General features: G+C 37.8%; 10 protein-coding genes and 1 long non-coding RNA gene across 19 annotated transcripts in view; 7 read left to right on the top strand and 4 right to left on the bottom strand.

Moving 5' to 3' along the window:
- Positions 1–1,909: 1,909 nt before the first annotated feature.
- Positions 1,910–115,411, top strand: LOC139151268 (polycystin-1-like). 3 transcript variants are annotated; one of them, XM_070723935.1, is made up of 36 exons: positions 1,910–2,407; positions 28,850–29,255; positions 53,433–53,504; positions 56,246–56,317; positions 61,658–61,729; positions 63,543–63,614; positions 64,233–64,304; positions 65,317–65,388; positions 65,822–66,015; positions 67,423–68,073; positions 68,773–69,042; positions 69,680–74,763; positions 76,608–76,766; positions 79,484–80,136; positions 80,821–81,112; positions 81,639–82,600; positions 83,338–83,590; positions 84,604–84,799; positions 85,448–86,073; positions 96,166–96,300; positions 99,002–99,181; positions 99,800–99,822; positions 100,203–100,334; positions 100,961–101,161; positions 101,621–101,787; positions 102,541–102,785; positions 103,503–103,858; positions 104,202–104,347; positions 104,823–104,982; positions 105,378–105,503; positions 106,168–106,259; positions 106,761–106,843; positions 107,317–107,604; positions 108,410–108,544; positions 109,055–109,369; positions 109,883–115,411. In XM_070723935.1, exons 2-36 carry the CDS (start codon positions 28,990–28,992, stop codon positions 110,405–110,407), a joined length of 13,347 nt encoding a protein of 4,448 aa, XP_070580036.1. In that variant the 5' UTR covers positions 1,910–2,407; positions 28,850–28,989; the 3' UTR covers positions 110,408–115,411. The 3 variants fall into 3 exon arrangements, with proteins under 3 accessions (XP_070580036.1, XP_070580037.1, XP_070580035.1); XM_070723936.1 differs by lacking the exon at positions 1,910–2,407 and adding an exon at positions 28,538–28,619 and having other exon boundaries at positions 65,822–65,988; XM_070723934.1 differs by lacking the exon at positions 1,910–2,407 and adding an exon at positions 28,538–28,619.
- Positions 88,837–91,255, top strand: LOC139151265 (uncharacterized). The gene is made up of 2 exons (XR_011556377.1): positions 88,837–89,000; positions 91,153–91,255. It is a non-coding gene; the product is annotated as an uncharacterized lncRNA (long non-coding RNA).
- Positions 115,412–117,531: 2,120 nt separating the features above from the next.
- Positions 117,532–122,010, bottom strand: LOC139151267 (NADH dehydrogenase [ubiquinone] 1 alpha subcomplex subunit 6-like). Its single transcript, XM_070723933.1, has 3 exons — positions 121,830–122,010; positions 119,148–119,263; positions 117,532–117,992 (listed from the first exon to the last, which is right to left on the bottom strand). Exons 1-3 carry the CDS (start codon positions 121,978–121,980, stop codon positions 117,867–117,869), a joined length of 393 nt encoding a protein of 130 aa, XP_070580034.1. The 5' UTR covers positions 121,981–122,010; the 3' UTR covers positions 117,532–117,866.
- Positions 122,011–122,396: 386 nt separating this feature from the next.
- LOC139151266 (ribosomal L1 domain-containing protein 1-like) lies at positions 122,397–133,890 on the top strand. The gene is made up of 7 exons (XM_070723932.1): positions 122,397–122,553; positions 123,729–123,871; positions 124,458–124,596; positions 125,457–125,605; positions 125,834–125,935; positions 132,368–132,555; positions 133,016–133,890. Exons 1-7 carry the CDS (start codon positions 122,491–122,493, stop codon positions 133,294–133,296), a joined length of 1,065 nt encoding a protein of 354 aa, XP_070580033.1. The 5' UTR covers positions 122,397–122,490; the 3' UTR covers positions 133,297–133,890.
- Positions 133,891–139,667: 5,777 nt separating this feature from the next.
- Positions 139,668–146,734, bottom strand: LOC139151264 (ankyrin repeat domain-containing protein 40-like). 2 transcript variants are annotated; one of them, XM_070723930.1, is made up of 5 exons: positions 146,527–146,734; positions 144,901–145,049; positions 143,533–143,715; positions 142,136–142,387; positions 139,668–141,792 (listed from the first exon to the last, which is right to left on the bottom strand). In XM_070723930.1, exons 1-5 carry the CDS (start codon positions 146,631–146,633, stop codon positions 141,746–141,748), a joined length of 738 nt encoding a protein of 245 aa, XP_070580031.1. In that variant the 5' UTR covers positions 146,634–146,734; the 3' UTR covers positions 139,668–141,745. The 2 variants fall into 2 exon arrangements, with proteins under 2 accessions (XP_070580031.1, XP_070580030.1); XM_070723929.1 differs by having other exon boundaries at positions 139,669–142,387; positions 146,527–146,733.
- Positions 146,735–146,758: 24 nt separating this feature from the next.
- LOC139151263 (luc7-like protein 3) lies at positions 146,759–159,611 on the top strand. 5 transcript variants are annotated; one of them, XR_011556376.1, is made up of 10 exons: positions 146,759–147,177; positions 149,566–149,632; positions 150,727–150,766; positions 151,183–151,504; positions 151,981–152,142; positions 152,506–152,810; positions 153,578–153,750; positions 154,156–154,277; positions 155,513–156,217; positions 159,067–159,611. XR_011556376.1 is itself a non-coding variant. In XM_070723927.1 (9 exons), the coding sequence occupies exons 1-8, from the start codon at positions 146,998–147,000 to the stop codon at positions 154,260–154,262; spliced, it is 1,356 nt and encodes a 451-aa protein (XP_070580028.1). In that variant the 5' UTR covers positions 146,989–146,997; the 3' UTR covers positions 154,263–154,277; positions 155,516–159,611. The 5 variants fall into 5 exon arrangements, 3 of the variants coding, with proteins under 3 accessions (XP_070580028.1, XP_070580029.1, XP_070580027.1); XR_011556375.1 differs by having other exon boundaries at positions 146,982–147,177; positions 155,516–156,217; XM_070723927.1 differs by having other exon boundaries at positions 146,989–147,177; positions 155,516–159,611.
- An 8,202-nt stretch (positions 159,612–167,813) lies between these two features.
- Positions 167,814–194,145, bottom strand: LOC139151262 (WD repeat domain phosphoinositide-interacting protein 2-like). Of its 2 annotated transcripts, none has more exons than XM_070723924.1 (10): positions 193,928–194,145; positions 193,711–193,796; positions 189,636–189,802; positions 176,860–177,147; positions 175,989–176,059; positions 175,299–175,406; positions 170,083–170,247; positions 169,642–169,749; positions 169,024–169,160; positions 167,814–168,374 (listed from the first exon to the last, which is right to left on the bottom strand). In XM_070723924.1, exons 1-10 carry the CDS (start codon positions 193,996–193,998, stop codon positions 168,229–168,231), a joined length of 1,347 nt encoding a protein of 448 aa, XP_070580025.1. In that variant the 5' UTR covers positions 193,999–194,145; the 3' UTR covers positions 167,814–168,228. The 2 variants fall into 2 exon arrangements, with proteins under 2 accessions (XP_070580025.1, XP_070580026.1); XM_070723925.1 differs by having other exon boundaries at positions 189,636–189,796; positions 193,928–194,134.
- Positions 194,146–196,949: 2,804 nt separating this feature from the next.
- Positions 196,950–210,301, top strand: LOC139151259 (transcription factor E4F1-like). Its single transcript, XM_070723922.1, has 12 exons — positions 196,950–197,121; positions 197,705–198,415; positions 199,329–199,400; positions 199,656–199,855; positions 200,459–200,579; positions 201,371–201,577; positions 202,093–202,565; positions 203,550–203,724; positions 204,209–204,426; positions 205,124–205,322; positions 206,270–206,773; positions 207,203–210,301. Exons 1-12 carry the CDS (start codon positions 196,965–196,967, stop codon positions 207,394–207,396), a joined length of 3,231 nt encoding a protein of 1,076 aa, XP_070580023.1. The 5' UTR covers positions 196,950–196,964; the 3' UTR covers positions 207,397–210,301.
- Positions 210,302–218,390: 8,089 nt separating this feature from the next.
- Positions 218,391–222,928, top strand: LOC139151258 (uncharacterized). The gene is made up of 3 exons (XM_070723921.1): positions 218,391–219,106; positions 220,509–220,611; positions 222,217–222,928. The coding sequence occupies exons 1-3, from the start codon at positions 218,774–218,776 to the stop codon at positions 222,438–222,440; spliced, it is 660 nt and encodes a 219-aa protein (XP_070580022.1). The 5' UTR covers positions 218,391–218,773; the 3' UTR covers positions 222,441–222,928.
- Positions 222,929–226,243: 3,315 nt separating this feature from the next.
- Positions 226,244–233,613, bottom strand: LOC139151249 (gastrula zinc finger protein XlCGF57.1-like). The gene is made up of 2 exons (XM_070723903.1): positions 233,462–233,613; positions 226,244–232,037 (listed from the first exon to the last, which is right to left on the bottom strand). Exon 2 carries the CDS (start codon positions 231,871–231,873, stop codon positions 230,422–230,424), a length of 1,452 nt encoding a protein of 483 aa, XP_070580004.1. The 5' UTR covers positions 231,874–232,037; positions 233,462–233,613; the 3' UTR covers positions 226,244–230,421.
- A 61-nt stretch (positions 233,614–233,674) lies between these two features.
- The window catches only part of LOC139151256 (serine hydroxymethyltransferase, cytosolic-like), a 15,903-nt gene continuing 5,784 nt past the window's right edge, over positions 233,675–243,793 (top strand). The window contains exons 1-3 of the mRNA XM_070723918.1: positions 233,675–233,842; positions 239,781–240,025; positions 241,645–242,003. Of these exons, the coding sequence (XP_070580019.1) occupies positions 239,781–240,025; positions 241,645–242,003 (604 nt within the window). The 5' untranslated portion in view covers positions 233,675–233,842. The remainder of the gene's footprint in view (positions 233,843–239,780; positions 240,026–241,644; positions 242,004–243,793) is intronic.

The following is a 243,793-nucleotide window of genomic DNA, read 5'->3' as shown; positions in this document are numbered from 1 at the left end:
CGGATCACCTCTGGACACGGCTTTTGAGAGTTTCTCCCCTCTCTTCTTTCTACCTTGCTGGTGCGTTCGTTGTTGACTTTTTTCAAAATTAATCCGGTGATAATCTGGTGACAGGGTCCACAGATTAGTAATTTACCCTTGAATGCTTTAGCGTATTTAATCGCATCAGATAGTAGGCGCAACACCACAGTTGCGAGTGGAGTGATACGTACCGGCCGCCGCGTACTATGCATAGAATAATTGCTACAAAACATGTAATAAATCCGATTATGCATTTATAAATAGCACTGGCAATATTGGAAGCCAGAAGTAATAGCTTACAGCTAATCGAGTCTGGTCCAATCTCTCATTACATTGCATTATATAATACGAGGGCTTATATGAGACAGTAACTGGTAAAGATACAGCATGTTAATACAGAAAATTAATAGACAGATATCTACGTGATATTGTACATATTCAAAAGATGCTCTGTTAGGGAATGTGTAAATGCATTTCTTGAAGTATTTGCTTTTACATTACGTGGTAAATTATTCCAGAGTTTGGCGCCTGCGTACGAAATTGCAAACTGACCAGTTCTCATACGCATTTTTGGCAGATACAAATTTGAACCTTGTTTGAAACGTGTTTCGTGACAATGATCTACATTTTTAAAGAAGTCACTCAAGCTTTGCGGCAAATTATGATGATGTAAATCTGACATGAACTTTCCTAAAAGTAACGAGTGAAGTTTATATATATCTAAAAAACCTAATTTATTAACATGACAAACAATATGTTAATCATGTACCTGCATTAAGGCAATGTCGTATCGACTTCAAAGAATTAAAACAATCCCAGAATCGCCTTTATTCCCTAGAACATTTTTGTGACTGCTCTCTATCTATTAGCTTCAATCTATAACTTTATACGTCCAATACAAGGGTTCAATCAGGGTGAACACTTTTGAAAATCAATAACACCCCCTCCTCTGCGCTGTGTGAAAAAAATAACTTCACTTTGCAGTTTTCAACGTTCAGAAAAATTGCTGGATTTCACCCGCCAATCAACTGCGGCTGCGATTGCATTCTCTCGAAAACTTGCATATCAAACCGGCCACTGGCATGGCACTGAATAGCTTTAAAAGTCGCAGTCGTCGCTAGAGGGCGCATGTTTGTGATCAGAACCGGCTTCTAAAATTCTGCCGCATGTTGTTCCGTAGTTCTTGAGCGGAATAACATTTCATTTATATCTAAGGCCTAATTTATGTTGAACTATAACTATATGCCTTGCAGACACAGAGTATTCTGCACATTGCGCAATTTTATTGAGCGAAAATGAATGTCAGTCCAACTATCAGTATTAGTATTTGTCAACAACATCAGCCAACACATTACATGTCAGGCTGTTCATTAAAGCTGAAAAATACATTAGGCCTACTGAATGATTTCTTGAAGTCGAACACTACGTATTTGTGGATGATTTGGGTGTTGGACTAGAAACTGTACTATAAAGGCAGAACAGACCAACTGGAAAATACACTAAATGTTGCAGGCAATGAAGCTGTCGAATCTATAAATTACTTTTAATTTTTATATTGGCCCGCTGACATCATTCACGGTTCAAAGTGACATCCGCTAGGAGAGGGATCAAAGGCGACGAAAAATCAGTCGTCACGCACGCCTGACACATGAACTACCCTGTGTTTTACAAAAGCGCTTTGGGTTCATTGATGGTGTCTCCTTAGACTTGTCTCATGAGTCGTGGTTGAAGGACTTTGCTTAAAGTCTGTTTTCATCGCTCTCTGATGAGCTTCTGACGCAGACTTTAAATCTTTTACCGGAGTTCGATGACCAATGCATTGTCAAAATAGTCAATTGTGGAAAATCGTGACACTAGCAAAATAAAGAGACAGAAAGTTTTTGTTGTTGACTTTCTTGTTGTCAATGATATCAGCTCAGGGCAGTTTAAGGTAGCAAAAGTCCCCTGTTGTTTGCCATTGTCGATACGTATGGATTCTGATTTCGAAAACTGTCACGCGGTTTGATTGCAGATATTGTACATTGAGCCGTCGTCATTCAGAAAGTGCCAAGCGGAATCCTGATTAATGGCACATTGATGGTGGTGGTGTTCGGTTGCCATTCGCAGAAACAATCCAACAAGGTCGGCAGAAATGCGAATTGTCCCGGCGTTAGGGAATCTCACGCCGCAGTTACAGCACACAATTCACCCGCGATATTTGACTGTAAATCTTGTCAGAGTCTGCGGACAAACTCTCACTACTGCTTAACTTTGATCGTCTGGCTACCTCGCTGTTGGAATTGTGCCAAGCTAGCTAGACACCCGCTGTGCCCAGACAAGGGGCGACTTCAGCATATCACACGTTGAAGCCGTTGGAATATACAACGGGTGATCTGCAATCCAACAGGTAGGCACTCTGTATACCAGTTGTGTTTTTTGTGTCTCATGACAATTGTTGCTTTTTGCCTTCATAATCAAGCATTTCATATTTCAATTATAAATCATTGATTTATTCGGAGTGTCATAACGATGTAATGTGGGAATTTAACATCAAGGGTGTGAAATACCGGTGGCCAGCTAAACAGACGAAAAGTTTTACGCAAAGTACACCTTGACCCGAGAACTACTCAACTGTGAATTGCGCAGCTGACTTTCTTTGCTTCGGATATCTGATTACCTAAGGTTTGAGTTGAACAAAAAGGACGCAAGGTATTCCCGTGCCGCTCAACGATTCAAAAACAGAGCGTGAAAACAGCAACACCCTCATTGCTTTTATTTTGTAGCAGAGAATATATATCGCTTGCTTATTGCAGCACATACTGTAAAGGTGCCAACTACAAGACAAGACTTGTGAGAATTGACGTGACTGTAAGATTTCGGAAAAGGTATAAATTTATTATCAATTTGATGGTGTCATCGCCAAGTCGAACTTTTTTATCATCCTGCAATATCGTTGAATAATTACGGTGAAAGCGTGAAAGCTCGGAGAGATCTCAGTCGTGGGGGTAGCCTCAAAGAAATATTTTTATTTTGTCAATACATATTGCAATAATCTGCTGTCGTTTCCTTTTATGTACCATAGCGATATACTTTCACTGAAAGTTGCTAACGAAACATATCAGTCGCGTGAGAGAGACAGAGAGAGACAGAGAGAGAGGGGGGAGGGGGAGGGAGGGAGAGAGAGGGTTGTTAAACCCTCAATTAAACTATATACTACATGAATTCGTACTTGAAAAGTCTGCCTCGCGAATTTCCTACAAAACATGTACCTATACCGTATGGAAATGAGCCAAATAACGCAACCATATTTCGAAATTCGATGACAAATATCGAGGGACTTCGAACCAGAACATAGCACACGCCCTTTTGAATCATCAAACGGGTGGCAAGAAATTTGATCAAAAGATGGTAGATGATTTGCTTCTTTAGATACTTCGGGCTAGTTGATAAAAAGGGCGATTTCACTGAATCTGCGCGTCGAAATAGATAGATGGGGGAAGTGTGGCTGAACTGAAAGGGATCAACCCAACAGTGAACAACGAGCTGTGGCGGAGTGCACCCCCGGGGATGGGTTATTTTAGTTTCAAAATTCTACAATTCTTTGCTGGGCTTCAGCTTGTACAAGTCTTGCTCGTTTTGAAGCATGTGAAGGAAATTTATGTTTACGAAAAAAAGAACATTTCCTCATGGGATTAACATCGTCAGTGCCGCAACTGGTGCATTTTAGGTAAGTTCCTCCTTGTAATTGAAATGAATACGTGGTGATCCTAGATTTTTTCCATACGTATGGAAAAGAACAGTCGGCTTCCTTGCAAAAAAGTATTAGAGTAAATTTAAACTTTGATTGATACAGTTTTGTTGGGGACCACTTGGCTTGTAAGTTCTTACAAGAAGTAAGTGTACTGACCAAAACCGATGTAATCACATCTGTCTCCCTACTGTAGCAACAATCGAGGGTTGTTGTCAAGCTAATGTCCCGGTCAAACAATACGTGTGTTACGTTCTTGAAAAAGGCTTTTTATTTTTTCACGCGTATCCCCACGCAGAAACTATGAGTAATGAGGGCGTGCCTTTGTTTTGGTGCTTTGTCACCCACATGTCATCAGTAGAGAGTAAGTAAGTGAGAACGTAAGTAAGTAGTAAATAAGTAAAGTAAGTGGGAGAGTTGGTGAGTAAGTATATGTATATATGATATATGTGAGTGAATCAAGTTTAAAAGTATTAAGTTATAAAAAAACAAACAATTGAATACATACGAGGATATATAAATAAAGAATTGATCATCTGAGAAGTGACAACATTGAGAACTGTGGATGCCCAGTTGGATGCCCAGTTGACAAGTTTCCTCCGACATTTTCGCTTCTTTGATGACGTAACTCGGGTGTTATGCCAATGAAAAATAGAGTAGTATCTGAGATAAGCATATACACAAAGAATGCACAATCTGCAAGAGGGCGCTTGTCAAGAGCAGCAATCAAAGGTAGCCCCTTTGCAGCGTATGGTTTGAATTTAATCGATTATGGACCGAGATTGTTCCTATAACGAATGCTATGACGCAGAAATATACTACTAAAACCAGAAGATCCCATTTTATATAATAATTTGCTTGACTTGCAGAAACATAGGTCTAGATCTATAATAGATTGTCTTGAAAGTGTACGCGGTGTGAAAACTTATGAATACAAGAAATAATTCGATCTGTGAAGAAGGGCATCTCCTTGGCCCAACTTCATTTGATTAAGAACTTGGCTGTTACTTAGGCTGAACTTGTAAATTGTACTTCAACAATTCTAGCAATTAAGATCAATAGCGCAGTGACCATCTCGTGTCCCTGCATCATGTAATATCATGTAATATCTGACACACACACAAACACATATGTATGTGTGTATATATATATATATATATATATATATATATATATATATATATATATATATATATATATATATATATATATACATGTGAGATATATCATTATATCATTTAGTGAATTTAAACGGTTTAACTACTTTTGACTATATATATATATATATATATATATATATATATATATATATATATATATATATATTTATATGAGACATAGCATAAATCGCATTTGCGATGTTTTTAAGGTAATGCGAAACAGAAACTACACAGAAACTTGCAACTTTTGTTCAAACATTCCTGACGGGCTCTCTGAACCATTATCTTTAAATAATTAAGAATAAAATAAGGGCTCATCATGCAAAGATTGGGTTAAAGAAACAAATTTCCCAACAATTTACCGTTCTTGGAAATCGCAAGTGGCTGCGATTTTCATGAAAACCTTCATTCCATGACCTCGTTTTCAAAATGATTTCATGCCAAATTAGCAGACCAGTGATAAACAGACAAACGTTCAAAGTTTGGCGTCTAGAAAACTATCCCTGAAATGAAGTACATGTTACCCTTACGCATTTTCCAATAACCACATTCATATACCCACCAGTTTTGAATGATTCCCATATAGCAGCGAGCGCGAGCTCACCCAGGGGTCAAAAAACGAAAGTCGATCCATGATGCAGTGGCGACTCCGACAGTAATATAGCCTAATTTACATGATTTCTTGCTTTCAGTTAGCTTATAAATCCACATTTATCGTCTTTCCCTAAATAACATGAACCACCTGCCGTGCAAACAAAACGTGCCTAGAATGTAGTGAACATCTGACTTCAAGTTCTACTATCACAGTCGTCTCCACAAAACTTGCTTCGTCAGTCTGATTTAAACTCCTTAACTACAAAAATTTGTAGTCTGATTTAAACTCCTTAACTACCAAAATTTGCAGCATAATCCCTCATTTTTAATATTGATCCGAAGATCGTTGTAAGTTTCTTGAGTTTCCTCTAGGGGTGTTGAGAGTTTCTGGAGTTTTCCTCTAGCGACCTATAAGCAAACGTTTGAACTTCTATATTCGATGCGCGATGGCCAAACTCCCCATTCTGAGGCAAAATACATGCATATGGAATGTTACAGATATTCAGAATCTCAAAATATTTACGATTTCTTTCCTGGTCTACGGCTTGTGTGGGCTCAAGTAATGAAACTTTTTAAAAATTTTCACTGCCTTATTATTAACTTTAATTTCCCTAACAGTATAACACAGGGGTGCCGGCGATTTTGAATTTCACGAGTCGGTAATCTAAATGTTAGGTAATTTGTCTCCCTAGTGCCAAAATTTACACGGTGCTCCTGATTTTCATTTTTGATTTTGAAGGGGGATAGTTGAAAGTTTCTTGGAGAAAAGTTTTAGCGTAAGTATAAGTCTTTTAGTTTCGAGGCGCGTGGTATACCTTAATAGCTATCGACTGCAGTTTGCATCGTACATTCCAAACCCTGTTTGAAATAATATCATGTAGCTCAAAAATATTCATAGAAAATTGAGTCTATTAATAGTTCTTGATCGACGTCGCAAATCACTGTCACCTAAGTAAACTTTTAAAAAAACGAGAGAAATGACAGCGGTCAGTACCGCATTGCGGCTCCGTCACTACGACGCTTATATCAGTGGGAAAATGTTACAGTCTTTTCACGAAACACAGCATGATGTATTGGTGCCGGGGTCTTACTGAGTCCACAGTTTAGGAATTTTGTCAAGAAATAAGAAAGTCACTCAAACTGACCAGAATAAAAAACGCTTGACACTTAGATATGACTGCAGAATTCTTTTTAATCAGATGTTATCGACATATAACAACGACCATTACTTTTTTGCGTGACACTACATAAAAAGGGTAGTTCAGTTTGTGTCTGTTTCCAAGAAAAATACAATTTGGGTCTGACGAATACCGTTGACATTTACTCTGTTGACTCTGTTAGGGAGCAAGGGCAGAAGGAATTAAAATGAAAACCAATTAAATCAGCATACCATTACTTTATAAACTGTATAAATCGCCTGTACTTACATTTTTATGACTTCTACCATGGGTTGTCGACATATATGAAGAACCGCGTTTGCATGCAAAATCTGGTACTTCTAGTTGGTGATATTTACCATAGGGTGTGAAGACACATGGGACCGTCATGGAATATACATACGACTTGCGAGCAGTATATATACAAAATACATATAGGATACATATATATATATATATATATATATATATATATATATATATATAATATATATATATATATATATAAACATACTGTACATTCAATATTTTTGTGTTACGAGGTAAGAATGCACTGGACGATGCGATCACAGATTACTTTCTAATGATGAAAATATAAACAATCATATGAGCCGAAAAAGCCGGCCTGCATTATGCGGAACAAAATGACGCTAAAGTGCGGTGAAATGTTGAATCCGACGTTAATATCATCTTTTATTGGACTTTGACGCAGGCAAAAATTACATGAAAATTTGGATTTGCTCATTGATTGCCTATGTTTTAATTTCTTTCTTCGAGACCCGTCGTTTAAATTTGCTTGTAAGATATGAGTACTGCCGTTCGTAGGTTGTACGTATGTACAATCCATTTAAAGGGCCTGTAGTTGTAACTTTGGATGATTTCCCCCTTTTTTTGGTTTGTGTGTCAAGCGCAAATTCTTGTTCTAGTCCCCGAAGCATGTTGAAACATTTATACTATAGCTTGTCAACGCATATATAAGTCATGTGAAATACGCTGTTATTGTTTACATTTGAATTCTAGTCCGCACTCATCAACAAGACTGAGTTGACATGCTAAATAACGGGTATCGCAACATGGTTTAGGGAGTAGAACAAGAAACTGTGCAGTTGACATTAAAACAAAAATAGTGACAAAATTGTTAATAGTCACTGCCTCTGGCCCTCGGAAGACGAACATATACCCTCACAAAGGTGCAAAAAATTAACCAAAAGGTGATCAAGAATCTCATTATTTTTAAGTATAAAAAGACTTGTGTGACAGAAAGGTGCTCCATTTGCATGGCTGAACATTTTTGACGAATTTACCAGATATATGGTGATTTGGACAAAATGAAGAATAACCATTTGAGGCATAAATTCTGGTAACTTACCAGAAAAGTACCAGTTTCCCCTATATACATGGGTTTAGACCTGAAAGGGATAACAAGCGTTTAAGGTTACAATCGTCTCGAAATTGTTTGCTTTCCTTGATGGAACTTTCAGCCATATTCAAGTTCACATCAGAGGGTTATCCCGCAAAGTGTTGGTATCAGGGCAAAGTCTAAATGACAACCATTCGCCGTCTTATCTCTATGGGGGAAATATTAAAAGACAAGTGAATACTTCATTTGCTCCACGGATTTCAGAATGAATCTACACAAAACAGCTGATCGGCGAAGTATTTAAAAAATTTGAGAGTCACAAAAACTGTCCCCGCGGCGTATTCTCCGTTCAAGTGGCAACCAGAAAGGGGTTTGGTTTCGGAAAACAATATATTCAATATCGTCAATGAGCTGTGAATTAATGATTACGGAAATTTGTCTTGAAGAGTACTTCAGTCTTCAGTTAAACTGCCCCAAGTTTCATAGGGACGTGGGAAATGACCAACCTAGATAGGTGACTTGTGTACGTCTGTCCTGTCGCTCATTTGTTTTAAAAAATCCGCGCGCAGGTGGTTGGGGCGCTATTCAAGTTCACGCGTTATCTTTGTTTTCCGGAACTTTTTTTGGCGCCATCACTGCGATGTTGTGGCGGGAAAGAATTCCGCATACCAGTTATTTTTAATTAAAAGGTACACCAAAAGAGATTTAAAACTGTCGGATCATGCCATTACACGACCTTTAGCACTGCATGGCAATCAATTTCTACAAATCATCGCAATTTACAATGGAGTCAGCAATTGACGATAATTTATTCCTCCCGGTATATCAGCCGGCATCTCGGCTTCCACAGAAACTCGGCGCTCTTCAATCTTGTCTGAAAACCGGGAGTGGTTACAAAATGGAGTACTTAAAATTTTTTCTCAATCTGATGGTTCGCTGTTTAAAGTACGGGGCCGCATTGTTCTTCGATTGCTCTCCGTAGAATTTAGAGATTTTCAATGGGGCGGTGGAATGACAAATAGCGAATGAAAAATGTGCTTTATCTTTGCAAGGCTTCGCGTGAAAGGGGCGTACCTATCGGCATAGTATGGCGTGTGAAAAAATTCAACCTAGCCCTTAATCGGTATATATTTTTTCCCGTAAACAGGAAAACTAATAAAATGGCTGTGCGGATATTATCGACTCATATATAGTAATAGCACACAAAACACTCTTTACCTCCATCGCCATGGCGGTAAATAATTGCTGTAACGACATTATAGCGACATTGCATAGCAGATATTTGGTAGTGGGATTTGCTATGGCGTCCAGGTGTGACGTCACCCTGAACTTTCCTTTTGTGGTCGATTGTTTACTCTCTGGCAATGTGAACAGTTAGGTATTCGAAAGACACGCAATGGTGGCGTCTAGTACCTAAGTGGGGCGATTTTTAGGTCTAGTCATTTTGAGTGGATTTACCCGGGACGAGTTTTGTTAGAAGCCTGGAATTCTTGTCCCATCGACGTAAGCTGAGAGAGGGAACAAAACATCCTCATCCTCAAATCCTCGCTTTTTGTGAGGAGGGAGTTGAAACAAAATAGAGGCAATTTTCAGTTAAGCTATGTTAACTGATATTGCCATTTCGAACGAGGTTATCCCAAATTGCCCCCTTGTCGAACCACAATTTCCGTTGCCAACGGTGACAGCACTGATGTATGACAAAACGAAGTTTTTGCCATGTTTCGTTGAACAAGTAGTCTGATCAAGGGACGATCACCTTCGAAGGAGGGCCTTGTAGAGATGTGCGTGGTTGCCTCGTAACAACATGCATCACCATAGATCATGTAGATAGGAATGTGTTGCAAGCCATGTGGCATATCAGTTACGTGGAGAGAGAGAGAGAGAGAGAGAGAGAGAGAGAGAGAGAGAGAGAGAGAGAGAGAGTCCGATGGAATCAACGCTTTGATGAATTTGACAACAGTCCTGCAATCCATTCTTTTATAATGATTAGAAAGGGATTCAATAAGACACAAAAATGACTTCATGCTTGATGCTCCTTCCGTCGGAATTTGTGTTCTTCACTCATTGGCCCTGTGGGCTGTCGAGAAATAGAGACTCATACTCCATCAATGTTTTTGACACACCTTTCCACAGGGATCACCCTTAGGCTGCGTTCGCAAATTATGGTGGGGTGCTGGAGGAATCGCGACTGATAGATTTTTTAGACCTCCTTCCTCAATACCCTCAAAAAATTTAACCCCCCCTCTATATGATCAAAACTTTTCAAGTCCCCCCCCCCAAACTATCATATAGCCGCATATTTATTAGGGATGTACGCTCAAAAAAAAATAAAATTCTATTGCGCATGCTCTGCTCGCAGATGTCCGACACTACCTTTTTTGACGCACACATAAATATTCTATAGTGGTTATAGAAATGTTGTCAGCAGTTTGTAGAGCCGTATTCCTAAGACAAATTTTTAAATTGATTCATTTTTATATGTATTAGTGTTTCTTTCATATTAATCAGTCTTAGCCGGCTTGAGTTTATTTAAATCTTGCAGGGTCAATGGAACCCGCTGAACAGCACCCAAAATGACGATCATGAGAGAGTATGCAAATTGTAAATTCCTGTGTGCGGCCTAGATGCCACTTGTTAAACTTTTAAAAAATAACAATTCTTGGAAGTTTAAATATTCCATCAAATAAAACTTTCAATCTCTGAAATTTTCGGTGTAATAATGGCAAATTTGGTGAAAAATAAAAAAATTAATTTATTCACATTTTTTTCTCCAATTAGAATCTTCACTGTTCAAAGTTTTACTTTTTTATCGTACAATGAGAATGTGAACATTTCATTCATGCATGAACTTGAAATGGATAGTTTTATTTATTGATTGTAAGTGATTTTCGTGAAAAAAAAAAACATTGACTTTTCATTGGACGTTTGTAGAAAATCAATCATGGTGACCCAATCTTGTTTTGTTAATATTTGATTATTCTAATATATTAGAATTAAAAAATCCCTCATGCAAAAGCATAAAAATAGCTACAATTTTTTTTATAATACACCCTTAAGCAAACAATATTACAGGCATAAAAATGTGAAACTTTTCAGTATGTTTGCTTTTTGTATTAACTCTAATCTCTCGTTTTACATCTTATCATGTTGAAATATTCAGTATTCAGCCTATCAACACAATCTACATATGTGTTATGTACACTTACATTGCTGTCAGTTTCATTTCATATACCCCCCACATCGAAATGTCAATATACCATAAGACTGCTGGGTTAATACTCAGGCTGTGTGAATAAGTTTAACGCATTTCTACGTGATTTTAAAAAATGAACTACGAAAAACTGATGTTGATGCACAATACAATGTTGAAAAAAGCCAAAGTTTAACATACCTACAGTACCGATCATTCACATCTTGGTTGCACTCTTTGGACAATGTATTGATTGTAAAATGACAAATACAGGTAGACATATAGGAATAGAAGTAAACTGTACCATTTCATTCAAGGAGATGCACTTTTTTGTTTACAGTAGTCAATACTAAATTGTTAAAAGTGAAACACCTATTGTCCCTTTTGGCCATTGTAAACTGTCAAGTCTTCCGGTCTTCCTTGTGTTGCTCTCCAGCCTGATCAGATGCCGCCAACTGGTAAATTTCGTCAATTTTTACAAAATTATCACAAAACATATTTCAGAAGCTGATGTTATTATGATGATTTTATTATATTTTTGACCTTGACCTTTAAAGTATTGGAGGGGAAAGTAGAGCTGTTCATTACTCTTCCCCCACTGGCATATGCCGAAAATATGCCCTCCCACTGAATTATGATGTCCACTGCCCTCCAGTATCTATGGTCTGCCTACTTTCCACAGCAGTACAAGTCCCCACAGCCCTCTCCCCTCTCCCCTCTCCCCTCCACTGGAAGTTTCCCATTGCCCACTTGATGTACATATTCTCACATGTTCATTTCATTTTGCAACTATTTATCAGTCACCCAGGGTATGTTCGTTCGTTACATGCATGATGAACTGTACAGACTGCAGAGACTGTTATAATTATCATTTCAACCTTTGGATATTGCTCCCTTCTAAAGTTAGTCGCATGATCTTCCCTGAACTTCTATCAACCACGACATGCCCCCCTCCCCTACCTGTTTTCCGGTTCCAACCGCCAGAAATTTTCTTCCCGCCATTGTACATAGAGACCTTTTCTCCCCGCTCGCTGATTAGTTTATAAATTTGCCCGCCCGCTGAAAAACTGCGCGGCAGGAACACCTTTTTGCACGAGCAGCTTCGTCAACTTTGCGGCACCTGCCCGATCATTGCAATGTTTATCAACTACATCAGAGTCAGAGCCGTCTGTCACAGTTTATTTATTTATTTATTATTTATTTATTTAATCAAATTAAATAATAAACAGTGACAGTGACTCCTGCCAGTTTGCAGTTGCAGGGCAGTAGCTGTATTAACTTTGATAATTTTGACAATATTTTTATTCAATTTATACAACTGCGTTCTTGTCCTTCTCTCTACAGCATGTTGAACTGTCCAGTATTCAGCTTGCCAACATGGTATGTGTATGGGTTCTATTAATGTGTATCGTTGACAAATTACTTTCAGCCTGGACTCTATTATTCATTTATCACCAATAGTGTGTACGTATACAGGCTTTGTTGACAAACTGAATACTGTGTGTTTCAGCATGCTGTAGGGAGACAGCAAGAAACTGCTTTTGATACATTGTATAAAAATGTCGAAAAAATTATTAACAGTTGCCGCCTCTGCCACGTTAAGAGGCCTCTTTTGTTGTTTTTTTAATGGCATTCATACATTTTCATATTTTTCAAAGTAAAAGTCATGAAATGCGATAAAATGATTCTTGTTCGATTATTACGAACATTAGCACCATTGGATGGCAAAAAAATGTTATTCATTTTTCATTGAATTACCTACCAAACTATGGTATCTGAAAGTGTTAAAACTAATAGGGAACCAAACTATTTTCAGCCCCCTCCCCTTATACGCATAGCATACCTTTCAAGTCCTCAGTCTACCGCCCCAAGAATTTTCACCCCCATGATGTCCTCCATGGCCCCCACCAGTGTTTGTGAACGCAGCCTTGTATTCAGCAGTGACTGCTTGACACCCTCTTCTTCGTAGGAAAGGACTGTATAGTGACTCTGCCTAGTACGTAGGATAGTCTTCTTATCCTTTCTTTGAAGTAGCGTATTTTCCCTATCTTCATGGGGACGGGAGGGAGACTTTTTAATTATCCACCTGATTTAGACCCCTTTGTGCTCAAAAGAGAGGTCGGCATACTTTGCTTGCAACTTTTAAATCTTTACTTTTAAATGGTGTCCGGTATGTGAGAGAAAATTAGAGTGTTTCCAACATAAAAGCCGCGATCTAAAACAGCGGGATTCACAGGAAGGCGAAAAAAGAGTGAAAATGCAAAAGAAATAAAACTTGCAAAGAAAATCTAACTCGTGTACAAATGGTAAACAACTTTAAGAATCTAGTTGTTGGGACTTCGTTTCCGTTCTTTGCGTTTTGGAGGGTCTATATATAGTGAGTTACAGCATTGCGTCACATTTCATCCTCTCCTCGTCCGATAGATGAAAATTACCAGGGTTGTGGACACGAGCATTCATTCACCCCTTGTCTCTATTGTTTTCAAAATCCAGAATTTTGCCTTCCAGTTTAAGGATGAGAAGTGATTTGTGTTATATCCCAGATTGTTTTGATTGCCTCACTTTAACCTATCTCCCTGGTAATATATTCAGTCACGTCAACAACTTAGGCCACGGTCTCTCCGTAAACTGTGCGAAGCCCGGGTGCGAAGGCCTATATTACAGGGAGGGCAGATAAATATTTTGCTCGCGAACGAGGTCGCACCTGAATGAACCACTTGACCATTTAATAGATATCAATGATTGATACAATGGAGGTCGTATTAAATTGATTTATGAGTTCAGTCGTCAAATTCTGCTCAGTTTAGGCACTCACCACCGTACCATTGCACTAAATACGGGGACATTGCGACTTATATCTCACTACATTACATTTGGTATCGTGACGAAGGTTTTATATACCAAACAATGACAACTGAACCACCCGTGCAACAAAACGTGCGATGGCTATACCAACGTATTCCAAGAATAAGTCAACCATTTGTAAACCTTTTAATCTTATCGATATTAAAAACGCACCGCAGTCACCAATACGGGTATTCTGCAACCACCTGTTATGGAGGTAAGGTCATTTCGGTCATATTTTCAGGCCGTGAAATACTTTCCTCAAAGTGGGCGCGTTGTCGCAGTAACTCGGGCAGAGGGTCAAGCGACGTTTTGTTTTTCTCGTTCACTGGTGCCAGTGACCGTGACTTGTAGAAAGCACGTAACGCAATTGCCATCCACAGAACCGAAGCAAAGTCAACAGCACAACGTCGGGAGGCTTCGGCCGTCATCCTCGCACTTCCTTCATTTTCTCTGAAATGGCCGGCCTGGCTTGGTCGAGTCTCTGATGCCGTCGACCTGTATGTCAAGGTGATATCATAAAAATATCAAAAAGGTATAGCGTGGACGATAGTCTGCACGCAGAGGATCGGAAGAATGTGACAGGGGACCATCAAAAATTCGGTGATGATCGTTGGCGGCAATAATGGTTGATGTTTAACGTGCGATGTTTTAACTTTAAGTGGATCACACATCTACTTAACCGATTTCGCAGGCTGAATTCTCAATCGACTGTTCTCCTACACAGAACATTTCAAAACTTGCATGAAGGTGTGACATTTTTTTTTTCGCCTTTTTCGTTTTGAGAGATTTTACAAAAACTTTCAGCTTTTAAAAATCCTAAGTCGGTTGTAACTGTTGTCGGTAACTCATAATACGCAATCACCCGGTGTCTCAACGATTTTGTCGAAAATCATATAACATATGCTGAATTAAATAACCACACCGAGTTCAACATCATGGGCAAAAGGAAATAAATTAAATTTGGCGATATTTGTTTCTTATTTGATTAAAATCGCACCGTTATATTGCGATAGGTTGCTGATAAAAAGTGTTTTGATTATCGCGGTAAAACCACAACGCGATTACAAATTTGTTATTAAAACAGAACGAACTTACCAGTAAAATTAAAATTACATCTGAAAGAAAGAGTTATTTATCGGGATATATATGTTAAGACTCAGAACATCCTCAATATACAATTGATGCCTAGAGATAACATGGACTGCAATATTTTTTGACAGACCACTGACGAAGTAATACATCCACGTATTTGTTCATGAGTATTTTTTCATGTTTGATAGACCTCCGAATCAGGCAACTCGTCACATCAGTTTTTTGTGTTAGTTTTTTGTCTGTTTTGTGTGTGTTTTTCATAAAGGTAGGTCTAATGTAATGAAATAGACACACCTTGCAGGGGAAGCTAATCAGATAAAAGATCAACACTTAATCTAATGCAAATTAAACTCCAAAAAAAGTTGTTTGACCCCTTCACGATGAAGGCTGAAGGTCATAGTGACGACTGTGGGAGTAGCTCAGGTCTACTTTTAGATTTTTAGATGCAGTGAATCACAGTGTGTGCACTCGATTCTCCACAAAAGACAGCCTTGACAAAGCACTTCGGAATCACAAGGGGTAATTCCTTTGACTGGTAGCACTGAAAAGCAGGTCACTGGAGCGACCATTTTGCTTTTGACTTGTAAAGTTTGTCAAACAACACGCGAACTTCAAGAAGTGTCTCAAACCAAAAGCCAAGCCCCGTATTATTTTCCAGTCTTTTTTCTTCTCTCCCTCACAGTGTCTTATAAGCATCCGCATGCGCTCCAAATTGCGCGGTACCTTAATGCCGTTTTAATTCAGTATTTTCATTAAAACAGTCACCGTACTAATCCCTCGAAAGCTTAAAAAGATTTTAGGCCACTGCTGGCGCCGTGTGGACGTAGCGAAAATGCCAGCCTTTTATGAAGAACAGGACGTCATACCCTGTACGTATACTGCAGTCTTCTGGTTTTATAGGGCAATTTCACCACAAAAGTTAATGTATGGGCATCTATAGTTTTTAAAGATCTGATGATGTTCATTATAGTTGGTAATACTTTAAGTGAGGGGGATGCCAGTAACTTTATGTGCTATTGTTGCTAAAGAAAGGTGATCATTCTCCGAGTTCGATATAGTCAAGTCATATTTCATGATACAGTCAGTACTTTGATGGGACTTCCTTTAGTATCGGTCCAATTAAACGGCACCTAATAGACCCGTGCGACCAAGCGTGAAAGGGCCGGCGTTTTTCTGACAAAACTTTCACACACATAAATGCGCGTGTGTGCCAGATAGATTGTCTTGTTTATTACAAAGCGGGCAGAGAACATTTCATTAACTTCCCATTCATGAAGTACTGCGAATGTAAGTCCATCCCTTTAATCATTGTATTACAAAGCCTCTTTCGATTTAGCTTCACTGATGCAGCAAATGTTCTCAAAAACTGACAGGAAGGATGCGAGTTCATATCGGTCCAAGTCCATTAAAAACGCCGTACAGCACTTACGCCGGTCGAATGTTCCGTAGAAAATTCAGGAGGGTAGGTTTCAAATGATACGCATTTAATTTTTACATTTGCTTGTCCAGTCTCAGTATAACCCGGTTTGTCTTGAGCGTCAGTTGCGTGCCGTCAAACTGCTTTGAGTGCTGTAATTTTTCCCGCCAAAACTTCAGTACAACATTTTTATAAATTTGTCTGTAATTTTTCATAATTTTGGACCAAGAGAATAGTACATTTCGTTGGCTACAGTTTTTTATAATAGTTTTGTGGTAAAACTCTGAAAAAACTGACTTGGCAATGGGTATATATTATAAAGGCGACAAGTGACTTGGCGCTGAAAGGGTTAAATGGCGTCTGGACAGGACAAAAATCAACAGCTGCTGGTCATTCACCGGCAACTATAGCGACAAATTGTCTGTTGAACCAGAAACGCTGTAACGTTGCGAAGGCGTGTAAACAGTCATACGATAAAGTTTTACATGATAAATTCGATCTAAAAACAAGCCCGCAGAAAGGCTCACATTAAAATACTTAAAATCACATAACCGATCAGATAACTTTTACGGACCGCTTTTCGATGTTTAAAGAACGTCCCATTGCTTTGTTTTCTATTAGCCCTGATGAGAATACTAGCAACTTTACTGTCATCAAGAATAAATATAGTCCTCCCCGAGACGTAAACAAAAGAGTTGGTTGTGGAAACTGGTATCTAAATAAACACCACGGTTAGATTCATTCATCTGATGTTTGGCGGTTATCCATACGACAAATATAGATATTTTTTGACAACATGTTGGCACCTTTGCCTGGATTATGGAAATAAAAATCTGACAAAGTGCTAATCCCTGCGCAATTTCAAAAACGGAATACGCAGTTTTAATTTCTTTGGTCTAGCCAACGAATGGCTATCGTAATACTTAAAGTTCAAGGGAAATTTAGTCAAACATGACTTTCAAATTCAACACAATCGACGTAAAAATATTGTCGGGTCATTATGATGTTTCCTATGTGTGACTAAATTTACAATCCTCTTTCTCACTTATTGTGAAACAAAGCCTGCAAAATAACCATTTCATGACTGGCAGTCATATATCCGTCGTTGGCCTCGACAAATTTGCGTTAAATTAGGATTTCTGTCCAAGAGCCATTGTAGATTTTTGCACATTTAATGGCGTTTTACTTAGACAATTATGCATTTTATTGTTTAATTGTGTTCGATGGCAAAAGTGCCTGAAAACACCGCCGTAGGAGGTCATTGAAGTCGGCATGATCCGCGCATGCTCGAGGAGTCCACCAAGTTAAAAACACTCATTCCGAAAATAAATATGAAAACAATGCATTCATGGACATTTGTTATTTAGTTGGTGAGCGTCAGGATAAGGGCCGTGAACCCGCAAAAGACAGTCATATGGTATGTTTGACATCTTCCCCACCGAGGTGCATCTCTTCATCATCGGGTGTCTGTCTCTTCATCTTTGGGTGTTCATCTCTGCACCCACTGGGTATACATCGCTACACCACCAGGATTTGTCTCTTCATCATCGGGATCTAAACTCCTCACCATCATGTGTGGATCTCTCCTGTACCCTGCGCATGGTTTTTGTCACTTCACCATCGAAGTGTCTCTCTCCGCCGGCGGATGTGTGTTTCTTAGTATCCATGCGAAGGTTCGCCGGACGAATAAAACCGTTATCTCCATGTCATATATAATTTTCATGATATATTGGAGAGAGCAGTGCTTCCTGTGAAGGAGAAAACGGTCAACCAGTGCAAAGGTCAAGACATCTTAAATCCATCATACTTGGACATTCGTTTTGCTAACCCAGGCCCCAGGCAACAATACCCATCTCAGTGTGTTATTCAAGAGGCACGTGTGACTCAGAGAGGCTTTTGTTACTGGACTCCATGCACAACAAGTTTGACGTCGGACAAGGACCTATTGGGCAGATGTTCACCCAGTGAGGTCGAAGCCCTTGAAAAGTCTTGTCAAGGTCATATAAATATCGTTGTAGCCCTCGCCATTGAAATCCCGACGTGGTCAAGTTTACTCATTGTGTGTTTAGTACCTGATTATGATCGTTTCTTTTGTAGCTCAATGAAACAAAACGAGCATTTAGGAGCGTTGATGTCAAATGTTTTGATTCACTACGTAAAGTGTGCCCAAACCTTTATCATGTTTGTGGTTTTAGCCGTAGGAGTGGAACAAACATTAGTTATGTAGCGTGATGTAACGGCATCCTTGTGTCTTCCGTACAGTTTCATCGATTATGGGACAATTCTTTTATTTAATCTAAATCTCTCTACGTTGAGTTAATCATGCCGTGAAGATAGCTGAATAAGCTTGCAATATAACAACCTCTTTCCATCGGCCACATTTCGGTTGACAATACAACACCAAATCAAGTCTTGCGTCACATCAGAATGGCTGGACGCGTTTGATATTACTTTCAAATTGATTTTTTATTCACAACCCCTGTTTTTCAACATCCTGTCCAATTGACTCGTTACCAGACATTGCAATACACTACATATCTGCCATGTGCTGGGCAAGAATCTCCACCGTGGGAGTTGTACCAGTTGTACCAGTTATATTTATCATGATTCATCTGGTGACGAAAGGCTCTCAGACTGTGTTAAGGCAGTACACGCCTCAAAATTTGAAGACTTAAACTTTTATTCAAACTTTTCCTTTCGAAATCGAGAATAAAAATCAAGGGTTAACATGCAAAATTTTGTGTACGAAGGAAACAAAACGCCCCATATCTACCGAAACCTGGAATTCAAAATGGCCACCATCGCTGAGTTACATGTAACTCTATTAAATTTTCGATTTCACAAGAGTAAGCCGGTGAAAATTTTAGTCACTCCATCACATGAGCTTCAAAATGAGTCCCTACAAGCGGTAGACCAAAAAATTACTGTAAAATTTTTAGAGTCCGAATGTCTGTCCTCGCGACGCAGTATACCATTTATCTAGCTTGGCAGAGCCATGATGTAAAATGGTAATTCTATACAAACGGGAATAGTGTCCTACCCAACTCTGGCTACAAATAAAAACAAACTGCGTCATCGCACCGCCGAATAGATGATCCTTTAATGAAACAACCGGTTTAAAATCTACATTCGAGATTTTCATGAACAATTCTCGACTCTTAAATCACGTTTTGTGTAGCATTTAAAAGAATCATTTAACTTGCTATAAACACAGACTATATCTCCTTTCCCCTCCGTTATTTATCACAGTCGGTCTCGAAATAGCCTTAACACGTATCTAAAATACACATCGTTTGGAGTCCAATGAAAGTGGCATTTTGAAGCCGATAGCTTTATCCTACGAATGACCAATGACCTAAGAAAATCAAGATTTAAAAAACACGAAAGCGTGTATACTATAAACCAGAATGTACCCGGGTATGTTCATTGAACTTTTCTGAAAAGAAAGCCTAGAATATTTATGTAACTGACAAGTTGTTCTTGCATGAAACGTTTGACGACGAACCATGAATCGGTCGATTACTGTTTTTCTCAAAAGATGTAATTAAAGATATTCTTTATCGGTGGTAAACGATGCCAAATAAATCTCGAATAAAACAGGACAGTGTTTTATGAGTGTCCAAGAGCTAACGCAATAAACGTTGCTATTTTGACGAAGAAACTTTACAGAGGTTTCTAAACAAGAGATCCAGCGTTGCTCCATTTTTGTGTTTGAACACTTGCACCGTTCTCTATCCCTTGACAACAACCTTCCGATTAAGGTAGAACGCGCCTCGGGGACAGACATTCGGGCTCCCAAACTTTTACAATTATTTTCTGATCTACCACTTATGGGTTCGTTTTAAAGCTCTTGCTAAAAGAACACTTTCCACCGTCTTAGTTTTTCGAAAATCGAAAATTCTATTATTTCCCCCATAGAGTTAACCATAACACAGGGATGACCGCCATTTTGAATTTCAAATATCGGGAAATCTTAGGTAGTTTGTCTCTTTAGTACCAAATTTTTCACGGTGACCCCTGACTTTTATTCTTGCTTTGGTAGGAGAATGTTTGAAAGATTCTTTGAGGAAAGTTTGAGTAAAAGTTTAAGTCTTTCATTTTCGAGGCGCATACTACCTTAACGTTCTCTACCATTTCACAAATGAAACGGTGAAACCTGCGTGCAAGTAAAGGACTTTTTATGCGGAGTCTTTTAATGGCCACAACGAATTTTTTGAAAAGGAATCAACGGCTGATTCTGTTTTGCACTGTCAGTTTTATTATAATCCTTACTTCTTTGTAAATTTACTAAACAACGAGTTACAGCATGCTGATGACGATAAAATGACAATGAAAATGTTAGCTGCTCGAGGGGAGGTCTATGTGAGGTGTAAATCCTGCCTTGGGGAGGATCTTTACTGCACGATATGACCAATATTTCCGGGCCTGTGTGCCATCCGGATGACAAATCCCAGTTTGTAGTCGAAGATTTGTTTTGAGATACATATTTTAAGGCAGAATTCGCCTAGAGCATAGAAATTCGGAATCTCAAACTAATACAAAAAATTTTAGCCTACCATTTGTGGGGGCTCATTATGATACTCATGGAGTAAATACAGCAGTCATAGGCTTATTTTTTGAAAAAAAAAATCGAAATTTAATTTGTTAATATAGAGTTAACTCAGGGATGGCGGCCATTTTGAAATTTAATTGTCAGTTATAAAAATTGGGTAATTTGTTTGTCTCTAGTACCAAATTTGTACGGTAACCCCTTATTTTTATTTTGAATTGTTGAAGTTTCACGGAAAGTTTGAGCGAAAGTTTAATCTTTTAGTTTCGAGGCGCCCACTGCAACACTCGATGATGCCACAGTTCGGGGGTTTCAATGAATCTACCACACAAACGGTGTCGCACTGAACATACAGCGCAACTCGTTTCGAAGTCCCATACAAGTATCTTACTGTAAAGTTTAGTGACTTGGTTTTTACACCCAAACTTGCTACGTGTAGCGGACCACGTGCGATGTCTTGGCACTGGGACCAGTTGCACTCCATTTGTCAACCCCCTATCGGACTGTCTGTACTTTGAAGTCTTTTAGCGTGACCCCCACTGTTCACCACGCCACAAAGAACATCTCACTTTTGACAGAAATTACCCTCTAATTGGTGAATATAATTGAAATATGTGCCATCGCCTGCCTGCGGTAAACCTACTTTTCTCTGCTAGGATTGTAGATGGCAGTGGGAATGTGCCTGCCGGTAAATATCTTTGTGAGACTTTTCAAAACAAGACTTTGTTCCTATGGAAACGTTGTTTTGCTCTTTTGGCGGCCAGAACATATCTGTAAGTACGCCCTGGTACATTTGTTAGGCTGCGTACACAAATATTTTGACCGACGGGGTGGGAGACTCTTAGGAAAGCCCTAATTTTCGGATACCTTTGAAACTTCAAAAAAATTCAAGTACTATAATATATTTTAAAGTTCTTTGAAGTCTCCCTGCGAAGCAGGCGAATAAGTCTATCTGTGCACGTACAATGTACTACAGTTACTCAAATCTGCCCCATAAACGTGTCGAAGACATTCGTATGTGTCATCATGTTTTGAGGACACATTGTTTCAAAACAATAATGGATGTTTACCGAATAAGAGGAGATAAATTACATTTTTCTCTGAATCAGAAGCACACTCTGTATCAGAGAAATGCTACTGCTAATCCGTAAAATCCTAAACTCATTTCTTCTCGGTGCAAGTCACTTCACACTATTCGATTTCGCTTTGCGAGTAGATATTCCAGGACATGCAGTATAGGGGCCTTAAGAAAATAATGTTATTGAAACACGCGTGTAATTACAAATGTTGTTTGAGTAAATAGTATGCCACCATATTTTGCTTCGTTTCGAGATATCGCTCCAATATCGACAGATGAACTCAATGGCAACGCTATGTGGTTTAGGTGTGCCCAGCTCAGTTCCGTCGGCATTCACGCTTTGTATACACCTCCATCACCATCTTGAACGTTCTTGACGCATAGAAAGACCCTAGTTTCAACTTCACAGGGTACAGTTGAAATCACTCTGTGAAAAAAACCCAAACGTGTGTGAGTTTATAGATAGTGTACCACATTGAAGATACCGTATTTCATACTCATTTAGCAGTTCATTAACTAAAGTGCCATTGAAACCAAGTATAGATCACCGAAGGTAGTATTCCCTTAACAATGTGTAGTCAGTCATTTTTGATGTTTTAATCAGGGGTTTTTTACATACATGTACAATGTTTTCAATTGGTCTTACTCGTAACTACTTCATTACCTGAAACTTTTAACATATTTCCCAATATTTATATTTCAGTATGATATCTATGCAGTCTCCTGTTTTATTCTGAATATCACATCTAAATTTCACGTGTTAAACTTGCCAACACATCTCATACGTTAGTTATGTCCAATGTTGTTGAACACTGTATTTTAGTCCGAACTAGAATTCAATTATAAACAATAATAATACATCCTCGTTATTCACAATGCGTTGCGCTGAAAGGGTTACATTTCAACGTAATTTAGGAAGCAGAACACAATTCCAAATGATGGTGTCACAAAACAACAAACAGTTGGTTTCAGAATGGCCACAATGGCGTTTTCATGAGAGATAGCTTAGTTGGGTTTTTTTTTTAAATAAAACGATGGTTACTCTGATCATTCATCCAACTAAAGTCTGATTAACTATCATGATTTAGGTCTATCATACACAGCTAGCACTGTCTGGGCCTATATATCATTTGAATGTACCCGAAAGCATCTCCGAAAGTTTTCATCATCCATTAATTTTCTCGAGAGGTGTTTGTAATAAAAGCCCTGGCGCCATCCCTACAAAGTCGAAAGTGCAAAGTGCACAAAGTTTGAACTAATAGTATATTTTATTTGCAAATAACGAGACAGTTATGTTAATCATTGGACGCTGTGGAGTATCATATATGGCGGCCTTAACGGAGAAGGGGATCCGTTTATGATAATGCTCTCGGACATTGTGAAGTTGCGGTAGATATACTGAGGCCTAGGACTTTGAAAACAAAAATCAATGGAAACAAAAATTATAAAATCATTGTACAATTGCACGGTAAAGATTAAAGGGTCGTTTATCCCTGTCTGATTGCGTTAAGAAGTTCAGTTTGGTGCCCGAGGTCGGTATGAATACACTATCCTTTCCCTCTGGGACATCGGTCTTTTTTACGATACGACGGTTTTCTCTCTAGTGATCATAATATGCTTTGTGAAACGCCTTTGCTCTTTTCTTCTTTGCTTTGAATGTTTATGCTTGTAACTTTATGCATTAAGGTCACCCTTGTACCATGTCATTTCGGTTGCGCTTGCTTGTATAGCCTACTATCTCCCAGGGTTTGCTCCTTGAACTTTTGTTGCCTACCTGCCTACCCATCTATCTATCTATCTATCTATCTATCTATCTATCTATCTATCTATCTATCTATCTATCTATCTATCTATCTATCTATCTATCTATCTATCTATCTATCTATCTATCTGTCTGTCTATCTATCTATCTATCTATCTATCTATCTATCTATCTATCTATCTATCTATCTATCTATCTATCTATCTATCTATCTATCTATCTATCTATCTATCTATCTATCTATGCACTATCAATCAATCAATCAAAGTTTGACGTGACAGTCAATATAAATATATATGTGTGTGCATATGTGTATTTGTGTCTCTCTACCATTTATGTATATTTATGCATATATGTGTATTTATGTATATGTGTAACACGGCCTTAGGGAACTACAAGCATCTAATCTTAGCATGCTATCCAAAGCACAGGCTGAGTGGGCGTAAATAATCTTAGAAATATAATTATCATGAAATATGAATATCATTAATACAATATTTTTGTTTATATACTTTAATAGTTTTGGGATTTCATCTAGGCTGAGCTCCCTTTTGGCTCTCCAATACGAGGAAATTGACTTCAACGGGTACGGATGGTACTTGAAAAACCCATCTTAGGGGCTTCCATTAGATAGTACAAGTGTATAAAAAGGGCATCCCATACAATATTGGACTCCCCGAAGAGTACTATGACGAGCCGTTTAAAAATACCTCGCAAGTGTACTCCGTTCCAGCAGAGGTTTCGAGACCAAACTCAGCTGCAGCTGGCTGTGTCTCAAATTTGAATGGCACCGCCTTCTCGACCGAGCACGGAACGCAATTCTGACAACAGAGAGCATCATTATTTCCGAAACACGTTTGGCATCAGCCGTTTTCCATCCTTGGTGGCCCGCTTTCGAGACGAATAGGACACTTTAAAAGGAGGCCAAGGGCACGAAACATTCAACAAACATGGACAAACATCGCGCAAATCAAATCTCGGGAGGTTTTGTTTGCGCCAGATTACACCGCTGTTTAAGCGCCAAATTGACGTCAAACGCTTGGAACTCAGTGATACAGCGTGGCCCTAACGTCAAAACATGCACGATATACGAGACATACACATACCGTATGGGACGTTGGTTGTATGTTGTTCACCACGTACACCATCATTTTAAGTACAAGCAACATCAGCATTGATCAGTTCTCGGATTGAAAGTTTATTTTCCATTGGCTTTATGCGTGTGTGTTGAGATGAATTTATACACCTTTGATATGTATATATGAGTAAAAAATCCATTACTTTCACACACAGTTGTCAGAAATGTCAGTTTGTGATTGGAAGTACAATGAGAGTTTACCTCCTTTTTCTCCGGTTTTCATTATTTTGAAGTTGCAACTTGTACGTTGTTCCAATTCAGCCATCAAAAGTAACATTTAGTATATTGGCATTATACAGAAACAGTCATAGGCTGTATCGACAAGTTTAACACTAAAGCGCGACTTTGAGAGTAGAACAAGAAACTATACATGCTGTATCCTACATGCAGAACTAAAGTACTAGAATTAATAGAATATAACAAAATACAAAATACAAATAAGAAAAGTATAGGTTATGTGATATATATATATATATATATATATATATATATATATATATATATATATATATATATATATATATGTGTGTACAAATATACTGGTATCGTCGTTGGAAAGTGGAGTTATTGATGCTAAAAGCAGAGCGTTATAAATAATAACACAAATTACTTTAAGTACAAAATAATTGTATCTGTTAGAATATCCCTAATTAAATCTGTAATTATGTCACAGATATAATTGCTTTGTAATTGAAGTAATCTGTGTTATGCACACACACATGTATGTATATATATATATATATATATATATATATATATATATATATATATATATATATATGTATATATATATATATATATATATATATATATATATATAAATTACAGAAACGGCTCCTCCTTGTTCATGTTCCTTCTGTCTTGTGGCAGTCCGAGTACTTTGTGTCACTGTGTATCTTATCATATAAAAACATCAGCCATACATCAACTTACACACTGTAGTCAACCCATGGGGGAGTTGAACCTAAAGTGACGTTCTCATCTACACGACATGTTAAAAAAGACACGGTTATCTTGAGAAAACTTACCCTTTCCTGAAGCAAATGCTGTTTGTTTGGTCGGATTCCAAGATCCCAAATTCCAAGAGCTTCCATTGACTTAAGATTGTGAGTGATAAAAAATTAATTTAGGAGGCTAACTTGAAAGGCTTGCTTTTGCTCTCATGTTAAAACAAACAACTAATCGTGTAATTTTTCCCAAATATTAATTTTCCTGAATTATGGTATTTAAATTAACACCAGTAACCAATACTTGTAACACTTGAAGGAAGTCTTGGACTCTCAAAAGGCGCCGTTTAGGTCGTCTGGAATGCATTACATTGGCATATGCCTGTGTGCAGAAGAAATACATAAAGGGTAAACATGACAATACTATTAAGTGAAGATGTATGAATAATCATCTTCATAATTGAATGTTGATTTATTTGATCACCGAAAATCTTTTTGCTCAAAATTAGTATTGAGTTCAAAGGGGAATGTAATGCAGAGATATTGTGTATATGCGCAATACTTTTACACATATATTATATGTGTTTGCGTTAAACTTTCAGGGAGTTACTATAGATATACATGGTTTATCATCTTAGATGATTACCTGAGCAGGATTTTGCGGATGAAAAGTTGGAAATGCGAGGACACTTCCTAACTGGGCAGTACCAGTATCATATGATGGGATAACAATTGTGACTCTTGAACATAGCATACAAGCATGGTTTATGATTGGGTTTACCGTTGATAAACACACTTTCACACGCGTAAAGTAGTTTGCGCCAAAATGGTGACAGCGACATCTCCAACAGGGTCCCAGGTCGAAAACACCTGCTCGCGCATGTAGAACTGATACTCACAAAATAAACAAAAACATAAACATAACGTTACTTTCTCTGGTTATCCCGTTGATGTGGTCGGAGAGAGGTTACTCGTTAAGTGTAGTCACGGTTATTTCAGTGCAATAGGTCGTCTCTTGTGGATCAATTAAAGTGACAAAGTCTGTCTCTTTGACCTTTTTGTGATAGATTATTGAAATATTTCAGAAGGTCACTCGGTGTACAAAATGACGACGCTACATAAGTGCAAAAGTGTAAAAATCACCCCTTTGCTGAATTCATCTAACAGATGATTTCGTTTGTTACCTCTAGACAAAATGGATTTTCCCCGGATGATTCCGCTGTGCTTTCCCGTTTCAAATAAACACTGTCACAATGATATACGGAAAAGGTGCAACCTTGTTATATGAAAGGCTCCGCCAATTACTATAAGACTTCATTCGCAAGCACCGAACTTCATGTTACAATGTATGTTCAAGCCATGCATGGTAACAGTTGTGCATGGAACTTGATTTTTTAGTACAGACCGTAAAATGCTTCACTGAATGTTTAATCTCGTCTGGCTGCAAGCAGATTGAGGTTGTGCACAGTTGACCAGTATTTCAGCATGATTCAAGAAGTTAAACATCACAAACTACTTTTCATATCAATTTCCATATGCAAAATGCAATTTTCCATATGCAATTTCAATTGCACTGTAATGCACTTGGAAATAAATTACTATTATCAAACAAAATTCATGTAAAAGCTCAAAAAAGAGCGACTTTGTCCCTTGAAAAAGGAAGAAATTACACTTGTTGCCTATGTAATTTTATTTCGTTGTGTTTCGGTATTGCTACGTATATCTGTCGTAATAACGACGAACCCTCTGAGAAAATTGACCATCTAATCAGATATTTCAAGTTTTTGCGTAATTGGTAGAGTTACAGAGAGTTACTTTTAACATTTCTGGGATAAACGTACCGGAGAAACTTATTTGTTTCCATTTATCTAAAACAAAGGAATAGTAAAGAAATGAGTCAGCTTATGTGTATTTAACGAGTCTTCTTGGCGGCATGGCCATATCCTTTTGAGCAAAATCACTCGGTATTTTTGAACTGCTATCTGATGATCTTCGACCTACGATAATCGAGATCTGGGAGATCTCTGGTGAGATTGTTGCGTTGGTCCAGGCTTTTCGTAAATACCGCTGCCGAGTTTGCCTCTTACCCTCTTGAATTTTCAGTGGGCGGACATTTTTGGGCATTTTAGTGTCACCTCCCGCAGTATACAGGAGTTCTTCGTAGCCCAAGCCGAGCGCCTATTAGGGTCTTATTTGACACAACGCCACAGCGGCGCGTGTCTCCCAGCAAGCAGATCAATAGGAGTTTCAGCGTCTCCCTTGGTCATATGCCTTCCCGAACAATGCACCCACGAAGTGATTTAATTTTAACGGACAAGAATCTACCTAACGTCGGTAAATGTGATCGCGAATTGCACAAAAATCCCCCCGCGCATATCACGTAGTTACATGTTGACGCCCTGTCATTCGCGTTGCTAGGATAGTTATGCGATAAAGCGTTGATATGGACGTATTGCCAAGCTGAAGCACACAGATAAACGTCGGTCACGTGATCTGTTCTCCCATTAGAGCAGAGCACACGACTGTGTACATGAAACAGCGAGCGGGTACCATGTCGAAGTCTAGTTCTTTGCGCATCAGGTATGGGTTTCACCGCGAGTTTTTGGGATGTGTATCAGTGAGAGATTAACAGTCAAGTTCAGGACCCAAATTAGCCATTTTGAGAGACAGCGGGGTAATTTTACCGCCGCGTATCGTGTTCCTCAATGACTGTGTGTGTAGGTTCTAATAGCTCGATCGAAATGAATGTTCTATGTAATTTTCAGTGGTTTCCTTACTGACCCGACAACATTTCTGTTTCTACGTTCCAGTTCTAGTCATGGATGTGCTCAACGACAAGCCAAAAGAAACGGGAAACGGTATTAGATAGGCCATCGAATGGTGTCACGGGTAAAACCGACAGGCCTTCGAACGGCACTAAAGAGGAATCGCAAACACTGCACGGCGAAGAATGTACCCCAATGTCTGGGAACACTGCAAATATGGCGCCCAAAAGTACAGTGTGTTTAAATGGTGTGTTATGCTATTACTGGCAGTACTGGCTGGATTTGCCAAATCACAGGACTGTGTGCCCTGTCCACAAGACTGCCAGTGTAGTTCACAGTCGGCATCAGGCAGTAGTTCAGCCCCAGTATCATGTGTCGTCGACTGCCAACAACTATCTTTGAGTAGCCTCCCTCCGATAAATGCATCGCTAGGAACCAGCGTCGTACACCTGTAAGTACCCTAACGCATTCACATCCACGGTCATACTGTATAGCGTCAAACAGTCCCTTTATATTGTGTTCCACCCCATAGCTGAGATATAGCGATCGACTACAAAGAATAGAACAATATTTTAGAATGAGAGGTATGTAAATACAAGTCTCCCATCCAGGCAAACTTCGCAGGACACCGTTGAATGTTCACTCAGAGAGTGTGTACGATGGCCTCAGACAATCCACGTTTGCCTTTTCAGTTCCAAGACGTACCACATCCACTACAATATTGGGTGGCATTACTACAATTTTTCAGTGCAGGTCGTAAAACATAACCCTTCAGTACATGTCCAAGAACAACGGCAGCTGGACACAAAGGGATAGAAAACAATAGACTCGTAATTTGATTGTTTATATATAAGACAGTGTACACTGTAGGGCATCTAGGGTCATGCATTCATAACTTTTGGAGAGCTGGTGTGATTCCTTCTATGGACGTTATGTCCATGTTCATTCTGATAAGCAGCACCAAAGACAACAACAAGAGAGCAAAACAAAAGTACCTATGTTCATGTGTGTACCACACTAACTGGGACAGCTCCAGTGTGTTAAATTGAGTAGAGAGAAAAGCCAATCACTAGAATTCTAAATCTATTAAATTTGATTCACGCCAGGCAACATATTGAACAGTAACTAGGTAAGGGTGTATGGTTTGTGTACAGTTCAATAAGGTTTTTCAAGTAGAAATTTGCCCAACTTGTCAAAAATATATGAGTAGTTCTTATTGGATTTTAAAAAAGCCTGTAAAACGAGTAAAACAAAAACGATATTGATGAATATTGTCATCAGTGAAAATATCACAGACTATTGAAGATGACCTTTCTGTGTGCATAGCTGTGAACGTGAAACAATTTACTTAATAAGGTAAATGTTTTGTGCTGAAACGTGAAGTATTAACTTTTACAAATTAGTTTCAAAAGGAACACGTTAACAAGAACACCAAACCGTAAAGTGAGGATTGCCCGGAGGCATGTAGTCATGAGGACCTCGCCCAAGAAGCCAAATTTAGAAAATGAACACCATTGAGAGCAAGATTTCTAAAGGAGGAAGGAATGTGATAGTTCATAATCATATCTGCAAGAAAGTAGAAACTCGGTGGATAGATAAATAAATAAATAAATAGACAAATTAATGAAAATATAAATACATATAATATTTTATTTATATTTATATATAATGTACATACAAAAAATACATATATACATACACACACACACACACACACACACATATAAATATATATATATATATATATATATGTGTGTGTGTGTGTGTGTGTGTGTGTGTGTGTGTATACAAAAACAAAAATAACATATGCATATATAAACACTTTAATGAGAATAGTAAAATTTTTAGTTATATTTAATGTAATGCAACTTGCATTTTGATGGCAACAATTCTAATGAAATTAATTGATGATTTTAGCAGACAATAGTAAATTAAATATATGTTTTTTTATTATATCCAGCAATTTCTGCAACAGGAGAATGAAGTTCAGATATTTCTAATATTCTGTTGTCAACTGCTGTATGTCACGTCAACTCATTAACATTTTCAAAAGGAAACAACTTATGTCAAAAGAGAATTTCAGCATAAATAGAGCATAAAGACGAAGAACCACAGACACCAGCGGCATTTTGCCCTCTGCACAGACAAAGTTCAACCTCATTATTATGTTTCTAGAAAAGTTAGAATAATTTTAGGATCTTAGGAAGAAGTTTTAAATGGAAAGAGAAAAGAAGCTCAGCGAAATTCCTAAATCAATAAGTTTGTGTGTAGAGTTAGTCAAAAAGTTTCCTTTTATCGGCTAAATGTGACTTTTAGCAGCAAAGTATGTGAACATTCATTTCAAAATGAGAATACCTGTTTAATAGTAGGTTTATCCACTCTCTCAGAGTTCCAAAATACTGGCCGTTTTGTATAAAAGAACAGGTAACTTTGGCTATCTGTCAGGTATTTTACCTAGATTCTCAGTGTACACGCGTTTCAATAGCAAGAAAGGCAAATGGGCTTTTGTTCAATTGAATTCAATGGAAGTTGGTGTGCATTGAAAGCTCTCAGGTATATGGATCTGCACCATTATGTTTCTCATGGCCACAGAAAAGGGACGGAATTTTCTAGTTCACACTTATTGCAGGTAAAGCAAAATACTTAAATGTCAAACAGTTGCTTAGGGTGTCTCATGGTGGAATTGGAAGTGGATTCTTTTTTGAGGGGAAGCTGAAACTTTGAAGTTACCTCTCCACTGATTGATTTTTGTGTTTTTCTTAAGTGTTAGAGGTAGTCATTCATACCCTTTGTCAGTCAGTCCTTTGTCTGTTGATTTGTTTGTTCGCCGACAGAAAAATAAATAGGAAAAAGCTGAGAGCGTTTTTGATAAATGGCCGGTTGCTTGCCACTCGGAGAAAAAAAGGAAAGGCCGCCATTGCATTGCGCAAGATTTAAGGTTGTGAATTTTGTGGAGCGGGCGTGCTAAAAAGGTTAGGTGTACTGAGAGAGAGAAACAACCGCATGATTGAACGGTGTGTGCCTGTACGCTGGTGTTGCTGGCTATTGATATGCAAATGATGTGACAGGTAATAAAATTGAGGTGAAATGGGGTCACTCTGCTTTGGTTTGCCTTTCTTTGTCAAACAAGCAAGATTGTTCCTGTCGTATTTGTTATTCATGCGCCAAATCTAAAAGACTATCAGCCTTTGTGTATTGCCCGAGAAAACCATTGTAATCGGGAAATATAATAATAGATAAAATAAATGAAGAAATACATTGAAAATCAGAGGTCTTCACCTTCTCGGTATATTTTAAAGTATGTAGAAATAAAAAGTGTAAATAAATACAGTTGAAATAAAAGGAAAATAGAATTTCTGTTGTTCATCAGCAATGAATGGATACAGGGCATTGAAGGGAGCATCGGGGAAAACGAAAAAGTACAAGGGCGTAGTGCAGTCTTGTTGTACTCTGTGACAATCTTGGTTATTGTTTGTGTATACGGCGATTGAGAATAAACCACTGATTCATGCGTGATGTCGTCATGAATGTCAACTCACTCTGCCTCACCCTTTTCATTAAGGTAATATGTGCTTGAAACTGGAACTTTTAGACTTTTTCTGGAACTCTCCTTGAGGTCACTTTTAAACCATTCTCTTTCAAAATTAAGGACAAAAATCAGGGGTTAGCAAGCAACTTTGGGTACTAGAGAAACTCAACATCTAAAATTTACCGATATTTGAAATTCAAAATGGCTGCGGCCTCTTTGTTAAGTTCATGAAGGAAAAATTAACTATTTTATTTTCACATAAACAAGAAGATGAAATTCACGCAATAGGCTGTAAAATAAGTTCCCACAAGCAGCATACGAACAAAGAAATGTGAAATTTGAGAGTCTAGATGCCTGTCCAAAAAATGCATTCTGTCTTGTAAAGTTAAACGATTTATTCAGAAAAGGATTAAATTTTGCCAGTTTTAAAAAGTAAATATTTGTCTAAAATTGTTTACATGAAATTGAATTTCAGAAAATATGCGTATGGGACAGGTGACATCAGTAGTTTGCCTTCTCCGCTGTTGTAATTGAAACTCAAAAATTCAAATATCGTGACATCTGTCCAAAAGCTGGAATAACTCAAACATTGCAATCAGAAAAATGCTGTTTGGATTTCTGTCGGAAGTTTGAGTCACTTTTTTGCTGCAATATTTAGTAACAAACCTACGTAATTATCTTGCTTCCAAGTAATAAAAAAACGGCAGAAATAAGTCCAAAAGACCTTGACATTGTTTCTATAAAATGGAAGATGTTTGTCAAAATTAAGGGTAAAACTGATTTGGTTGTCAACACACAACTGTTCTCATGGAAGGGTTTTGGCTGTACTTTGATCACAAGAATGAGTTCATGTTTTCGTAAAATGTATCAATTTATTAACCACACTTGAACTAGTTTTAACTGTTTACACAGTATCAAGGCTCTAACAACCTAGTCAACTTTGGCATTCAATGAAAACGACCCTTGAAAAACCCTCATTGCTGATGTTTATTTTCTTTCTTTTAAATTTCACCTTGCAAAATATTGAATTTGATGTCTGACTGTTCATTGGCATTGAAGACATTTTCATATCTTGGAGAGAACCCAACATTCCCTTGTTGAGTGTATTTGCCTAAAAAAGTATGAGTCACAGTTGGTCAACAAAAACATTTAATGATGCATATATGTTTGAAAATTTTATTCAAAAACTGAAGGATAAATTTTTTATGAGAATGCTGGTTGTAATTTGTAAAATCTTTGTCGTCTGTTTTCAGTGTATTTAAATTTCGTCATGGTGTTCCATGTACAAGTTTGCACTTGCCTTTGTCATCAATGGCTTTGATTTACTGCTGTGGTAATCTGCCACTTGTTTGATTGCCATTGGTATTCTATTGATAGAAAAAAGTTCACACCAGTTAAAAAAGTACATGCTGACGTTGCCCGGAGAAGCAGGACTGTGTAATTTGTGGGTGGCGTTAGCGCAAGACAAAATATAAAACATTGTGGAATAAAGGGACTAATCCACGCATAGAAGAAACTCATTTATTTTGGTGATTTTGTTTATTTGAACATTGGGTTGAGTAGTTATTTACGTTAGGATTTTTGAAAACATGCCCAGTAGTTTCATTTACTGGTGGGTTATAGTTAAGTCGCCATACTTTGGTTGGAATTTTTGGAATCTGTGAGTTCAATGACGTAATCTCTAGTGGTTTAGTTGCTGTTTACCTGTTGAATAGTCAGTTGAAAAACAAAAATGGATGGTTTTCAGGGATGGCTGATGCGAATGATGAATGGGAATTTTTCATGTGGAACCAGGAGTTTGCAGTCTTGCTCGGCGACTGTGCTTGATTGTGTTGGCATGTGTGACTTCATGGATGTCCCCAGCTCCTGTACTGAATGATTTAACTTTCTGAGATTTCTTTAAATGAAAAATGATAAAAATATAAATATGAAACATAAGTAGGACACTTTCTAGAATGATCTATTGAAACCAATCTTCCCTTGATGTGGATGTTGGGGAAAGATTTGCTACTGATTACAAATGGCAATTGTAAATGAGATGTAAATGAGATGTAAATGAGATGTAAATGAGATGTAAATGAGATGTGGGACTGCAGATATGCATAGTTTTGTTCATCTTCAACTCAATTAGGCCTTTTTATGTGTGAAAAATTATGTGTTTTAGGCCAAATTTGGCTGTTTTTTTGAATTCATGCTACTCCAATATTAAAATCCGTATGATATCAAAAATGTGGGCTTCAGTGCCGTGTTAAGTACACTGTGGCATTAAGCTTCGTAGAATTGTATTAACTACAGGTGTCATGCTATATGTGAAGCAGAGAGAGAGAGAGAGAGAGAGAGAGAGAGAGAGAGAGAGAGAGAGAGAGAGAGAGAGCAAAGCTTGAGTTGCATCATTGTCATACATAGCAGCAATCAGTGAAGTGCTCAGTACTTAGCTCAAATATTCAATTTGAAGCCTTTTATTCATGTTTCACCCCTTGTCAACTCTGATCAAGTGACTAGTCTAGAATTGTGAATTTGATTGATTAAGACTATGTGTCTGTGTTCCTGATTGGTTGGTTTTATGGGCCTTGGCTACATTCCAAATTTGAAAAAATCCTAAATGAATGCTGAAATGCTGGTAGACATGAAAAGTTGGGGAGCATTTATTAATAATACTTTTATTGCCTGGTTCAAATACATTTGAATGCCCTACAAACTGTCATCGATTTTTGGAGAATACGTGAGATGTGAAAGATGTTCCCAGAAACTGCAAACTCAAACAAAGTGAGGCCAAAAACAATATTTATAAGAAATAAAGGCATCACATTTTCAGTGTTTTTCACACTATAAATAGTATTTTGTTCCTCATTTAGTTGCTGGGCCATAATTTGGAAAAGTATTTCTACCTGAGAAATTGAAATGGAACTGGTCCAAAGACAGTTATTTGAAAGAGAATAGCCTATCAAATGCACAGAGTTGTTTTGAACCTGTTCACCACAATGGTTTGACCCAAACCCATCGTCATCAATGGTAAATGTGGAGCTGTTTACAGGGAATGGGGTGAACTAGTTCAACATGAAGAAATTAGAATGTTTTGCAGACTGTAGAAATCATGTTCAATGGTTTAATCCGTTCACAGCCCTGTTTTGGTACAACTCTGTCACTTTCTATGGAAATGGTGGACCATTGCATAATGAAAGAGGGGAGTCTTGGTTGAGAGGGACCAAACCTCCGGGCACTAATTAACCAATAAGAAATAACATTGTCATTGTCCTTGCCATAAACTGATGGGACAGGTCCAAGGAGATCATATGATATGATCATATCCATATGATATGTCTATATGCTAAGTTGATCAGAAGGAAATACACATCTCAACCAATGAAACTTTACCCTTTGACTTAAACGATGGCAAAATGAAATGTTATGCAGACTTCCATACAACCCACACAGATGGAATTAAAATACCACTTTCTAATGAGTCGCCTATCAGTTGCTATGGACGCAAATGACAAAACTAAGTGTCATGCAAATATTGGAACAGAGTCCTCATAAATTTGTCTAGCTCCTAATTAAGAGAAGCCAACAGTTCTCGGTTGACAGAGGATGAAAATGAATGAATCTTTATTTCAAACCGAAAAAAAAAGCTGAATTTTGTGTCTGTATTTTTGAAGTCGTCTCAAGTAGCCTTTTTAGAGTGTGGTCTGAGATGAAAGGACTTTCAGTTGAAGTAGGATGACAAAGGCAAACATGAGTTCTTCTGTTCCAAAGGAGGCTTAAGTGTATGTAACCAGAATTAAGAATGTCGGACGTTACATTCGGAATATGTGAATGTCTGTATTACAGTTTGTGGCCATGTTCCCATGACGGGAAATCAGAGGGTAAACGGCTAGTGAGCTGTACAATTTCAGATTCAGCTACTGAGCTCAAATATCTTATACATCACCTTTTTTCACAGCTGAAGCAGTTGGCAATTTTATGAAACTCATTGCTAAAGAAAAATGAAAAAAAAAAAAAAAAAAAAAAAAAAAAAAAAAAAAAATACAGCAACATATTACACATACAGACTGTAAATGTTGTATGCGTTATTACAGGTCATCAACCATACCATGTAAAAGTCGGCCATTTTGAAGCTTGAGTGGATGGTTGCTATAGTGATAGTCAATAAAATCTCCACCAGCCCTGAGAGTACGCTATTTGTCACCATTCAACTCATTGATTAGTCAAATAGTACAATGGATGTATGATGATTCATTTTCTAAATTTCTTCGAATTCGTTTCTCCAATATTTTTGGGCTTATGAAACATTATCGTCATTTCAAGTCTTGTCCAAAATACATCTCTATTACATTGTTAATGCTGCAGAAGGTATGTCAGTCTTTTGCTCTAAATCCTGACAAGAGAATGATTACAATTAAAAGGTTAATAAGTTCAAACTACATGTAGTTTATGATATCAGTATGTTATCAAATAACATGGACTAATGGGTGCCCTCCCCTTCTCACTCGTCATAAAATGAGACAAATTAGGCAGACTGTAACTGTCGAATAATGTCTATCTGTATTTTGATCAGGTCAGATGTACTTTATATGCCATTAAAGTCATCGATCTACTTTTTTAATGAGATTCTTAATGAGATTCAATTAATGTTTAATGAGATTCATAATAAAAGCACGTTTCTCTCGACAGGCCTCTCTTGGGAAAATCTTACTATAAACGACATGAGGTGTGTTTGACAGTGGAATTCGTGACCGCTGACAATATATTCTATAATATTACATAGCTTAGTATGATTATTGTCATGATTATACATGTATGTACCGTGTTTATCCATGTAAGGTCCTGAGAAAGGAGTCTTTTTTGAAAATTAGGGCGGGCATTTACCAGGACCAGTAGATGTTATGATGACCCTGTCACATCTGTCCCCAGCCTGTTTTCCATACATAGTCCTACCACATTGCTCAAGGCAAGGAAGGTGGTTCTGGTATCTGATAATAAGTTTATGCTTACACAAGTATCAATTTACGTGAGAGTCATTCATCAATAAAAGCGGTTCAAAATTTTTTTTTAGTCATTTTACATCCATTATTTCAAATAGTTTTAGAAAGCTCTGTGTTTTGCTGTGATACTCAAGTTCTTGAACTCTTGCCATGTGACATTCAGCTTGTTCAGAAAATGCTCAACAACAACCAAAGTTAAATTTGGCCAACACGATATAATTTATAGATCAATAGTTTTTCATGTGAAATCAGTTGCACTGTATATTTGTCAGCATGCAATATACATTTACCGATGAGGTTCTGTAGGTATATTATGGGATTCTCAATCGAGTATTGATATCTTGTGTCATATGTATGATTAGCTTTTTGTTTCTATTTTAGTGGAGAATGACACATATTTTTCATTGTCAACAGTATGCAAATTATATATTGTTTATGCAAATCAGTAATGTTATTATGAATGTTTGAAATCATGTAAGTATTATGCATTTGTTGATGCAATGTCTTGATGACAAACATTTCCTTGATATGACTATTAATGAAGCCATGAACTGCAGTGCTATTGCAAGTAACGGTCTTGTTATGACTGAGGTATCTGATGAAATGAATATTTCTCTTCTTTTATATTGTGGTAGCAATGGTCACTGTGTGCTGATGATTCATAAGGCACTCTTTTGCACTTTGTGAAATATGTAAGATTTCTCTCTTCAGCAACAATTTTGAACCATCAGCGTTTTCTGACCAGACTACAAGCAAACATGGAGTTGAAACTTTTTCTTTATTTGGGCAAAAGCCTTGAAAAAATTTTGAAGGTGACTTGTAACTGGTTAAGCCAATAATCATGTCGTGACTAATGCTCATGTTTTACCCAGTCGGCTTTCCGCCAGTAGACAGAGAAAGATCAGCTTCAGAGGTTGACTTGTGAACAGAATCAAACTCCTCAGCATACCAAAGTTGACAAATAGTCACAATCAGGCCCTCTTAACTTAGTGATTTGTTGATACACTTATCGGCCGGCAGGACTGGTTGGAATGCAGCGTGCGTGAAATTCAGACTTATCTCCGAATAAGCTGTGGCTAACATGCAGGTTCTATGGAGATCTCAGACTTTATCCTACTGTGAAAGGAAAGTAGAGGGTATATGGGTGTGAATAACACAAGCCCCGGCAACAAGCAATCATGTTGATGTGACCTTTGAACTTAAGGCATCACCAGTAGCGCACAACATTTGCAATAAACTGTGAAGTTTTGTTACAAAGTATCATTCTTTTGTAAATCTATATGCGTTTTGAAACGGCACACTGGATTAAGTGAGCTCAAATTATGTTCTAAAGCAGATACTTCTTGTCAGCGGGGAAAAAGTATCAACTTTGACGTCATAGTGTGGTCAAAACCCGATGATACCGTTTGAAATACTATAGCATACAAGATGTACAGTTAACTGCTTTGAGTTAATACTCTTGGCTTTTTTATGTCGCTCAAGTTGTGTAAAAACAAGTGCAATTGTTTCAGAGTCACTGACTTAACTGGTAATTGGCAACTTTATAGTACCTGATGTTTTGGGGAAAATTATGGATGTGATCACCATAACTTTGACATGACAGTTCCAATGTTGGTTAACAGTTTAGTTCACTGTGGAGTCATGATTTTTTTGTGGTCAATTTTCAGCCCATGATACACGAAACATCTGCAAACTGTCAAAGTTTTGCTTGTTCTGCTACATCCAAATAAATTTACAATTATCACAATAATCTTGTAGAGAGAAATCATCACTCAGAAACTTAAAATCATACTTCCACTTTGAGAAAAACAATTTAACGATGTACCATAGGTAGTAATTTCAACATTTTAGTTTGCTCCCGTGAGTACAGAATGAAATCATGTAGCTACCAATCAAAACCATGACACTGAAAAACAGTTTTGATGAAAGGGCCTGTTAAAGCTGTCGTGGTTTTTGAAATAGAGTTGTCATGTTATAAAGTTTACACAAGGGTCTGAATTCCAGAGCCAAGATTCTGAGAACAGTAGATTTGAAACAGGAGATCTTGGAAAATTTGTACAGGATACTGTTTGTACTTGTGTCTGGAGATACATGTATGTTCATTATGGTCAGCAGGCAACTTACAGAGTGTCTTAGGTTTTGGACATGTCAGAAAATATGATGGAAAATTATTTTGAAATTGCAGCTTTCATCACTCGCATTACACTCAACTTTGAAACATCTTTCTGGTGCGGTTTATCCCAAGAATGAACACATTATTTGAGGAGACTGAAAAAACTCACCAGTAGAAAGTTCCTCTCTTGACCTAAAAAAATTTATGTAAGTTAATGGATAGATGTCAAATTTGAATAACTTGCATGTCAAAAAGCTGCTGGCTGTCTGCTATTTTGTCTGACATCCAGACATACTTCATATTTGCAAAACACATTGATAAATGGCAAGTCAGCTCAGAGACCCAATAACATGACATAGTTTCTAAGACAGCAGATCCATACCTAAAAATATTGTGGCCTGTCAAAATTGTTGCTCATAAATTTCTCCGTTCAGTAGCTACTTGAATTGTTCTATACCCAATATTCATGTATGTCATGATAGTGGAAAAGAACAAAATGTGAACAGGTATTTATTACCTTGTCATGTAACAATGTAGTGTCAGCAGGCATTTTTTGCCCTGCCATGTGACAATTATTTTGTTTGTGGTCATGGGTCAGAGATCCTGTACATCTGCAGCATATTATCCTAGCATGTAACAATATTTTGCTGTGAATAATTGATATGGAAAACTATCAGGCATGAAGGAGGTATGTTTTGTCGCAGAATACGGTATTGCTGAGTTGCGAAACAAACAAAATAGGGAGCATGAAAGAACTAAACCGAATTTGTTGGTAGAAGGAAGCAAGAGCATACAGTTAAAAAAAAAAAAAAAAAAAAAAATTTGCAAACTAGAATTTAGAAACATGATAAATTGTGTTAAACAATATGTTTTGGTAGAGTAATTGTGACAAAACTGAACAATAAGACTTATAAAAACCAAACCCAAATTAAAAAGAAACATTGCCATAAATGCATAATTTTCTAATTTCATTGCTATATGTATCAGTATTCAGCACAGGGTGTACCCGATGTCAGTGTTCCTGTATGAAACAATGTATTTACAGGTTCCTATTCTCGAAAAATATTTATTCTTCTTCTGAATTTCAAATGAACTCGTTCAACAATGACACACATAGGCACAGACTTAATCCTGTATTCTGGAAGGACTCCCGAAGGAGACTCTTCTGTCAAATACCGTGGTAGGAAGTTGAAGTGTTCGTTCTGTGCTATCTGTGAAAACAAGATATCTATGTAGTGTGTGTCTTTCCCAGGGTTGAGATTTCATGTCCCTGGGCAGTCTGATTTGCAATCTACTGAACAAAGGATTCCTATTTTTCCTAAATATCTGATGCTGCATAATTTGAAAATTATATTTTGTAGGTGTTGTTTGCCAATTTTGTATAAACTTATGAAAATCGGAAAGAAGCTGCTAACGGGAATGAATTCTGCATCTTTGTACAGTGGTAATTTAACTGACTGAGTCATCTCACTAATTTCTGTGTTTAATAGCAAACATAACTGATATTTATTAGCTGATAATATCACCGTGTTTGAACATCACTGAGTAATGGACTTTGTCATCGAGAATTATTTTTGCATCTACAAGCAATCAAACCCGGAAAAATTGCTATGTTGCTGGATTGGCTATTAAAAAAGGGTAGAAAACACGACAAGCTTCCCGTCATGTGCAGGCTGTGGAGGTTAGGAGTACAGGGAACATCTTAATAGAGTATGATGGAAGTCGTGAATCAGACCCATGGTACGGTATTCGGCTTCTACATAGCAAAGGTGGGGTTCTTTTACTCAAAAGACTGTGAAGTATGCATAGGACTGATACAGAGATAAAATCCCAAGATATTATTCGTGGATGGGGGAAAAGTCAGTGATAGTTCATTGCCAATCACATCATAACACACCATTGATGTACAGTAAATTGATATACAGTAAATACATCTGCAAATCTGTTGAAATTGGTGGAGAACTAAAGCTTCTAATAAACATCAAGTTCAAGAGATAGATTAGGCAAGTCCATGCAGTCATGTATCGGAGTAACTTTTTCACCCATGGATATTTATTGAACTTTTTTTACCTAGGTTCAAATGATTCTGAGGTAATGTTTGATGGAAATTTATCGATTACGTTTTTGTGAAGGTCTGGATTAGATCCTGAGATTTCTTGATAGCTGTCACTTGTAAAGCCATTGTATTTGGAGTACATTTGTATAGATTTTGGACCTTGCCCTGTCATTTCTTGTGCTGCTTCAGACAGTGCTGCTATTGTTCTGACGTGACAGTGTTTTTTTGGCCTATTCTGCTGGCTGTCTTTCTTTTGAAAATGTGATGAGTGTCTACTGGTGTTTTTTGCCTGGCAGACACATTGTGAGAAAAACAAGGGTATCTTAACACTGTCAAGCAAACACTCAGCAGTTTGGCATGTAATGTAGTGCTTGAATTTTGTAGCCTTTGCCAAGGCAGCCAACATAAGCACCTGTTGCATCCAAAAAGTCTTAGGGTGACTTGAGAAAATTGCAAAATATATACTTGCAATTTTGCATGACCAGCCCCCTTGCAAACATACCAGACCATCCCTTACATTGGTAAAAACCATATAGTTCCCTGGTAAGTAACAGACCTTCCTGGGAAGAAATAGTGGCCAGCTGTTTTAATACTAATGTTGGCCTGGCCATTTATCTGTCAAAAATGTGAAAACTGATGTTATTCATAGATGGAATAGACTCCCGTTAACTTCCATCTCAACCCTTGTTTTTTGTCAATCATCATTAGCTGGCTATTTGTAAAACTTTTAAACACTCCGATGTTAAGGTAATTTTGGTTCAACCTGAAGCAGAACGTTAGCATTGCCACATGTACAGTGATAATTAGCTATGTCTCAGAGAAATGTTACAATTCACATATCATGGGAAAAGAACAAGTCAGCAAAATAATTCCAAAGGGTGAACTACAGTAGGAAGTGCTACTGGTTTGATTATCTTCACTGAGTTCACAGAGAGAGATGATGTACCACTTAAGTTAATAAAACAGGTGATATATTATCAGTGCAGTGAACTGCAACGAAGTGTATGTTTCATCTTTGACAAGATCAGAAATTTCAGTGGGCACAATACCTAGCAACCTGACATCATAAAAACCCTCTCTTTGACAATGATGAAAAAAATCAGCGGTTGGCTAACATGTGACTGGCCATTGTCATTCATCATCGGCAAGTTGTAGAATGTCATCAGTCGGTATTGTGTCTCTTAAAGGGCCATTAGCTTTGACTTCTGATGATTTTTTTTCACTATTTGTATTTTGTGCGTAAATTGCAAGTTCTTGTTCTACTCACCAAAGCATTTTAAACGTCTGCCATTTGGGCTTGTCATCTCAGCATCTCTACATGTAAAACGCACTGTTGTGGTTGACACTTGAATTCTAGTCCGGACCAGAATTCACGAGTCAACAATAACAGTGCAGTTTACACATGTATACAGGCTGAGTTGACAAGCTGAATACTACGTAACTCAACATGCGTTTGGGGAGTAGAACAAGAAACTTTGGGAGACATTTAAAAAAAAAATGGTTAAAAAAAATATCACTCAAAGATGGCTACTAGCCCCTCTTAAAATGTACATGTAGATATTCACACACTGTTGTACTATCAGTGACGACTGTTTGCACTGGGCAAGCATCTGGAGGAACTAATTCTCAGCTGAAATATTACCGGATTTATAACCTGATTAAAGTGGCTGTGTGGTCTAATCCTTGCGCGGAGCCCTTTTAAAGCAGTCATCGTGTACATGAATGCCAGTGTTAGCCTCGGAACAATAGGCTCAGTTCTGCATGTTGAGTGTAGTATTTTTCTTTTTGCACTACCATGACAACCTGGCAAAATAACGATCAGACATAGCTGAAGTAAATGGTTCCTAAGCAGAGCGATTTTTGTGCAGATTTAATCTCGGCTTTACTGTAAGCACGAACAACAGAAAACCGCTGAAAACTTGGTTGGTTAGACTCGGCGCCTGACTGTGTTTCCAACATAGAATGGTCAGGTACTCCTGTAATGATGGTATTTCAGATATCCCATCAGTGTTAGAGGCTTGAATAACGTTGACGGAACCCAAAATATTTGACAGATTAGCACATCAACTGTCCAGCATTTGTATCCAGTGTTCCTTTTCAGTACACAGCCCTCACTCGGTAAAACATGCCTGTCCACTGATCATCCTTTCCAACTCTATATATTCCAAAAAGTTGTAACTTTCCCCACAACTTCATGTGCTATACCATGCATTAATCTTGGCCTTTTGGTTACATGTATGCCCATCAGAAAGTGTGTAAAATGTATTTGGCTGCGTATATATACTGGTATACATGTCAAAAATGTTTAAGCACTTAGTCTGCGAACTACACCCAGAAAAAATTTCTTCCAAGCGCATCAATGCCTATCTATTCCTTTGCAAAGTACAAAGCGTGTCTTTATTTTGCTGTCAGCCCTCCAGACCATGTTGTTATACCAGGCAAAAATAGTACCTTGTGACTCTTCACTAACCACAATCCACATCAGCTGTCTTTGAGAAAAGTGTACCCCACCCTCTTGACTAACAACATTTGACACGCATCAGTGAGATTTAGTTTGCTCAGTTATATATATCTACCGGTATTCTATCTCTTGAATCCCCTAAAGCTTGTTTCTTTTGTCACAAGTTATACCGTTAACACAAAAAAAAGATACCATGAAAAGTGGCCAGTTGTCAACTTCAGTCTAGCTTTCAGTCTGCCCTGTCCTCAGTAACATAGACAGCAAATCAGAGATGTTGTAGCCAATCGAAAAAAAAAACACAAACTGTTTACTTTTCCTTTGTGGAGGTAAATTTATTTTGTCAGACTGGAACTGCTGTTTTAACACCAGTGAATGTTTTTTCTGTAATGAGAACCTGTGATTTATAGGAGAAAGACCTTAAAAAACAAACAAACTGAAAGTGTTTAGTGAGTACAAGCCTGGTTCTTTCACCTATATGCTAGAAACAGTCAAATAGTCGTATTTTCTGATGTGAGAAGAATGTATGCATGTTCAGTCAGTCTGACAATGAATATTTACAAGAAAAGGGAAAAAATTTCCAAGCCGAGAAGGACGGAAAATTTCCAAAATGTGATTTGGAAAGATTTTGAGGTCATTGGAGCCTCATCAAATTCTCATCAATTGTTTAAAACCCATGTAAGTATCCCCCATTGGTTATTTATGTAACATGGATGTTTGGCTCCTATGGTTGTACATCAAAGCAACCAGAGAAAGGGGTTCTCGTAAAGGTTACTTCAGTGTCTGTGGACTTTTCCAAACCTGCAGCATTCATAAGTTCAGGGAGGACATTTGTGATGCTTTGAAGTTGGTGAAAATACTGCACTAGTTTGTCCTCTGCCAGTTATCCTTTTACAAATTCCTGGCTGAAAGCATTCTGTCACACAATATCTGTATTGAGTGGAATGGCAGTCGTAAGTTTGTTACTGTACAGCGCACAACAGATAGTCAGAATATGCCCAGAGTATTTATTGTGTCAGGTAGCAGTAGGATCTTAATTAAATTAGAATTACTTTCATATCATTATTTTTATCACAACATCAGCAGTGGCAGAAGACCCTTATCATTATTGCATATCAAATCTCTGAGGTGTCAAAATTACGAATGAATATTTATTTTTGCACGTTAACAATAGAACTTAAGAATCAATCCTATAGAGCTTGATAAAAGGCACAAACCCAGAGTTCTTGCCAAGGTCTAAGAGTGTCCTTGAACCTAGCCTTCATTTACAAAACTCTCCCATGCCCAAAATCATGGTCTTCAGTGAACTTGTGATAAACGAACATGGTAAGTTTTGTAATAACACCGAAAAGAACATATCTTAGGTTTTCTCAGAATTTGCAAATGGAAGGTTTGGATCTAGGTTATTGGGTTAGGGGATGTGCTAGGTACAAAATCAGTGATCCATGTTAACATTAGTAATGTGATTCCACATGCTTCATAGTATCTGAGGGATTCAGGTGAAAAGTATTTGAACTAGAATATACCATACCAGTGTTGCATCATTCAGACAAAAATGTAGAACACCCGTCTCATGAAAGTAGGAGATTTTCATCTTGTGTTTCTGCTATCAAGACAATTCATGTTTTTTTATTGTTTGCTTCAGATTTGACACAACAAAATTCTTACCGTCAGCAAGTGCATATTGGTGTTTTTATAGATTTCTGGGGAGGTACATCGTTGTGTAGTTTGGAAATTTCCTATTTGCCAAAGTGGTGGTGGGTGTGTCTAAAAAACATTGACTTATGGATGAAAACAGTTTCAAGATATTAACACCACAACCTCAAAAGCAAATGAGTAACCCAGATAGCTGTGTTTGACTTTGAAGATTGTGCTATCTTTAGGGAGGATTGTTGCATAAGTTGATTACGTTTTCTTTATCCTTTTTGCCAGAAAATCCTTGACACCGCAAGAAACGGGGACAGATTACTGCATGCGATGTTGTATGTCCAAATATGATCAAGTCATGTTCTTTTCGCAGTGATTAACTTTGCCCAATAAATAGAATATAACAGAGGTAAAAATGAAATATTCTGCAGTGTAATAGCTTTTTTTCATCTTTACATCAAGAAAAATAAAACACCTTCATAGAATCGTCCATGAATATACAAGTAATATACGGTATGATGAATGAATGCCAAAGAGAAAATGTTTGCTTGTAGTTTAAGGTTTCATTGTTAGAGTAGATGTCAGTTATTGTCAGTTTTTTCGCTGGAAGTTGAAATTTTTTTAACCTTTTCTCTGTCTGTTTTTTTCTGTCATTCAAACTGACACTATGTTTTATTGACCTTTACTCACATTATCAATTGAGAGACATGTTGTTGATTGTTGTGTTTGATGGCCAGATTCCATGATGTTGATTTTTATACTTTCCATTGTAAGATTGGTATTAACAATGTAACATTTTTGGCATTTTTCCACGTGTTATCTTTGCAAGTCTTGTTAGATATGACAAATATTTATTTTTACATGTGAATAGTAAACCACTGATGTAATTTGAAATTTGCGAAGTTGAAATGAGGTCGTAAGGATGAAAGGCGTGAATTTAATCCTGAAGGGTCTGTCAACCATCTTTCACGCTCTTAGTCTCTAACTGTTATTCAGTGTACAGTTATGGTGATTACAGGAATGTTAAGGTGTGAGGAGTGGGGTCAAAGGTCGACCCGACCATAATTTAAAATTGGACAATTGTGTTGCTTGTCTGAGAGACACAATAGACAAACTGCTGTGTAGGTGAGAGAGAGAAAAAAAACAGATGAGAAATCAAAGGATCCAAATATTTGCCTTGTCACTTTTTCCTGACACAAGCACGTTAGTCAGGGAGAGAAAAAGCAGGGGGGATCATTGTTAAATGCCTGGAACAAAGGGGTCAAAGGTCAGATGGCTCAGTCAATCAGCCCTGAATAAAAACTGATGTTTGGGAAAAGAAAAATTGGTGGGATGAAGAAGTCTTTCCGATGCTTTGAATATTTTACCAGTGGCTCCATTCAAATCCCATCAAACAAAGTCAGAGAAAGAACTATGATTAAAATCAGGACTTTTGATTGCTGGGATGACGTCAATGTACTATATTGTGAATCGTGTACTTTAAGGTGAACCACCACTACAAACTTTTATATGTAGATTTTTTTACTGAGAATGCTTTGACAGACAACCAAAATCTATTCAAGGTTTTTTTTTTTCACGTTTATGGCCCCATGGTTCATTCTGCCGGCGTTTGATGGAAGGCCTATTTTGACTAGCAACGCAGGCCTGAACAAACACTTTTTGTTTGATACAACTTCAAGAGTTAAATCTAGTGTGTGTAAGCTGTGCTGAGTGAGGCTTTGTCAAGCTGTGTATTATATTATTCAGAAGGCCGGGGTTTTTTATGTACCTTGAGTAAGAGAGGCGCCGACACCAGACTTTTATTACCCCTTTCCCCCAAAACTTTCAGAAATTGAAGCTACTTTTTGGTGTACTTGAGTCGACACTGATGGAAGGGCTTTCAACATTTGTCAACAAACTTGTTCACTTTACAGTGTTCGAATCACGTAAGGATAGAAATGTCTACTGTTTGGGGGGATTGTTGTTTTTGAGGGCGATTGTTGTTTTTAGGGGGCATTGTTGTTAGGTGGAAGCAAGTAGACTAATGGAATCGCATGTTTTATGTGATTCTTGATGTGAGCATTCACGAACTGTGTATGTGACTTTGTGTGATAACTCGAAGGATGAGAAAGTTGTGCCTTTCAGACACAGAGTACAGGCTGCTTATGCCGGTAGGAATGCTTAGGACTTTATCCTTTTTGTTGCCAAATATCGGAATAAAGCTGTTGTTTTCTGTGTCCCTGTTGAACCTTGTAGAACTGGAAATGTACAGAGGTTGTGAGAGAGCTTGTTTTTCCTCCCTGATATTACTTATGTTAGTCCAACAACAGTGTGTGTAGAGACTCTGGTCCGACTGTGATAAATCAACAATTGTGTTCAATGAAAAATGGAGGTTTTGGGAAAGATGCTTTGATTTAAAAATTGTCATCAATAAACATGTCACCAGAAAGTAGAATAACAGGTGAAGTAGCAATATAATTCATGCTGTGAAGCTGCCTGTATGCAAAGTGTTTCAGCAACGATAATGTACTTACTGAATGAGTAATTTTCATCAATGAGCCATTTTGAACCACATATGCCCTTTACGATGGAAAAAAAAATCAGCTAAAATAGCAATGGATGAGGTGTGATGTGTTTTGTTTCACATTTAACGCTACGTTGGTTGTCATGGTGTTCGGTAGGCATCATCTCCAGTCGCCATGGCAACATTGGTTGGCATCGATCACGGGGAAAAAATGACAAAAGAAGAAAAGAAAGTGCAGCTGTCCAATCTAATTGTGCATTAAATAGCCGTGTTTGTCTTTCTTGTGCTTCCACCGAGCAAAAAAGGCGACCTACATTTTTTCAGGCAGAGGTGACAATGAGTATGGTTATGTGTGAGTAATGGTTACCAAGCTGTTTTATGGAATAACACTTGAGGTGGGTTTAGCAACTTCACCGCAGCAAAGCAAAGTGGTGTGGGTGCCGCGTCAAATTAATGTTGTGTTTTGCCCACTGTGGATTATCACTATTATTTCCACGATTCTTGCTGTATTGTTGCTATTTTGAGGGACACTAATGTCTAGTTCAATCTCCAGTGGCTGATTATAATAGACTTTGAAAATATAGCTGTGGAACAAAATACAGTACACAATAGCGTAATTCAAACAGCAGACTGCATGTAATAGCGCAAAGAAATTCTCCCAAAGTCTTCATATCTTTCTGAACCCTTTCACCTCCATTTCCTTTTCAAGAGGTCCAACTTTACCATAGAAAACAATGGGATTGGTTGAAACCATTGTGGTGAAAGGGTTAAGATTTTCAGACTGTAGCCATACCTGTTACCAGTGTCAGAAGTACAGCAGAATTACCAGTAATACCATAGAAACTTCATTTCAGAATAGATTTTGTACAGTCTTTTGTCTCACCAATTAGAAACAGTTATCACATAAGGAGCTTGTTGGCAGTCTTCATTATCGGTCATTAGAAAAGAATTAATTTCCAAAACAGATTTGTGAATGTCTATAAGTTTGTGCATCTGTTGGCTCTACTGTTCAGGCGATTTGCAGCAAAGTCACTGAAAGGTGTACAACTTTCAAGTTTACACCAAGGTTTTTCCATTTGTTCATTGCACTGATTGTATTCTCTTACATTCTAAGATCTCAATCAGAGGCTGATCGGTATTGATGACAAAATGTAGTTATGTCAGGATAGATGTTTCAATCAGCCATAGATAGATCTACACATTCTACCTAAACAGGAGATTTATTTATGTAGGTGAAAGTGTTCAAATTCTGTCAGTTTCAAGATGACACTTGGTGTGTATATCTCATGTTATATACAACTGTTGAACACTTTGTAACCCTGCTATCAAAAATATAACAGATATTGGTTAGTTTTAGACTTGTTCTAGACTCACATTATACCCTCAGTGGAAGTGTATTATTAGTCCGAAGTATGTCTAAATGTTTTCGGTGTAAATGTGAGCATTTTCTACTCCTTTATACGAGTTGTTTCTGCAGAACAAATCCCTGTTGTATTCTATCCAAACTACAAGCAGTTGTAAACCGTACGCCTTGATTGATTGGCCAACGTTGACCTGCGACCCTTAGTGGAGCCAAGTGCAAGTCAAATGCCTGTAAATTAACTCCTCATGTAATTCAGACTACAGGGTTATGTTTTAAGAGAAGGCAATAATCTCTGTTCTCATGAGACCATGAGAAAGACAATGTGATAGGCGAAGCAAATCCACAACTGGAAATTAATGGTTCTTGTAGAAGATTAATTCGTCACTGCCCAGGTGTTGCCTGTCTTACTTTATACAGATGTGTTGTGTCAGCATTGCGAATGAATGTGTGTTGTGTATCAGGATAACGATATTGTGAAACGCAAAGACATTGAAACAACAAAAGTCTTCTGTGTCTTTCCGTGCATTAAGCTAGGTAGCCCTACACTAGGTATAATAGCTAACTTTAATGTCCACTACCTGTGATTTATTATGTTTTTGAAAAGTTCCTTCTGTGTCGATGAAGCATTGCACATTACTGATTCTGTGACTTTCCACGGTTACCCCCATGTTATGTTCCACCGCTGAGAGTCAGTAGATGTTTTGACCTACGGTAGTGATCCTGGTTTCTGAAACAACAGCGCTTCAAGATTGAGAAATATCTTTTATTGATAAAGTGTGAAACCACACCCATGAAGTTTGATCATTTCTAAGGCTTGAAGACGGTAGTTTACCACGGCTCAAGATTATTTTCCACCCTAGACAGATGTGACAGGCAAATAGAAAAATCTTGTAGAAACAAATTAAAGGCAAAACACCTTGTTCTACTGTAACTTCCATTTTACAAACACTTTTTCACTTTCAATATTTCTAACTTACATTTTGTAATTTTTGTATAACAAATATCCATATCCATTCTTGTGTTTTTCGCTGACAAGAAAAAGAAGTTACTAATTGTCAAAGTTAAAGGAAGTCTGTTTTTTTTAACAAGAATTTATCGATTGCAAATAAAACAAAAAAGAGAACAAAACAAAAAAGAAGGGGAGACAACTGACAACAAGGGAAAAAAGAGAGGGACAAAGAAGATGAAAGCTGCACATCATTTTGTAAGAGGCTAAGATGGGTCCATTTCCTTTTGAAGGATACTGAAACATTTTTTTTGCCTGAGTGTTCAGTTTTTTGATTGAATAGAATGTCTGACAGTATTGAGAAAAAGATTCATTGTGGGTTTTACATTGGAATAATGTATTGCATATATGTGGTATTTTGCAAGTGCGATTAAGTGATTTAGGAAGTCTGCCAATTTTTGTTGTTTTGAATAAAAGAAGCACCTTCAAAAATTTGTTTTTAAAATGAGAACAAAAATTGATGGAGGTTGTAATGATAGATTGTCATTTATACAAATATATTTTTGTGTATCTCTTGATGAAAAGGAGAAAGAAGGGTGACTTTTTCAGGGCTTTGTTCCTGTTTGATGATAATTGTAGACAATTGTAAAAGTTGTCAGGAAAGCACAGATTGTCTCAAACTAACTTTTATTGCAAGAGTAGAGATGGTACGAAAAATAAAACCTTTATGATGTAAATCCCTTGAATTTACATGAATGGTTCTAAACCTGTTATTTTCTGCATTTGACCACACCATATGACAATTGACACAAATCCAAAACATGTAAAATTTTATGGAACTCAAATTTTCTGTCGGTGGCAAGCAACACAGTTTGAACAGATGCCAATGATATTCCTTTACATGTATCACAACAGGTAGCTGGTTTTCCTGGAGTCATATTTGACACTTTAATCTAGGCCAGTGGGTGAAATGTTGCAGCCGAGCATCAGACTACAAGCTTAGCCTCTGTGTAAGGTTGTGCTGCACTCTTCCGCGACGTGAAAAATGCGGTACAATCTGGTCGAGATTTTTAATTGTCGCGGCGATGGGGTAGGCTGGTGGCACCCTGTCTTTTTGCTCATCTGTTCTTTGTGGTGTAATGATGATATCATTCAATTAGATTTCAGCGTTCCAACGTTCATTGAACTGAGTAAAATTAGCCTTTGTACTTTAAGGGTGTTGAGCTCAGTGGGTGGGGAGGGGGGTTTCTATAGGATATTGTGGTTATGTCATTCACGCGTCAGACAGAATTTTCTTGATAGATGAAATTAAAATTTTGAAGAGCTTGCAACATTCAGCATTGAATAAAACTACCTGCTCTGCCAAGTTTATTATAGCTTTCGATGTTTGCATTTTTTTTTAGACCATTTGTTAATATTTATTTTGCAGCAACCTTTATCGAGTGAATGACATTTACCAGATGTCAGTGACATTTAAAAAGCTGCAAAGCAGCAAAAGGTTTTCAAAGAAAAAAACATGTCTCAATTCAATTAATTAGTTTTAATCAAATAATTGATGTAAAGATGATGAATGAGATATATAGGGTGAGAGTGCTCTGATATTTACCATGCGTTGGCAAACAGGTAGTGTTCCTTTAACCGTGAACATAAATAAGAGTATGAAAAACTAAAACAAAAATGAATGGTTCGGTCTGTGCCAAAGTTCTGAACACTCCCCCATGTATCATATTTAAAACATTATAATAAATAAATAAATAAACAAATAAATAAATAAATAAATAAGTAAATGAAAAATAAATAAATTTCTGGACACTCTTTCGCATCTCATTAAAAACAATAATAAATAAATAATAAATAAATAAATAAATTTCGGAACACTCTTTCACATTTTATATTACAAATAAATAAATAAATAGCAAATAAATAAATAAATAATAATAAACAATAAATAAATAAATAAATAAGTAAATGAAAAATAAATAAATTTCTGGACACTTTCGCATCTCATTAAAAACAATAATAAATAAATAATAAATAAATAAATAAATTTCGGAACACTCTTTCACATCTTATATTACAAATAAAATAAATAAATAAGCAAATAAATAAATAAATAAATAAATAAATAAATAATTTATTTATTAATAAAAAAATGTGGTTGGTATGAATGAAATCCCACTGCAGTAAAGTGAGATTGAAATAACTTTTACCGAAACTGTTTTTGTTTCTCTTGGATGTAACTCTGGATTCCCTTAAGGAAATTTGCATCCTGACCACAGCTCCTTTACCAGGGAGCACTTTGTCCCTCATCAGTTCCTCAAAACACATTATTCTATTACCGTGGTAACTAATAGAATCCTGCTAGAAGCAGTGCCAACAGGTGGATGTTACCAGTTGATCACTCTGTGAACCAACGAACAAGGGTCACCAGTGCCTGATGCATCGTTAGATAATTTAGAAGATAAAAGATTTGGGGGGGAAAAATAATCGGAATGTCGAAAAATAAGTACGTTTATTGATAGTTCGATGCTATGATGTCCAGGGAACTAGGGTGTCAACAGATTTGGAACAGAGATGGCATAAGTTTGATAAAGGGCAAGGACAGAATAATTTTCTTGGTTGAAATTCAGAATAGCTAAAATTTACACGTGGCTCATTCCATTGCAAAGACATTAAAGAGATGAGCTCAATAGCGTCGATTAGAAAGCTTTTTCAATATAAAATAATGATCTCTTTTATTGCCGCATGCATTCTGTCATTTATTCATTTTGTCATTCCTATTGAATTGCTTTATGCAATATCACCTTTTTAAACGTTCAATGGCTTGACTGGCTACTTTGAATATGCAAATACAGAAAGTATCCAATGATACCGTAGTATCTTAAACCACCCTTCAATCAAATTTTCTGTTACTGTTAGGTCAAAGGTCATGATTCTTTCGGCCATTACAGCACACAATACTTTTATTTTCATTGACTGCTGTGATTGTGTATTAATTATTTTGTGGTATCTTTCTCTGTTTCTCTTTCAGAATTTTTAGTTCAAATAATATTTCAAGTTTCTCAGCTGATTACTTTCAAGCTTTTTCCAATCTGGAATACCTGTAAGTATAGATGGATATTTTACAATATTTTAACCTTATACATGAGTTAAAATTATCATAGAGAAAGTATTAGTCATGCCAGCCATAATCTGTTGTTCATTTCATTTCCTGTATGCAAATGCTAAATACACTGAACTCAGACGGAATTTTACAAGCTTTCCAAAAATGTTGAAAAATGCTCACATTTGAATGTCGTGTTTTTGTGTGAAAATTCGTGATGGTATATCTGTGGAGCATTTACAACTAGTCAATCAGCGAGGAAAGTAGAATTTGATGACTTTTTATCTAATGAGTAAAATAAAGTCAAATGAAAACTCTGAAAGAAAGAGGACAGTTAGTAGTTTTTGAACAAAAATTTTGATCAAAAAATTTTATAATATTTTCAAGGCCATATGGTTGAATTGTTTATCCTTTCATGAGGGAAAATTAACTTTTAGAGAAATAAAAATCGTTATATAGTATGACAGCAAAATTTTATCCCATGTGGTTGTAAAGTGGTTCTGAGATAGAAAGCCATTTCTTGAAGAACTGTGAACCGTACATTCATTGGCACTGAATAGATCCATCAACTATCAAACTGAATAATAGAAGTAATAAATGACTGATGTTGTTTGTAAAGTGAGAATTTTATAAAATTTGTTATTGAAAGTTTCCATTTGCTGATGCCACGCATGAAAGTGTGAGAAGATTTTCTGATTGAAAACCAGGAAAGAAAATTTGTAATGTAGGACGTTTGATGTGGGATACTGCAATTTTCATCTTTTTTTTAGTCCCCGCGGACGAAGTCCGGCGGGGACTTATAGATTGGGTCCCGTCTGTGCGTCCGTCCGTGCGTCCGTCCGTGCGTCCGTCCGTCCGTCCGTCCGTCCGTCATCAACAGTTTCTCAGACACTACTGAACCAATTTTGTTCAAACTTGGCACAAAGGCATAGCACTATGACCTACAGATGCACGTCGATTTATTTTGTGATACGATCCAATATGGGCGCGAGGCGGCCATTTTGTTGCGATTTTTCATGTCTTCGGACCATAACTCAGACATCCTTGAGCAGATTCTGTTCAAACTTGGCACAAAGGCATAACACTATGGCTTTCATATCCATGTCAAATTATTTTGCGATACAATCCAATATGGGCGCGAGGCGGCCATTTTGTTGCGATTTTTCATGTCTTTGGACCATAACTCAGACATCCTTGAACAGATTCTGTTCAAACTTGGCACAAAGGCATAACACTATGGCCTACATATGCATGTTGAATTATATTGCGATACGATCCAATATGGCCGCGAGGCGGCCATTTTGTTTGCGATTTTTCGTGTCTTTGAACCATAACTCAAACATCCTTGAACCGATTCTGTTCAAACTTGGCACAAAGGCATAACACTATGGCCTACATATGCATGTCGAATTATATTGCGATATGATCCAATATGGGCGGCCATTTTGTTGCGATTTTTCATGTCTTTGGACCATAACTCAGACATCCTTTAACCGATTCTGTTCAAATTTGGCACAAAAGCAAAACATTATGCCCTTCATATGAACACCAATTTATTTCTTGATATGATCCAATATGGCCGACAGGTGGTCATTTTTTTGCGATTTTTTCATGTCTTTGAACTATAACTCAAACATCCTTGAACCGATTTTGTTCAAACTTGGCACAAAGGCAAAGCACTATGGCATACATATGCATGTATCAATTAACCTTGCGATAGGATCCAATATGGCTGCAGAACTGCCATTTTGTTGGAATTTTGCATGTCTTTGAAGCGTAATTCAAAGGTCATTACACCCATTTTGTCCAAACTTGGCACAAAGATCAAGCACTATGGCATACATATACATGCCAATTTACTTGTGACATGTTCCAATATGTCTGCCAGATTGTCATTTTTTTCCAATATCGCTGCCAGATGGTCATTTTTGGATTTTTTCATGTCTTTGAGGTTTAATCATATGCAAATATTCCTTAACCAATGTTGTTGAGACTTGGTACAAAGATAAAGTACTGTGGCATACATATGCATGTCTACTAATTTTGTGCTATGATCCATATGGTCAATAGACAGCCATTTGATTTCAATTTTGGTGTGATTTTTTTATGTCTTTGAAACATAAACATAGGTCACTGTCCCTCGATGGACTGATTTTGTTCAAACGTGATACGAAGATAAAATACTATGGCTGCATTCTTGTGCACATTAATTTGTTTCATTATATGATCCGAAATGGCTGATTACAACAACATACCCGATCCCATACCATTTCGAAAATTCCACCAAACCATGTGTATAGTATGTGCCGTCATGACACTAGAGGCAGTGAGGGCATCGTTATGTGTGATGTAATCAAAAGTTCCTTCAGTGGTCATTACTGGCAGAGATGAGTAATTTATTGAACGTTCCTCTGATTACTTATTATGCAAGTCACAGGCCTGATGCACCCGTTGCATCAATGTCATTCCACAGCTGCCTAGACCACAGCTACCTGACACCAAAGATTATAACAAATTGACAAGCGGGACTGTGTCATCAACGATGACTTTTCTTCTTTTGTTTTGGTGAAAATTTATCCCATAATGTGCAGATTTGAGTTACAAATGTAGTAAAATCATTATTTGTGAAGAATTGGTCTTTCTTGTTTCCATTTAAAGTGATTTACTGAAATCATCGTATAAAAACTCTTTTTCTGGTTTTTTTAACTCTTTCCTTTCTCTGAATTTTTCCTTTCCCACAGAACGCTTGAAAGCAATGAGCTACCTAGCCTACCAGCGGGATGTTTAGATTCACTGACGAAACTCCAGATTCTGTAAGTAAATAGCCGGCCGTCCATAAATGACAAAACATTTATAGGAATAATAATGAATCATAAGTCTTCACTCGGGCCTCATGAATTCTGCCCGTTTCTCTCCCTCTTGCAGTATCGAGGTCAGTGCTCTCAAAACTTGGAGATCACTTTCTCAAAGCACTTAAATCAAAACAGGGATGTTTTTAGTGACTACTTTGAAAACTGACATCTGGATAGCACATCAGACTTTTTCAACAACAAGACAGGCAAAGTACATGTAGGTGTCACATGAGACGGATACTCCTGGTTTCCCATCGTCCTGCCCTTGACTTTAAATTATCATGGTTTAACCTTTTCAGCAACAAATTTTGGTAGGATGCTATTGATTTCTATGGCAGAGTTGGACAAATTATTGACAAACAGGGGTGGCAAAGTTGGACCACATTATTGACAAACAGGGGTGGCAGACTTAAAATGACATGATTTGGAAGCTACACAGTGTTGACCATTGCCGGTATGGTCTTCTCCATCAAAACCGAATTCTCAGATAAAACATTTGATTTGAAACTGATTTGGAGACGTTGAGAAAAGTCCACTTTCACTTCCTTTTGACAAGAGTATCAAAGTTTGTTTTTGCAAAAGCATTTGCTTTGCTTGCGTTCAGTTGTGTTGTTGATATTGAAGCTTTTGTGAGAATTTGTCGGGGGCAATTAAATCAGGCTTTGGGTATTCTGATGTGGTTTGGTAGTAAATTTGTTTTTTTTTGGGGGGGGAGGAAGGAACAAACTACAAAAGTCAAGTGTGAATTTTAAACTTCACTTAGACTTTAGAATGACCTCAAGTGATCAAGGTCACCACACAATGTCACATCGTGCTGTTTATTGGCTTTTCAGTGCATCCATGTTCAAAGCATAATATTGCAGGTAAACTTCATCATGGCGGCTAAAAGAGAATGAATAATAAAGTGTTTCAAATAACGACTGTCACGCAGATTATAGCAGACTTGCTTTGTCACAAACACCTCAATGGGTACAAAGTTGGCTGATACGCCGCAATGAAAACACACACTCTCTTTATCAGATACTGTCTCGAAATTTCAGTGCAGCAAGTGGTTGCTTGGCTGCAAAACAAGGTCGACAGGTATGAATACGCAGGCTGTATGAAATTTATGCTCTGTATAATCGCAGTCGTGGATTATACTGACCTCGTGTCCATAGACACACTAATCAATACTTCAAAGAGGTCAGATTACAATGTGTCAATGACATATTTTATGAGTCTTTGAACCGCTTAAAATATTGTGGAAGCAGTACTGTGAGATGTGAAAATTGAAATAGACTTTGGAATGTGCAGTTGTATAAATACGGTCTGTAGCCTTTGTCGTAACCTCCACTTTAAAGGATTAAGAACAACAACCCCGGCAAATGAAAACAATCGTAATTTTTCAATCCCATAAAATTCAAATACCCGGGTTACCTTACAGACAGACTTTTGCGATTATTTTCTTTGATCAAATACCCCAGCAACCAGGTGCCTGCAATTCTAGGCAGAAATGACTCTCTTAAAATGGCAATACTGAAGAAATCCAAAACAGATGTCATTTCAGTTTGCTACATCCACAAGATTATTCACCAGCCTCAAGTATGCACGTAAAAAGGACAATAGCCATAACTTAAGATTATAGGTTTGATATTTTTTCAATAAAACAAGTTGGCAATTCTCATCTTTCTACCGGAATTTTGTTGAAATGCAAAGTGTCGGCCTTTCCAACAATGGATTGTTATATGCAATTTTACTGTTGATAAATGATTTCTAATTAGGACTGAAATTCAGTCGTCAATAACAAACAACATCAATAACACACTCTCCTGTACTTGGCATTTTAGCATGATATGGGGAGTGGAACAAGAAACTATATTTTACAGGCAGAACAAAAATAACAGAAAGTGCATGTCAAAAGGTTCATCTAATGGAGTTTGGAAGTCGTCAGGTACTCAATCATCCCACCCACAAGCCATCAAAATGTCTAATTTAGGAGATATTATAAGTTTCATGTCGTGAGATATTCAATTAAAAACTAACCAGCCATCCAAATACATGTATTTGATTAAACTGGATACATGCTTTCTAACACCCCAGTCATCAGATATCTGATTCATCTGCACGTTTCTTACCTATTTTCTCATTCTTTTTCTTAGCTAGCCATATATCTAAGTCTACAGATCTTGTTTATATTAAAATCGAAGTCATCCAATATCCCAGCATTATCAGCCAACATTGTCTGAAAATTTTGCTTCCTGCTTTTGTGCGCTCGCAGTTAAAAAGAAAAATGGTCAAAAGAAGAAAAATAGGAAGGCTAAATTTCAGAATCGCCACCGATATACATCACTGCCTCAAGTGCCTGTATGATATTTGTACAGTTATGTGTACTGGTTTGATTGATAGTGACAAATCTCCAATGGCAGACAGGTCACTAATTATGTCAGCCTTAAAACTTGACCAGCGGCTTGTGTTACAAGAATTTCAAACGACTGTAACAACATTGAGGAATGGTGTTGCTAAACAGCACATTCATGTAGCATTCACAGAGGTCTTTCTTGCTGCCAATAGATATTGTTTTCAGCGTTTACCCAATGTGTTTCAAAATTTGTTTGCCAACTGCACAATGGGTGGAAAAATGCACAAATTTTCCGTATATTATTTACGATAATAACGATTTTGATATGGCAAAAACTCGGGGAGATCATGTGACAGTTTTTTGTTTACACATAGTGACATATTCAATGTTCTCCCAAAACTTGATATTCAGGAGGGTAGAACGTCATGTTGAGCCAGCAGTCAGTATCTCTGCAGGCACGTAGGGTGACTTGTGTTGATAAACTGGTGTCTTCAATTTGCCCATAAGTGCCCGTTTATCGTCACAAGGAGAAAGAAATTCTTTGACTTTGCATGCATGGCTAGTCAGCTGTAATAGATTTCTGTTATTTAACTTTAACTATCTCCTTTGGTCAGGGTGACAATAAGAACCGCATTTTTTCTGGGTGGCATACGGCCTACCCTAAATATGGAAATATGTCCTGTCCCAAATACAGGGTACATTTAGACCAAATGAAAAAAAAAAAAAAACAGAAAAAAAATGCTTGAAAGCATGGGAATAGCAGTTCTGAAAAAAATGACGTCTGTATTTTCCTGTTGAAAGAAGTGTCCCCTTTAAATTATCTGTGGCAAGGCTGTGCAGAAGAGTGATGAGCTTGTTTACCAGTTGTGTGGCTTCTGATTTCGTAGGGTTCACTGTCTGAAAGAGGAGATTATTTTGGGTCACTTCAAGCTGCCATGAGGGGCTCGTCTGCGCCCAAAAACATTCGGCCGTCAATAGTCGAGTGCCATTGTGGCCCGCACTGGAACAGACAACAGAAATCTGTAAAAGTCATTTCACTTTCTTGAGAGAAGTCAGTGTCTTGAGATTTTGACTACACATACTGAATGCGAAGAGCTAGAGAAAGTAAACACCCCTGGGTTTCTTTACAGACAACTCTTGGTGTCTGACTCTGTTTTATTGTACTGGTTGTTAATTTTTGGTTAGGCGTCTCTTCATACGTAACTCTATTTCAACAGCCTTGCATATATACTGAAACCAATTGCCCTCAGCAGCGTTTATCAAGTACTTGTCTCGTAGAAATTGTTTTGTCCCATTTGATACTCATCAAGATTTGCATTTCAAATCCAAGATTTGCATATTCAATGATGTAATTTAAATATTGCATGAAGGCCTCATCTTCCACCTGTTTGACTGTTATAAGATGTCTTGTCACAGAAAGTTATTCATGTGACCAATCACAGATGAGATGCTGAAATTCTTGAGGAAAGGAATGCGAAACAAGATTTCTTGATAAAATGAAAATTATTCCAATTTGGCTTAAAGATTTCAGCCCTATTAGTGCTGATGCCTCTCAATCTAATTGCATATAACTTTGAAATTTTACGGTTTGATATGTATTATTAAATCAAGATACGTGGCTTTCACCATAATGATTGATAGGCGGTGATAGTTAAAGTTTCACATCTACCGTTCTGTAATTGATGTTTATGATAAACGTATACACATTTACCATTCTATAATTGGTAATGTGATTTGTTCTATAACATACCGGTGTTAACAAACGCCATGAACCAGAGAGCTGATGAGATCTTTTTACGCGCTACTGCCAGCTGAAAGTCTATAAATGTGTATAGCTGCAAGCAACGCACCGTTTCATAAATACCAAAGCTGGATAGACACTTGGGTGTGGAAACAAATTCACAGCCATTAAACTTCTGATGTGCAAATCGGTAACCTAGTTATGCTGAGGCAAATTTGCGTAAATCATTTGAGTCTGGGCAGGGGACCTCTGCAAGATTTATTTCAGTCAACATTTTGGTTAGACATAAGTCAGCCATCAAAGGGAGCCGCCATTTTGTTTCATAGTAACATGTAAGAGTCACTGGCATTAGTCAAGTGGTTCTGAACGCACCACTATTTCAATTGTCATATTTTGTTTGAAAATTTCATGCCTTAATCATTGTAATATATAAACTTTGAAATTAAACTATTGGCTGTGTTTCTCTGACAGTTTTGACTTTTTTGTTTTTGCTGACATTTTTGGCAATTATTTGGCATTTTTGGCTGTAGTCATATTATCATGTTCAATATCATGAAGGCAGTTTGGAATATCATCAGAGGTGTCCTATCAGTTCACAACCTATATCATTGAGATGAAAGTCTGTGACTGATTCTCTCTGTCAAATTTACTCCTTAGAATCTTAATGTCAGATTAAAAAAACTCTTATTTCATGTATCAAGCTGTTTGCTAAACCCGATCACCCCCATGTCCACGTACAAATGAAGTCCAATATTTGTTCTCTGTGGTAGTGATTTTCAAACTTTTTAAAATTTATTGACACAAACCAATGGCTTTAGAACCACTTTAAAATATAAAGCTTAAAATCTGAGGCACAAAGAACATATCGCCTGATATTGTCAGATGATGACTATCGGGAGATGACCTTAATAGATTGCGGTTATCAGACTTCGATAAAATGTATTGTATATCAATATTATAATCCCCTGATCAATTTTCAAGTACCTTTTGCCCATCATATACATATTAAAATTTTTTTTTTCAACTGAGCATTCTGTGTTATATACTGTTTATTGTAGCTTTTGCTTGAAAGAATGTTTGTACCAGGTTGTTGAAGAATTGTTTTGCTTGCTTTTGCATGTTTATAGAAAAAATTTTTGTCAAATGTATTGCTTATCTACATATACCGTGTCATGATATGTAGGGACATAAATCAAGTTTGCCTTTCTTTTTTTCCTTCTAGGGATTTGAGCAACAATTTAATAACTACTCTAGATGTAAATATTTTTCAAGATTTGACGTCCTTGGAGGAACTGTAAGTATGAAATACGACCTTCAAAAAAAAAAAACTGTTGATCCAAGGTCATCTAGTCTGGCTCCAACCACTTCTTGATTCTTGTACCAAGGGCAAGGATGTTCTCTTTGTTATGAGGACAAGTTGTCATATCAACCGGAGCATGAAAAATTCAAGTTGTGGCCACCGGATAGGGTGCAGTAGCTGCTATAGTTAGCCCTTTCCACCCTAATGGACCCGTCAACAGGATCAACAAATGCGAATTTGAATGCGAATTTTGACAGATGAAACTGCATGTGACTCTTAAAAATTGTCCAAAAAAATCTGTTTAAATCTGAATAGAATTACAGTGTAGATGATAGCAATTTCAGAACAGATGCCGATTTCGACAGCCATCCAAATAAACTGAACATGGAGGGATATCTTTTGTACCAAATACTACGTGTACAGTATCAGGTGTTTGACGAAATGTAGAGTCACTGTGACATTTTTAAATAAAACTTACTGAACTAATTTGCATTTCTGTGATGTCACACTCTTTACATCAACATGTAATCACTTACAAATGGTATCTTTAAAATCCTTATTTGGATGGATATAATACACTTTTCCCTAGCATCTGTTGCCAGGCAACCTGATTCCTTTGGGACCACCTTAATGTGTGGTCTTAACCGATATTGACTACAGAGCAGACGTCTTATATAGGTTGGCTGGGATAGCAGTCAAGAAGTGACTCTACAAAGCATGAACGTTAATGTTTGCCACCCTCTGATACAGCTTTGATAGGTAGTTGTTGTAAATATGTACCAGCAAGCAGGTCACTGCCTCCTTCCTGTTTGATCTATCGGCCACATGAGAATGAAAGAAGATATGTAACTGTAGAACAAACGAGGATGAAATGAGCCAGTGATAGGAAGCTATACATCTCTGATGTGAACGAGTTATTGCTGTCATCAAAATAACATTCACTCTTTGTTTTCTTCAGTCTAAGTGTGGAGTCAAGGGATACAAACCATGAGAGATGGTCTGCGTCATCCAACTGTTTAAGGGACAGGCCAAAATGTCAAGGGGGGGCAGCCCTCTCTCCCTCTTAGCCTTCCAGGTCTAAACTTCTGGGCAATCCTACTATCAATAATTAGGTTGCTGTTATATTGGAAGGGGTGAAAGGGTTCAAGTGCCCCTCATTTATCACTCTAAAATTTTTGATTGATATATTTTTCATCATTTTCAGTTCTTTGATACTGTTCTCTGATTTCTGCCTGATTCTATTGATGGCAGTCCCCCGCCATGCCAATTGGTCTGTCCCTTGAAGCAATATCCTCACATGACCTGCTTTAATTGTTCATCTGTCATCACTTGATACTTTGAAAACAAAAGTATCATTACCAAACACTGATTGAGATGGCTTTCTGGTTTGTTCAGTGAGTCAGTAGGGTTCATTGTGTCTTTGACCGCAAATTAGGCCTCGTGAAGAAATAGTAGAAGAATCACATGCATATGTAGGAATAGTGGAACAAAGGTGGTCCCATCAAAATATTATGGAAAATACCTTAAATATACAATAAATTCAGTTACAAATTTGTCGAGGTTAACTACAGTGTAGCATTCTTACCAGACTTAGAGAAACATGGAACAGGCAAGATCCTGCAAAGAAGCATTAAACATTTTACTTTTTCAACAGACTGTACAATAAACACCCGTTTACGTATTTATTCATGGATTAGAAATAAACTTTAAATCTTTGCTGAGAGAAGAAAAGATGTAAATGTCTGTTGCTATCCAATATTTGTTTATTTATTTGCTAATGAATATACGTTTGTTTATGTTTGTACAGATACCTCCAGGGTAATTTACTTAGTCACTTGGCAGATGGTTTATTCGCTGGTCCGACTTCCATCAATAAACTGTAAGTGATTTCGGTTTATGCTGTGACCTCTGACCCTTGATGTGACCTCTGACCCTTGTTAACAAGAAGTTCATGACATGGTTGTATCTGTCATATGTCTTCATTCTCTGCTTATTCTCACAGTCTCTTTTCAATGTTCAATGTTGCTGTTTACAAAAAAAATAAATGTTTGCGAGAGAGTTGATTGTTAGTCTATAAGAAAATATAACAATTGATTGTTAATCTGTACAAACATATCTGTTTCCGTGGAGCTGTACACACATCTTGATTTGGCATTGAAGTTCCTAGTGAAAAATTGTTTGAAATCTGAACAAAAGTGTGTGCTTTTAAGTTTAATCGAAATCTCCATATTGTTTCATTGAACTCTAAAGACAGTTATCTGCCCTTTCTTTACAAAAAGTGCTGTTAAGTCATTTGTTGACTAAATAATGATGCATTCCGGAGTGTTTGTCTGACAAATCATGTGAGACAAGATAATATTTCGATACCTTGAAAACATATTTGTCTGTGGCAGCAGTTTGTTTGTAACAATATTGTAACAGAATATGTAATCTAAAAACAGAAAAATCATCTCATTTATGATTAGCGAGTTTAGAGATTGTTCATTTTCTTTTTCAGAAATTTGAATGGCAATCAGATTTCATTTCTTGAGGATGATATATTTACAGGCCTGGATGATTTAGAATCATTGTGAGTAATCCTCTAATAAGATTTAGTGACATTAAGGGAGAATGCGCCTCGGGGACAGATATTTGGACACTCAAATTTTTTTCAATTCCTTTCTGAAGCCCATTGGGTAAGAAAAACTTTCATCGCTTTAGTTTTTTCAAAATCGAAAATTTTATTTTTGTCCATAGAGTTTACACAGTGATGGCGGCCATCTTGAATTGCAAATATCGGTAAAGCTTGGGTAATTTATTTCTGTAGTACCAAAATTTGCACGGTGACCCCAGGTTTTTATTCTTAATTTTGAACGTGAACGGTTGAAAGATTCTTTTAGGAAAATTTTAGCAAAAGTTTAAGTCTTTTACTTTCGAGGCGCATACTACTTTAAGTTGAAATTACATAGAGGTTCAAGAAGAGGTTACTGTTGAATTTTTTTTCACTATTTTTATTTTTAATATCAACTACAGTTTCTTGCCCTACCCCCAAAGTATATTGAGATACACAGTATTCAACTTGTCAACACAGCCTGTACATGTGCAAACTGCGTTACTTTTGTTGACAGTTGAACTGAAATGACTAGAATTCAACTGTGAAACAATAAAAGTACATCCTACACACATAGACAACATGTTGACATTAGCAAAATAGCAGGTGTTTCAATATGCTTTTAGGGGTAAGAACAAGAAACTGTTGTCAACAGTGAAAAACAATATTAAAAAATCATAAAAAGTTGCAGCTTCTGTCTCTTTAGTTTATCATTAATGAAAGTGTAAATGATTTGATGTGGTTGGATTTCTCAAAGAATCATGTCTTTGATAACTTATTGATAAATAATCGGTAAAATTTTCTTTGTTTGATTTATCAGATCTTGTCAAATGAAGTATGATAGCCTGTGGTTTTGTCACATCTACAAAAGATTTAATAGTTGACCCTGTTGCCTACTTGCTTGCTGCTGTTCAACTGTTCTATTACAGCTGCTGTCTTGGCAGGTTGTGACAAAACATTCACACTGTTTTGGTTCATGTTTACCTTTCAGAGACCTTAGTGGCAATCAATTCACCAGTCTTTCTGAAAATGTCTTTACCAGTCTGCTGCAACTCAGTACTATGTAAGTACTTCAAACCGATTCAAAATTGTTTGAGAGTTTGAAAGAGGTGACCACTTCCTAAAGGGTCCTACATAGACATAAGTGACTTTTTTGTTGTATCATAATGATCAATTCCAGCTGTGCATATCAGCCCTGTCAGTTCAAACAATTGCTGATCATGTCAAGCAATAAGTTGTGTTGTATACATTCCAAAATCTTTTTGAGAAAACAGAGGATCTTATCGCCCCAAACTGAGATTTTGTGAAAGAATGTAGACTGTGAATATGTAACATGATCAAGTCCTGCTGTGATGCAGAGAGGATAGAGACACATGTTGAGAGTTCATAATTTTTACCAAGTTCCATTCATCAAATTTACTTCGCAAACATACTTGTGACTTATAGAAAATTATACCACAAATAAATGAAACTTCCATGTGAAATTGTTCCCACAGAGCTTTAGGGAATAATCCGTATCTCTGTGACTGTAATTTGCGTGGCCTCAAACGCTGGATCAACGGCTTTTCCGGAACAGTAGATTCGGCAGATATCACCTGTAATGAGCCGTATTACTACAGCGGACAGCCAGTCACACAGATGCCCGATGAAGATCTCGGCTGCAGTAAGTTTCAGCTCTCTGTCCGAAGTGGTGGGTGGTCATGTATAGATTCTGTACTGTAGATTTAGAATTTTTTTTATTCCCCTACATTTTCACTATCATGAAAGATTTCATTGAATTGCCGACTCATTTTGCCTCGCAATGTTTCATGATTACCGCTGATTTCACTTACATCAAAAGAACCAACATGTATTCATGTATTTTGACACATTTCCTGGAATTCATTTACCTCATTATGTTTGTTGCTTACACAGAGTTTGTGCCATCATTTGAAATATGCTATCTCACATTATAAAACGTTTGAGATTCATTAAAGGGACAATAGCTGTAATATATGGTGATATTTTTTGGTATTTTTGTTCCAGAAAACAAGCAATTTTTCTGATTTTTCACGCAAAAGTGTGTTGAAATTCAAAGTATTAGTTTGGAAACATGTCGCATTGTGTAGAATATACAATGTTAAATGTCGACAAATATATTCTTGTCTGGACCAAAAATTCAGTTGTCAACAATAATTAGACATAGTCACATACATGCAGGGTGTGTTGAAAGTTTGACACCAGAGCTTTTGACATGAAGTTTTTTCAAACAGAACAAAAACACTTGAAAATACACTAGAAATTTCAGCTAATGGAGCTTTAACACTTGCTATTGAGTTGCATGTCATTAAGAGTACATATAGCATGTGGAAACGAGGTGTAATGATGCATCTACTTATTCGACAACCATGACACAATGCCAGTGTGAAGAAACTACATTGAGAGAAAAATAATATTAACGCTCACAGTCATTACTGCATGATTTTACGTGTGTTGGAAATGGGCATAAGGAGCTGCCATTTTGTATCTGCATTGCATGCTGGGAGCTTGGATAACTACATATTTGTTTAAATAATCATATCAAATTTGTCAATGATAATGATCTTTAGAGCTTTCTCAAGAGTCTGAACAAGAAACATTAAGTCTGGTGGCTCATGGATAAGGAATACATATTAAAGTTAACTGAATTTTGTGTATACCATTCCAGCAAAAAAATTACAACATAAAGCCGGCTTCATACTGCCCTATATTGAAATGTTTTAAAATAATTTAAGGCAATATGTGCCTCAATGGTGAAAGTTTGAAACTTTTGCTTGAATTTTCATCCAAGGATATTTAAAAGTAATCTGTTTCATATGAGGAAATTTGAATTTTTAACTTTCATAAAAATCAGGCGGTAAAAAATTTCAATAACTCAAGAGGCTTCAAAATGAATCTGCAAAGGAACAGGAGCCAAGAAAAGTTGTGAAAAATTTGAGTAGTGCGAAAAACTGTCCTTGAGGCGCATACTACCGTAATATTACATATTTACTAATGAAAAATCTTACTTTCAGAAGGCAATATTGTGAACACATTTGTCATATTAGTCCTTCGTATTCTGTTTATTTTTATTCTACAGTTTCTGGTCATGTTTCCTGTGAGAAGAGTGGAAATAGCAGCGTCATTGTGTTTTATGATTACAAAAATGAGTCTGTTAACTTTACACAAAATTTGTGCAATGAAAACTGCTTTTACCTGGGCTATCCATATGCGGCAGTGACAGAGAAGTTACAGTGTTTGTGCGGTCACATACAAGTGAACCATTCCTCCCCTACCTGTGGAAGCTCATGCTCTGATCCATCCCTAACCGTGGATTGTCAGCGATATGTACTGCGAGACACTTTCGCTTCAAACGCTGGTATCACCTTCACCAACATCCGAACCTCGTACAATTACGTTGACGATGTTTCATTGTCAGTGAACACTGCAGCGCCCGTCGACAAGTACGTATGGGACTTTGGCGATGAGACACCGCTACTCACTACGTTGATAAATTTGACGGAACACAAATACATACTACCTGGCGTTTATACAGTACTAGTGACAGTGTACCTGCATGACATTAGTGATAGCCTGAACCAGGAAATTTCAGTGGACAGCACTATAATTATAAGTACCACAGGAGGTGGGCTGATATGTCCGCAGGTTGCCGACACAAGATCAAAAGTTGATGTTGTTGTGCGTTTGTACCAGGGAACCAACGTCTTCATGAACTGGTTTTACCCAAGCCGTAGGTTGCATTTTTTTGTATTTTATCGGCCAAAAAAGATTAAGATAGTATTTGGCTCCCATATACCATATGAACACATGTCAATACTGTATATGGTAGATGCCTGTTGTGTAGTTTGGCGCCTGCATCAATTTACAAATGTGTTTGTCTTTTAGCTGTCTGTCTTTTGTTCCACTGAGCTGTCTTTTTTTTGCATGTGCTGCCCTCTATGTGTAATCTACTGCAATGTTCTCCTTCTCTGATGAGACGTAAAAAGTGTTAGGAAATTTCATTTACTTTTATATTTTTGCAATTTTTAAGCCACTTCAGCGCAGACTTTTATTATATATTGTATGTACCTGCTGTTTGTTATCCTAGTTTCAGCAGTTTTGGTTTAATCTGCACAAAAACACTTTTTTTTCTGCATAAAAAAAAACTGAGGCAAAGTTTAAAAGATCTGTAGGAAAGTGCTATCTGGATGTGTTGCACTAAGAGGAAATGTTGAAGGAACAGCAGTTATAATGGAAAATGCATCAAAGCTAATGGAGCTTAAGGGATATCAGTTTTTTGATGCACAACTTTATCAAAGGTGATGACCTGACAAAAGAAAGATCAAAATCACATGAATCTGCAGTGTAAAATCTAGCGACAAAATCTAGCGACAGAAATTCATCTTGGATGCCGATCCTGTATTAACACTTCTTTACCCTCATTTATCAGCATTTCCAGAAGATGTTGGTGATGTGGAGATGTTGAAGACGGGAGTTTGTCCCTTTGATCACCATCCGTATGAAAAGTTGCATGAGTCTGCCGGTGTTCCGACGACGCCAAACCAGACCGTAGTCGCCATCTCTCCTGGAATGTTCTTTGAATGTGCTGGCTCACTTGTTGGCTGGGATTTCATAAGCACAGACAATTCGAACAGCGAGGAATTGCGTCTGCAGGTGTACACCCCTGTTTGCCCAACGGGGCAGATTCTTATCTCACCAGGTAATCTTAGAATTTTACTGTCTGTGTGTGTTTTTGGTCTGCTGTAGGATGTATCTCATAGTTTGCACTGATTTAAAAGTTCATCTGGAGCTCAACAGAAACTAAGTCCCAATCCCAGCCATAGACATGGAATTGTAAATCATCAGATGAGAAGGTACTAAATGATACAATGTTTGGTTTCGTGCAACATATTACAAGGATATCCTGTTCCATGCAGTAAATTAGATTTATAAATCATTATTCATCATATATGCTTCATCACAAGTTCCAATGTATGACACTGAGGGCGTCCTAAAGTTATCTAACCAGCTGTGTCAGAATTCTCATTTCTAACACTGAGGGCGCTCTTTGAAGATATGATACGGTGTGAGCTACCTATGCTGGCAGTCTTATTTTGAGTATTTCTCAGCTGTGAAGACTGATAAGATTGAATGGTGAAGTTGGAAGTCTAGCCTGTTTGAATTCGTCGTTGTTGTGAAAGGTTAAATATTGTGGCTATGGAACAAGTAAATTAATTCTTAATATGAATGCGATAAAGGACTTGTATTTTGAAAAGAATTGTAAAACTTACTAAAGATTTTGTTGAACTTGTCGTAACATAACACCTGATTTCTTTGTATTTGTTTGTCTTTTGCAGGTTGTCTTGAGTTGTGTTCTCCTTTTGCTGTGTGTGTGGATCTTGAAAACAACCCCAATTGCTCAGCGTATGATGTTGAACTGTGCCAGACAGAAACATCTGGGTTTCAATATGGGGATCAGCCATCGTATGAGCTGAAAAGCCAAGTGGTGACACAAGTGAATGCAACTAAAAGGATGCATTTTCACATTTCTCTGAGTGTTCCAGTAGAAGTCAAGGAGAATGACGTGATCGGAATGCAGTATGTGAACAAGCCAGTGTATTGCCCTGACAAACCGCCGGACGAGGAGAACCGATATGGTATCTTGACCGGCACTGCTACGACCTGGCTGTCTGTTGGAGATGTTGCAACCAACTTGAACAATGGGGTTGACCACAGTGAGTGCTTCCTTCAGGCTATCTATTCAACGCCTTTGGAATACCATTCTGACTACGATGAGTTCAAGCCTTCCAGTCTATCTCCTGGTACAAAAATGTATGTAGCGCAGATTGGCAATGGACTCTTTTCCACAGACGTGTATTGCGAGATCGTATTCCAGGACAGGATCAAGGGTGTTTCCATCATTCATCCACCTTACCACCCGGAGGGACTGTCTCCCAACTCTGTGGGCACCCACTACATCACAGCCGACACGTCCGTTCTGCTTGTGCTGGCCATCACGGCCGGCACTGACGCCACGTCAGAGTGGACTTTCCATGGACCATCATCATCCGAGACAGTGTCTCCACTGGACTTGGCGGGTTCTTGTCCCGCACCTGTAAATAGCACTGTGCCAGAGTGCGATTCAGATAATATGCCGTCCACTACGTCCTATGCATATTACAATAAAACTTACAACGAAACCGGTGATTACGTTGTTCAGGTTCTTGTACATAATCGTGTGAATTCAAGGACGATATACCTGGACGTTGCGGTGCAGGATTACATAGAGGGCTTGACAGTCACCCATTTCTCGTCTCTCGCCTTAGTTGGGTACGAGCAAGTTTTCACAGCAAACACAACTAAAGGGACGTCGATTACATACAGCTGGAGTGCAGATACTTGGCTGACTGTGATAACCATGGACCAAAACCCAGAACTTCGTCACACTTTTTCGACACCGGGGGACTACACTTTGCTGGTAAATGCTTCTAATGGTTTGAACACTGAGGTGGCGTCGTTGGACGTCTCTATCCAGGGCATGGCACCGTTAGCGAACCTCACGTTTATATCAGCGGCTACTCTGGTAAGTAGCAGGACTGAAGTTCTATTTCAAATTCAGTTTCAAGGAGATCAGTACTACAATGTTACCGTCAGCTGGAATTTTGACGATGAGGCGTCAGTTTTCGAGGAAACAGTAACTCCGTCCATTGATCCGACCGTCGCCGCTGCACCTCATACGTTCAACTCCGCTGGCAATTTCACGGTCAATGTCACCGTCTACAATGTGTATGACAGTATATCCTCGCATGTCACTGTGGAAGTTTTCGATGCAATAACCGGGGTCGACATCAACGCTTCTGATGTGGTCGCTACGAATCAAGAGGTCAGCTTTGTTGGAGTCATATCGGGGGGGAACTCCTCAGTCCTTTACAATTGGACTGTTGCTGAGGCTGGTACTTCTACTTCGCACGTCATCGAACAAACCCAGCCAGCATTGCTGTACACATTTACACAGACAGGCACGTACCAAGTAACTCTTGAGGTCACAACTCCTGTCAGTAGTATGCAGGCGTCCAAGACAGTTAGAGCTGAGGAGATTATTACAGGTCTGAGTGTGACTTTCAGCCCTGGTCCCTACCAAGCAGGAGCTGTAGTCACAGTAACAGCGGCTGTTGAGACAGGTTCAGACATTGATTACTCTTTCTACACAGGAACAGGCGATATGTTCATGATGCCTCATAGAGAATTTTTCTATGTGTATGACCAGCTGGGCAATTTTACATTTCTTGTTCGAGCCGATAACACAATCAGCCATGCAGAACTGGAATTCGAAGTGTCCGTCATCGAGACGTTTTCACTGAATGGAATCGCTGTCCCAGAATGCAGTGCAACAGGTGTAGCAGTGAACATGTCAGCCATTGTCAGCAGCAAGAACTTCAGCATGCTCACGTACACCTGGGACTTTGGGGATAACATGACCTTGAACGGAGCCTATCAGGATGTATCCCATGTGTACACATCTGATGGGCCTTATAAAGTCACTGTTGCAGTCCAGGATGGTGAATCCCATACCCAGCGACTCTCTACTGATGTCTGTGTTGAAGGCATCCTGACTGAAGTTGATGTGTCGTTGCTCCATGATAGTGTGGTGGCCACGATACGCCCCACAAAACTCGCCATCGAAGTGAATAACAGAATCATACATGAGGTGATGTGGATTATAAATGATGAAATCCTGGGATTGCCCTCGTCCAGTGACCTCGTCCATTCCTTCGATGAAGTTGGACAGCACACAGTCACTGCGCACGTGTTCAACAAGGTCAGCAGTGTGAATGTCACTTCAGTGATCATCACCCAGCAAATTGTTGACGGGCTTGCACTGAGAGTGCAAGGGCTTGATCCAGTCAGCTTTGATGATAGCATAGATGAACTCTACGTCCTGTCTGGCAGAGAGTACACCTTCAATGCCAGTGTGCTGACAGGAACCAGCGTCACATACAACTGGAGCTTCGGTATCTCCAACGCCACCGGAGAGTCGGTGCTGTATACCTACCCTGCCATTGGAAAGTATGAGATCCAGCTGGTAGCTAGCAACCAGGTCAGCTCACAAACCAGAAGGTTTTCTGTCCTCGTGCTGGAGCCTGTCTCAGGTCTCAGCATCAGCAAGGAAGGGCAGGACGTGGCCGTGGCAGGCAGCCTGGTGACTTTCACTGCTACAGTCATGCAAGGGAACAGTGTAACATATGCCTGGCAAATCTGTCCTGCATGCGGCAGCGTCATCACCACAGGTGCCCTGGATGAATTTACACACAACTTCACTGAATCTGGTCTCTACACAGTGCACGTGACGGCAAGCAATCAGTTAAGCCACGACACAGATTCAATGAACTTGACTGTCCTGGGCGAAATCGTTGGTCTGACAATCTACAGCGATCTGAAGGAGGGTGTCTATGCGGTCAAAGGCAGCAGCTTCCCGTACAATTTCACCGCAAATGTCACCAGCGGTGTCGTCAGCAACAATACCTGGTCAGTGGAGAAACATGGTCAGCAGTTGTACAGTACAAATGACAGGGGTCTCTCCTACGTCTTTGATGAGATCGGCCCCCACAAAGTGGAAGTGACTGTGGCAAACGTCATCAGTGAAGAGACAGAATGGATTGTGGCAGAGGCCATCGAAGAAATCTCCGGACATTCAATGAGCAGTAATAAGACTGGCATTATCGCTGTGGGTGAACCAGTTCTGTTCATGGTCACTTATGATTATGGTTCAAATGTGACTTTCCACTGGATTGTGGAGTATGGTCAGGAAGTGATCACGGAAGAACCCTACCTTGTTTACGCTTTCCAGACCCCAGGAAATCATTTCTTTCAGGTCAGTTTGGTCAATCCTGTATCGGCGGAAAATGTGTATACGCTGGCTGAGGTTATGGAGAGAGTAACTGGTGCTGCGATAGTGCTGAGCACAGATACTGGTTATTATGTGCCTGTAGATGTTGATGTCAATTATACCGCTGTCATCGCTACTGGATCTGATGAAAGCTATTTGTGGACCTTTCCCAGTACTACTTACAACACTCAGCGCGTCAGGCACCGCTTTAGTTCCCTTGGAGTCAAAGAAGTATCCGTCGTAGTTTCCAACAGCCTAGGTGATGATGAAGCAGTCGTTAATATCACTGTCCAGCAGCCTATAGTTGGCCTGACTCTTGAAACCACAGAAGACATCATTGCAACTGAAACCGAGGTGGTGTTTGTGGCCAAATACACGGAAGGCTCCGACATCACATTCATTTGGAGTGTCTCTGGGGACCCAGCTTTCCCAATAACCACCACAAACGACACACTAACATACACTTTTGCATCGGTCGGGTTCTACACGGTGAATGTTACGGCGGAGAACGGGCTTGGGAGCGAAATGGACTCGTTGGGCGTGACTGTACAGGAACAAATATCTGGACTGTACATTGAGGACTGCTGTGATATGGCATATGCAGTGCGGGAAGAAATAACATTCACTGCTGGTGTTGCCACAGGCACCAATGTGCAATACAGATGGGTCATCGACGGTGACAAAATTGCGGGTCAACAGGTTCACTACCAGTTCAGCACCATCGGGTCATACACTATTTCACTCTTGGCATCCAACCAGTTTAGTTTTGACAACATCACAGAAGTTGTGACAGTTCAAGAACGGATTGAAAATTTGCAAATTGAGACAAGCAGCGTTGAAACGATGTACACAGACCATAACGTGACATTCACACTGCTTATTGATAGCGGCAGTGACGTTCTGTACACTATTGACTATGACGATAAGAATTCGGAACCAGAACAGAGCACGCATAATGTCTTTACTCATGCATACCGACTGCCAAGAGATTACCACGTCAAAGCATATGCAAACAACAGCTTAGGGATGACAGCTGCCTCAACAAACATCACCATTAAACTGCTGCTCTGTCAGGCACCTACGCTTACTCTGATTGGCTCATACACTCGTCAAACGCAGCGGTCAGATGACATCTACGTCGAATACGATATCAACCTGTACAGATGTGTCAAGTACAACACTGTGTACCTGTGGAAAGTCTTCAAGACCGCAGACTGTAACGAACGGCATAAGCTGACTCCGATCGATCTTCCACGGAGCGTGAACACCGCCGTGCCGCTGCTGCATCTACGAGGACACACTCTGGAGTATGGCGAGTACTGCCTGGAGTTCAGCGCCCAGTTTGAGGAAACGCCTCTGATCAGCGTGGACAGCCTACGTCTCACAGTCCTGGCCAGTCCATTGGTGGCTGTCATCTCTGGCGGCAGGATCCGTACCACTTCCGTCCAGGACACGCTCGTTCTTGACGCTAGTGAGTCGTATGATCCCGATCTGCCAAATGATGAACAGACAACATTGGAAGTTGAGTGGACCTGCACAAAGAGTATAGACCAGGTAGGTTATCAGACGATAATCAATCTTTCTCTCAACTGTAAGTTTCCGCAAGTCATTTGCATATGCAATTTATGAACCCCTAAAAGAAATGCACTTTCTTTTTTGTAAAGAAACATAAATGTAATGTAAAATGTGAAAGTCAGAGCTTATCAATGGGTGATAAATGATAGCGTGCAATTTGGTGTTTATGTTGAATGTAATGGTAATGAGGAATGTGGAATGGCAGTAGATTAAGTTTTAAAACATTAGTCAGTGAGGCAAAATTTTGTAGCAAGTGATGAAAGCAAACAGAGTGATAGGACAGGGATATGCAGAAAGGGCAGGGAAATAATACAATTCTTACGGCGCAAGCAGTCGCTTTAAAATGCAAAATTTCATTTATGAAGGCAGAATATTAAAATGAGTGATGTGATAAAATGTGAAATGAAAAAAAAAATATTGATAAAATTGATGAAACAATGAAAAGTGCTGACTGTACAGTGAATGCCAAATTTGCTATCATGTACAGTGAAACATCACCTGCAATTTGTAGAAAGTCTTTGAATTCAACTGTTAAGGTGGCTGGTCATACAAAATTATTTCAGCTCCCATGATTTCACTCATTATTCTATTCATACCCAAATCATCTTGTCATGATGGTGTGACTGTAAAACTATCATTGTGTACACTTTTATTGTGTGACCTGCCTGTGATTTGCCATGATGTATCAAAATACGCCGTGGTTCTTTTCCACGTGGTGTATTCATATTTTAAGATTTCATCGCAGGTCATAGAGCTGGTTACATTTGGTAATGTCATTTCACTGGTGTCATTTCCATGTCAGTTTTGTGAATTTTTCATCACATATGTCTGCATTGAAAGCAGGTGACGTTAGTGGGTAGTGCTAGGCAGTATACTCACTTGGAAAATATAATCAAAGACAGCAAAGTGTTTGTTGTTTCAACTTTAACATACACCCATGAAGATGTAAAATAAGTGTAAATTTTGAAAAATGTGCAAATTTTCATTTTATTGCCAACTACTTGGCACATTTTCATAAAATTTTTGAAATTATGAAGAAATTTTACAGTTGACTGGTCTATCCTGCACCTTCTGTCAAAAGATAATGCAAAGATAGGCTGTATGTTGAGATAGGCCGTGTTCTTCTTTTGTGTGTGAACATCATTTCAAGTGTTTCCCAAGTTCATGAGGTACATTGGACGTGTATGCACATTAACCATCTTTGCTGCTTTAAGGTTAACCTCTACTAACACTTTCATCAATAACAGCGTGTTGCCTAGTATCACATGCACATAATGGAACGGTAGCTTGCACTAAGGTGAGGTTCTTTTCACAGCCAGGGATCATGGGAACAGGGAATGGTCAGGTAATCAGGTTGAATGATGACGCAGTTGGACAGTAATCTTTCGATGGGCCATGATTAATAGAGATAATCTTCTGTGCAGTTTTAATCATGTATTACACACATGACAACTATTACATGTGATAAACCAAAAATAACACTTTTATGGCGTTCAAACAAAGCAGTGTGAGAGACATAAGTCAACTTGGGCTGAAAAAGGTGTCAGCTAAGATATCCTTGAACAATTATAGCAACAGAATAGTAAAAAAATTAAACTGAATAAAGGAGCAATAAGATGCACTTAAGTTGCTGCAAATTTTGAAAAAATGTTTAAAAATTGATCTCTCAATCTACATAATGCTTCTGAATATGTTGAACTTGCTGAAAAGCAAACTTTTCATATCTCAGAAAATATTATTTTCAAAGAGAAAATATTCTCATGTATGCTTTCATATCAAAAAAGCAGTACTATAACATGCAGTTCTTTTACAAATCCTTCCAGATCAGCACCACCTCAGGTAATGCAGACGGCTGTTTTCCTGACGTACGGACAGAGGTAATCTTACAGATAGAAGCTGATACCCTGGTGCCAGGATACGAATATGTCTTTGAGTTGGTGGTGAGCAAGCAGAACCGGATGTCTGGAACCAGCAAACAAAGGGTGAGTGGAGATTCCTCTTTTCTTGTGGAAACCTGTCATCCTTAGGATTGAACTTCTGAAGCATATTGTTCAAAAAAGTGCTGAAGAGTACTTCCGTAGGACATGCTGCGTTATGAGTTTGGTTATTCATCATCAGTTGGTCACAGGTGGTTTATTAGTCCAGTAAATTAAGATTGCTGTTCATTTATAAGTAAATGTTACGATTAATTTTGTTAATTATAAGCATTCCCTGAGCGTTATTTGTAAGAAAGTGGAAAACAAATGTCACAGATTACTTTAATGTAAATGAGACACAGAAATTACTTTCATTTTTGCTAATTTGCATATAAGCTTGTAAAAATACGGGTTTTATTTTTTCACTTGCAAGATGGAAGATGGCAAAAACATGTAATAAAAGTGGAGTTAATTGACTGACAGATTATTTTTTCCTTCCTATATTTGAAAGTTGACCCTGTGCAGGTCAAGTTCTTCAAAATCTGCACAAACCATGGTGCCCAAACAGTCACCGTGACACATAAAGCTGGAGCACAAAGTATCAATCTTGTTTCATTTCATAACCAGATATGAACTGTAAATGCTCACGTGTTTCATTATATATTGAAGTTGTGTGAAATTTGAACCTTTGCCACATGTTTGCAACTTCATTGAAAGTATTATGATCAACATAATGAACAATATTCACCACAGATTAACTTTATATAAGTCATTAAGTATTCAAATATGCAATTAGCTGAAATAGAAATAGTTAATTTCTTTGACTGCTATCATTGTATCACCACTTTATATAGCAAGTGTAATTGCCTTTAGTCAAGTCCTTCAACTATATACTAAACTATATATTCCAAACTTTGAAAGCTCATTAGATATGCAAACTATAAATTAGCTGACACGAAAACTTAAGTGCGAAATGACTTTCAATATTGGTGTAACCTGGTATAATTATCAATGTGCATAGCATGTTATGCCAACTTTGATCAAATAAATCCAAGTATATATCCCTAATTAGGAAAGTTCATTAAATACACAAATTAGGAGTTGACTGAAATGTTCTCATTAAATATGCAAATTATGAATAGGCTGAAGTAAAAATGTTAAATGACTTTCAATAATGTCATATCATAGTATCTTTAGTGTACAAAGTAGTTCATCAACTTTGGTCGAGTCAAAACAGATAAATATCCTTAATTAGGAAAAATCATTAAATTTGCAAATACGGAATCGGCTAAAGTGCTGTATCATAGTATCTTTAATGTACATAGCAAGTTTTGTCAAATTTGGTCTGGTCAATACAGATAAATATCCCTAATTAGGAAAGTTCATTATATATGCAAATTAGGAATTGGCTGAAGTAAAAAAGTTTCATGACTTTTAATAATGTTGTTTTATAGTATCTTCAATATATGTTGCAAGATTCATCAACTTCGGTCGAATCAATTCAGATATATATCCCTAATTAGTGAAGTTCATTAAATATGGAAATAAGGAATTGGCTGAAGTAAAACTGCTTAATGACTTTCAACAATGTTATATCACAGTATCTTCAATGTACATCGCAAGTTTCATCAATTTTGGTAAAGTCCATTCAGATTTATATATCTAATTAGGAAAGTTTATTAAATATGCAAATAAGTATTTGGCTGAAGTAAAACTGCTTAATGACTTTCAACAATGTTATATCATAGTATCTTCAATGTACATAGCAAGTTTCATCAATTTTGGTAAGGTCCATTCAGATTTATATACCTAATTAGGAAAGTTCATTAAATATGCAAATAAGTATTTGGCTGAAGTAAAACTGCTTAATGACTTTCAAAAATGTTATATCATAGTATCTTCAATGTACATAGCAAGTTTCATCAATTTTGGTCAAGTCAATTCAAATAAATATCCCTAATTTCAAAAGTTCATTAAATATGCAAATTAAGAGTTTGATGAAGTAAAATGCTTAATGACTTTCAATAATGTTAAATCATAGTATCTTCAATATACATACCAAGTTTTGTCAATTTTGATCAAGTCAAATCAGATATATATCCCTAATTAGGAAAGTTCATTAAATATGCAAATTATCCATTATCTTTTATGTCACCCCTTAATATCTTTCACAGCTGATATATCTTGGTATGATCAACATTTGTAGCAAATCTCATCAAATTGTGTGCAGTTGTTGTCAATATATCCGTTTTTTTTTCTAAATCATTATTTATGCAAATGAGCTAAAAGTAATCAAGCCACACCTACCAAAAACTAATCAGTTCTTGCCATTTGCAAACTGAATCTATGTACCAGATTTGATTCTGATCTGATGAGCCGTTTTTGAGATATTGAGCACACAGACAGACAGACACACAGACAGACAGACAGACGGACAGACAGACAGACGGACAGACACACAGACAGACAGACATCGCTGCGACATATGCTCACGCGTGTCAACACTTGAGCAAAAACCACCATATTTATGTATGTTTTAACCAGTCAAGTATATGAAAATCATGTTTACATTCAAGGTCTTCAAGTGTTCAAGTCTCTTAAAATACATGTAAATAGAACATATGTAGTCAATTTGACCCGACAGGGATGGATGTACATGAAAAGAAAAGACTTAACATTTTATATAATCTGACTGGACATGCTATCAAGATTTGAAAGAGCTCATAACTGTGTGAAATTCGTGTAGTTCTATATTTTAAAGCATTATATTTATTAAATTTCAGGTTATTGTGAAGGAATACAGTCAGCCATCGGTGACGATCAGCTGCCGCACTTGTCGATTCCAACCAACGGTGCGTATCAGCCCAAGTGAGCGCATCTCCATGCGAGGGCGCTGTGGAAATTGCTTTCGGACCCAAGTTAGCTACATCTGGAATGTCACTCGCGATGATGGAGAGATACTTCCTTTGAATATGGTCACAACCACTACCGGAGGGAACTCGCCAAACTTGGTAATTAGGAAGGGAGCGGTCGCAAGCGGACACGGCTACACATTTCTGTTGACTGTGCAAGATATTTCTGGAACAAAATTTTCACAGCCAGGCTATGCGGAAATGCAGTTACCTTATAACAACCCACCCACTGGTGGCGCCTGCTCGATTGAACCAAAAAATCTTATAGCGTTGGAAGATATGCTTTCCTTCAACTGCAAAAACTGGACGGATGATGACAACGTTGATGAACCGCTGCGGTATTCAGTGCTTCTGCACCGTGCTGTCCAGAGCAATGCTGAATCAGAAGCCTACATGCTGTACTGGGGCACGCAGAATGAGTACAGCGTTCTCACACCGGTGGGGCTGGAGATATACGAATATGAAATATCTGTGATGGTGCTGGTTGAGGATAAATACGGCACAAAGACTGTTGGTTTTGAAGGGTAGGTATCTACTGACAGTTTCAGCGATATCGTAGTAGACTTAGTATTTCCACTAATGAAATAAACGTCAGGGATGTTTGTCCACAACTTGGCTAAAAAGACTTCTCGTGTCATGGGAGAGGCACTTAATATTCTGCATGTGCCAGGGCTAACCAACAGAACTGAAATTATGTGTGCAGTCAAAACACAACTATGTTGTGATCAATGTCAAGAAATATTTCACCAAAGTTTGCATTTTTTTAGGACAAAATACAGTGAAATAGTCCTGTTCAATATTTTCTATTGTCTGCAGAATTAACTTCCCTGCACATGATAAGGTATCTCAGGTTGACTTGATAATTGTCACAACATTCAAAATTATATTCGGATAATAGCAACACGTTGTCAATTTGACTGATTTATGATGGTGATGCATTGTCAGCAAATATGACACAATGAATTATTTGCCTGAAATTCGTGACAAGAATTTTTTAAAATCAATCTGACAATAACTGTGAAAAATGGTACTCTGATACCACAGATATCCTGAATGAAATGAAACTCTAAGAATTATGTGCCAAAGAATATGTGCTGCTGTATTCTGCGGGCACAAAATTTTGGGTCGGAAACATTATTGGACACACATTGCTGTATTTTTCGTAACAAAGGTACAACTATGATCAATGCTATTTGATGTTCTTTCAGGGCTGTGACAATCAACTTTCCGGAGAGTATGAACACCAGCATGTCCCAGTGGCTGTATGAGAAATCCATCCAGGAACTGCAGTTCTTCCGACAAACCAACGACCCGCAGAAAGTCATCGCTTACTCCACTGCTCTGATCACAGTCCTCAACGCCGAGAGCATCAAGGCCAACAAGACAGACTTTGACTACCGAGTCGCCACCCGAACCAACATCGTCAAAGCGGTCACGGAAGTGAAAATCAGTTCGGTGATGCTGGTCAGGCAGATAAGTTCAGCCTTGATTCAGAGCACTGTGAGTAGTCATGTGATGGTCATGTGATGGTCATGTGACAGGACTTGAAAGTAACGTTTAGTGGCAGTCCAGATGGACAACTATTAGCCATGCCACATGGTTTATTTTTAATTACATGATTACTATTTCTAGCAATCTGACAACAAATGAAAATCATACTCTTACATCATCATGATTCTTGACTGAATTTTTGGTCAAAAAACTCTTTTTTTGAGAAATTCCTGGCTAAGGTAGATTTTCCTTTTGCAGATTTCTTAAAAGTATGATGAAATGTGTATTTTTAGGTATCAGGCAATGATTGCCTTTACTCTTTCAAATGTGGGTGCATAGAGATTATTTCACCCAGTACTTAATAATGATAAGGATGGAAAGGTACAGTTGAATGTTTTATCGGTGATTTTCTGTATTTATTATTGAAGTGGTCATGTTTGGTGCGTGCTCATAATATCTTGCCGTAAATTCCCTTTCAAAAATGAACAGACAATGAGCACTGCAGTAATCCTTGCTTTGTTTTGATTTTCCCCAGAGTGTCTATGTTGAATTCATTCCCACCCAAACATTCAACGCCGTCAACAGTACTATCAACAATATAGTTTTCGTGACCGAAGAATCTCTGTCAAATGGCGACGACCCTGAAGAAATCCCGGCAAACTCAATCATGACTGTCATTTCCAATGTAATCGACGCGCTCAATCATTTCTTAGCGGAACCGTTTGAAGATCAGCTTGAGGAACATGAGCGAGAGGCAATGATTTTGACACTGCTGCGCCAGGCCAACCTGTTGTTGACCCATCTTGCAAAGTCAAAGGTCCTGCACGAGTCAGCTGTAGAGGTGCTGTCACCGGGCATCAGGGGCTTAGGTCAGAGGTCAAATAGAGCTACGGCAAACTTGGTGTTGGAGCTTGATGGCTGCAAAGTTGATTTGCCGGCTGATTTTTTCAACAATACGGCGCCGGAGCACGAAATCCTTGAGGTCATGATGTGCCATCTGATGAACCCTTACACTTGGGGAACTTCCGAAGGATACAACATCACATCCCAGGTGCACATGCTTGAGTACAGCTTTGACAATGGCACCTCACTGCTCATCCAGAACTTGGAGAACGATATCAAAATGAATCTGCAAAAAGTCACAAGAAGCTACAGAGCATCCCAGTTCTTGCTCGCCGATAGTTACACATCAAATAGTACGTACACCTGCTCGCCGACCGACGATGTGATGTATGTGACATCAAGTGTCACCCCCCTGCAGACCGCCATTTTCTCCATAGGAGAGCTACCCGACCCTAAGATGCCCACAGCAATGCACATCCAGGTCCGGTACGAACGCCAAACAGATCACACAGAACCAAAAGTTACATCTTCAGTGACAGTATACATTGGCCACAACAAGGAACCTGACGAGACCAGTCACTACTCTGCCAAGACTATTACAGAGGATGACTTGCTGGCAGATCACCAGAACTATACCTTTTTTATCTCTGCAAGGTAAAACCGATTCCCTGTACAGAAATTAGAATTTTTTTTATTCAAGGTTCTGCATAATCAGCTGCCTTTCCAACCATTTTAGTGGCAATTAAATCTATAGATTGTATTAATATTATTTTGTTATACTTAAATTAATAAATTTCTAAATTCATATTATCTCTATGATACATATTTTGATTGTACTGCAAAAGTTAACAAATCAAACTGGTCATCTTGGCATAGTTAACACAATATTTTGAACAACTGTCTCACTGTCTGAGGACAGTGAACTTGAGACTCTAGCATGGTGTTCTGCCCCTGAGCAAAGCACTTTACTCCTCTGTGCTCCATTGGGGGTTAGTGGGTTATGGGAACCTCATCCTAACGCTTGTTGGATGATGGATGATGGACTGATGAAAAACCCCCAAAAAAACCCAAAACAAAAAATACCAAAAAAACCTGCTTCTGTTGTAGAAGAAGAAATATGAAAATGTTGTCAGTATATGACCTGAAACTTTACGGATCTATCTCATACATTTCCTAGTGTTTGGTAATCGTAGTCTATTTCCATCTGATTGTCAGTAATCATGACAAGCTTTTTATGAATGAAACCTGTCAATGGTGCCTCTTGATATGATAAAGCTCAAGCAAGAGAAAAGGGGAAAGAGAAATAATTTGAATTCAGCAAACAGCAAATGTCAATCCTTGTGTGTTTGATGGCTTTGATGAAGATTCACCTCTGACCTTTGTTTTGGCAGTGAGTATGATCCAAATCATGAGTGGTTCGTGGCAGTGACCAACAACTTTAAGTTCAACATCCTCAATGTGTCTGTCGGAGTGTATTACTCCAGCTGCCAGTACTACAATGAGACGCTGCACGTGTGGATGAACACAGGTTGTGTGCCGAGTCAAGACTCCATGGCCAGCTGTGTGGTCTGCGACTGTAACCATCTCACTGCATTCGGAGGCTCCTCCATGTCCACTACCGAAAGTGTTCAATTTGTCGGATTGGTAAGATGATGTCTATACTCTAGTTGGACGATCTTACTTTCAATGCGGTGATGAAAATGTGTCCCTTGCTCTGACTTTGCAATGCTTGAATGAATCTGTAATGTGGCTTTGCTTTGCTGGCCGATAGTGTGATGGTTGATTTGTTTGAGCAGACAAATGTACATATCAACGGTTTATGACTACTTTCACTTAACCTATGGCATAATCATGTTGATGAGATTTCAGTATTAAGGCACATGGTACATAATGTTACAATGAGTGTTTTTCACTATTTTTGTTTTGTAAGTCTATTGCAACTTCTTGTTCTACTACTCAAAGCATGGCGAAATACCTACTCCTCAGCTTGCCAACACTGCGTCTGTATTTGTAGAATGCGCTGTTATTGTTTACATTTGAATTCTAATCTTGGCAGGAATTCACTTGTAAACAATGTACCAATGCAGTCTACACATGTGCAGGCTGGGTTGACAGCTGAATACTGAGTATAGCAACATGCTTTTGGGAATAGCACAAGAAAACTAGTTGACATAAAAAAACACAGTAGTGAAAAAAAATCATCTGAAACTACAGTTACTGGCCGTATTGCAGTACATTACAGTGTTTTTGTTCATTTTTACTTGCACAAGTTGTTCATCAGCTTGATATAAAATTGATGCACTTGATAAAACTTTTAAAGGATAGTGAATTCAACAATAACTAAATGCAAGAACCAAGGATTGAGGACTGTGCCGACAATGTCATTACTAAATAAGGCAGATGCACAGCATATTACAGTGGTGTGATTTGAGCTGCACAATTATAGCAGTGGTTTGCACATCATGGTATCACAAGTAGTTGGAGAATGCATGCACGGTGTTCCTGTAATTACTAAAGTACCATCGTATAGTTTCCCAGGAAAATATCGAATAGTTGTTGCCTGGTATGGTAGTATGTTAAAACACCTGCATATTATACTGTGCAAATTTTGAAGAACTACAGAATTGTGATTTAGCCCTTCTTTTGTTTTTTTACAGAGGTCAAACGCAGACTCCAGCATCATGGCCCTGATCACGGTGGGTGTCCTCATTGCCATCTATTTGATAGCAGCCTTGGTTGCATATTGGAGAGACCGCATAGATCTGTGTCGTGTTGGGGTGATGCCACTGTGCGGAAAAGACGGATCCTTCAAATATGAAATTACCATCAAGACTGGCATGAAAAGAGGTGCAGGTAAGCGGGAAAAAATATGGTAATGGAAAATGGGGAAGTCTCAAGTTTAAACCCTTTCACCACCATGGTTTGGCCCAAATCCATTGTTATCAATGGTGATTGTGGATTTGTTCACAGGGGCGTAGGGATGAACAGGTTAAAGCTTTGCTCATACTTCTTTCAAGGAAACTTTGTTCAATATTAATTGTATTTAAGAAAAAAAATTATCAGTGACAATGGTAAAATGTTTAGGACAGAAGTGCAATTCACATGTAACATGATATTGTAAAGTCTAACTTACTGCCCTTTGTTATAATTTTCAGGGAAAAAACGAAATAAACTCTCTCATCACTTTCCAAAAAGTCAGTACAAATTGTAGACTGGTATGGGTTTGCAAGATTTAAATGGCTGCACATCTGTCCCCTAAATTTCACTGAAACATGATTTTAAAAACATCTCCTGTAGATATCCATAGCCACCATTTTATCACAGGTTTAAGAATCCGTGCACAGTGTTTGTCTTGCACTTCCAGAAATGAAATAGTTATCTAATAGTCTTTACATGGTGCTGAATATACAGTAAATCACAGTACTGAGTTCTTTCATAGAATGAAGCTTCTGTTCAGAGATTGATGGTGATAGAATAATTCTGTGTTCTTTCTGTACCCAGGTACATCTGCCCATGTTGGAATAAACATCTTTGGTGAGCAGGGTAGAAGTGGCAGGCGACACCTCAGCAAATCTGGCGCCTTTGTCCGAAATAGCCTGGACACATTCGTCATTGCCGCAGATATCCACCTCGGCGACATCTGGAAGGTGCGTGTCTGGCATGACAACACTGGTCTGAGCCCCTGCTGGTACCTCTCTCGCATCATAGTTCACGATCTACACAGCGACAAGAAATACTATTTCCTGTGTGGGCAGTGGCTGACTCTAACCAGGAAGGATGGCGTGGTGAAGAAGGACTTCATGGCAGCTGATGCTGCACAGCTTTCCAAGTTCTCTACTCTGTTCCCTGCTGAATTAGGACGCGGCTTCTCTGAACGACATCTGTGGTTCTCCATGTACGAGAGGCCCCTTAGAAGCCGCTTCACGAGGTTTCAGCGAGTGACGTGCTGCTTCACCCTTGCCTTGCTGTTCCTGGGTCTGAACACTCTGTGGTACGGTCTTCTCAGACCCCAGACCCAGGTGTTGTGGATCACCTGGGCAGAAGCTTTGGTTGGTCTGGTCACGGCATCTATTGGCTTCATCGTCATCCATATTTTGGTGCTGATTTTCCAAAACAGGAAATATAAGGTAAAGTATACGCAGACTCTTTAACATAATGCTTTTAAAAAGTAAAAGTTAATTTTAGCGTCCATGTAGTTCAAGATTTGCTTTACTGTTTGGTTGCCCCGCTCAGTTTGCAACTCCACAATTATTAAGGAATTCAACCTCCCATTGTCCTAGGTCAACATGCAAAATCAGCGTTTCTGGTCATAAAAATAATTGTTCATTGCAAATGTTTTTAAAACAGAACATTTACTTTGCTTGTAGTGCGCCACAAAGGTTAACCATGACTGGTCATGGAAAAAACTTTCAGTCATTTTTGGCCCACGCGGTGGGCGTAGCCCACCTAAGTGGGCCATTGTCATAGGGTGGCGTTTGTTAGTCTGTATGTGTGTCTGTAATATGTATGTGTGTGTGTGTGTGTGTGTGTGTCTGTCTGTCTGTGTGTGTGTTATGGATTTGTATCGTCGATATCTCTCAAACTCATTCATCAAATGTCATAAAATTAGGTACACAGAATCTTTAGGATGGGAACTAGATCGGATTAGGTTTTTGGGTTTGTTGGTTGCATAGTTGAGCAGAAATTAATTTTTGAAGTAATATTTTGACTTATTTTTGCTCATTTTTGCTCATTTACATAGCAAGGGAGGATGCACTAAATTATAAGCGGTGGGCTACAGAACATTGAACAAAAAAATAAATTTGTATAGTTAATTGATTGAAAGTATTTTGTTTTTCTAAATTTGTGCAAGTTATGATATTAAACGACAACAGTGATGCCAAAACACAAATACATCGTTTAGGAAGAAATCAAGATGCTGCATTTTTTAATAGAGGAACAAATCTATCATATTAGCTGATATGATATTGAGGCAAAGTATAGGCATTTAATAGGCATAAACTGTGCACCACTTGTTGCAAACCTATTGTATTCATATGAGGCTGAGTTGATGAGTTTCTGCACAAAATTGGATGTAAAAGGATTGCCAAGCATTATAAAGTCATAAATGATCTAATAAATTTAAACAAACATATAATACAGCAAATTATCTTGTGTATGTATACCTAGATGACTCAAAATCATAGAAACAACTGAAACTGTGGATCAGCAACTTGTATCAAAAATAAATAGAGGTTCAAGATTACCACATGTGTATTGTTACGGCCTGGAAATTATCTATCTGAAATAGTACCTTGATTATTGAACCTGTTATATAATCTATGTGTAATATCGATATGGTTGAATATTTAACATGTACTTTTCCAGAAATTTATTTTGCCCTGATATTTATATTAAGTAGTAATTAATATGTGGATGCAATATTTCTGTGCATTAATTGAGAAATGTGAATGAAATGTATATGTATGGTTGTGTTCACTATAGAATCATGAATGTGAGTATAAACAAACGATTTTGTACATGTGGGTTCACAATTCCATATTCTGGCAGGTGAGGAAAATTGATTCAGGAGTATTGTCGTCTTAATTTCGCCAATTTTCAGAACTTTTTAATCATTGACACACATATACCAAAAGTGAATACTTCTTTTTGTTCTAATGTTTTCCTTTACATGGTGTAATGAAAGCACAATCATTAGGAGAGACTATTGTACAGCAGGACAAAGATGTAATTTAAGGTATACAGCATCTTCTTCAAATAGCTGAAAAGTTGAAAACAAAATGGAAGGAAGTGTAGGGATTAGGGAAAAGTGATTGCAAAAGAAGTCGATGAAGACTCAATCTGCTAAAATCCTGTCATAGGTTATGTGCTCAACCCGGTGCTGGCAGTGTGGTCAATCTCAGTTCATTATTTTAGTATGTTTTATTAAGTAACAAATACAATGAGCAGCAGAAATACATCAAATGAATAAACTACTTAAAGTATAAGTAGGTACATCCTAAACAAAAGGAAAATATGAGTTAAAATATTAATGATATCATAACAGCATGTGCTTCATGGCAGTGCATTGTTCTAAGAGACCTCACTTAATGGGGTGTTGTAAAAATCTTCACCAATCGTAAAATGGACATTAGCACAAAAAGGCAGTTTTGGTGAAAAATCTTCTTCATAACATCTGATCAGACAGATGAAAATCTTCAATTTTTGTCTTATTGGGTGAATTTTTGCCATTTTTGGTCAAAATCTTCGTTTCTCAAAAGTTACTCATCGGATAGCTTTGATATTTGGTATACAGGCTCCGAGGGTTTACATTAATGTTATATATTGAAATGTTCAATTTTGTATTTTGCAGCTAAATTTGCAATTTTGGCCAGGCTTTCCTGAAATGAGCTATCAAAGATATCCACCTTTGTGTCACAAAAAGTTATTCTCAACATAACACGTACCTCTGTTGACTGTTAGGTCGCTTGCTTTTTCAAAACTGCCGGTCAGATGGCTTTAATATTGGGTATACAGGTCCCTAGGATGACTTTAGTGAGATAATTTCATACATTCAAGAAATACTTAGCTTTCCATAAATGTGTATAGTAGCTTCAGAGGGACATTGGCCCTATGTTTTTAGTAAGCAACTGGATGGAGTTTTTTGACCCGACAAGTCCTCCTGGAATTCCCCCCCCCCCCCCCCCCCCGATAACAAATGGTCCCTACCTAATTGTACGCCCTAGAATTTTATGTAGTTTTGTAAATGAAGTGATAAAGATATAACTTATAAGTGCGTATGTCTTAAACACCTATGGTCACATCATAATCGGTATGGTGATTATGAACCCTCTCTGTGTAGTAAAGAATGGTGTAGCCCTACAACACGTGACTCAACTTTGCACTCGGCACGCACGTCATCATAACTGATGTTTCCTGATAGTCTGATCTCGGGCAGCTGATCTCTCGGTGCCCTTGAAAACGTGTGTGATCTCTAATTTTGGACCGACCAGAAGAGAAGCAATACAGTTTGTGCGGTGGTATTTGGAATCAAAGTCGTTCACTTGATGAGCAGGTAAGAAATTTCATGGTTTGCAAGCTGTCATATCTGAGTGATTGACCATGTTATTTGATCTTGTTGGTGACTTTCATTCTTGACCGTGTGAATGAAATTTTCCCATTCTGACAATGATTAGGTCCGTTTCATTTACCAGGGTAAGCAAAGTACTCATGCGTCTTTGTAGTTATGATAGTTTTCAGCTAGCTTAATCCATTCACATAAACGAAGGTATCACTCTCAAATTTCAAAGTCCCCGTACGCATACAAGTTAAAACGTCATTGAACATAAACGAGTCGTCGGTACAACCCTGAACTGGCCTCACTGTGTATACTCTCTATACTACGTCCATGGTACAAGTGTGTTTTCATGAAGAGATCAGGTTGTTTATAGTTAAGGGTCAGAAACCAAACACTGCCGTGTGTCCGTTTGTCAGAACCAGTGATCATGAATTTTCTTAAGTCCAGTTCATGTTTCAAAGTTCATGCATCGATCACGTTATTTTGGTCCAAATTGACCGTTCGCGACTCCCTCGCCGTGCTGTATTTATTGTCCTTGCAAATTGGGGTGGGTTGAGGTCGAAGCCATGTCTGCAGGAAGCCAAGCGGTACGCTAAGCTCCAATTGTCTCTACAGCCAAATCACAGTGCTTAGCAAATTGTACAGCTTTTCAAATTCATTATGCATGTGTCATTAATTCACGTTAAATTTATGTAAACTACGGAATCACCCAAAACGTCAGTTTGTTGTCGGGCCGGATGCCTACGGGGAACGATTTTGCTGTGGGCCCCTCAGTTCAAGTAGTTGCGTCGCGCCGGAGTGACACAACCTTGGACGTCAAAAAAGATTTTTTCACTTTCATGCTCCAAAGATAGCGGTTCAGCAGAATGGTCGTTAGGTTACACGAAATGAATGATAGCTCATAAATGTATCATGTGTGTGTATGTTTTCAAAACAGGCAACTCAGAAGATACTGCTCATTGCAGCAGGTTTGCCGCAAACGTAACGTGAGCGTTTTTAGTCGCAGGAATAATAATACCTTAAAAAGTCAAAATGAATCATTGAATATGGAATTTTGTGAATATATTGACTTTTACAACAGACATAGTGAGCTGAACTGTACACTGAAGTGTACAGTACTTTGTAGGGAGGTAATGCAGATTAGAATAGAATATGATGATGGTGTATTTGGATGCGTGCACGCGTTGAACTTGAGTAGAAGAAATCGTACCGCTAAAATACAGATACTACCAAGAGAAACTGCTAAAATACAGGTACTGCCAAGTTCAGTTCAGTTGACGCATGTACACTGTAAAGTAACCGGTTCAAGAACTAGTAATTCTATGACACGAATCTACGTGTTTCCCAGTTCCTCAAAAGATATTAACGAACGGTTTCGTGTAAAGTAAGTGTTCATAGCATAAATGTAATACAAATTGTAAAATGTTGGTGAAATTTCAGTATCCTTGGGTGTATATTGATTCAGGTAATTCAGCATTTGATGTTTGATAATACAGGGATAATGAAAGCTATACTTACTGTAACTCTTTTGATTTTTTGCTTTCATGTCTAGTTTCTTTGTTGTAACTTTTATTGAAAAGTTATCATAAATGTTAGATATGAACAATTCTTATTCTGATAACAAATTTTTTTACAAAGTGATGTTCAAGGTACATCTAAGAGAATCTATTCATGTCAAGCAGCCACATTTATTTTCCCACACATTTTGTGGGATATTGTGGGATGTTGGCCCATGCAGTATCTAGTATTGTCAAAAATCATTGTCTCTGAAATCACTCTTCGGATTGCTCTGAAACTTGGTATGCATGTTCCCACAGGTACTACTCACTGTGCCTGCCACATTGAATAAGCCAAGTGTCATTGACACACTGTTTCAACAGATGAAATATGAATCAGCTGAATGTGTTCTGGTTTTACTATGGATTGTTTATATCTACACTATATTAAGTCATACCTCAAGTTTCATTGTGATTACATTTATATATATTGATTCTGTATAAGTAGGTCATGTATCCAAGTGGGAATGTATGAAATACCTAAAACATTATGAGCGTAATTGTAAGCATTACGCATTTGCATTTCTTACTTTGATTAACATTCAGAATGCACTGTACTAATATCATTGCACCTCCTTTTTTCCTCTTCACAGATTTCCACTGGGAGGATTACTATTACATGAAGATAAATTCAAATCAAAGAACCCATTCACAAACACAAATAAAAGTGAAATAAAGTTATTGTATACAACTGAATCTCTGTTAGTGCATTTACTGAAATAAAAACATAGAGCATAATAATGACATACAACTTAAAACCATATACAAAAATTTTTTACCATATTTCAGAAGTATTTCCGTAGTACTTCAGCAACAAAATACTTTCCTGGTGAATTTTGCTCAGACCTTTTATGAAACCAATGTTACATTTAATCTTGTGACACTATTCAACAGATGTCACAGGGCATGAGATTTGAGGCGAGCGATCGCTCCGCTCGCCTAGCGCTCGCGCAAATCAAAATCCACGCGAACGATTTTCCGCTCGCGTGGCAACTTGGACAGGACTGCGACATGTTCACAGAATGAATGCACTGCAAAAAAACTGGCGTCTGAGCACGTGTTCATCATCGGAATGACAGGCTACAGCCTGCAGACTTTCAGCTTCTTTTTTGTAAAAATTAATTAAATTGTAGCGAACATATGAACAAGAGAAACAAAGGCCATGCGTACGTGTGCCAATACCGTGTCTTCTATTTCTAAGCTTTGCTATACACGGTCCCTACAGGGATTAGCCGTGGCCGTGGCTAGTAAAACTCATCAAATTGTGTTGCTCTATATGCGAAGTCTGTACAGAGTACGCAACCAGGACTATATTGAACGTAAGCCTGGCATCTGTCCGGAGCGGGCGCTCCCATAGATCATTACAGGCAATTCATTCAACACGAATTTTGCGATCCTCCCTCATTTGTTCGTACTTATTTTCTTGAAAAGCGTTTAGCTGACTTCATAATTAGGAAGAACCGTATTCTCGATGAATTAGGAGCACAGAGATTTCGACAAGAATTGAATATGCAGTTTGGAGAAATATTTGAAGACGTTGATGCACGATCGCCGCTCTCATGCGTACTATGAAAACCTCGGAAATACGGCGCGCAGTTTCTCCGCCGAAAACAGCCGATTTTGAATCCAAAACTTGCACTGATCTTCGTTTTCGAGCACACCCACCTCGCCTACATGTAGGTACACGATGTGCTCAGCCGCGCTTATAAACTTAGCCACCTAGTTTTCTCTCTCTATGCGAGGGAAGCATTCGTATCCGCGCGGCCATTGTTAATCTCATTCAACCCATGAGCACTCGGGCGAAAACCAACCTTGCAAACAAAAGAGCATCGCGATATCGAACTTCAAAAGTAGACGTTCTGAGAGGAGTGCAACAAGAGAAAATTGTGAAGTATGTAAACTTCTGAAGCGATGAAAAGAAAAAATTATTTTGTCAACAGAAAATGATCATCGTAGATTGTAATTAGCTAAGAGGTGGTTATAATAATGTTAATTACAGAGTGCTATATCGATAGTGTTACCGGTATATCATAGCACAGCAAGTTGTCTGTATTTTGTGACTTGTCCAGTGATCAGGACTGTATTGCCGATACTGGTTCTTACTATAATAATACTTACATTAAGTTCCTATAACAAACAAATATAACAAAAACAAAAAATAAGAAAAAAAAGTAAAAATAGATATTCTCAATTAGAATGCACAAGACAATTAACGATTTCATAATTCTTTTTATTTGCTTCACTCTCCCTATGCATTTCAGGGGAGTAGTTTTATCACTCTCGTAACACTCCCGCAGATAATTTTAGGAGAGTGATTTTCAGCTCACCAGCACTTTTTAAATCTCATGCCCTTCAATGTCACTTTTTAGCTCCGCTGTCAGCGACGCGGAGCTTATCAAATAGGTTGATTTTCCGTCGTCGTCCATCTTCGTCCGTCGTCCGTCAACAATTGCCTTCTCCTCTGCAACTGCAAGTCCAATTGCTTTGAAATTTTATATGCAGCTCACTTGGGGTGACCTCACTTAAGTTTGTTCAAATTGGGTCGAAATTTGTATTTTTGGGGTATTTTTTGGTGTTTTTGGTAAAAAAATCTTCTTCTCTGAAACCGCTTGTCCGATTGCATTGAAATTTGATATGCAGTTTACTTAGGGTGACTTCAGTCAGATTTGTTCAAATCGTGGTGAAATTTGTATTTTTAAGGCAATTTTTGTCATTTTTGGTAAAAAAATCTTTAAAAATCTTCTTCAAAAGTACCAGTCAGATAGCCTTGTTAGCTCCGCTGTCAGCGACGCGGAGCTTATCAAATAGGTTGATTATCCGTCGTCGTCCGTCGTCGTCGTCCGTCGTCGTCCGTCAACAATTGCCTTCTCCTCTGAAACAACCAGTCCAATTGCTTTGAAATTTTATATGCAGTCATTGGGGTGACCTCACTTCAGTTTGTTCAAATCATGGTGAAATTTGCATATTTGTATTTTTGGGGCATTTTTTGGTGTTTTTGGTAAAAAAATCTTCTTCTGAAACCGCTTGTCCGATTGCTTTGAAATTTGATATGCAGTTTGCTTAGGGTGACTTAAATCAGATTTGTTCAAATGGTGGTGAAATTTGCATATTTGTATTTTTAAGGCAATTTTTGTCATTTTTGGTAAAAAATCTTTAAAAATCTTCTTCTTCAAAACTACTGGTCAGATAGCTTTTATATTTGGTACATATGTCCCTAGGGATGATCTATTTCAGATTTGTTCAAATTGTGCAGAAATATGCAAATTTGCATTTTAAGGCAATTTTTGCCATTTTTGGTCAAAAAATGTATTTCTCAAAAAGTACTGGTCTGATAGATTTGAAATTTGGTATACAGGTTTTCTATAGATGAACTAAGTAATATATATTGAATTTCTGATGAAATCTGTAATTTTGTATTTTTGGGGCAATTTTTGCCAGTTTTGGTCAAAAATGTGTATTTCCAAAACTACTCATCTGATAGCTTTGAAATTTGGTATAGAGGTTTCTACAGATGAACTAAATGATATTTATTGAAATAATGATGAAATCTGCAATTATGTAATTTTGGGGCAATTTTGCCATTTTTGGTCAAAAATTTGTTTCTCAAAAAGTACTGGTCTGATAGCTTTGAAATTTGGTATACAGGTTTCTACAGATAAGCTTAGTAATATATATTGAATTTCTGATGAGATCTGTAATTTTGTATTTTTTGGGCAATTTTTGCCATTTTTGGTCAAAAAATGTGTATTTCCAAAACTACTTATCTGATAGCTTTGAAATTTGGTATGCAGGTTTCCATAGATGAACTAAATGATATTTATAGAAATAATGATGGCATCTGCAATTTTGAATTTTTGGGGCAATTTTTCCCATTTTGGTCAAAAATGCGTTTCTCAAAAAGTACTGGTCTAACAGCTTTGAAATTTGGTATACAGGTTTCTATATATGAACTAAGTGTGATATTTTGAAATTATGATGAAATCTGCAATTTTTATTTTTGGGGGCAATTGTTGCCATTTTTGGTCAGAATATTTTATTCTCAAAAACTACTCATCAGATAGCTTTGGTTGACATGTTCTTAGGGATGATCGGATGTGATATATTCAAAGTATGATGAAATCTTCAATTTTGTATTTTTGCAGCTTATTTTAGCCACTTTTTTCTGGCCACTGCATTGAGTTATCAAAGATTTCCACCTTCTTCATCAACATGTGTCAAAAATAGTTATTCTGTACATAAACACAGCGGAGCTATATCGGCCGCTAGGTCGCTTGTTATTTGGTAAATATGTTCCTAGGGATGATCTATTTCAGATTTGTTCAAATTGTGCAGAAATATGCAATTTGCATTTTTAAGGCAATTTTTGCATTTTGGTCAAAAATGTATTTCTCTAAAAGTACTGGTCTGATAGTTTTGAAATTTGGTATACAGGTTTCTATAGATGAACTAAGTAATATATATTGAATTTCTGATGAAATCTGTAATTTTGTATTTTTGGGGCAATTTTTGCCATTTTTGGTCAAAAAATGTGTACTTCCAAAATTACTGATCTGATAGCTTTGAAACTTGGTATACAGGTTCCTACAAATGAACAAAATAATATTTACTGAAATTATGCTGAAATCTGCAATTTTGTATTTTTGAGGCAATTTTTGCCACTTTTGGTCAAAAAATGTGTATTTCCAAAACTACTCATCTGATAGCTTTGCAATTTGGTATACAGGTTCCTACAGATCACCTTAATGATATTTATTGAAATTATGATGAAATCAGCAATTTTGAATTTTTGGGTCAATATTTTCCATTTTTGGTTAAAAAAATGTGTTTCTCAAAAAATACTGGTCCAGCAGCTTTGAAATTTGGTATACAGGTTTCTATAGATGAACTAAATTTGATCTTTTGAAATTATGATGAAATCTGCAATTTTTATTTTTGGGGGCAATTAATTGTTGCCATTTTTGGTCAGAAAATTTTATTCTCAAAAAACTACTCATCAGATAGCTTTGGTTGACATGTTCTTAGGGATGATCCGATGTGATATATGCAAAGTATGATGAAATCTTCAATTGTTTATTTTTGCAGCTATTTTAGCCACTTTTTTCTGGCCACTGCATTGAGCTATCAAAGATTTAATTTCCGCCTTCTTCATCAACATGTGTCAAAAATAGTTATTCTCTACATAAACACAGCGGAGCTATATCGGCCGCTAGGTCGCTTGTTATTCTTTACGCTTTTCATGAAAGTTTATCCTATACTCACACAAACCCTCTTTTCCATGAGGAGTTTTTCTAATGACACACTTTGTTATTGAAACCTATTCTCCCATTTCATGTTGCTTTTTTCAACTATTACCGCGTGGGCAACTTAAGTTTTACTTTGATTTTTCCTGAAACTTCAAGGAAACATTTACCTTTTGCATATATTTCCAAGCAAAGTTTTAAAAATGTTATGCAAATCTGAATCACTGAAACACGATTTTCAGTATTTAGAAGATCGCAGAAACAAAGCAAAATATTGTCAAAGAAGCAAACTTTCTCAAAATCTTAAAACTAAAATTTTTCTCAAACCCACCCACATTATGTTCATCTTTCCTTTCTATCGTAAAGGTGTCTGTTTCTCACTACAACAACAAACCAATGACAGCACAGACCGTGGAGATGGACGCATTGATAGAAATGTCACAGACTGGGGATTCCATGGTGGGCTTTGGAGGCCACAATGTTCTACTTCCAGGAACTACGGTAAGCAATGGAATGATATTCATATACAGTCTGCGATAAATATTGAAATAGAGGTAAATAGCAGCATGCCAAGGTTGGTGTGAATTACAGAATACAGGGGATGTTTCTAATCCCTTATTGAAGTCTCAAAGCAGAAATGTCCTCTGCTGCTTGAATCATTGCTATTTTTACTTTAGTTCTGTGCATTTTAAATTTTTCTAGCAAAACATGAGAGCAATAGTCACAGGACCAGATGTATTTCCTCATATGAATTGCATGGCAACGTACTTAATTCCTCCCATGGCCAAAAGGCTACAAATTTCATTTGTACTGAAAGTGAAGGAATAATATCTTTTTAGTCCCCACGGACACCGTCCGGGGGGACTTATAGGTTTAGTCATGTCCGTGCGTGCGTGCGTGCGTGCATGCGTGCGTCTGTCTGTCCATGCGTGCGTGTGTGCGTCCGTTCACGCAGATATCTCAGAGATGCAAGGAGCAATTTCATTCAAACTTAGTACAAGATTACTTCATATGTCTTACAGATGCATGTCGTGACTTGTTTGTGATACGGTCCAATATTGCCGCCAGGCAGCCATTTTATTACGATTTTTTCATGTACAGAGCCATAACTCAGACATGTTTCAACCGATTTTATTCAAAGTTGGTACAAGGACATTGACCAATGTCATAGATATGCACGTCGATTTGTTTTGTGATACGATCCAATATGGCCGCCAGGCGGCCATTTTATTACGATTTTTTCATGTACAGAGCCATAACTCAGACATGTTTCAACAGATTTTATTCAAAGTTGGTACAAGGACATTGACCAATGTCATAGATATGCACATTGATTTGTTTTGTGATACGATCCAATATGGCCGCCTGGCGGCCATTTTATTACAATTTTTTCATGTACAGAGCCATAACTCAGGCATATCTCAACTGATTTTATTCAAAGTTGGTACAAGGACATTGACCAATGTCATACATATGTACATCGATTTGTTTTGTGATATGATCCACCACTTGGCAGCCATTTTATTACGGTGTTTTCATGTACAGAGCCAATATAATACTCAGACATGTATCAAGCGAATTTATTCAAAGTTGGTACAAGGAGATTGACTAATGTCATACATATGCATGTCAATTTGTTATGTGATATATTGATCCAATATGGCTGCCGTGCGGCCATTTTGTTACGATTTTTTCATGTACAGAGCCATAATACTCACGCATATCTCAACCGATTTTATTCAAAGTTGGTACAAGGACATTAACCTATGTCATACATATGTAGGTCAATTTGTTTCATGATATGATCCAATATGGCTGCATGGCAGCCATTTTGTTCCAATTTTTTCTTGTCCTTAGCCAAAACTTGGGCATGTCTCAACTGATTTTATTCACCGATGTTATATAAACTTAGTGCAAGGACATTGACCTATGTCATACATATGCACATTGATTTTTCTGTGATACAATCCAATATGGCCGCCGTGTGGCCATTTTTTTCCCGATTTTTTCATGTCCGGAACCATAACTCAGACATGTATCAAGCAAATTTATTCAAAGTTGGTACAAGGACATTGACTTATTTATACATATGTATGTCGATTGGTTTGCCGAGATGGTCCAATATGCATGGCCACATGTTAGCAATTTTGTTATGGTTGTTTCATGTCGAGAGCCATAACTCTGGCAAGTCTCAACTGATCTTATCCAAAGTTGGTACATGGACATTTATTTATGTCATACATATACGATACATGTACGTGTTGATTTTTTAAACAGTAAGATCAAATATCGCTGCATGGCGGTGATTTTGTTACAATTTTCAAATGTACAGAGCCATAACTCAGACACATTTCCACCAGTATCATTCAAAGTTGGTACAAGGACATTGACCTATTTCATACATATGCTCGTCAATTTGATTCACGTCATGTAGCAGTAACACGTCAATTATTGAAGTTTCGTAAGTAGGCTGATATGTCAAGAAATACTGCATCAAATTCATGAAACTTTGTACAGATGTTAAGCTCACATTGCTTTAACATTGAAAAAGACATTTATCAGTGTCATTTTAATTAATTTGTAATTGCATATGTAATGAGCTTTCCTAGTTAGAGTGATATAGCCACAAATTAATACAACGTCAAATTTGATGAAACTTGATACAGATGTTGATCTCATAGTGTTGTAAATACCGCATCAAACTTTATGAAATATGGTACCAGTGATAATCTGTTAAGTGTTAGGATTGTATGCAAAAATGTTTTGCAACATCCTGTTGATTAATTCCTAGTTGACTCATTTTATGAACTTTAGGATGGTGGCCTACATTGGTTTTATGTTTTCATCACCATGGAACTCATTCTTGGCCATTGAGAGCATCTGTATCAAAGTATTTTTATCACAGACCTAATGAAGAGGACTCTATCCTCTCTGAGGACATGTAATCAAAGTACCCATTAACAAGTGGGGACTGTGTCATCAACGATGAATATCTTTTTTACTGTGGCATGTGTTGTTTTAGTGTAATTGTGAAGATGAATATGAAATGATCACAGATCATGATAAATATACAAGTTTTTGACACATTTCATATGGATAGTTTTACAACGTTTAATGTAAAGAGAGCTTACCCCTGAAATTCTCAGACAACAAGCTGACTGCCTTTTCTTAGAGTTTATTTTTGTCCTTTTTGTGTTAACAGGGTATCAAACACTGTGACAGCTTTAGACATCTACCTCATGGGGAAACGAGTGCAGCTCTGGCGGACTTTGATGACGATGAAGATGACGACGATGGCGAGGATGATGACATCATCAGCAGTTTCCAGAACAACAACATCAAGAAAAACGGCCTAGGATGGCCAATCCCCCCAAAATGCAAGGTAAACTTTGGAACAACTCACAGTATGTGTACTTTTCTGTCAGAATTTTGTCCAACCATCCATGTGACCCAGGAAAACCCTACAGGTTAGAAAGTGACAGTGGGAAACACAAAGTACCATAATTATGTAGACTTTGAAACTGTTATATTGTCTTTAAATATACAGAAAATTAAATTATACATTTTGTATCATGACATGTTTCTCAGCAAGCATGTTGTAGGCTTTCTTTGTATGAGCCTTGACCTTACAGCTAAACAGATGTCTTGTACAAACGTAAGACAAAAATACTTTACATGCAGAAAATCAAATTGAGACGGATTGAGGGCGCTGTTTACCTCATTTCCTCTCCAGAGGAAGATTGTAAGCAAAACCCATGGACAACTGAATCTATACAGTTCAATCAAGAAAAGAATTAGGAAATTTTGATTCTTTCTAAGAACACAGATATGATGGTATGCTATGAGAATTCAAATTACAGGGAATGTAAGTGCAAGGGGTTTTGGTCAAGTGAAAGAAATATGAAAATTCCAACAATTTAAGATATTCCAGGAATGTAAGGTGTTTGTTGCATGAGAGAGCTCTCTTGTACTAATATTAATTTTATCCTTCTTTTTTCAGTCTCCAAAGCTCCCAGAACTAAGGTAAGATAAGCACAAAATTTTTAACTGTTCATCTTTCTCATAACTTTTATATGCTTTCACTTTTTCTACCAACACGTTTCCTTATCGGTCAATATTTCATTGGAATTATATGTTCTGGGGTTTGTTCTGACAAGAATGGTAATAAAGTGTCCAAAGTGAAAAAGTTTGTGTCATAATTAGGGTGTATACAGTGTAAAATTTTCAGAAACTTACACGACATTGTTCTCAAGTGTTATGGAAATCTTTTGCTGATTAGTGTTGTACTGATCACTTGAACATACAAACGTGACAGCCACTCATTGCCTCTAACACTCAGTTGACAGTACTGTAATGTTTCAGTCAGTTTTGTGATTTTTTCCATTTTTCATTCCGACCTATAGGCCCCTGGAAAAAGGCAAATGGTGGTCTTATGAGAGCATACTCAGTTGGCCGGAAGAGCTCCCACCATATGAAGGATCATGGAGGAACAAGAAATCACGGGCAAGAGTTTTGTCTGATCAGAGTGACATGAGGTATGAAAGAACTGACAAGTATTGAAAGAAGTGATAATAGAATGATGGTTCTTGAGTGTAGTCACTCATTGGACACAGACAACCAAGTGCAAAAGCTGTCGAGAGCTGATTTCTTGTTAAGGAATGGTGACGTTATTCATAATCTTTACAGGCAGTGATGTGACCATACAGCATTCTGTATGTGGCAAGGCTTGAAAAAAATAGCTAGTCCTACATTTCAAAAATTTTACAAATCACTATAATCCTAGGGGTCCTCAGTGTAATACCTATGGGAAGACCCCCTAAGAAAACCTCATTTTTTCCATAAGGAAGATTGGGCCAAGTGTTCTTCAGATATGCCCAGTATATTCCAAAAGTCAGGACAAAAGCTTTTACAAATCACCATAGTCCTAGTTGTCCCATTTGTATTACCCATGGAAGATCCCCTAAGAAAACCTAATCGTTTTGATAAAGAAGATTTTGGTAAGTGTTCTTCAAGTGTGTCCAGTGTATTCTAAAAGTCAGGATAAGAATTTGAATCATAAAATGTCATAGGTAAGTGATACGGCACCTCATGACTACAGGTTGGAATGTTTAACAGGATCAAAAATATTATTCATGTTATATATTGTCATGATCTATTACAGGAAACGAGATGAGAGACCTGACAGTGGAAATGGGCACAACTCGAGTTCCTACGACGATGACCTAGTGGATGACCTCATCAACGATCTAGACGATCTGCCAACAAAACATCACTGGCATAAGCAGCAAACGAAAACTGTCAACGCAACCATCACCAAAGATACATTCACTCCGAGAGCAGAACCTGATCTAACACAGACCAGGTAACGTCAGAAGAGTAATAAATCTGAAAAAATAAACCAATCTTGTGCAGTACCATTCCAAATAGGATTGTTTATGTGACACTTAACTGTTTATTGCCAGGTAGAAATGCCATGTAAAGCATTTGTTCTACCTATCTAAGGCTTAATTTCCATAATATGTTATTTATTTAAGTATTCAAAATTTATTAATGAACATTGTTTGAATATACTAATCGTATGACAATGACTCATTACTTTCAGTATGTTTCTTATTATGAATCATAAAGCCATGTAATAACAAAAACCATGACTTAGTCTTAATAATCAGAAGTACTGTGTATGCCTTGCCATCTGATGGCTTCATTTGCATGGAAAACCACATAAGGAAACGTATCAATTTGTTGTTTTAGCATTACGATATTTCAACCGTTGTCAACATGTGGGCCATACTAAATCTGCGTGCCTCTGTCTATTTTGTAGACGCCATCAAGACAAAGTTGGCAGTGCAGGTAGCAGGCGTTCGCACCATAGAGATGACGATACAATGAGCACTGATGGACACTACACTACCGTGTCCACTACAATGAGTACCATTGAAAGTTCCAAACCCACAACTCTCAGCACTGGCAAGGACAATCAGGGTAGAGGTAAGTTATGAATAGAAACTTTAACATTACAGAAACATCCTCTCCCCAGGTTGAGCTTTGTTGTAGGAAACAAGAAGGTTATCTTAAACGGGAACTTACAGGACTGTGGGCGCACAATAGGGGGATTACTGATGATGCAGCCATTTGCATACACTGGGCGGGAGTTTTTGAATTCTTATAGCATTGCTTTGACGTGTGATAAATTTGAATAATCATGATGGGCACTTTCGTGACATTTGCATAGAGGGGTCAAACAGTCATACAGGGAACGCATTTTGAAACATCGCGTACTCCGACATAAAATGGAACATATTTTCAGTTTATTTTCGACTCAAGTTTAGTCGCTATATATTCACAAACATCATATGCAGGATTCAATGACAATGAACGCCTGAAACATGACAAAATTATGGGATTCTGGGACCAAACACGGCAGGCCCAATCAGTGGCGTGGCTTTTTTACATTTGCATAGATTTATGATAATCCGGCTTTTATAGGGGAAGTTCCCGTTTTAGCTCACCTCTCTTTCCTGTAAACAGGTCCACAATCACCATTGATAACAATTGGTTTAGCCTATGCATTAGTAAATAGTATTTCAGAATGTGTGTCCATAGTAAATAATAAATAATTAAACGTCTTTGTTTTTCATCTTTTTCCTTCCTACATTTGTCGAACAATGCAAATCTTGTTGTCCTGATAGAAGGTTGTGGTTATGTGCACAAGTGAAATTTTTTTGTGAATTTGTCTTGCAGAGAGAGAACAGTCCAGGACACATCTGAGGAGCAACACAGGGAGCAGGAAGAAGCAAAGCAAGAACTGCTACTTGCCATCCTGGTTTGCTTACATCAACTATCTCCTCTGTTTCATTCTCTGTGTTGGCTCACTTGTAGTGGTGGTGTACTACGGCGGTCGTTTCAACTCCAATCAAGCCGCCCAGTGGATTGTCGCTGTTTCCTTGGCCTTTGTGTTCTCCATATTTATCCTTGAACCTCTGCAGGTAAGATGTTACTTTGAAATTGAAATTTAGGTCTGATAGATACATTAATGCTGTTTGTACAAAGTATGTGAACAAAATAAATTTTGTACAAAGTATGTGAACAAAATAAATTCCCCAGTTTATGGTAGTACGCCCCTTGAAAGTGAAAGCCATAAACTTTTGCTCAAACTTTCATCAAAGGAAACTTTAAAACATTCCCTTTCAAAGTTGGGGGTTACAATGCTAATTTTGGTGATATAGAAACACATTCCTTTAAATTTACCAATAGTTGAAATTCAAAATGCTATCCCTGTTAACTCCATGAGTGAAAAACAAAATTTTTCATTTTCAAAAATACAGAGAGTGAAAACTTTATTCGCTCCATGAGCTTCAAAATGAACCCCCACACGAGTAGTTCTGGTCGACTGGAAAAATATTGTGAAAAATTGAGTCTGAATATCTGTACAGGTCCTAAGGTGCATTCTACCGGAAAATGCAACAGTTTTGATCCAAGTTACCTGTAGTAATGGACCGTTACCGCACTGAACTGTTAAGTGGCTGTCTTCTAATAAACAGTTAAATCTCAAACATTTAGGAGGAGTCAAGCATTTGTGGTTTGAATTTCAATGTTATTACAGTATGTGTGGCCTTTTTGGGGTAAGCTTGCCTTTCATGATTGAGAAGTTGACTCTGATTCTGGTACTATCGACTCACCGTCACAATTCTTTCTCAAATCAGGTAATCTGCATAGCCGTTTTCAGAGCGCTCCTGCGAAAACCGCTTGACGATTATGGCGATGATGACATCGTTGAGGACCAAATGATCCAGAACTTAGAGGGTCCCAATCACAGCATCAGACCCCCTGGCGGGTATGCCCTGATCCAAGCCAAAGAGGAGGCCAGGAAGATCAGTGTCATGTACACCTTGCTTTGGCAGTTTGTGGTGTGGTTGGTCTTCATCTGGCTGGTGTTGATGGTGAATTACTACAGCGGCAGCAAAGTGAACCAGTATGCTGTGACATGGAGAATCAATGACAGCTTTACTGGAACCAAGTATGGAGTTGACTTTGAGGAAAGTTTCTACACCATTAGAACGTAAGCAAAAATTCATAAATTGTTCTCTGCCACATCTTGTTTAACCTGTTTATCCCCAGCGCCCTGTGAACAGGTCCACAATTCCCAATAATAACGATGAACAATTTACAAAGTGAAAAAACGAAAAAACAAAAGTGTCAAATATTTTTACATTGAGGGCCCTGTCCCTTTTTGTGTGCAGTATTTTGTATGTCCATTTATCTTGTGTTCTTGAAGATGAATTATCACGGAATATGGTTGTCTAAGACATACTAATACAGTGCTTTCAATTTTTGCAACTGAACTATGTGAAGTTGTATATGGCAGATGAGTAAAAGAATCTTTAATTTGACAATTTTTTCAGACTGGAAGATTTCTGGTCCTGGTCCAATGGTGTAATGGCAACTGTCTTACATTCAGCTGAGTTAGATCCATTTGAAGAGGAAGCCAGCTATGCATACAGCCTTCCCATTGGTATAGCTAGACTCAGGCAGATCAGAACAGTCCCTGGTGAATTCATACATCATTTTCATCACTTTCCCTCATTTCTTTATTTATTTTCCAATATTTCTTACTCTCATTCTCACAAGATCAAAATAAACAAAATATTCCTTTGATATTTGGAAAGATTGTCTTAGATGTCAGATGAAGATTTTGCATAAAATTTTCTTTCAGCGTGTCAATAATCAAGTTGGGCAGCATGTTTACCTTACTTACAATTTTAAGTTGATAAGCCAATTTGCAAGTTGACACTTCTACACGGCAAAACTTCAGACATTTTATGAAAAGGTACTTACAAAATCCACAAAATGATTAAATGCACATGATGAAGTTTGTGATCTGAAAGTTCTTTAGTCATGGTTTCAAGTATTTTTGAAATAATTCTTTCATTATACATCATTAGAAAAAAAAAATTAAAGTCACTTTTTAGAGTGTTATGAAGCAGAATTGGAATTCTGAATATCAAATGTAATTTTTATTCCAGTGGACTGTGATATCAGGAAGACAAAATACCGAGATGCCGACATCCATGATACGTGCAAGAGTAGTGGGGATTTTGACACTAGGAGCTTTAATGCAGGATGGGTGTACAACTCTAGTATCAACCAGACATGGCTCTACTCCACAGAAGAACAACTTGATGGGTAAGATGCTTGCCTTTGAATCAAACTGTCAGAATTTCACTTGTGGTCCATGTGGTGAATGTGGAGGATACAAAAAGGAATAAGAAAAGTTAAAAATATCAGAAAAAAATTCAATATTTTTGTCAACAAGAGTAATATTAAAGGCAGAGGAATCAGGTTTGATTGTCCCTGAGTCAAATATATGTCAAACATTTTGATAAAATATTTGAGATACAAGCTACTCGTTGAGTCCTAAATGGCATTTAGGAAACAATAAAGACATGAACTTGTATTGTTTTAAGAAATATTGACTGTTAAAAAGTATGAAATTTGATGTTTCTTAATGAGAGAGGCTTTTTATTTTTTGACAAAAAAGTTCAATATTTTACTCATTTCTGTAATATTTGCTGCTACAGAAGGAAAACCACTGGACAAGTTCACTCCTACTCTGGTGGTGGATATGTACAACATCTCGGAAGTTCCTACCAAGAGACCATTGATATTCTCCAAAATTTACAAGAAAATAAATGGATAGACCGATGGTAGGTTAATATGCTGTTATTACAGTGTTTTGCGTTTTCCTTTAGCCATCAAATTTGGTGTGAGCAGAAATCAAGAAATTGTATGTTGTTCTAAAATTCAAATATCTTGACGGTAGTGCTGTGTGAGTATGAGTGACTCAAAAGTCAGATGTGGAATTGTTGTGTGGCTTTATTTGGCAAAACAGACAAATCCTTGAGACGCTCAAAGTTATATTACTATTCAATGTTATGTTATGGGATCCGTTTTCACATTTATGATTGTGGAAGGCCTTACCGCAATTCTACATTATCCTACGGAGGATACTTTCAGTTATTTCTTGTGGTAGGTAGCCAAATACGGGTAAGGTTCTGCTACACAGGGGGGTTGGCCAAATAATCTTCAGAAGCCACCATTACATTACAGAGAACAGTACCATTTTACAAGTGGTATAGCCATAAAATGATGACGTCAAATGGCTGTACACAATACACAGAGCCATAATTACAATGTGTCTGTGTTTTGTGTATGGCAATTTGACATCACCATTTTGTGGCTATACCACTTGTAAAATGGTGTCCAAAGAACTATTTATAGTCATAGTTATCTGATAGATCAATGACAAGTCAACTGGAATTTTGAAGAGAAAAAATCAAACACATGTTCTTTTGTGTTTTCATTTTGCAGGACCACCGTGGTGTTCATGGAGCACACAGTTTACAATGTGAACAGGCATCTGTACAGCTTGATCCATCTACTGGTAGAGTTTCCCCAGTCAAGTGAGTGAACAAAATGTCACTTTTGATGTGATCACATCCTTCAACTTTCCCCTTTCTACATAGTGTAAAGTAAACAATTATTGGGATATATTTATGCCCCTACTGTCCTGCTCTTCCATTGTCAAAATGGCCCTGATATATGACACCATGGCTTGGAAAATTTAGGTTTAATGTTCTGTTGGATGTATCTGTGTTAACAGAAGAGTGGGTTCAAATTCTGGTGTTTGGAAATCATATGAAAATAATCCAAAAGGCAGTCTTAGAAATAAATAATCTCAAAATCTTAGACAAAAACCCAGTCCAAAAGAGTGCTGAAAATGTATGCCACAATTAATATTAATATAAACTGTATCTCAAACCAGGATGTCCATATACAAATCACAAGATCATGGTTACTTACTTGGGTAGAGTAATTGACATATGATAGAAAAAGTGCTATGTTATGGATAATACAGTAACTCTCAGTTTGAGGCAAGTGAAATTTTTGTTTGGATTTTTCAGGTGGAGCATTTCCATTGTCACACATCATGACTGTCAATTTAACATACTACAATGGCTATGTCACAGCCATGACAATTTTCATGGTAAGTCAAAGTTCTGTAGTTTTCTGACAATACAAGGTATATGGACAATAATAATGACTTTTACTCCTACAGCATTCCTTTGAAAGTTCTTCTTGTACGCAATTATTATACACTTTAATATGAAACTACTGGGTCTGTAGATCCTTTTACTATTGATAATACAAATTTTGATTAAATTTTGGAGGGAAGTTTTGTTCGGTGATGTGCTCTTTCATCTTAAAAGAAGATGTAATTTTAGACTGGTAAACAATGAATATCAACAATCTAGGAAGAAACTAATAAGCTGATGGAAGTGACAGTTTTAATTTTCTTTTAATTATACCAACTACAGTCTGTGAAAAAAACATAAATATATGGTTGATTTGAATTCTCTATATTGTAACTCCAGATGTTGTATTCACTCAGCTGCAACTTCGAGGAGCATAGAGTATTGATGATTTTAATATTGAACTCTCTCGGATGTTCTGTTGTAGGGTTTCTTCGGTTTGTTTATGCTATTCTTCCTGGTGCGTGAAATTCTGAACATGAGGGAGTTGGGCTGGAGTTACCTGTCATCTGTGTGGCATTGGCTGGACATGATCCTCATCATCCTCGGCATTGCCATGTTGTCCGTCTACATCTACCAACAGCTGTACACTGCAGAGGTGATGCAGCGATACTTTGCCGATCCAAACGGTTTCACCAATTTCCATCGTGTCATGTACTACATTGACTTGGTGACTGTTCTCTGTGCAATCATACTCTTCTTGGTTTGTCTCAAGGTGAGGAGTCAAAATCTCAGGTTCTTTACAATTGTTCTGGTGCATCACAATTTGAACAAATCTGAATAAGTTCATCCCAAGGGACCTACATACAAAATATTAATGCTGTCGGACCAGCTGTTAAGGAGAAGAAGATTTTTGCTCAAATATATTGCAAAATTGGCCTCAAAAATGCAAATTTACATATTTCATCACAATTTGAACAAATCTGATTAAGGTCATCACTGGGGACCTGTACTCTATATGTTAAAGGAATCTGACAGGCTATTTTGAAGAAGAAGCTTTGAAAGTAAAAAGTCGATGGACGACGGATGCCAGATTCAGCCGCACATCCATCTATTAAATAGGCTCTTTGTTGATGACTGTGGAGCTAAGATCTCTTGTTATACGTTGCTTGATGTCAGCGTGGGCACACCTGGAGAATACTGGCGTCCAATTTTCATTACATAAACAATTAGGTTTCATTAGAAAAAGGGTCAGGGGGCCTCCCTAGAATTATGAAGTAACTTTGCCCCACAGGGCCATGTTCATTTGCAAAATTGTTCAGTGTTGGCCCAGTGTGCCACAGTCTTGCCATCAGTGTTTTCACTTGCTTGCATGGTCTTGAAATAATAATTCTAGAATGTTTTAGGAAAAAAGGAACTGTGATATAGAATGTTGAACAGTTTCCGATAATACAATGTACACAGTACTTCTACCTTTAATGTCTGAAATGACATTTTATGCTATGTACTTCCTTACAACAAAACTAAATGAAATGTAAGGTTAATAGTAGTTAGAGGAATTTTTTACCTTCTCCCCACAGTTGTTGAGAATTCTACGATTTAGTCGTCTGATGTCCACCTATCTGAAGACGTTATCATTCTCTGCAAAATACATATTTTGTCTCATGGTAATATTTCTAATTGTGCTGTGGGCCTACTCACACCAAAGTTACATGGTAAGTCGGCAAACCTCTGTTTGCTCAATCTGTTTATACCCAGGAAAACCATGATTTCCACATTCCTGCCAGTTCTGTCATCTTGATGACGTTGACTGTGTCTACTTTAAATACCAATTCAGTCTCCGTAACATTAATTTCTGCCAATATCCCATCTTGTATTTACCTTTTATCTCGGTATTTCTGCTAAAATTTAATGACTCAGTTATGGCCAATCCTAGCTATGAAAGAATTTTCTCCAGACGGGCAAAGTGAACCCTTTAGAAACCATTTGCCGTCTGTGATGGTACAAGTTTTCTCAGCAAGCTAAAGGGTCAAGCCAAACTTTGGTGGTGAAAGGGTCACTAAACATGTCTGTTCCTGCAACCTTACGAAAACCCCCTTCATCACAATGGTTTAGCCCAATACTATTGTTATCAATGGCGATTCGGGACCTGTTTACAGGGAATCGGGGATGAACAGGATAAGCAGATGGCCGCATCTGATCAATACTTCTGTTTTCTATGACAGATATATGGTCCATTAATTAAGGGACTTCACAGCATGGGAAGCTCTCTAGTGGCATTACTAGGGTTGATAAGAGGCCCTTCCATAGATCTGGATGAGTGTATCCAGTACTATCCGGTGCTTACGCCGCTCATATTCACCTTCTTCTGGATCGTGGTCTGGATCATATTCCACAGTATGTTTGCTGCCATCATCATCAACAGTTACAGAGACGTCAAGGAGCAGTCCAAGAAACCAACCCTTGACTCTCAGGACTATGAAATGATAGATTTTATGTTAAAAAGATTCAAAAAGATGCTTGGGATATCAAAAGTCAAGGTCAGTTTCAACTTATACAGATTTTCTTTATTGTTGTCCTTCATTCAAATTTTTATTTCGCTCATTTCGCTGTAAAAAAAAAAGACGAATAAGAGGTTGTTAATTCTTAATCGTGTGTACAGAGTTTTGGACAGGAATTTTTCACATCTTTTTTCACTCATCATTTCTGGTTTCCTTGTCCATAAACATCGCATTTACTCGTTGAAATGCAGTTTGTTGACTTTCAGCAGACTGGATAGACTTAATACTTTCAGTGATTTCTCTCAAATTAAGCAGATTGAGGTTGCCAACCCCGTTGTCATTTTTGTGTGATTAGTCAGAAGGAGTTTAGACTTGAGTGGTTTCTTTTATCTTTGAATGCAGAACCATTTATGTGAATATATTTTCCCTGTGTCATCAGCACAACATGTCAGTTTGCTCACTTGAAAATAGAAAATGTCAGATTTTACATGCATTTTCATTTCCAGATTATTCACTCACAAAATATTTCACACTGAACTTTTTCTCCGTCAGCAATGGCGACCCAAGGTAAAATTCCGTGGACTGGAGTCGTTGTCGTCACAGTCGTCACGGTCAACGTGCAGTACACGACAATCGTCACGGGTGTCCTCGGCAAGTTCCAGTTCTGGCTTCCAGTCCCTGTACATGGAACAATGGGCCCCGGAACAGATAACAGACCTGCTGCACAGCCTCAGTCCGGCCGTGGACGTCATCCTGGAAAAATTTGAAGAAGTCCAAGAGATCGGAGACGAGGAGGAGCTGCTTGTCAAGAAATGGGCCGACCTTGAGAAAGAGAAGAAAGAAAGGAAAGCCAAAGAGACCCAGCAAGCGGCGAAGAAATCCGTTACAGTAACCAAGCCTGGCGTTAGGACTAACAGGCAACGTCGTATCAGCGTGCCTGACAGGCCAGGCAGTGGTTCGGAGGGAAAAACAGTACTTGCCGGAAGACCAAAAAGTGAACAATGTGAAAGAGGCAAGGAGAACGTTAAGAAGAAACCCGAAATAAGAGTGGCTCCTGCAGCCAAGAAAGCTTGGTAGAATATTTTTTTAATTATTGTTCTAATTATTGTTGAAAAGAAACAACTCGGAACTTTGACAATCACACTCAGAACTATTATAAAAGATATTTATGAAGAGATTTTGAAACAAAGAAGGTATTTATTACAGAGTTTAATTAAGATATCAGAACTCATTGAAGGTGAGTTTTTTGTCAGGAAATATTGATTTCCGTCTTTGTGGTTTATACAAAGCAGATTAGATATTACCAAAGGATTTTTTTCCAGCTTTTTTTTTTGTTTCAAATGTACCAAATTTTAACTTAGACTGCCAAATGAAGTGATGTAGTTGAATCAGACATTGTAAAAATCATCAACCCCCCCATGCTGCCTCAAGTGGGAATGACCCTTGATAGTAAAATTATAGAACATTCCATTCAGAAGGTAACAGACAGGGGGGGTTGAACAGACTAGTACTTACATTTCGAAACTAAACTACTGTAAAAGGCAATGTAAAATATGCTGCAGACCGTGAAAGACAAATTACGGTCTTAGGAGCTGAATTTGTGTAAAAAATGAAATTTTTACAAATTTGTATTGAAACATTCCTCTAGAAATTTTAAGGTATTATTGTACATAGTCAACTTTTATTGAATTTGTAAATTCTTGAGAGAAATATTGAACTATTGCCAAAAATGTAGAATTGTTAATATAAAATGTTTATATTTGTAAATACATTCATGAAGTTTGATTTTTTTCCTAGATTTTGAAGCTTGTAAACATTAGCAGTACTATTGTGATTTTAATTACATAAATTAATAATAGAGAATTGCAATTATGCCAAGAAATTTTCAAGTGCAAAAAATGACTGCTGTATATTGTGCCATAAATATTTAAAACAATTATTCGTACCAATTGTATTTCATAATGTGTCAATTTTCTGTCATCTGGAGGATGTAAAAACAAGACGATTCATTTTCCAGCTATGGCAGATGACAATATTTGTATAGTGTGTGTTTTATTTGTAACTAAACTGTTTACAGGTATCTCCTGTTGAGAATCAGGTCTTTCAATCAAAATCACTTTTTGTGTATTTATCTCATTTTCTAGTTTCCAGCTCAAGAGGGCGGTAGAACAGTTTTTCTGTCTCATGTTTATCAAACTCTCATTGAGTTTTCAGAGCTCGCTGAAGTAGTCAGCATCATTTGCAAAAAATGAAAAACTAATACTGGAAAAAAGGAATCATACTAAGTGTGTCAGGGACACTGATCCACTGATCATATTTTTGTCATTTTTATCAAAGATCCTTTAGGGGCCCTGGATGATTAAAGCATGCGCATAATCAACACAACTAATTTCATCTGACCTCAACACCTCCCCCCCCCCCCCCCCCGAAAGTTTGGAAGTGCAAAAATCCAACCACGCTATATTATGTAGCAGCATACCTACAATCAGTAATGTCACTACCCCCGGCATACCCCCTCTAAAATCAATTTTTGTTCAGCGCCAACTGGACAATGACACAACCAATAGAATGAAATGAATTGAAACAGTGTATTCAAAATTATTGTTATGTTATTTTACATGTGCATTGAACCCATGTATATCGAAAGAATGGTGTAACGCCGGTGTAGCACTGGCCAGGTACGCGCCAAACAATATAGCGATATTTTGCGATACATAAAAAATTGTAGTGAGATGTTGCGATATAAAAACATGTAGTGTGATTTTTGCACATGGTAATCGAGATACAAACCCCCCTCCCTCCCTAAACGTGGAAGTTGTATTTGCTGTTTGTGTGTTTTAATTATTGACGGCCCCTTAGCAACATAACTGTGTCATCTCCACATATTTTAACTACCAGTGTAAGTTCAGAATCAGCCAGCAAATTTCATTTTTTCTTTGTCATGACTCATGCCTTTGATTTCAAACAGCTCCAACATGCCTGCTTTTCAAGCTTGAATTTACACATCTACATTTTGTTTGTAATAAAGGCATGAATCGTGTCGGACAGAAGCATAGAAATGTACAGTGTTAGACAGCAAATTATAGTTAGCTATTCTTGTAACCTTGATGTGACCTCATATTTATTTTTGTTGATATGAACCTACCAGTTTGATTTCACTGACTTTTTCACTTTCTTGAAAAGTCAACCATATTCACTGAAGTCTGCGTTGACTTCTCTCTTTGGCTCACTTCGCAGTTTGCACTTTTCTGAAAGTCAACAGCAATTGGCACTTTTCTTCCAGCAAAATGTTGAGCTGTGACACCGACCTGCCACCAAAAATACCTGGATGTAAGTCCATGATTGGGTCATGAAAACAACATATTATCAAGTGTTATGTCAAATCATTGGTCATCCGTTCTGAACAAAATCCTCTCACAAACTTAACTTCATCATGAGTTCAAAACAGTCGATCTCCCTTATGGAAATTCATTGTAGACTTGACATGAAAAAATGCATCTGTAACCTCAGTGTTTATAGCTTCATTATTTCAGGTTTTTACTTTTCTTTTCACTCTTTGATAATTGTAGATTGTAACATTGCATTCATCAAAGAAACATGCTCCTTTGCACACAAATATCTCTGTCACAGTCATGGCGAAACAGATGTGTGTTCATCTAACAGTTTTCACGTCAGCCTGTTTTGAAGTACCACTTTTTCTTTGAGTAAAAAACTTCATCAATCTGTAGTCTTTAAAACTTTTTCTGTGAACATCTGTAGAGGTATGGAAGTTCTCAATATGTATTTTTTACAAAAAAGTGCCTTTTTGATCATCCATATAATCCAATACAACAGTTCTGGAAATGCGGCCTTCTCTTTCCGAAACCTATCGGTTTGATTTCCTATCCTGTTCTGATTTTCATGACTTCTTGTCCATTTCTTGATTCTCTGGAATGAGAATTGTGTATTTGAAGGGTTCAATGTGGGTGATGCACTCTTATTTAAAGCTCTACTAGCCGTAAGTGTTGATGTCTGTTCCAGTATTTTTGTTCTTTTTGTGAAATACGGTTTCTTGTTCTATTCTAAAACTCATGTCAAATGCCTTGTATGCAACACAGATTTTGTGTGTGTGTGTGTGTGTGTGTGCAGTGTTCAGCGTTATCATTGATGACTGAATTTCAGTACAGACTAGAATTCATCTGTTAACAAAAGCATTGGTTTATTGTACACACTTGTACTCGATGTGTGGTGTTTACATGGCTTATACATTGTCAGTCCACATGCTTGTAGATGAGGGATAAGAAAGTACAGTGTTTGTAGAACAAAAGAAACTATAATATTATCAACAGTTCCCGTTATTGTCCTACTTAGATCTTTCAAATGGCAAAATGTTAAGTCAATGGTTCTTTCCACTAGCAAAAGGCTGATTTATAATTTTTTGTAATTTTTTTTCACACTATGCATAGTTATCTTGTCTTTCCACTTAATGAATGTGTAGCCATGGTTACATGGGAAAACGCCAAGGTTTTTTGTATCAAGGATTTCATAGTTTCTGAGATCATGAATCAGGGTTTAGCTAGTGTCAGTGAATGAACAATTCCCCCATTGGCATTCCCATATTGGTCTCTTGCACGTTACTCTTTGGGCTGTCACTGGGTGTGAGCCTTGATACAAGCGTCTTCATACATATTTTCATTTCAACTTACACAGTGTCTTTTCCAATGTGCCTCTTCTGAGATCCAACTATGAGTTTTTGCCTATTGCTCATCTGCTTCCATAGACAAGCTTCTCATAATCCATTTTAACCCTTTTCCTGCCAGACAGTAATAACTGTATCACTTCCCCATCAGCCAAGTCAGTAAAAAGCGGTATTGAGCCAAAAAATGACGTATTTTCACCCACTTGGCTTGGTATGTTATAGCATCTTTTGTCCAAAAAAAATCAACTTTACAGTATTATGTTTTCAACAGCCTTCAAATGTACAGTATTATGTTAAAATACATCATATGGAATACGTTGTGTTTCATTAATTTTAACCATCTTGACCTGGTGGTGAAATATGGACTTGGCAGGAAAAGGGTAACAGTACTTCATGGTGAGGTTGTAGCGTTCATTAATCATAGTATTTACTTGGGTGAATTTACATATTTACTGTGATGAAGCTTATTCAAAGTGTTTTTAAAGTAATTATGATACAGAGAGTTTATGTTCTATCTCCCTCTTACTATGATTTCCTGGAGCGAGTGTTTTAACCTCTTCACTACCTTGGTCCGGCCCGGACCCATTGCTGTCAATGGTGAATGTGGGCCAGTTTACAGGAAATGGGGTGAACAGGTTAAAATTTTGCCACAATAGATCAGAGCAGTTTCACGATGACACGTACAAGCTTACGTGAATTTAAAAAAAAAATTTACATGATGGATGTAGTAATTTTTTTCAGAACTCATGCTTAGACTGCTTTTTCATTTTCTTTGCCTCATTGTGACTGCAATTCAGTGCAACAGACATCAAAATCAGAATACACTCATCAGTAATATGTGTATATTTCGTAATGGTGTAAATTTTAAATGTTTGTGAAATGTGCTTGTGAAAGACAAGCAGTCAGTTTATGGCTGAATCTGAAGCAGTTGTCACTTTTTTATTGTGAGGATCTTCCCTTTCAATTGTAGTCTTTCACACAAATCTTACTTGACTTCTGAAAAAATAAAAAAAAACCCAATTGACTCAGGATTCCATCCAAGCACAATCAAACGCCTGTAATAGAAGGCAAACTGTGGTGGCTCCTTTGCATAACCTCTAATCAAACTGTGAGGGCACCATCACGGGTTCCTGCTTTATGAGGGCGCCATTACAGGTTATTTCGGTTTACATGTACATTTACTGGAATTTTTGGAAAACGCAGCAGTCTTTCCAAATGTAATCACTTTCACAGATGCATTTATCTCACATTTTTTATCAAACAATTATTCTTGTGTGTCCGTGTCTTTTTTTTTACAAAGTATGTTCATGTTCTGAGTATTTTCTTACAGAAGTCATGTACCAAATTAAATCAACGAAAGTCAAAATAAAGCTGTGCTTTTACTGACTGATTTCAGAATATTACATCTGTCTCACCGCGTCTTATTACTTTCACATTGTAGTGGTATTGTCATCTGACTTGCCGTAAGATGTGCAAAATAAATTTTGCCTGACCTGACGTGGCTTGACTGGATGACTATGACATTACATATTCACATGGACCTGAACTGTTACATAGTGTAGATGACAGCAAAAATCACAGTTAATTTGCATATTGATTACTGTAATCACTCCAATAGTTCAACCAAAAAAAAATTTACACATATCTGACAATACTGTGGTTGACCAAATGGAGCAATTAAACTATTCAAATGGTTACGATAGCTGCTGACATACTTGTATGTGCAGAGAGTGCACAGGGCCTACAATGTGTGCATGTAATGCTTAGATGAAAAATCCTGTATGTCCATGGCATGTCAACCCATCAAGTTGGTAAGATTTCTTCAATCTCTCAAAATGCATGCTTGTGACATTAAAAGGGAGTAAATGTATTCCCACAAATTTTAGAGCAGCCCTCTTGAACATTTGCTCACCATGCATTCCTTTCTAATTTTAAGCTCCGTTGTCAGAGCCGCAGAGCTATCTAATACGTATATGTGTGGTGTCCTCTGATATCCGTTAACTTTTTACATTCGAAGCTTCTTCAATACGGCCAGTCCAATTCCTTTAGAGTGACGGCACCAATGATTTTGACGATGAGATACAGCTGGATATTGATACACTACCGAATTAGGTTTGTCAGTTTGCTCTCAAATTTACCCTTTTAGTGGTCAACTTTTACAACTTTGCGCCAACATCAGACAGACTAAAACAGCAGGTGATGCAGCAAGATGTCTGTAAACTAATTTACTATGTAGTATGTTTATATCTTTACAGCAGCTATCAGTTTCAATGGTGACACACACAGAGACTGGTTGCCAAGTTTTACAAGCAGTTCAAATTCACGGAGGGGTTGTAAAAGAACCATGTTACTGCAAATTTAGACTCAGAGGAATTTGAACTGAATTTGAACTGCTTGTAAAACTTGGCAACCAGTCTCTGTGTGTGTCACCATTGAAACTGATAGCTGCTGTAAAGATAAACATACTACATAGTAAATTAGTTTACAGACATCTTGCTGCGTCACCTGCTGTTTTAGTCTGTCTGATGTTGGCGCAAAGTTGTAAAAGTTGACCACTAAAAGGGTAAATTTGAGAGCAAACTGACAAACCTAATTCGGTAGTGTATCAATATCCAGCTGTATCTCATCGTCAAAATCATTGGTGCCGTCACTGTAATATATGGAGTACAGGTCCCAAGAGATAACCTTAATCAGATTTGTTCCAATTGTGATGAAATATCCAAATTTGTATTTGAGGCAATTTTTGGTCAAAAAATCTTTAAAAATCTTCAAAACTGCTAATCAGGCAGCTTTGTGGGCGGTACTTCATTCTTTTGAGTTCACTATGGCAACCTCACACTGCATCCTCTCACGGTGGTGACCCACACTGCGTCTTCAGTGGTGGTTGGGGTTGGAGCTTGTGAAGAAGCATACACAACTGACTCTTTCAACCTATTTATAAACAGGATTTGAGTTGTTCTTGGATTATCACGTTCTCAAACAGAGAAGTAAAAAGAAATATTATGGGAGCAAGACAGATTGTCATTTAGAAAAAAATTGATTCAAAAACTAATTTGTTTCATACGTGTAATTATTTTTTCACTTTCTCAAAAAATTAATAACTACCTGGACCTGCCTCAAGTCTGTGGGCATATTAATACCAAAACAGGATGAAGGAATGAACTTCAGCAGATTATGGTGTTAGTGGTGACGTGATCGCGAAATTGAAGCGACATACTCTGGCAGGCTGTTGAGTATATCGTGGGGCTAAGCCAGGCAGTAACTGCTGCCGAGAAGAGCCAAGTGACGTGGGCAAAATTAATGAGGGCCTGAGAATCTTGACAGATGAACAGATGAATATCCTTCTCCAAGTAATGACACTGAATGATTCCGTAGAAAGGAAACCCTAACACCCAACACTTTGGAACAATCTTATTGTTTCCTGTGGCAAAGTTGGATCAATACAGAAAAAGACAGGGTAGGCAGGTTTATCATCTGTTCACACTTTATGCTGAAAACATGGATGAAGAAGTATGTGACACAATTATTCCATTTCATATTATTTCATTTTATTGATCAAATTGAACATCCCTACTGTCGCTTTAAAACGCTCATTGTGGGGATAGCACCCAAACAGAGGGAAATAATGCAGTACACATGTGTAGAATTACACAACACAAAAAGTACGGGTCATGCTACAGTTGCTGTACCTCAAAAGCCCCCAAAATAAAATAAAAAAACACTATGCACTTTACTGGTAATTATTTCAGTAAACAGAGAACGCCAGAAAAAGCATCTTTCCACACAACACAGTATCTACAGTGACTGTCAAGTCATATCATATACAAAACAAATGTTTGTTTTTCAATTCTTTCACAACTACTGCCCTTCGTAGAACTTTGATAGAAAGTCTGTCTTTATTGGCTTCTCTGTCTCGTGGAACCATCGCATGATGTGGGTGCGCTGTTTCCAGATTTTGTGGGTTTCTTCAAGGTCCATTTTACCCTGCAAGGGAAGTTTTTGAGAAAACAAGTCTGGATTTAGACTTTGTACAATATAAGGGGCCGTGGATAATTAAAACATGCGCCCGGTAAACAAAACTAAGTGCGTCTGTCCTCAACCCCCCTCCCCCTCCCCTAAACGAAAGTTTGAAAGTGCGAAAATCCAACCAAGCCTCATTCTGTATCTGCATCCAGCAATTGGCGATTACGTTGCTATGAAATCACGCATACGCTACTGATCCCCCATACCCCTCTAAAATCAATCTCTGTTCAGTGCCAACTCAACAATGACGCAATCAATAGAACGAAATGAAACAGTGTATCCAAAATGATTGTTACACTATTTTACTTGTGCACTGATTCACATGTATGTCAAAAAAATGCTGGTGTAGCGCAGGTGCCCTACTGGCCCGGTACACACCAAACAATGTAGCGATATTTTGCTATACAGAAAAACGTGTAGCGAGATGTTGCAATAGGAAAACTTGTAGTGCAATTTTTGAGCACAGTATACAGCCAAACCCCCTCCCCCTAAACACAGAAGTTGCGTTTACCGTGCACAAGTTTTAATTACCCATGGCCCCTTAGTGACATGTTCTAGATACTTTAAAGTGTTCATGTGTGACTCCATGTTTGTCAGATTTTGGTCAAGCTGTCCATTTCAACAAATGTTGAGTTTCTTTCATACCTGATATCGGTAACTAGAGTAATTTTGGTAAAAAATTGGTGTTCTTGTTGAGACTGCATCAAGGTGCCATTTGTTTCAAGAAAAAGCAAGGAGACAAGTTCAAAGGTCATTGCACTATGATGCAATAACTCAGGATTTGATTTGACAATACAGGCCAATGGAGAACACTGTAATATTCTTATTGGTATTTGAATTTCAATGTCACTGCCATTACTATATCAAATTTCTTCACAGCTCATTAATTCAGTGATCACCCTCTGAGTCTCTTTTCATTTCATCAAGTGATCAGGCTATGTTTACGAAAATTAGACACTCTGCTGTTCTGTCGATGTCTATTTACAACATGCTACACCACCTCCTCACAGATACTGACATTTCGAACAAGAGTGTTGTTGACCTTTGACCTCATTAATATTTTACTGTTATTGGCATAGTTTTCTCACAACCAGATAATGACACATCTCTTTTTACCTTGATGACTAGCATGTCAATGGCTCGTATATCTTGAACATGGGCATTCCTCACAAATTGCTCTTTGACCTTCTCTCTACCCTTCTTGACGGAGATGTTAAGCTGGTACGCATATACTGAAAGGAAGGAAAAGGAAATAAGACTCACTCAGCGTGTTAGCTAAACTGTAATTGCTTTAAAATTGGGCAAGTTTGAGAACTTTTTGAGGACCATATGCTTAAAGCCATGTTCAGAATCTGGTAATGTAAACCAGTTCATCCCATATGCTCAAACCAACTATAGTATATAAATGAACTAAAGACAGTTTTCAGAGATATGGTTGTCACATTATTTAGATAAAGCTCAGCATATTTTAAGTTTCCTACTATGGGATGCCAGAGACTCAGATGCTATAAATTTTGATGATGCTACATGAAGTCTTTTTTACCAGTTTGCAATGTTATTTTTGGAAATATTGAATAAAATATTGAAATAAGAAAGCAGTGATTCATTTCAATAAAATGACTACATACAATTATGTTGCACATCGCCTTATTGTGGTTAAGGTAATCAGGCTATCTAAATTCAGGACACCTTTTGTTGACTGTCCATCAGTTAATTTATTCAGTGTTTGAAATTACCAGTACTGCTTGCCTATCCACCTGAGAAGAGTAATGTTGGCATCAAGCTACATGTAGAAAAAAATGCATTCTTACAAACCCAGTAACTAGGAAACTTTGATACTACAAAATGAAATAAATTACAGTCAAAGGGTCAATCTTTCTGAATATCTGACATTTGTTGTTATTAAATTTTTGAAAACTAAAGAAATGATTGTTAAATAGTAAATTTTGAGGAACAGCAATCTGCAGATGCCAAGTGGCATGCACATACAGTTGCAGCAGACTAACTCAGACAGTGATCCCATTGTTTTCAGATTGGGATGATGGTGTTGAAAGTGTCTCTTGACATTTTCAGTGTATATTTTGATGATGTTAATCATTCTGAAAATGTAAATTGTAACACCATACACATCATACTGCTTATCACTTAATTTATTCAATTCTGAACATAGCTTCTTATTGCCTAGCTTAAATGTGGCGCCAACCTGTTTGCATTTCCGTAGCCCAAAAACTTTCCCTACCACATAAAATCGACGACGAAAGCTGTGGGCTCCGGAACTGCAGCAAGTACCAGTTCCAATGTCTGGTACTACATGGTCTGGAAAGATTTTAATATTCAATAAGTTTAATGGTCGTGGCTATTGACAGGCGCCTGTCAATAGACGAAAGTTGGCTATTGACATGCAGGAGGTTTTTCGCCAAAATTCACCACATTTTAACCTAATAAACTTCCCAATGCTTGTTAGAATGCTTGATAAAGCCTTTGTACTATAAATTATCGACATAGTAGCCACAATTTTGAGTAATTGTAGACTTTAAGGGGTACGATGTTGCACTGCACCAATGCCGCGTCTGTCAATATATAGCCAAGAGCTGGCTATTAACACGCGGTACTCACTCTCCAAATTTTAATGGATTTTTTTTAGCAAAACACACTGGCCCATGCTTCTTAGAATGTTTTACACAGCCTCTTTTTGCACTAAAATATGGACCAGGTGCTTTATTCTTTATCTTGTGCGGTGTTGTATCAATGCCTGTCTGTAGACAGAATCTGGCTATTGACAGGCGCCTGTCAATAGACAAAAGTTGCTATTGACATGCTAGGCGTTTTTTGCCAAACTTTACGTGATTTTAGCGAGAGAAACTGCCTCAACCTTCTCAAAATATTTTACTGAGCCTTTTGCATGAAAAAATGGACAAAGTCGCCGTCGACTTTTTTCAACTTTTACACTGCAAAACGGATTTAATCAACACTGAAACATTGTATTGTATAGTACAAGTATGATCTATAGGCCAAAATACACGTGCAGAACATATACAGGGCCATGGCTATAGCTCTGGTGATACGGCACAACGACGCATGACGGCTTTCGCTACTGCATTCAAAACGTTGAATTTGAGACGTGTTAGCACTTATTTTGTAAATTTTTTCTGGGCAAAATAATGTGTTTTTCATTTAAGTGGAGAAAGAACATGGTTTATTTCGCTAAAATGTGGTGAATATTAGCGAAAAACGTCCCGCGTGTCAATAGCAATCTTTTGTCTATTGACAGGCGCCTGCGCCTGTCAATAGACACTCAGAACTTTAAAGGTATACAGTCACCTGTAATCTAAATACGCCCATATATGGTCAAAGGGGCATTCCTTGGTATTCAAAATGCCTATGTGATGGCGCTAGTTTTAGAAAGCGGCCACCCGCTTAAAATCTGTAATTGGTTAAATTTTCTCTTTCCATGGTAACTGTGGCAAAATTGGAACAGGTGACAGTATACCTTTAATATTTACACAATGTACCCATGGACATGATGGAGGTACCTGAAAATTGTTAATTTAGTCACGCCTTCTTTTAAAATTCTAGAACACCCGTCAACCTCCTTCGTATGATCGCATCGAACGCTCGTTTGTAGGTTTTGTGTGTGGAGAGATCATGATGCTATCATACGTATGTACGAGCATTGAGGTAGAGTTCCAGTTTCTACCTCCATCCATGGTACGAGCGTAGCGAAGGTCATCAAGGGACAATATATTACACCACAACAACACGTACACACGGGAGGGGCATTTGCAGGGCTAAACTGACCTGTATGTGGGATTTCTCTGTACCAGGCCCTGTAAAGATTTCTTACGCGACGTTTGGCTTCATTTGCATCTCGAGACATGACAGGTTTGATGACTTCTTTCGCTGCGGATATAGCCGCCGCAGCGACCTTCCCGGCATTCTGAGACGCCATTTTGTCACACTAGGTGGACTTGATTGGGACGCCCGGTTCATGTGACCGGAGTATGACCGGTTCTTGCCGTCACGTGGTCGGGGTCGTCCGGTGGATTCTCCAATCAAGTGGCCGCCATATTGTATTCGTCGTCTGCCCCGACCAAATCAATCGGGCTATTCGGGGATCCCCGAATAGATGCGCGCGCAGAATCCCCGACCCAATCAAGTACGAACTTACTTGGCCTGGGTGCACCGGTCTACACCGGTCGTCCCAATCAAGTCCACACACTATGAAAATTGTGTTGCCGTAGGCGGCGCTGTTAAATTCCGGAGCCTTTAGCGATCTCATGATTCGTTATAACAATTTAGTCGATTTTACATCCGTCAAGGATAACTGAACGCTTAATTAGTCTTTCTATGAAAATATTGCTTATAATTTAGTCACTAACCGCTAGTATAAGGAAGTTTGGAACACAACAAAAATATCAAGAGCAAAACTTCTCCAACTTGAGGGGTATTTAAATTCAAAATGGCGACTGAGGACCATGTGGACGCTGAGGAATCAAGAAAAAGTCAGCTTTGTAAAGACAAGGTAACGAGTTTTACTGTTTCTATCATCTTGCTTCATTGAACGTATTAGGTTTTGCTTTAATCTTGGAACTTTGTCGTTACGACCGACTTCATATGTTAGGAACGTTACATCAATGCTCTGGTCGACTTTGAATGCACATGTACGTTCAACTTCAAACACTGACGCTGTTGCCAGTCATAAGGCATTGCCATTCACAGCTCGATGATGGCAAGGCTTTAACATCTTTGATATAGATTAGCATAAAGTAAATGATAATGGCCCTTTAAAATGCATTTCTACGATTTAAGTGTCAAGTAAGAGTCTAAATATGTTTGCGAAAGACCCTAAAAATCCACAGCAGTGGCATGGAAGCCTATGGGTAGTATGGCCCTAGCACATGTTGCCACTAGTTGGTGCCATTTCAATAGCACAGCCAATATACACAGACTGTATATCCTGATAGTCCTATTTCCTCTCGAACCAACTTTTTTATTTTGGTTAACTGGTAGAAGCGTGTTTACATGCTCATCAATGATTATGTATTTTCAAAAAACTTAACAATATCATCCTGGTACCACAGGGGGCCAGGAAACAAACAAACAAACAAATAAACAAAAATACAAACAAACAATTGTACAAATACATAAATAAATAATAAATGCAAAGAAAAACGTAAACAAATAGATAAAACAAACATACAATATCATAGAATGTTAAGTAAGAGATATTGTGCTATTACTGGGCTGAAGTTTACTGTTATTACACTATTTGTAAATGTATAGCATAGTTACAAACTAAGAAAATCATTAAAAATATGTTCAGAGAGAAAAAATATGACTTCATATATCAAACGATTAGAACAGAAATAAAAAAGTACCATTGCCGCGTTGTTTTATTGAAGTCAAATTTTGTCAAATGTTTAAATTTATCTAAATAGATGGATATATTGCTGCTTTCAAATTCATCGACAGAGCTGTGTGGAAATATGTGAACATCACTGTCTAAGTTGACAACTTCATATCCTTACCAACAGTAGCTGTGATTACGCAGCGGTGCTATGGTGTATATCGATTGTGCTCAGGTCAAGGGTCATTACCACAGAATGACCCTGTAGCTATACCAATAGTTAATTGATTGTGATTTTATGCTTGTACACATCGTGTGTCACTTTAACTCTTCACAATTGCACCTTACAGGTTGGAAAAGCAGTACGGGCAATATATAAACAACATGAACTGTTACTAGAGAAGAAAAAATCATTGTTTGGTAACACTGCACCAATCTATCTTCAAGTGACGTTGTGGGAAGTACCAGTGCAGAAAAAGAAACGTTTCAAATTGTAAGTGGACTTATGTTGAAGATGCCAGCCTCCATTATATGTTAAAGTAGAGTGCGCCTTGGGGACAGATATTTAGACTCTCAATCTTCTACAATTCTTTCCTGATCAATTACTTGTGGGGGCTCATTTTAAAGCACTTGGAGTAAGGGAAATTTTATTTTTCTCCATAGAGTTAACACAGGGATGGCGGCCATTTTGAATTTCAAATATTGGTAAATCTGAGGTAATTTGTTTCTCTAGTACCAAACTTTGCATGATGACCCCAGATTTTTATCCTTGATTTGGTGTGAGATTGGTTGAAAGTTCATTGAGGAAAGTTTGAGCAAAACTTTAAATCCTTCACTTTCAAGGCGCATAGTACCTTAACATACATATGTCACTTAGTGCTAACAACTTTACCAGAACAAGGCATAATTTGACAAATAGAAATTATGATATACGGTATTTATATGCATGGCATAGTAAAATCCTTTCTTTGAGAGTTATATATTTTCTTTTGAGTGAGAAGTTTTACCACTTGCAAAAGATACCTTGACACTACCATTTTACATCTAGTCAACCACCGCTGTCATATTTTCTTTCACAGGAGTGTACCACATGGTGTCCGTGGTAAAAATTGCGAAGTATGCCTCATTACTAAAGATGAAAGGGAAATGGACCGAGAACAGTGTGCAAAGTTTTACAAGAAGTTACTGGCACAGAAAGGGGTGAAAAATATCTCACATGTAAGTGTTGTGGGATATATTCTTCTTGTAGATCCATCGGAACTAGGGCTTTTGTAACTTCAGAGATAGTGCCAAAAAATTTACCCTCAAAACTGATATGCTGTATACGGTACTTGACAATTGTGAGTGCAGTATATAAACATCATGACAGACTTGGCAAAACCTGATTACTCACAGTGAGAGAAAACTGACCTTTAACCTCGTGTGTCATATTTAACATGTTCATCTGAATTCCCTGTAAACAGCTGCAGGTCTGCACTCACCATTGGTAATACATGTAGAAGGGTTGGACCAAAGCATGATGGTGAAAGGTTTTATATTGGCTATACTGCATAGCAGTGGACTTTTCGGACCAAAGCATGATGGTGAAAGGGTTTATATTGGCTATACTGCATAGCAGTGGACTTTTTGGACCAAAGCATGACAGTGAAAGGGTTGATATCGGCTATACTGCATAGCAGTGGACTTTTCGGACCAAAGCATGATGGTGAAAGGGTTTATATTGGCTATACTGCATAGCAGTGGACTTTTTGGACCAAACCGTGATGGTGAAAGGATTGATATTGGCTATACTGCATAGCAGTGGACTTTTTGGACCAAACCATGACGGTGAAAGGGTTGATATTGGCTATACTGCATAGCAGTGGACTTTTCGGACCAAAGCATGATGGTGAAAGGGTTGATATTGGCTATACTGCATAGCAGTGAACTTATTGTTTGGTATACTGCAGAGCAGTGAACTTATTGTTATTATCATTTCCTGTGAGCATTTTGCACAGTTCTGCAACTGAAATGCCTCAAGAATAATTACATTCATTGATTGTATCCGCCTAAATGTTTTTCACAACTTTATATTCTAGGTAATGTCACTGCAGACTCTAAGGAAAGAATATCGTCCATTTGAAGCACGGCGCAAGTTAGTTCAAGAATATGATCTCTTTTTGGCTGATGAGAGAATTTTTCGTCTGCTAGACTCATGCACAGGAAAAGAATTTCACAAAAAGCAAAAGTAAGTCCACACAACTCTGACAAGCATTTGAAAACACATATGTAATTTTGTGACCAGTGTTTGTGTAAGATTGAAATCTTTGGGATTAAAGTGCCAAAACAATTGACAACAATATTTGTTATTTTGCTATTACAAAAATAACCAGATTAATGATGGTCATTGAACAGATTACATGTAGATCAATGAAATCAGTAGTAGGATACCATGCTAACTGACTTCTTTTTCTAGATATCCTGTTGCAGTAGATGTAATGAAAACCGACTTGGCCAAAGAAATAGAGACTTCCATAAATACTGCGTATTTCATAATGGTTGGCAGAGGATCCTGTAGGTGAGTTTTTTCTGTTTCTAGTTTGTAAACTGAAGGTAGAATGTGGCTCACAGACAGATATTCAGACTCTCAAATTTTTACAATCATTTTCTGATCTACCACTTGTGGGGGCTCATTTTAAAGCTCTTCAAGTAAGAAAAAAAATTCGCCAGCTCAGTTTTTTGAAAATTGAAAATTTATTTTTCCAAATAGAGTTAACGCAGGGATGATGGCCATTTTGAATTTCACATATTGGTTAAGGTTAGGTAATTTGCTTCTCTAGTACTAAATTTTGCACAGTGACCCCTGATTTTTGTTTTATGATTGAAAGTTTCACTGAGGAAAGTTTGTGCAAAAGTTTGTCTTTCACTTTTTGAGTCGCACACTACCTTATAGGACATTGGCTATAGAGTAGCAGGCATTTAAAATCAGCTATCTGAGGGGTTAAAATTCTGTCATTTTTATCCAAAGGGCCCTTTGTGAAACCTTTATCCTTTTATCTGAATTCTGTAAGCATGTATGTAAAGTTGATGTCTTCTTTTGATGGCCAAGAATGACAAAACCAGATATAGTTTGGAGGAATTTGACATTTTGATAATCAGCTTGAATTGACATGAACAATACAGAGGGAGTTCTTGATGATCATTGATGTAATTTGTTTACAAAACAACACAATACCAGGTTGCATTTTTGAAATGACCTTTTATGTAAGAAATATTAAACATCAATATCCCTTTTCCTGCCAAGTCGGTGAAAATCCGCTTGAAATTCGGTGTAGCTAGAATCTGAGCAGCCACGGCCGTTATCCTGCCAAGGCGGTGGAAATCGGGCTACTTTTTGGTACCCCCTTTCCTGCCTAGTCGACGGAACTACGTGTAGCAAACCCTTGCTCGCGCTAGGGGTCGTTCGAGGACAGGTTTTGGGCGAGGAACGGCGTTTGCTCTCGAAATGGGTTCACAGAGAGTCCAACGACAGGGAAAGGTGCGGAAGCTACCCAGCCAGTCCCCCACCCCGGTGGGGGACTGGTTTTTTTGGGGGGGGACGAGTAGCGTACTTGGCAGGTTAGCACGTTGACGTATTCTAGCGGAGTTTGGGGTAACTTGGCTCTGAGGCACTACATAGATTGCGGCCGAAATTGACCGTCTCGGCAACGCTAATCTGTAAGGCAACCGCCTAAGACCGCCTCAGCTGGCGGTGCAATTTTTTGCCAATGGTGCGAGACGAAAATCACGGACTTGGTCCTGATTGACGGGAAGTGCGGACGGATTTGACGGACTCGGCTTTCTCGAAGGCAACCGCCTAAGACCGCCTCAGCTGGCGGTGCAATTTTTTGCCAATGGTGCGAGACGAAAATCACGGACTTGGTCCTGATTGACGGGAAGTGCGGACGGATTTGACGGACTCGGCTTGATTAGTCCCTGACATGGAACTGATCCGAACGGACTTGAGCGACATTTGTGAAGGGTAACCACCGCTTTTAACCGACTTGTTACCTTCTCGAAAAGACTACCCACTCAGATGTCGGACGTTGTCGGCTGCACTTGGCTCTAGACGTTCAAGCCGTGCAACGAAACACACCGCCTCAGCCTTGCCATTCAGGAACATGGCCTCAAAATTTGATACCATTGTTCACCGACTTGGCGGCTGCGGTTAGGTGCGTGAACCGTTGTTCACCGACTTGTTACGCCTATGTTGTCCCTGTGAAGTTCGGCTAACGCCGAGTCTAACGGGAGTTGGCAGACCTGTGTTTGGTTTATACCGTAGTATGACCGACTCAGGTAGAGGTACCTGTCGGTATATTCCGAGTTTTACGCACTCGGGCGTCAATGACGGGTCGTCATCACCGCTGATGACGTAGACGTGCTGGCCACGTTATTTGAAGGAGCCATGTTTGCCCAACGGACGAGGCCGAGACAGCCGTTGACAATTTTGGCATCCTTCATCTTTGACCGCCTTAGTTGGGTAAGCCGCTCGGCAGGCGACGGTTATGACCTAAACAAGCCGCTGAAGCACTGTTCGTTGCCGTACAAGAACGAGACGGCCAGTCCATTACTGCTTAATGGGCAATCTGTCGGGTTGGCTTGTCACCGACTTGGATGACAATACGCCCTGCGCAGGCGTACTTAGAAGGGACATGAGGTTAAAGATACGGGTTTCCCACCCGTACTAAACATGGGCTTGGGCCAACGTCCTTGGGTGGCAGGTGCGCATGCCACGTACCCAGCTGGACGGAATGTCAAGTTGAGATGCTAATGACATTGACTATGTTATGCTAAGTGCTCGAGGGATTTGCATCGCAAATGAGTATTATTAGCATATCAAATGGTGCGGACAGGCAATTTACATGACGGGTAGGAATGTCAGCGCCGGTTGGTGGACTGATTGCCGTAGGTCCATTATAATAACAGGTGGATGCATATATTAACACCCCTGCGTCCAATCATGTCCAGGGCTTTGTTTCCCTGTGGCTTTAAAAGGGAGGGACCTGCTAGTCTGTCGACACTGTTCCAGACATGAGCTTGACGGACCGCAAAAGTTTTCTGAAGGCGAGCAGACGACTGAAGCTCAAAGATGCAGAGTCTCCGGGCGGTAGTGGTAGCGATCGTTGTGATGTCCCTAGTAAACGTTCTAAGAAGTCGGGCAAGAAACGCTCCCGTAAGGCGAAGCCATCTCCGGCTGAAAAACCCAGTGGTAAGCGTAAACGTAAGACCGATCGTTCTGCCGATGAGGATGATGACGGGTCACCGGTTGCCAGTGGTTCTCACCCGGCTGCTCCGGGAGAGACTACTTCACCTGCAGAGACTACATCTGCTCTTGTGGGAGATACTTCACCTGCACAGACTACGTCTGCTGCTGCTAGTGAGACAGTGAGTAATGAGACGGCTGATGCCATTGGTTCTCCCCCGGCTGCTCCGGGAGAGACACCACCTGTTGCTACTATGAGCCCTCATCCTGCGTCAGGAGAGGTTCCTGTGCCCAGTGCGAAAGAGCTTGAGTCCTCGTCATCAGCAGAGGCTGCCGAGCCCGCTCCTGCCATAGTTTCGTGTGCTGCGATGTCCCCGCCGAAAAAGATAGTGCGGAGGGTTCGTTATCAGGATAGCCCACCTGATTTTGAGCCAGATATGATCCTTGATGCCGCTACGGGCGAGTTCAGGCCCAGACGCCCAGACGACGGTGATATCACCGCTGAGTCCGACTCGGAGGTTGACGAGGATGCGGCAGAGGACGATGACTTTTATGACAGGCAGTATGTAGGTGAGGCAAGCTCTGACGACGATGATGACGTTGCTGCTGTGTTGGCGGAGGACGACACACCTCCTGTCTGGCGTATGTCGGAGACTACCGATGCTAATATATTTGAGGAGACCGATTTTGACCATGAGAGAGGACCGACTTTCACCTTGCCCAGCCACGCCCGTGAGCTCGATTACTTTTTTAAGTTTATTCCAGCTACACTGATCAGATTGGCCAAGGACGAGACTAATAAATACGCCAAATTCCACCAGCGACATATCGCTAGGAAAATAGATAAATACTGGCGTAACGCTGACTACCGAGAGGTGCAGGCGTTCATTGGCGTCTTAGTCTGTATGGGTATCGACCGTAAATCATCAGTGGAGGATTATTGGTCTAGCGATCCCTTTCTGAGAAACCAGGGTATTTCTACTGTGATTACCCGCAGTCGCTTTCAGCAGCTTATGCGATACTTTCATCTGGCAGACCCAGAGAACGATCCACGTCGTGATCCTGATGAGGCACGCCGCCGACGTCGGTGTCAGGAGGATCCCCTGTATAAAATCAATCCATGGATGGAGCCCATAGTTGACCGGTGCGTAAATAATTATAAGATGGGTAGAGAGATCTCCATCGACGAGGGCATGGTGCGATTTAAGGGCCGTTCTAAATTTAAGCAGAGATTACCGCATAAGCCTGATCGAGACGGTTTCAAGATATGGCAGCTGTGCGACTCCACCACTGCATACATAGCTAACTTTGCACCGTACCTAGGTGTGAAATATCGGGATCGGACTGATGGGAGACGGCAGGAGCGAGGTGTGGTGAAAAGAATTACGATGGAGCTGGTCCAGCCATTCTGTGGATATAATCACAGCCTATTCTGTGATAGCCTGTTTAGCACGGTCGTTACTGCTAGAGAGCTGATGGAGACCGGGATCTACATGGTCGGGAGTTTTAACCGCCGTAATCGTCGCACCATGCCCCCTCAATTAATTCCGCCGGGTAAGAGGAAGCGCCTTCCTCTGTCTGTTGGGGATATGAAAGCCACGACCAGAACGGACTCTCGTCTTAACATCACTGCTTATCAGGATAGTAACGCTCAGGTGCTGATCTTGAATACGGTCTATCCACCCTTGGAGTGCGTGCCAGTGGGGGAGGGAGACGAGCGGCGACAAGTGCCTCTGTCGCTGTATAATTATCGCCGGTACATGGGAGGCGTTCGACCGAGCCAACCAGAAGCGCAAGTACTTTCACACTGGGCGCAAGAACCACAGATGGTGGACATATCTGGCATGTTACCTGATTGATGTTGCCCTGGTAAATGCATATATATGCTTCAAGCATGTACACCCTGATAGTAAGCTGACCCATAAGATGTTTCATCTGCGTGTCGGGAAACAACTCATTGGCGGTTATTGTGGGCGATCGCAGCCCAGTGTGAGAGAGGTCGAGGCCACTGTTTCTCTTGCCTCGTACATCAATCCACAAAATCAGCCGATGCACGTTGTCAGCCGTTTGGAGGGGCGGCAGAAATGCTGTAAAGTATGTAGCAGAGAGGGTAAGACCACTGCGAGCGGACGACTGTCTGAGACGTCCAAAGGATGTAGTCTGTGCGGGGTTCATCTTCACGAGGGCGAGTGTTTTGCGGCTTTTCATCATCGCATGATGCTACGAGGTAAGAGGAGCATTGGCGTGCAGACCTCTACTCACACAGCCCCGACGACACCCATCAGCAAGAGAACCCGACGTAAATAACGGACAGGGGACAGCTTCGCCTAACAGTGGCTTGACTGTATTCTGAACACGGACCATGATCACATTTGAGCACGGTTGTGCCGTTTGTTTGTGCTTTACGATCCCGCTGATTGTAAATTGAAACACGGATTATTTTGTACAATCCCCGATTGTAATCTTTGTAACACGGACCATGCACTCGGACGTCGAGACAGACTCTGAGATTTATTATTCGGCATAATGTAAATTATTCCCGAATAAAATACTATCTATGGATCGCATATTTTCGTTTGTTTTGTTTAGACGGATTATTTTGTACAATTCCCCCTATTATAATTTTTGAAACACGGATCTGCCACCCCGATTGTAATTTTTGAAACACGGACCATGCACTCGGACGTAGAGACAGACTCCGAGATTTATTGTTCGGCATAATGTAAATTATTCCCGAATAAAATACTATCTATGGATCGCATATTTTCGTTTGTTTTGTTTTTACCCCCACTTTCGTTTTTGGCAGATCCGTAAGGACGCTATAGTAATGGATGAACGTGCGTTGTATCACGTGGGAGGGGCACAGCCCAACGGAGGCTGTGCTCGTGCGACGTAGACGTTGTACCAACCATCTGTCGTTGGGGTTAGTGCATAGAGCAGTTGCACTGTCCAGAGCTAAGGTGGTACAAAACTGCACCTTAGTAACAACTGCACAACTAACCTGTTAGGAAACGGTAACACTAACGAGCTAAGTGTTCACTGAACTGGCCAAACTACGTACACGCCTTCCTTCAATGGCGGAACTATGTCGTTGACACTACGTCAAAGCAGACTGCAATGTGCGACTCTTCCAAGTCGTTCAAAGTACGTGGCCAAGTGACACAACCCAGGGGAAACAGGACAGGTTTGAGGGTGCTCCCGCACCCATAGCACTAACCCCTGGGTCTTCTACTAACCCACGAGAGAGGTGACGTTTCCCCGGTGTGGCCGTGCGTGCCGGCGAACGAGCTTTACTTCCGCGAAAGTAAGCTAGAAAAGGGCATAAAAGTGCACGTCCCCGGGGCAAACAACGCCCGTGACCTCGTCATTTTCTGGACACACCTCATCAGCGGTTGCCCCTCTATACGGGCATGCAAAAATTTTTGAAGTCTAACACGTATATGGTCGGTAATCGTACCCCGAAAATGCGGTATTTTCCCGCCAAATGCCTGGCAGGAAAGCGTGCAGGAGAGCCTATCTTCTGTAGACACGGAAAAGGGGGCCGGTTTTGACCGACTTGGCAGGATAACGGACAGGGGCGCTCGGCAGGAAAAGGGTTAAATCTAAACTGAAGGGTAACTCTTGTATCAAATTTTTTATCTAATCTATTTCTTTGAAATTTTAATTTCAATAACAATCTAATGTCTGAAAGTGATATCATTAGATCCTTTTCAAAGTTTGTCATCGTAAATTTTAGTTCTAATTGTCTGTTTTTATGTAATTTTGTAGCGGAGTGAGAATAGGTCATACTGATTTGACTGAAGAACAAACTGTTGAGAATGTAATGGCATCTGTCGAGAGCCTGACATCCAAGATACCCAAGGGATGGCCGAACATCAAGTGTTTGTACATCAAAACACAGAAGTCCATGGCAATACCAATCTATGCCACGACTGATTTCTCAGGGACCACGTCTGGTGAGACAACCACGCACACAGTTTATTTGCTCATTGTGTTGCCTAGGTTCAAATTTGGATGTATTGTGTAATTTCATAAGATAGGTAATTGTATCAGTGAGTTTCGAATACATGGGAGATAGTTTTACCATTAGTGAAAATGCTCACTGAAGTGTGACCACTGAAATTTTTTCAAACATTGGCAACAACTACAAACACTTTAACAACTAAATAATTTTCAACTTGCAAGTCATGTATGGCTGCTGTAAGCAAGTACAAAAAACTGAACAATTGACCGAACGCATCGCAGAGAACATTGAAATAGTGACATTTTCATAAACATTGTGAAGATTAGGCATATTTTTTAGGTAAATTGTTAAATTTAATTCCTAGAATTAAAAGAATTATCTGTCATTATTTATCTTTACCATATATGTATGTTGTTTCATTCTTGCAAAACTGTTCAATTTCTCCCCCATAGAGGGCGCTCATACTAAGGTCAGTGACAAAGGTGCAGCGGAAGATATGGATGCAGAATCAGGGTATGAGGATGAGAGTGACGACAATGAAGCTGGAAGCCCACAGAAGAGGAAACAAAGTGCAAGTGAACAGACCAGCCAGAAAAAGCAGAAGACTGCCAAGAGGAAAAAAGCTCAGGGAGACAAAAAAAAGGCTGATAAAACAGAAACAAAAATCGAGGAAAAAAGTCCAAAGAAAAAGAAGTTGAAGGCCTCAAAAATGAAAAAGAGTCAAAAAGTCTAAATGACAAAATGAAAGGGTATGCACAGCTTTGATTAAAATATATAAAAACTGAAGGTTGTAGAGACTGCTTCTACAGGATTTCAAAATTTTAATTTTAAATCATTCCATGTACATGTGTAATTTTTAACATGCATATTTCATGTGGTAACTTTCTCAGAATATGTACAACGTCATTTACCTTGGATTTGTCCAGTCCCTGTCATGCTTCACTTCAAAAGCCTAAGTTGCTGTGAATGTTTGCCTCTAGTTAGACTGAATACATATAAAACAGATTTTCTGAAAAATTGATGTTCAAAGGCTCTAGCCATCCTCTGCAGAATCATGTTGGACAACAAATATTGAATGTTCACCATCTCACTTTCATGAAAATTGTTACCAGCCATTCAGAATTTCGAATAACGTAAGACTTTAGCAGTTTAGTTGCCCCAGTCAACTATTTTTAGTTATATTGAGCGGAAATTGTCCAAAGTTTCCTTGACTCAAGCAAAGGCAAAATTATGAGATGGATGACATGCTATCAAGCAGGACTGATTCAGATGTGTATTTTTGAGAAATACTCTTCTAATAAAATCACCGCACACATGGAGTATCCAATTTTGTGGTCTGTGATTTCCTTGTTCAAGTGACTGATAGAAATCAGTAGTATAGTAAGATATGGGTTATCATCTGTGGGTTGTAATAGGGGATGGCAAATGGAAGCTGAAAAATGAGATGGTCAGTAATGTATACTAAAGTAATTTAAGATGGCAAGCTTGATGTAGAAAATCAGATTGGGTGGACTAATTTTAAGATTAACTTTTGTATTTGTCTATCTATTTTAAGATGTTTCACATAAAGAATGAACAAAACATATGCAGAAATTCATCCTCGTTGATGATAATATGTATGCACTTCCATATGTAAAAGGGGACAATATGTGCCTCATTTACTGAATAGTGAGACATATAAATTTTCCTGCTGACAACTACCTTGGTTCAAAGCGAATAAACTACAGTCTGATCAAAGAGTTCAAATTATGTCCAAAGATGTCACGTCATTTTCCAGAAACCTGGGTATGACAGAACTACTTGCCATCTTGAAATCATGAAAGTAAAAATTCTGTTGCAGCAGTGTTGCTGGAAACTAAATCAAGTGTTTGGGTGGCTGTTCTTTCTTGTTTTTGCACCCTATTTCATCCATGTGGCCAAAGCTGAATAACTGGCAATACTGTATCTTCTTTGGAAGGAGTAATGTCACCAGAAGTAAAAGCAAGTTGATGCCAGTCCCAAATGTTTTATGGTCTCATTTGAAGCATTTGTGCACCAGGTAATTGTCTTCAAGTGTAAACCTAGCCGCAGGAGGACAAAGCATACACATAGATAAACAATTTTTCACCTTTTCCTTGTAATTGCTTTAACACTTGAGGGCAGTATAAAGGTACTAGCTCAGTCACTGCACTATATCATGAGAATTTTCTTCATCAGAGAGAAAAGAGCAATGGAGGGAAATAGTCACATGATTTTCCTCTTTTGATATCCAATATTTTCTGTAACATATAACTTGAAGGGCAATAACATGACAAACCTTTATTTCTGAGTCTAAGTGCACTATATGGGATATGACTTACCTGCTGAAAATATACGACAAAATATACAACAGCCTTGGCCCCTACCCATAGCACAGCAATGGCAGAGAAGAAAGTCAAGGGCTAGATATTATATAGCCAACATTTACTTCTTGGCCTGACTTTTTCTACATGACTACACCATGCTCAAAATGACATCGTAAATGGCAGCTATTTCGTCAGAATATCAGTAGTATGACTGTATTGTGGGACAAAATTGGGATGGCTACCCTTGTTATCATAATGATGATGGTGGTGGTCATGAAGTCAACTTCATTGGTATGCATGTTTGAGGAAGGAGGTAGACAAAGCAAAACATTTCACTGTATTGAGGTATGATAATTTAGGTAAGTATATCTACAGTTGCCAGTGCATCCCTCAGCTGAACGACAAAGTTGATCTAATCTTTGCACATATATCTCTGAACAAGAAAAATCAAACCTGGTTGCTTGATGACAATGGATTAATTTATTAGCACTACACAGTAATGTTCTGGCATTTTATCAGAGATCCAGACTGCATATGTAGAATTGACAAAGCCCTTCTCTTACCCATTAAAGGTATACTGTCACCTGTTCCAATTTTGCCACAGTAACCATGGAAGGAGAAAATCTAACTAATCACAGATTTTAAGTGGGTGGCAGTTTTTTGAAATCAGCGCCCTCACATGGGTATTTTGAATACAAGGAACGCCCCTTTGACCATATATGGGCATATTTAGATTACAGGTGACTGTAAACCTTTAAGGGAAGACAAATTTTGAAATGTGAGAAATGCTCATTTTTCTTGTTCTGTGTAGGGTTTCAATGAGGATAAAGCGACAACTAATTAGCAATGCACCAAGAGGGCAAATCATTTCAATAAAACATGAGACAATCTCTTTAACATGCATTTAATTACTTTGAAGAGGTCACAGCAAATCGGCTTTTAAAAAGCACAAATCATCTGAAGATGGAAGACACATTGGGGAAAGCTTTCTATGTGAACATGCCATGTGATATGCAACGTGAAAATTTTTTTCCCAGTTTCCAATCACCATGGCCTGAACTAAAACTTCTGACCTGTTCACCCCCAATTCTTTGTAAACAGGTCCACACTCGCCACTGACGACAATTGGTGTGGGCCAAACCATGGTGGTGAAAGGTTGAATGCAGTGGTGTGTTGAAACTTTGCACGAGTCCAAAATTGTCAGTGCCCATGGTAGTGAAAGGAAGGAATGAGAATTTGCATTGTATGCTGAAACACAGAAATTGTATCATCGGAGGTCGATGATTGCAGCCATTTCATTTGTTTGTTCATATTTGCAATTAAAAAACCTTAGTTATTTATGACTTGTAGTGGCACTGAAGTGATATAAGCATGGGACTGCTCAACACGAGATGTAAACCATTTTATTGGACATATCTGCAAATTATTTACAAGTTTTGTGAAATTTGAACATTTCATTAAAACCACGGTCATATCCAGTCCAACATAGCCTATAGTGCCTGCCCTCCAGAGGGCAGACCACGTGATGAGGTCATAAAACTCCCTGGTTTCAATCATTCCCCCTCAAGGCTTTGGGTCAGAGAGGAGGATGAGCTTCAAACTATGCAGCTGTTCATTGGAGGCAGATGCAGAGGGTGAACATCCTATTCATAACCTGGGGTCATGACCTCAGGTAAATGAACAGGCCGTCCATCCCCGTATGCCCACTGCCTGCAATTCAAAGGTATGAGGGCTCAAAATCCTCATGACCTGCAAATAGCTTGACGATACAATTAGTTACATCTCTATAAGAAGATCAAGAATGACAGGGATACTACATGCACAAAGAAAAGGAAAAAATCTTGAAAGCTAGCCTAAAAAACTATCTACTGTTGATTGACCAATCAGAGTGCTCAATTCAGGGTGTTTTATATCTACTCGTAAAGCCCCGGTCACCAAATTCCAGAAACGAATGACAGCTTCATAGTAAAGTACTGTCCAATCAAAAGTGAATATGTCATATTCTGTAGACATCTGGTACGTTTTAATATTCAAATTTGGAAACCACAGCGGAAAACCAGCTGCAACACAAATCTGCTGTGGTACAAACATGAACTAATGTGCCCTAGGGCATTTATAGGATGTTCCATTACATTGGAAGGCTATTTCACAAATAAAAGTTTTAATTCATATCCTAAACATGTTACATTGACAAAGGGGACGGTTGACGTAAACACATTGAAAACGAAAATATATCAGTTAAGGGCGATAGTTTTTAAGTCGGATAAAACCCTCGTACTCGGGCTCTTCTGGTATATAAAGTCCAACCCTACGATAAAATGTCGAGGCCGCAGGCCAAGACATTTTATCGTTGAGTTGGACTTTATATACCAGAAGAGCCCTCGTACTCGGGTTTTATCCTATACTAAGAAAATTATACAGTATGATTAATTTGTAATACATTTGATTAATTTGGGATGCATTTCAACTTTTAAAACTTCCAATGGTTTCGGTGAATGTACATAAAACAACTTCACTTTCCACATTTCAATTTTGCTCTTGTAATGTGTACCGTCACTTTTAGAGAAATAATCCATGCTTTATTATATTCTTTTCTTTTTTCAACATTCAATAGATTGTCCCAACAACATTCGATATTTGAATGATCTAAATCGCTGGAAATTGAGTGGCCCCCACTTGTAGAGTGTGCAGTAACAAAGCTGGGAAGCTACAGCGTACAGATGGTGTACTGTATCAGATGACGAATATTCAAAATTTTTACCCAAACGTCTCTCATGCAGGATAATATTAAGGTAGAACGCACCTCTGGAGCTCATTATGAAGCTCAGGGAGTAAATAAAGTTTTAACTGGATAATTTTTGTGAGATTTGAAAATTTTAGAGTTAGTTATAGAGTTATTCATAGAGTTAACACAGGGATGGCAGCCATTTTGAATTTCAAGAGTCAGTAAATATTGTGTAATTTGTTTCTCTGGTACAAAATTGTGCACGGTGACCCCTGATTTTTATTCTTGATTTCCAAAGGAACTTGTTTAATGTTTCTTTATGGAGAGTTTGAGCACAAGTTTACGACTTTCAGTTTTGTGGCATGCACTACCTTAAAGAGGCACTCCCACTTGGTAACATTTTTAAAACACATTTTTTTAATGCCAACCGTCGATATTTGACGTGGCGACTGCACGCGGATCGCGAGATATCGATAAAAACATGTCATTTCCCGAGCGTATTTTTCACATCCCGAAGTTTTACGATCGTTTCTGATTTTGACCCGAAATCCCCCGAAGGTTTGTTGTTGTGCTGATTGACGATATTCTAGGGAGTCTACAATAAGTTCGAACGATGCAATTAATTTACTTTCCACTGCAAAGACTTTAGATACAGCATTTTGCCTTTACCTCAGGTAATTTTTTTAAAACTTCTCCTTAGTTTTTGTCGGTTTCATTATTCTAAATCGGTTGTATTATATTTTTAACCAATACCACATAAACATCAGTTTTTACGTGTCAAATATTAGCCGCCTCCGATGACTACATTTTGTCGTCTGCCACACAGTACGCCGCGTGCGTGGCATGCGTCTATCATACAACGTGGCGGCCGCTATGGATCAACCGCACGTAACTGTGCTAGTCACCTATGCGAATTCTGGTGGAATCAAAAAAATTATTTTTCGTTTATACGCCAAGTCAGTAAGACTCAGCTTTCTCCCACGGGCCATGACCGATCACCAACGCCAGCGGTACTGTGGCGTACAGCAGCGTCAGCGTAGACTCGTACTCCATAGCTTAGTTGACAATGGCCCAAGTGCCGAACGTTCGATGTTCGGAAGCTGAATTTAGGTGGGCCACCGGAATTCAAACTTTTACTTTTTTGAGGACATGTTTTTATCGATATCTCGCGATCCGCGCGCAGTCGCCACGTCAAATATCGACCGTTGGCATTAAAAAAATGTGTTTTAAAAATGTTACCAAGTGGGAGTGCCACTTTAAGACAGCTAAAGAAAAGCAGTGCAATATATTATGGAAGAACCATGATATAATGAACAAAGGCTAAACTGAACTCATCTTCGAGTGCATGACATTCTCAAAATATTTACTGGGGCTAAAAAATCATGTTTGGTGTAAAGAGTTTGAACAAATTAGTTTGAAATACTGTACAGGTGGAAATTTGTATCCCCATACTCTGGGAGGAAAATTCAAAAACACATCTTGGCAAGAGACATATGACATAAAAATACAATGTTGGTGGGTAATGAGAGTCTTGTACAAAGGTGTGCTTTACAAAGTGCAGCTACCAGCAAAACTTTTGTGATGAGTCCTAGGAACATGACAGTTTGCGGTTCAGGCACACTGTCCTGGGTTGCAATTATGGAGTTGGTGCATACAGTATGTGAATACACTTCAAAACATGGTGAAAGAAGAAAATCAGTGCCAAACATTATGGAAGACCCTTGAAAAGGGAAAAAAGATTATACTTTGCATTTGCAACAACATTAAATAATGGTATTTGTCTAGCTAGCAGTGACCGTATTCATAATACGGTACCCCTTTTAAATTAGGTAGAAAATTCATTGATGAAGTATATTTGCATATTTTTCTATGAAATATCTTTTACATCAAAAGCACACAAAATTTCTCATTGCACCTTACTATCTTGCAAATTCACCCTCTCTTGGTTCTCTTACAATTTTTTAAACTAAAATTTGTTTTCAAATCAAAATGCAGTTTGAATAATATTGAAAAAAACAACAGAAACAAATTGCAAAAAAATCTTACCAGTGAACTACATAAAAATGTACTTTGGCAGTGACATATTGCATTTCTTTCAGGTTTAGCTCTCCCTAATACTTCATTTTATCATTATCAGTAACCAATAATACCATTGAAATGACAAACTATTTCTTGTTTTCTTGGACTAGATAGCGCTGAATGGCTGACATCTTGAACTAGCGATTCCTTACATATGGCTGCATGCGATGGCTAACCTTTTCACCCCATTGCACAGTGTACAGGTCCAACACTGCCACAGGACACGATGGGATCTGGGCTAAACCATGTTGGTGAAAGGGATAAATTCACACAAACAAACTAAGCTATCAAGTCTTTGAATACCAGTACAACTGAAAACAAGGCACTCCTGTATGATTATAATATTTTAAAACTGTAAGACCTTACTGCAATAACAACATACTAAACCCTGTAGTTTTATAACACACATTTGATTTTACATGGCTTTCAAAATAATCATGATTATTTTTCTTGGTAAGCTGTCCTTGATCATTCTACTTTTAACATTCAAATAATTCTTTCTTTCATTGCCAAATTTTTAAAGCACATTTCACCATTTTATAATTTTGATATTTTCCAAAACACAGAATAATTTAACATTCATTTGTTTTTGTTTCTTGAAGGAACAGTGGCTGCAACATTTTACTACAAACATTCTTTATTGTTGTCAGCATTGTGGTCAAATGTGTGTACATTTTGATACATGTTGAGTAACCCTTGCTAGAATGTTGTGTAACAGTTGGCATGCATCAACGGTATTTTAGTATCTCAATAAAATGGTTTGAGGTCTTAAAAACATCTGTTACCCTATTGGTGTCAACAAACGGAGTACTGGGATGCATAAACGTGTTTGAAATGTCTGGAGTAGAATGACAGAAGTGTGGTTGTTACACAGAACTAAAGTACGGAATATGGGAGCAAAGTTACAGCTACTGTTTCTTCAAATCTGGCGGTGAATATGCTACTTATCATTGATTTCCCTGAAGGTAGAATGCCCATCAGGGACAGATAACTTTCATAATATTCTTTTGGTCTACCACTTGTGGGGGCTTAATTTGAAGCTCATTGCGTAAATAAAGTTTTTACCGCCTTTGTTTTGTGAAAATCGGAAATTTTAATTTTCCCATATAGAGAAAACACAGGGATGGTAGCCATTTTGAAATTTAAATATCAGTAAATCTTGGGCAGTTTGTTTCTCTAGTACTAAAATTTGCACAGGGACTCTTAATTTTTTTTTGATTTTGAAAGAGAATGGTTGAAAGTTTGCTTGAGGAAAATTTGAGCAAAACTTAAGTCTTTCATTTTCTTTCAAAGTACCTTAACATGTTACAGCATTTCAGCTTTTGGCCGAATAATTTGTCCTCTAGTCTAAAAAACATGTACTGCAGTATCATAAAATAACAATAGTTTTGTAATAAATAGAATTTGTAAAATGCCACTGTAATTTGATCTTACTTTTACAATAAGCAATACTATAATCTATCTTAAATACTCATCATTGGTGATAATATCATAGTTTTTGTTCTTTGAGACTGAAAAGGCTGACAACCTTCCACAAAAGTCATTGGTTGTCACTCTACAAACTAACATTTGATTGGCTGACATGATGGACAGGTGTAACTGACCATAAAATGTATAATTACCAGAAGTCCATTTTTTTTCTTTTTAAAATACAACAAATATGGTCGGTCATGGGGGCAAATGATATCAAGCAACATCAAAATAAAGAAAACCACTTCATCCTAGAAAATTTCCAAATAAAAACTACAATGTGAAATTACCGACATTTAGAAATTTACCTGTTGTATGATTTTTACACACTGTTCTAAAATACAAATGACCAATTTGTTAAGGTAGCATGCGCCTCAGGGACAGATAGTCAGATTCTAAAATTTTTATTGTCCTTTTCCGGTCTATCACTTGTGGGAACTCATTTTAAAGCTCTTGAAGGAGCAAAAAAATTTACCCTCAGTTTTTTGAAAATCGAAAATATTTATTTTTCTCCACAGAGTTAACACAGGATGACAGCAGCCATTTTGAATTTCAAATATCAGTAAATGTTAAGTAATTTGTTGTTATAGTACCAAACTTTGAATGGTGACCTCTGATTTTCGTTCTTGATCTGAAAAGAAAGCAGTTGAAAGTTTCATTGAGGAAAGTTTGAGCAAAAGGTTAAGTCTTTCACTCTCGAGGCCCATACCACCTTAAAAAAGTCACATTTAAGAAAATAAGTTTTCTTGTAAATTTGTAAAATTAACAAAGATGGGTGACTTCTGTAAATTATTTCATGTTTTGATTATTTTTTCAGAAATATAAAACAAGAGAGTGAAGTGGGGCTGTCAATCAGGCTTCGTTGCGTCTTGAAATGTTTTTCAAAACGTCCAAAAATATACTTTAGTAGACAAGTCTACTCTTTGTGTCCAATCCCTGTGAGCTTGATGATGGCGGAGCTGTATATAACGTACCGGGTCCCCTTGCCATTTGACGTTCCAACACAAGCTCAAGCTCCTGGAAGTTGTGCAGACGATGGACGTCTTTGTCCTTTCGAATGATTGTGTTTGGAAGTTTGCGGATTTTAATGACAGCGTCTGGGTTGATACGCAGTTCTTTGGCACAAGTCTCCAGGAGGTGTCTGTAGGTCAACTGACTCCAGTCAAACTCTACCTCAATGTAGTCTGTTTCAAAGGCATTTGCTAAACGCACTTTCAACACCAATTCTAAGAGAAAATATGACAAAATGATACGGTATTAAATTTTTTGGTTATATTCATATTTATTGCTTATAAATAAATTGGATAAAAAGTAAGTCTTTTTTTTCAATTGAGAAAGGGAAAGATCTATGAACATAATTTGGACATTTGGTCTCATATTTATCTTTTCCGTGCCAAATTCATCTGGGTAAACAATGCTCAGAACAGCATAAATGATGCAGTTTTTATAAGGTCTAATATGTTTAAATTTTCCTTTCCTTGGCAAAAAGGATGGATACACATGCCAATTCTACATCATCCTTTCTTCAAGCCTCTTAACATAGTTTCTAGAGTCCTAGGAGCTCCATGGTCAATAGGTAAACCAGGAGTTTTATGTAATGAGTGCTGTAAACATATGTCTCCAGCATGTACAAAAACAAAATTTGATGCAAAAAACACCTAGGACAGATTCTCCTTGAAGGGAGGACTAAAAGTATTATTACTGCTTGCCATTCTACAGCATATGAAAAAGTTATTTCAAAATCCTTGACTTCTTTTGATGATGTTCTCATTCCTTCTCTTCCCTCCTTTGAGTTAGGACAGAATATGGCAGTAGCCATCTTGAATTTCAAATATTAAAGGGACAAAGTCGGCCATTTTTCATGAATTTTATTTGATGCAAGATACTACTTATATTGTTTGACATGTTGAAAGGTACAAAATAAATGGGTGACCATGCATATATTCGACCCCGGTTTTAGACAAATTTAGTGAAACCATCGCAAAAATGAATTAATGGTCATGACCATTAATTCATTTTGCGATGGTTTCATGGCGTGTCTAAAACCAGGTCGAATATACACATGGTCACACATTCATTCAGTATCTTTCAACATGTCAAACAGTACAAGTAGTATCTCGTATCAAACAAAATTCATGAAAAATGGGTGACTTTGTCCCTTTAATACATCTTCAGTGATTTTTAGAGTCATGATTTGAAAAGAAGTGTTTAAAAACTTTCTGTTTCCAACCAAGGTTGATCTACCTTACAATAGCCTGCACACAATAAGAAATTACTTGGTTGTGAAAAGCGGAATGTGACAACTATAAATACATCCGAGTATGTGAGCTAAATCATAAAGAATTTAACACCGGTGTCCATCGGTACTCACCATTTGGATTCGAAAGTTGATGGGAATGTGAATGAACAGAATTAAAGATGTCGTTAGCCTGTGGCTTCCAGGTTGCAGATTGTCCTCCTTTGACGTACGGGAAAGGTGGATACTTCAAGTATGAAGGTGTGATGGGCAGGCTGTCTTCACGGCTTTCAGGACTATCATCCCCGCCTGCGTTACCTGATTTAAACATGCATGGTAGAGAATACAGAACAGGCAATGAGAGTGATTTATCTACTGTGAGTCATCTCTTCAGAAGTTATTACCAGGCAGATAGAAGAGGAATGCTGGAAATATTGTATATGCAATGTGTTTTGTCTCATCATCAAACCCTGGCCTGCTCTTTGTTATCTCATTTATCAAACACCACATCCTTGGTGATTCAGAGTGAATCAGGAACTCGGATGCAGAGAAACCTCAACTGTATTCTGTATATTATTCAACCTTTGTCTAACCTTTAGCAAATCAATTATTACTGACAGACCATATAATGGATCACTCAGTGTACCATTCCAGACAGGAAGTCAACCCCATTTCCCACTCCCTGGTACAGTTAATTTGGTAAACAATTATGGCCTGGTAGTAAAACATTAAATTCATTTTCACATAATTCAGAAAACATAAGAGAACAAATTTGTGAATGAATCAAGCTATTGTCTCAGTGTACTTAAACTCCATAGTGGATATAAAAAGAAGCAATGCTTTTTGTTGAGGTCAGTCACAGTAAATGTCACTTTAGTTTCCCAGTCAGTGTAGAGACGGTTACCTCGAGTATACTGTATCAATGCATTCATAGTAGGAGAGAGCAGAAATATTACCAGGGTTCAAAAACCGGTTACTTATATTCTGAAACCTTCGCAAGAACACTGAGAAATGCTGCTTTATCAAACAACTATGGCTGTGGTGGATAGTTCACCACAGATCACAGTTCATTAGTGCAAAAAGAATCACACAAAATTGCACAAAAGCATGGTGTTTCACATAAAACTATGTATAAGTTACCAGTCAAAGTTCATAAGATAAAACTCCTTACATTAACAATATCCTATGAAAAAGCTCTTTCCATTTGGACGCTGATTTAAGTCAAACATACTTGCCTTGTTCAAGTTTAAAAATTCAATATTGACATCAACCAGTGTTTCAATTCTGTACAAACATGGTACAACTTACAACTTCTCATTGAAAATGAATATTTCATTACTAGCACACCTTAAAAATGGGCATTCACAGATCAAATCATAAGTAATCTGCTCATTCATTTCTCTAATCATCTCAGATTTAGAGCCAAGGATAGGTTGATATAACATTATATTTGACAGCAAGTTTTCAAAATTTAAATGAAATATCATATGGAAGTATAATTACCTCCCAGAAGTTCCTGAATGTGTGAATTGGTTGTCAAATGTATCGCTTTCTCTCCCTTCTCAGTTTTAAGATTTTTCTCAGCTCCATGAGCCAGTAACAACTTTACAATGGTGGAGTGATCTCGTTTGCAGGCCCAGTGCAGTGCCGTCCTGAAAGACACAAGATATGTAGTTTTCTTCAATTATTCATACATTGGGAATGCTTACAGATTACAAGTGGTGTGAAATGGTTTTCATGCTGTTTAAAAATTAACATTTCTAATTTATAAAATATAAAATGAAACTGAGATGCAGAGCTCACATAATCAAAATAAAAAAAATGTTTCCCTGACTGTATGAAAAGTGCTAATACCATAGAAGAGGGTCTCAATTGAGAATCATTATTTAGAAAGAAAAAAGAAATATTAAAATAATAATTTTAAGTCTGCATAATGTAAGAACATTAGAGTTAGTAGAAGCTGTCCAAATTCATCAAGTATTACAGGACTGAATTGGGATCTGGTTATGATGGTGTTCCCTATGGATATTTTAAAAGTTCATGAATTCTTTAATTTGGCTCCACTATTCTTCATGTGTGCTAATAATGCTGATTTTCAAACATAGCATGCATCACGGTGACTGATACTTTTCAAAGCCATGACATTTTGCAAACTGATCAGCCGATAATAACGTTGTCATCCATTAAAGAATTGGGTAACCCCTCATGGATAGCAGAACCCAGTATCCTGAGATGAATATGAGACGGTGATGAAATGCTATTCATGAATAAGGCATGATTGTCTATGACTTTCTTCAAACTTGGGAAGTAGACTAATTTCAAATACATCAGTGAAGTACAAATTAAAAGCCGGAGATCACCACACTTTATTAATGCAAAGTTAAATTTGGTGACAGCTGGACGACTTCACCTTAATTTGATTCTTTTATCAGCCATACACAATATAAAGTTCAGACAACACAATTGAAACATGATATGTGTAAGATGAAACTGGAAATATTTATGAAAATATTACAATAAATGCTAAGTAATACTTATTGCACTTATTATTAGTGCAATCAGTATTACTTAAGTAATTTCATCATCACATTTTACCATATATGTAAAATATTGTGTGTGGTGTGAAATTGGGTGTGGTTGTGTCCCTCAATGATGGTGAAAATTCATTTTTTATAGTGATACTGATACAAGATGTTCATATTGCTTGATTGCTTTTTGCAGTAGCTGCCGGGAGCTGCTGCCATCGCAGAATTGTACAATGACTGGTTGCGTTGGCAGTGATGTGGAAGAGGATGGTGGTTATAGTAGTATGGAGTCTGAAGATATTTAAATTTCGCACCCGTGAAGGTAAGATATGATGATCTGCGATATTTTTCGTACAACTAATTCGACATGAAATCTCCACATGCATGCTATCAAGCAGAAAACACTAGCTACATACGCTATATGCGGGGAATACGCTGCTGTCAACGTGTCAGCACAGTGCGGACGTCACTCCGTCAGTATTCCAGTCGAGTGTCGGTATTTGCACACCTGCAGTGTGTAGCCGATCCCACTGAACGTAAAATACGTTCATCGTGTGTTTTATACGTTCAAAAATATTTTGGTGCGAATATCATCCCTACTCACCATCCGTTCATTTGATGTTGTGAATTGACATCAACTCCTGCTTGTAACAAATTTCTAACTCCATCTTCGTTCCCTAAACACGCGAATTCTCTGAGATTCTCCTCCATTCCGTCTGTCGCCGTTTCGGGCCTTTATCGTCAGGTAGTTGAAAGAGGCGACCTGTGGCGTGCGACCTCAACGGTTCACTGGAAAGAGGAACTGAATAGGAAATAACCTTGTACTGGAACGAGGTTGTACTTTAGGCCCTCCAACTAGCGAGCATGAGAGTCACGAGAAGGATAACATTTTCTCTGAAACGATGCCCACTCACCTGCCTAAGTCCGTTTTGTGAGTTGGGAAAGGAGAGAAGTTTATTACAGTTGTATTGAATGATTTGTACACATTTTCTAACAATTTTAGTTTATAATACATTTCAGATATTCTACAGGGTTGCAAATTATTAGTAACCTAAGTGTTCATAGGAAATTTCCAATGTGCCTGCGGAGGATTTTGAGGCAGTCAGTCACTTACTCAAAGCTGACTGCTGGGGATTGGAGCGAGACAGGCACGAAAATGCAGTCGGCCGCGGCACTGCTTGACGAGTTAATGGGTAGAGATCGTAATCTCTTGCCCAACCAAAAGTCTGATGAAATAAGCTGGGATTCTCCTCACGTGAGTTCCTGATTAATTACTTCTTATTTGTCAAAAAAGGACCGACACTTCACTTCAACGTAACGTCATACCGACGCATGACGATGCATGTCGTACACAGACCATTCCTAACGTGAAACCCTGAAAGATGTACTTTTGAAAAAATACTATACATGTTTTCACCGTTATTGTGAATAATGTTGCTTTACGAGGCCACATTTTGCTTGAGGATTGTATTTGTCTTTTGTAAACAACGTGCGTGCCGCGCCATATTCACATCTGCACAGCGGAAGTTGAAATTTCCCATAGTTCACTGCGAAAGACTGGAAAGGGGAGGAGGTAAACCCAATATTCTACATGTATCACAGTATGCCTACACTGCAAAATCCTCAATATAACCCCATACCCTTGATAGCACTCTAGAGAACCGTGTCTTTTCTTTTCGTGTACCACCATGGCTTGCCATAGCACAAACTTTGGAAAAATGCTTGTATGATTAGGTATTAATTTTAACTGAAATAGTATGCTCCTGGAAAGTGAAAGACAAATTTTTACTCAAAGTTTCTTTAGTGAAACTTTCAACCATACTCTTACCAAATCAATAATAAAAAGAAGGGGTAGCCGTGCAAAGTTTGGTTCTATGGAAACAAATTACCCAACGTTTACCAATATTTAAAATTCAAAATGGCTGCCATCCCTGTAGTAACTCAGTATGGAAAAATAAATTTACTGATTTTTGGAAAACTGTTTGTAAATTGTTTTTTCTCATTCCTAGAGCTTTAAAATGAGCCCCCATAAGTGTTAGATCAGAAATAAATTGTAAAATTTTAGAGTGCAAATATTTGTCCCCGGACAGCATTCTACCTTAACACCCATGTACTTCACTTTCAAGTATTACTTTTAGCCTATGATAGTATGACCAAAGCTTAAAGGTTTATATCAACATAAAATGTCACTTCCTTTTTTTAAACCAGTTGCTTTTTAAGCACACATGCTAACTGTCTTAAAAAACTAACAAAATTTGATATTGTGTTGTATTTCTTGACGAAATTAGTAGCTTCCGTAATATGGCCATAGTAGATACAGTGCAGTATGATTTTGCACATCCTTGTAATCAAGTCTTTTTTCCAAGGGCAGCATATTGGAGCATACATCAAGGGTTTGCCAATCTTACTATAATGATATCAAAGCAATAATAGCAGGGGAAGCAGACCAACCACTCAGGATTCCTGGAGCATCTTCCCCAGCTTAAGGTGGTTGGAAAGGCTAGAGCGTCAGTTATAAATGTCAACAAAAATATTAAAATATAAAAGTAGTCAACATTCTCTGTGGAATAAAAAAAACTAGACATTTGGGCACAAAGGCATTGCAGAGTTATAGCCTGTTAAAACTTCTGAAAAACTGACCAAATAAGAAGAAGTTGGGGAGTCCTTAGTGTATTAACTATGGTAGAGGTCCCCTAGCTTTTAATAAAATGTTTGAAAAGGGAAAGTCATTATTTGCTGTTTTTCAGGAAAGTTTGACAAGGCGGTGCTGGCATTCAGAGTGAGTGACTGCTATTGTAAATGCATTTCTAGATTCTTTGAGTAGTCAAAGAGGTGTCAAAAGTGAGATTAACCAAAAAAACTGCTCTATGGCTTCAAAGAGGGGTGCAAATATGGCTTGTTTTCAAATTTTTGACAGAATAACAGTTTTCCTACATAATTGTATACCAATTTAATCCAACTTTGAAATGAGATATGGACATGGAATTTTTACAGCCTATTAACAAGGTTACAGATAAGATTTGTATGGCACAATTTTCCTGTATTTGAAGTACTTTTCGAAAAATCACATTTTGAAATTTGAAAGAATTTTTAATAATTTTTTGATATATAAACCCATGTAAAATCATAAAAACAAATTTTATTTACAAATCCTGCCGTACAAATCTTACAATAAATAGTGTCAACATATTTATAACTAATTTGGTAATATTAATACTATCCAATTATTATTAAATTCAAATATGTAAAAAAAATATGAAAAATTAAATTTTAATATTTACTGGTGTCATATTTCAAAATCATGGCTGCAAATATACAATTTTTATATTCTTTGGAGAAAATATTAACTGAGGGAGTTATCCTGAAAATTTGAACTAAATATCTTGATTCTAACACTTGAAACTTGACATTAACTCTGAGAAAAGAATTGGTGCAAAAATAGCCTTTCCAACCACCTTAACATTTACATTGATGTTTTGTACAAGTAGAACTTATGATTTAGCTAATTTCATGTAAAATTTACAGTGATTGTGACTAAAGAAAGCACAGACAATTTATACCTTTCTGTCTCACATTAATATGTACAAATTGATCTTACTTGTGATGTGAAATATTTCAACATGTTTTGGCTTTTTGATTTCAGGTTTGCAAGTACTATCTCGTTGACTTCTGTCCCCATGAACTCTTCATAAATACAAGGTCTGATTTAGGTATGAGTAATTATCTTGTCATAAACCTTATATAACAGTATTAGTCCAAGGTAACATTATTCTAATGAATCCTTTGTATTTGATATCCACTGCTATGTCAAATAATTCTGAACATAGATGATGACGACAATGTCTTTGTTAAGGGTGGTACCTAAATAGACTTTACAAAGTCATTTTTACAAGGGGTTCCCCAGTGTATGCCAATACAATCATAGTAGGTAACATAAGAATTTGAGCTAAATTCTCAAACCATGTATGTATGTATGGCCACAAAAACACAGTGATAAATATGAGACATAAAACAAGAAACATTTTCTTGCAGCCACTGCCAAAGGTAACATATATTTCCAAGTATTTGAGCAAATTTTTCGCTTTATTGATGGTGCTTTATCTGGGACTGGTATGCTACTATTTACTACCCTTTTCAGTAATAGAGCGCGAAGCCACAGCAGTGAACTGCAATAAAACTGCTCACTCTAATTAGTTTCAGCTGTAGCCAGCTGGGCAAAGTCAACAACATTGTATGTCCCATGCAGACAGTTTGTCTGGGGAAGTTGAAATAAAAAAAGATTTGTACATGGACCAGTGCATGGTAATGTTACATTGTATCTTATCTTGAACACAGGGTGCCAATCGTAATCTCTCATTTACAAGTCAAGCCTCAGACAGAGCTAGTTTTGCCTTTGTACAAGCAGACTTTTTGGTCTGTATCAAGTAGCCTTGTTCAACACCAAAGTGCCCACGGCTACAGCTGAAACTAATTAGTGTAGGCAGTTTTATTGCAGTTCACTGCAGTGGTTCGCGCTCTATTACTGCAAATGGTTGTAAAATCAAATTCTTTGAAAACTGACAAGAAGAAAGGATATAGCAGTACCACTGAATTGCATGTACACGTCTTTAAAAACAAAGCAATTGAACTGATCATGCAGCCTTGCATAATGATTTAAATACCAAATACCACCGGCCTTCATGGATTAAAGTGAGTTGCCATCAATGTTTCAGAACATTTAACAGTGTAAGCCATGAGAGCCATTGATTTTTCAGAATTTTTGAAGGAGGTGTTAACATTGTTGAATGGTCATCTTTCTTTCCAGGTCCTTGTGAAAAGCTGCACGATGAAGCACTAAGGAAAGAGTAAGTAGAAATGGACAAGAATATCTGTTATGAAATATACTTTGTTCATAATAATCTTTGCTGTTACAATAATGATTTCTTTGATGAAAACTGGCAAACTCACGTTTGTATCAGTGGACCTTACACTATAGTAGTCTGTAGAAGAATCGTAATGATTTAGCAAAAACTGGTCATATGAAGCAGATTTGTTTTATGAACCAACAGAGCTGTTAGAAAGATTCATCTACGGTATGTTCATGAAAGGTTGTATTAAGTTCTGACAGTAACAAAGTTAAAAGGATGAATGTTTTTTTTTGTCGGTAACCCTCTTTATGTTGCCTGCATGTGCAGTTGCCATGGTACTAACAGCAATTGGATAAAATTGCAGAAGCCTAGAGTAAAAAAAATGTAACCACCTTGTGTTGTTGGATCTACAGATATGAGAGAAGCCCAAGGCGTGGCAAAATGGGGTATGACGAAGACTTCTTACATTATCTGCAGCAAATAATGGCTGATGTAGATCGCCGCATTCGGCGGGGACATTCCAGACTGGTCATTCCACCCAGCTTGGGCGGATCGAATCCCAACCCATCCGGCACCACTGCCAAGAATGAGGAGAAGGCAGCCATTTTGACAGAAAAAATCAATGACTTATTGGAGCAGGTGGAACAGCTTGGCTGTGAGGGGAAAGTTGAAGAAGCCCAGGGTGTGATGAAACTTTGTGAGCAGCTAAAGGAAGAGAGAGAGCAGCTGAATAATGTATGTGGCATAATCTTTTCAACTGCCTTTTGGAAATTTCCAAGATTTGGTGGCTGCTTTATCACATTTTATTCCAGAAATATTCCTACTGGTTATGCAATGTCTGTTGTGACAGTTTGAGCCACGTGCAAGAAACCAGTTTTTGACTGAAACAGGACGACAATATGAGCAAGGAGAGATTTGCATTGCATGTAGGGTAGTTGTGGTGAACAAGTCAAAATGTTTAGCATCAGAAGCTTTAGCAAAAAGCCTGTGTTAACAACGCTACTAAGTCCGAACCCATGATTTGTAGTGTTACCAGGTATCAGATAATGAACACCAAACAGAGGACCACAGACTTGAGTCACAGGAGCCATTGGCTTTACTTTGTTTCACTACTGGTCCTGGTGACTGCCCGATACTTAACCAGTCCCCTTACACAGACTGTTGGTGAATGTCCTTCAAAAATCACTAAATTCTGTGTTATTATATTTCAGAGTATGAACAGTATAGGAGCTCAAGAGAAACAGATGGAAGTATGTGACGTGTGTGGAGCGTTTCTTATCGTTGGTGATGCACAGTCAAGGGTTGATGACCATCTGATGGGTAAACAGCATATGGGCTATGCCAAGATTAAAGCTACCATTGAAGAACTAAAGGTAATTATATGCTACCTCATTCAATTCAGAGTTCATTATAATTCAAGAAGGGGTTCCAGTCGGTGTTGGCTTTCAAACTTTGAAAACTTATGGAGTAAATAAAGTTTTCACTGCACAGTATTGTGAAAATTGGGAATTTATTTCCCCGTATAGAGATAGCATAGGGATGGCGGTCATTTTCAAATATTACTAAATATTGGGTAATTTGTTTCTCTAGTACAAAAATTTGCAAGTTGACCCTCGATTTTTATCCTTGATTTTGAAAGAGAATGGGTGAAAGTTTGCTTGAGGAAAGTTTGAGCAAAAGTTTAAATCTTTCATTTTCGAGGCACGAACTATAAACAACCCTTCTTTTTCTTGCAGAACAAAAATCGTAAGATTGATGAAGAAAGAGAACTTGCAAGACAGAAAGAAAGGGAAGCAAGAGAGAGGGAGAGAGAGCGGGAACGAGAGGAACGGGCCAAGAGGCAGGAGGAGAGGGAACGTGAACGCAGGAGAGAGCGGGAAAGGCAAGCGGAAAGGCACAGGGATCGAGACAGGAGGCGGTCAAGATCCCGGGAAAGGAGGCGATCGCGTTCAAGAGAAAGACGAAGACACAGGAGTAGATCACGGGAGAGACGTAGGAGTCGTTCACGTAGCAGGGAAAGGCGAAGCAGAGACTCAGACAGGTAGGATTGTTATTCTGTTACAGTATGTTGTAAACTGTTTGAAACTTTGCATTTGTGAAATATGTCTTCAAGGTAATTCTAAGGCACAACTTGTGTTCCAAAGAATTTTGTTCCAAGCATCTGTATTGAATTCATCATACCTTTGTAGTTTAAGAATCTTAGCCATTTATTCTCAGACAATCTTCAAATTCGAAGTATTCTGTTGGAACATTTACGCTAATGGTTTGAGATGGATATTGACACGAGTTTCCTGCTGTTCACAAAAATTTTCATATTTGCGTGTGTTTGTTTATCATTGAGGATATGAGGAATTTAGACATTCATTTAAGTCACTCAGTTGGACTCAAATGCCTAGAAAACTGCATTTTAGAAAATTCTTTTTAAAGTTCCATTAGCTGTATCTATTTGCATGTTTTTCAAGAAGAGTGTTTGAAATCAAGTGCAAATTAAGTGAAAATGCCTACTGAAGCGTGACCATAGAATGTTTCAAAAATTGGCTATGAAAGCACAACTGAGATTCAAGCAACTAAATAATTTTCAAGTAGCAACTCAAATAAATATTCATAAGCATGTGAACTATATCTATTACCAATGATTGAAAAAGTGACATTTTCAAAGACTATGGCCTGATAACGGGAATCAAAAATATCTCTCCAAAGGTTTGATTGTATGTTTTGGTAAGTAAAATGCAAAAAAGATTCACCTAGTGGGAATTTAAAATTTGCGTAAACATGAGTAACCAAAATTTTTTATATCAAACTTACCAGGTCCAACAGAGACAAGGACAGAGATCGAGATCGAGATAGGGACAGGGACAGAGATAGGGACAGAGATAGGGACAGGGACAGGAAGCGACGTTCCAGGAGCAGGGAAAGACAGAGATCTCATAGCAAAAGTACAGGATCAAGATCACATAGTGAAGAAAAGAGACATTCAAGAGGTAAATTTCTGAACATTTTTTGTGCCGAAGCATACTGATAATAGGAATCAATCATTACTGGTATCGAAGGGTTCCTGTTGCCGTTTGTGCTGATATAACTACATTCTAAAAATTAATGGATATTAATGTATCACATAATGCTTGTCAAGGAATCCTGTGTCTTGTCTTAGATTCTTGTGACAATTCTTTAAGCCTTTACCCAGAAGTTGTCAGACAAAATGTTTGGTGTAAAGTTATTACACCCCACATTCGTAAAATTTGCAGAATACCACTTTTCACAGACTTTGCAGATGGGGAAAGGCGTGATTAGGGCTAAGGCGTCAACCGGGATCCATCCTTCCTTCCCTGCCCTATGTAGGAAATGTTTGATCTTCATGTAAAACAAAATGAAACTTTCTTCCACAGAGAGGAAGAGTGAGAGTCCCAAGAAAGATGTCAAAGAAGAGAACCGAAATATGGATGGTGAGGTTGAGAAGAACGAAGATAGGAATGAACATAGAGAAGGTGACTGAATTTGCAAGCCACAGGTGAGTGTTTGGTAGATAGGGCCGTGTAGGCTGACTATAAAAAGAGTCCTACATAAAACTATCACAGGTGAGTGGAATTCTTTCTAGCTTGGAATGATCAAACACAGGCAGAATGGACAGTCTCAGCCATGTGTTGGTCCCAGGACACAAGATATGCTGGAGTGAAGAGGCCTGTTGGTCTCGCCTGATGTGTTTTTGAGACACATATTTTTTGCCGTGTTATGGTCCATTGGATATCTGACTTAATGTCGATAGCAACTTTATGTGTTGTTTTGATCAGTTTTGAATCCTGATGTATGTAAGAGAAAACAGTAAATAAATCATCTATTGATCATGCATGCGTTGTGAACAGATCTGCAGCAACCATTTATTTTGCAAATTACAAAGCCAAATAATTGTACAGTTATCTTTACTTGCTCAAACTTGTTTCTGGCTCTACAAGAGATATTCAAATTACACCAGGTTGCTAGCTCTCAAAACAAGTGAAAAGCTAGAGTTCGCCATGACGATTATATTCTTGTTTGCATAAGTGCACCTGGGTTCCTGGAGAGAAAGAATGTGTGTGTGTATGTGTGCAAGTGCATACACATGTGTGTATGTGTATGTTAGTCAGTGTATGAGTGGGTGTGATAGCATGGAGTCACACATCTTTCCTGATTTTACCAAATCCTATAAACATTTTGCAATGAGAACCGTCACTTAAAAGCCAGTTTTATGTCGATTTTCAAATAACAACGAAGACATTGGAAAAGGGCTGCTTGTAAATAAATATGGTGTCAGGTGATTCCAGGAGTACCAATACTGTGACCTTCAGGACACCACCAACTTCTACAGGTATTCCTTCCCAAGTGGTCATTGCATACCAGTGGAGCATGGGGAACACATTTTTGAAACTTGCACTCTCATATTCAATGACATATTGCTGTTTTTATTGCGTTTGTAAGCAGACATCATAATTCCTATCGTGTTTCATCAACCAGACTTCATTGTTTTGTTATTTTCTTTTTGTAGTTTCCTGTGAAAAGAAAAATAATGTTTAATTTGATGTCATAATGCATTTTTCGGTCGAAATGATTTTCTGGTTGTGATTCAGTCTACACAATATGTGCACCTTTGTGTGTTTTGTTCAATAAATCAGAATTTATCTCATTGTATAGAAGCTTAAAAAATTCAAAGTAGCATGGAAAATGTCTAAACTATGTGTTTCTTTTTCTTCTTTGCCTGTCTTGTGTCAGTAGACAGAGTTGCAGTGCTAGGATGTGGCTTCTGGATGGTGTTTGTGTACTCGAAGATTACGATGCATCAGTCAAACCGCTGGGACAGTGATGTTTTTATTTTCGAAAAGAGAAAGGTGAACCTTGTATCTTGCTTTATTCGCGAATTGTGTAACTTGTGGAATTACGCAGAAGTAGTTAGCTTGATGATGGTTAGCCGCTGCAAGACATCCTTCCCAACTTTACTTTTCTTTGTATATGCCAAACTGTGCTCTTCATTGTATATGCCTAGCACGTTAAATGTATCCGTTGAGCCAAAAGACTAGACATTTTATTACAATTTCATTACAGTAACGTAGTTTGCAGTAATTAGGTTAATAGCCCGTGAAAAGCAACTTGTATGCGTCAATGTTCTAATATGGATTTTTTTCAAGCACTTATTTTTCTCCCATGATATCGACGTATTTAGCCAGGGTATTGAAGCAAAATGTCATAGCAACAAGTTGAACAAGTTTTTCAAGGTGAGCAACGTTTGACTATGTAGCAAGTGTTTGTTTCAAATCGAGGAAAATTTAGCAATCCACTGAGAAAGAGTTGTATCAGCCATATTTACGTGTGGGAACATCACTAGTGCTACACAGTTTTGATGGTGTGCCTTTTTACTTGACCCTCAAGGGAAAATCAATGATAGCCTGCTTTAAATACAGGTGACAGAGTTCCTTTAAGGTAGTGACTCGGGTTCCTTTGTAAATTTTAGCGATTTTGTGATTATTTCATATTCTGAACCCCTGAAATATGATCTTTTTATTAGAGAAAACTGTGAGGTAACATTGTACTGGAAAATGTCTTAAATTTTAGTGAAAACACGGCCTTCTAACCACTGCGCGAGTTATTATTTTCTTTTTGTTTTAACGGTCCGGATTACTGTCAGCGTTATCGTTATACCTTGAGGAGATTATGTAAATTTTTACGCACCATGTTGCGCATGCGCGCACGTCTTCATAAGAGACGCTATCCAACATGGCTGATCATGCTGATGACTGCCGGCAGTATAAGCAGTGTAGAAAACGCAAACGGGGGCCGAAGAAGCAAAATGGAAAGCTGATGGACGCGATGTTGTGTGTTGGCCGCTACAGCTAACACACAGCATCGTACACAGGGCTAGCGAGAGAGTTGCCGACATCGACGGTTATTTACGAAAAGTGAATAAAAGACTGGCATTTTTGGAAGCGATCGAGTAGCTGAGGTAGGCAGGGACGACTTGGGCCCAAGAACGCTGAATTTCGACAGTAATTTGGCTTTTTACGTCAAGTCCCAAAATGGATTTGAAGTCACCGACCCTACTTACGGGTCTTTGCAGGGTTGTGGTGAGCGAGGCGATTAGCTGTAGCGGAACACATAGCATCGTACGCCGGGCTATAGATTACACTGCCGTCCAAAGAGAATCTATTTAATCTTCACTGGAAAATATGGTTCTATAACAGCAGCCCATATCTTGGACAGGTGCAGCCAACGAACAATGCAGTTTTAAAAAGGTCCTTACTATGATAAGATACATTGTGCATGACAAATAATGTGAACTGACTAAATTTAAGTCAAGAGGGTAATTAATTAGCTGTTCATAATTTGCCCTCCCACAGAAAATTTTTCGACTTACTCTCCCACTCTCAAACTTCATTTTTACCCACTCCCCACTTATTTTTGCCTGTTTCCCCTTCCCACTGTGAATTTTTGAAGCTCCCTCGCCCTGTGGCGAAAAAAAAATTGCCAATTTCCCCTGCCCTGGAAACAATTCCCCTCAAAAAGTTTTTCGCCAAGCCCTGTCCCCAGGACAATCAACCGATATCCGCCCTGCCCTACAAACAAACTAAAATTTGCTCCCCTACCACCTAAAAACATGTCCCCTGCCCTAGCAAAATTAAAATTTCCCCTGCCCTCAAAAATTGCTCCTGGAATAGCTTTTTCGATGAATGATGAATAGCTCCGTTGGCTGCACCTGTCTTGGACTTAGTTTGTCCATGGATGTAGGAAGCATGGTTTGTCCAATTTGTCAATCCGACACTGTTATGTCGGTCTAGAGCACAGCAACGTACGCGAAACGTCGCTTCACGATCGTTGCCTGTCAATTTCTATCTGTGGTCAAGAGAGTGTCGCTGGGTGTCGCGATATGTCGCCGGTTTCAATTTTACAATGAGTGAATCTGTCGAGTATCGCCCCAGTCGTTTATTTTAAGTCATGAAGAATCGCTTTTACGTGTAACTGAAGTTGATTTTGGTTTCATACCCGAGGCCATAATAGTACATGTCACAGTGGAAAGCGAAATAGCGCACGAAAACCCGGTCATTTTTTATGGTGAGCAAAAGGACTGCAGCAGATCACATGTGAAAACCACAAAAACAAGTGCGACTTTCCCGCATTCCTTGAACTTCTCAACTACAGAATTTTTTAGAGCATCGAGAGTTGGTCGTCTCATCTCCGAAAGCAAGCAAGCAAGCAAGTGACGTCTTGTACTATAGGCACAAAAATCGGCACTAAAATGAACTGGGCAACCATTTCACACTTGGTACGTGCATAAATTACGGGCTGTGAGACCGGAAGTCGAGCGCTTGCGAGAGAGCGAGCGCGCGTCGTCGGCAGAACGCAGACCTGTAAACCATTCCGGCTGTATGATTTTTTAAACTTTTCTAGTCTTGTAACCAGACTCTAACCGTTACCAAACAGTGTACAGTTAATATAATTATAAGCTAGATACGTATTTGACAAACAGATTATGCCCTGAATTATCTTTCTAGTGTTTATCGTGTAAATAGTACCCACCGCTTACGCTGACCAGCCTCACGTTTCTACGCACAATTTTCATCATTTTAGGCGAACTAATGTTTAGGACTTGTCAGAAATTCTCTAACCTGATGCCCAATATTTAACCTAGACCAAGATCGAATAATTTTTTTTGAAACGCACAAAAATCCGACTTTTTTCGGCGATTTTGTGTGAAAAATGGGACGTTTACACAAATCGTCGATTTTCTCAGTTCCGATTTTTGCTATGTATGCGCACCTTCAAATGAGTGTAAGTCGGCGACGCGTGGGCGGATTTCCCCAATTCTTCGCATGCTAACACTTCATGAATAGACCTGAAAAACCGTGTCTTAGATTTTTGATAAACCCCCCTGAAGTGACGATAACTTGACAAACGTGAACAAAAGCTGATAATTTATGCGAAAATCCGACAGTTCACACTTCGAAGACTCACTGTGCAGAAACAAAAGCGAATTTCAAAAATCCAAAACACGGTTTTTCCCCCTGTATATCCAGCTGTCTAGTGCCGTTAACAGATCACTTAGGGGTGCTGCCAATTCTTACTTATACTCTTTTAAGTGAAAAAATTCAAAATCACATGTTTTTGACTTAAACAAACATACCAATGCATGTTTTGACAACTAAACAAAATTTTTACCTTCTTCAAATATAGACCTATTAGAAAATGTACCACATGTTGGGTGTGAGACCCTGTTTTCTATGTGAAACTTTTGATTGAAAATATGTGTCAACGAAACTGAGTCACTACCTTTAAAGTATGTCTAAACAATATTAAGTCATAGTAATCAAATATACCACCTCACTTTGAATCCCAAGTGTGATATCAAAATAACAAATTGGGTAAAATGTAGGAATGAGACTGAGTCAAGATTTGTTTAATGATATATTTTGTTGAGAGAACAGCAGTATTCCAATTTATAACGCCTTTTCAGCCCAGATTTCTTCAATGATCAATGTTGAGAATAGCCTTACATGTAAATGAAGTAATGAAAGGCATTCAACCATGTTGAGAATTCTGTAAGTTTCTGCTGTTGTAATTTATCATACCTCATTTTCTACCAAAGCAATTTGCCTCATAGAATGAAAACATGTTGGTAAAACAGTCGTGGTAATTTGTACTTGGATTCTCAAGTATCGGTTAAATATTCAGATAGCCGGACAACATTAACTTTCTATTTAAAATACCTCAAGGTATGTTGAATTCTCTTTAAAATTGTAGTCTTTTTACATTTCTTTTTTTATCGCAAATGTTGCTTTTTGTGTCATCAATGTGGAATTAAACACTTGTTCAAACACGCCAAGTTGTGAACCTGTAATTGTATTTTCTGATTCTTTGTGAGTGTGAGTGTGATCGTGCATATGGCAGTATGCAGTCCCCGCAACTCTGATACTTGTCAATTTCCAAGAATATGTAACCCCCACCCCAACACCTCCATGTTGCAAGCAAACAGACCAAACGACAGTGCGGCTGTGAAAAGTGTTTGGGGTACTGAATGCCAATATAGGTGGCAGTGTTTTACCAAGCAAGGTCTTGAAATGGGTATGTTGTGAACAAGTTCTCATTACATGTAACAAGAATGTCTATAAGGGGTACCCTGTATCAGGGCTCCCGCTAAGTCACCAAAATAATTAGCCAACTCATTAGCCAAATCAAAAATCTTTTAGCCATTTTGAGTAACTTTTAGCCAGCTTATGATCTCAAGTGTGGCAACAGCTTTCTCGTCACTCAGGAGTCCCTAATTTTACAAATCAAGATGTTTTGTATGATGTTCATGATGGTTTTTACATTAACAAAATATGTGTTTAGTTTTTGCATTTATAATCTGTGTTATTATGACATTTCAGGGATAGAAATCCTTTCTCATTTTTGGTGGTAAACTTTAAACACCAGAAATAAAATTAGGTAGCAATTGAATTCTAAAAATCTGGTAGCAATGTTAAGTGTATATTACAAGAGGTACAGATTGAATATTTCTGCCACATTCAGTTAGTATTCACAGTATGATAGCTTGTCATAAGTTACAGGCTTCTCATGTGGCAAATTTATGCAGTCTTCCATAACCTAAATGTTTGAGCCACACAAGTAAAACAACTTTCCATACAGAAGACAGCATTTATGGTATAGCACAATGGCAGTGTAGATACGATTATTGTGGTATTTAAGGGCCCGGTTTTACTTGTGTATCATAGTTGTGATCAAGCAGGCTGAAATAGCATCTTGAGTATAAGTACTTTTCTTGAGACAAAAAGGGCTGGGCCAAACAAAACTCTTGTAAAACAAGACACAACGATATATGTTCATTTAAATTACTCACTGTTTGAGGGCATTCATTGTTTTAATGATTATGATAATGTTTTAGCCCAGATATATTTTCATTTGATATTTTGATATCATCAAGAAATGTCTGGTGATGTTCACTTCTAGATTATTAAACTGGTGGAATCTACAAAAATATTACAATCATTCAGAATCACAAAATTTCTTGTATAAGTTATAGCAGTTTGAAAGTAGGCCGAATGGGAGTCAGTCAAGCTGAATGCCAAAGGCAGCAAAATTACCTTTCACCTATTGGACCACCCTAGGTGGTTTCTAGTGAACTATAATTGTGTAATTAGGGGGTCTTCATGCATGACATCACATGATGAGATGACCTAGACTTGACCTTTCAGAAAACCTCAGTTTTTCTCCTTTTCTTTTGTATTATGGCTCCGTTTGTGAAAGTTTCCTTTGAAATTATGGTTTTTACTATCAAACTGAGTAGTTGCAGGCCAAATTTTGATACAGCAAAGTAGGTAAAACTTTTGATAGACTCAAGGACGACCCAGGACTCACAGAGGCAAAGCAGGCCTCAGTGTATTCATGGACCTTACCTTCATGATGTATTGTAGTATCGAACAGCAACAGTGTTTGTTTTACGTACCAGGGAATTTGTAACTTTGTAGAAAGGAGATTAAACTGTTTCAATACATTGCAACTTTGTAGGAAGGAGGGTAAACTGTTTCAACATCTTACAACATTTTATTGTTAGGTGTAGTTTTCTGTTGAGGAGGTCTAAGAATTCAATAGCCACTACATTAGCCAAACAGGAATTTTTGTAGCCATTTTTAACTTTCTTTCGCATTTGGCGAATTGGCGAATAGGTAGCGGGAGCCCTGTGTATTCACATATGCTAGCTGTATTTAATGTCGTATACCAAGCCTGGGGCAAACCCGCCTTGAAACCCAATGTGAAAGATTGTTTTAGAAGAGTTTCAGTTTTTATCAACCTACTGCATCTGAAGGAAAAAACCATAAAAAAGTTTTACATGCCCCAGGTGTTATTAGTCCCCACGGACACCGTCCGGGGGGACTTATAGGTTTGGTCATGTCCGTGCGTGCGTCCGTGCGTGCGTGCGTGCGTCCGTCCGTGCGTCCGTCCGTCCGTTCACGCAGATATCTCAGAGATGCCTGGAGCGATTTCATTCAAACTTGGTACAAGGATTACTTCATATGTCATACAGATGCACGTCGATCTGCTTTGTGATACGATCCAATATGGCCGCCAGGCGGCCATTTTATTACGATTTTTTCATGTACAAAGCCATAACTCAGACATGTTTCAACCGATTTTATTCAAAGTTGGTACAAGGACATTGACCAATGTCATAGATATGCATGTCGATTTGTTTGTGATACGATCCAATATGGCCGCCAGGCGGCCATTTTATTACGATTTTTTCATGTACAAAGCCATAACTCAGACATATTTCAACTGAATTTATTCAAAGTTGGTACAAGGACATTGACCAATGTCATAGATATGCACGTCACTTTGTTTTGTGATACGATCCAATATGGCCGCCAGGCGGCCATTTTATTACGATTTTTTCATGTACAGAGCCATAAGTCAGACATGTTTCAACCGATTTTTTTCAAAGTTGGTACAAGGATATTGACCACTGTAATAGATATGCATGTCAATTTGTTTTGTGATACGATCCAATATGGCTGCCGTGCGGCCATTTTGTTACAATTTTTTCATGTACAGAGCCATAACTCAAACATATCTCAACCGATTTTATTCAAAGTTGGTACAAGGACATTGACCTATGTGATGCATATGCACGTCAATGTGTTTTGTGATACGATCCAATATGGCCGCTAGGCAGCCATTTTATTATGATTTTGTCATGTACAGAGCCATAACTCAGACATGTTTCAACCGATTTTTTTCAAAGTTGGTACAAGGATATTGACCAATGTCATAGATATGCATGTCAATTTGTTTTGTGATATGATCCAATATGGCTGCCGTGTGGCCATTTTGTTACGATTTTTTCATGTACAGAGCCACGATACTCAGGCATATCTCAACCGATTTTATTCAAAGTTTGTACAATGACATGAACCTATGTCATACATATGTACGTCAATTTGTTTCATGATATGATCCAACATGGCTGCATGGCAGCCATTTTGTTACAATTTGTTCACGTCCCTTGGACACGTACGATTTTATTCACCAATTTTATTCAAACTTAGTGCAAGGACATTGACCTATGTCATACATATGCACATTGATTTGTTTTGTGATACAATCCAATATGGCTGCCGTGTGGCCATTTTTTTCCCGATTTTTTCATGTCCGGAACCATAACTCAGACATGTATCCAGCGAATTTATTCAAAGTTGGTACAAGGACATTGACTTATTTATACATATGTATGTCGATTGGTTTCACAAGGGGGTCAAATATGGCCACATGATGGCAATTTTGTTATGGTTGTTTCATGTCGAGAGCCATAACTCTGGCAAGTCTCAACTGATCCTATTCAAAGTTGGTACATGGACATTGACTTATGTAATACATATACGGTACATGTTGATTTTTTAAACAGTAAGATCAAATATCGCTGCATGGCGGTGATTTTGTTACAATTTTCTAATGTACAGAGCCATAACTCACACACATTTCCACCAGTATCATTCAAAGTTGGTACAAGGACATTGACCTATTTCATACATATGCTCGTCAATTTGTTTCACGTCATGTAGCAGTAACATGTCAATTATTGAAGTTTTGTAAGTAGGCTGATATGTCAAGAAATACTGCACCAATTTCATGAAACTTTGCACAGATGTTAAGCTCACATTGCTTTAACATTGAAAAAGACATTTATCAGTGTCATTTTAATTAATTTGTAATTGCATAAGTAATGAACTTTCCTAATTAGAGTGATATAGCCACAAATTAATACAACGTCAAATTGATGCGTCAATTTGATGAAACTTGATACAGATGTTGATCTCATAGTTTGTTGTAAATACTGCATCAAACTTCATGAAATATGGTACCAGTGATAATCTATTGAGTATTAGGATTGTATGCAAAATTTTTTGCAACACCCTGTTGATTAATTCCTAGTTGACTCATTTTATGAACTTTAGGATGGTGCCTACATTGGTTTTATGTTTTCATCACCATGGAACTCATTCTTGGCCATTGAGTGCCATCTGTATCAAAGTATTTTTATCACAGACCTAATTAATGAAGAGGACTCTATCCTCTCTGAGGACTTGTAATCAAAGTACCCCTTAACAAGTGGGGACTGTGTCATCAACGATGACTTGTTGAACAAAGAAAGGCAACTAAATAGCGTGATCAGAGCTTGCTGAGCAACTAAAGAATCACTTTTATGACTCTTTGGAGACCCCAGCTGACACAATGGCTTTAAACCTTTTCTTGCTTTCTGAAGCATAACAAGGTGCTAGACTGGGCATGTCTGCAGTCAAGCTTTTAAGCTACTAACATACCTTGTTCCAATATGTGTGATGGGACCATTGTGTGAACCAGAGATATGCTTTCAACGTGAATTACGTGATGGCCAGCTGTCATTGAAAACCTGGAAACTGCACAAAAATTGCTCCAGTTCCCAACCATTCTCAACTAGGCTTGATGATCCAAGAGCTGAGTTCAGAGTTGTGACATTTGTTATCGATGTTGTCCATTGCCATGTTTTTGTGCTCCTTCTTGAGTATGGCTTGACCTGGGTAAAATGCACACCATTGACATTCAGGCACTGCCTGTAAGGCTAAAAAAAATTGTCTCTGGTCACAGCGCACGTCATTTCAGAACATGTGCATCATGGGGGTGGGGTGGGGTTACATACTCATCAGTACATCTATCCTTGATATCCCTGTTTGCATGTCCAAAAATGCTAAAAAGAAAACTGATGATGCAGCCAGTGATAAAAGACAATAATTTGCATTGATAGTGCCACACCAGCATTGTTAGGAAGGTAAAAAAAAGAAAGCCATGTCACTGCATCACTTTTGCTGAATATCAAGGACAAGAAACAATTTTTTGGGGGGGTCCAATTTATAACATCAAGTTTGCTGCTTATCCTGTGAGGGCGCTGTCACTGGGGGTTATGTGATATTCAATTTGGCAAAGATATTTTGAAGTCTCCACCATAAATGTGAGATCATGGTTTAAAATTGATGAAGTATTTACAAAATGTAAATAAAGAGTTAAACTCTGTTCCAGTACCAGCCTAGAGTTATTCATGTGATAACCTCATGTCTAAATGATGTCAGTGTGTTTCACATTACAGTAATACATGTGACTGTCATGTGCCTCTACTCCAAGGTCAGGCATAGCAACATTTATCTGACTGCACTTGTGCAAGTAGCAAGTCTGTTCAATATTGTCTTACACTTATCAATGAAAATTTTGTACAGACCACTACTTTGAAAGAATACAAAACTGATTTTTATCCAGACTTAAAGGCAAGCTGTGTAAAAAAATGCCAGTAAAGTCCAGGACAATACCTGGACGAAATCTGAAAAAATTACCTGATTTTTTAGATGCTCTAGGAAAGAAAAATATTTTTATCAGATTTCTCTGATGGCAAATGTCCCCAAATTAAATTTCAATGATTTTATGAAGTGGATTTGCCTGTGTACGCTTCTTACCAGACTACTAACCTGAGGGTCAATTCTCTTGACTATATACTGGCATATCAGTGCATTGCAAATTTGTAAGCCTTATGGTGTCAGCTTTGTCCAATGACTGTATGCCCATACACTACAAGACAACATTTGTGTCTAATACTTGAGCAATCGGTATTGAGAATTTCAGTATTTAGTTCTACATTCAAATAAAAATCTTTGAATCAAAAATTTGCCAGCTGAAATTGATTAAAATTCAAAAACTCCTGGTCAGATTGTGTTGTTCACAGGTATAAGTTTCTGGAAATTTTTCCATTTTAATAATAATATCAGCAATATGCAAGTTTTAATTTTTGCCAAATATTTAAACCTGGGAAATCCCATTTATTTGGAATGTGGTGTCTGAAATAGCTGTTACAATGCCTTATGTTCAGTTTTGTATGCTCGGTTGAGAGAAGTAAAATAGCTTGGTTCAACAACTTCATGATACGTCACCAGATGTGTTTCAAGATGTTATGCAGATTATGGTGGACATTTTAATGTTACTTTCAACCAGGTGCTGACTATATATAGATATATTGTCCGACTGCACAGGGAAGACTGCTTAACATCTAAAAAAAGAGATTTCTACACAACTAATTGTAGAGGAACTACAGAGTCGATGGAACCAATTGCAAGAGTTGCAGGACTGTCGATGTTATTTGTTTAGTGTGTAAAGAAGGTGAGAGGAAAATGCTATTGTCAACGTCAAATGACCACGTCACTAAGTTGCTGACTGTTTACTGAATCCATCATTGACATTGCTTTTCTTCGCATTGCTACGTCGCATTAAAGACAGGACTGTTTAGGTTGAAACCACGCTTCGTGGACTTTTGTGAAATGGCCTGGTTAAACTAATGCTTCACGCTCTCCACCAAGCTGAGTAACTTTGTATAGTTTCAATTATTAGTGAGCATTCTAGGTTCCAATAAAATTGTTTTTGTTACAGTTGTATTCCATTATGTGCTACGTCTTCACTGTCTGTGTCTAGTAATTTCTACCGTAACATAGCAAGTATCTTTGTTTGGATATTTTGGCTAGCCTTAGCCAAAAAAAAAAAAACACAAGAGAAAAATTTGTCAGACAGGAAAATACCAGGGCTGTTGCAGTTCTTCAAATTACTGTACAATTGTCACCACTGTGGTTTCTTTTGTCGATTTTTTCTTACAGATAGTTGTCATTTAAACTTATTATATATTATAATATATGAGGCAAAATGGACAGAATGTGTGTATGTCTATTGAATACTAGGCTTCTTGGGACTTTGGGATTTTGAAATTTGCCAGTGTGGCACCAAGTACATGTCACATGCCTGGGTTATCATCAATGCATGCACCATTACTGATAAAAAAGGAATATTACATCACTAATGCTACGTCACTATGGTTGTCAGAGAGCAGCCAGCTTGAAAAGGCGATTTGATTGAACCCACATGAAGTGGCTTATTTTATCTGTCTTTACCAACTGATAGAGATTTTGTCTTATGCTTTCAGATTGTCTACTAATGAATCAAGATTCAACCACTCACTTTTGATTTGTAAATGTCTGTCCAGGCCGAGTACATAAGGGTACTTTCTCAGAACAAAGATTCTGAACTCTGCAGTTCAGAGTTATATTTGTCGGTATAAATCCAAAAAAGAAGCTGTGATGTGTAACACTTAAATGGCGCTTTCCCTTCAATATTCAAGCAAAATTCACTTTCAACATACGGTGTGTGAAAAGCTTGTGGTCTTTGCCATTTCAATTTCAAAGAGTAAGTGTAAAATGTTAGAAAAAATAGAACAACACCAGTGAAACTGCACAAGGACTGCAAAAGAGCACATGTAGAGTAACCTTTTTATCTCCATGTCTCTATGTAGAGGTCCAATTGTGTCATGAACAGAAAACAATAGGGCTGGGCAAAACCCGTGGTTAAAGGGTTAAAATCCTGTGTTTCAACTACCTGGTCATGTGACCCGTAATGCTGAGGGCGTCTTTGATTTGCACATCTACTTGTGAACGACAGACACTGCTCATCATATTTGACATCATTAAGGAACAAGTTGGACAAGGCCACCATGTCAGTTCCAGGAGTTCTTTGGGCAGGTGTATTGCACGTATTAGCAAGGTAGATGGGTAACAAAGTATGGTCAGAGGTCAAATACAGTCAATTGCACTTGACCTTACTGATATGGTGTCTGGTATGCATATGTTGTGTGCATGAATCCACTATGTGTTTATCTAGTACAAGCAACAAAGTCTTATTGAAGTGATGCCTTCTCATTAGACTAATTCAACCGGTAGACTTATGGTCAATTATTTGCAACTTTATCAGCTTGCAAAATGGGGTGCCCATGCTTCGCTGTGGGCAAAATCATTTAATTGAATCGGTATCTCTTTTATGAGCATTTCTGTTGTTAATGTCAGATAACGCTTCGTGGTTTCATGTACACAAAGAGTATATACTGGACACTGTATCGGCGTGGTCAAGCTGTGACATGATAACAATTATCAATCAGCAAGCTCACACGTGTCAAAACTAGCGACAACAATCATGGAACTGAAAGATTTATTGGAGCTTTACATTAAAATTTCTGACAGAATAAGATAATCATTCAGTGGACAGACAGAATGCCTGTAACAAGACCAAGATAGAAACTAAACCCTACGCACCAAAACAAAAATTACTACCAAGATTTAATCCACTACAAATACTGTATAATTTTCATATCAATATACACAACTTATGTAGGATTTGTAATGATGGCCCTAACACGATTCATTGTATGACAAGAAAATGTCTTTAGGGTGAAAAAAGGCCAGTTATAAAGCAAACAATGTAATAAGAGGCTGACCAATAAATTTTGGACATGATGTTGTATATTTTATCCTTTAAACTTCATCAGTCAGATTGATAAATCACAAATCACGATTCGCTTCCTGTAAAAAGAATTGTAATATTCCTCATGTTCACATGTTTTCCGTGTGGTGGGTCATTGGTGGAAATTCGTTCTCGTCGTCCAGTTTTAGGTCGTCAGTTGGTGTGTCTTCTCGCACTGCGGTACCCAGAAGGTCGGCTGTCGGAACGGCTTCTTCATCCAGATTTTCAACATAATCTGAAAATTGAGATTTAGTAATATTCAGAATTCAATGTAAAACATTGATTTGAGAAATCTCTCTTGAAGTTTATGCAGGTGTATACTCTGGTGTTTGTGCAAGTTTCCAACACGATAACAAATTTGATATCAGCACCAGCTCCCGTGTCACTTGTAACAATTTTGGTAGTTCAATTGAAGATTTTGTATGAAATCTGGAGTAGGAATTTTGGTAGTTCAATTGAAGATTTTGTATGAAATCTGGAGTAGGGAATAATTTTCATGTAACAACAAAGGCACACATAGGCATACAAACTAACAACTCTCTACCGATATAACACATGAACATTTCATGCATCATGCATAAATACACAACTTCATACATAAAACATACATATGCAAACATGGATACACACTGTTACATATATACCTATGTACACACATAAGACATACATACAAACGTAGAAACATATGCACATGCACAAACACACACCCACTCTCTCTCTCTCTCTCTCTCTCTCTCTCTCTCTCTCTCTATATATATATTATATATATATATATATATATATATATATTTATATATATATAATATACATATAATATATATATATATATATATATATATATATATATATATATATATATATTGTATCATATGGTATCCAAATACCTTCAGTGATATTCCTCTCTGGTATGGACTCTGGTGGCTTTGCTGCAGCTGCTGCAAATGTTGGTGGTCCCCCAGGCTTGATAGGTCTGTCTATGGGTTCTATACCCACTCCATCACCACCAGGATCCCCAATCAATCTGCAGTAAGGGGTGATTGAACAAAAATGCAACTATCGTAACTGCGGATGTAAATATTTACCACGCACGCCAACACAATGTAAATTCCAAGGTGGAAATTTTACCCTTTTTTTTCTACAACTCTCTTCAGTGACCTTCCTAAAGATTGACAACACAAACTTCTTTTGGTTACTGGGCTGGACCTACAAGTCCTGACAGCCACGAAGAGATGATATCCACAGAGTAAATATTGGCAAACAAATTTTCTCCCCTATGCATGAGTGGTACTTTATAGCAATCTGGCTGCAAAATGAGTCATCATTCCCTCATAAGGTACAGGCAGACTAATAAAGTCTCATACAATAGGGATTTTTATTTTGAACTGAGTTGACTTCAGTACAAGTGTATCACTTCTTAATCAACACTACATTGAAAATCACTTTCTATGGATGCAGTTACGACCAGCACATCGTAAAATCAAACAGGATATCGAAATGTGTACCTGTGCTGTTTGAGCAGAGTGCAGTCTCCTCCTTCTGCCGGGTCTAAATTATAAATATACAAATAACCGTCTTGGGCCGCAACCACCACACGGGGCAACTTCTGTATCCTGTAAGTGGAAATGGGACAAGTGTAACTTGAAAATGTACATTATGATGTAAAATGGAATCAACAGAGTTTTCAACTTGTTATGATTTCTCATTTTATCAAAAATACTTTTCAGTCAAGACTATCAGCAACCAAAGTACAATATGCAATTATTGTAGCCCTTTGAAATTTAGCTTTGGATGGTTTTATCTAGGTTTCTCTATACTGGCAAAGTCTCCCATGTGTTTGTATTCAAGTAAAAAGACAAGCTCTTTTTCTTGGGAGATAGGGGGTGGGGATTTCACTGACCAGCGCACAGTTTCACCAGGAGTAAGAAATTAGATTTTGTACTTACACAGCCAGTGCACAGATGTTTTTCAGGCCTGAAAACGGCAGCTTTATGTTAGCAAATGCCCGTCCTTGATTGAACACATCAGTTACTCCAGAAGGAAGATAACTTGCCGATGACTTCAGAGCCTGGCTGACATACCCCATCCAGCTACCTTGTTCCTCCGTTGGTCTGACAATGAAAAAATAGCGCCAATGGCCTTGATCACAACTGGCACATTGTGAAACTACTCATAATTAATGAGGTACAATATGTGGCGTCATGCGGTGTCCCATCATACCATATATGAAGGGTGTAGCACTTGTGGTTACTGAGTTATGGACAAATATGTATATTTCAGGTCAAATGTCACTGAGGTCATGTGACATTTTGTCAAAAAAATTGAATTGCTAAGTCATCCCTATATACCAAAAATCAGACCTAGCTCTATTGGCTCGCTCAAAATTAGATATGCACATAATTAATGAGGTACAATATGTGGCGTCATAAGGTGTCCCATCATACCATATATGAAGGGTGTAGCACTTGTGGTTACTGAGTTATGGACAAATATGTATATTTGAGGTCAAAGGTCACCAAGGCCACGGGAGATTTTGTCAAAATATTTAATATATCTGCGTGAACGGAGGGACATGACCCAATCTATAAGGCCCTGGACTTCATCCATGGGGACTAAAAACTGTGTCACTGAATCCTTTTTGCAATATGAATATGATGAGAAACTAAATTTTTATTTTACTTGGCCTTATGCATGGGATTTTATAGACAGCTGACTTATACATGGTAGTCTATAGTGGTGTAAACTAAAAAGTGCTCTAACATAGCCAAACTCTATCGCATTGTGAAACAAATCGACGTGCATCTGTATGGGGTAGGGTACTATCCTTGTGCAAAGTTTGAAAGAAATTGACCAGGGCATGTCTGAGATATCTGCGTGAACAGATGGACGAATGCACACACGGACGCAGGCACGCACACACGGACATGACCAAACCTATAAGCCCCCCCCCGCCCGACGGTGTCCGTGGGGACTAATTAGACAGACCACGAAGTCAATGAGCAACATACAGCTGAAAGACTATTTTTCACATTGCGATTTTAAGCCCATTTTTATGAGAAAAGGGACATGTATATGTATATGGAGAAAACAGCAGAAGACATATTTGTAAATTGTTTGTTAAGTGACAATCATATATGCATCTCTTGAAATTTTGTGGTTATAAGGTAAAACATAGTGTAAGAATAATGAGGTTAGAATAAGTTAGTAAAGCTAAGTTGACAGTAATTAAGATTACAAAATTATACACTAAGCTGAGGAAATCTGAATGAAATAAATGTTGAAAAGTAGCAAAGTCATGGTCATCTTTTGTCTAATACCTTGTGTAAGTTCATGAACTTTACATAAATCTTGCTATAGATTTGTTGCTAATGGGCAATAACTGTGTTTCAGATCATTGAGAGCAATGGCAGATCGTCCATGTAGCCGACACGAACACGAAGTGTCTGTTACGGCTACCAAAACTATGAAAAATAGTAAAGAATGATCGAGCTACAAAAATCACTATCAGTTTTAAGTTGCAGGTAGAATAAGTCTGTGCCTTTGTAAAAAATACTATAAAAATAGTAGAAAGTGCAGAACCAGCTGAAAGTTAGTTGAGGAGACCTTGACCGCATATCATTTGCATCTCATTGTCGGCTACATGGACTGTGTGCCAGAGCAATCCATCCATGACAGGTTTAAATTGTAATATACTTCTATTTAAAGGAGAGAAACTTCTCAAATAATTTTTTTCCCTGTAATTTCCTGTGAGAACACATGGACATGCTTAGGACTCTATGCTGGTGCTACCTTGATAACTAACCACAACTTGTAACGGCATTGTCTAACCTGTTCACCCCAATTTCCTGTAGACAGGTCCACACTCACCATTGATAACAATGGTTTGGGCCATACCATGGTAGTGAAAGACTGTAACATGAGAGGTCGTGGATACTTAATCTCAGGAATGTCAAAGTCTGTATATTGACTCAAGGATGTTTACATAACAAATGCTTAGGGTCATCTCAAAAGTGAGAATCTAAACTATGAAATATGTTTTTTTTATAGCTTTTGATACCCAAAAGAGCATAGAAATCTCTTATACTTTGAATCAGCCATCCTGCATATTTCTAACATTCATCAAAACCTCATTTCTGTTCCAAAACTCATAAAACAGTCCACAATGCAGGATTGGTGTACATTCCAAAACTACATATATGAAAGACCCCTAAAATCAATTAGTTAAAAAGGGGGTTAGAAATTTCCCAAAACTATATAACCTCCGCTCCGTTTGGCTCCATTTTTCCGAATTGGAACCTTGGAACCAGTCTATGTATCGGTACCAAATATCAACGCAGTCTGTTCAGCAGTTTTTGACTTTTTGTCGTTTACGGAAACGGACGACATCAAACACCGGTTGAAACCACCTCTATATCACAACTTCCAGTTGTGATAATGAAAACATAGCGCTCATTACAACTGCAGCAAATTGGATCACAGCATAGGCGCAGCTCTATATATTGGAAGTAGACCTGTTAACCCCTTCACTACAGTGGTTTAACCCAAACCCACTATTATTACTGACGATCAAAGATCTGTCTACTGGAAACTTGGGATGAACAGGTTAAAGGAATCCTAGCCAAAACATATTGTCAGTGTCATATTTTACCCTGTCACAGTGAATGTTTTGCCCCATTGTCCTGTATGGTGATACAAACTTTCTGCTTACCAAATGGTGTGTGTGTTTTTTCTTTGAAAAATCTAGCAAAAATTTACCAAATCAGTCAGCAATCTCTTGGCAGTGTGTGGACAACAGACAGTTATGCACATTTGTAGCATGCTTCTAACTTACTTTTATCTAGCATTATTGGATTGCCATGAAGACGGAATTTCAAGATTTCCCTAGTTTATCATTGCCCATTACTTTTTCTATTTTTCTTATGCAATTGCTCATTCATTACCAATCGAAATTGCTAAATACATTTTTGAAGATTACTACGTCAAAATCAACGACTTTTAATACAAACAAACAGCATGCACCAGCTGAATTGAAGTGACATAACTAAAATTACTGCTTTAAACTGTTCGCCATGATTCCCTGTAAACAGGCCCACACTCCCCATTGACAACAATGGGTTTGGATCAAACCATGGTGGTGAAATGGTTAGTGTACGTTGCATTCAAATCAGCTATTTTCTCACAGTTTATCATACATACATGACAGACCTTCATTTCTTGCAGTGCGGTGCATAAAAATTCATGGATAGTAATCTCACATACATTATGCTGCATTGTACAGCATACTGTCACTTTCCAGGAAACTAGTGTCATCTATTAAAGATACGGCAATTCCTTGAACTTTTGCTTAATGACACACATACTGATACCCAACACCCAAGTCATTAAAAATGGAGTCATATTTCATATTTTTCATCACTCGTGGTGTTTTCAATGGTGTGGCTGAATACAAGGTACTACCGGTAAATAGGAGTTTGAAGACACAATGGTTGTAAGTCTAGACAATATTTTCGTTACTTTTGTTCAGAAAAGGAGAACCTTGCCTTCTTCCTATCCTCTGCTAAATGCTGTTTTACAAAGTATTCAACCTTGCAGCGCAGACACAACACATTAGACAAAATATGTATTGTTATTGCTAATAAATGAATTGAAGCCAAGACAAAATTCTCTTGTAAACAAATAACATTGGACATGTGTACACTGACTTTGGAGGAGGACAAGAAACTGTATTTTTCAAAAACAACAGAAATATCAGGAAATATATCTGATATATAAAATGTACAGTGAATGGAGTTTTTAGGATTGTCAGTATCACTGACAGCTTGGTAGGGGGCGTGTCCCTCTTGATATCAATTCAATGCTGTGGGACTTTGGGAATATTAAGGTTTGTCCAATATATATGAAATGGATATCCAAGCATGAGATTGTTAGTGGTAAGCCTGTCATATTGAGGTTTATATCATGAGTGGATCATGTGATAGTGTTAGGTTGGCGAGCGCTCAGACAAGTAAGGCGATACAGAAGGCTTTAGTCCATTTACCGTGCAAGTACTGGCAACATTCCAACTACAAACTCTTGCATGTGAAAATTTGTATCGTTCTAATAGCTTCCTTCACACTTCTGGGTTTGCATGTTGTTTGAATAGCTTAAAACACATAAAAACATGGGCAATTTTGATTCTATTGTCTAGAATTTTTGCAAAGCTTTAGTTAACACCTTGAAACACAAGAGCAAGCATTGATTTTTGAACTCTGTACTTTTTGTGATTTGACAGAAAATCTGTTTAATTAAAATGTTAACAAAAAAGCATGATGGATCTTTCCTATTTCAAATCAGGAGTATACCCAGATGACTATCATTATCAAAGGCAAAGTGGGATAGTATATGTTCAAATTCCATAAATCTATGCTGTTTTTGATTAAATTTGAAGTGGGTGAAGTATTTTCAAAACTTGACATACTCATTTGCATTTCTGTAATGCAACGCACCTGTGGTCAGCCGTTGTGCACCTGCACACCCTGAAATACTCTTTCATGAATATGCTTACAAACAAAGTCACAGAACTCCATGTTTTTGGGGGCAAATTGATAAGTTCCCCAAGCAACTGCTGCTTAGCAATTTGGATTCTTCATTAACATGATATAGCCGCAATGCCGAACAGTTCAATAAAGTTGCAAAAAGTTTAATAGTTACACTTCATTTCATAAAAGTTGTAAAAAATTGAATATTACATTTGTACCATATTTCACAAAAGTTGTAAAAAATTTTATATCATTTTTGCACTATATTTCCTAAAAGTTCTAAAAAATTTAGTGAGGATTAATGTAGACAGCATAAGGGAACTGTGATGATTAAATATGAAAAGAGACATTCCCTGTATCTAATATTTCATGCAATGAAAAATAATACTCAATGAACTGTCTAATCTTAGATACCAGATTGGATGATACACGGTGTTCAAACTTTTTTCAGATAGATGGTAAGTGGTGATTGCCGGGTAGCAAGTGGCGGGATGACTTCACAGTAGGGGTCTGCCACTTAATGGATGAGATGAGTTTTTATGAAAGGATAGCTGGCCAAAATTAGCACGTAAGCCAGTTAATTTGCCCACGGTCTGGCTGAAAATGAACGTGTTGATGATACATGCTAAAACGTAATGACTCACTTTTCTCTTGGTGTCTCAAGTTTGAATATGTGTACAGTCTCTGTATTGCTGGATGCAGATAGGAACATGGAATCTGTTGTGAATGCCAAGGAATTTATGCTGACACATCTGAAACATCACAAAAATATGAGGATAAAAATTAATCATTACATGCTGCTTTCTTGATATACATTGTCATTAAATTCTATTTTTAATAGTTGAATGACTTGATATGGACAGTAGACTGATATTTGAACTTGTCAGTTTTTACCTTCTTTTGAAATATATAACAAAGTCCCACCAATTTTTGTCAACAATTTACTCTGACTAAATTTCAGACATGTTTCCTTCTTATACTAGGTAACAATACTCAAAACCATGCAATGATATTATGAGCATGTAGACACTGCCATTGTTTTATGAGGAGCTACGGTTTACAAGGTTTTACTGAGTAAACATACATCCCCACTCAATATTTAAAGGTTTTTGTAAATATTTAATGTGTTAGAAGTCTCTACAAAACTGTACATGATTGTTAACATCTTCACAAAGCATACTGATTAACTACACAACACTCAATATTTCCCATTATGGAGCTACATGTATTGTTCTGTTGACGGCAATTACTGCAAACACTGATGATTTAGCCCTGTATATGTTATCCTCACCTGGGATTCAAATATTTTGTAAATGGAGATGAAATACACTAACCTTTTCATGCCTCTTCTGAATTCAAATAACTTGACTCCATCTGGAACTGAAAACACCCTTATCACCGTACCCTGAATAAGAAGATGAGGTTTGTTATAGATATGATAATTTGTGGATAATATTATCATATTTGCTGTGAGTTTCCTTCCTGTTGTTTTATCATTCTCCTGAATAATCCTACAGAAAGACATTGTGTGTGTCGTTGAATTCACAGTGCAACACCTAGACTTGTAAAAATTAGAAAAAATCTTAGACTTTTTCCTGATACTAAAGACAGAACATAGAACATCATACCAGGGAATTTGTCACTGTCAATATTCTTGAGCACACATGTGACTAAGAAACATATGTACACTTATGCTGCATGATATCATAATTTTCAGAAAATTTTTTTGATTTTTCATCTGAATCCTGCAAGCTGTCCAAACCTCTGTGCTACATTTATTCTGTCAGTAATTTCAAAGTTAAGTGAGCTCTGTTAAAAGTCAGGCACTCTCATGTAACATATATTGAAGGGTGGATGGAGGCAGAAGACTTAGATCAGGTATCCAAATTGTCGTATTAAAGATGACCTTTATGCAGATATTTCAGCACTGCTTTGGTTGTAGCCAGTACATTGGTTCAGAATTATCAACATAAGTATCTGTCAAATATATCATATCAGATTTCACATATGAGATAAATTGCCTCCCTTATGATATCTCACAGTATACAGACAAAATTTACATAACAATGTCTTGTTATCTAATTATGGTGTATTGTATACAACATTGAAAAACATGTTTCCCTTTTCCAAATTACTACCCAGTACATTTTCAAAACCCCAAAATTTTCAATCTGTACAGTGTACAGGAAGGCAAGGCATACATACCTTTTCAGAAGCTGTCGCAAGTTTCGTGGCAGTGGCATTGAACGCTAACGCTGCAAGCGGACTGTCGTGTGCCGGGATCATGGTGACGGCACGTAGGTTGATCGTGTCAAAGATTTGTACTTCACCGATATGGTTACTGCCGGGATAGGCGAGGAAGCAGTTTTCATTGCTGATGGACAGCGCACACAGTCCCATTGGGTTGGGTGGTGTGTCTCGTATCGTGTGTAACACTTTCATGTCCCGGATATTGTGTATGTACAGACTCTCCTCCAAAGCCACAATCAACCTCTGCGGGAAAAAAATAACAGGAATCTACTTTAATACTTTCACTTCAATTCTGTGAACTTTCTTCACTTCAATTTTCTTAACTTCTCACTTCAATTTTCTGAACTTCTCTGCCTCTCACTTCAATTTTCTGAACTTCTCACTTCAATTTTCTGAACTTGTATGCCTCTCACTTCAATTTTCTGAACTTCTCACTTCAATTTTCTGAACTTCTCACTTCAATTTTCTGAACTTGTATGCCTCTCACTTCAATTTTCTGAACTTGTCTGCCTATCAAAACATTTTCCCAACCATTAAAGCTGTACACATATGATACTTTATTTTTTCACTACACTTTTCTCCCAAAATTGTACATCATAAAAATCATTATTGCAGATGATCTGCAAAAATGGGTATATGTAGACTAGAAATGAACCATACTAGACTATTCCCACAGAGAACCTCCAATAGACAAGTCATCGTTGATGACACAGTCCCCACTTGTTAATGGGTACTTTGATTACATGTCCTCAGAGAGGATAGAGTCCTCTTCATAATTAGGTCTGTGATAAATACTTTGATACAGATGGCACTCAATGGCCAAGAATGAGTTCCATGGTGATGAAAACATAAAACCAAAGTAGGCCACCATCCTAAAGTTCATAAAATGAGTCTACTAGGAATTAATCAACAGGATGTTGCAAAACATTTTTGCATACAATCCTAACACTTAACAGATTATCACTTGTACCATATTTCATAAAGTTTGATGCAGTATTTACAACACTATGAGATCAACATCTGTATCAAGTTTCATCACATTTGATGTTGTATTAATTTGTGGCTATATCACCCTAATTAGGAAAGTTCATTACTTATGCAATTACAAATTAATAAAATGACACTGATAAATGTCTTTTTCAATGTTAAAGCAATGTGAGCTTAACATCTGTACAAAGTTTCATGAATTTGATGCAGTATTTCTTGACATATCAGCCTATTTACGAAACTTCAATAATTGACATGTTACTGCTACATGACGTGAAACAAATTGAAGTGCATATGTATGAAATAGGTCAATGTCCTTGTACAACTTTGAATGATACTGGTGGCAATATGTCTGAGTTATGGCTCTGTACATAAGAAAATTGTAACAAATTCACCGCCATGCAGCGATATTTGATCTTACTGTTTAAAAAATCAACAAGTGTATGTACGACATAAGTCAATGTCCATGTACCAACTTTTAATAAGATCAGTTGAGACTTGCCAGAGTTATGGCTCTCGACATGAAACAACCATAACGAAATTGCTACCATGTGGCCATATTGGACAATCTCGTGAAACCAATCGACATACATATGTATAAATAAGTCAATGTCCTTGTACCAACTTTGAATAAATTTGCTTGATACATGTCTGAGTTATGGTTCCGGACATGAAAAAATCGGAAAAAATGGCCACGGCGGCCATATTGGATTGTATCACAAAACAAATCAATGTGCATATGTATGACATAGGTCGATGTCCCTGTACTAAGTTTAAATAAAATCGGTGAATAAAATCAGTTGAGACGTGCCCAAGTTTTGGCTAAGGACACGAAAAAATTGTAACAAATATGGCTGCCATGCAGCCATATTGGATCATATCATGAAACAAATTGACGTACATATGTATGACATAGTCAATGTCCTTGTACCAACTTTGAATAAAATCGGTTGAGATATGCCTGACTTATGGCTCTGTACATGAAAAAATCGTTAGAAAATGGCCGCCTGGCGGCCATATTGGATTGTATCACAAAACAAATTGACGTGCATATCTATGACATTGTTCAATGTCCTTGTACCAACTTTGAATAAAATTGGTTGAGATATGCCTGACTTATGGCTCTGTACATGAAAAAATCGTTACAAAATGGCCGCCTGGCGGCCATATTGGATCGTATCACAAAACAAATTGACGTGCATATCTATGACATTGGTCAATGTCCTTGTACCAACTTTGAATAAAATCGGTTGAAACATGTCTGAGTTATGGCTCTGTACATGAAAAAATCGTTAGAAAATGGCCGCCTGGCGGCCATATTGGATCGTATCACAAAACAAATTGACGTGCATATCTATGACATTGGTCAATGTCCTTGTACTAGCTTTGAATAAAATCGGTTGAAACGTGTCTGAGTTATGGCTCTGTACATGAAAAAATCGTTACAAAATGGCCGCCTGGCGGCCATATTGGATCGTATCACAAAACAAATTGATGTGCATATCTATGACATTGGTCAATGTCCTTGTACAACTTTGAATAAAATCGGTTGAAACATGTCTGAGTTATGGCTCTGTACATGAAAAAATCGTAATAAAATGGCTGCCTGGCAGCCATATTGGATCGTATCACAAAACAAATTGACGTGCATCTGTATGACATATGAAGTAATTCTTGTACCAAGTTTGAATGAAATCGCTCCTTGCATCTCTGAGATATCTGCGTGAACGGACGGACGCACGCACGACGCACGCACGCACGCACGCACGGACGCACACACGCACGGACACGACCAAACCTATAAGTCCCCCCGGACGGTGTCCGTGGGGACTAAAACTCAACTACACACTTGTTGGGATTTTTAACTGGATTTTGCCATACATGTAGACCTTGTCGCGTCGTTGAGGAGTTACAATTTTACATGCGGGGCAGCTTCTTTAATAGCAGCTAAATTTCAGAGTATCAAAATATCAAAATATTTGTACGCTTGACCATGACACAAGTCTGACTTACAAATTGGTAGGTCAGGTTTAATCCTCTTTCTCCCAAGTTGTATTTATTTCTATGGTTTGTCTATGGAGCCTGGTAGAAAGAGGATTAATATTGATCACAAATATAGACTTGCAACATTCTGTGAATTCACTCTATAAACTATCCTCTATGGGTAGTACACATGACTCTGTCTGTTACTACACCTATGACAAATGCACTTTGGTCTCACCTAATTATTTTTTGATGCAAGTAGGTTCTAAGTATAATGGACTGTATATGTTGGAATGTACCAGACACATGCAATTACATGAAAAGAAGTCCTAAATAATGGTTTCAGTGGAACTATGAAATATATTTATTTGTCAGCAGTAATACCTTGCTCTTAATACTTGGCACAATTTTACAGGTAAAATGAATTACTCCATGATGCAACAATGCTGTTACTTTGAATTTTGCTAGCATATTTGTCATAAACCTGTTAACCCCTGATTCCCTATAACCAGATCCACACTCAGCCATTTATAATGATGGGTTTATAGGGTCAAATCATGGCAGTGACAGGTTTATTTATTTTGATAATGTACAGGTACAGTCCAATGTTATAGGAACAAATACATTTCTTTAATATCTTTACAAACAACCACATGGGAAATTACTGCCTAAACACTGCCAAGCAGAGCGAGTGGATCTTTAACTTGGCAGGTGAAATTTTATATTACCTACATGTACACTGTACCATCTGAACAAGTAAAAATAACATCAATTTTTTTGGGGGTTTGTTCAGATCAAATGCATACAAGGCACAGTATTGGAAACATATACGGTAGTTACCAAGGCACACACAATTTTGCTTAAAGGGCAGTCAAATTTTGAAGCTATCTGCCTTGATGTTGTTTTTCTTGTTTTATTCCATGAATATCAAACGATGCAAATAGACAAAATTAACAGCCACAGAAAAGTTTTTGGATAAGGAATCCCACAAAATTCAGTGGATCTGCACATGCATGTAGCACTGCATAGTTTTTATATCACAGCTGAATCCCAGCAGAGTCCCTATACACTTGTATGCGTTGATATCTAGCAATCACAATGGATTAGTTTTCTGTTTTATGCCACGATGTCAAGATCTGATCATTCTTACCACAAGGCTGAATGTATATCATGTAGCATATGTGGATTTACTACTAAACTGTGCACTGCCGCACTACACCTGTATACAACCCATGCCATATACTGTATGTAAAGACAGGACGAGTTACTATAACATGGCATGGCAACAATGCCTGCCAGCATATAGTTAACAGAATTACTGACCAGTGCTGACATGAACCCATCAGACATCTATGAACAAAATTGATATGTATAGGTGATGATAATATGGCATGCCCTGAGTAGTCAATGCGTACATCATCATTACGACAACCTGCACTGCTAATTCAAAGTAGATTTTCCCGTTAGACACTGTTACATCCGTGTTCACCACACTGTCCTGACAATAACATCCAATTGGCATGGTAACCCCTACATCATAGCATATCTGAGGATCAGTATAATCTGGTACCCTGGAGCTGCAATTTATGACGTTTGAATGCATTTTCTTCCCCTTCTCTTTCTTTCTGAGCAATGTCATTATTGTGAACACGGCTAATAAATAAATAAATATAATTAGGGATTTAGTTCAAATTTGAATGCAGCGTGCTCAATGCTCGTCAGTGCAAACCAGGTAGTTGCCATGGTTACACTATCTCCAACATCCCTTGAGGAGACACTGCCCCGGATCCTTCTAAGATAGATCAATTTGAGAATTACACAAAGACAAACGTGTGTGGCATATGTATGCTGGGGGAGAAGATACAAGTGAAATGCTTTCATTTTCTAATGAATGGCTACTTGTTCAATGATAGACACTGGTGATTATTGACTCTGTATCCAGGCTTAAACCAGTATGTTTTGAAGTTGCATTGATGCTGTATGCTTTCAAAGAAGCTTGTTGATATGTAAGCGACGTACTTGTTTAACTAATGCAATATCTTGCAAAGTTAGCATTATAAAAAGAAACGGAAGATCTTTCCATGTGAACCCTTTCATATCCCCTAGCACCATAGAACTTAAAAGATCCTGCCAAGAATATTTCAGTGGTTTGTACGAAACAGGTTGCACGCAATAGATCAATGCTTAAGATGAAATATGACTCTCAATGCATTACACCTGTCAGAATTCCCAATCTTCAAAATATGTCACACTGTCATCTCGCTGATATACTCGCTGTTCAAAGTAAACTAGGTCATCAGTACAAACATGATATGCTTGACCTAGATCTCAATCCTACTTGATAGTTATTGCAAATGACTGCAAAACTATACATCATTGATAGACATGCAGAATCAGATTGCCCCATAATTAATACAATGACAAATAAATCGGCTGTTTTTAAATAAGGTTCATATTCTCTTGATGCCATTGTCTGTGAAGTAAATTGTATGTTATATTACTAATTTGAATTCAATCTGCATCCATTCAAATTAAAGTACTGAGAATAAACTAATCAATACAAGTGATGCTATAAAGTAATCAGCTGTCCAGATCTACTCTGTTCTTCAATAAATACAATAAATTAATAGAAGCTATACCACCTGAGATATTTGAATATCCTTTGAGAATAACAGACAAAATTGTTTTCATACCCAGCTTGACATTCAATGAATGAATTAATTGGCAATTTGTAACTATTATCGTTCCTCCTTTTTAGCCAGGTTGAATTTAAAAGTCTGTTTTCTGCCCATGACACAACTAGAAATATTGATTATTCCAGTTCAAAACAACGAACAATAATATATTTCAAAAATAAACATATGCAGACTGTTGACACCACAGACATTGAATGGATGAATAATTAACCTGATGGAACTATTGGGATATGGTTGGACTACAAGATCATCAAAAATTTGGCATCCTTTCTTCTAAATTTAACCGGGCAATTGTAACTCCTCGAGAGAAAGAGAATTTAATTTCTGTGAGTAAATTAGTCTAAATTTCATAATGTTCACATTGTGTTTGTGCATGTGGTTCAAAAAGAAAATACAGGGACATAGTTCAAGGTTCAAAGAGGTAAGAATGACACTCTAGTTGATTAGTTTACGTTCATATCGTCCTTTATACACTTCAAAAATACTTCTATGCATAGAGATACAGGTATGTTTTCAGCTATGACAACGGTATGGATTAAAGCACTGTTGCATTGGTCCTTAGGGCTTTTTAGTGGGAATGGAATATCTCACCTATATCAATCACTAAAATTGACGGAATAAGATCAGAAGTATCCATGAATTGTCAAATAAATGATTTAAATCTCCTATTGCTACCAAATATGCACTTTTACATGTAAACTTTGTCACTGTCGGACTCAACCTTTGTACCTGGTTTACCCTGAAATTGATTGATGTTGGCATTTACCTTGTGTTAGCATATGTCCTTCTGAACTAGGGTATTTACATCACTGTTCAGTTAGTTGTTTGTCTTAAAAGGTTTGTTGAAATAACAGGAGAAATAATCGTCAATATCCTTCATGTATTGATGTGGTATGTTCATTTATAACATTATTCCAAAATTTCAAGTTACCTCTACGAGAATTTTATTTTACTGTTCATTTATGCCGTGATCTTTTTCGCATGAAAATTACAAATTTCACTGATCTGAAATATATAGATGGTATCCTCATCAGTTTATGTAATTCAGTGGGAATTAATCAAGGAAATGTGCATATACTCAAAGCGAGAGTCAAAATGTCAAACCACTTTGATATAAATGGCGTAAGTAGGTAATTTTTCAAACATATTTGCAGTAAATGACGATAATATTTTACTCAGCTTGAAGGGCTAAGTACAGTACAATAAGAATGCTGTCATTAAAAGAAAAGAACATATTGCAGGACATCAAAGCCTTCCATATTCTATCATAGTGTAGACTTCAACTTTTATTTTTACTGTTACATGTAACTTCCCTGTTATCTCCTACATTATAAATGATCTGAAAAATTATTACTTGTATCAGGATTTTAATAAAAACACTGCAGTTCACATATGATAAGTTTACTCATGTGTACAATAATATGAGGTTACCCACAATATCAGCGCTTGGTTGGGATGTATTGCCACGAGTGAGGGTGCGAGCCGCATCACACAAGTCGAAGACGAGTGTGATGCGGCGCGCACACTCACGAGTGGCAATACGTCCCAACCAAGCGCTGATATCGTGGGATAACCGATTTATCATATGCCCATGACCGTATATTTATGTAAAAGGTAATTAAAATAAAGAAATTTTATTAGTTTTTGTCAGTCTTTCGAAGGGACTATGTTTTTATATTCTGCCGCTGGTCTGAGCGCATTGATACATGTTTGTTACAACAGCTGATCAAGTCGTCGAGTGTATACGGTCTAAACAGGATTATTTCAGCGCAATTTTTCGCCGTTCAGAAAAGGAATGGAGACAATTTACTAATTCTGGTCACCGTCCGGTTCGGTGGATAATTATTACACGGACAATATTGTAAGTTTGAATTCACTTTAATAACTCTTGCTGAAACATGGCTGACGTGAACAGGAACGACGAAGTAGCGCGAAATACAACAGATTGTAAACATCAACTTTTAATTTTCTACAACAACCTGTCCTGTAACTCTCTTTAGATCTGAAATAAAGGAACGTTAAATTCATATGTACTAAGTAATATGTTTCGTTTTATATCGGTAAATTTTGATTGAATGCAAGATGAACATCATAACATCAAAATCGGAAATAAACACAATTGATGACGTATAACGTGCCGTATCAGACTGATATTTTACTTTCCACGTCATGACGCGTCAGAGGAGACACGTATACAGTCATGGGTATATGATAATGAATAATACACAACAAAATTATGACAGGTACATATGAAATTTTGAAAAAAAACATTGAAATTGTGTTGCCCGATGAATAACAGCAACAAATATGACATAATCAATATGCACCAGTTACGGTGACAGTTGTTTATTTCAACTTACTGAGAAACATGTTTAATGTGTATATAAAAAGGAAACCAACACGTATGTACACTGTCAATACAGAAGTAAAATCTGTGGTTAACGTTTCATGCCCAACACACGAAATGCAACAAACACATTGTCTTTTTTTCCCTGCACCTTACTATCGGCAAGGCATGTTTAAACATGCAGTATTTGACTTACATTTTGGGCAAAATGTACTATGAGTTGTGTATAGGCATTATGAGCTTTTCCACTATGTATAGGTACATGGGGCATTTTCACCACCCTATGGCAAAGAACGTTTATTTAGAAAAGAACTACTAAAAATAGATACATTATTTTTATTGTATTGTCAATGTAACTAGTTTTCACAATATTTCCACCATTGGGACTGATCCCACTTCACATATTTGCTGGTTGTATCGATTCAACATTATAACCATACAAAATTACACAGTTATATTTGATGAGGTGTTCAACTCACACGGCCTTGTCCCATTTTAACTTGTAAAGGGTCATGTTTACACCTTTCAGAAAGGTATTCACTGGTTCTTTAATAAAGCAGATATGTGAAATCATCTGAATTTTATTTCAATAACAGTCTCCGTGACATCCTCTCAATCTATAAAATTATGAATCATTTGCATGAAACACTTTGTGATCAACTTACTCTGAAAAAAAATGTTCAAGGTATTGGTTCCTTCACAATATTAGTTCTAGAATCCCTTTCTACAAGGCGGTCAGGGTATGGACACGAATTTTGTTGTATGTGTTGCCTTTCTGCAGAGCAGGTTAGGAAAACAGATACTGTATATAATGAAACACCACAGATGGCACCCATGCACAGAACTGACCACTGTATCGTGATTACATAACAACATGCTGTCATATCAATTTCAAAACATGAGAGGAATTGTACAAAGCAGGCTGATAATTTGCATATGGACATTTTTAATTTGACGAAAGGCCACACCCAGTCATTTGGCACAGACATTTCTAGACTAATATCTCATAATTATAGTTGACTTATGTTTTCAGCTATTTTACCGTGAGGTCATATCATTAGATATTTCCAATGACTTCATTTCAATCTACATCTGGTCTAACTGTCAATACATTGTTTGGATCTCTAGTAACTGACATTAACTGTGCCGTAAGTATAGGATAAAGCCCGAGTACTATGGCTCTTCTGGTATATAAAGTCCAACCCAACGATAAAATGTCGAGGCCACAGGCCGAGACATTTTATCGTAGGGTTGGACTTTATATACCAGAAGAGCCCGAGTACGAGGGTTTTATCCGACTTAAAAACTATCGCCCCTAACTGATATATTTTCGTTTTCAATGTGTTTACGTCAACCGTCCCCTTTGTCAATGTAACATGTTTAGGATATGAATTAAAACTTTTATTTGTGAAATAGCCTTCCAATGTAATGGAACATCCTATAAATGCCCTAGCGCACATTAGTTTATGTTTGTACCTCAGCAGATTTTGTGTTGCAGCTGGTTTCCGCTGTGTTACCAAATTTGAATATTAAAACGTACCAGATGTCTACAGAATATGACATGTTCACTTTTGATTGGACAGTACTTTACTACGGCGCTGTCATTCGTTTCTGGAATTTGGTGACCAAGGCTTTACGAGTAGATAAAACACCCTGAATTGAGCACTCTGATTGGTCAATCAACAGTAGATAGTTTTTTAATTGCAGATCCAGTGCCAATATCAAGGCAATGATTGATGAATTCATACAGTAATTCATTCAAAATTAAATCATTTTTGATGTAAGGTCTTGATATGGCCAGTGGTGGAGAAAGGTCTTTGGTGATCAAGAGTGGTACTGCTGCATTTAATTAAAGACCATATATTTAAAAGTGACCAAGATAATAGGTCTCCATATTAAATTCAACAGGCTGACAGTCAATACCTTTGGCATCCTTCAATCAACGTAAGATTACATTTTTCACACTTTCTACATAATTAATGTAAATTATCTGTGTAATTTGTTTAAAAATATGTTTATGCCGTTGCTTGAAATGAATAGTTTAGCTGTTATTATATTACCTACCATATCACTTGACTTATCATTACTTGCAACTTGCAACAGTGAACAATGGAAACAATTTGCATGATAAGGGCCTGCAAAACAGGTCAAGGAGTTTTACTATAGGGCAATATATGATGTTGATGATTGCCATATATTTTTTGTTTTTATCTCCCTTTGGTTTGTTGTAAGGCATACTAGCAATGGCCATGTATGGTAATGGCATAAACCAAGTACGGTTTTGTTTCAAATTTAAACTTGCAATGGCCGTACAATCTTTGTGGCCTAGAAATGTTTTTTGGCAGCCAAGGTCACGAGGAGGAAGGGCCAGGCCTTGGATATTGGACGAAAGGTCCATAAAGTCAAGGTCCTTCATAACTGTATCACAGCTGTGAAGGTATTACCATTATCATATAGGTGGGCTTAAAATGTCTGCGAAGCATTTCTAGTGATGATTCAAAGTAGCTAATTTAAAATTGCTTTTCTGCTATTTGGATCCAAGTCTGAAATACCCAAAGCTGAGTTACTTTGCGGACTGACAATGAATTTGGCATCTGGTCTCACTTTGCTTACAAAATCAAATGTTTTCAATATATATACCCTGGTAGCAACAAATGAAGCAACTACTTAGTAATGGAAGTTACATGTTTGTCTTACATTAGCAAACAGGACTGAGCTCTGAGCAAAATATCAAGTAAATGAGCTCCTTGGTATGCGCATGCTGATCAAGGTATCCATGTACATGTACGATAGGAAGGAAGAACAAAATATCCTGTTTCATTTCTTATCAAAATTTCCATGGGCTGCTCCTCTCTTTGACATATTCTGATATTCATTCTCACTAAATACATGCTATTGGTAGCAAACAACTAAAACAGGAGTTCAAGCATCCAAATTGTAACATTGTTAATTATTAACCAATAGCTTTTGAGCATTTGTAAATGCTGAAATTATGAAATTATAACGAATGGCAATTTTAACTCGACAAGAATTTTTAAGCATGTTTGTACAAGAAGTTTGGCAGCATCGACAGTGCATGGTATAGCTAGTAAGTTATACATGTATGAATAATCAGTTCTTCAAAGTACCTAATATGTAGGGTGTATCTATGTGCACATGTGATTGTGTATCATATATGCTTATACCGGTATGTAAGTCCCACGTAGCATTGAATTGCTTTTATTTCTGTATTAGATGTCTGACATTTTAAACCAAAGGTGATATTTCAATTTTTCACATATACTGATATATGAGGTAGCTGATTGTATGTGAGAACATTCCAATAATGTGGATTTTGAATCTGTCTTTCTCTGGTGGTCTTTACACATTGACCTCTTGTCATATGCATAAGGCAAAGGTACAGCCACTATGTATGCATAGTCGAAAATACATATATTAATTAAATGTAGCATCAAGTAGATACGCCCACCCAATGCAGTTGTTGATTCACATTTGCCAAGTTACTATGGGATCTACATGTGCATGATTTGAGATTTGGATTCATTCATTCATCTTGGTCATTCAGTAACATAACTAGGAGCTGAAATCATTGGGTAGCTATTTTACCGGCTACAAAGGCAAACCTTGAAAACTTGAACATTTTTACGAGACAAGAAAGCTTACTGACCTACATGCTTCTTTGCATTTGCTCTGTGGTACAACAGGCCATAAAAATCATAATTTATGCAAAGCAGAATGCTTCATTTTTATTGACTGACGACGGATGAAACCTAATTTCTTTAAGCAGGATAAATTTCATCTGGAATGCTAAATTGTATCCTTTAATCATATGACTGAGTACAGTGACCTAAACATTAGAAAGGTGAAGGACCATGCATGTCTGATGAGGCCAGAGTAAAGAGATGAAAAATTAATCCCAGGTTTCTTGTTTGAAAACTTTTATCCACGTAAAAAAAAATATCAGATAAAAGTTGTCATGGTGATGGTATTTTGGTGAGAAAAGAAAAGTCCAGGCATAGTTGCGGTATATCTTTCTGGGCAATTCTCTCTCTGGGCATATCCGAGGTTTCGTTATCCCATTTTCCGCAATGTTATCACCGAGGTTATCATCGTATAACATATCATTTTCAGATATTTCAAACCACTAATCAATCATTCCAGACGCTCTGTGATTTGAGCCTTGAAATCATCCATATCATTTACATGCATATGGGGATTTTATGGACTAAATTACAAGATGCCATAGAGCCGTCAGACATTTCTGCATGTTTCGGTAATCTTACACCATACATGTCTGAACATCTGACGCTGAATATAGTTTTTGTCGTGCTTGGAGTCCATGGGGATGCCATGATAACACTGATTACCAAGCTACAGATAAAAAAACCAGTCTTTTATCAAAGAAATGATATCAATAACAATATGCCAAAAATCTCCATATCATCCCACTTCCTGATACAAAGGCTTCTGTTAACCCTTTGAGCGCTGTAATTTTCTCCCGCCAAAATATTAGTGCAAAATTTTACCGATTTTTATGAATTTTTCTGTAATGTTTTGATAATTTTGGACCAAACGGACATCACATTTCATTGGCTACAGTTTTTTCTCAAAATTTTGGCAAAAACCTGAGAAAAATTGACTGGGGTTTATTTTACAAAGGGGACGAAAACAGACTCCGGCGCTCAAAGGGTTTAAAGTACACGATAGACTACACTTACTGATCGGTTGAGCCGCACAGCCAGAATGGTGTTGGGATAACTGTAATTGCATATTTCTGTACCCTTCTTGAAGTGACAAACTTTCAGCTTTCTAGGCGAGGACAAGCTCACCATTGCCACAAGACTACTGGAAAATAATCTTTCCACAATGCAGATGTCTTCTGTTTCTAAAATTTGGGGGGAAAAAGAAAGAATGAAAGTTGACAATGTTTATTGCTTGCCTGTTGCTAGACTTTACATGAGAGATAATGGCAAGATGTGACGAGCTGCATTAAACAAAATAGGCAGAATGAAAATAGTCAAATGAAAATAGATTAGTTTTACAAATATGTCTACAAATATTGCATACAGATATTAAAGTGTTTCTTGGCTTTAGTAAATTGTAGGTATGTCATTGTATGTTGTTTTTTCAGTGGCATCACGTTGTTTTAGAAAGAGATGAGCTGATTTTGATGCTTTACGGTTCAATAACATTTATCATAAATGACAATAATCTTGCCATGCTGTCCTTACTTCCATTATTCTCTGTACGACAGTTAAACCAAAGTCTGAGAAAACGAGGTAAAAGCTAATTCCTTATCAAATCCGTCAAAGAGTATTTCATTTGTCAACATGGAACAAACTAAGTCTCTCTAAATACTGCCAACTATAGTGACTTACAAACAAGGATTTTTTTAAATTTTTACAGAAAAGTTTATTTTATATAAAATGAATGTTATACAAACATAAAATTATCTTGTGCAATGCATATTCATTGAAACAATGTACATGTACAACAAAGAAACATGTTATTCTTGCTCTGAAACTGAGCTAGATGACTTGCTACTAATGCTAGACATTGAAAGTGCAGATAAACAAGAACCTAGTGAGGTAAACCACAGACAAATTAAACACACTGATGTTAGTCTTACATGACTGCCAAACCAGACCTGCCATGCTTTTTTTTTTCTCTGTCTAGAAGCTACAAGTACTGAACATTACAACTTGCTCAAGGGATAAATGGTAAATTTTTTCATAATGCATCAGAGATCAGCGTGTATGTACATATGCATAGTGGTCCGATTGTATTTGATACTTTCATTAAATTTAATAGGTGACAGTGGCAGGTGTATTGTCAGAAAGAAAAACCAGGAAATAAAAATATCATAGGAGGTGTAAAAGGTCACATTTCCAGCTGTTTTGAATTCCATGTTATCATCATAGAAGTATGTAATTAATCCCACAGTGCTATGCTAGACATGAAAATTTTGCCTATTTGCTTACTCATGATTTTCACAAAGTTATGCAGTTTTTATGTGAGAAAATCTGCCAGTTCTTTCTCGATATGAACTTTCATAAGAAGCATCAACAACATTTGGGATGCCTGCTTGACATGCAGCTCATACCAGTAAACTATGCCTCTCCTGTAGTACAAAGCTGTTTATGTTTTTATTTCAAAACAATGAATTTGACAAAGTCACATTTTATATTGAGATACTTAACAACAGCCAGCAAAAGTCTGTCACTTTTGCCACACTGGCCAACATTTTTGTGCACACTGCAATATAGCCAGATATTTTTATCCTAAACTAATACTGTACTGGGTCTCACATTTACCTCTTGTGCAGCTCAATTATCCATGATAGATAAATGGATGTTTATGAATAGATACACAGTAACATTTTAGTCTATGATCAATTTGAAAAACAAGGGTTTGGAATTTGATGACAGTGGTTTCATTTGAATCTATTTGATAACTTCCAAAAGGTTGGGGGAAATGGTGACAATGTACTATATGTGGCATAACTCCAGGCCTGGGGGTAAGGTAGGGTACAAAGATCTGTCACAATACGGCAGGCCTAATTTTAAAGCTGTTTTGACATGCAAATTTCCTAATTGTGCTATGTCCAGGCTCCTACTGCAACTTTACAGTGACATAAACAATACCCTTAAAATATTGCATTGTGGGAAATTAATTCAGCTGTGTTTATCAACATATATTGTGCACAACCAGAGGTACATGAATATTCTCTATTGATTATGACTCATTATCTTCAAGTGTGAATATTGTCTCAACTCATTAACACCCTTTGCACAAAGTTTCCCTACCCTAAAAGTCTGTGAAAGTTTCATGCAAGAATAAACATAACAATGGGAACTTCTTCCAGCTTTGGGCAAAAATGGTGATTCTTCAAATCCTATCTACCTTCAATGCAATAAAATGTGAGGCTCATGAGATATCTTTTTTTTCTGTTCGAGGTATGAACATTCACCTTCACTAGTACTCTAAAATAGAATTTGACTATTTGTATTTGTGATTTGATCAACCATTGCTATTAAAACAAATAAAACATGAAAAAAAACCCAATTGCTATAAATAGCAAGAGATGCTCTGTGTGTGTGTGTGTGTGTTGTTGATATTTGATATCAACTTGCAGTCTATGCCATAATGATACCAAAATAGAAATTGTCAGAAGCATGTTAACTTCTTCTATAGAGCATTTTGGAAAGAATAACGTACCCTGCTGAATATTGCAGACTTTGGGTGAATTTGTATGTTATCTCTTCTAGCACGCCACTTGCTACATTTGTTTGATGGTGATATGTAACCCACAGGCATGCATTAGCCACCAGTAGTTGTAAAAATAAACCGAACAGAACACAACAAAGTGGTGTGGTGGGAGTGTCATATTTATGTGATGCTCCAATGCTTTGAATGCAGCACTGCACAGGTTCACCATTTTCAGTGGTAACTGTTTTGTTGTTGTATGGCTACATTTTCCCAACTGTCTGGCTTCAAAGCCTGAACAGGTATCTCATTGAGAAAGCTGTTGTTCCATTAATCTGCAGAACACTTCACAAATATTGCAAATATGTAAATTAAACTCTCATAACCTATCCATTATAAATGGTTACACACACAAACTCACACACAATTAAGTTGGGGCTTTAAAGAATGTCACTTGATGCATGCATGTCAAATCCCATTTGTCATATGGTATGACTTTTGCCCAAATACAACATGGGTGATTTAACCGAAATCTTCATAATTTGATCAATAAGTTAGTAACATTTTGAAAGTGTAATTTCTCGTTTTTATGATACATGTTTGCATAGTACTAGAACTCGGGCAATGTAAACTAATTCACCGTTTTATCTGTACTATGTAGTTGAAATGTTTAAAAATGGTGCAAAATAATGTTAGGGGAAGTTAGCGGGCAAAAGTATTCCTATAGCATACTAATGAAACTATCTTCATATAATTATGAATCATTTCCTAAAAGATAAAAATTAAAGCATAGCTTCTATTGTTTAAAGCAAGACTACTGCTGTAGGAAGCGGTAATTGCCTTCACCTTTCACTGTTCTTTAAACAATGGAACAAAGGCCGACGAAATATTACCATTTTTTCGAATTTGATTCAATATATTGAAAGCCTATTCGAACTATTACTATGTCTGAGAAATATTTATTCATTAATTCATTATCAGGGTGGTTCAGTGGTCCGCCTGATAGTATGGGTTTGACACTAGCACGTCCTTGCTGCACTGTATGGCCGCTGCCATTCACAATAGTATACGCTTACACCAAGTTCAACATCAGTTTGGTGCAACAGAAACAGTTGTTGCGCAATTTCCATCGCTATTGAATTGACCCGATGGAAAATATAGGTTGACTGAAAATGTGGTGAGTTTATAAAATGATAAGCAATAAATATTTCACATATATAATGTATTATATCGATTGCTTTACAAATGGTATCATACACTTTTGTCCATATGATGTCATCATGCCTGCAGAGGACTGTTGACGTTTCACTTTGTTTACGTTTTTTCAACTTTGTCTAATATATTGGGGAGGAGCAAGCGTTTCGTTTTTCTTCTAAGTTTCGTCCCGTCCACTGGCACTCGTATCTTCAAATGTACAGGAGGCGTAGCAATACTGTTGTCTTTTAGGCTCGAGAGGCAACTTTGAATAAATCAAGAGTCGATGTGAAAGGGTGAGCGTGGATCGAAGTCCTTTGCCAGTTTGCGACCCGCGGTCGACGTACGGTCCGATCAGCTGACGTGACTAACAAACAAAATCAACAAACTCACCATTGTGTTCGTAAATGGGTTCAAGTTTGTCCACGGAATTGAGAGAAAAGAGCCTACATCCAGTTTTAGTCCCTACAGCTAGCGACCTGAAAGAGAAATTTAAATTTAACGGTTAATAGGCGAAACTGGTTGTGTTAAAAACATAACGGATGAAAACTGCAGCGTATACAGTATCCAGCGCAGAGATGTTGCTTTTGGTTATGACATCATTACTTACGTGCAATCCTGGTTGAAATTTACGAATAGCAAATTAGCATTTGCCTCCCCTGCGTGGCTTGCGAGGTTCATGGAGACTAATGGCTTTCCCTCTCTCACTGTTCCTCACATACATTGACGATTATTGTTAAAAAATAACAAAATTTGGTACTTCCCGTACGATTCACCATTAAAAACAATGACACTTCACGCATGCGTATGTGGCACAGTGTAATAAGCAATCGGTGATGGCGCTGCTGCGGTCCAGGATCCAGGGTCGACGGTCCTCCAGTGGTAAATCAACAGTGTGTTCGTTTACATATAAAACATAGTCGGAAAGTCCACTTTTTCCATGTTTTAGCGTTGAGTTGATGAACGTTTATGTCCAACATTATCTCATGACAAGAAAGCGAATACTCGAATCAAGTTTTTTTTCACGCATTTATATGTTTCTTCATCGCCAAGTGCAACGACATTAAAAACAGAAAAACCTACTCTTATATTGAAAAGTAATATAAAGTCAAACATAGACAGAACAGAAAGAAAATAAAAACATCAAAAAACAACAAACAGTAAGCAATACAGTGGACAATAAAGTTCAAAAAGCCTTATAATGAGGCACTCAAAGACTATGGTGACTTTAGGCTGATAGGTAAATTCTGCGATATGTGGACAAGCTACAAAAAAATAAACGAATGATGGCTGAGAAGCAAACCAATAAGACATAAGATTACAATGAACATAATGTTTTGTAAACTTTTCATAAGAACAAAAAGAAGAAGATAAACTATTTTGTCAAGTTGTAAATACAATTAGTGCCCGCAAATACATTTATTTCAAGATAACCTTTGCTGACTTTGTATTTTATTTATTTACTTATTTATCTACTTATTTTTTTATTTATTTATTTATTTATTTGTGTGTTTATTCAGGCATGTTATTCACGCATGTTTACTTGCTCATCAACAACGCCGAATTGCAGCTTCTTAGAGATAAGAAAGGACTGTAAAAGTATGCAAACAGATACATTCTATGGACAGAGACTGTAAACAACTGTAAAACCTAGCTGACATCACAGGATGGTAATTTCGATCCAATCTCACATGGCATCCTATCAACTAGCATAGACGTCCCAGTCAAAACTGCTCAGCTATACCCATGCTTTTCAAAAGTAGAGAAAGGGTCATACAAACCATAGATGTATACACACCATAGATGTAGACAACTCTTGTTATGGTATGAGAAAAAGGCCAAGCAACTTCTTTAACAGTATGTAATATTTCATTCACAAATGATTGAATCAATTATTTTGTTTGAGTTTAATTTCGGAATAAAAAAACAAGGCACATATATAAAAACTTGTGCAACTTTGTTCGGAAAATTAGTCTCTTAAGAACTCATGATAGGATGCGATTATATGACTCGCAAAAACAGGAAGCATGTTACAACGACGTTGTGTTAAGATTTACAACTCAATGTGATGCATGGTCAAACAGAGCATTGATAACGGATACTGTAGGGTTATTCTACCCACACAGAAAGAATTTATATTTTGGATTTCGTTGAATTTAACATTCCTACTGGATATGATGGCCTTGGAGCAATCCATATAAACGCTCTCTGATATTCATCAGGTGCAATCTCTGCTAAAACACCATAATATTAGAAACATTTATCAAAATAGTATATTTGGACAGGCTAGAATTATTCAAACAAACAGTTTATATTTTTGTTCAGCTTGTTGTGTATTTATTTCATTTGTTCTCTTTTCAGAGTGTGTGGGAGTCCATCGGATTGGCGGGTTTTTCCTATCGGTGTCATTCAGTTTGTAAAAACGCATTCAACCATTATACGAGACAAATTTAGCATTCAGGAGACAAGAGCGGCAATAACGACTTTACCTATGTTACTATTTGTAGCAAGTGTTTGATATCGTCTACTGTTTTCAACATTTTTTTCAGATTTGCGCCAGAATCTTACTATTGCGCACAACGTAAGGTCCGAGCTTAACAAGGTGAAAATCATTGATAGTAATAATTTGTGTTCATCTTTTCTGTGAACTATATATTAAAATTGATAAAGGTAATTCGCGAGACAAGGAGACTGGTGTTCTGGAAAATTCGGTCTAGTATTTATATTTGTACACAAATAATAGAACTCTGACGTCATTCAGACTAATTGCCAAAGTAGCAGTAACAGTTGAAAATGGGATGTTCCATTTGCTTACGCGTCAAGAATACAAAGCAGATTATGATTCAAGTGCTTAAATTGAAATCAATGTATTGCCACTTTTAAGCCAGTGTTTTTCAAAAATTGGTTTTTACTTGAAAAAGAATGCATTTTTATATGAAAACTTAATAAGCATGAAGTAGGCCTAATGTATTCGAAAATTTAGGACTGTTATTTGTTTTTGAGGATGCAAGAACCTGAAGCAGATACGAATTAATTGGACCACTCAAGAGAGATTAAACGCCCACGCGTCAAATTAGTTTCAGGGGGAAATATTTATACGATTGCCCAAAATTTAATATATTTCATATAAATATGGAGATAAGTGTAATATCCTGAACTAAAGTTTGTTGCCTGATTTGAGGTCAATTTAAGCCAGCCAACACAATTGTCCAGTCAAGCGCATCGCCATAGATATCTAATGATAATTTTCAGTTGTTCTAAAACATGAAAATGATAAAAAAGTATATTGGGCCTGTATAGAGCAGCAATTTGTGAATAGAATTAGACAACGAATCATTTATAAAAATTGTTTGAAAATAGAAAGGTATGAAGATACAATCGAAAGTGATACAGTGAGTATTCAGAGTATTGCACAGCTGTGTTCAAAGTGTTCACGCACGGTCTAATGCAGTGATATTTCAGATCCCGTTTTATCATTCTACCAGCAACATTCTAATAATATATAATAATAATATAATATATCTAATATGATTAAAACTTCATTAACTCTACGACCCCTTTTGAGGTAAGAGAGCATACCAAAGTTGCCGAAAATGTTTTTTTTTTTTTTTTTTTAAACCATAAATATGCATGCATGATGCCTGAGCATGACGCAAGAAGTCGTGTTCTGTGGACGAGGTTGTAAGCCTGCGCAGAAAGCGATGCGTGAAAAGGGGAGCCATTTTGCGGCAGTAGCCGATGTCGTTTACCAGCAAGTCGCAATGAATTCTACCGATCTACGACTAGAGCAGAGAAGTGACAGCGGTAAGTTTGATTTCGTCTGATAGACTTGCCTGCTACTGTCGCAAAGTACATTTTCAAATCGTTTTGTCATTTAGTGCATATCTCATGTTAAATTAGGATATATGTAATGCAAGGGCGAGTTAGAATTTGAATCATGCAGCACAGTATCAGACATCCATCCTTTTGCAGTAGCGCTGGCGTGGACGGCAAGGCCAGCCATAATCTGTACACCTACTGTATACTGTAGTACGACGGGGAAGAGAGCGTGTGTTTTTCTCGAGGGTCTATGTGTGTACTAAGTACGACAATCCGCTCTGAGCTGCGGAGGGTGCTTTCATTCCTTTTCATCCTTTGTTGGAGAAAGTGCCCTGGAGTCGGACGATTGTATCGTGTCAAACTACAGTATTGGGACTATTACGGACACGTACGGTAGAGATTGTACATATACACACAGCTTGTGTGTCCGGGGGTGTGTGTAATAATATTATACTAGCAATAGTTTATGTAAATTTTTTGGGAAGCACATCTCTTCTGCTTCTCTGTACAATTGACAAAAACCCTAACATCATTTTCATAATGAAAACTGTTTTCTAATCTGTTATAGATTCTACAAAAACTGAGGTTTCCAAAAGTACAGAGCAAGCCTGTGGTGAAGTCACATTGCAGGACAAGCAAGCATCAGAGCTTGGAAAAATAAGTGATTGTTTGAACACTGAAACTGGAGCTAGTGTTGTGTCACATGCTGATGTAGCAAGTGCTGGCACCCTAGAAGATGGGAATATAAATTCAGAGGAGGCCATTGTCAATGAACCAGCAAACACTGCATGTTCTGAAAATAATAACCCTGAAGACGTTTCCACTGGAGTTCAAGATTTGTCTGTCCCTGAATCCACAACCTCAGCAAATAACGGTACTGAGCTAAACAATGCAACTTCAAGTGATGCTGATCAGGTCGGTGATGAAGATGGTGCACAACTGAAATCAAATGATGATGATCCAGTCACGACAACTGCCACTGCAAATGTAGATTTGACTCAAGAGGGCAGTGTTACTGGCAAAGAGCAGGCCACACCAGATGTCGCAAATTCCAATTCTGCAGTATCACAGAATGGCCAAGCCAATGAAATCCCTGATGTGCATAAATGTGCTTTGTGTAAGACTGAGTTTCTATCGTTACCGGACTTTGTGGAACACAAGTACCATGCCCACAAGCAGCGGATGACTTTCAGTGTGTGTCAGGAGAATCCTCTGATAATACTGCCGCATCTTGCACCCATTGATCAAGCAAACAAGGATGCAGTAAAAACTGAACAAGGTAAAACAGAAATCTGCTATCTCAAGCAAGGGTCTGAGACACTAGTTGGTGAATGAACCAATTGTTATTGTGACACACCTCGTCCAAATTCTCTGTTGTGATTCGTTAATTTACTGTCACGTGATGTGCATCATCATATCACTGATACATGCAAATCAGGCCTAGGCCCCTACATATAGGGTTAGTTCTGGTAAGTTACCAGAAAGTCAGGACAGTTTCCAAAAGTTAACCAGTTAACAGTGCAGAATAACAGTTGACTTTGTAAGTTTGAAAGCATCGTCTATACATGTGTAAATTCTAGCATGCGTAAAAGAAGAGGTGGCGTCATGCACATGCTGATGCAAAGTGATAGTTTTACAGTGAGGAGAGTGGATGAGATGTATCGCAAAACACATATTAACAGGAAATATTTGGATAGTAGCATACGTTTGTTTTCTCTTAGGCCTGAGAAATACCTAAAACAGTCCGTTTCCCTCAGCCTACTGCCTTGTGAGACAGACTCTTGTTTTGGCAACTCTCAGGCAATGAAAGTATGCCGTTTACCCCAGGGCTAGTCAATACCTATTTCTGTTGAGTCTTATGATCTCAAATACATCCTTTATCACAGTGTAGTGTATTGCATTTTCATTGACAATATCATCTGGACTTCCTGATAGGTAATTTGGAAAAGATATTTGCCTGAGAGAAATATTACCTGCTCTTATAAGAATTATTCATTTCTAAATCGATTCATGTAACTGTGTATAATTCATGTATATGTGTAGTTTTCTTTTTAAGAGTCATGTCTATTATGCCTTAAAATTGTAATAGGGATATCACCAGTAAATGAGTCTTGAATTTCCGGAAGTACATGTGTTACAACTACAATGCCCAACCATGTTGGCTCACATTGTTTTTTTTCGTATCATTTCAGTTGTTGTGGAAGTAAATCCAGATAAGAAAGATAAACAGAATTGTGAATCAAGAACAAGTCTGCATTACACAGGTAGGCATAATTCACTCCGTGAAGCTTTTCAAAACTACAAATTTTTTCTCCTCTTCATTGTCAAAAGAATTTATTAAAAATAGATGTAATTTTGTTGTGGAGATTATGGTAACTATATTCAGTGTGTTTGGCATATTTCTCCAAAAATATTTGACAAGAGAACATTTTTAAAATGAAGTATTATAATACTGCATGCAATAATTATTGTTATGATTGCAATAATGAACATTATTGATTGACATGACTTTTTCACAGGGTTGAGCTGTGAGGAATGTGGGCGTGTTTTCCGACATAAGGCGGCCCTGAATAAACACCGTCAAGTCAATCATAAGGTCTACACCTGTGAAGACTGTAAGATTACCGTCAAGTCAGCATGGGAGTTAAAGAAACATGTGAGATCGCACACCACTGACAGGCCTTATGCTTGTGATATCTGTCATAAAGCTTTCAAAAAGGTAATTTACCTTTACTCATGTAGTTTTTGATTAGCATTTACTTCAAGCAAATCCCACTTGCTGTAGGATTACTATGTATATACTGTATTAAAGTACTGTATGTAGGAGGCTATCAGCTAGGGGAAGCACACAGAATAGTCTGCGTAACAAACCTTTTTTCATGTAAGTCTCTGGTAAATTTCTGTCCCACCAGTCTAGCAGACCAGTGAATGCAAGTGCTATAAAATATATACAGGACAAGACTGCAGAAAATTCACTCTCATTTTGACACTGTTCTGCAAACTAACAATTTCTGAATTTCTCTCCGTTGATCAATGTATTTCCAAAAGTATAGCCTTTGCTGTGTTCACCTTTGACAGTTTTATGCCAACATGATACAGTGTGCATAGTGGTCGTATAAAGCAATTATATCTGTACTTTTGCAATCTGAGATAAACAGTGCAACTGCACAATTTTAATCATGCACTAGTGATCAATAGTAGTCAAAACACATAGAAAATGTATGGTTTTGTTGGTTTTACATTCTCACATGCTGTACCATGTATGCAAATAAGAGAAAAATTTCATGTACCAATATTTTACTTGTGTGCTTTTCATATGAAGGAGGCTGTGTTACAAACCCATCTACGGGTTCATTCAAACATCAGAGACTTCCAATGTAAAGAGTGCGGAGACAGCTTCAAGACAAAAGGATCTCTTGATAGGCATATCAGACGCCATACAGGTAAGACTGTGTTTTGCATCACTGCTGAAAACAAAAAACTGTGCATTCACTGTTCATAACAAAGTCTGTTATTCCTCCAATCTTTGAACAGAAATGGAACAAACGGTGGTGTGATTACTTACGTTGTGTCAGTGCAACCTGACAATTTGGTTGAAATCAGTCTTCTTTGAAAATGACCTAGAAAGACTTGTTACATGGGGTAAAATTAAATCAAAAAGTACAATCTTTGTTCAAAGGGATTATTTATGTTTCCATTTCATATTATGGTTGCCATAGTTACCAGATGACACTTTTCTGGCACTCCAACCAATCACTAAAATTGACATGTGAAGTCATTGTGCATACTGAGACTCAGAGTAGAAGATGAGTAGAGGAATATCAGATATTTACCATCATTATTGCACTTGATAAGTAGTGTAAGGATTCATGACAGGATGATTCTTTTACAGGATACAATTTTTTTTCGCCAAAAGTTTTCGTTCTTTCTTTTTTGTTGTGACTGGCAACCTAGTTCAACTGTCATATATTTAAAAATGTGAAATTTATTCAATATTGATGTGATATTTGTGATCTGTTCTGTTTATATAATTGTGAAAAAAATTGAAAAATTTCAACCTTATTTTGAACTGTACAGACTGGTTTTGAAAGTTGTAGAATGCTACAGATGATTCTGCAAGTATTTATCAACTAGCAGAACTAGTCTAGCTGAGCCAAAAGTCATCGCCACATTTCGGAAACCCTTGGATTCTGCAAGAAAAATAAACAAATCTTGTAATTAATTTTGCACGCAGATGAGAGACCATTTGTATGTAAACAGTGTGGGCGTGGTTTTCGTGAGTCAGGGGCACTGTCACGCCACCACAAGGCACCAACAGCCTGCCAGCCGAGAAAGGGAATTCAAGTCAGTGTGACTACGACAAATAAAGATGGAAGTACCACTAGCACTGTAACACACAGTATTGGAACAAGGTCACAAACAAAGGCAAGAGAAGCAAAAAGTGAGATTCTGTCTCTTTTTTTGTCGTTCAATGTTATTCTGTTCAAGAAATAAAATACCATAATATGCGCTTACTCATATTCCCTCCAACACACAAAATTTGCGAACTACTTTAGTTGACTTATGAACATTTGGGAATTTCTTAGGTCAAAGTTTATTGCAACAAGGCTTATGTAGATTGTTTGATGATCAATTGCACACAAATCATACAGATTGTTTTCTTGTGGTAAAACCAATGATAGCTAACTTGCAGCTTTTACATGTTTTTCATGCAAAGAGCAAGTACTATGAAGTGTCAGGACAGATTTCATGTTGCAAATGAATCTGTATACCTCATCAATGAGAACTTTTATTTTCTGCTGAAATCTTCCCCAAAATACAAACAAGGCTCTATGTTTGCCAGAAAAGGTAGTAAATTCACTGTTTGTTTGAAATTAAAATTGCTGAACCATGTTCTGGGTATCACTTGCCTCGTGATTTTGTGTCATATTTCAAACCACTGCCATTTGATTACAGATGACTTGTGCAAGACAGAGGCTGTCAGTGGAGAGAGTGATTCGACTCATAAGAATGACCAGACAGATGTGGAACAAAACGTCATCCAAGCAGCAGCAGATGCATCAGGGACAACGACGCACGCTGGTGAGAACAGCACCACCATTGTTGCAATGGAGCAGGAAGAAACGGGACGATTTCTGTCGTATCAATGCCGAGCCTGCGGGGTTCTTCTGGATTCCAACGACACCCTGCGTGAACACCTCAAAGGTCACATTGATGACATGCCCCACAGATGTGGCCTGTGTGTGTTTGCAACGAGCAGTCGTAGAATTCTTCAAGAGCACATGATGACGGACCACAGGAAACAGCTGGATACGTCCTCAACAAATGCATCTGGTGACTGGGCTAACACTTCTGAGGAACAAACTGAAGAGGAAAATGGTGCTAAGTCTCCAGATGTGACTGAGTCAAAGAAATGGACACCAGAACAGGTACATGTATGCTAATGCCATCATTTGTACATTTCTTTCTGTCATTCATTTGTATATTGATGATTTTTTCCATACTCTCCTCAGTACTTCCATAACCAGCTATTCTATTAGTTTTCTTAGTGAGCCTGTGCTTTGTAGTCTAGCGTTACAAATGATAAACATCTGATGGAAGAGTGCTTCTGCCTGTTGTGTTTACTTATTGTAAAGATTCCATGAATGGTCTTACACACAAACATTAGGACCACTATAACTGGCACCTTTACACGACATTTTCATTTTTGTGGTCATTCGTTGCAAATGTTTGTTTCGGACAATAGAAAAATAAAATAAAACTGTGAAATTGGCACACCATTAAAGTTTAATATGTTGACTTTTGTTGTCTTTCCAAATGCTTCCAGATCTTTGAGTATGTAAATAAAGTATATCACACCTCCCCTGATAGTGGCAATGAGTCAGGGCCTCTGTCTGTCTAACATCATGAGCTTGTTTTGAGGAGAACCATTTCAGTTCTGTTTATGGTCCACTATCCCTACTTTGGATATGAACAAGGTCCACTAAAGCTTCATTGTTTTACCATAAGTATGTGTTGTTAATAGGGTGTTTCACATCACAGCTTCATAATCTTCCAAGTACGGTAATGTCTATTGTTTGGTGTCAGTGTTTTAAAGGGACACTATCGCTATCTTTTGAGAAAGTAGTGTCCCTTTAATGTATGAATATGGTTATTCAAAATATGAGAGCAGTTTTAGACAAACATGATCACTTGTCTTGAATTGCATGAAAACAAATCACCCTGATAGTTCTTCAAGTTTATTTAGCATACAAAGTTAATCATCAAAGTTATCAATGAAATCATGTATTTATCATGTTGAGCCATGCAAAGTCTTAAGACTGCGTCAGTCTATGGCTGTCAAGTTTACCATTATATCAGATGCCATCTCAAAGAATTGCAAGAGGTTCACCCTAAACTCTTCAAAATTACAGCTTGCCGTTTTCAAGGTGGCGTACAAACAATTCCTGGAACTACAGGCCAGCGGTCAGTCTCCTGAACCAGTGACCTCAGGTGTCCATGGATACAAAGAGATGCATCGATGTGATATCTGCAACAAGAGTTTCCGAGGAAAAAGTTATCTGAGGTCACACATGCGTAAACACACTGGTAAGTCACATTGTTGTCAGTCAGTTTTTGCAATGATTTCAGAAGGACGGTTAGTTGTAATTTATCTGAAAATCGTAAAAATCACAAAGTTTCATAGATCACTCGGTCACTTTATGGTGTTTTGCCACATTTACCGGTACATAAGTGTAATATTTAGAGTGAAAGCGTGTAGTTTGAGGAAATAACTAATAATGATCAGTATTATTAGGTATACTGGTTTTTTTCTTGGTGATATTGCTGGTCATCCAGCTCTCCATCCAACAGGAGAGAGCTGTGCTTTGCATCTGCTGTACAATCCACAGCACAGGGTGTCACACATCATCTTATCAATAGTCCTGTAATATGGTTATGTGTTCATTGATCAGAAAAATACAAGTAGTATTTTGAAGGAATATCCATGGTTAAAACTGATGGATCATGTAAATATTACGCAAGGATATTTTATCGGTACTCCAAAACAAATTGATGTTTTTTTCTTCTGCAGGTGAGAAACCGTTTGAATGTACATACTGCCCAAAGCGATTCCGATGCAAAGATTTCCTGAATAAGCACATTCTAACACACACCAATGAGAGACGGTACAAGTGCGGTGAGTGCGGTAAACTTTACAAACGCATCACTCACGTCAAGGAACATCTACGCATCCATTCCCAGGAGAGACCTTTCATTTGCCAACACTGCAACAAAGGTTTCAAAACAAAGGTAAAAGTGGAATACCTGGCTATTTTTGAGAATTTGTGATGACTGCAGGATATCTTTATGGTCACAGTTGCCAAGTTGACTATCACTGACATTGTTCCGTGTACAATCTCAGAGAAACTTGTGTAAGGTTTCACCAAAATTCCATTTGTGTGTATGTATGTGTATGTTTATGTATACTAAGTTTTAAATGATACTGGGTCAAAGCTTCAAGCATATTCATAGTCTCATAGACAACACTCACATACAAAGGAGCGAGATTGGATGCAGCAACAATTTCTTTGTAAAAAATGAAAAAATGGGGCAACGACTATATATACTTTTCATGTGTTGTGTCAGACATGAGGTCTATTTTATCTGGCAAAACTGCCAGTGTGACCAATGTGGGGACTTGAACAGAACTTGTTCTGTTTAATATCCCTTACACCACCACCACAGTTTGGCTCAAACCCATAGTTATCAATGATAATCGTGGACCTGTTTACAGAGAATTTTGGTGAACAGGGTTACCCTTACACCACCAAACTTTGGTATGACCATCCCTTTTGTTTTTAGCAGGATGGGAAAACCCACATTTACTTAATTGGCTGTAAGATGAAACCTCAGCTTGTCTTGAAGACATTGAAACAGCTAGAGAAGTTGTTTCAAAAATAGTAAGGTGGAGCAGGCCTTTTACTCAATGATATTTCCTATTATCTAGACAATACTGCAGACGCATCTGAAGATCCACACTGACGAGGCACCATGGAAGTGCTCCTACTGTCAAAAGGCATTCCGGGAAAAAGCTTCGGTAATCAGACACGAGAGAAGCCATACCGGTGAAAAACCATTTGCCTGTGACCGATGTGGAAGAGCATTTGCAGAGCACGGAACTCTGGCAAGGCATAAGAGAGCCAAATGTAGGAATGATAGATATTTTCATAAACAATCAACTGCTTCAGACTGAAAGATCCAGTTGTGTATTGGTCTCTGCAGAGTTGGGAGTTTGCAGACACCCATACATGACTAGATCTTTCAGTCTACCAACTGCCCTAGAACATTAGAGATGTATATATATGCATGCAATGATGTATAACAAAACGTCTTCAGTGTGTGCTCTTTGCTTACTCAAGAGCAAAAAAACAAACCTCCAGTGCCAAACAATTTGATTAGTTGTTGTAGAAAATTCGTTTTTTGGTCAATAGTTCCCATTAGTTATTACAACTTTTTTAAATGGTAGTTTTACAAACTTTTTTGAAAGTGCTCTGTCATCAACCCTACACAGATGCATTCACATGACAGATTTTCTGGCATTGTGTGTTGGTGGTTTGTCATATTGGATTAGAGGGAAAAGTATTTACCAAACATGAAACTGTCAGATATGCTGTTCATTAAGGTAGAATGTGCCTTGGGGACAGATATTAATGCTTTCAAACTTTTTCAACTTTTCTGATCTACCACATGGGGGGGTTCATTTTAAAGCTCATGGTGAAAGAAAACTTTTAACCACCTTAGTTTTTCGAAAATCGAAAATTTTGTAGGTTAACACAGGGACGGTGGACATTTTTTATTTTCCAAATCTTTGTAAATCTTGGGTAATTTGTTTCTCTAGTACCAAAATTTATGTGGTGACCCCCTATTTTTATTCTTGATTTTGAAAGAGAATAGTTGAAATATTCCTTGAGGAAAGTTTAAGCAAAAATTCGCTTTTGAGGCACATACTACCTCAAACCTTAAAAAAAACTTTGATTTCACCCAATCAGTTGGAATGACATGGTGGTAGCTCTACATAGGGTAAGGAAAGCAGTTTTAAAGGGTCATCAAATTTTTCTCATGAGTATGCACATCCTGGCTTTTATTTCAACAGTGCCCTGTCAGCCAACCAATAAACCAGTGGTGATTGACTCAGAAGCTCCCAAGCACATTGTAATGCCTTCAACAGACGAGAGTACAGCCGCTGCGTCCGTTCTTGCCGAGTTCTCCTCAGTTGTCGCTAACACCCAGGAGTACATTGTCAACATCGTGGAGACCAACGACGGACAGGGTGGTGCCAGCTCAGACGTGGAAGATGTGATACAGACTGTCATTCTTACAGAGAATATGCTGGCAGAGCAGCAGCAGATGGCAGAACAGCAACAGCAGCAACAACAGCAGCGGCAGCAACTCGTGGAGGAGCAGCAAGGACGGCAGATGGTGGAGCAGCAGCAAGAAGAGACGGTAGAGCAACAGGAAGAAAAAATGGAAGAGCATCAGGGAGAACAAGAGCAAGGGGAAGCTGACACAGAACATAGGCAACACCAGGATAGTGAACTGCAACACACTGACAACCAGCATGGTGAAGACCAACATGGACACCATCAAGAAATCGAAAGTACGTCAAACATCACATTTGATATCTTGTGTTATTCTGCATCATGTTGAGGTTCTGGTAGGACTGACTAAAAAAGCGTAAGCGTCGCTGTAGGTTTTGCTCACGTAAATAAAAAATAATTAATTGCCATATTACAATGAGACTGGCACTTCATATTGGGCATAAAAAATTTATATTTTCTGCTTTTTTTGATAGTGAAGCTTTATTCACGTAAGCTTTGTGACTTATCTTGAAATTCCTCAGATAAGCCAATGCATAAATAATGGATCTTCTGGTATAGCTTGTTTAGGAATCGTAAACTTTCGAAACAGATTTTTCACTCAATCTCATAGTTAAATTCTGTCTATTGTCTAGGGCAAGGCTTAAATTTCAACTTTTGCAGTACACTAGTATGTATTTTCACTCCAAAATTTGTATTTATATCTACAGTTGAGAACCAGCTGGAAGTTCCCATGGAAACAGAGGAGTGCATTCAAGAAATCCCTCATCCGGTGTCTGTGACTCAGGATGGTGTGAATGAAGTCATGGTGGCCATGAAATCAACCAATGAGAACGAAGTATCCATTGTTACAACAGGGACCCCAGAAAATCCTGAACTTGAGACGGTCGTTATAGAAATGTAGAAGTTGATGCTGGGACTTTTGATGTAACATAGCTCATGTAAAATATATGGCATGCATGGTGACTGCCAAGAATGGCGTTGATCATTACAATTTCATAAGTACTGTACAGAACTTTATTTATCACAAAAAATCTTTGGTCACATTTAAGAAGGGAAGATCTGAAACATTGTATGTGCCTACTGTGCTGGAGTGGAGTTTATGTTGCATATCTCAGGAGCAGTACTAATTACAGAGACATTTAGTGGCAACACTGACATGTCTGACATTGACGCAGGTGTCAGCGCAATTTGATACAGAGCATGCCAGTGCTAAATACTGCTTAGAAATAGATTATTAGCAACATTGTTGGTGCCGACTCACATTTCTACCCATGTTATTTGCTTTCATTTTTTGAAGCGTTGAGACTGTGACACAATAGAAAACGTCACATACTTGCTGCCCCAAGAGAGTGTAGCCATCTTGACTGCTTCAGCGGATCTGCCTGTCCACACCACTTGGAAGTAAAACTTTGGCATAAATTTGGAAAATTCTGTCCTTGTACTTGTGTCAAGGTCTGTACACTCCTGGAAAGTCCTTGAATTTTGAAGCCTCCTGGAGAGTCCGGGAAAAGTCCTTGAAAATGAAATTGAGTCTTGGAAAGACCTGGAAAATTTATTATTCACTCACAATTTTCAACAATGACAAGATAATCAGTTGTGATATCATAAAAATGATATGTGAAATTATATGTAACAATAACTTATCATAGAAATGTGATCCAGAAATAGCATTTTGGATCTCAAACAGTCCTTGAAAATTGCTGGAAAAGTCCTTTTATGAGACTTTGAGTGTATGGACCCTGTTATATGTAGTTTTTCTAATGACAGCATAAAGTTAGCACGGACCATAATATGGGTAGTTGCACCCACTGCCCATAAAGACCATAGAATAGTGTGTCTCTTCCCTGAAGAACATCACATGGTAGCTAACTGAAATTAAAGTTTCTCTATTGATGCACAGTTACTCTGTGGGGTAGAGTAACCATGATTGATGCTTTTGTCACAAAAAATGGTAAAGTTGGCCACAATTCTCATTTAGGTATGGTTTTAAAGTTTCTGCATCATTGCCTATATTTTTTAGGTCAGTAGTAAGAAACAGACAAGATGGCTGGTGTGACTGCCATCCCCAAATTTGTCAGGAATCAGTTGGAGTTTTTATTTATTGTTTATGGCAATAGACAATTTTATTCAAGACAGCAGTTTATTGTCAATGATATTTTGTTTGAAATTAATTCACTTGTAGGAAGTTTATGAATTGTTGATGTAAAAGGATGCTCGTGTAACTAGCTCATCATTGATCAAAATGTTACCATGATTTACAGCTTGATGTCAGATTTCAGTGTTATCTGAGGTATAGGCTGATTCTTACATTTTTGGGAAGACTTTGATTTTTTCTTCACTCACATATGTACTGCCTTCATAGTGAAGTAACTTTCCAGTTTATTTTTATTAATGTACAGATATTTATTTTATTTTGTCACATGTTGCGGGTGTATATGAGAGATCATTAATAATGATTGTGCACGAAGGGATTTTTAATATGCCCAATTTTCTGTGGAGAGTTAGGTCATTACAGGTTGTTTTTTCTGAAATACATTGATGTTCTCTGATAACTGATCAGTGACTTGGCAATCTACTACAACATACTACAATGAACTGAATTTTCAAGCTTTAAAACTTACTGGAATTTTATATGCATCAAAAATTTTTGAGGGGCGCATCTCATAGTTAATAAAATTTGACTCCTAATGTTGACTTTCAAATTTTTACAATTCTTTTCTGATCTACCACTTGTTGAGTTTCATTTTAAAGCTCATTGAGGAAACAAAAATTTCACAAATTCACTTTTTTTGAAAATCGAAAATTTTTTCCATAGAGTTAACACAGGGATGTGGCCATTTGAAGTTAAAATATTTGTTAATGTTAGGTAATTTGTTTCTCTAGTACTAAACGTTGCATGATGACTCCTTATTTTTATACCTGATGTGGTAAGAGTTAAAAGTTTCATCTAGGAACGTTTGAGCAAAAGTTCAAGTCTTTCACTTTCAAGGTGTATATGACGGTACTGTAAGTTTTTATTCAAGTTTGGTATTCTCAGAGGGAGAGTGTTTCTAGTCTTATCTATTGTGACATCATCTTCCCAGCATAGAAACTATGTTAAAAAACGCTGAGCAAAAAATTTTAGTGGACATCAAAAATGGTAAGTTACAATGAGTTCATGTGTATTTTTTTCTGAATAAAGCAGCAAGGAAAATTGAAACTTTGTAATCATGCTGTTTGTTGTCTTTCCAAATCTTTCATATTCATGACTGTAGAAAGATGAAGTAACCAAAGGCTGCATGGAAGAGTTACTGTATATTTTCACACAGTTTCAGTTTATATGAATATTCACGGACTGCGTGATTTGAGTTGCATTTATCATTTATTGCATGTGTAAATACACATGCACATGTGTTGATATCATAGTCCAGACTAGTGTACAATTGACAATACAGTGTGCCTTTGCAGTATTTGAGCACTGCCATCTCGTAAATGGCATCATCTTTCTGTAACTTTGTTCCTGTGATGTCTGTTTATGAGTTCTTGAAAAGTCAGCTAAGTCGTATGCTGGATGCAATGCTGAAATATTCGCATTGATGGTGTGTTAGAATCTAAGCATGTACTAAGTGACATATATCATGTTGTTTTCCAATTTCCATTGTTCATATAATACAGAGAACTAGATGTTTGAACATGGGTATTGTGTTCAGAGTGAATCAGCTGGAACTGATACCTGCTGGTTACCAAAGTATTTTTTCTGCTAGAGTTAAGTGTGATTTTATGATAAACTGGACGACAATAAAGTTGAATACAACATTTCAAATGACATTTGTATTTTTATTTATTATGTATGCATTCATTTATATATTTATTAATTAATTTATTCAGTCAGCCCTGCACCTTTCCTCGAAAGTTTATCATGCAAACCTGACCGGAAAAACTTGGATTTTTTCATGACATTTAAATGTGATGCTTCTCTCTGCCATGGTCCCTCCACAAGTTGGAGGGACTGTGTCTCTGCAAGAGATCAGCCACTCTCCGTCTATTCGACAGTATCCCAAAGAAACTTATGGACGCAATTATGGCGATGAAAATACATCTGAAAGTATTGGGATGCTTGAGTAATTCATTGGTGTTTGAGAATTCGTGTTCAGGACACTTGGAATAAAGCCTTAACTACAACTCTTTGGATTGTGCGGATGGTTACAACAAGAAACTGTTGTACATAAAACAAGACCCTGGAGTGCTCTATGATCTATGCATAAACGAAGGACACGAACTCCTTAGCAACAGTTGCTAAGGGGAATTTGTAATATCCTTAAAGAAGTGGGTCTGTGATTTTCGATTTTCTCTGTATGAAGAGAGTGTATGTTAGCAGAGAGTTGTATGGGGCCAAGTAATGATAGTGTCCTTGTAGCGTTTCTTATGACATCTACGTTACGTTTGAAACATTAACATCAAAACAACAGTTATGTTCGTTGAATTTATTGGTCAACAACAATAACAACACGACTAATAAACATAAACAACAATACAAACAACAACAACAACAACCAGATTTCTAGGTTCCCTGTTATTTTTCCACGACTATGGCGACTAGCGTGTGCGGCGTATTTGGGCTTCACACTTCTCTTGCAAAATGAGAACATTTCGGGCGCAAAGTATTCTGTTATCGTCTGCTTGTTGCAAACGGAAAACGCCCCCTTACTATTCTGCCCGTCCGTGTTTCTATGATACAGCACAAGGGCATTCTATCAAGAGTATACGCGCTTCCGCGTGCGTAGCAACTCCCGCAACTACATGTCGAGTGTGGGTGAATTTTCTTGATCTGTTGGACCGGCAGCTTTACTTTTTAAAAGCTTTTGGCTTCACAGAACTAGAAACGGGCGGATAAATACAAGAATATCGTAGCCACCTTGTACCGATCATGTTATCTGTTGTTTATTGAACCGAACAGATCGATCCGTTTCCCGACATCGCTTCAGTTTTGTCCAGTCAATATTTTCACCAGACACCCTCCACCATGGAAACCGCAAATGGTGGGGATTACTTTTTCTTCAGGGTACAGGACCATCATGTGGTTTTACATGTAAGGAGTACCGTCAAGGTGTCTTGATCTACTCCCCCCTCCCCAAGGAAAATAAATGTCAGATAAAATCAATGCGCAGTCATAAACCTTGAATAATCAGACATACACCTGACTAAACTCAGGAGTCCATCCTTTTACATCATTGTGTTTGAAATAGTGACAGACCCCGGTCTTGGTACTGTAAGTTTTTATTCAAGTTTGGTATTCTCAGAGGGAGAGTGTTTCTAGTCTTATCTATTGTGACATCATCTTCCCAGCATAGAAACTATGTTAAAAAACCCTGAGCAAAAAATTTTAGTGGACATCAAAAATGGTAAGTTACAATGAGTTCATGTGTATTTTTTTCTGAATAAAGCAGCAAGGAAAATTGAAACTTTGTAATCATGCTGTTTGTTGTCTTTCCAAATCTTTCATATTCATGACTGTAGAAAGATGAAGTAACCAAAGGCTGCATGGAAGAGTTACTGTATATTTTCACACAGTTTCAGTTTATATGAATATTCACGGACTGCGTGATTTGAGTTGCATTTATCATTTATTGCATGTGTAAATACACATGCACATGTGTTGATATCATAGTCCAGACTAGTGTACAATTGACAATACAGTGTGCCTTTGCAGTATTTGAGCACTGCCATCTCGTAAATGGCATCATCTTTCTGTAACTTTGTTCCTGTGATGTCTGTTTATGAGTTCTTGAAAAGTCAGCTAAGTCGTATGCTGGATGCAATGCTGAAATATTCGCATTGATGGGTGTGTTAGAATCGAAGCATGTACTAAGTGACATATATCATGTTGTTTTCCAATTTCCATTGTTCATATAATACAGAGAACTAGATGTTTGAACATGGGTATTGTGTTCAGAGTGAAATCAGCTGGAACTGATACCTGCTGGTTACCAAAGTATTTTTTCTGCTAGAGTTAAGTGTGATTTTATGATAAACTGGACGACAATAAAGTTGAATACAACATTTCAAATGACATTTGTATTTTTATTTATTTATGTATGCATTCATTTATATATTTATTAATTAATTTATTCAGTCAGCCCTGCACCTTTCCTCGAAAGTTTTTCATGCAAACCTGTCCGGAAAAACTTGGATTTTTCATGACATTTAAATGTGATGCTTCTCTCTGCCATGGTCCCTCCACAAGTTGGAGGGACTGTGTCTCTGCAAGAGATCAGCCACTCTCCGTCTATTCGACAGTATCCCAAAGAAACTTATGGACGCAATTTATGGCGATGAAAATACATCTGAAAGTATTGGGATGCTTGAGTAATTCATTGGTGTTTGAGAATTCGTGTTCAGGACACTTGGAATAAAGCCTTAACTACAACTCTTTGGATTGTGCGGATGGTTACAAACAAGAAACTGTTGTACATAAAACAAGACCCTGGAGTGCTCTATGATCTATGCATAAACGAAGGACACGAACTCCTTAGCAACAGTTGCTAAGGGGAATTTGTAATATCCTTAAAGAAGTGGGTCTGTGATTTTCGATTTTCTCTGTATGAAGAGAGTGTATGTTAGCAGAGAGTTGTATGGGACCAAGTAATGATAGTGTCCTTGTAGCGTTTCTTATGACATCTACGTTACGTTTGAAACATTAACATCAAAACAACAGTTATGTTCGTTGAATTTATTGGTCAACAACAATAACAACACGACTAATAAACATAAACAACAATACAAACAACAACAACAACAACCAGATTTCTAGGTTCCCTGTATTTTTCCACGACTATGGCGACTAGCGTGTGCGGCGTATTTGGGCTTCACACTTCTCTTGCAAAATGAGAACATTTCGGGCGCAAAGTATTCTGTTATCGTCTGCTTGTTGCAAACGGAAAACGCCCCCTTACTATTCTGCCCGTCCGTGTTTCTATGATACAGCACAAGGGCATTCTATCAAGAGTATACGCGCTTCCGCGTGCGTAGCAACTCCCGCAACTACATGTCGAGTGTGGGGTGAATTTCTTGATCTGTTGGACCGGCAGCTTTACTTTTTAAAAGCTTTTGGCTTCACAGAACTAGAAACGGGCGGATAAATACAAGAATATCGTAGCCACCTTGTACCGATCATGTTATCTGTTGTTTATTGAACCGAACAGATCGATCCGTTTCCCGACATCGCTTCAGTTTTGTCCAGTCAATATTTTCACCAGACACCCTCCACCATGGAAACCGCAAATGGTGGGGATTACTTTTTCTTCAGGGTACAGGACCATCATGTGGTTTTACATGTAAGGAGTACCGTCAAGGTGTCTTGATCTACTCCCCCCTCCCCAAGGAAAATAAATGTCAGATAAAATCAATGCGCAGTCATAAACCTTGAATAATCAGACATACACCTGACTAAACTCAGGAGTCCATCCTTTTACATCATTGTGTTTGAAATAGTGACAGACCCCGGTCTTGGTACTGTAAGTTTTTATTCAAGTTTGGTATTCTCAGAGGGAGAGTGTTTCTAGTCTTATCTATTGTGACATCATCTTCCCAGCATAGAAACTATGTTAAAAAACCCTGAGCAAAAAATTTTAGTGGACATCAAAAATGGTAAGTTACAATGAGTTCATGTGTATTTTTTTCTGAATAAAGCAGCAAGGAAAATTGAAACTTTGTAATCATGCTGTTTGTTGTCTTTCCAAATCTTTCATATTCATGACTGTAGAAAGATGAAGTAACCAAAGGCTGCATGGAAGAGTTACTGTATATTTTCACACAGTTTCAGTTTATATGAATATTCACGGACTGCGTGATTTGAGTTGCATTTATCATTTATTGCATGTGTAAATACACATGCACATGTGTTGATATCATAGTCCAGACTAGTGTACAATTGACAATACAGTGTGCCTTTGCAGTATTTGAGCACTGCCATCTCGTAAATGGCATCATCTTTCTGTAACTTTGTTCCTGTGATGTCTGTTTATGAGTTCTTGAAAAGTCAGCTAAGTCGTATGCTGGATGCAATGCTGAAATATTCGCATTGATGGGTGTGTTAGAATCGAAGCATGTACTAAGTGACATATATCATGTTGTTTTCCAATTTCCATTGTTCATATAATACAGAGAACTAGATGTTTGAACATGGGTATTGTGTTCAGAGTGAAATCAGCTGGAACTGATACCTGCTGGTTACCAAAGTATTTTTTCTGCTAGAGTTAAGTGTGATTTTATGATAAACTGGACGACAATAAAGTTGAATACAACATTTCAAATGACATTTGTATTTTTATTTATTTATGTATGCATTCATTTATATATTTATTAATTAATTTATTCAGTCAGCCCTGCACCTTTCCTCGAAAGTTTATCATGCAAACCTGACCGGAAAAACTTGGATTTTTTCATGACATTTAAATGTGATGCTTCTCTCTGCCATGGTCCCTCCACAAGTTGGAGGGACTGTGTCTCTGCAAGAGATCAGCCACTCTCCGTCTATTCGACAGTATCCCAAAGAAACTTATGGACGCAATTTATGGCGATGAAAATACATCTGAAAGTATTGGGATGCTTGAGTAATTCATTGGTGTTTGAGAATTCGTGTTCAGGACACTTGGAATAAAGCCTTAACTACAACTCTTTGGATTGTGCGGATGGTTACAAACAAGAAACTGTTGTACATAAAACAAGACCCTGGAGTGCTCTATGATCTATGCATAAACGAAGGACACGAACTCCTTAGCAACAGTTGCTAAGGGGAATTTGTAATATCCTTAAAGAAGTGGGTCTGTGATTTTCGATTTTCTCTGTATGAAGAGAGTGTATGTTAGCAGAGAGTTGTATGGGACCAAGTAATGATAGTGTCCTTGTAGCGTTTCTTATGACATCTACGTTACGTTTGAAACATTAACATCAAAACAACAGTTATGTTCGTTGAATTTATTGGTCAACAACAATAACAACACGACTAATAAACATAAACAACAATACAAACAACAACAACAACAACCAGATTTCTAGGTTCCCTGTTATTTTTCCACGACTATGGCGACTAGCGTGTGCGGCGTATTTGGGCTTCACACTTCTCTTGCAAAATGAGAACATTTCGGGCGCAAAGTATTCTGTTATCGTCTGCTTGTTGCAAACGGAAAACGCCCCCTTACTATTCTGCCCGTCCGTGTTTCTATGATACAGCACAAGGGCATTCTATCAAGAGTATACGCGCTTCCGCGTGCGTAGCAACTCCCGCAACTACATGTCGAGTGTGGGTGAATTTTCTTGATCTGTTGGACCGGCAGCTTTACTTTTTAAAAGCTTTTGGCTTCACAGAACTAGAAACGGGCGGATAAATACAAGAATATCGTAGCCACCTTGTACCGATCATGTTATCTGTTGTTTATTGAACCGAACAGATCGATCCGTTTCCCGACATCGCTTCAGTTTTGTCCAGTCAATATTTTCACCAGACACCCTCCACCATGGAAACCGCAAATGGTGGGGATTACTTTTTCTTCAGGGTACAGGACCATCATGTGGTTTTACATGTAAGGAGTACCGTCAAGGTGTCTTGATCTACTCCCCCCTCCCCAAGGAAAATAAATGTCAGATAAAATCAATGCGCAGTCATAAACCTTGAATAATCAGACATACACCTGACTAAACTCCATCCTTTTACATCATTGTGTTTGAAATAGTGACAGACCCCGGTCTTTTTCTAGTTCTTTATACTAGGAATCGATTTCATAATAAACTTGAATTTTATTTATGCAAAAGGTCGAACATTCTTCCCATATTGATCTCGAATTAAATAGCTCGACAAAAGGCTCATGTGATAACCAGTTTTCGTGTAAGTACGGACTCCACGGGTGACTCGCCCTATACATCCAAGACGACGGACAATATATTTTACGAGTCTTTTATGTCCGGATAATTTCTCGGAATGGGCTCGGCACTAAGACCCGATCCGACGTGCACCAATGAGAACTTTTCAAAAGGAGACTGTTACTAAATCAATCAAAGACAGCATGTGTGACGTTTTAGCAATAACTCATACCATAAATGTACTTTACAGGGGAAGAGAAATGGGTTTCATGGTGTGTCTGCCTGTGAGCTAATTGTCCATCAAACGCCTTTTCTGACCATTCTAGTCAGCCTGGAACTCGATGGGAAGTAAATTGACTACGTTTTATCCCCCCTTTTCATCAATTATACACGCCCCTTCCTCGAATCGATGCATTGTTCATTTTCTGATATTTATAATTTATTATATTTTACTTGAATTTTAAAATTAATACACTCACAGGTTCCCATCGGATAAGAAACATGACTGCATCTTAAGAACAGTGAAGTAACACCATAGCGTATTCAGTTGCCTCGTGAACACGAGTATGGTAACGATTTTAGTAGTGAGATATAATGAGATATGCAAGGAACTAGTAGCCGCTGACTTTGGTTTAAATAAAAAAAAAACCTGTAACTATAGCAGTAGCATTGTTCATGGGTACAGGTTTGTTATATTGCTGCACGTTGCGACATCGGACACTGATGCTTGCTTTGTCAGGGTTGCGTACATGGCAGCTGTTGCAGCGTGTCTTCCGAGCCGTGAGTATGTCTTTAGAGATATTTTAGTATGCATTGTTACACCAGCAATCACCTTTAAATGGTATTTTCGTGATTCTTGTATGCGCGATTTTCAATAGTGTAATCTAACATGTGGACAAATATTTATTTTTGCATAATTGGTAAGAGAAAAATGATGTCATCTGTGAGCAGGCCTATTGACTGTTTCGATAACACAAGGTACTAATATTTTTGAGATTATTTCAAATCGTCTGCGAAGTTTGAAGGTAGAACGCGCCCCCAGACGAATATTCGGGCTCTAAAATTTAACTGTATCTGTACTTTGATGCTATATATGGGTGGAGTAAATTTTTTTCATCCGTAGGATTACGGCATTTTGAATTGAAAATTTGGCAAATTTTAGTCAATTTATTTCTCTGGTGCTCACACTTCATGACCCCTCCCCCAGTTATAGTTTTCATTTTAAAAAGAATGGGTTAAAGTTTGCTTGAAAGATCGAACAAAAATTTTAAATATTTCAGTTAGGAGGCACGCACCACCAAACGTTAAAAAAACAGCGGCATTGCATCATATAGACAATATATAGGGGAACATATCTTTTCTCACATTCCTGGCTGCTGGGAGTGCGGGATCGAGAGTGTGGGAAAAATCGTTCCAAACTTTCTGTCATCATATGTAAGACTGAGATAAAAAGACATTATTTTTCTGGCCATTTACTTTGGCGAAAGTTATGTGGTGAATCAGATAGGATTTTTCGTTAAAATTTTCCATTTCTCCCCGGACTCCTACCATATGCAGCAGCATGAGATTAACATGACAGTCACAATGGCTGCAAAACACATTCTCTTTCTTTTTATGATTTTGTGGCTATGGAGGAAAAGGCCACCCCTGAAAGGGAAAGTGACACTTTTACTGATACCATATTGTATTTTATGGAGACTGCGTATTATGTGGATTTTTCAACGATCGAATCACAGCGCAAGTCGCAAGTGATGCGGCGATCACGAGAAATAAATCTAACCTTTTTCGGGCTAACGTAAGGACCGTGACTCAAAGCAGAAATTCGTTGCTCTTACTTCTTAGTCAACCCATGAACTATACTCATGAACTTTACAGCCACCTGTTGCATTGTCCACTCGTAGCGACGCCGTGTTTATTAAGTCATATCAGGCCTGTCTGTGCGACCACTCGAAAAATACTTAGCAATATCCAAAAGAATTAGTTCGCTTGCTTGTTGCTCGTCTGACAAGGTTATCATGGAAAGAAATCGTAAACAACCAAACACAACCTCAACAGTGTGCAGTGTTATACTCGTACGATACAGTTAAGAGCTCGCTGACCAACGATACGAACGACATTGGATTTCCGGGCAGTTTATACACGAACGGCGTTATTGCTGTGATCTTCGATTCGGACCATTGCTTGGCGTGTGTTTGTTTGTTTGTTTGCGCATAGGTTCCACTTTCTCAATTGATTTAGCGGAGGTTATTACGGCACCACTTACGTGCTTCTGTGGTCTTGTCATTCTGTTTTACTGAAAACACGATGACTACTTTATGGTTGGCTACGACCGTATAATAGAGACGTCTTACAAAAGTTGTTATTGTGGTGCAAATTAGCTGTCGTTAACAATTGAGTGGTAACCCAAAACCGTCGTGGACACGGACTGGAGTGGTAGAAAGATGAGTTCTGGGTTCAGGACGGATAGGCAGGTAATAACGGGACTGGCGAGACAGAACACGATAAATCGCTGTATACCAGCAGTTAACGACGACGAAGGCTACCACCATTTGTGCAATTCGTTGAAACCCACCCAGCTGATCACGAATCAAAGTATAAAGAGCCACGGCGGCTCGAGTTACAGAAGATTGCCAACTTGTCCGACGGTGGTCACCATAGACCGGACGTACCCGACCTTACGGGACCAGACAAGACGAAGTCGCCAAGCCCTGCCTCCGCCGGGGAAGCTGAAATGGTCAGCGGGAAGCAACAGGTCGAGGGCAAGAGTTCGAGAGGTGAGAACACGGGCGTTCCGCCGTCCACCAGTGTTCAGGCATGTCGTTCCGATGTTGCCACAGATATAGAACACTTAATGTTGAAGGACGTGAGCCAGGAATGCCCATTATTCGTGTTGGAAGATTGAAAAGGCAAACATAGATCAATACATTGGTAACTTTCTTGGCCATGTTTTTATTCCACTTTTCAGATATTACTTGCTGGAAACGGCACCGACTTGAAACATTCCTCACCTAGGGTCATGTTCCAGGTCGATCGGGCCATAGAAACAGTCGTCCCCTGTATGTCAAATCGCATCTTATGTTTACGGACGTTTCTTAGATTCGCCACTATTCGGCAAACATGCCTCGCTATGTATGCAGTCTCCCATAAGTACTGTTTGGGAAAATCGATATGTCAACGTTCAAGTTCGATAAACAACGCACGGTTCGGTCAAAAGGATGGGATAAAACTGTCATGAATTCAAAACCATCAAAATTGATTTGAGTACTTGAGGTAGTACATTCATCGCTCTTTCTCTGATAGTACACGGTGCGCTGTATCGTGCAACAGGTGGTGCAGTTTCTATCCAAATTATCGTAGAGAAGTTGATAACGCGAGAAAGTGTCTCCCGCGTTCTCTCCTCGCCTCTGATAAAACGTAGTTTGGCATTATATTGTTACCAACTTGTCGCCAATTCTTGTGACTTGCTGTAATCAGACTTGTAAATGTTTGTGAGCTTGGGGATAAACAAGGGGCAACTTTTGTCTCATGAACAAATGGTTGAGTCACGATATTTTTTCAGGGATGGCCTTGAGCTATAGGCTGGACGGCAGTTTATGTCTTATTTTAAAATCGATAACGCTAATCAAAAGAACCCCATTCCATTCTGTCCAGTTGTTGTTGCACTGTGACCGCCTTTTGCTTTCAAATTATCGAATTTTGACTGCATACTGTCGATTTTAATGTCAGGTATTTCATCAGATCTCGACTCGTCTTTGTAAAGCAACAATGCCAGGCCTGCAAAAATTCCCCATAGGAAGTATGGGACATAGTCCCTACATGATGGAGGGACTGTGTATCGGGCAATGAATCGCGTTTTAAGTACAAGACATGACCGTGTTTTAGCCATCAGGTATCGACGGGGTAAATTTACACATAGAACTATTCAACATAGGTTACTGTCGAAAAAAACCCAAACAAACACATAAATAAGTAGACAAAAAACAATCTAATCGGAAAGACCTCATTGCCTAGTATACGCACAGGAAAGTAAAATTGGGTGCCAAGAGTTGTTAATTAAAAATTAATACATTGATTGTCTTAATTGCTTTTATCAGTGGCCATCTTTGCTCTTGTTGGTGTCATAGGTGCTTGGCAATTAACAGCAGGGACATGTGATATTTTGTTTGATTATTTCAGCCTGGTGAACCCTTTGTTATCGCACCGTTGAATGTGGAGCTTGCGCCCACCAAACTAGAAAAAGACGAAGATATCACCGATACTGGCAGATTGGTCAGACCACGTAAGTAGCATTCTATGATCTGGTTGTCAGAATGTACAGGGAGGTTTATAGTGGGTCAATTAAGATAGTGTCGCTCTCTAAGTTTCGTAAGAATTGAATAAGGAACATTGATGATGATAATACGAATCAAAGCAAAAATGATGTGGAGCAATTTATTTCATCAAATTGACGGTAGTTCAGATCCGCGAACAGAAACCATTTGACAACGTTGTGACAATGATATCGTTTTGATAGCACGCTGGTCGCAATAGCGAAGCGAAATACACCGAGAACGAGGCTTAGAATAGAACGTTCTTTCTTTTTGAGCAACCTTTTTTGGGCTAACCACATTACCTCTGCGGTACTGTTCGTAACGGGTCGGGCGTTACGGTCAAGCAAAACAATTCGATGGACAATCGACAGACTATCGTCAAAGGGTAGTCATACAACGTCTTGTTTACAGACAATGGTCGTTACTGCAAATGCTACACACTGTACAGGCGTTCTGGTCTCTCGGGAGACACAATAGGGGTTAACGGGAGTCATGTCAGAAGGAGTTGGAAGCTTAAAAGTTGCCCAGTGTCCTTCTCAACAGACTGTTTGTCTAAATAACTGTCAACCGAAGTTTTAGTGTCAGTGTTCTATTTTCGACACATTACAAGAATAAAACGCCACTGGTGTTTGAATCAAATTGATCGCTCCATTCCAACTTCTTGTTTTTAAGTTAAAATTTTCGTAGAAAATCCTGCCAATAACGATCGCTTCCTGAACAGCACTTATAGGCAAAGGGTTTCAGTATTGTCCTCGCTCTTTAATATATCGAGAAACATCACCTGAAAACTAAAACAATACACGCTGGTACTGTTTTTCTCACAGTGAATGTGTTCTTACAATAGTATGGTAGAGTAAATCAGGTTGATCACAGGCAATATGATCACAGTTTTGCCCGCCTTCAATACTTGGTGACGAGCCAAATTCTGTGACGTTTTGACCCGTCTCTTCAAGTTGAATGCAGTCAAATCTATTGAACGCAAGGCTGCACTGTTCAGAATGCTGTATGCTTTAACGAGGTTCACGCTTCTATTATCTTAAAGTCACACCACACAGAGTTCTTTCCTCCTTAAAGAAAACTTAACCCGAATAATGAAATCGTTCGTAATCACTAGGTATAATGTGTGTACCTGTTGCTTTGTCCACTTCGAAATTGAGCAAATATTGAAAGCTGCGTTACACTTGGTTCAAGTCTGTTGTGAGTTAGTTTCTGCCGTCCGGATGAAACTCCTCCTGTATCGCATTCACTGGACACTCTCATTACGGTCACCCCACTCATATGTTTCATATGAAAATAGAACACGAATCGTCGCGGCCACCCCACTTACACGTTTACAAATCACAGACTTGAACCAAGTTAATACTGCGTCAGCGAAACCGTAGATACTTGAGAGTCCATGGCACAAAGCTCATGAAACCAAGAGCTGGTACACTCTGGGACTTTCATCAAAATATTATAACTTGTTTATCCTACTCTTGCGACAAACTGGTGACAAAACGTGTGCCTCATCCGTGGATGCTCTCGTCAACTTTTCCACCCATTTACGAACACATTACTTCCCGCTTCCCCCACAGACAAATGGATGCACGAACCAAACTACTGGCCAGGAATCGTCAAAGTATCCCACGAGTACACCAATGACGAAGCCGGCCTGACCAGCAGACAAAGCAGTCGGGGCAATGACGTGGTGCCCTGGGTCAGAACCTATAAAGTGAAACAGAACCGCAACACAGTCAGAAGAATCCTGTCAAGATCCGGGGATTCGGAAACCAGTGCCAGTCCACTGTCAAACGTGTAGCAATGTTCTGTTCCAACTTCGTAATGTCACAATATTCACATCCGAACAATTCTACAGACTTTGGTTCAGCTCGTCTCATTCCTCCTCTGTACAAACAGAGTAAAACTGTCAGTATTATTTTCTAAGACGACATTAAACACCGTTATAAATTAGTTACTGAACTTGCAACAACCGATAGACCCCATAAAAAGTAAACTACAATGTAAGTAAACATCATCTTTAGAACGAACACTACATTATGTACAACTCATCTGCAAAGTAACTTATTTTAACACCTTTCTTACAGTTGGCTCATGAAGTCTGCCTTGAAACGAAATCAAATGAATTTCAATTTTTCCTGACTCTTCTAATTTTTTTCAGAAGTGAATGTACATATTTTAACTCAATTCTACAATATTGTGATTTAGAGAGTAATACAAAGAAATTACATGTACATCGATTTGTAATTATCGTATTAACTGTAATAAAGTGTAAATAAGTCGGTTTTATATGATTGTAAATAGTCTTGTTTTAAAACAAAGATATGGTTGGCGAACTGGACATTGAACTGGAAGATCTGTCGCATGAGGGCGCTTCTTTCATGGCTTCGACGTAAAGTATATATCTGAAGTTTGAAATTAACTTGAGTTTATGGTTTTGCTCATCAGCCATTCGGAATTTACGAAACCAAAATAACGAAGTAGCTCCCTGGTTTAGGTTAGAAATTTTGCGAACAAGGCATTGAACTAAGACTTCTGTCACAAGGTAATCGAGTTGGACCACTGGGGTCATGGGAGGGTGCTTGTCAAACTGAAGTACAAAGGAATTGTTCAATTAAAGTTTTGGGGCTTTTCTTACATCCTTGCTTCTTGCACATAGAAACATTTTGACACTGAAAAACTTAGGCTGCGTTCACAAATAACGATTAGGGGGGGCTGGAGGAATTTCGATTGAAATCTTATTTTTTTAAGATCCCCCCCCTAAGTACCCAAAAAAATTTCAAATGCCCCCCCTCTATATGGTCAAAATTTTTCAAGTCCCCCCCCCAACTATCACAGGCCCGCATATTTGTAAAGGATGTGAGCGCAGAAAAAATAAACATATTGCGCCGTTCCGCTCACAGGTGTTCAACACTACCTGTATTAGCACTTTCTATAGTCATATTCCCAAGGCAAGTTCTTTAAATGCATCAGTGATTTTTTTAGATTTATTGGTCTAAAAGCCAACTTGAGTTAATCCAACTCTGGCCAGGTCAATTGCTCCTGCTGAGGAGCACACAAATGACAATCATGAGAGAGTAGGCAAATTGTGAATTCTGGCTAATTGCCATATTGCACTGTGACCTACCAAACATTTTTCCAAAACTACAAGACATCTATGAATTAGATGCTACTCTAAATTGACAATACTGGAAGGTTAAAATGTTCCACCAAATAAATGTTTTAATCTCTGAAATTTTGGGTGTAATAATTTCAAATTTGGTTAAAAAATAAATAATTCCATTTGGTCAAATATTTTTTACTTTTAGTCTTTACTGTTCAAAGTTTTACATCTGTATCATTTTATACAAGAATATGAAAATTTAGAAAACCAAGCATGGTGACCCTATCTTTTTTCTGTAATATTTGATTATTCTTATATGCTAGAATTCAAACATTACTATGTGTTCTTGCATGTGTTGCTCTCTGGCCTGATCTTGTGTACAATTATGTTTCACTGTCATGAGCATCATTTGACCCAAATTCTTCTTCAACTACCATGTACATCAGAGTCAGAGCTATCTCTGTCACTGATCAGGTATGCAGTGACAGTGAAACTGCAGGAGCAGAGCTTTAATATGATAGTGACACTATCTGTAGGCAGTAGCTGTATTAACTTTGATAATTTTGGCAATATTTTTGTTCAGTTTTACAAATTTGTTCTAGTTCTACTCCCTACAGCCTGTTGAAATGTCTAGTATTCAGCTTGCTATCACAGCCTATTTATGTGTACCATGCATTTGTATCACTGACAACTGACTATCAGTCTGGACTCCAATTAAATTATCACTAAATACATATTTATATTTATATATACAGGCTTTGTCGACAAACTAAATATTGTATGTTTGAGCATGCTGTAGGGAGATAGCAAGAAACTGTAGTTGTTATATTGCATAGGAATATTGCAGAAACAATTAACAGTTGCAACTTCTTCCCTGTTACGAGGCTCACATTTGTTTTTATAACACAAATCACACATTTAGATTTTTTCGAGATAAAAGTCATGAAATGTGACAAAATGGTTCAAAATTTTGTTAAATTATTTCTAACATTAAACATTTTGATGACATTAAAAATGGTATTCATTTTTCATTGAATATCAACAAAAGCTTGGAATTGGCAAATGTAAAACACAAAAGGGAACAAAAAATTTTCAAGTCCCCCCCCCTATAGGTAGAGCAAAATTTTCAAGTCCCCCCCCTCTACTACCCCAAAAATTTTCGAATCCCCCCCCTGAATTCCTCCAGCCCCCCCCCCCTAACCGTTTTTTGTGAACGTAGCCTTAATGGATTTTTGGGAAGGGATATATGCATACATGACATACTCCAGAATACACACACACAAAACATCAGATCCTAGTAAGCCTTACATGGGGAAAAAACGCATGTCTTTATTATAAAAAAACCTTGAACTTGAAAATTTTTCATTCAGTTTACTTGAAATATTAGTTGTCCATGTCTCCAAGGTTATATCAGTGCTCCTGCGTAGGGATGTGTTCAGCTGCAAGTTGCCATCGAACACAAAACTCGCACGTTCCTTATAAGTTAAGCTCGACTTTTCACACCTGCTTTACAGGGTTGGAATTATATACATTGTTTCATTGCTCCGGGGCGTCGATCAAGCCAGTACGCAAAGTATTCATCTGTAAACGGTCCCGCCATGCCTTTTGTGGACGGATCAGGACCGTGATCTGTATTGCTGTTCCTCGACGATCAACAGCGCCCTCATTCCATATGAACGATATGACAAACTTCACATAGCGTCCACTTGCAATATCCTAGGTGATAGACCCTTAGATCCTTGGAGAAGGTGGTTGTGAATGGAAGTAAGGGAACTTGCCTTTCGATAGTTTCTGATATTTTTAATTAATCAGACAAAATATGAGAGAAATTCTAAAAAACGTGAATTTACAACTGATTCTCAAATTTTTATGCCACTTATAAGAACATCCCAAAGTAGCCATACATCAAACTTTGAATCTATCAGAGAACGGCATCCAGCTGTATCTGAGAAAATGCTTGACCGAAAATCAGAAAATCAGCAAAATAATTGTGCATATGCTAATTTCATCATATGAACAAATCAAAATTTGCAGAATCTGACAGACTTCTCTTATACGTAAAATGTTTTCTGCGTAGCTGTTACTGAGCAGCAGTGCAAAGTTGACTGAGGGTGACAGTCACTAGAGTCAACCAACCTATCTTTACTCTCGACATCTGGTCATCCGGGTACTTGCGGGTTCTTAAGTCATTTTTGCGTCACAGCACCGTGGGAAGTTTGGATTTTTCAACCACCAAAGCAATATTCAAAGTTTCAATATAAATAAATGACATAATTTTTAGTTCTGCTTTTTTCCACACAATTTCTGTTTCATTCGCTCTTCTGTATCGTCTGATCTCTCATTCACCTCATTCGTACATGCGTTTCACCTACTGACGTCACTCCGTGGTCGAGAATAGCTCTGACAGTGGAGCTGATAAGTAACTTCCCAAATTTTGTCACAAACTAGGTTTTCATCATGTAAGCGTATTGGCCATCTAAAAACACACAAGAGTCCATTCCTGAAGTGTTATGTTACTATTTATTTACAATTTTTGAGCATTCTTTAACAGAACTTTGTATGATAAAAAAATTACAAAAATCTAATAAGAGATATATCTGACTTGACTAGATCAAAGTTGATGAAACTTACTATGTACATTGAAGATACTCTGATATAACCTTTTTGGAAGTGATGAAGCATTTTTACTTCAGTTAATGCTAATTTGCATATTTAATGAACTTATCTAATTAGGGATATATATCTGGATTGACTTAAGTGATGAAACTTGCTATCTAGATTGGAGATGCTAGGATATAACATTCATGAAAATCGTTAGCATTTTTAATTAACCCTTTGAGTGCTGTATATTTTCCCATCAAAATTTTAGTGCAACATTTAACCAATTGTTATGAACTTTTCTGTAGTTTTTTTGATAATTTTGGACCAAATAGACACAACATTACATTGGCCCATAGACCCTCGAGAAAAACTGAATGGCCACAGTTTTCTATCAAAAATTTGGCAAAAATCTGACAAAAATTGACTGAGGTATATTTTATATGAGCAACAAAAATTGACTAAGGTGCTCAAAGGGTTAACTAATAACTCATTTGCATATCTAATGAACTTTCACAATTAGGGATATATATCTGAAAAGACTTGATTAAAATTGATGAAACATGCTTTGTTCATTGAAGATACTATGATAAAATATCACTGAAAGTTGCTTAGAATTTTTACACTAGCTAGTTACTAATTTGGATATTGAACTGACTTTCCAAATCACGGATGCAATGGGAAGGACTCAATGAAAATGTATGAAAGTTACTATGTATATTGATGAGACAATCACAATGTACTATTGAAATATTTTGCATTTTTATGTCAGCGAATTTCTTTCACATTTTGGCATATAAAGCTTGAAGGATTTGACCAAAAAAATTTACATTTGCTATATAAAGTGGTGATACAAGGATAGCAGTCATAGAAATTTAGTATTTTCATTTCAGCTAATTACATATTTCTATACTTAAGGGACATTAGCTGCTACTGTTGACTAATTTTTCACTACTCTGTTTCAATGTATCAACTACAGAATTTCACTATAATCCGATCGTCATGACCAATGTCCGTTGTCCTGCTTGCCAACACAGCGTGTGTATGTGAAACGACCATTGTTATTGTTGATAAATGTATTCTGCCAACACAGCGTGTGTATGTGAAACGACCATTGTTATTGTTGATAAATGTATTCTAGTCCGGACCTGAATACAAAATTTAAACAATAACAATGCAGATTATACTCATATAGGGTATATTTATGAGCTAAATATTAGGAATTTCTCCATGGTTCAGGGATTCAAACCAGAAACTGCAGATGATACGCAGAAACAAACAAAATAAAAAAGTCACCAAAGTTACAGCTAATGGATCTTTAATGACCTTTGTAATTAATCTTTAGTGAATATTGTTCATGATGTTGATCACAGCAGTTTCAACAGCAGACTTGTGACAAAAGTTTCAATTTATTGACAACTGCAACATATACTGAAACGTGTGCATTTAAAGTTCATATCGGGTTGAAAATCTTGAGAATTACCAATTTTCAAGCACTTCAAGTTCTCCATTTCATTTTCAAGGACTGTTCCAGGACTTTCGTGGAGGCTTTAAAATTCTAGGACTTTCAAGAAGCCTACTGACCCTGAACTTGTCAACACAACCTGTATGCAATTTGCCGTAGCTACCAACTGACACTTTTAAAAGTATATTTATTGAAAAGGGACAAACAGAAAATAGAAGTCAATAACTGAGATAAAGACAAAAGATTACATTTCTCTGCAACATTAAATGGAGCACACACACCAAAATGACTTACAGTAAAGTACATGAACAGAAAGTATAAACTAAGCTCTGAATGGAATTTATAAACTGTTCTCTTTCATAGTTAAGAATAAAAGTCAGGACCACTTACATATGTTGAGGAAGAAGATATTCGGGCTGACGTGCAGCATCTCGGAAGCTGTTATCCAATTGGTTGGCTGAATCTTAACGTTACAATTGAACAATACAAACAGACTCCCTAAGGTGCTGAGAATAGTGACAATCGATCTTACAGACATAACCTTCCAAGGACGCTGCACATCAGCATGGGCATCAAATTAATTATTTAGTTGTACATATATCATTATATATTTGTTGACTGACTGATTGATTTACATTAATATATCTGTAGCGCCTTTAAGATATTGAATTTTGTATTTTTTGGTGATCATTTATTTTGACCTAGGAAACAGACTTCACAAGCAGTCTTGCTATTTTCTGTTTCCTATAAACCTGTGTTCAAATACAGATCAGATTTCTGGTTTTTTTTTACCTTACTTTGTAATATTTATTCAGAAGGGTAATAAAGTTCAAAGCTTAAATTAGCTCTCTACGCTATAGTAGGTTTGTAGATGAATTTTTTTCATGCAGAGAAATGTACATAAAAGGTGGAAAAGGCTCACTACGAAGCATGCAAGAATTAGGTGTCTCCATGTCATGCGGCAGGTTTTGATAAACAATAACCAATTTTGATGCACATATACACAATCTGAGAAAATGCTTGCTGAAAACATGTTTGCTTTTCAAAGATGAAGTTGACAAAGTGGAGTACTTAGTGGGGAAAGTACAAGAGGGGTATTCTCTTCTCGTCTGCCAATTTTGCAAAACTCTATAACCAATTTTGCTCACCAGAGGTGCAATCACAGGAAATCCAGGCTGTTAGTTATTAATTTTAATGAAAAAATATGACAACTATTATTATTGATTTTAATAAAAATGTAGAAATAACAATGATAAAATAATAATTCTTATGATCCTAATTATCATCATTATCATCAGCAGCAGCATCATGCAGTAAAAATTTAAACCAAGGCTCACCAACCCTGTCTTCCCTGCATATACTCTTCCGTATATATGTGTGTGTGTGTGTGGAAGAGTACTTTAGGTAAGGGACAAGGAGAAGCTTGTCTGTGGTAAACGTTGGCAAAATTTGGCTTGAATTTTGCTGCATGATGACAATGACGAAAAAATAATAAGATGATAATATTAATATTTTTGCATATTTTTATTAAAATTAATAATAATAATTTTCATATCTTTAATTAATATTAATAACTAGCAGCCTGGATTCCCTGTGGTGCAATCAGAGTAAGATGATTACTTTAATATCTGTTTCAGAAAGGAGAGTACTGGTACTTTCTGACAAGAGTACAAGAAGGGGTCCTCCCCTCAAGTGAGGCAATTTTAAAAGAATTTAATCACTTTTGATGCATTTCTGTGATATTATAGAAAGAACATTGCTGTTCACATATTGTTTTCAGAAACAACATACCTTATGGGGAATAGTACCATACAGTCTGAGGGCATCCTACCCTCTCATACCATTATTTCGATAATTTGACCAATTTGGATGCACATGTGTGTAATCTGAGATAGACAAATGTTGATCAAATGTTATGTTTTTGACTGAAAAAAAAGAGTGCTGATATTTTCAAACACACTACTTATTATTTTGGTGGATGAATTTTGGGTTTATAGCCGGACACATAACAGAGGTGATTGAAACCAATTAAAACTTCCTCGACACTTTCTCAAAATCAAGCAGTAGTACTACAAATTATATTTAATCTGTAGGGCAACTGTACTTGGAGTAACCTAACATCAGAAAGTTTGCTAACTACTCAGTCTTTTGTTTCACATCTTTTGTGACATAAGCGTACTAGAAATGTATTCAGCTATGGCAAAATATGGCAAATGGTATCATCACAAATGAAAAAGATGGGCTTACTATCAGCCACCAATATAGCACATGCGGCTAAAGCACTAAACTGAACTCACACGGAGCTGCACAAAAAGTTGATGGCAGTGTTAACAGAAAATTATTTTTTGTCGAGCTGAAACATTGGAAGTTTACATTTATTCTGAGTAGATTCTCTAAAAATCATAGTAAAAGATTTGAGGTTCACAAGCAGTTTACATGGACTTTATTTGCAAAGTCGTTATCAGTTTCACTGCTGTTCAATAATACTTCTCCACAATCCCAGCCAGCAAAAATGCTGTAACAGCCGTCCAATATCACTGCCTGCCAGCTTCTAATGAAAATAATGCTGCTACTCATAAGTATTGCAAAGAGGTCCTAGGGTGTTTGATCAGTTATTTAATCACTGACATTAGGACAGTAGATTTCATGTTCAAAAACAGGAGCTGAAGGATTATCAATCTGTAGGCCATTATCGGCTATTTTATCATCGTTATTAGCAGAGTATGTTTCATCTTCAAAAACAGAAGCTGAAGGATTATCAATCTGTTGGCCATTATTGGCTATTTTATCATCATCATCAGTAGAGTACATTTTATTTTCAAAAACAGAAGCTGAAGGATATACAATCTGCAGGCCATTATCAGCAGCAGAAAAGCTTTCATTTTCAAAACCAGAAGGATATTCAATCTGCAAGTCAAGATAATTGTGAACCTTGCTATAATGATTTTTTAGAGATCTACTCAGAGTATACCCTTTACCACACACTTTGCAGACAAATGGCTTTACTTCAGCGTGTATCCTGAGGTGAACTTTGAGATTGCCAGAGTGTGCAAAGCTCCGTCCACACACTTCGCAGATATGTGGTTTTTCCTTGGTATGCGTCATCATGTGAGATTTCAGGCTACCGGTATGAGTAAAAGCCTTGTTGCATATTGTGCAGATAAACGGCATCTCGCCAGTGTGGGTCATCATGTGGGATTTAAGGCCTCCACTCTGTGCAAACGCCTTGCCACACATTTCACACAGATAGGGTCTTTCTTTTGTGTGCGTTCTCATATGAACCTTGAGATGCGCACTCTGTGAACAAGCCTTACCACACACTGGGCATATATAGAGCCCTTCCTTTGTATGGGTTTTCATGTGAACTACAAGATTACCATTAATAGCAAAACCCTTGCCGCACACTGTACAAACGAATGGCCTCTCATTTGTGTGTATCCTCATGTGGTCCTTCAGACGTCCATTCCGTGCAAAGCCCTTACCGCAAAATTCACAGAGAAATGGTTTTATATTTGTGTGTACACTCAAGTGAAGGTTAAGTTCTCTGTTTCTTGTGAATCCCTTGCCACACTCTTTGCAGACGAATGGCCTTTCATTTGTATGTATCATCATGTGGACTTTAAGACCGTTACTGTGAGAGAAAACCCTACCACACTCTTTGCAAACTAAATTTTTTTCTCTTGTACCAGTATGTCTCCCCATGTGGACTTTGAGCTGTTCATTTCTCCTGAAACCCTTGCCACACTTGTCGCATAAAAACCGGAAAGGTTTCTGTTTCTTTTTGGATACTGGTGTGAACTCTACGTTCTCTGTTTCAGGCACAGCCTGTGCCACACACTCTGCAGATGAAGAATCTTCGATTGAATCCATACCAGACTTTTCAGGCACAGCCTGTGCCACACTCTCTGCAGACGAAGAATCTTCCATTGAATCCATACTAGACTTTTCAGGCACAGCCTGTGCCACACTCTCTGCAGACGAAGAATCTTCCATTGAATCCATACCAGACTTTTCAGGCACAGCCTGTGCCACACTCTCTGCAGACGAAGAATCTTCGATTGAATCCATACTAGACTTTTTTTGGTGCTGCTCTCCTCTTGTCTTGAAGATGCAGAGATAATAGTGTCAAGAGAATTCAGAAGTGACACTCTTGGTCTTTTTCAGTTCCTTTTAATGGTTGGTCATTCAGAAATCTTCTTCAAGATGGGTATCTTTGAGTATTCTGGAAACAACTGTAGGGACAAGTAGATGTTCATTAATTGAGTAAGACTTCTTATGTGGGCTTGGTTGGAAAGAGAAAATGAGTACAATGAAAAGAAATGGTAAATACTTGCAGACAATTTGGTCTGGTATCCATAAACTAATTTAAAACTCAAATTACTACCTAGCCTTGTCATTTTATTTAGAGAAGAAATGATGAATTTACGTAGAAAGACTAACAACTGAGATGCAAAGGTGACACCTGGGTTCACAGTATTCTGCAGGAAACCAAAGATTTTAAACCAGTTAGCCAATGGTTGGAAATTTTGAAATAGGACTATATTCATCTTTTTTGCATCCAACTGAAGCACAATCTATTTCGAATCCCAAAATGATAACATATGATTATTGTGTAATCATTCAGTCACAGTTGCAGTTCTTTCTTTATATTAAAATTTTAAAGGCACAAGGCTTGAATCATGGAGGCAACAATCATGACTACAACAGTGTATTGAGGTTCACAGAGCCCAAAATTAACTACATCGACTTCGTACAAGAGTGGCTAATGCTACAGAAATTATGAAAATGGCATTTACCGCTATAGACCACTTTCATGACCCCTTCATGACTTTACATCATGCTATTTTTCATCAGTATGTGGCCAGTCAACTTTTCCTTCCTTTGGTAAGACTCTTACAAAGAATTGTATTTTCATTCATAGACGACATGTTCATAGAGTACCCATTCTGAATAGTATGGTACAGTACAGCAGAGTTTGAAATCAAACTGACAGATTCAAACCAACAAAAATGCCCGGATGTGCAGCCATACAAGCATCATGGAAGTGGTCTACTGATACAGAACCTGAAGTATCATTTGAGTATATAAAGTGTTTTTATTATGTACACTTAACATAGCCTGGTATTCGATACAGAGGTAAACAACGGCTCAGGGACAGATATTTGGCCTCTCAGATTTTTTTCATAACTCTTTGCTAGTATATTTGTGTGGACTCATCTGAAGCTCATGTGAAAACATAAAATTTAATTTGTCCTACACAAAGAGTTAATATTATTAAACAAAGGTAAAACGGCCAGCTTGAATTGCTATTAATGATTGAGTTATTGTATGTTGTTTCTCTTGTTACTAAATTTGCGAAGCGACCCCTGATTTTTATTCTGATTTTGAAAGATAGTCGTACTTTCAAGTTTCGTTGAGGAAAGTGAGAGGAGAAGATTATATCTTTCAGGTAAGGGGGCGAGTATTAGCCTTCTACGCTCCATGCTTGAACAATGGAGTCGGGATGTCCCGTCTGTCTGGTCCCTCTGTGTCCCGTCTTACCTCCCTAGCTTCTTTTAAACCTCAGTCAACAACACATGTCCTGTAACGTGGCAGGCACGTTCGTATCACGCAGTCTTGGGGCTAGACTGAGTCACTCTTTCTGCGCAAAACTTACCTCAAAAGAAAAAAATATTCCCGCATCAGTAGAACAGTACATTTGCTGCTTGTATCAATTAAAGGGAGCAGATTGCACGTATGTACCGCCACCAGCGGCCGGCCCAGAGGCACATTGTAGTGCGCCCTCTGTAGCTATAGCGGAAGTGGTCTGTTACAGAACAAGATAAGGTCAAAGAGTTTTGGGGTCATGGACGCTGATTCTCCTCGTTGATTGGTGCTCAGCGTGGAATCTGGTGAACTCTTGCTGATAGAAAAAGTAATACAAGCCCTCAGCGCGCCATTTATTTCTTCGTCGAGCATACGCAAAGGTAGCAGGGAAGAAGTGCCAGCTGGTTGTCAATACAGCAGTGTGGTTTCGGGGAAAAAAGTTAACATTGTGGTAAGTATGATTTTCCTAGTCATTTTTAATCAAAACATTTATGATAAAGTTCCTACCGATGGTGAAACTATGTCGCTTCTCGATATGTATCGTGCGCGATGTTGTGAAGTGAAGCCACCCGACTGCACTGAGCCGCGCTGCGCGGCGCACTCTGTGCCCCGTGTACGTCAGACAGATAAAAACACTGCAAGGCCAGCACGCTCACTCGTAACTACATAGGAAGTTAACAAAGCGTTCGGAAAGGGCCGTTTCCCGCCACGAGTTGAGCGGTAATCGCTGATCCTCGCCGACGAGTTACTCAACAACGGTTTTTACTTGTACCCTGTTGTCTTACAAATACGCGGATGGATGTTGTCCGGCTCAAACCAGTCTCACTTTCGGCCGCTGGAAATTGAAGGGCTTCTCGGCATTCTGTCAGATGGCGCTTCTCTTTTCCTCCTTTTCCCGCGATACTGAAACACATGCCATTCATATGTGTCAAGGTGAAAGTCTCGCAAAATGGTGGTAGTGACGGTGAAAACAAAACCATGGCGTAGTTCAAAGCCAAATTTAACGACGGATGATGGTAACCAAACATCGTCACTTCGTCTAATGTTCCATCCTAGGAGAGAAGAACTTTTCGAAATGGTTATTACTGTAGTTAAATTTACAATGAGACATTACAAGAATGGATATTTCAGTCACAAATTCACTAATTCCACGATCCCCGCTAAACCGGACGCCCTTTTCTAAAATCTATTCCAGTAAAACAACCATAATCAGTATGTAAATGAAATTCGTGTTACACAACTGGCTGTCTTGCATCAGAATTCTGAGGCACAAATGAAATCACGAAGTTTCATGCAGATATTGGTAGAAACTGCACAAATCAGTCACAGTGTATTCAAGTAGATGTTTTCATAAGAAAACAGAGGTTTGACGTCAGCGAGAAAAAAATTGGTTTTCGCAGACGTCATGCTCGCTTTTCTTACAGAAAATCTGTAATATTGGTTTCCTCAGTAAACTGGTTTTTCTAAGCAAACAATTTGCTGTATTGACTTAGCTTCACCACAGCCCTACTTTCTTTCATATTGATTTCAATCTCTTGTTATTTTAAATGTTGCTCGTAAACAGAAATGTGAAGGAAAGAAAGTTTTGTCTTTTGAAAACAAAGCATGGTCAAATTTAGGTGAAAATAAAACAAAAAAATTTTTAAATTTTCTTGAAAAAAACCCAGAAATGGCATTTTTGTTATGGTGATTAAGGGGGCACTGCACCCAACAAAGGATACTTTGCTCAAAATCACTTTTTTGCACATATTCATTAATAAATTTTTTAACCCAAGATTAAAAAAATTGTTGAGGTAAGTTGCATGATAAAGAAGTGTTAATTTATGCAAATGTATGCAAATCTCCCAATTTCCTGCCTTCTCTTTTTTCCCCAATTTCAAGATTTCCAAAGAATTTAGCTCCACTCTGGCTGGGTCATATTTTCTGACATTTTCACACTATGTTCTTTAAATACTATATAGCAAAAAAACTATTTTGTTTGTCAATAAAGTGCTTACATTTTGAATGATGCATTTTAATTTTGCTAATCATGTTTTTAATCACTTTTTTGAATGTCAGTCTTTCAACCCTTGCCATTTTAGAATGAGGATAGATAATGGAAAATAAAATGTTGTGTTTTTCTAAATATATACTTTTGTTTCAAGTGAAATATAACATATCAGAAATTGGTATTAAGGTTTTAGACTTAAATTATTTTTTATTATTAATAGTCACCAAAATTGAGGTTTTTTACCCCAAATATACAACCCTGTCATCGTTCGAGTAAACTATTGCTACCATACTAAACTTTAGAATCTCTGCATTTGGAAAATAAATGGTATGAGGTGATTTTTCTTGTCACCTTAGATAAGAAAAATTCTTTTGAAAAAATAATGTTGGCAACATGCAGCTCTACCTTAAGTAGGTTTATGTCCAAGATGTTTATAGTCAACCATAAAATGTTGGTTGTCTTGTACATTCAGTTCAAAATTGATTCTGCTGTTTGCTTCGCAATATATCCTAGCTTACTGACCAAATCATTGTGGAATCTTGGTACTGTAAAGCGGTAATTTGTGTAAAAAATTCAAATTGTTTCCTCTTTGTTCTTGACAATTCATAAAAACCTACTGTTGGATCCTGATTCAGTTTTTTTTTCTGTGAGTGATTGATTGTAGTATAGTGTCATCTCATAATAAAAACATGGAATGCCACTGTGCCTTGTAAATTGCTGTGTCATCATGAAATGATTAGAACAGGACATCCAAACTTTGCTTTATCATTGTGATGTGTTTTGTTATTAGTCCTTCTATGAACTGTTAAATGCTCCAAATTAGAGTGCCATATAAGCCATTGTAATGTACCATCTAATCAAAAGTATGCTTGCTAAACCAACCCCCCCCCCCAATTTTTTTTGAAAAACAAATTTACTGTGTTACATGTTTTGTGAGAGTGCTAACTAGCATGAAATATGAACTTTCCAAAATTGACTAAAGCCTTTCTTGAAAAACAGAGGGCGTTCTGCTGTAAAATTCCTTGTCTATTAAACATGACCATCCTTTTTGAATAAGTCAAGTATTGTACTGATCATCAGGAAAATAATTGAAGCTCAGGATGTAAAGTTTTTGGAAAAACATGTTTTTATACATAATAAATAACTCATTATCAGTGCATGCCACTCCAATCATCAAGTTATTCCATTCATGTCAACAAATAGAGAACAGATTGAAAACAAAATGTCAAAAGATACAGCTTTTGTTTGTTTCTACAGCTGTTGTTCTGATTTTTATCATGTAAAGTCAAACTTCAAAGGTCAAATGAAATAAAGTCAAGTGACATGCTCACCCTATCAGCTGACCTCAGACATCTGCGTCTGGTGATTTTGGGTACACAACACAGTTCATAGGTTCAGATCTGCTGACTCATCAAAAATCTTGATCACAACCTGATCACATTACTGTGCTACTATGTTTCTGTATTTTGAACTGTACAATTGTATTGTTGCAAGCCAATGTGGGCAGGCAGATATAGTTCTAGGTATTATTGTTGTGGCATTTGAAAAAAATCCAAATTAATCAATCATAGTCTGCTCTTGTACTGACCTGTATGGGTCAATGAAACTGATAGGAAAAAAGCTGTTTGTCGTTTTTTAAACCCTTTCATTCAAATTTGAGATAATCTGGTTGGGAATTACATTAGACTACAGTTTATGTTAAGTAAATGAAAGCAAAATTGTGGAAATTGATCTTAATCTGTTTGTGTATTCACAGCTAGGATTAATGCAGCTGGCGTTGCACATGATTTTTTTGCTTTGCTATATCATGGCATGATTACACTGGGTACTGTATTTCACAGAGGTTTGACTGTTGATCAAAAGAGCTGATAATCGTACTGATTTGTGGCAATGGTGTAAATTTTGTTGAGATGTTCTCTTTGTGACCCTCATAAAACTGAAATATCCATTGTGTGTAGATAACAATGGTTGATCTTTAACTTTGCTATGAAGTGATGTCTTAAAATTTGGGATCGTTTACAGCCATTCAATGTTTTCATTGAGAAACATAGATGGAATTTGATTGAATGAATGGGCTACATTCACATTATTAGACTTCTTGACACATCAATATTTTGAAACCTTAAAATTCCTGTACAAAAACTGCATGTGAACTAATAAGAATTAATAGGCGAGCTAGGCGACAGTGAAAAGAGTTTGATAAGATTTAAATTGCATTATCATTTCAGTTGATGTGTCTATCGATGTGTAAGAGTTTTTGAGGCCAAAGCATGGAATTCTAATCAGGCTTTAGTATCATATAAATTTTATATTCGGTTAAAGAATTTTAATGGTAGGTTAGAAAACATGAATACATTGATACAAAACAAGAGATGTTTGACTGTCCTCTACCACAGTCATGCCATGCCTTTTCTGTATTACTATTTGTGGTCACTGTTGAATACATGTGATTTAGTAACTTGGGTATTATTCCTTGAGCAATAACAATTGAGTGAATGAGGGTGTTTATGATTTTCCTGTAATGCCAATATTGCATGCTGCTGTGCTGGGGATAATTGATACCTGTGGATCCCACTGTTCCTTTCTTGTTCAGGGTGAATTTTGTTTGATTCAGCTGATGACATCTTGAAAATTTAGTGTGTAAATCAAAAGACTCCCCCTATATTGAGTGTAATTTTGATATCTCTAAAGGAAACACCCACTATTGATTGGCCATTGAGTGGATGGCTTACATCAAATCTTATGGAACTCCAGGAAGATATGTTTGATTTGCAGCTTGATAGAAAACACAAATCAATTAAATTTGATCCAGTCTTTGCAAACTACCACTGACAGAAATTTAAAGGTTCAAAAAAAGGTTCCATCCAGAACCTGCAAACTGCCACTGACAGGAAAAAGCTTTGATCCAGTCCATGCAAAGTGTACCACTGACAGAACAAAAGGTTCAAAAAAGGTTCAAACTCTAAAGAGCATTATTTTGTCACATCAATCATTTCACCCATATGAATGGGTAAACTGTACCACTGACAGAAAAAAAGGTTCAAAAAAGGTTCAAACTTTACAGTGTGATTTTGTCGTATCAAACATTTCACCCATATGAATGCATTAGCATAGTTGTTGATCCAAACTAGTCTGATGGTTCAAGCTTTTCTGAACTGTTGTTCCAGTAATACCCTGCCATACATTTTGCTCTCATACATGATAACATTTGCTTCCTATTTATATTTTGCATACACAGCCAGTTCACAGAAAAACCAATTTACACATTACAATGACAGAAAATTCATGTGATGACATGATATCAGTGTGTGTGAAAGCTCCGACTTTATGCTCGTCTTTGATTCCACGGGTATTGACATTTGACTTCGTGTAGTACAAATTCTTCTCAAGTACATCTCAAACCTTGGTAAAAAGTAATCAAAGCTTCATTATCATTGTCTTCTTGTCAGCCTTCACTTCATACTGAATTGAAGTAGATTTTGAAGTTGAGCGGACTTTATATCTACCAGACAAATAAAACAGCTTGATTCTAATTGACATCACAATTCTACTGTTGATATGAACAAATAAATAGTTCAAGTACATGTCCGAAATTTTTCTATGAGACATTTACAGAACATGCGTTCAAGAATTATTATAATGGAGTTTCTTATAACTAGAAAATGTAAAAAGCAAAGTAAAACAGCAATAATCGTGTACCAAGGATGACCACTAAATATCTGGCAATAAGTGTATAATAAGTGATGTGTAGCTGATAATCAGTACAAAGAATTGTTTACCCTAAGTGTGTTTCTGGTCATGCTGAAAAAAAGACAAACGAAACCAAACCCCTGTTGGATTTTGTTCTTTGTCTAATTATTAACTAGACAAGCGACCACATTCAGCTGCAAAAAATGTTTTGATATACTGTTCTTGTCAATTATGTGTATTGTTTGAATTAACATTGTTGGATATGCTGCTCTCATATTGCTCAAAGCAAATGTATCCAGAATTCCATATAATGCTGGAATCACCGTTCCTGCTGTAGCCACTTTGAAAATATTTTGTTGAAATTGCACCAAATATATACCAGTACTTCTACGTTGCAATTATTTTAATGCTTTTCAACTTTTATGGCATTTTTGTTGTGCATATTTTTAAGTTATTTGTTTTACTTCTTGGTGCATGTGGAAAAGTTCAGAATTTGTTCTGTCAAAACTGCCTGTATATCTAATGCCTCGATTATTGGGGACAGTTTGTTAAATCTAGACAGTAACAATGAAGCTAGTTGGAGATTTTGCTTGTTTGTTAAAAAAAAATTAAAAACAATTTCACTTCCTTAAAAGATGTGAGGAACAGTAATTTTATTTCTCTGGCCTAACCGCTAACACTTCTTTTTTGTTTCCGTCATGTTCAAGAGATGGAAGACACATCAATGGACAAACCAAGCTACGACAAGATCAACGGACACGATGCAGAGTGGACTCTGCAAGACCCTCTGAAAGAGGATGACCCAGAAATGTATGAGCTTCTCATCAAGGAGAGAAACCGTCAAAAACGTGGATTGGAACTCATTGCATCAGAAAATTTCGCCAGTAAAGCAGTCCTTCAAACTCTAGGATCATGTCTCAATAACAAGTACTCTGAAGGCTATCCGGGAGTGAGGTGAGTTTCTCCCGTCAGAGTTGTCGTGAAATTGCTGCATATGTACTATACTTCCTTTCTCATCAATTTCTGGCAATTGGTGATTACAATTTACGATAATTTTCATATTATATTAATTTACAAATGCTAAAGAATAGGTAACTTCCCTTTCCTTTTATAGTACAATACCACAACCAACACAAGACTGTGACATACACAGTAGCCTTTATACCGAGGACAGACCCCGGCCCCCCGATTCAAATATAATTTATTTAGTTTTATGGCGACCATCTGTGACAATCTGAAGAATATTTGCTGTATACCAATGCATTAGGGATATTCCATGTAGTACTGTAGGTCATTCTATTAGAATTTCAGGAAAGCATATCACAATCATTACTTAGTAATACATGAAGTCTGTTCAGTTCCTCCACCACTGTACTATGTACATAATTCTGTCCAAATCTTCAACCCTTTGAGCACCAAAGTCAATTTTTGTCGCCCATAAAAAATATACCTCAGTCAATTTTTTTCAGATTTTTGCAGAAATTTTGATTAAAAACTGTAGCCGATGAAATGTGATATCCATTTGGTCCAAAATTATCAAAAAATTACAGAAAAATTCATAAAATTGGTAAAATATTGCACTAAAATTTTGGTGGGAAAAATTTCAACACTCAAAGGGTTAAAACAAACCGTAGAAACCAGTTGGAAGTGCGAGTTTCAGCAGTTGAAAATTTTTTCACATTTTTATAATGAATTATTACTCCATCATTTAATTCCAGCCTTCTTGATCCCCAGATTTAAATCAGGTTGTGCAGTCATCAAAATATATTAAACACAAAATGTTTAATATATTTTGATGACTGCAATGAGCAGTATCCTCGAAAATGAAATGGCGGTACCTGTACTAAAAGCCATTATTTTAAGTGTCGCCGATCTACATTAAATCAAAGTTCATAGATGTACTTCCTCATCATTTGATAACTTGGAAAAAAATCCCTATAAAGATTTTTGGGTTTCTAACATAGTAATCTGAATGAATGAATCAGTAGTTCTGAAAAGTTCACATGTATTTCTATTTCCAAAGGTCTATGGTCTGCAATAGCCAGACAGAATTTACAATGCTCAATCTTCAGTGAACTTGCAAGTTGCACATTAAAAACATCCACCGCAAGCTTCATTTGACTTTATTTCATTATAAACCTTAATTAATCCTGCCAGACAACATCACTTGCCCATCTGCACAGTCAGTGAAAGTGGTGTTGAGCCAAATCTATACCAATTTTCACCTAACCAGGCTTGGTGACAATGGTGTGTAGTTGTAGGTTTGGTTAATAAACATATTTACAGTATCTAGGTATTTACGGGCCTTCAAATATTCAAGTTTTTGTGAAATGCAACATGTGTGGGACGTGTCTTGTAATCAAGTTGAAAAGACGATGAATGTGAACTTGGCAGGAGAAGGATTAATAGTGTTAATGTCGATGGTTATTTTGACATTTTGTAAAATATCAAAATGACACTATTTACAGGTGTTTTGAATTGAATTAATCATAATTTCAAGATATCTCGAGCTCCACTGACACTTAATTTGCCAAAAAAATACCCAGTTAGTTGTAAAAAATTTTAAATTTCAGGTACTATGGAGGTAATGAAGTAATTGATGACATTGAGAGACTGTGCCAGAAGAGAGCATTGGAAGTCTACGACTTGGATCCTGAGAAGTGGGGAGTCAATGTACAGCCGTACTCAGGATCACCGGCAAACTTCGCCGTCTATACCGGAGTTGTTGAACCGCATGGACGTATCATGGGTCTGGACTTGCCAGATGGTGGACATTTAACGCATGGATTCTTTACAGAGAAAAAGAAAATATCGGCCACATCCATTTTCTTTGAATCCATGCCATACAAAGTGAACCCAGAGTCCGGTCTGATCGATTATGAGAAATTGCAGGATAATGCAAAGCTCTTCAAACCAAAGTTGATCATTGCTGGTGAGTTTATCAGTTACCCAGTCACCTATCTATCATTGCTGAAATAGAAATAATCTCTAATGGTTTGTTGACCTCCATGAGATTTGTGAAGTTATGTAATGGAAATATTATTATGTTGATCAACTTGATGTATAGATCTAATGAAGTGACCTTCTGATATGATGTTCACCAAACTTTGAATTGTGGCCCTTGTATGTTTTATCTTGTGTAACAACAGTGAGAACGATTTAGCTTTCAAAAGTTAGATGTTACAATCATGTTGGAAGAAAGCGTCACTTTCACCGAGTGTTGTGTGGTACTCTTCTCATCAAAAGACAATATTTTAACCCTTCCACCACCATGGTTTGGCCCAAACCCATTGTTATCCATGGTGAATATGGACCCATTATAGGGAATTGGGGATGAACAGGTTATTTTCTCATAATTTTGGATGGTCACCAAAGTGCTGAAAAATAATAGGAATCTCATGAATTGAACATTCTTCATACAAAGTTTGAAAGATTTTCAGTTAGACTGAGTGTGGTATTTATGTCTTGGTCATTCCAGCAATTTTCTAATGCACATGCCTACCTGTAGTGACCGAACAAAATAAGAAGGTAAATTTGGTGTTTATTAGTCCCCACGGACACCGTCCGGGGGACTTATAGGTTTGGTCATGTCCGTGCGTGCGTCGTGCGTGCGTGCGTGCGTGCGTGTGTGCGTCCGTCCGTGCGTCCGGTCCGTTCACGCAGATATGTCAGAGATGCCTGAAGCGATTTCATTCAAACTTGGTACAAATATTACTTCATATGTAATACATATGAACGTCGATTTGTTTTGTGATAAGATCCAATATGGCCGCAAGGCGGCCATTTTATTACGATTTTTCATGTACAGAGCCATAACTCAGACATGTTTCAACCGATTTTATTCAAAGTTGGTACAAGGACATTGACCAATGTCATAGATATGCATGTCGATTTGTTTTGTGATACGATCCAATATGGCCGCCAGGCGGCCATTTTATTACAATTTTTTCATGTACAGAGCCATAACTCAGACATGTTTGAACCAATTTTATTCAAAGTTGGTACAAAGACATTGACCAATGTCATAGATATGCAAGAGTATTTGTTTTGTGATACGATCCAATATGGCCGCCTGGCGGCCATTTTATTACGATTTTTTCATGTACAGAGCCATAACTCAGACATGTTTCAACCAATTTTATTCAAAGTTGGTACAAGGACATTGACCAATGTCATAGATATGCACGTCAATTTATTTTGTGATACGATCCAATATGGCCGCCAGGCGGCCATTTTATTACAATTTTTTCATGTATAGAGCCAAAACTCAGGCATATCTCAACCGATTTTATTCCAAGTTGGTACAAGGACATTGACCTATGTCACACATATGTACGTCTATTTGTTATGTGATACGATCCAATATGGCCGCTAGGCAGCCATTTTATTATGATGTTTTCATGTACAGAGCCATAATACTCAGACATGTATCAAGCGAATTTATTCAAAGTTGGTACAAGGAGATTGACTACTGTCATACATATGCATGTCAATTTGTTATGTGATACGATCCAATATGGCTGCCGTGCGGCCATTTTGTTACAATTTTTTCATGTACAGAGCCATAATACTCAGGCATATCTCAACCGATTTTATTCAAAGTTGGTACAAGGACATTAACCTATGTCATACATATGTAGGTCTTTCTTGTATGTAGGTCATTCTTGGCCATTGAGCGCTATATGTATCAAAGTATTTTTATCACAGACCTAATTAATAAAG

The sequence above is a fragment of the Ptychodera flava genome, chromosome 15 (assembly GCF_041260155.1).
Source record: "Ptychodera flava strain L36383 chromosome 15, AS_Pfla_20210202, whole genome shotgun sequence".
NCBI classification, from domain to species: Eukaryota; Metazoa; Hemichordata; class Enteropneusta; family Ptychoderidae; genus Ptychodera; species Ptychodera flava.
This window is presented reverse-complemented; position numbering and strand designations above follow the sequence as displayed.

What these genes read in the sequence shown, in the direction of transcription:
- LOC139151249 (XM_070723903.1), bottom strand. Translation starts at nt 231,873, where the DNA reads ATGGATTCAATCGAAGATTCTTCGTCTGCAGAGAGTGTGGCACAGGCT.
- LOC139151262 (XM_070723924.1), bottom strand. Translation starts at nt 193,998, where the DNA reads ATGAACCTCGCAAGCCACGCAGGGGAGGCAAATGCTAATTTGCTATTC. An exon ending in TTGCGACAGCTTCTGAAAAG is followed by an intron (nt 176,060 to 176,859) that starts GTATGTATGCCT and finishes CTTCTTATTCAG; the next exon opens with GGTACGGTGATAAGGGTGTT. An exon ending in ACTCTGCTCAAACAGCACAG is followed by an intron (nt 169,161 to 169,641) that starts GTACACATTTCG and finishes CCCTTACTGCAG; the next exon opens with ATTGATTGGGGATCCTGGTG.
- LOC139151264 (XM_070723929.1), bottom strand. Translation starts at nt 146,633, where the DNA reads ATGGAGGAGAATCTCAGAGAATTCGCGTGTTTAGGGAACGAAGATGGA. An exon ending in CATTCAGGAACTTCTGGGAG is followed by an intron (nt 143,716 to 144,900) that starts GTAATTATACTT and finishes TGTTTAAATCAG; the next exon opens with GTAACGCAGGCGGGGATGAT. An exon ending in TCAACTTTCGAATCCAAATG is followed by an intron (nt 142,388 to 143,532) that starts GTGAGTACCGAT and finishes ATTTTCTCTTAG; the next exon opens with AATTGGTGTTGAAAGTGCGT.
- LOC139151258 (XM_070723921.1), top strand. Translation starts at nt 218,774, where the DNA reads ATGAGTTCTGGGTTCAGGACGGATAGGCAGGTAATAACGGGACTGGCG. An exon ending in CGAGGGCAAGAGTTCGAGAG is followed by an intron (nt 219,107 to 220,508) that starts GTGAGAACACGG and finishes TGATTATTTCAG; the next exon opens with CCTGGTGAACCCTTTGTTAT. An exon ending in TGGCAGATTGGTCAGACCAC is followed by an intron (nt 220,612 to 222,216) that starts GTAAGTAGCATT and finishes CTTCCCCCACAG; the next exon opens with ACAAATGGATGCACGAACCA.
- LOC139151268 (XM_070723935.1), top strand. Translation starts at nt 28,990, where the DNA reads ATGTACCCCAATGTCTGGGAACACTGCAAATATGGCGCCCAAAAGTAC. An exon ending in GGAACCAGCGTCGTACACCT is followed by an intron (nt 29,256 to 53,432) that starts GTAAGTACCCTA and finishes TTTCTCTTTCAG; the next exon opens with AATTTTTAGTTCAAATAATA. An exon ending in CCAAAGCTCCCAGAACTAAG is followed by an intron (nt 99,823 to 100,202) that starts GTAAGATAAGCA and finishes TCCGACCTATAG; the next exon opens with GCCCCTGGAAAAAGGCAAAT.
- LOC139151263 (XM_070723927.1), top strand. Translation starts at nt 146,998, where the DNA reads ATGTGCCTGCGGAGGATTTTGAGGCAGTCAGTCACTTACTCAAAGCTG. An exon ending in AAATACAAGGTCTGATTTAG is followed by an intron (nt 149,633 to 150,726) that starts GTATGAGTAATT and finishes CTTTCTTTCCAG; the next exon opens with GTCCTTGTGAAAAGCTGCAC. An exon ending in AGAAAAGAGACATTCAAGAG is followed by an intron (nt 153,751 to 154,155) that starts GTAAATTTCTGA and finishes TTTCTTCCACAG; the next exon opens with AGAGGAAGAGTGAGAGTCCC.
- LOC139151259 (XM_070723922.1), top strand. Translation starts at nt 196,965, where the DNA reads ATGACGCAAGAAGTCGTGTTCTGTGGACGAGGTTGTAAGCCTGCGCAG. An exon ending in AGAGCAGAGAAGTGACAGCG is followed by an intron (nt 197,122 to 197,704) that starts GTAAGTTTGATT and finishes AATCTGTTATAG; the next exon opens with ATTCTACAAAAACTGAGGTT. An exon ending in GCATATCAGACGCCATACAG is followed by an intron (nt 200,580 to 201,370) that starts GTAAGACTGTGT and finishes TTTTGCACGCAG; the next exon opens with ATGAGAGACCATTTGTATGT.
- LOC139151267 (XM_070723933.1), bottom strand. Translation starts at nt 121,980, where the DNA reads ATGGCGTCTCAGAATGCCGGGAAGGTCGCTGCGGCGGCTATATCCGCA. An exon ending in CAGAGAAATCCCACATACAG is followed by an intron (nt 119,264 to 121,829) that starts GTCAGTTTAGCC and finishes CCTTCCTTTCAG; the next exon opens with TATATGCGTACCAGCTTAAC. An exon ending in TTGACATGCTAGTCATCAAG is followed by an intron (nt 117,993 to 119,147) that starts GTAAAAAGAGAT and finishes CTTCCCTTGCAG; the next exon opens with GGTAAAATGGACCTTGAAGA.
- LOC139151266 (XM_070723932.1), top strand. Translation starts at nt 122,491, where the DNA reads ATGGCGACTGAGGACCATGTGGACGCTGAGGAATCAAGAAAAAGTCAG. An exon ending in GAATTTCACAAAAAGCAAAA is followed by an intron (nt 125,606 to 125,833) that starts GTAAGTCCACAC and finishes TTCTTTTTCTAG; the next exon opens with ATATCCTGTTGCAGTAGATG. An exon ending in GTTGGCAGAGGATCCTGTAG is followed by an intron (nt 125,936 to 132,367) that starts GTGAGTTTTTTC and finishes GTAATTTTGTAG; the next exon opens with CGGAGTGAGAATAGGTCATA.